This window comes from Cottoperca gobio, chromosome 9, assembly GCF_900634415.1.
Source record: "Cottoperca gobio chromosome 9, fCotGob3.1, whole genome shotgun sequence".
Taxonomy (NCBI): Eukaryota; Metazoa; Chordata; class Actinopteri; order Perciformes; family Bovichtidae; genus Cottoperca; species Cottoperca gobio.
The window spans coordinates 20954236-21209235 of NC_041363.1; the positions used below are offsets into that span (position 1 = coordinate 20954236).

Consider the following 255000-nt stretch of genomic DNA (forward strand, 5'->3'; position numbering starts at 1 on the left):
GCACACATCCATGAAAAGGGAAACACACTGTGTCTCCGATCCAAAAATTGATCACAGGAGAGGAAAAAATTAATTGTGTGCCAGCTGGTTTTGTTTGCCTGGGTAATTGCGTGGAAAGAAATCAATGGATTCCCTTTCATTTTCCAGGGAAGGTTCATACAACTTTAATCCATGAATGCAGACCTTGACCCAAACACGGGTTTATCCTTTTAGTGTTGACTATACAACCAGACAGCATATTTCAAGCTTTTTGTGCGAGTGCATCACTATGAATGCCTTCGAGTGGCGGTTGTTTGAAACTGTGCTGTTGTCTTCATGATTATTGTGTACCGCTCGCCACTTCACTCCACCTTATAATGTGGCCGTGCAGAACAGCTATTAACACTTGTCGGTACAAACTAGTTTGTTTCAAGCATACACTGACCTTTAATAATTAAACAAAACCCCAATTCAGTCTGATTATCGAACCAGGAACACCAAAACATCTTTCAAAAGATGATCCCGTTTTCATGATGAGGAGGTCCAATATTTTGGACCATTTTGAAACCGACTCAAACTTGATACATAAGTATATATTTTTAAAGAGACCTGAGATCTAAAAGGGAGCTGACGTCGTCAGAACTGATCTGAAATAGATCCGAAACGCAAGTGATGGGTGTGAACAGAATATGTTTGCAATGTGAAGGAGAACATTAACATCACCCTGAATATGCTGTCAATACTACGATGAACAGGCAGCTGATGTATGTTGGTGCTGCGTTGTGCAAATAAGTAATTTGCCCATTAAAACATTTAAGCTCTACGGTCCTGCTCCTCCTCAGCATATATGAAAAACCTCATTTATGTCTTTAGAGTCCGATAAGCATAAACAAGTGTATTTGCAAAATGTTGGTCCTTATTTATCTAACGAAGAAAACAAATTCAGCTGTCCTCATACAAATGTAAAATCGTGTTTTAGAGATTTGCTACTTAGTGTGTAGAAAAGCTTAGAGAGGCCAGATGCGTTAAATCCCTTGTTGTGTTGGAAGATTTAAATAACTAATGAAGGTATCCACGTTGGGCATAAAGTATGCTTTGGGTTTGTGTGTGCGTCTCTGCCAACAAGTTGGTTCTTAGCAGCATGAAACACGAGTGGACATGATCCACTGAAAAAAACGACGGGGGTGTTTCTGCCTCCGCAATCTGCACTACAGTTCATTTATATTTATTTCAAATTTCTTGTCATTGTGCGCACAGACAGTATCCTGCACCCTGAGCTTTTGTTGAGCCTGTTTAATCATGTTTCAGGTCAGGTCTGGTAATGGATCGAGTCTGGAATCGATTTAGAGATAATTGCATGTTTGGTTCATGTTGAGCTTTGCTTTGCTCGATGATTATGGTGCACAGCATGATCAAGCTCAGGTCTGCGGTTTGATCTCGGTAACTTGTGATCGTAATGAGATCTGGTGACTGTGAAGGCCATTTCATAATTGTCACACTCATCAAACTAGTCATGCCTCAGGCCTTGTATGGAAGTGTCTGCATTTGTTATAGTTCTCCTCTTCATATTTATTCAAGCTTTTCTTTAATTCCTCAGTTGTTTGTTTTCTACTTACTTAATGCTGCATTAAGCACGTAGAAAAGCATTGCGTAGGATCAATGCAAAAAGCAGGAATACACCTCTAAGCCTCTTCTGTGAGGCTAAGCGACGGTTTCACTTCTAGTTAACATCATCTGTGTGCTCATCGTGATTCCCTACATCGTTTTGACTTTAGTTTACAATTTCTGATTCTGAGACAGTTTCTGAGCCTTGGTTTGTCGGAGGAGATAATCCCATTACTTAATCAAACATACTCAACATGTCTACCGTAAAAAAACTAAAACCTTTATGCATTTTGAATTCTTGCTCAGCAATAGGAAGGTTTCCTCTGCCAAAGCATGTTTTACACGTCAGTGTCTTATATCTTCATATAAAGAGCTTAAGAAAGGCTCCAACACTAAATCAGGAGTAAGGACACACATCTGTGGAGAACACAGTAACCTGATCAAGCGTAAATGTGTCATTGCAAAGCCCCTCTCAGAACGGAGCTGTCCCCTCGGCCTCAGTTTGCGACTGACAGTGCACATCCTCTAAATGCTGTGAGCAGAGATTTGAGGGCACAAACTGGATAAATCCTGTCCCTGTACTCGCTGTCGCTCCGGGCCAGTGGAGGGATTTTCTTCGGGGAGTGTTCGGGGCTCGGCCACAATGCATTGTGGGGGTGCTGGTGAGTCACAGCTGTGTGGAAGCGGTGATACAGACGGTGAACAGCTTTCTTAATGTCAGCCGTAATACCCGGGCAGACATGTATGGCCTAATCGAGTATGGCACTTCCAAAAGCACCAAAAGGAACAAGGACTACCAGCTCATCTTTTCATCAATATACAGTACATTTGTTTGGCGCCGCTGTTGTGGACACAACGTGGATTACCCGCCTTACCTCTCTTCCTTTTGTTATCTATTTTAATTTGAGTGTGACATATCGTTTAATATTTAATATTTATTTAAGGATAAAAGGAACTTTGCTAGCCAGACCAGAGACCATACTTTGTTGAGGAAGAATGACCCTTTCAATGTGATTTAAAGCCTCTGGGCATAACCTTCTGCCCTACTGAGTATGAGAGTGAAAAGCTAACCAAGCATGAACAGGCTGTCTTGTCCACTCACATTCTGAGACATTGCTGATTCATAAACAGCCGTCTTTTTTCCTTTTAATCTTCAGGTTTGAATGCTTGACACATCAACGAGCAGTGTAAAGACAGAGAAGGCTTTTTAACATTTCATGACAAGGAGTAGAAGAAAGAAGAGAGATAAAACAAAGTGTGAAAGTAGAATTATTATTATTTTAGGTGCTGGTCGGGTTCATATCTACCTCCTGGAGTGACCCAAAGACCGAAATTCTCTTTTATGGCTTTTTGTCGATTTGAGAGGAAAACATATTTGTACAAGAGGCATTCCCATCAGCCTCCGTTGTACTTGGTGTTGAGTGCTAATTAGCGAATGTTTGCATGCTAACATGCTAAACTAAGATGGTGAACATGGTTAAAGTTCTACCTGCTAAACATCAGCATGTTAACATGTTGACGTTAGCTTAAATCCCCATTGTGCCGAAGTACAGCCTCACAGAGGTACTAGACTGTAAACTCGTTCTGTCCTTTCATGACAATCGATTTAAGCGTGCGTTCGTAATCGTCCATGAGTTTTTCAGAGGTCGAAACCTTCTTATATACATTTTACACTTTTAAAGGATCCGACGTCACATTCAAGGACTACTGATAAAACCGCATTGACTGTTGACTTCCAACCGAAGATTAAACTGAATGACATGTTATGACCGTGTGAACACAAGTCTGTCTCAACTGGTGTCAACATCGGAAATCAGTTTTAGCTCTCTGTGAAGAAACAAAAAAATGAACAGAAGAGATTTCCTATTAAATTCTATGATTTGACCGCTGTCACCACGGCCTGGACTTTAAAGTCGACAACTATTGACGTGAGAAAATGGATCCAGATGATGAACTCTGTCAGTAATCTCCTCTAAATGTTTTTCCTAATCCTCTCCAGCCTTAAAACATGATTGAAGTGGCCGCTCACAAAAGTCTCATTCATTGGCTGGACCACTTTGTGTTTGAGCTTTAAGAAAGGGAAAGAACTGAAGCAGTTCAGAGCATTAAGATTTCTAATTAGGAGTTTCCATGTTGGTTTCCATATCACTTCTGGAGCATCTGTAGCCTTTTTCCAACAATCATATAAATACAATCACCCTAAAGTCATGTGTAGTTGTGTATGAAATCTCATCATTACATCTTATTTCATCGGTGCACATATTTTATTAAAGGTATAATATGTTTTTCTGCATCAAACTGTCTTAATACAACTAGACCTATGTTATATATGTTGTTAAGTTGTGTACCTACATTATCCCAAATGTTTCCAACTATTTTCTAACATAGTCTCCTGTAATTGTCTTCCAGAACAACATTTTTACAACTTACTTTTTAGATTTTTAACTACATATTTTATTCAATGGACACGTGGATCATAACAGTCATTTAGTCATTTAGCAGACGCTCTTATCCAGAGCGACTTACAGTGAACTAACTACAGGGACAGTCTCCCTGGAGCAACTCAGGGTTAAGTACCTTGCTCAGGGGCACAATGGTGGCAACCTGGTATTTAACTCACAACCATCTGGTGTTGTATTTGGAAGCAGTACCACTAGACCACGAGACCATCACCTCCCCCTCATAAGTTATCAGAGAAACAAGCTGAGCAAACGTTCACGGCAGTTGAAAAGCATTGGAGATTTTTATCCTTATACTGTATTCAGTATTCAGTGTTTTTACAGTTGTAGCGAGTCTGTTTGTTTTTGGAGAGGAGGAGATCTCTGTGGATAATTGGTCTCCTGGTAAAAACCTCCTGAACGATGAACAATGTAGGAATCCTAACTGGGAGAAGCTTCCTGCAATCACAAACTCCCTTGATCCCACCTTACTTCACAAAGCCACCAAACTATGTCTTTTGTTATTGTTTTGATTGAAAGATCCCCAGTGGCAGAAAATGACATATTGTGCATTTAATATAAACATTTCTCTACCAGCAGAGCTCGCTCTGCGCTTCTTGTGTTTGTCTCTTCAACACATCACATCCTCTTATGTTGAGCATGAAAGTTACACTTTATTTGCATTTGAATGTCGAGCTACAGAAACAGATGCCAGACAGTCTGGGGGGAATTTATAAATTGACACAAGTGGCTACGTGATAACACATAACAAAGTGATGTGTCATGTCTGATTCAGTGTTGGCTGATTATTCTGGGTGTGCACAGGATGTAAAGTGTCTATGAGGGGGGTACAAACCCTAAAGCGCAATGGGAAGCAGATTCCACACAAAGATAAGAAGAAACGGTATTACACATGCAACAGTTACGTTCCAAGTTGTAAATGAGTAGAAAAGCTATTCATGACTTCAGGGGCTTTTTACCCTCTGCTTTAAAAGATATCGGTGAATAAAAGTTTTTGGGTAATGTCTCCCCTCTGGCATGATGGGTGTGGCAGTCAATGTGTGTGTGTGTGTGTGTGTGTGTGTGTGTGTGTGTGTGTGTGTGTGTGTGTGTGTGTGTGTGTGTGTGTGTGTATGTGTGTGTGTGTGTGGGCGTGTGTGTGTGTGTGTGTGTGTCTGTGGGCGTGTATTTAATTGCCTCCAGCTTATCACACATCCCTAACTGTTGAATGCAGTGGATCATCCTAATCAGATTCTCTCGCCACTGCAGTTTTTTGCACAATAATTAAATTCTCTCTTAATTCAAAAGATGACCCATCAGCCGGCTTCTCTACTGTCAATCATCCAAACTGTTTCCCCCTGGGGGCTTCCAGTCCAATGGGAAAGTATGTCGGTAAGTACATATCAATGAGCGAAGCTTCTCTGGTAAATGAAGCTGGATGAGGCATTGAACATGAACATGAACATAAACATCAGGCAGAAGGGGAATGTTTTCATTCCAGCTGTTTACATGTTTAAACTGAAAAATGCAGTTATATTATGTGAGCTTTGGAAATTTCATGAAAAACATTTTTAATATTCTACAGAAATAATGATGGACAAGCATGTATGTGGTTTGTCTTTAAAACAAAATTTCACACAATAATAGGGATGTCACTATAACTGATGTTATCGTGACATCTTTAGAAAATTCAGAAAGAAACACTATCAGTCAGTAAGTATCATCTTTTACTTTATTTATTGTGCGTTATTTTCGCAAATTAATTACAATAATTTGTGTGCTGCGAGCAGGTGCAATATGAGTTTTATCAATATCAATGAAATAAAACGATTGAAAAGTGATTACAGACTTAGTGTATATGAGTTGTGGTCTTTACCCAGTAAAACCAGGATTTCTAACAATGATTTTGAACTAAATTAATTTTCTGATGTTATTTTTTCATATAGAATTACTGTATGTCAAATTATATTTAATATGCAATGTAATATTATTTAGTAGAACACCAATACTTCTTGAAAGCACATTTTGAGGTGAAAAAAAACAAAAGCAGATCATTTCAGAATCATTTGCTTTGATTTTATTGTATCCTGTTTTAATATGGGAGCGTATAACCTGAGGTTTAACTTCAGGTTATATGTACAGTATGTTACAACCTGCTTATCTGAACAGCTTTGTTTCATTTTCACTGTTTGTTAAAATAGATTTTTGGTTTCAAAACATTTCTCTCTTAATTGTGCATTGTCCTTCTATATAAATAAATGAGATGAAGAAGAAAAGTGTCCGGCATCTGTTGTTTTTTGTCTCAAAGCCCTGTCTGTTGCTATGGAATTATGTATTTCACAACAAACAGAGATCACACCACATTGCCCACATTGTCTCTAACAACAAGTTTGCATCTCCTCCCCGTGGCTCAAAGGAAAGACAATCCCACCTGTTGTGCATCTCCCACAGCTTTGCTCCCATCCTCATCTCCCACACACACAACAATCGCCTCCTCCGCTCACAATCTTCCAATCGTCCGCCTGCGCTGATGTGACACCCAGGTTGCACATTTAGCTCTCACACCACAGAGTCCGCTTTGAGTTTTCACTGGGCATCAGCTTTGAAAGTAAGAGTTTAAGAACCAGTGATTGAAATCAAAAACCTCCACTCAGCTGGAGCGCATATTACACCTACAGAAGCAAACTTTTGAAATAAACTGTTTGCATCAACTGTTTGGAGCGAAGAAACTTGGCTACAGCGTAGTTTTGTGAAGGTAGAGATTGCAAACCAGAAACAAAACAAGTCACCTCACAATATCTAACAATATAGGAGAGGAAACTGGAGAGAGGTCTTCAGGAATGTATTTCAAGATCTTTCGTGTCAGCTAACACTGGTTGAGTTTCATGCTGTCGAGACACAAAGACAAGCATTATGGGAAAATCCAGGAACTCCCGACAGCTGATCAGTTAAATGTTCGCTACGTCTGAATTAATTTAGCAAAAGCGTTTCCATAATCCAATTCCAATCAACTTTTTTGACAAAGGTAAAAACCACCTCAAGCGAACATAAAAAACTATTTTTGCACAATTGATGAAGTTTTATCGAACTAACATAAACATAGTGGTGGTAAACTTAGAAAAGATCACAACGTTTTTTTGGATTGCCAACCTTTTTTGACATTTAAATATGAGGATTTGCTGTCTTGAACCTGATGACCTAACCAAACTGTGAATGTTGTTGCCATGAATGAATGACAATAAGTAAATGAGGTCAGTTACTTAATTATTCCCAGAGCAGAACAGCCTCTGAGAAACATTTGTGTGCCTAAAACTCTATTTGCACACATTATTGGCATCTGATGCTTGATCTCATCTCACAAAATGATGCTGCTGGGATACCCTGACCAGTCAGACAAATGTGCGAGCAACACGCCATCTCCCAACATATTATTCTGGCAACCATGAAATGTTTGGTGAGACATCAATCTTTATTTTTCCTTAATGCAGAAAAATAGAGGTCGTGGCTTGTGACGTAATATGCAGCCTGTCTGCGCTTCTAAGATGGAAGTCTAGCCCGATTTCAAGGTAGACTGCCTGGCTAAATTTAGAAACTGTAATTCATTCATCACCCAGTTAGTGAATGCACCAGAGATGCCCATTCTTCTTCCTAGGTGTTAAATCTGTCCTTCAGGGTTTCTGCTCATGACTTTGAAACAGTCTGCTGAACAAGGTTTCCTCAACAAATCTACCCGCCACTGTGTGCCTTTATTGTATTCCACACAGTGCTGTCATCACATTTGATCTCTCCTGATGAAAAGCTTTCAATAAGCAGGAAAAATAGACTGTTCATTTTTATTACTCAGTATTAAAGATGTTTTCCCTTATAGTTTGCCAGATTTGCAACCAGCCATTACTTTCCGCAGCATGCGCATGATGCCAATTTGTAAAGACCAAACACTGTATTCAGGGTCAATGCTGGGTATCGATCTGAGACGTGGTGGGGGAGAGTTTATTGCTGTCGTAAATCAACAATGAGATTGAGGGGGGGGGGGGAACAAGGCTAATGCTTCTTACATTGACCCTTCACTTAGTTAATCTCAGTCTTTCAGGAAACGTATGAGAGCTGCATTAAATTACAAACAAAAGTATGTCATCCGAAGAAGCAACCATCAGATCGCGGTGAGGAAAGTGTGCCCTCAGTGAAGGCAGGTGCAGAAGCATCCAAGCAGGAATCATTACAGGTCGACTCTCCGTCATGAATTCTATTTCTCCATCCGTCACCCTTTGGACAACAAAGAAATTATATTGTTCAATTTTTCACTCTCTGCTTGGGGAATATTTAGCAGAAAATGTTACCTTTTAGCAAATTGAGAAAAAAATAAACAGAGACATTCGATGATGGATGTAACTATCATTTCGCCCACATGTTCAATTCAACGCAATGCTTTTAGTGCTATTTAAGCTCAATACAAGCGCGCATTCATTCAGCAATATGTGCAAGACATTTGGTCTTAATTTTAACCGATTCAGTTCCGCCGCAGACTTTATGAAGTACATGTTCTGTACAGTTTCACATTCAAGGAAAATTCACTTCACAAACAACAATGAAAAAGGACCTCTTTCATGTACGCTGTTGCAGTTTTATTGGGATGGCAAATGACTGCAGTGAATAATACAACATAGTTGTTTCTTCAGGGAGATGGGTCTCTCGACATTCCCACATTGGAACTGTGAATAGTTTGAGTGAATGAGGTGAAAGAAATCCGTTCACTGCAGCATACACTGCTTTATTGTCTATTTTACTGCAAATGAGACCATAATTTACACAATGAACATCATGCTGTATTGAAGAATACTTGAAACTAGTGATTGAGACCATAAACTCATCAGGAAAATGTTTACGGAGAAGTAAGGTCATTTTCTCATAGACTTCTATACAATCTGCCTTCTTTTTGCAATAAGTGGAGTCATAAGTTTAGGGAAGAGAGTAATTACCATATGAGAGACTGATGGAGCAGCAGCTATCTGCAGTGGATGCTTCAGATGAAAAAGAAATTCTGCATTCAGAGGAATGGTTAAAGTAAAGAACATTCACACAGGAAGTCTTGAAGAGAAAGGGGGACATGCGGCAAACTCACCTGCAGGTATACATGTGCCAGCGAGGGAAAGTTGCCACAGACTCCGGACACTACAACTCAAAATACAGAGTTTCCCTGGAGGTGTTAGGCTTAATCAGCATTGTGAGAAGTAAAAGTTCTAATTATGTAGAATTGCCCTTTTATAATTATTGATGCAGTCATGTGTACATCACTTTCATGTTCCAGCTAGTAAAGGTGGGGCTAGTTTTAATTACTTTATGTACTGCTGGGAAGTTTTCAGATTCCTCCCCAGAGCTCCATAAAGTCTTATGTTAACCTATAATGATACATCATAATGTGTTTGTTCTAACTATCTACTACAAATTGCAATCTCCTGGAAAAAGGTTATTTGAAAATTGGATCAATGGCTTGAATAATCTTTACCAGCTCTCCCCAACTTTGTCTCCTGGGAGATGATCAGAGTTCCCACCAGGGATCTCTAAATCACTGCAGCGTGAATTATTCTTCTCCACTGTACGAGTCAGACTTGAACAGAATTTACTGACTGGGTTAAGCTGATGATCGATAATGCTTCTTTTGAATTGATGAGAGCTAAGTTAAATTATAACAAAGAACATTTTACCATCATCATTTGTTTTAAATAATTAAAAAAATGTAAATAGTTGCCATTATCATGTAAAAGGAAGAGTATTTAATTTTAATTTGAATTACCATCCTTCATAGGATATGTGGGTGCTTTGTTATCATGTTATGTTTTCTCTTTTATGTATATCTTTATTTAACATGATTGTAATATTTATATTGCTGTTTTTTTTTATCTTCACATGAAGTTTGACTAATTCTAAATTTAAATACAAATTTAAAAGACAATTTCTTTTTTTTAATTAAATTGAATTAAATTGAATTAAACTCCTAGATTGGAAAGCTTGACAGTCCAAAAGTCATTAAAGGTCGCGCTGCTCATTTTTGAAGTAAATAAAATCTAGCGAGAAAGTCGCTGTTGGCAACACTGGGTCAGTTGTGACACATTCAACGTTCCCGTGCTTGTCCATTCTCCAAGGCATTAAAAATTCAATAACATCATGGCAGCAACAATGTTCATGAAGGTCTGCCGAGTAGTATTGTTCAAAATGTATTTGAAACAGTATAATTATATGGGTGTTGGATATTTTTTCCTCATCTCAAGTTCACTTCCGTCCATTCTCCCTGTTGAACTCGACTCTTTTGTCATTCCCTATTTCCAAGAAGCAGAATTAAAGCAGGTGTATAAATATATACAGGAGTTCATTTTCCATTTCAAAATACAATGATTCCTGATTAAGATTTATGATGAGATCTACAACCACAAGCCCTTAATTACACTGAAAATGAAAGCTATAGGGTTGAGTTGTGTTAGTGTAGCAGCAATCAATTATTGGGTTCTCCCTAAATAGCATTAATTGATGTGAAATTAGCATCCACGCCTTCAGCTCTGAGCCCATTATCCGGCGATTACGTTGCAGAAATAAAAAACGAGAGTCAATTCATTTGAGCGATTTCACACTCCAAAAAACACACTCACAGATTTGGATGAGAAATGATTAAGCGTGCTGCTGAGTAATGATAAACTTCTCAAGTATCCTGTTAATTAGACGGTTTGGGAAGTTAGTCAGTGGATGACGCTCTTGAAAACATTGTGCGAGAGGTTTTGAGAAAGCGAGAAATGGGATACTGAGGCTTAAGCTGTAGAAATAAAATTGCACATCTAGGAGCAGCCTCAGCATTACACCATTTTGAATGAATTGAATCAAATCAAAACAAAACAAAGCAAGATAAAGAAAAAAACAAACAGTTGTGATTTTTGGAGCCAAATCAAAACAGTCAACCACCCCTTGGCAAAGAGAGCACCGGCGGCACTTTTTTTTCTTTTCGCTCTGTCCACTAGGCAGGATTGGGCTAACAAGAGGGTCAGTGGCAGTGATGGAGGAGACATGCAGCAGCGGCCCCTGAGGGACGCATTACTCAATGCTTTAATCGTCGCAATGATAATCATCTGTGGCAGGAACTGCAGGGAGGCAGTTAGGGCCTATTTGTAGCTCAGTCAAAAGTGCACACGCTCAAATGAATGATCTTATGCATTGTCTGAAAGAGATGAGGTGGTGGTGGAGTAGAAGGAGGTGAAGGGGCAGGGAGATCATAACCACCCTCTGTCCTTGATGGTGGCCCCGTTGACGAGTTTGATGGCTTTGATGGAGTCATTTGACTTCATTTCAATTATAAATCAATTTGTGACGGACGAGTCTGACCTTCAGTTTAAATGGAGAGTTTTACTCACATTCTTCATTAGCATTTGTCTCACTTTAAACCAATAATTGATATATTTGTGTAGCATTTCTTAGCAAAACCAGTCAAGAGACTAAAACAAAAACCCAACAAAATGTACAAATCAGTAAATCCTTTCAAATCCTTTACTCACAAATACAATTAAAACAATTGTAGAATTAAGATTATTCAAACATTGCAGCTCTTAGTCTTTCATTCAGTTTAACTCCTTACCAACACGGCACTTAAAGACTTTTCTTGTCTGTATGAAGCCATAATTCATATCAATAAGAAACTACAGGTGTCCACTTCTGGAAAATAGTCTCCTTGTTCTTTCCAAGCAATTACTCTAATGGAGCCGTCCATGAAACTTACTGCTGTTACTAATCACTACAATGCTGCTTATCAAAGCTAGACGAGGCAACCTTGCACTCCTAAATGTCAGCAGGATTTAAAAATTCAAGCTGCATTACTAGAGGTGAAAAGTACAATTATTTAAATACTGTACTTGTAGTTTTGAATTGTGTGAGTAACATTTGAGACGGAAATATTGTACTTTTTACTTTATACAGTGGTTCTTAACCCAAGGGGTCCAGAGATAACTCCAAGTAAACTCTAAATAATTAAAGGGATAACCAGTAGGCATTCATTGAACATTATATAAACTCATCAAATATTTCAGTTGTTGGCTAACAGGGCTGTGAGTCTACAGCCGTGCTGGCGGCGTCAGCATGCTAAAATGCTCTCAATGACAATGCTGATGTGCAGATGTTTGGGTGTTTACAATTTCTGCCTTCTTAGTTTGGCGTGTTAGCATGCTAACATTTGCAAACTAGCACTTAGTCCAAGTGCAGCTGAGGCTGATGGGAATGTCATTAATTATGCAGGTATTTGATCATAAACCATCTTATCGGGGCAAATTGAAATTTTAACTTGACGATTAGATTAGTGGATGAAAAGTCACGGGGTCATCAAAGCTATACAAAAATTATCCAAAATGGGACACAAATGTGTATACCAAATTGTATTGCAATCCATCAAATAGTTGTTGAGCTTTTTCACTCAAATCCGAATGCCAACCTCATGATGGTGTTAGTGGTAAAGTCAAGGGAACCCCAAAGTCATTAAGGTTCATCCTCTGGGTACCATGAATGTCTGTACGACATTTCATGGAAATCCGTTGAATAGTTGTTGAGATTATTACACACATCTGCTTGTACTAGTCAAACAGGGAAGTATATGAGCTTTTACAATGATGAGATGTCTGAAAGCACTGTTTAAGCAACTGATGGTTTCTAAATTAAAGTTTAGTAGCCATCAGCCATTCTGGACTGCTGGTTAAGACGAAGCACTCTGCTTTAGTTCCTGTCCAGCATTGTTATTATGAGGTTTATTAAGGTCTCTTATTAAGGCTCAACAGTGAAGTCTGTACAGCTGCCGATTGCATTGGCTCCTCCCACCAGGATTTGAAATGAAATATTAACTGCGGGTTAACGTGGTGACTTTACAGCTTTATAGTGTAGTAGTAGTTAAGTGTGTTTGAAAGGTGCTCACATCTATATTGGGTGAAAAGTGAGTAGGACCCTTCGCCCTTTTAATACAAAGATCAATCAAGAAGCTTTTAAGGGCCACATAGCTTTATACGTGTGGCTGTTATAGGGAAGCAGCCCATTTCTGCTGATTTGATTACGCTGATGATTGCTTCAAGCTGAAAACGCCTCCGTTTTGTGTGAATGGGCCTCGATTACCAACCTCATCGCCAGACGAGAATACAGATTCTGGACAATTCTTCAAAAAATATCCAATGCCAACATTTATAAAATTCTCACTTTCTCTGTGCATCTGTGTATATGTTTAAGGTTAGGAAAGAGTGCAGTTATTGTAAATACACTAAGTTAAGGTGTGGATATGAAAAGGCAACCTAAACACTTGAGTAAAATTAGGGACAGATCATGGTTAAGGTTGATAAAGAAAAGTCAATGCAGGTCTGTGTCTCCTCATCATCCACCTTTACATTCTGCTTTGCTACACGTTGGATGTTTCACAAAGTCAAGGAAGGATCATTAAACGGCTAAATTCCAAGGATGCTCAAATCCCGCTAGAGGACTGTATTTGATCCTTCAAATTCTACCTGTCTCCTCTGCACTTCTAAACCCTCCAAAATCCTATGCCCACGATGTATTTCCTGTCCCTTGATTTGGAAACAAGGCAAATATGCTTTTAAACTTTCAGTTATTTCACCTCAACAGCAAAATCTGTGTCCGAACAAACTTGAGGTGAGAAATTGACAATTCAGTTGAATGGGTCTTGCCAAGCTTCTGTAGGACCCCACCTTGGAGGACCCGTCCTATCAAGGAAGCATCCTTTACTTTGAGAATCCCCCCATGTATAGGACAGACTACTTAGTGCATTGGCACTGAACCTAAATCATGAGGTGCAGAATTGACAGAATTTAGTCTAATTCAACATGTGGGGAAAAGATAACGGTTAAAGATTCACCTTTTAACTTGCAGTGGCACATTCGCAGTGATGTTGATCAAAGTGCATTGTCCCTGTAAATAAATAAGTAAATAAATAATATATTTTGATCTCAGGTTGCAATCGAAAAATGGGATTTTGATCTCAAAGAAACTTCCTGATTAAATAAAGTTACTATGTGCAACATTTACTGAAGTTTAGTGATGTGTAATTATTATTGGTTTGCTAAAATTGGCTGACCACCATGTATAAGAAGTTCCTATATTGTTTCCCCAACAAGAACATTAACACCATCTTTAATGTATTGGTATTATGGCCTATATACAAATAAATATAAATCAAAACCCAGAAGTAAAAGGGATTTTCTTATTACTTATTATATATACTGTGCTGGAGTACATTAAACATATCACTGTACAGCACTGTATAAACTTTTATTAAACTGAATTGAATACATACAGCAGATACATAGCAATTCTTCCCTGGGTAAATATAGAAATCCAACCTTTCACTTTAATAACCACCAATACATCATAAACGGGAGATATAACTCACTTCTTTATTGCATTTCTCAGCAGAAAGATAATTCTAACAAACGTGTTCCATCCAATATCCTGAACTCGGAAAATGTTGACTGTTGTGCAGGGAACAGTTTGGATGCAATGACAAATATTGTGTGTCAAAATGCACAGGGAGCAGCTGTATTGTGCGTCACCCTGGCTCAAACTCGTAATATTAAATCTGTCAGGCATAATTGGTTTCCTACCAGATAAAAAACATAAAACTGCAGGGAAGACAGTGTTCCCAGCTCATTACCATCTGCGCTGTGCGATTTTGACACTGCAGCCAGACTTTATGAATTATTAGGTCATTAAATTGAATGTGTTTACAGTCCAAGATCTACCACCTTTAACTCGTGGTGTCTTCGGTGTCCACTCTCATTCGGCTCCTATTGTGCACCCTAATTCACCTGTGACTCCTGTTGGCACGCCGCCTGCACCTTCCACCGACAGATTATAAAAAACAAACAGCCATCCAGTTACTGCTGAGTGTTCCTCAGGTGCTATCAGCCACAGGACAGCTGTGTTTCTTAGTTACAACCAAGGCCTGGCAAAAGCCCCGCAGCACACGTCAAACACTGTTTGGGTTGTAGAGACACGGCTCCCCTGCAACCTGCATATGTACTAAAGATCCAAGCTTGAAGACATGTTTTGCCTCTGCCAGAAGGGAGGTATTGTTTTCAGTTTTATTTGGCTGATTGTAGCAACACAATCATTTTCAAAAAGTTTGGTAGTGATCTAAGTAGGGGAGGGCAGCCATGAGGCGATCATTATGACACACACACACACACACACACACACACACACACACACACACACACACACACACACACACACAAACACAAACACACATCATTAGCCAAGTTTGGAATTCCAACCCTGTCAATTACAAAATGTTTTTAATGTATACTGAAAAGTTGCTCGGCCAAATACAAGCTGGAAGAAAAATAATTGCCACCTGGGTTATGCTCACTAGCAACGTTTCTTTCAATCCAGCAAGTGCAACATTATTAGACTACACAGACGTCGTGGGAGGAGTTCAGGGTAGACGGCTGGGTGTGCAAAATGCAGGACTTTAGACACAAAAACTGTGGTTTGCATCCTGGTTGTTAGTTTTTTCTGGAACACTTGGTTAAGGCTAGAGAAAGACTGTGGTTTGCTTACACATTTAAAAAGTCACATAGCTCGTCTTGTGCTTAAATCTAGCGTTGACTTTTTCAATAATAAAGCAACAGCATGATCTTTCCCTAACCTGTATCACCTAAACATAACCATACAACACCTAATCCTGCTCTAGATGAGAGAAGTGGATATTGTAGAAAATGCTTATTGTTTAAAATACTTTTAAACTGGATGTTCGATGAATCGTTCAGCATTCAACATTTTCCTAAATGTTAAATAAAAACAGGATTCTATAGGAAAATCAAACCAAACCAAATCAAACCGGTTTGTAACAGTTGTATTCTGTTTATAAGGCTGCAAACTAACCGTTTCAATGTGTATATGAATAAAATGGATTGTTCTTGTTCTTGTTTTCTTCTGATCAAACATTAATTTACAATGATTTAAAAGCATAAATCCTCACATTGGAGAAACTTGAACCAGCATTTCTGCTTGAAAAAGGACTTAAATGATAGAAAATAGTTCTCAATGAACTTTCTTTCTGTTGATTCACTAATTGATAATTTGACTAATAGTATAGTTCAGTTTGGAGTTTGAAGAAACAATTTTGCTATTTTACTGAGAAACTTTTACTTTTAACAAATCAGATCAAACAGAAACCAAGAGGATTATGTTTTGGCATCTAAAAAAGATTTTGATTAAAAATTCCATTGTGTATCACATTCATATATTCACATTCAAGTGTACTACATGGTCACACCAAACTTTTCCTTATGTGATGTATGCTTAGGTTTTGTGCAGAAGAGTCCTTGTAACTGCATAACCTTTACTAAACTAACTATAACAATAAATGCTCAACTCCTTGACTGAGTGTCTCAGAGAGTTTTCTTTTTACCCCCCATGCCCTTTTCCTTCATCCCACATTTCCACTTCTCAACGTTGATCGCAGACAACATACTTTTCTTCACTTGGATAGTACTGAGGGGGAGGATTTTACCTTTCACAAACGGTACACAACACCACAGTATCAACAGCATTCACAACACATACGTTGTTAGTAGATGAACATGTGTTTTCAGTGTCAAGGAGGGAAATAACATCCTGCCTGAGGCTTGTCGGTTTGTTTTAAGGGTTTGATGGCTGGCAGCGGGGATGCAAACCCTACTTGATAAAAAAAACGAGACAGAAAATATGGCAATGGAAAAGCCAAAAATGACCATGTGCCGGTTCTATTTTCTGAAGATGTTTTTTTACTCTTTCTTCAGTTTGGCTTGTGTTGTGTTGAGATGATGCTGGCTCCATGAAGGAGCAGATGCCTCTGATAAGCTGCCATCACTCCTCTGTGGCGTCACATGAGCATATTCCTGCTTCCTCCCATGGGTGATCAGACGTCCAACATTATCTTCTGCCAGTTATGTGCATGAGTGTGTGTGTCTGTGCGTAGCAGAGAGTGATAAACAGGGAGATTAAAGACAAAATGTGACAATAGGATTGAGTATGCATGACAGAGACAGAGAGAAAGAAGTTTGTGTGAGGAAAGAGTGGAGAGAGCTCTCACACTTCCTCTCTGTTCGCCGGGACACAAATTCAGTTACGATGACACCGTCAGGCCGGTCGAGCAGACAGGATCCTCGCAAGACCGGTCCAGAAGATTAAAGCAGGACAGTTGGCTTTGATGCTGGCTCTGCTCTGTGGTGAGTGGAGTGGAGGGGGATGGAGAGCTGAATTATTGTTCTGCCCGGTGCTCCAGCTCCTCTTTCCCTGGCTGCAGAAACAGCAGCTCTTCCATGGGTTGGACACAGAACCAGCACTCGTGTTCCTAATAAGAGTCTGGTACCACAGACAGCCCAAACCAAACTAAGGCAAGGAAAGGCAATTTTGTTTGTAAAACGCAGAGGCAATTAAAAATTATTAACAACAGTTAAATTCACAATGATGAGAGGTAAAAAATAAAATAAAGTACAATGAAAGTGCCTGTAGTCCAGATCGAAGATTATACATTACATTATTTGTAGGGTTGGTGGTTGGATCACGTGTTAAAGTGTCCTTGGGCAAGACCATGAAGCCTGAAATTGCTTCGAATATGTCTGAATGTCAGGAAAAATATAAGTAACTCTCGACAAAAATGTATGTCGAATTGACAAGTAATACAAATCATACAGGTTTCAGTGCAGACCTGTGCAAAGATACAGTAAGACACTTCCCATACTTATAGTATAGCATAGCTATTACATGGATTGCTTTGTGAGAGAAGAGCGTCGGGCCTTTCTGGTGTCAGCCTTTAGATTAGTATTATTAAGATCTCTAATATCACATTGTAAATTGATCTGAAAATTAAATGTAGCTCTTGTCTGGAGGTTTTACTTTACCGTTCGCTTGAAACAGACGTTTGTTATCGTGTTCAACCAAGTCTCGCTCAAGGAGAAGTCTCGTTCTGAAATCCCGCAAGAGGTGTTGTGAAAACGTGAGTGAGAGTTAGAGAGACGAGTGCCGGTAAGAGTTTGTTGTGTGGGAGTACAGAAAGTGTTTTCTAAAACATTTTAAATGGCTGAATATTTAGCTGATTTGGACAATGTGCATGAGGCCTAACCTTCTTGTTGCAAAACGAATGTCGCTTGGTGAGATCAAGCGACAGGTGAAGAGAAACACTTTATTTCTCTGTAGGGTCCTTTCCATAATGTTGTCCGACACTTCTAATAACAATCTAAGCATGTCAGTGGCCAAAACAAGCACTTTTAGAAGATGTACATTGACGGAATTATTTGTTTTAACTGGCCCATAAGAGAACATATTATGTACATCTGTATTGACTAAGAAGTGCTTGAGAAAAATATCTTACATGAGACAGGAGAGAGAAATCAAGACAGGAGGACATACTGTGATGTCCATTGAGCTGGATTTCTTGGCTGTTTTTGTTTTGCCGTAGCTGACTGGATCACCATCATCGTAGCGCACTCTTGCAGTCAGAATGAATCACTCTGTCTTTGTTGTGTTTATTTGTGTGCTCTGTCTCCTCACTGTTGATGATCTTTAGGGGCATTCAAGTCTGAGAAAATTAAGGCCATCAACGCATATGTCATGCAGAGTGGCTGATTGCAGAATTCCCACATCAGGGTACAAAGTCCATTATCATTAGTTATACACAGATATGTGCCGCTGAGAGTCAAGGATGACAGAGCCAGGGGATGCAAGAAGGAAGGAGACGGAGAGAGAACAGGAGATGAGCTAGGTAAAACACAAAATAATGAGAATAGAAGGAGAAAAGAGAGCTCAATAGAGTCGGAGAGATTGAAAAGAAAATGCACAGACACGGGGAGGGAGAGAAGAAGAGGCGAAGGGGCGATGAGGGGGGAAAGTGAGAACAAGAGAGAGCTATTGATTGTCGCCTCTGCACCTACCATACTGAAGGAAAAATGCACCAGAGAAAATCAAATGTCATCATTTGGGAAGAGACTGCCGGGTTCCTTGACTCATCTTGCGCGGGGGCCACTCCGGCTGTCATCCGCCATTACCTCCACCATTCATCAAAATTCACCACTGCCCAGAGTGAGATTCATCTGAAGCCAACACATGCAGAAGAAATGATAGTGGACTGGATGGGCAAGCATCAATCACTTGTACACAGAGAAGAAGAAACTTGAATGCCTTCTCAGTTATTTAAGTGATAAACAAAGAGGCTTTCTGAGTGAGTTGGATCACATTGAAAGGGATAATACAGTATTAATATATAAGCTGTCATTGATGACGGGCCTTTTTATGTTTTATTAAGGTCAATAGGTACTATTTAGACCTGGATATAATTTGATGCTCATTTATTCAAATCAGAGCAACCTTTACACCAGTGCCAAGGTGACACAGTCTGTTTATTTCTAACCTGATGGGCTAGATGGTTTGTTACAAAGAATCATCTGAGAAACCTCAGTGGAAACTGGCGATCTTCCACATCCATGGGGCCCATAGAGCATGCGCTCTTGCACTTTCCTTAAAACCCAAAAAGCAGCTCCGTCTCGGCCGGTCTCGGCTCAGTCACATTAATGGGGGAAGGCAAATAACTCTAGATTTGGCTATTAGTGAAGTTTACAACTTTTAAGACCTAAAGATTTAAATGAAACTAGTCAAGTGTTTGTACTGGAAAGTTAATTTAACAAAAAGAAATGATATGCTGATTTACAGACGTCTCTTTCCCAATGGGAATATGTCTTTTTGGGCCCCATGACATCACGTGACTTACACGGTAGTTGTAATTCTGTTCAACTTGTTCTCTTTACATCAGGAATCTCCCACTTTAACTTTGATGCATATCATATAAATACATGTTGCCATAGCAGCTTAATAGTTCTGTCATGATGACATATACTAATCCTTTAAAATCTGTGAACTTAAATTAGACTCATCAGTTCTGCCCTGTCAGTCGAAAATTACAATAAAAGATCTATTTTACTGTTTGAGCTTTACTTACAAAAGTGAACAATTTAACTAAATTTAAGGATTTTTAAGGGATTTGGATATGTTAAGTAAAATTCAATACTAGATTGAAATGTGATAAAATGCCATGATATAAATATATGTAGTGTTACCTCTTTGCAGTTTCTAAATATTTGTCTATTCTTCATACCTATAGTCCTCCAGTTCTACTTTTCTCCACCTAAAAAGCTCTTTGGTTGGATGGCAAACTCTTCCACCATCACTTTCAAGGACCTCTACACAAGGATAAGACAAAGGCGTTTCTTCATTGTCAGAACAAATACAAATGTCTCCGTCTAATCTCTGCAGGAAGGAAATTGTTTTCATAGAAATTATTGACCCCTTTGGGCCGCCACATGTTTAAGAGAGCAAGTTTTTGTTTCCACCTGCAAGGCTTTTCTCTGACAATGTAACGCCAGGATAGAGAGATAAGGTGTGTGAAGGTTGAGGGTATAAGACAAATCAAACATACCCCCCTATCTGCTTCACTTGATTTCAATTTGGTCTCCATTGGAAATAGGCACGAGGGTTGTGATAATGGTATTTTACTCATATCTCTTAGTGGCAGAGCATATCATTTTATTAAAGAGAGAAAGGAAGAAAGTTTTTTTTGACACACTTGCAAAAGATATGACTAAAAATACATGTCTCTACTGAATCTGCACTGTTTTTAAAGTGTAGACAAACCCACCCCCTCAGTGGCCTTCACAGCCTTCTGTTCACAGCATTGAAGTTAGACGTTAACTTTTCTTCCAGAGCAGTTTTCCGTTGTTGTAGCTGTTTGAATGTCTGATTGTTTAGGCCATTCTGGTCATTTTGTTGACCAGTTGCACATTTGCACAAGCCCCACTCCCCTTATGGCAACTACACACTTTCTGACAGATTCAGATTGCTGTACTGATCACATTACACAACATATAATGGGATATCATGAACTTGTTGTGTTCTGCCCATGACAGGGGTCACACATTACAATACATTTCACTAGAAGGGTATATTGGTATATATATATTTCCCTCACCCTGTATCTTGAGCTCTCATTGGCTTTAGGTCGCCAATGCTATCATTGCCTGTCAAAACAATTATCACACTACAGATTTGGACTCGCAGACATGTCCAGATATTAACAAGCTACATATCTCTCAAACACATGTCCATAGGCAACCTGCATCCTCACCATTTGAGGATCTATGGGTGCTGTAACTCCACAAACTAATGTAAAACTTAATGATTGGCTGCTTTGCCATAGAAGTGTGCTATTTAGCCGGGCATGCTAATGATTGTAGCTTACATTAGAATAGATAAACCGTGACCCCACCCCAACTCTTTAAATACTCTGTATCGATGCGTTCGGGATGGCCTGGATGTTTAAGTTATAACAGCTTGCATATGCAAAGCTACTCTGCTGGAAATCCACAGCTAAGGATGCTAACAATGCTACACCTGTGTGGGTTTGACATTTCCTTTAATTGCTTGTTGTGTGGTACCAATATTTTCTACAGATTATGGCTGCAGTATGTTGTCTTCTGTAATAATTTTTCCAGTCACGTATGCTCTCGCAAATGTCTTATACATCACATTCTGGACAATTACATTTCATTTGATTCATTTGCAACTTTAAACCCATTATTGTCTAATCCTTCGTGTTGAGGATCAACTATCTCTTAACCTTCCTTTTGAGAGATCCATAGTACAGCTGGAAGTGAAGGCTGCTGGCAGGTACAAGGAGTTATACTCTCATTAAAGCCTCCTTGACATCAAGGTGACAGGGTGCAGAAAATACTGCTGGTCAACTTCCAGTTGATCTTTCAGTTACCCGTGTTTCCTACAAGGGTGTCACATAAAGGTCATTTCATGCAGCCAGAGGACAAGCAGCAGCAGCAGCAGCAGCAGCAGCAGCAGCAGCAGCAGCAGCAGCAGGCTGACTTCCTGTTATGTAACATCCATCAAGGATGTGCAGCACAAACTCTGCATAGATCAGCCTTGGTTGCCATTATGCAGATGTTAAACAATGTTTCAAAACTCTTTTTCAATCAATCGTCGCAGTAAATATGCTTTGAAGGTTATAATAAACTGTTATATTTGCGAATTTCTATATTTTAGCACGATCTAAGATTAAATGTATTTAATGAAAGGTTTCTCACAGAACAAAGTAATTGCTCATTATTCATGCAACTGCCAAATCTGATTTTAAATCAAACAGTAAATAAAATAAATCCTATTTTTATTCAGTTTTATATATAATGGGGATGAAAGAAGTTCTCAAACTTTATCAACCAGTCTGATTGAACAAGTCTCATCTCTTATCCATTCAAAACTACTATAATATTTATTGGATTTTACGACGGATTTCTTTTCTGATTGATTTGGTTGCTTTAGATTGAGTTAACAGCCTTAATAAAGGGAAGCTGTATGAACACATAACGACGCAAGCTCTCGATAAATACCTACATGTTACTGTACTTGAAAAAGAGGATTATTTTTAACTGTTTTCATGGATATTATATATATCAGGATATTTTAACTCTGGATGTTTATTTGATGGTTTGTACTATCAGTCATTCACATACTGCTTCAAAATTGAATTATGTTTGTGAAATTAGGACCTAAATACCTCTTTTCCTTTGCATTTTTAAAAACAACATATTGAATGCCTATGAGATGGATAATCGGAGAGGAGAACTGGCGTAGTAAGACAGGGATATGCAGCTGGTTTTGTATTTGTGTTCTTTTGTTTGTTTTATTCTGATTTGAATTGCTCTTGTTTGGTTTTGAGTGCTTCATTTTCATTTGATTTGATTGAGGTGTGTTCGGTGCACACTGAAGCGGAAAGCTAGAATATTTATGTTTAAATAAAAATACATCCAATTAAAGTTCTAAATCTAAAATGACCATAACACACTATCTGTATACTGCACTGCAGTTGTACTCTGCACCTCTCTCTCTCTCGCAGCACAGATGGGGGCTGTCAGTCAGAGGACTGGAGGGTGAACGGGATCAAGAGGTCTGAGCCAGAGGTGACAGAGCTGACTGTCACATGTCGAGTTTTTCCATGCTGAACTATTAATAGACATGCCGACATTGCTGTACGCGCTTTGACTGTACATGTAATACATTTATACACCAACAGGATACACAAAAATAGAAGCAAATTATGCGGCGTGTGAGTGGTTTTCCCAACTCCTTTTATCCCCTTCTTCCAAATGGAGATTTTCATCACCAGACCTATAGCAGTAACAGCTATTCATAATATCTTATGAGCCGCTCGAGGAAAAGGATGGTAATGTAATATTAAATTGTGTCAATAACACCTAAAGCCTGATCTATGCACTTTGCACTCCTTTTTTCCGAGTGCCACAAATCAGTAAATGCACATCATAGACATACTGCAGAAAGCTGCTCTGTCGGGCGACAGCCATCGCTCAGATAAAAAATCCATAAATGTATTTATTTTTAAATAAAATATAGAAACACACGCTTGCTTAACTGCCTTTAAATGTAGGCTTTTTCTTCAGCATTAAAAAGAATCCTGTTGATTGTTGTCAATGTCTGAGATTTGCCAAAATGTTTCCATACAAACAAACAGAGCTCAGGTGTTAGGGGTAGAGCATCATCCAAGCCACGGTGCGAGCTGTAGAGCAAACTACAGAGCAACTTATGAAGTGACATTAAGCCTAATGCTCTAAAGCCTATCACAAGGAACAATGAAACTCTTATAGATGTCTGTAGATGAATGGCCTTGTATTGGCTATACACCTTCTGGTGTAACAAATACTCTGTTTTTACTGCCTCCAGAAAGTTTGATTGTGTTGTTCACTCAGCTCCATTGTTCTGCCTGACTTGCAGCAACATTAGGTTGTGATTTCTTTGCGTATATGTTGTCAAAGTGGTAAAGAAATGTTTATGATTTACTAGTGATTTGTCTTTTGCACATGTTTTTATTAGCTGCAGTGTGTTTAGCTCTCTCAGCCACCACACGGTTTTGCTTCCAGAGGCTGAGGACGTGCAGAGGTTGTGAGTGCTCCTGGGCGGAGACATTTCATCATGACCTTTTGTGGCTCTGTTTTTGTTGAAACTTTTGTGTTTTGTGTGGGTGATAATTAAATAAGGGGAAGGATTGAGGTGAGAATTGGGACAAAGCCTTAAGCCACAAAATCTTCCCAGCACCTTATTTTAACTCTCAGCCTCTTACACGCATACAACCATGTTAGCAGAGTTTGTGTTTATGCTGTGTGTGTGTGTGTGTGTGTGTGTGTGTGTGTGTGTGTGTGCGTGCGTGCGTGCGTGCGTGCGTGTGTGTGCGTGCGTGTGTGCGTGCGTGCGTGTGTGTGTGTGTGTGCAGTCATCCAGTGCACCCACTCCAGGGGCCATGGAGGGGTGGGGCTCTGGACAGCCACTGATAAGGATGCCCAGTGACGAGAACATGCATGCCCCTTGTAGATAAAATAAAAGGACAAAGAAAGAGAGAAAAAAGGCTAAAAAACACTGATTTTGTAACCAGGGCGACTCTGTCCCAGCAAATCAAGGTTACAGTGCGCGAGAGCATACAAATATCCAGACACTGTAACAGGATTAGTTTCACCACAGAGTCTAATGCAGCTCTATGTGTTTGTGTGTTTGTGTGTGTGTTTGTGTGTGTGTTTGTGTGTGTGTTGTGTGTGTGTGTGTGTGTGTGTGTGTGTGTGTGTGTGTGTGTGTGTGTGTGTGTGTGTGTGTGTGTAATGCAACCACCCCCAAACATACACAAACAAACTCACTTGATGCAATGGCAGGCAGCTACACAAAAGACTTTATTCGGATATTTAGGGATTTACTTTGAGTATTAGAGTATTTATTTGACTTTAAAGTGTGCTTTTACAAGTCATTTTCATAAAGAGTAGTGGTGGATTTTAAAAGAGGGGTGGGGGGGGGGGTATTTGAGTAAATGCCACATTACCATTCCCTGCAACACGTGGATTTGACTGTTACCCCCTCTGGCTCTGCTGGGAACGATCCTGAGCTTAATACATCTACAGCGTCGGAGCAGATTAGAACATTCTGAGAATTAATCATAACATACCTGGAAGAAAAAGTCACCAATTTCACACTGGAATTTTAGGTTATGTGAATGTGTGTGTGGTTGCTCATACGCAGTGATAGACTTGTTAAGGCACATTTTCACTTTAGAAAAAAACAAGTGTCTTAGGGTTAGGTTTAGAGTCAAAGTAAAACTTATTTAACCAAAACTGCACCATCCAATTACATATCCCTCCATAATAAAAGCTGAGATGTTATGATATTAGGACATAAATATCAGTATATATCCAGTATCAGCTCTCCATAGATATTTTGGAAGAATAGTTTAACATTTTTGGAAATACTTTTATTTTCTTTCTTACTAAGATACATGAGGAAATGGAAATGACTCCATCTGTCTTTTAAGTTTGAAGAAAGTGGAAGCAGTGGGAAACAGCTAGCCTGTCACCTGTTGTCACTGCTTTTGGCTGCTGTTTTACAAGAAATAGTAACCCTACTAGTAACCATGTATCCCTCTAAAGCCACAATTTGTCATTTTTATATTTTCGTTTGTGTGTGGATTAAACAAACTAGATACAGCATGTTAATAAGTATGTTTTAGGTGTTAGTAGGTGTGTTTTTAAACTTTGGACAGAGCCAGGCTAGCTGTTTCCCTTCTTCCAGTCTTTATGCTAAGCTAGGCTAATTATCTCCCAAACTCGACGCGAGAGGGTCCTCTAATCTAAATGTCTTTCAAGTAAAAATAAAGCATTTCCAAAAATGTTGAATCTTCATAAGCTTTAGGATTATCTGAAGAGTTACTCCTTTAGATTTAGGTTCACCTCCAGCACAACAAAGATCAAATATTAAGTTGGTAGGGGTTGGATTCAGGCAATGAATGCTTTCAAAAGATGTTAAAAACAAAGCACTTGAGCCCTAATGTTGTATATTATCATGGTAGTATGGTGTGTTTGAACATCCATTTGTAAAGATAGACCGCACAATGCTTTGTTGTGCCAGTTATATGGTGTCATTTTTTTTGTTTTAATAAATGTGTCTAGTTTGTGTTCCTGACATGTTCACACACAACCCATTCTCACTGAAATTCCTGTGACTAAAAATATCTCCATTCTAATAAAAGTCGTAAATCCCATACACAAACTCTGTTTCACAGCTGTTTATCTTCTTGTCACAGCTGGATTGCACTTTTTGAGCATCTGTGTTCTTGTTCAGCAGTATCACTTCCTTTTCTCAGCAGGATTCATCTCACAGTTCTGTACCTCTGTAATGTGGGTGGTATGCTTGTGCAGTAAAACTGACAGATGGCGGTGTCACGGCCAACTTTTGACAATAGCATTTTAGATCGTGGAAGAACAATGTAATATGTGACATCTTAAAGACCATGATGAAGCAAAGAGGGAAACGAATCAAAGATGTTGATGCTGCACAACTGAGGACATTTTCAACCTATTTTGAAGTCAGCAGACAACTCCTTGAGACAACAGGGGATGGTGCCTCTGTGACATTTAGTCTCTGAAACATATTTTGAAGTTAATAAGAAGTGATAGAGATCAAATGAAAAACCACCAAGGTGTTAGGGAAACGGCGCCAGTTATTGATTTTCTTTCTCTCCTCAGGTATTTCCTGGCAGACAGAAGGGCTGATTGAGATTTGACTCCTGTTATACGGAGGTCCTGTCGGAGACGAGGCGGTAGGAAGCGCAGGACTCCTTATCTCCTTCTGAAGAACTCCCCGTGAAGATACGACTAACTCGCTCCCACACAAGGGCATTGAGTCACTTTAAGAGTAATGTTTGGATTTTTCACTCCTGGAGTGCTTCTTCTTCTTCTTTAAAAAAAAAGAGAATCTTTTCCCCCCACTATTTGCAATATCTTCTTAAGCTCGGCAGACATGGCAAAGCCCCATTGAGCTCACAGTGGTTGGTAGAAGATCACGGAGAAACTAATCTGTATTTGAGGGTGGAACATGGAGTAAATGTTTTGAAGCAGCATAGAGCTTGTGAACAATTCCTAAAATGTGTTGACAATGTCTCTGAATCAAAGCTTGAGCTTTGTTACAGTCTCTGGCATCTGTTGCATATTAAGTTAATTATATGAGTTATTTCTGAGGGAAACTGCCTTTGTAAACAGGAAATGATGATTGTTACAACTCTGGAATTGAAGTCAAACATTTTTTGTGGAATAAATCAGAAGACACAGGAGATATCGTCAACTGCTTTTGGGGTTTCAGCAGCGTTCCTTTGCTGCATTCACATGTGCTTGATGTGTAATTAGGTAATCATCATATTATTTATTATTTATTCACTCGATATTTATTTTTAGAGGTGAACCAAGTGCTTATGTCTTATACAACTATTTGTAACAAATAATATGTTTTTATTTCGGATATAAGTACTGGAAAACAGATGCTATCGTACTAAAATATACAATATAATATATTACAAGATCTTATTAATGAGAAATAAAATACTCAATGTGTTTTTACTAGTCTAAAAAGGCCTGGTCTGTCTTAAACCTTAACCCAATTTTTAATGATAAAATTATGCAAATGAATAATTCTATTAAAAAGGGTAAATTTGTATTCATAATTCATATTTACATTTAAGATTTTACAGATGACAGGCAGCCTCTCGTCAGAGCAGTGATTACAACTTTGGTTAGCGCCATGTCGACTAATCCCTCAAATGCCCGTGGCCGAACAGACGTGAACAATTTCGTTAACTGAAAAAAAAAGATGACATCCACTGTACCACTCAGTGATTGACAGTCACTTCAAAGAGAAGTAGCCTCACAAGAAAAAAAGACAAATTAGTCATTTGTTGAAATGCCAAAATGACCTACGTTTTCTTGACAAGGGCCTCTCGTGTCTGAAGGGTAAAGGAAGATATACTGCATAACGGGACTGCAAAAGGTCTTATGAAGGACGTTGGGATGGATAGCTGTGTCAACAAAGCATGAACCTAAGACACCTTAGTCTCCTACTGGTAGACCACCACACCAAGAACAAACTTTTCCACCACTGTTGTGCAATTGTCCCTGCCATGTGCAATATTCATCTTTATAGACTACTCAACCGCTTTGTACTTATATTAGTAATTTATTTTATTTAATTATCATGTGTTCAGCACTTTAATTCATATGTTCTTTTACTCATATGTTCTTTTGCTGTAACAATGTAAATTTCCCTGTTGTGGCACTAATAAAGGATTTCTGATTCTGATTCTGATACTAACCATCAACCCTCATTCCCTAATATTAACTAGCATGTTTCTGTGCTTAACCAAACCATAACCACAGTGGTTGAAGATCAGAAAACGGTTACATCATTTTTTGTAAGATAAATCTGTTAGAGCTGGAAGGCGCTGACAAACAATAGCCCTGTTTCCATTCAATTGTAAGGCAAAGTTTAAGCTTTTGAGATGTCAAAATGAAAAAAAAGCAAGTTTCCATGGCCGAGAGAAAAATGGAAGAAGTTCTTCTGGAATTGTTTCAATTGGGCAAGTTTTAATTGTTCTTTCTTGTCAGCTAGTATTGGCCATGTTTCATGCTGCCCGGAGACGAAGCAATCTCACATTCTGCGAATATCCAAGAAGACGCTGACGGCAGAAAAAGCTGATCAGTCATGTGAGTTAAATGTCCGCTATGTCTGAATTTATTCTGCAAAAGCTCATGCATAATCCATTATCATTGGGAGACTTCAAAATGTTTATAAACATATGTGAATGGAAGCTATTGTCAGTCTGCCGGTATGTGTCCTTCAAGTTAAATGACTAAATATGTTGCCCTCTAGAATGACACATACAGTTTCTGATCAGATGCCACTCTCTGCGGGACGGCATCGTTTGTTTGTGCTCTCCAGAACAATTACATATTATTGTTGAAAAATATTAGTTATATCCCTGTCACACTATGGTTAAGGTTTGGTTAGGTTTATGCACAACAACGACATGGGTAGGAAATGGCGAGTTTAAACAAGTTCTTAGTAATGGTTAAGGAAACTTAAAAGAGTTTGGTCCAAATCACCACTTGACACAGTGCTACAGGAAAACTGGATATCTAATGCAGATGCACTTATGAATGAATGTTAATGCAATATATTCTTATAGGAGTTTACAGGTTTTTATCTCTTCATATTCATGAGCTTTATTGGTCAAATCGCAAAACAAAAATAATAATCTGAGACGCAAAACAAAGTCAATAGGACGGATATGGATGAGCGCTGGTCGCCATCTGGCTGTTTTTATGAAAAATATACTGCCTTCACGCTTTCACTGATTATGGTTGCAAAAAAGACGGAGAGAGAAGGCCACAAATTCCATGGATGACAGCTGATCCATACTCCTTATGAGTTACTGTGTCTCTGGAGGTGGGTGGCGGCTGGATCGATCGGTTTCTGCCCTGTGATTGATTTTAATGTTGACCCCCCCCCGCCATCCCCTGTCAACTTTGACCTTCATTAGAACAAACTGAGTGTGAAGGGAGCCAGCTCTTGTTAACGCCTCAAGATTAGTTATTAGAGTAAGTGTCACGTGTGTTGTAAACGCAGAGTGTAATACTGACCAACACCCTGGGAACCATTTAGAAAGGACGATGTTAAGATATAATTCCAGTTGTACTAAAGCTCAACGCAAGAGGAAACTGCTGCTGCAGCCTTCATTACCATAAAGTTATTTTACGTGACACCAGTGAACTATACAAAATACATTTCAGTTGATTATTTTATACCAGTGGACTCGAAAACATTTTTTAATAGATTTTTAAAGCAGATTGTTATTGATTGGCCTTTCAGTAATTTTATGTCTTATACTTGATATTGTGTTTTACAATATTGTTTTGTTTTTTTATTGTTTGTTTATTGTAAAGCTTTTTGTAACACTGAGTGAAATGTCTCAACAGTTAGAGGATGGATTGTCATAAAATTTGATACAGACATTCATGTCCCCGACAGGATGAACTCTAATAACTTTAGATCAATACTTTGTTTCAAGACTAAATACCTGCACAACTAATGCCTTTTCATAGGCCTTAGCTGTACTTTGCTTTGATAATTATCAAGTGTAAGCATGCTATCAAGTTAAACTAAGATAGTGAACATGGTAAACATAATATATGCAAAACCATCAGCATGTTTGCATTCATAAAATCCACACCCTGCATCATTAATCTGTGCCAATTCAGTGCATTCAGTGAACACCTTTTGTTATTTGATGATGATGAAGCTTTCTTCCTTCTGCCTACCCCATTTAGTGATTTCCTACACCTCCTAATATGTCATTCAACAAGCATAATGTGACATAATTTAGTCACCTGTGAATTTTATTTTAAGTGAATATGAAAATAATAATAATATCAATATCAAAAGAGACGACACAGCAAGAGCAAAGAAGACAACCTTGAGGGAAAAAAGGGATATGAGCTTGAAGCTGTGCAGGCCAAAGCTTTCATGTTCCCTTCTCCAGAGCATATTGATATACGTTTCACCTGCCATTACTAAAGAATACACAAAAAAAACACGAGAGAAGAGAAATTAAAGAGACATTATTGAGCTGTTTCCATCACTGTAGATGAGCAAGTGACAACCTCCAGGTCTAAAAAGTGCTTGGACTTGCATTCCCTCTTAGAGCCAGCGACTGGTTGCAAAAACAAGTTGTATTGTATAGAAGTCTATAAGAAAACAAGTTTTCTTCACACTTGATTTATTGGCTCAGTAAACATTTTCCTGACAAGTTTATGGACTCAATCGATATTTTCAAGTCTTCTTCAACACAGCATGATGTTCATTTTATAAATGATGGTCCCATTTAGACTAAAGAAGATGATTAAGCAGCGTATGCTTGCTGGGGCTACCTTGTGATTGACAGGTAGCTACCACGGCGCTGTATGAGTGGGTGTTTGTGTTTGTTCTGTGTTTTCGTCTTAATTTTAACCCTTTCACAGTGTGTTTTCAGTTTATGAAAAAATACATTTTGATTGTCTCAAAATGTCTTTGCTCCACTCTCTCATGTCACTTTTGGATCCAAAAAAACGACACAGAAACAACTTTCACCGCTGTTTTATAAAAAGATGTTTCCCAACCGGAGGTTTGTAACATCTGCACCAAACACAACATAATACTAGTATAAAAAAGTACTAATGGGACCTGTCACTGTTGAGCCAAACTTTGCACTTTCCACAATTTCAAACATTTCTTCTCTGTAATTGAACCTGTTTATCTACAAGGAAGCTGAAATGTGAACAGCCATAAAAGAGTCCATCAAACAGATTCATACCCTTAAGAAATAGGATGGTTACTTACTGCCCCAGTACCACTGAACAAAGCATGAAAACTGATGAATGCTTTCTGTTGTGAGCATATCCACTCATATTCTGCATAGCCAGAGGGAAAACACAGACATGTACTTACACGTTTGGTTTCTCTTCAAAAAGGACTTGAGTATTGTTGAATTGTTTTTCAATTCTGTTGGCGTAGATATCTGCAGTGTAATGAGATTTATTTTTTACTTTGACATTCCTAGTTTAAAGCTTAAAGTAAGGTACGTTTTAAAATATTTTCAAGCTTGAATTATATGTTAATTTTATGCAGCAGCTCTATATTAAAGTGTCATAACCTCATTTACAACTTTTCATTTGATTTCAGTCTCTTCAACAGCTTTGTGAGATTGAATTCATAACTAATTGACCAGTTATTTCCTTTGTCAGGTTAAAGTTATTAAATGTAAGAGTTAGCAGAGAGTTGAGCGTGTTCATGAGGGTTAAAACTCACTCAAGTATTTGAAATTCACCATCCTGTCTTTTTAATTAAGGGCAGAGAAACATCATATCTCTGCTGTAATTATTAAGAACACAGTTTCTGCACTGCTGAATGAAAATGATGTGTGTGTGTGTGTGTGTGTGTGTGTGTGTGGTGTGCGTGTGTGTGTGTGTGTGTGTGTGTGTGTGTGTGTGTGTGTGTGTGTGTGTGTGTGTGTATTCATGTGTGATGAAATAAGAAAATGGACGACTCATCCCTTCAGTCCACATATCTTCTACTTTCCCCTCGGACCCTGTGGCTGTTTGTCGTTTCCCTACTATCATACTGACGGGTAATACAATAGTTTCTTTTCCAAAATATTACTCATCCACTTTGAGAAATTGTGTATTTATATAATTTCCACATAAATGTATTAGCATGTTAGTTATTTTTATCCTGTAATCTCAGAATGAAATGATCTTGATAAATTTGATTATGATAAAAGGATAATTATCTTAGTTGTGATGATCATGATAATTATTTTGTTATCTTGAGTTAATGAAATATAATATTATCCTGTTATTTCAATAAATGTAATGTTTTTATCTGCAAATTAAATGAAAATTAACCTGTTTTCAAATTTATTCAAATATGTAGTCCAAATTATATTCTAAACAATAGCATATTCATGGAATCTGCACGGAGTACTGTGCCTTTAGTTTGGCTTGTCTTAAATGAGGAAGGCCAATTTCAATGTTCAATGAGACGAGAAAGAAAGACGACCTCTGCCTGTGTTAGACCTTGATTGACAGACACTCAAATGCTCTGAACAATCGAGGGTAAATAATGGATTTGATATTTTCAGCTGAAATCAGGTGCTGCACTTGCCAGGAGTGCATGCTGTTATGGTAATGTTATGTTTCCATAAAATGATTCCACTTCAGATATCATAATACCTATTCTTGTGGGAATGAGATAATCATTCTGTTAATTTTTTATCTTGACAGGAACTATATTGTGTTTACAAGATAATTAAATCGTTATCATGTGAAAATGATTGTGTTGTTGTGATAAGATAATTATCTCTGTGAGGGACCAAGCTGGCATGCATGAGTAGTCACAGGTGGGTTTTCAAAAAGATGATTTTATTCACCCAAAAAGGAAGCAAATAATTTATTAAATATGTCCGACCTATACGGACCCAGACCTATGATCAATAAAGTATTAAGGGAGAGGAACACAGACGGAGAGACGAGTGAGCGGCAGACAAGGAGAGGAACACAGACGGAGAGACGAGTGAGCGGCCGACAGGGAGAGGAACACAGACAGAGAGACGAGTGAGCGGCAGACAGTGAGAGGAACACGGACGGAGAGACGAGTGAGCGGCAGACAGGGAGAGGAACACAGACGGAGAGACGAGTGAGCGGCAGACAGTGAGAGGAACACGGACAGAGAGACGAGTGAGCGGCAGACAGGGAGAGGAACACAGACGGAGAGACGAGTGAGCGGCAGACAGGGAGAGGAACACAGACGGAGAGACGAGTGAGCGGCAGACAGGGAGAGGAACACAGACAGAGAGACGAGTGAGCGGCAGACAGTGAGAGGAACACAGACGGAGAGATGAGTGAGCGGCAGACACGGAGAAGAACACAGACGGAGAGACGAGTGAGCGGCAGATAGGGAGAGGAACACAGACGGAGAGACGAGTGAGCGGCAGATAGGGAGAGGAACACAGACGGAGAGACGAGTGAGCGGCAGACAGGGAGAGGAACACAGACGGAGAGACGAGTGAGCGGCAGACAGTGAGAGGAACACAGACGGAGAGACGAGTGAGCGGCAGACAGTGAGAGGATCACGGACAGAGAGACGAGTGAGCGGCAGACAGGGAGAGGAACACAGACGGAGAGACGAGTGAGCGGCAGACAGTGAGAGGAACACGGACGGAGAGACGAGTGAGCGGTAGACAGGGAGAGGAACACAGACGGAGAGACGAGTGAGCGGCAGACAGTGAGAGGAACACAGACGGAGAGACGAGTGAGCGGCAGACAGTGAGAGGAACACGGACAGAGAGACGAGTGAGCGGCAGACAGGGAGAGGAACACAGACAGAGAGACGAGTGAGCGGCAGACAGTGAGAGGAACACGGACGGAGAGACGAGTGAGCGGCAGACAGGGAGAGGAACACAGACGGAGAGACGAGTGAGCGGCAGACAGTGAGAGGAACACAGGACGGAGAGACGAGTGAGCGGTAGACAGGGAGAGGAACACAGACGGAGAGACGAGTGAGCGGCAGACAGTGAGAGGAACACGGACGGAGAGACGAGTGAGCGGCAGACAGTGAGAGGAACACGGACAGAGAGACGAGTGAGCGGCAGACAGGGAGAGGAACACAGACGGAGAGACGAGTGAGCGGCAGACAGGGAGAGGAACACAGACGGAGAGACGAGTGAGCGCCAGACAGGGAGAGGAACACAGACAGAGAGACGAGTGAGCGGCAGACAGTGAGAGGAACACAGACGGAGAGACGAGTGAGCGGCAGACACGGAGAAGAACACAGACGGAGAGACGAGTGAGCGGCAGATAGGGAGAGGAACACAGACGGAGAGACGAGTGAGCGGAAGATAGGGAGAGGAACACAGACGGAGAGACGAGTGAGCGGCAGACAGGGAGAGGAACACAGACGGAGAGACGAGTGAGCGGCAGACAGTGAGAGGAACACAGACGGAGAGACGAGTGAGCGGCAGACAGTGAGAGGAACACGGACAGAGAGACGAGTGAGCGGCAGACAGGGAGAGGAACACAGACAGAGAGACGAGTGAGCGGCAGACAGTGAGAGGAACACAGACGGAGAGACGAGTGAGCGGCAGACAGTGAGAGGATCACGGACAGAGAGACGAGTGAGCGGCAGACAGGGAGAGGAACACAGACGGAGAGACGAGTGAGCGGCAGACAGGGAGAGGAACACAGACGGAGAGACGAGTGAGCGGCAGACAGGGAGAGGAACACAGACAGAGAGACGAGTGAGCGGCAGACAGTGAGAGGAACACAGACGGAGAGACGAGTGAGCGGCAGACAGGGAGAGGAACACAGACAGAGAGACGAGTGAGCGGCAGACAGTGAGAGGAACACGGACGGAGAGGCGAGTGAGCGGCAGAAAGGGAAAGGAAAAAAGACGGAGAGATGAGTGAGTGGCAGATAGGGAAAAGAAAAAAGACGGAGAGACGAGTGAACGGCAGACAGGGAGAAGAACACAGACGGAGAGACGAGTGAGCGGCAGATAGGGAGAGGAACACAGACGGAGAGACGAGTGAGCGGTAGACAGGGAAAGGAACACAGACGAAGAGACGAGGGAGTGGCAGACAGGGAGAGAAAAATAACTACACAAGGTGCTCTCTAAGAAGAGAAAAGTGGACAGTGAAAACATTGAAAACAGTGAAAACAGTGGCAATGTGAAACGCCACTATGAGACAAAGCACAAAGTTTTTGAACAAACATACCCACTCAAGTCTGAACTGACTTTGTTTGGGTTCAAAACGTTATGTTTCATGGAAAATGTTTCATTTTGGAATCATTATTTGGAAGCATGCCCTGTCTTAAGAGCAGCTTCATAGCACATCTTGATGAATACATTAACCCAGCATCAGAGAGCATGGAGGATGCTGAGAGGCTGCGACAAGAGTGCATTCTAGCCGTTCTCCAGCATCAGCATGACGTGAACCAAATGGCACTTTTCCAGCTCCATTGGCCAGACGCTCTGATACGTTTTGTATAAGTAAGTGATACGCTATTAATAGATTTGACATACGTATAATAATTTGTTGTGTATACGTCAGCTACAACACCGCTGTGGAAAAGTTGGACATATTTGGACTCTGACAAATATTGAGCTACTTTTCATATACGCCGGCATACGATTCTGCCATACAGAACTGTGTGACAGGGCCGTATGTCTGCCGTGTTCGGCGTATCGTCTGCATCCTTCAAACGATCACAACTTACTCTTAATTTATATCAACGTATTGCCGATATTTCGTATACACCAGCATATGTTTCTGCCATACGGATATGTGTGACAGGGCCTTAACAAGGGTGAGTCCCACTTTCTCTGAGAGGAGCATCCCCTGCTCTGTTGTTTAGAAGACAGTATTTCTCTTTTAAGTGTCTCTCTGGAGAGCTTTAAACACACAACCATTTACTGTATATAAGAAGTGGAAGTTGTCATCGTGATGTCACCCATGGTATTTGGACTATAATTTTGAAGCCTTGAGTTTGGCATTTTTGCTGTCCGCCATCTTGTTTTTGGAATCAGAAGTGACATGAAAGAGTGCAGCTAAGTACAACCAAACACTGAACAAGACATTTATAGATGACCAAATGTTAGATTTAACTTTCATGAACTGAAAACACACTGTGAAAGGGTTAAAAAATTAAGACGAAAACACGGACCCTAACTGGTCAAATTCATGTGGTAGCGACCTGTCAATCGCAAGGTAACCCCGCCCTAAAGCATACCCTGCTTTATTGTCTATTTTACTCTAAATGGGAACATAATTTACAAAATGAACATCATGCTGAATTATTGTGATGTTAAAATGTTTACTGAGGTAATAAATTCAGTGAGAAGTAGGGTCATTTTCTCATAGACTTCTATACAATCTGACTTCGTTTTGCAACCATTGGAGTCGCCCCCAAACAAAGGCGAAAGATGAAAGAAGAAAAAAAGCTTTAGTAAAATAAAATAAAATTGCATGTACCATTGCTATAAAAGAGAAATGCACAGTTTACATACTTTTTTAACCAACATACTGTATGCTTTGTTGCTTCTCATCAGAATAATGCATATCTGCATATGCAGAGTGGGGGCGCAAAAAACGGTCCATGAGCCGCTGGAAGGTGGCCAGTGCTACAAACAACCCGAAAGGAAGCGTCACAAATTGATACAACCCTAAAGGCCCTGTCACACATATCCGTAATACAGAAACGTATGCCGGCGCATAAAAAATATCGGCAATAGGTTGATATAAATTAAGGGTAAGTTATGATCGTTTGAAGGACGCAGACGATACGCCGAACACGCCAGACATACACAGTTCTGTATGGCAGAAACATGCCGGCGTATATGAAAATTTGCTCAAAATGTGTCAGAGTCCAAATACGTCCAACTTTTCCACAGCGCTGTTGTAGCTGACGTATACATAACAAATTATTATACGTATGTCAAACATTGATAGCTTATCACTTACCTATTTAAAACGTATCAGAGCCTCTGGCCAACAGAGCTGGAAAAGTGCCATTTGGTTCACGTCATGCTGATGCTGGAGAACGGCTAAAATGCTGAACGCTAGCTGTACTGTAGAAACACGTTCAATAAGTTACTCCGTCGTAAGGCATAATCTTAACATAGGGTAGCAATAGGGTATCCACTCGTTATCAATAAATTGGCTGTAGGATTCACCGTCAGCCGATGTAGCCTATATCTAACGTACTTCTAACGTAGTCACGTAGGTATTCACGTAGGTATTTACTTACTATATTTACATAGGTAAGTATTCACGTACTGTATTTACGTAGGTAAATATTCTCCTACGTATTCCGTATTCACGTATGTCTAACGTCACGTAACGTCTGCATATCTTATGAAGCACACGTCGGGTATGTCCGGTAATTTTGAACATGCTCAAAACATCAGCGTTCAATAACTGTGGGGTTTTGGAGTTCTGAGGACGCTATGACTGCCTTTCAAATCAATCCAGCAAACTTGAATGTTCAAGATAGTATTTATTTAAAGTGATGATAACAGCATTTCGATAATACTCTCAGCCGAGGACACTTTCAGCACACCAAGTCCACAGTCCGAATCAATAAAGATACAGTTAGCTGTCTGTTGGTAAAGCAGAAAGTGTGCAGAATACACATCAACAGTTTGACATAGTTCTATTCATCTGGGCGTTGCCTCTCCTCATTGGTCCACGTTGGCACGGTCACGCCCCTTTGAGAGCAGCGTTGTGACGAGATGATTTGTAGACCTGAAACTTATCATGTAGAGAAAAACACCCGACGTGTTTTACATTCATAACTAATATAGTGCTCATTATACATTTTGTGCAGAAATACATGTTGTGCAGAAATAAATGTTGTGCAAAAATACATGTTGATTGAGGTCGACAAATACATGTGATAATCATCAAGTGTGAATTAATACAATCAGGAGTTATTTACTTCACAAATTCCCTCCGTACACACCATTTATGGTATGTATATTATCTAGTAAATATAAGGCACCAATTGGTGTACAAATACAGCTTATGGTATAAAAGAATACATTCTTAGTTGTTTGGTTTTTATTTCAATCATAAAACGTACCTGAAGTAGAAAACAATAACTGTAAAAATAAAATATAAAATACCTTCGGTAGTAGCATTATCTTTAATAAGAAATACCTTTGGTAGTAGCATTATCTACCTTTGGTTCCAGTAAAAATCCCTTTTAGCATCACTTTTTTATTCCAGCATAAAACATTTAACTTCAGTTATATAAAAAATACTTTCAGTATAAGACTGTAAATCTCAGTAAACTTGTAACATCAGTAAAATACTGTAAATTTCAGTATACCTGTAACATCAGTAAAAGACTGTAAATATCAGTAACTTGCAATGTCTATATAAGACTGAGGTATCTGTATTAGACAGTACCTACAGTGTGAGACTAACTATAGTAAAATCAGTGGCTGAGGTATGGCAGGAGTGAACATTTTGTAAAGTTATTCACACGAAAACATCTCCCTTCAGACTTTCTAGTTCCTCCTCTATGTCATATGCTAAAAGAAGCTTGTATTCCCCTTGCATCAAAAATTGACCTGTCTCATTGGCTCTCTCTTTGGTCAGGGCAGTGGTGATCAGTTTAGTGCTCAGGGTGCGGATGCATGGGATGCAGCAGCCTCCACACAGTATTAATATACCTATTATTATTGGTATGATCAACAGAATGCTCAACATCATCATCTTGTACTGGCCAAACCAACGCTCCATGGAGCTTGTGAAGTAATTCTCTACTCCACTGTTTGTTGCTAGCTCCTAAATAGTACAGGCCAGAATCAAAGATGTCAGGGTTGAAAATCGTGATGACCACAGGGTTACAATTTGTCGGATGACCATTACTAGGCAGAGTTCTTGGATCAGGATTAGGATTAGGTCGTTCACTTTCACCTCACTAACATGGGCTTCGTCTAATGATTCTCCATTTTTCAACCAAAGGGTGCTTTAGATTAATCCATCCCCCGTTCGAGTGTGCAAACACATTTGCAAAATTACAGGGAGGTGTACATAGATACTTGGCTTTGTTGGAATGTGTGCTCCATTTGAAGCCATTAGCAGACATCATGGTGTTTACATCAAATTCAAACGAGGTGATCTTGTCTTTCTCTACTGTAACGGTAATTCCGCCTTCCTTAATATCTACGGCTTCATCGCGTTTCATGGGTCTCATGCGTTTTATTCGTTTCATTAGTAGGGTGTTAGAGGGTGCAGTCTCATTTTGGATTTGTTTAGTTGTTAGATTGTCTGGTTCTTTGTTTGCTTCATTCAGGCAAAACTCCCACCACATCAAGGGGAGTACTACAAGAATTGCAAGCAGTGCTAACCCAGTTAACACCTGAGAGTTTCCCCACAGAGAAATATTCTGGTTCATTTTCTTGTCTATTTTTGGCAACATTTAACTGGTTTTATCTACTCACTGAGACGGACATGCAAATAATTGTGACAGGGGTAAAATGAATATAATCTAAGGACAATTTATCCTCTGATGCTGATTCTAAATTCACAAATCAATTAGTCATTACTGTTTTGTTCCAGCAGGTTCAAATCTTGTCTAACTTCTGCTAATGAGCGAGAAGGCGCCAGTGCAGGTACACAATTTGTGAGGTGGTGCCAATTAGCTCCTGTTTTACCTTTTAGCGCGTGTGAAGTGCGTTCTGTCACCTCCCACGGTCCAGTCCACCTAGGTTCAGACCACTTTCTTTTGTGGACCTTGACCCTTACTCAATCACCTGGTCCAACAGGAGTCTCTGGTGGTTTGTCAGGTATCTCTGCTGCTGCTTCCACCTGTGTAAACAAAACTCGATTGATTTTAGCCAAAGCCTTGACATATTCATCTGCCTCAATCTGTCATAGATCTAATACAGGACCATGCCCTCCTTCTCTTGGAGGGCCAAGCATTGGTCTACCGGTTAACAATTCATGTGGAGACAAATGTGTTTGACGGCTTTGTGAGGATCTCATTGACATGAGTGCCAAATGTAGGGTATTTACCCACTTTAACTTGTTACCATAACATGCTCTAGCAATTTTTCTTTTGAGTGTTTGATTTGCACGTTCTACCAAACCCTGTGATGCCGGAGGATATACTGACCCAAATTTGTGTGTTATGCCAAAGTATGGTCAGGGAGGTCAGGGAAGCCGTCCGACTGAAAAAGGAGTCCTTCCGGGTTATGTTATCCGGGAGGACTCCGGAAACAGTTGCAGGGTATCGAAGGACTAGAATGGCGGCAGCTTCTGCCGTGTCAGAGGCAAAGCAGCGGGTGTGGGAGAAGTTCGGAGAAGCTATGGAGAAGGACTTTCGGTCGGCACCAAGGTGCTTCTGGAAAACCATCCGGCACCTCAGGAGGGGGAAGCGAGGAACCATCCAAGCTGTGTACAGCAAGGGTGGGACCCTGCTGACTTCAACTGAGAAGGTTATCGGCCGGTGGAAGGAGCACTTTGAGGAACTCCTGAATCCGACTAACACGCCCTCTATGGTTGAGGCAGAGCTGGAAGCTGATGGGGGATCATCATCAATTTCCCTGATGGAAGTCACTGAGGTAGTCAAACAACTCCACAGTGGCAAAGCCGCAGGGGTTGATGAGATCCGTCCAGAAATGCTGAAGGCTTTGGGTGTTGAGGGGCTGTCTTGGTTGACACGCCTCGTCAACATTGCGTGGAAGTCTGGGACAGTGCCTAGGGGTTGGCAGACCGGGGTGGTGGTTCCCCTATTTAAAAAGGGGGACCAGAGAGTGTGTGCCAACTACAGGGGTATCACACTTCTCAGCCTCCCTGGTAAAGTCTACTCCAAGGTACTGGAAAGGAGGGTTCGGCCGGTAGTCGAACCTCTGATTGAAGAGGAACAATGCGGATTCCGTCCTGGTCGTGGAACAACGGACCAACTCTTCACTCTCACAAGGATCCTGGAGGGGGCCTGGGAGTACGCCCATCCGGTCTACATGTGTTTTGTGGATTTGGAGAAGGCGTATGACCGGGTCCCCCGGGTGATACTGTGGGAGGTGCTGCGGGAGTATGGGGTGAGGGGGTCACTTTTGAGGGCCATCCAATCCCTGTACGCCCAAAGCGAGAGTTCTGTCCGGATACTCGGCAGTAAGTCGGACTCGTTTCCCGTGAATGTTGGCCTCCGCCAGGGCTGCGCTTTATCACCAATCCTGTTCGTGATTTTCATGGATAGGATATCGAGGCGTAGTCGTGGAGGAGAGGGGTTGCAGTTCGGTGACCTGAGGATCTCATCGCTTCTCTTTGCAGATGATGTGGTCCTTATGGCATCATCGGTCTGTGACCTTCAACAGTCACTGGATCGGTTCGCAGCCGAGTGTGAAGCGGTTGGGATGAGGATCAGCACCTCCAAATCTGAGGCCATGGCTCTCAGCAGGAAACCGGTGGATTGCCTACTCCGGGTAGGGAATGAGCCATTACCCCAAGTGAAGGAGTTCAAGTACCTCGGGGTCTTGTTCGCGAGTGAGGGGACAATGGAGCGAGAGATTGGCCGGAGAATCGGAGCAGCGGGGGCGGTATTACAGTCACTTTACCGCACCGTTGTGACGAAAAGAGAGCTGAGCCAGAAGGCAAAGCTCTCAATCTACCGGTCGATCTTCGTTCCTACCCTCACCTATGGTCATGAAGGCTGGGTCATGACCGAAAGAACGAGATCACGGGTACAAGCGGCCGAAATGGGTTTTCTCAGACGGGTGGCTGGCGTCTCCCTTAGAGATAGGGTGAGAAGCTCAGCCATCCGTGAGAGACTCGGTGTAGAGCCGCTGCTCCTTTACGTTGAAAGGAGCCAGTTGAGGTGGTTCGGGCATCTAGTAAGGATGCCACCTGGGCGCCTCCCTAGGGAGGTGTTCCAGGCACGTCCAGCTGGGAGGAGACCCCTGGGAAGACCCAGGACTCGGTGGAGAGATTATATCTCCTCACTGGCCTGGGAACGCCTCAGGATCCCCCAGTCGGAGCTGGAGGATGTGGCCCGGAGAAGGGAAGATTGGGGTTCCTTACTGGAGCTGCTGCCCCCGCGACCCGATCCCGGATAAGCGGTAGACGATGGATGGATGGATGGATGGATGCCAAAGTACTTTTCTACTTCAATCTTATGGCTAGTGAAGTGTGTCCCATTATCTGATCGTATGCAACGTGGAACTCTATACCTTGGTATGAGTTCATTTTTTAACCATTTGATTACAGAATTGGCATCTTCTTTTTTGCAGGGAATGGCTTCAATCCACTTAATGAAACGATCGACCATTACCAAGACATATCTGTACCCTCTTACAACATTCTCTGCTCCCATGTCTGTATAGTCAATACATATCTCTTTGAATGGTACGTTTGGCACTGGAAATGACCCATTGGACACTTTTATGTTCTTTTATTGTTAAATTTACAACAAGTATCACATTCTGTTACAAAGTTTTCAACCATCTCCTTCATAAATGGGTGCCACAATTCTAACTCTATGTCTCTTGTTGTTCTTAGTTTTCCAACATGCGTGGGGCCATTGGCTTGTTTTATCAAAATGTGGCATAGTTTAGCTGGTACCACAAGTCTGCCATCATGAGCTCTCCAGATTCCTTCAGTCTTGGTGGCTCCCTTATGAGCCCATTGATTATGCTCATAGGACTCCTGCTTGTGCTTGCATTTCTTTGATGCTCTCCAATGTGAGTTGCTCTTGATTTTCACTGTTCAAACAAATCATTTGCTGTGTGTAGCCACCTGCTACCTTAGCTGCCTTGTCTGCTGCATCATTTCCTTTTGCCACTGCTGTATCAGTTTTTTGATGGCCTTTGCATTTCATTACAGCAATATGTGATAGCAGCAGTGCCGCTTTCAGTAGGGCTTTTAATGCTTCAGCATGTTTGACAGGAATTTTGGATGAAGTCAGGAAACCTCTTCTCATCCACTGGGGACCGTCAATGTGGACAGCGCCAAATGCATAAGCAGAGTCTGTGTATACATTTACTCTCTGGCCTTCTTCATGTTTCAATGCTTGTGTTAACGCAACTATTTCTGCAATCTGTGCAGAGGCTGGCTGTGGAATGATATGTGCTTCCAAAGTTAGTGTGTTTTTTCCACTTTGTTGCACCACAGCATAGGAAGCTACATTTCCTTCATCTCCTTAGTAGCAGCAGCCATCACTGTATATAATTTTATCTGGATTATTCAATGGTTCGGTTTCCAAATCTGATCTCATTTTAAGATCTTGTTGTGAGACAAATGCTTAGTCATGTGGGTCATGGCTTTCTGAATTCAGTCCTGTTGCCATGTTGATTGTCCCTGCCACATGTGATGTGGGGCTTAGTTAGTGTTTCTTCTATCTTTACTTTTCTAACTGGTGAAAAAGTGAAAGCTTGTGAGTTTAGAAAAGCCACTACACCATGTGTAGTGTTTACTTCGAGAGGGTGGCACATCACCACGTGTGCAGTCTTTTGAATTGTCTTTGCTAGAGCAGCTAGATGTCTTGCACAACCTGTTTGTCCTTGTTCAACATTGTCCAATTTTGAGCTGTGGTACATCAGTACATGTCTTTCTCCGTATTTTTTCTGAAACAGGACTCCATTCACCATCCCTCCTGTTTCAGAAACATCCAAATGAAAATCAGCATTATAGTCTGGGGAGCATAGATGTGCAGCTTGTCCCAAGGCTTGTTTAGTCTTGGTGAAAGCTTCCTCGCCTTCTCTAGTCTAGATGAGTTCAGCAGTGAGGTTTCCGTTTCCTGCTTCTGAAAGCATGTCTCTGAGTGGTTGAGTCAGATTTCCATAATCTGGTACATGAGTCCTACTGTAAACCGTCAATCCAAGAAATGCCAACATGTGTTGTATTGTCTTAGGCTTTCCATGTGATAGGATTGAGGTCCTTTGTGCATTTGTTAAAGTCAGGCTGTTTGCAGAAATGAGTCTTCCAAGAAAGAGACTGATCTTCTTGCCACTTGAGTTTTTTTCTTTCTTGACTTTGTATCCTGCTTCTACAAGTAGTGTGAGGAGATTTGCTGTGGCTACCAGGCATGATTCAGCAGGAGTGCCTGCGAGCAGCAAATCGTCAACGTACTGGATCAGAGTTACTCCTGGTGGTAGTCGTAAACTGCTTAAGTCTTTTTTCAGAGCTTGATTGAACAGTCCTGGGTTTTCTTTGTATCCTTGTGGCATTCTGTTGTAGGTGTATTTCTGTCCTTTATATATGAATGAGAATATGTCTTGTACTTCAGGATCCAATGGTAGACAAAAGAACGCATTAGCCAAATCTATGACTGTGAAGTATTTGTGTTCAGGATTCAAGTTTGAAGCGCCACATAGGGTCTGGAACAGGTATGTTTTGTGACACCATAGCAGAGTTGATTTTTCTTAGATCATGAACCATTCTCTAGCCTTTGTTGCCAGCTTTTGGGACTGGCAAAATGGGTGTGTTCCAGGCGGAGTCTGAGTGTCTGATTAGGCCAGCTTCAAGGAGTCCAGTGATTGTTGCTCCTATTCCTTCAACCTGCTCTCTCTTGAGGTTATATTGTGGTAACCAACGTGATGATTGTTCTGTTTTCAGGGTGACTGAGACCTCATGATGAGGCACAAACCCTACATCATAGTCTCCAGCTGTCCACAAATATGATGGGATTTCTTTGAGTGTTTCTTCTGTGTAAGGATGGTGTGTTCTCTTCCATGGTCTCTTTCCAGTTCTTGTTCTTCCAAGATGCCAATATCCATACTGTGGTGAGTGATTTTCCACATTGTCTCATCTTCTGCTCTCCATACGCAGGCAATATTGGTTGGGAGCCAGTTGATTGACAGAGCTCTCTTGATCATGGGACCTAGGGATCTTGCTTCAGATCCTACTGCCAATGCCAGTGTGACATGTGGCACTGCTTCAGCTGATAATGCATACCATTTCTGTTGTTTTTTGTGAGAGCACAGAATGCAGCCACAACTTGAGGTCCGACGTAGATGTCTTTGACTTCTATTTGCTCCTTTTTCATGTTCTTTTCTTCCTCCCAGGCTTGTTGGTACTCTTCGTCAGGTTGACGTAAGTAGTTATAGGTGCAGTGAAGTGGGTCAAGTGGAGGTCCATATGGAGCTAATGTGTTGATCCAAGGTTTCTATTCCATGTAGGTTTTCTAAACTCCTGGAGTGTCTTGATCTTCAGTCAACAGGCGGCTCTTGGGTAGGGCTTGATGTCATTACCAAGATCCTTTGATCTGTTTGATACTGTCCATGCAGAGGTATTTGTCCTGGAAACTGTATAATCAGTCCATCACTGGAACATAGAATTTGTGCTCCAGTTTTAACCAGCAAGTCTCTACCCATCAGGTTTACAGGACATTTTGGGGAGAAGAGGAAAGGGTGTAGCAGGAATTGTTTACCAACTTCAGTGACCAATGGCATGGTATACTTTTGTTCTTCTGTTCTTCCCGAGTATCCAACTGTCCGAAGGGTCTTTGTGGACAGAGGTGGTGTTTTTCCTTTCAAGGAAGTTATACAGGACAGCTGTTGCTCCTGTATCCACCATCAATTCCATTTTTTCTCCTTCTATCGTACAGGTGACCATTGGTTCATTCTGAGCTGGAATAGCTTCACCTGCAGTTGGATCCTTTGGGCATCCTCATTGGGAGGAGCCATCCCAGCGCTGGGAATGTTCCCATGCAGAGAGAGGCATTTGGTGAGTGTTGGGAGGATTTCTTCCTCTTCCTCTTCCAAAACCTTGCTGTCCTCTCCCTTCTGCAGAACCTTGCTGTCCTCTTCCTCCTCTTCCATAGTTGGAATATCCTCCTCTTCCTTGGTTGGAGTTTTCTCCTCCTTGTTGCCCGTACTGGTAGCAATCTTTGACCCAGTGAGATGTACTTACACAATTAAAGCATCCCTGTGGTGGAGCTCTTTCACCATCTCTGTAGCAGTTGTTTCCCCATCTCCATGCTCCTCTGTTTGATACTTGCCATGGAGGTCCATTCTGAGGAATTTGTTGCTGTCTTTGTGTCTGTCTTGTTGCTTCTGGGGATTCTTCATCATCGTACTGTCCCATTGACATCTGTTTCTTTTCTCTCTTATTTCTTGAAGCCTCTGTGTCTTTCTCAGCCATTTGTGCCTTTGCCAATCTTCTGGTGATTGTCAAGTGTTCTTCTTCCTTCTGCACTTCTGTTTGCTTGTGATGCTCTTCATGATGCACAAGGTGCTCTCTCCAAAGTGCATCAGGCATTGTGTCACCACACTACTCAGACAGTTTTGGACATGAGCAGATAGGGCCTTTATCACTGCATTTCTCCACAACATGGTAGCTGATGCAGAGGAGTCATGTCTTTCTCCAGTGCTGTCTATCCAGACACCTTCGCTTCTCTTCATGAAAGCACGCATTTCTTCACTTTTCAACTTCTAAATTACACCAAAACCTCCCTGTGATTCCCCTTTATCTAACGATAATCATACAGTCAGTTTGTACAGTTAATTCTTCTGCTACAAATGTAAATGTATCCACCAACGAGCGCTAGCTCCTCTTTAGCTTCAGTCAGGCTCCCTGGGCTATATAGCAGTTAGCTCTAAATTTGCTTGACTTAAACGCCTCAATTCATTCACTTATAGACAATATTGCTTTTCAACAACACACACACACGTCCTTCAATAAATAGTTTCCAACCCACACTGCATTGATACTCATTTTATACAGTCTAGGTTGGATTAAATAGGTTTTATAGCCCCCGCTAAGAGAAGCTCACCCTTCTCTCACACAGCCGAAATTCGCGATCTTTTTAATTTGAATTAAAAAAAATTATTACAATGAGGAATTCGTCAACCTCCACCACATAATTACATCCAGATATTCACTGTTAAAGCTATCTCTATTTAGCCAGAACAGGCCGCTTTGGCCTTTTCCTCCGTAGACTCCCACCAGTTGATTAGACTGCGCTTTCTCACAAAGCCTTGATATTTTGATATACTTACACTATTCAATCGAGCACTACTCGAAAACCTAATTTCTTACACCGGATTCACTTTTAATACCTTCTGTGCACAGTTTCGTTTCATTCAGTATTTACAAAACTCAGCCATCATCACATCAATTTCAGCATATGCAAACTTAGCATTGATTTTTTACGACACAGTCGTCGGGGTGTGTCCTTTGATACTTACAAGTACTATTATTCTATTATAAACTAATGAAATTTAAACGGGTTTGCTTACCTTTAGTCAGGCCTGATTGTAAGTATCAAAAGAAACACTCTCATCTGGCTTCTCTTTGCAGTCGTCCTTTTGTTCAGAAATCACGTCGTCGATCACCAGGTTTTGGAGTTCTGAGGATGCTATGACTGCCTTTCAAATCAATCCAGCAAACTTCTGAATGTTCAAGATAGTATTTATTTAAAGTGATGATAACAGCATTTCGATAATACTCTCAGCCGAGGACACTTTCAGCACACCAAGTCCACAGTCCGAATCAATAAAGATACAGTTAGCTGTCTGTTGGTAAAGCAGAAAGTGTGCAGAATACACATCAACAGTTTGACATAGTTCTATTCATCTGGGCGTTGCCTCTCCTCATTGGTCCACGTTGGCGCGGTCATGCCCCTTGGAGAGCAGCGTTGTGACGAGATGATTTGTAGACCTGAAACTTATCATGTAGAGAAATGTACCCGACGTGTTTTACATTCATGACTAATATAGTGCTCATTATACATTTTGTGCAGAAATACATGTTGTGCAGAAATACATGTTGTGTACATTTACATACATTTTGTATTAGTAAGTGATGCGATATCAATAGTTTAGACATGCGTATCTGTATATGTTCACTTTTCCGATCCGATCTCTGACAAATTTTCGTATCCGCCAGCATACGTTTCTTTCATACGGATATGTGTGACAGGGCCTTTAAGGAGTGGACTATGGCGATTTCGCGGAAATGCGTACCAGCAAGACGGGGCAGCACCAGTCACTGTTGGACTCCTCTATTACTCCCATCTCTAACATGGCTTGAAGCCTCGCCTGAACATTTTTTTCTTTTTGTGCTCAGGTAGTCGATAGGGCCATGACCACACCGTCACGCCCAGGAGTATCTCTTTGTGCTGGTGTATGAGAGTCCTGCTCCTTGGTAGGGGGGACAACCCAATGGCAAATCGCCTTTGCAACGATGCAAGTCTGCTCTCTGACCTGGTGAAAGACGGCTGTCACAACAGACCACGGCTGGTTTCTCCATTTTTATTACTCCCCCCCCCGTCCAACCGCACAACCTCATAATAAACGTCCCCCTTCTGCCGTGTGACCGGAAAGAGCCCTTGCCACTTGGTGTGTAACTAGAAACTAGAGGATGGGAGCAATACAAGTACTTTATCTCCCGGTGCAAATTGTTTCAGTCGCAACCCTCTTTTGTAGAGGCGCTGCTGACCTTCCTGGGCATAGAGCAAATTCTCAAGTGATAACTGCCCAAGTGAATGGAGTTTTTCTCTCAGGTCCCGGACATATTGAATTTTGTTTTAGCTTGTGCTCGGACCCTCCTCCCAGTTTTCCTTAACCAGCTTCAAAACCCCCGGTAGCTTCCTGCAAACAACAGAGGGTCTGACCATTTATCCCAGTTACGGCTATCTTCGTGAACAAACTTATGAACCATGTTCTTTAGCGTTTTGTTAAACTGCTCCACCAGCCGGTCTGTCGATGGTAGAAACTAGTCCGAAAAGAGCGGACACCCAGTAGCTCGTATAGCTCGCGTAACATGCATGACATAAAAGAGGTGCCTTGGTCAGTCAAGATCTCTTTCGAGATCCCGACTTGGGAGATAATATGGAACAGTGCTTGCGCCACGCTTTTTGCCGAGATATTACGCAGTGGCACTGCCTCGGGATATCATGTTGCATAATCCACGAGGACCAATACAAAGCAATATCCCTGTGCACTCCGGTCTAATGGCCCAATGAGGTCCATGCCAATTCTTTCAAACGGCACCTCAATTAATGGGAGGGGGCGCAAAGGCGCTTTTGGGGTGGCCGGCGGGTTAGCCCGTCGACATTCAGGACAGGATGCGCACCACCGCTTCACATCCATGCGAGTGCCTGGACAATAAAATCAGGCAATGATCCAGTGTAGTGTTTTGTCTCACCCTAGATCAGGGGTCACTAACTGGCGGACTGCGGTCCGAGTCCGGACCCAGACGCCGACCTATCCGGACCCGGACCTATGATCAATAAATTATTGAGGGATTTTCAATTTTGACGGGGCGCTTCTATTTTAACCGGCGTAGCTTTTCTCGTATTTGCGGCACTGGTTTAGCGGTTCAGGAAACGCACAGACCAATGACATTTGAGTTAAGCCATCCCACATGATGCTACGCATCCAATCAAATCTGTGCATTCCAGGCGGCAAACATTGCGACTCTGAATACAAACAGATGAGAGGCGAGTGACAGACAGAAAGACGAGTTAGCGACACAGAGAGAGAAGACGGAGAAAGGGAGATCAACACTGACGAAGAGACGAGTGAGCGGCAGACAGGGAGAGAACAATAACTACTCATGGCGCTCTCCAAGAAGAGAAAAGTCAACCGAGCTTTCAACCCAGAATGGACTCATTCATGTTCATCCTTGCCACTGGGAGCACAACACCAGCGTCTCATATGCTCAGAGACCGTGGTGCTCATTACAAGTGGTGATGTGAAACGCCACTATGAGACAAAGCACAACATTTTTGACCCTCTCAAGTCTGAACTGAGGGCACAGAAAATAAGCACTAAGAGCCCAATATGATTTTGATTTGTGACAAAATAAAGCAAATAGGCCACCTGTCAGCATCATCAGCCACAGAGGACAAGTTTAACCCAGGATGTGCTAGCCTGCGTTAAACTGTTCAACTGTTAAGATGTGTTGAGACTGATTTATTCTAACATTGGTTGAGACTTAAATCAAGATGTGAAACAATTAAAGAAAAAGGGAAACTCAAGCTGCTGCTACACTATTTTTCTAAGATTAAGCACTTTATTTTAAGATGCACAATCTTTCAAAAGCTATTTTATTTATTTTCTAAATTTTATTTTTAAATGAAGCTTGAGAAAAACACTATACATATCTACAGTAATATATATATCTGTATAGTTCAATGTTAAGTGGGAATAAATATTCTCTAAAAGTTTTTAAATTGTACTTTCTTTATTAGATTTGACATTGATACAGCTACTAGGCTACTTCAATATATATCACACTAATTCATAACGTAAGTTAGACATTATGATGCTCCGGACCTTTGCTCGCAGAAATTTTCACAGATTTTAATGTTCTGGCTAACACAGGTGACATACAGCTCACAATGAAAAAGTCCTTGGCTTGGCACCGCTTGGCGACATCTGCATCTCTTGAACCCAGCCTAATGCAAGAGACCAGAACCAGGTTACCACCACGCTTATGTTATGTGACTGATTATCTGATTCTGTACAGCTGCCTGATCTCGGGCTGAGTCACTCCCTCCTCTCCACCAGCAGCCGGTGCCATTACCAAACACTGCCACATATACCATTAATTTATGGCTCAATAATGCTTCCTGGTATAACCCAATAATAATTTCCTCTTCAGTGACAACCACATGACCCTTCTGTGAGGAAGATGAATCATCCACTACAGATTGCAAAAGTAATATAGCCCCCACAGTCACAATTACAGGTGCATGCAGTAAATACTGCACCTAATATACACAGGATATCTTACAGCTCCTCATATCAGCCAATCTTCTCATTTTAGAGACATACTCTATGACTGCCAAGAAATAATAGGGCTGGCCCCTGTGTTAATTGCATTTTGAGATTCAGATATATACAGCAGTTGGAATCTGAATAAAGTCATTTCTAAGCATATAGTGTGAGGATTCCTTGTGAATATTAAAAGATGGGTTTGTATAATGTGGGACACAAATGTGATGCACACTGCTGGCAAAGGTAGCAGTGGAGGAGGTGGGCTGTAGATATTGTGGATGCAAACATTTGCCTAATCGCTGTCTGATTTTTAAAAAAAAGGGTGATGTTTGTGTTCTAATTTCACTGGATAGAGATTGTATAATGGATGCTCTTTCCTGCCATGGCTATTACTAGCCATGCTTACGTCATGTGTTTATTTAAGAAAGACACCAGAGGATTATTTGCAAACACTGTATGTATGGAAGAAAAAAAGTAGAACCTTTCACAAACCATTTTAGGACTGATCCATTACTGGGTTTGTCAGTCAGTAACAGCTACAAAACAGATATTTGTTTTTATGAAAATGTAAGAAAAGCCATGAAATGCAAATATGAAAACAACTGTGGAGTGGTGTTGAATTTAAATTAGTCAGTAATGGCAGGTCACCAAGAGGGTATTATGAATTACAAAGGCTGTGCTGCTGATGGGATGTTAAAATGAAAGAGAAGTCGGACCAGAAAGTGTGTAGTTCATAAAATGTTAAATTATCAAGCTTCAGAGTCACTTGCCACCTGCAGTCCCTGCTTCCTCAAACACTTTACCAAGAGGAGCATTGCTAAGCAAACTGGGAAATACTCATTTTCCATTATCTGGGATTTACACTGGAATAACAATGAACTGCCTCTGCCAATTCAACAAGCGTCAAGCCAAGGAAATGTCACAGTGACGGTTCAAAGTACGACTAAGCGACAGGATTTCCAAACACCGCAAAACCTTGTGTCTGAGAAGCTATGAGGAACGAGAGAAGCTTAGCAGAATGTAATACATTAAACGCTGATATACAGTACATTAATGTGATGCTCAGTGCATCATCAGTTTAAAAGTTTGTTGTGAGTTTGGTTCCAAAACTTCATAGAGCCAATATTACTGGAAGTTCAATATTCTCCAAAAATAGACCATGCATCTGTTATTCGCCATGCTTTTTTAGTTACAGTATATTTTCATTTTTAAAGGCTCCCGCACAGTTACTCAGGCTCCGATTAGAACTTTGCTCCGGTTGAAGTTGGGCAGGGAATTTAGCCAAATTCATGTCACATCAGCTGTTGTAATTACTTGTTTCCGGCTTGTTAATACTGTTCACATCAACATCCAAGTTGAAATTACAACTGGGAATGATTTTTCTGAAAGCTGTGATATATCTGCCTGAAAACCTAACAAACACGGATGCCTCACACCACACACAGTCAATCATTTAATGTATTTATAACCCACATTCAATGGATAATGAACTACTCTCCCTTTGCACAGTATGTTTAACATTGGCAAGACCAACTCTGTAGCCAGCGGTATGATGACGTGAACTTCCCAAGTTGTAAACATGAGCAAACTTGCCTTTCTCTGCCATCCATGTGAACACAGCATAATGATGCATTCATATCATGAGGGATTACATATTTAATGCCAATGTGGATTTCAGCTTCAAAATTATAATATGAGTATATAATATAAGAGTGTTAAGAGAATGTGAAAGTCTTACTTACTTTGTTCTATCTACAAGTCAAACACTGGACAATGACAAAGTACTTTGATACTCTAAATATAAAACTAAACTCTGCTCAGGATTCACTCTTTATTGCAATGGCCTGTTTTTTCATAATACACAGAGACCTGTGTCTAATTATCTCCAGTTTGACATTCAGACTGTGTTCATTAGTGGACTGTTATTTTGATCCTTGTGACTCCATGGATATATTTTTGTAAACCCTCAAAATGAACAAGATACAGTTTTAAAGAGTAAAGACTTTAAATCAAATCCAATATATTCAGATTGTTATATTCAGGATATGAGCTTAATAACAACCACAATTACAACTCATTAATGAAAAACATTTAAACAAAATCAAATATCTATGCACTTGTGAAAGCACTCTGTGTCAGTAAACTTCCTATTTATAAATGTCAGATTGAGGCACTGGCGGACTTGTGTTTGCTCTAAATGACCTCTTTAAAGATCAGATCCCTTGTTAGTGTCGTCTTGTGTTTTTGGAATAGATAGAAGCTTGAATCATGTTGGGTAGTATAGCTGTTTAATTAAAGAAAAGCTGAAGCCACATGTCAGAACTTCGTCGTTTCGTCTGTGATGTAATTGATATAGATATTAGGCCTAAACGTTTGAATCTGACAATTAAATCTGGTTTGATTTGTGTGCACCCATTTGTTTGTATGCTAGAAAGATATCTCAAAAACACATTGAACAATTTCAGAAAGTGTTGGTGAAAAATGAAGCCATGGACTAATGAAGTGATAGATTTCCAGTATTTTGTATTTTGCTTATTTTTGCAATAACTAAAGTATAGGTAATATTGTGAGCACCTGGAAAAGATGTCTGTGACAACAAGCCTGGACCAATTGTGGTCCTGCAAAGATGCAGAAGTGTTTTCTCTGAGGAACCAAAGTACTATTTAAAATCAGAATCAGCTTTATTTGGCAAGAATGTGTAACAATACAAGGGATTTGACTCCCATGCTCTCAATGTTCACACAGTTCCAATAACAATTTACAGAAAGATAGATATAGCCTGCAGCTAAAAATAAGGAAACATTATTAAACAAAGATTGGTAAAACAAACAAAAAACTAAGATGTACATACAAGTAAGAGTAAAAGTAGATGCGTGTAGCCTATAAATATATGAACAAGAATGAACAACAACACAGGGTGTCTATATACAAATCAAACTGTTTCTGTAAATTGTAAAGGTGATGAGTTCTACAATAAATATTGAGTGATTCTAGATTATTTCATATGCATGAAAAAGGTGTTGTTGTTTTTTTCAATTAAACCTAGCTATCATTGTTGTTTTATCAAAATGAAATTATTTTCTTTTTCATTGAACATTCACCGTATAGGTAGAGGCAGCTATTTCCTCATAGAACAGCGCCCCCCTTGACTCCAACGGTTAATAGATGTCAATTTGAGTGGTCAAAGATAGTATTGCAATGCGCTCCCACAGGAGCGTCACGTCAACCGAGCGTACGCCAGGTGAAGCTAACGTCTTCCTTAAAGATAATAAGTATTGAGACAAGTGGTGGTCACCTACTGTCAAGCTATCGTGAAAGTGTTGAAGTTAAGCTATAATGGCCTCAAAGCTAACACAAGTGACACAACTGTGAGAGTTAGCTAACGTTAGCTAGTTTTGACAATTTAACTAGCTTAGCAGCGTGAGAGAGTGGAAACAACAACAACGTGCAGAAAAGTGCAGTGAAATGATGTGACATGAATATCGACTACTTCACCTCTTCAAAGGAAATATTGAATTGCGTGAGTAAATTACACATCTGTCTGTCTATATATCCGTCTTTGCTGGAAGTGGCTGTATGCAATATAACGGTTAACTTGATGTGTAGTTGTTGATATTTTTGGTTAAATGTGCCTTGTTTGCTTGGACACAGACATTTGTGTGTTGAATTTGAATTTACTGCGTTTGTTAGTAGTCAAGTCATGTATTCACTGTGTGTCGTTTGTCAATATTGTGCAGTAGCAGCTTGTCAATATTTGCAGAAATGCACTTAAAAACAGGCTGTGTATGACAAGTAGAGAGGTGGTAAGTGATGTATTTGATACATAGATTAATAATATTTACCTTGTACAAAAAGGTTAATATAATCTTTAAAATGTATTTAAATATATATGGGTGTGTGTAAATCATGTATCTATGATATGTGCATTGTTTTTTTTATTTTATCAATCTGTTATCTCAATGTAGTCGTGTGGTTTATTACATTTTCCCACCACCATGCAAATGTACAAATCTAAATATGTTTTGATCGGTTGATGATGTGGTTGCAACCTCATTTGATGGGAATATCCGGTTTGACATTAGACACCTTTTACTCCTGAAGGCATAGTTTGATGTACAGCAGCAATTGAATTGTATTGTTTTTTTGTTCTTGTTCTGTATGTGTGTGTTTGAAAATTAAATTGCAGCCGTTTTCATTGCCTGTAGATGGCACACACTGGCATGATCTACATCTGCAGGACTTATTTAGTGTCACTTTTACTTGTCTTGCCTGTTGCTAGTGCTGGTTGGACTAGAACTGCAGGTTTGAATCTACTGGAGCTGGTTCATTATTTTTCATTTCTTGCCTGCTCACTTTGCAGTCTTTTTTATACAAATAAAGTTTCAGTTGATTTGAAAGTTTAGGTCCAAAGAGATCAAATAAAAACAGTGACTGAATTAACTGATAAAAAGGGAAATCAAGATGGAAAAACATACCATAGAGAAAATCAAAGGGGCAACACATAAATCACGGTGACTGGGTTTGTGGACACTTGTAGATGTATCCAATTTGACCAAGATGAATTATGGTACTAGTGTTGGTTAGTCAAAAATCGAAACTTTTCAAATTAAATTTAAATGTTTATACAGAAGGAGATGTACAGAGTACACAACCCAGTTGGTACAACATGCAACAGTTGAAAAAAAAAAGAATTAGCAGTTATTACGTATTAACAGAAGTTAGCTAATTGAAAAGGTTTCGACAAAGAAGTGCACATGGAAATTAAATTGCTGAATTTCCTTTATGATAATTATTAGAATGCGATGACGTGCATTTCTCACTTGTTTTGCAGGACCTACTCATTGTGTACAAACTGCTTTGGAATCATTTCTTATGCCGTACTATTTGTTGTTATAAATAGTAAATGTTGCAGTGTTCACTTAAAGCGGAGGTGTGTTTAGTTAGTTTGTTCTCCATTCTTCTCTCATTTCATGTGAGCTCAGTGGTATTCTTGCAGAGTTGTCTTTTATGGCAGAACGCTCCGGGATGATAAGTGTCAGAAAGTAAAAGGACTGACTCATTAATTTCTGCCTTGCTGTGTGAGAACAAAAAGGGCCAGAAAACTGTATCGTAAACAAGGTATTTGATGATCTATCTAGCACGAATTCCCCGTAAGACTAAACTCCTCTCAGGGTTGAATTGTGTACTGTTGACCTCAAAGACGACCGTAGAAACTCAGGATGTGAAAAGAAGACAGCATAGAGATGCCTTTCAAGAAACAAATCTTTTTCTTACAAATGTTTGCCTTTCTTCTCTGTGTGCACAATTACTGGAAACACTTCAAAGCAATTATGTGCACCACAGTTGGGGGCTTGCATCGGGGAGGCACTATATACCTCTACCTGTACTACATGAAACACAGACACCAGTAAGGTTTCCAATAAAGAAGCTATACATTATTTCACATCATTGGTTCAGGTCTGTGGCCAAATGGGAACAAAGAAAACACAAGCAGCACACCGACAGCCAGCTGCTTGCACAGGTGCAGTCAGTGTTTCTGCTTTTGTTGGAGATCTGCAATGTTTCCAAACAGAAGCCCTGTTCTGCTCTCACTCCAACATGAAATAATTGTCTGGTTTTTTTGGGTTGTAAAAATTCTCCATATCTACAGTACGTTTCGGTTCAGACCTTGATTTTTGAGCCACAGTTTGGTTCATACGCCGGTATTTCTTCTCTATTTTATCGACTACAAGAAGTGGAAAAAGCAGAGGAGAAATGGCAGGGACGTACAAAATAATAATACATAAATATTATGTATATATAAATACAATTTAAGGGTAATCTTTCCGTTTTTAGCAACTGTTTAGACTTTAGATTTCAGGTTGATTTTATTTAGTTGTACTATTTATACTTTATAGAGATTTATTACTTTTATTTTTTAATTAATTATTTTTTATTATTTATTAAACTGTTAAGTATATGCTGACATACAAACACTTATTTTGTTCTTGTAAATTCTTGAAATTAATAATTAAATATTTTTCAGTTTTTTGTCATCTGGTCAAGAACATCGTCATCTCAGAAATACCCTGATGTATTGTGATATTATTATCCCCCACCCCTGCTGACCAGTTGTATTTTAGACAAAAGTTGGAGGACCGTTAAAGAGGATAACCAGGTTCAGTAGTTACATACAACTGACTGAGTTACTTAAACTGGATTCAGGTTGTCTAATCTGTCTGAGGATGTAAATACATACAACCTGCATTAAATGATCATTTGCTCCTTTATATGGCAGTAATAGTCAAAGTAAAAACAAAGCAGCATATTTTCCACCCAGGAGGTGAGCAAGGCACTATGGTGTAGCGGCTGATGTGATCCCATCACAAGATGATCTCTAGTTGTCACAGTGTTTGTATTACCAGAGCTTTCTGATGAATATTTGTTGCGATAAACCATTTTAAGTGCGTCTCATGAAAATGTCATTTAATTGCTTTCAATTATAACCCATTGTAAATCGAGGAGGGCAGAAGAGGCAGAGAAGATGGTGGAGACGTTTCACTATTGTTGTAGTTTCTACAAATCACAGATAAATGGGACAGAAGATATAGATCACTCCATGCCCCTTTAATCCCACAACAAATGACACAATAGATTTTCTCCTTAGTTCTGCAGAATAGTAACAACAATTTACAACAACAAACATCATAGCTTTTGTTGTATGTTTTGCTTCCCCCTCAGCGCATTCTCTGTGTAACATGCGCCTGGGCAAGAGTTAATATTTATTTATATGCACACTGGTATTTTCTATGAAAAGAATAGGCACCCTGCGAGCTCTGTATAGGCACCCTGCGAGCTCTGTATCTGTATTTATACCTCAAATCGTGCAATTATCCATAAAGATTGGAATAAGCCGAGCACGCAGGAGATCTGTCTTTATTTTTATTTTTTATTAAAGCTTCTAACACTGACGGAGGTGGAAAATAAATAAAATGAAAATGGATCCCATTCACTTAATTTATCTTGTTTTGAGACAAATGCAATTTCAAGTTTATTATTGAATCTAATGATGAGTATATTTACATGGTACTTCACACAGTGTAGCTATTTTAGTTTTTTCTCACTGCCTTACCGCATCTTTAAAACCTAATCAAGCTTCTTTAAATGAACCTAATGACTGTTACATGTGACACTGGTTACAGATAACAAGTGTGAGGGTTGTGTAGAGAGAAGAGTATTTCATGGATATAGTGCTTTGACAAGCAATAGCCTGTACATTCTTGACTGTATATGTTTAGACTGCAAGCTCAGCTACTCCGGACAGTCTAACATATCATGTACCATAGTCTAACGTCTGTAAAGGAACAGGCCGTGCTTATTAATAATAATGGGTGTTATTACTTTGCTTGAAAGAAAGTGGCTTTTGTGTTTCTGCCGTGATTTATTTGTGACACTAATCGTACCCCTTATTGTGCATTTGTTGGAACACCTTAGTGTACAATATATTTATATTGTTTCTTTGAATTTAACACCAATGGAAAAACTCAAAAAAACTCCATTCCTTCATGCCCTCAGAGAACACTGAGGCAATCTAAAGCTAATTATAATGAACAGCGTGCAACAATGACAGTGTTTCCCTTTTTGGGGGGGAGCTACAGCGTATCATTAATCCCATGGCAACCGATGCAGCTTCAATGTGAGGCGCAGCAGGCCTTCACTTACGTCTCTGAACCAATCACCACAACAGTTGAACTCAAGTGAACCCCTTCATGGAACAACAAGCAAGTAAAGTTCAGTTTCTCGTTTTCACACATTGTTGTATCTCTTTGGAAATATAAAAAAAATCTGGCCTCATGTTTCAGTTTATTTGTCATCTGGACAGCAATTACAGTACAGCAGTCATTGGTTGGTGTGAGCGACTTTAACATTTGAAGTAACTGACCGCGTTTACCAAATTTGTTTTGTACGAATTAGAGTTTGACCGAGAACGATGCCCATTGTCAGTTACGACAACTGACAGTCATCGACCACTGAGCCCAACATCGTGATTTAAAAGCGCCATATGCCAATTTCTTAGCCGCCGCCCAACACAAGTACAAATTAAATTCATGAGTGCATTGTACAATTAATCTTCCTTTCTACACATTGGGAAACATTTGACGTGAGAAAAATCGGAATACATTAGGAGTTTAAAGATGTTACAGAAGAACGTAAAAATTTATATTTTTTGTAAGTACAAACCTCATGGAAAAAAGTAAGAGAGCTTTAGAATAAAAAAAAGCTCTTTATGAAGCCTCAAGTTTTTAGGACATTGTTCAGTAAGATATAATAGAGGGAGAGAGAGAGAGACTTTTTGAAAAGCAAATAACCTTGTTTATAATTATGCCTTTGTACTTCTTATAAACTCATTCAAATAAACCAGTCACATTGTGTGCACTAGAACTGTCTATTCACACTATTACTGGATTTGTAACTGAACACAAAGTGAACAAATTTGAAATCGCTGAAAAATAAATTGGGAATTTTGCTTTGCCTTTGCCTATTGTTTTTAGTAAAGAAAGACTAGTCTGAAGAAAGAAAGAACATTGCTACATACTCCTTGTCTTATTATTGCTTTCATTTATCATAGTGCTGAAAAGAGCGACTCAGGATTATGAGGGATTCATGTGGTACATAATGCTCTAAAAGAGCAGCCTGCACTCCTTCTTCAGCTTCATGCATTGCTTCTACTTTCCAGCCTTCAAACTCACTTATACAACCTCAGAACAGCTTTGTCGAGTACTTTTGAGGAGGAAAAGACTCTTTAACATCATTGTATTTGTTTGTTTGTCTCCCCCAGCTGGCAAATGCCAGTGTGAGAGTGAATGATTCCACTTTAAGCTGTAGTTTGTGTTGCCGTTGTACTGAATTGCATTATATCATGAGGTGTTTATTTTATTTTGTCCAGTTTCTTGTTTTCCGTGCTGAATCTATTTTTTTTTTTTCAACTGTAAAAACCTAATTAGTTGCGTCAGCGTAACATTAACCAGAAAACACTTGTATACCTTTTTAATAACAGAACGTATCAAGAGGATTTAATCTGCTTCTGGATCTTATTACCACCTTGGAAGAGGTAATAACCTAAAAGTAAAATTATACTGTGTGAGTATGTGGGTGGATATTAACCTAATGTGTTGGAACTGATACAAGTACATATCCTTCATTCCAAAATGTCCCACTGTGCACAAAATGATGCATCATTTTGCATTTTGTTATTGTGTGATTTTCATGTGGGAAGTGATAAAAAAACCTTTCCAAGAAAATGAGCACTTTTGCTGCTCCCAGAATTGAAATGTTTTGTTGGATAAGCATACCAGGAAAAAGTAGTCTTTCATTAATCATTTGCTGTATAATCACATTCCAAACAATCGAAGTTTATGGCTCAACATTTTTAAAAACAGGATTGACAGATCGATCAAAACAGACTTCAGATTTTAGGTGGATGCTTTGTTTTTTATGGTGTTTTTCTGTTGTTGTATCAATTACACTGGAAGTAATGTGCATGACAAATAGATACGGATGCATACTGTAGCTAATGTGACGTGTAAGTGCACAACAAAGCTGCACAAAGTTGAGTTAAAGCTCATCTTTACAATTCACCTCAAGTGATGCTTTCACCGTGAACAAACCATCATAAACATTAAATTGACTGAACTCTTTTTTTTTTTAATGAATGACCACAAACGTAATCATCAGAAAATACGATGTGCAGAAGAAAAGCAGATTCCCTACTTGGCCATTTGATCAATGGAGAATTTCTGGTAGCATAACGTTTAACTTCTCATCTCACGATGTCATAAATCCCAACTTTGTTTGTATTGACTTTTCTAACCCCTAAATTAAATAGAGCAAAAATATAGCTTCAGGATCTTAGTTTACGTTTGGGTCACACTCCTTTTTTTTGTGTCATTAACCTCAATCATTATGGATCTGGGTGTACAAGCACAGCCTTCATTTCCTCTCCTCACAGTTAGCATAAATGGACATAGGTACGCCCTGAATAACCTGTTTACATATTGATACGTGTGCCTGCTCCACCACTCTTTACACCTGTCAATGTAAATAACTGCGAAGAAGAAATGCAATTTAACAGACTGTCTGTCTGCAAGGTTCTCCAACGGCACCAGAGCAGCCGTCATTACACATGACTAATACGCACAGCCCGTTTATTTACCACTGATTCTTTACATGTCTCGGTCATGTTGAAACAGACTTTCTGCAAGACTACAAGGTGCTTACAATTCCGATTAACAGATCATTAACAGGGAAATGTTGGCTTGAATGTAAATAAAAAGTAATACAATTCATCATTCATGAATGCTTTAAAATTAAGTTCATAAATGCAAACCTTTATTCATCAAGTTTATTGTTTTCACCTCGTAAGTCATGTCCACCTTATTGTATCACCTGCAGCAATGTAAACTGTGTGCGCCTGGTCTGAAGTATGCATATCACATGCATTCTTCTGCTATAAAGACCAGTTTATGTGTGTATCTCTGGTGTGTGCATGTAGTTTGTGCGTCTATACATCCGGCCCCAGGTTTCAGTTTTAGTTTGTATCTTTAGGAAAAATGCATGAGATGCTCTAAGAATGTTTCTGTCAGTATTAATATTTTCCTCATAGACCTTAACATATTTTTTGTTTGTTTTGAATGTACTGCCCAAGCTGGTGGAGACCTTGCCAAACCATAGTATTTAATGGTCGCATCCCTCTGTGTTGCATGTCTGAAGTGAAATGCACAATAGTACACAAAGTAATGCATCTTGCCTTGGTGCTTGAAGCAAAATAAAAGACATTTTCCATCATCATCATTTCTAAAAAACAAATATTATTTAGCAGAAAACCAACTTAACTCTGCTGAAGAACACCAGTGGGCTCCCAAATCACATGATGATGATGGTGATGAACAATGGGGAAGAACAGACACATCGTACTTTTTGTCAAACAGTTCAGCGATTAGTGGTGTCAGGGTCATTTGAGCAAAGCTGAACAAAAACACCTCATTGCCCAGTCATTTCAACAAGAAACCACACAAAAGCTATTTGCCTTCAAATGAGTTTTCTTCCGGGGCCATCGTCTGTGAGTGTCCTCTCCCATTGAGTTCTTCTGGCATAAGAGCTCCATTACAATGATTTAGTCTGTACAGAAAGTGCGTGCACTTGAATGAGAGTGCGCGCACACACATTAAAGTACAAGCACATACGCAGTCACGCCTCAGGCTTCAAGGGACCCATCAATTAGAGTGGGTTCAGTCAAGTCATCATCATCATCATCATCATCTTCCTCTTTTCTTTTCTTTTTGTCTCCCTTAGTGCACAGAAGTGGCACAATATAGACCCTCAGCCCCTCTGAGCGCTTTAAATCTGGAGCACTTGCATAAGACAAGAGTCTATTTTATAGGCACGTAAGCGAAAATAAATCCAAGAGTCCGTCGGGGTATTGGGAGTGGATCTTGTTTTATGTCAAAAGGAGGGAAGGTGTGAAAGTCACAAGGGTATTTTGGGGAGCAGAGATTGGCAGAATTAAACTGAGGCGATCAAATCGTGTTTGTCCGCTGATTTCCGTTTTGCATTGTGCCTCTGCTTTTCGCCGTCCTGGAGACGGAGGCTGTCGTGCTCGTCAGCGTGCTACATTCACCTTGTGCTGTCAGATGTCATCTCAGGAAGATGTTGAGCTCACACTCCACCGTCCCACAGCTGTCTTTGATTTCAAGTCCTCACTGTTTACAAGCTTATGTACCACTGTGAAGTTCTACCGGGTGATATTTTATTTATTGTGTAGCCTGATGTTGCAGTAGAATGACTTTTAAATACGAAACATAAAGCTGCACTAGGCTAGCGGTCGGGCTCTATGGCGATGTCAGTCAGTCCACCACTTTAAAAATGTAGATGTTTAAACAGATCTACAAATGCTTTTTGAGAAAGGAAATGCAACACGTGTTGATGTAAACGATGCACACAATTAGATCTGTTTGTTTACAGGAAGACTCAACAGGGCACCTTTTAAGATGGTCAGTAAGTGCTGATGTTAGCAATTAGCTCAAAGCACAGCCTCACAGATGTGTTTGTTATGTTTGAGGCTGCAGTTCATTGCAGAATTGGACTGTGTCATATTAACAGGTGTTTGAAATGCTTTGTCCTCTAGGACACAATATGGACAGTTGTGTGAGTCCATATTCAATCATCAGGTTTTTCTCAATGCAATACCACTCGCTGACATTTACAGCCATTAAAGGAATAGTTCAGCAGTTTCAGCAGAGAAATAATGCTTATTTGCTTTCTGAGATTGAGACTAGATCAATACCACTTTCTTGTGTGTGTGTTGAGCTTGAGCTGGACATGGTTAGAATCAAAAAAGAGAATAAGAATAAAGACTGGAAGCAGGGGAAACAGCTAGCCCTCTGTCCAAAGTCGTGCCTCCAGTGGTCACTTATTTACACGACCTTGTATCGCGCCTGTTTTAATCTGTAACATTTGTGGTTTTAGATGGAGGATTTACTTCAACAATTAGATTGATATATTCTCATCTCACTCAAGCTAATAAGTGTGTTTTCCAGAATTTTACACTAAACTAATTACATCTTTTACTGAAACTATGAAAACCACTTGTTTTCAGCTGCTTGACTTCAGTGGCTGCAACTGTATGCACATAGTAAGGATTGACAAAAAGACTGCTTCATCAGGTTAGAACATACCGTAAATCACTTTTCTTTTTCTTTCGAGCTCCGAACCAAAATGTATCCACTACGAACACTTTGTTTGTCCTGCACCAAGCTATGCCCTCCCTGAACAACCTGTTTTGTAAGTGAATACACTGTTGGAGCCCTCCAGCCCCGGGGTCAGAGCAGCGGCCATATTGATTTAACTGTTTAGAAAGACAGTAGCAAACAGGCTAGACTTTGAATGCCAACAGGAGTGACTTGAAAATGGCAGAGCCTGGAGGCATTACTGTGTGTCCCTGTCTCTGCCTCCCTCTCTGTTTACCTTCTTCTTACTCTGTGTGTTCTCACCATCATTGCTGCTCTTTTTTTCCCCCCGTCTGTCTGTGTCTCTCTCTTTATATCCCATCCACATTGTCTATTCTACATGGATGAGGTCATTTGGAATAAGACAAACTGGAATCGTAAAAATTTGCCAAACGCTGTTATGAAACTGAGGTCCATGAGAGACCGTGTTTGTTGAGGGGAAATTCTCTGCCGACCAGCTATGGATTTCTCTGACAAGTTGATAAGTAATGCAATTAAATGGACTGCATGCTGCAGGACGGGGATTATTTATTCACGGCTAAAGCTCATTACATTTTTGTTACAAAAGCTTCCTCTGAGTCTTTGTATGGCATGTGTGTTTCGTTTTATCTCATTGTGAATTCCTGAGTATTATAGGCAGTGTAGGAATTATTGCATGTTTCCCATTGTGTATGTTTCAGACAACAGACACTTGCACTTACAGGTTGTGTTTCTCTCCCTGTCAGACTATTTGATACCTATTTAGATACCCAGTCCACAGTCTGATACAAAGACAATATAGATATATTTGTGAAGATACAAGGGATCACCCGAATGCACCTCCCAACTTATTTTTCAATGAAAAAGCTATAAAAAACCCACTGTACACTACCTGCTCAGCAGCAAACAGCAGACAGACACAGTTAGCGACTGGCTGGTGAACATAATTGAGCATTTAACTTCTTAAAGAGCCAGATATTTCCTTAAGGAGTTGGTAGAGACTAAAAACGGAGCTAAAAAGAGTAAATATTGGACTTGCATTCACCAGGTTTGTTTTTCAACTTGTGTAATCCAAACGTTTCCAAACACTCCAGAGCGTTGTTAAGTCCAACACACACACACACACACACACACACACACACACACACACACACACACACACACACACACACACACACACACACACACACACACACACACACATTTATATAGCCACAATAACAAAACTAACTAACTAACTTAAGTCATTACAAATAAAAGGATCACAGTATGTCTCTGCATTCGCTTGGCACTCTGCACTCCTTCAAGCCAAAACAATTGCAGGTTTAAAAAGAAATGATTTCCTAAAACTTTATTTGAAATACTGAATCAGAAATGTCCGGTGCAAGTGAGCGCTCCTCCGTTAAACTGTACTGTCAGTGCACATGTCGCCTTCTTATAGGAGTATTTTAGGGTTTGCAGTGCCACCAGCAGAAAGTTACTCAGAAATATTATTTTTTGACAGCTGTATAGATTTTTCCCTCCAGAATTTCATGCCTGATTTGGGTTGGATCTGAGCTTTGTTTGTAGCCGAATCGCCGTCTCTTTTATCGTTTTCCCCCCGATATGTAGTGGTTAATCTTTAGACCTCTACTATCTTTACATTTGAATCAAAGACCCAGAGGTAATAATTACTTGAGCTGTAATTGGTCGACTGACTCATTCATTTAAGCTGCAAGAAAGTAGTATTTAAGTGTTTCTATTACCATTTTAAAGCTCTAGAAAATTGAATAGAATATTAAATAATAATAAGTTATTCCTCCAGTGTCTAATTAATTTTTTGTATGTAAAAAAAAAAACTTTTATATTCAAAGCCTTCCACTTTCCTCTAACACACAATGGAACAACTGACACTGAGTGACAGAGCCTCGGCCAGTGTTGCCGCGGGTTCATCCCGGGGCAGCACAAAGTCTCGCTCTGCAAATGAACGTCAGACATGTGGCATCACCTTCCACCTTTTCTTAATTGCCAACTGTATTTATAGTTAAAGGATTCAGACATGATGCGCTGCAGGACAGAGCTGCACATCCCTGCCATCTGTCAAGGGGGTTATTGTTCCCAGCACATTTTTGAAGCTTGTCTATATAAAAGTAAAGAAACCGGCAAAATATTATCCAATCATACCTTCTTAATATGTCTGTTATAGATACTCTTTCATAACCCCTAGTGTCCTGTGATATTTGAGTATTTACTAATTAGAAAAGCATCAACAGGAACAATAATACAAGACATGCAGCAGTTTTAGATTAGTCAGCAAAGTTGATCAATTTGGGATTTACCTACTGAAAATGATTACAGGCCTATTAAAAAGCAGCTGTTGAAACTTCTGAAATTATTATTGTTACCATACAGACAAATACTTTCCCCCTCTGTGCCAGAGGTCTGTAAATCCTGGGTGAGCCTCACAACATGACCAGCTGTCCTCTCAGATGACAACTCAGAAGGTGACCCACAGCTTATCTTTAGGGGCTCTCCGCAACGTTCCGCGGCCCGGCACGCAATCACCACGGATGAGCGTTATTCTGTGTCCTCGAAGCCCTGGGAAAAGCAGATCTGCTACACAGAGTCGTCCCCCTAATCCTACGGTTTATTTGCCCTGATGGAGCCTCGTGATTTAATTTGGCAAGATGGTAGTGTCTTCTTACCCTTGTCCCATGCAGCTGGCTCTCTCCTTTACACGGCACTGCCTGACCGCCTGTTCACCTGCCTGGCTTGCTTACACTGTGCTGAGTCACAACATATATACTGTATGTTTTAGAGTCTGCATCTCTGTTATGTAATGGCAGGAGTTGCAGATTTTGTTCTCTGTTCTGTCACTGTGACTTAAATCTGACTGATATTGAATGTTTTGCTTATGGATGTATTTCTTATTGCAAGCAATGTTGAAATAGGCATTTTCCTAACAACACTATCACCTCTTAAAAGCTTAATGCAAAAGGAAATATGTGACTACGGTACCTAATAATTCTGTAATTGTTTAATTGAAGATAACTACGAATGACAGGGAGAAGAGAAACTGGTTAAAACGTTTGAATTTCAGCCCAGAAGATCTTGTGATGCGTCAAGTGAAAAACGCACACTCATGTTTTTAATTTTGGCAGGCAGCACAATTGTATCAGCACTAACTAGTGCCAATGTGTTTATCTAAGGAACAAGAGCAAACTCTTTAATTTGGCAAGCACAGGACAAAATGAAAAATCTGGATAGTTTTATAAAAAACAAGTATGTATGTATGTATGTATGTATGTATGTATTTAGTTTTTTGTCGGTGACTTCTAGACATACACATATTAGCTGATCTTTGATCTTGATTAAGGTTAGAAAGGACTGTGGTCATGGTAAAAAGAAACTGTTGCTAACTGTGCACAGCCATCCATCCGCTGTGTCCTCCTCCCGAAGGGGTTTTGTGAACTATAAAACGTCGCACTACCTTTTGCTTCTGAGAAAGATCAGTCATCGTACCTGTATGCAGGACCAGAAGGGGTCGAGTGTTAGGAAAACATTTCTCTTTGTTTGAATGACTGGTGCTCTCATTTCTACACCTGATGTATCACATGCATGTCAAAACAGTTCAAATTTCATACACTTAGAGTGAGATGAAATTAAATTTCAACTCTGAGGTTCATATTTTCTTTCTTTTTATTTGCTCTCATAAAAGTCAAAATGCCAGCTTCAACAAAAAGGAACTAAATTATTTAAAACGACTTTCTAAATTATTACTGCTGCAAATATGCTGGGTCAGGACAAAAAGACGTCTAGCAGCCGATGATTAATAGACACCCGGTTTGTGAAGGTCATCACAAAGTCGTGCGCTTGCTGCCGTTAGCGCTGAGGAAATTCTTTTTTAAAAGATCACCTGACGGTCATGTACTTTTAATGACTGCAGCGAGTTTTTCAGTTTGTTTACCTGGACAGCAGTCTTTGCTTATCGGGGCAATAAGATGTATTGATTACTGATAGTGTGTGCAAATGTCAGTCATAGGGCGAGGATGTAGAATACTAAATGTGAAAACAGGAGTCTTCCTGAGGTGTTTTGTTGAACTTTTATTTTGCAAAACGCTGCTCCGGTGTACATGTTGTAAATAGTGCAAGTTCATAATGCTTGTGGTACCTCTGTGCACAATGCTTTCATAGAAAGTAGTTTTTCCCTCAACAAATCTAATTATTTTCTCACTCTGTTTTATTGCCCTTTGGTAAAAGAACAGATTAATTGTGATCATTTTCACATTCTTATTAACCTTAACATGTATTAAGCTCCAGGTTTCTATGGTCACAACCATTACGGCGATGTAGAGTTAGGCTGGGTGTGAAGGATTAGCTTTAATTTATCTTGTCATGTACATAGAGGGAAGAAGAGGACCTATGAGCTACGGCATGATGGGTAATTACACTGCCAGATTGACTACTTTGCTGGTTTTATCCAATGTAACTTTTCAACATGTATCCACCCCTCTGTCTGTGACGGCGCTGATGGGGAGATGGAACCAGGGTGGGAATCTATTTATATTCAAAATGATATGCTAATAGAAAGATTCAGTATACTATTTCCAGTCAGTCTGCACTATTGTAAAGCTAAATGAGTCATTGTGATTGTGTCTGCGTGTGGATGCTGCAGTACACTGTTGAGGTAAACAAACATACCAACAGTGTTGCTGCGTTCATTGTGCGGCAGTGTGAGCGTTTGTAACTCCCCTCCTTTTGTTAATTCTTCTTTTATCGGACATCCTCCTCACACCTTGGCCCCCCAGTGTCATGTCACACAATGGAGTCAGGCCAGGCCTATTTACTTTCCAAAATTGCAGTGGTGTGAAAATGTAATATCTTATCAGGTTTAAGCAGCCCCGAGCGAAAGCACCTAGTATTTGGGGTTTACATGTTAATGAGGGGATTCTGAGTAAACGGTTAAACCCATCGAAGAGCCTGTGTCTTTGTTGACAGCCGCCCTACAATACAGTAACAGTGCATGCCTGGATTTATTCTGTTATGTGTTTGTCCTACTTTAGAAAGTGTTTTTGTAGTTTATGATTGAAAGAGGAGACGCAAAGGTTTACTAGAAAGAGATTTATTTTATCCCCGTCAAATATTTCTGAAATCTGCCGGTGTCAGCTGGAGGTGAGGGACCACCTTTATGATTGTGCATGCATTCATTACCGGTGTGCATAGTTACTATAGTAATGGTGATATTTCCAGGTGGGATTTGAATACTAGTTAATAATGCTGTTAACAAAAAAGCACAAGCAGTGGTGGGAATAGCGTTCAGCATTCTAGCCGTTCTCCAGCATCAGCATGACGTGAACCAAATGGCACTTTTCCAGCTCCGTTGTCCAGACACTCTGATACGTTTTAAAGAAGTAAGTGATACGCTATCAATGTTTGACATACGTATAATCATTTGTTATGTATTCGTTATGTATACTGTCAGCTACAACACCGCTGTGGAAAAGTTGGACGTATTTGGACTCTGACACATGTTGAGCTACTTTTCATATACGGCGGCATGTTTCTGTCATACGGAACTGTGTGACAGGGCCGTATGTCTGGCGTGTTCGGCGTGTCGTCTGCGTCCTTCAAACGATCACATCTTACCCTTAATTTATATCAACCTATTGCCGATATTTCATATATTTCATATACGCCAGCATACATTTCTGCCATATGGATATGTGTGACAGGGCCTTAAGTAAAGTAAAACATTAGCCCCACTATACCAGCTATACATTTAATTGATCATTTAAATCAATAATTATAATCAGATAATATAATATATATTATTCTGCAATGAGACTTTCTGCTTTGTGATTACTTTAATTTTTGGTATTTTTAGTATATTTCTTATACTTTTTGTGCTTTTACTATTGCACTATTTCATATACATGACTTTGACTTTACACTATGGCACTGCTTTGTTTACGTCAGTAAAATATCTGAAATCTTCCAACACTGAGCTCAAGCTTTCTTATTTGTATAAGCAGAGCAACTGCAGGAAGGCTGAGAAATTGATTTAAACCGTTTATGAACATCAATTCTGTGTGGCACATAAACAGTGGACAAGTAATTGATTAAAGCTGTTCAAAGCTGTTCAGCTGTCTTTTTTTAAAAAGACTACAGGAATAAAAAATGTTTTTCCATTGTTGATCAGTTGTGGGCTGTGGAGTATGTTTTTTTTTTTTTAAATCATTCTTACCGTTTAACAGTTGCAACATTATTTTTAAATGTGCACACTTATACTTACACTTGTATATAAGCTGTTCAATATTGACCATCACAAAAAATAATACTGTTCAAAACTCTGAACACACTGAATGTACCATTTCTACTTTTCTCTTTCTAGTCTCTAGAGATCCTTTATCTATGTTGTGCCAGGAAGGACCTTTTTTACATTTCATACATTACTTCATCTAATATTCCCCATTTTGACATCTGTCATATCTTCAGCCCTCAGAGAATGATGAGACAAGCAGTAATGCAAAGTACAGCTTAAGTTGAGATGTGTTTGTATTGGACTTCCTAAGGAAGCACTTCAACTCGCAGATGTTCAGCTGCTGCGATCAAACCAGTGAAAATAAGTTTTAAAAAAAGCCAGGAATTTGACAACATGAATCACATGTTCAGAAACTACAAATTGACAGAAAGTTTCACACAAATGTCTTTGGTTTTCAGGGCTCATTAGACTTAAACTATAAAGTTTACACCTACACACTTAACATACACAAACTCTACAGCAAAAAAAGTAGAGCTATAAAAAGTTATTACCATCATATCTCTTCAAAACTTCTTTATTTTTATTTTTTTTAAGTAAGCCTGGCTGTCCTGAACGCCATGGTGACAGCTTATCCCCAGATAATACCAGCGGTTGATTTCTCTTGAAGTTATGTGGAGGTGTGCATGCTGAAAGTGGAAATGAACAATGCTATGAAAAGAAAAATAGTGCTGAGGGTTTTGAAGGTATGGTGAGGCTTAGCTTAACTTTATTTTTTATTTTATTTTTCACAAGTTTCACCAATTATGTATCAGTGGCAGATGTTGCACTAAAAGTAACGTTTATAGACTTGAACTGTAATGAGGAATGAATTATTTCCCTCTTCCCTTTCTTGTGCAATATATTTCTGAAAAGAAAGTGTTACGAACCACGGAACAAAAAAACACAGGATCCAAAATACGCGACTCAAACAGCGATGTTCAAACAAAAAGATATTTTAATTCAAAATCCCATTAACAAGAAACATACACTTGATTAAGTTACAAGACGAACTGGCACAAGACAAGGCGAGACAGGACTATTTATACAGGAGGTAAGGGGACGGTTTCCATTTAGTTATCCCCTCTCCTTTCTTCCGCTCTGTAGGTGTGTGCGCACGTGTAGGTGTGTGCGCACGCGCACGTGTAGGTGTGTGCGCACGTGTAGGTGTGTGCGCACGTGTAGGTGTGTGCGCCAGCTGCGATCCCCGCCCTTCGCAAAACCGAAGCCGAAGGAGAGAATGCGAAAGCGCAAAGTAGACAGTACAAACTGAAACGTGCACATACATCAGATCAATAGCATAAGCGTTTAGTTTATTTAATAAAAGAGCACCTGTGAATGTGAAAAGTGAGTTGTGAATAAAAAAAATATTATTTCTTTTGAAATGCGAGGAAAAAATTATAAAAACACCTTGAATTTCAGGCACCATGCTGCACCCTGCCAAGACAATGGTAGGGGAAACACTGCAGGTGACAACAATCAGGGGCGAGGCAGACGATCACAGAAGCCGGAAAACACTCAGGCAGGAAGTTAAGTGACCAGCAACGAGAGGGAAAGGTGAGTTTCAAAACAGGAAGTGCAAGACGACACTAGACAAGCGTGACTGTAACTTAACATAACCTGACCTGAGAGGTATTACACACAGAACATGAACTAAACTATAACATAAATACATGACATTAAATAATCTGACGGGACATGACAGAAAGTCCAGATAGATGGATCCATCTGTGCTAACAACTGCAATTAATGTCAGCATGAGATCAGACAGCGCAAAACCATTGAGCCCCACCAATAACATGTTATACATTCCCTCTGCTTCTTATAAAATAAATCAACTAATCGGTGATTTGAATGGATGCCCTTCATGCTTAGCTGTTGCTGTGTATCAGCTGCCTTGGTAATAGGCTTTAATTTGTGAGCTAGATTGCTCACTTAGAAATTATTTCAGCTTTTGGTGTTATATTGATGTGACGTCTTTACCATACAAACATGTACAGTGCCAAATATGTATCTCCTAGTGTTTGTAGATAATTCCATGTAAAGACTTCACAAGGTACAATTCTCTCCATTTAAACACCAAGGCTAAAACATGACATGATTGTCCCTCCACAGTTTCTAACGATTTTTTCCACAACAGTATTTGTGTCCTTCAGCGCAACTTTCCATATAAAACCACTGCTGGCAAAAGCACTTCATAAAAACGCTCAGCAGGAGGAAATCCACCCCATTGCCCTCGGCACAGCCCTCCAATATATCCTAGTCTTCATCTCATGGCAGAAACGGCTGTTTGATATTCCCCACCATAAATGAAACATACTCTGTGTTTGCAGGGCCTGCTCGTCTCTGCCCTGGTTTGATGCGAGAGTGCCTCAGCTCCATCTTTATGCAAAGTACACTGATGAAGCAGCCACTTATCATTAAGTGGCTGCCGTAGTTATACATCAAGGTTCCATGTTATCAGCTAATATATGCATTATTAATCCAGACGAGGTGCGGCACTATGTCTTTATGCATACCTATTAGCGGGGAGGGATATTAATTCCTACATTGTAAAGTTATTTAAAAAAAATAAAAAATAAAAAAATAAAATATATATATATATATATATATATATATATATATATATATATATATAATAACACATACATCTATTTGTGCAAAATTACAGCAATTATTTCTAATTTAATAAATGTTCTGTAATCTAATGGTTTATTTCTTAAATGGAAAGTGTCATTTTAAGGTAAATCACATTAATTCTATGCATGTGTACCTTTGCATTCAAATCCTGTAAGAAAACCGGTTTAGCACAGCGGCTTGCACACAGTCTAAGCTACACTACAAATATCTCTGCTTTGCTCTTTGTCTCTAATCCAGAGTGACTTTTAAAAGGAAGTTTAGAAGTTGCAGAGGATCCTGGAGAACAATAAGGAGAGCAGGTGTAAGAGGTTAAGTGTACAATCTTTGGAATGTATTATTACTTTAAACCACAGTTCATTGAAGGTATTTTAGGTTAATACATTTAGATTATACAGACAAATAAAATGTGTTTGTCTGTATATCTTTTGGTGTAAATATGTGTAATTTTATCTGAAATACAATATTTTACTTTACTTTTACAGTCATTAATTTCTAATTATTTTAAGCTACCAACGCCTGATCGCGATTATATATTTTATTATTATATTAATCTCTTGCGTGTAAACAATCCAAAAAAGTCTATAAATAGTATTTATCCTTTTAAAGTATTACACTGGCTGTTTGTTGTAACCTAAACAGGGTGGCATCCCTGTAGCCGTCAATAATCCCTCCCAAAATGTTACAGCAATGGCAAACAGCAGATGATCTTCAGCATTAGAGACAAAGTGAAGCGGAGGAGAGGGAGGGAGGGAGGGAGGGAGGAGCTTGTTGAGCTGTTGCTCCGTGTCATGTGTCATGTAGAAGCAGACTGGAGAGGAGAGGAGGAGGTATCCGACGGCAGGGAAAAGATGAAACCCCCTGGGGGAGGTTTGAGTCCGCCACATGCTCCGGCTGGTCCTCACTGAGCCAGGCCTTTTGTTATGCTGATTTACTCAGCCTTTTGTGCAAGACACTGAGAGAGTGTGTGAGGGAAGGGGACAAGAAAGAGAGAAAGACTGACATAGTTTACAACATATTGTAGACTATATGTGGAGTAGACATATCAATAAAATATACACTGTTCAGGGGATAGCAGCACCTTAAAATATAATACCATCCTATTCAATACTGACTCAATAAATACAACTTATTCATGAAACTGAAGATGTTAAATTACTGATGAGACTGGGTGAGAAGGTTGTTCAACTTTTGGACATTTTTCAAGAAGATCATTTGTAGATTTGAAGAAGTTTCTATTATTTCTACAGTTGTCCTTCAGTATTTGATAACTTTACGGCTGGGTGTAAAAAGATGTGTTGTCATCACATACATGTCTTTGACAATGGTGTTTATTAAAACAAGGCAATACATGGCAAAGCAGGAATGAACAGCACTATTAAACATTACAGAAAGGTTCACTGGAAGACATAATGTTTAGAATAACTGGAGGTAGCTGAAATTAGGAAGTGATGACTTAAAACACGAAGTTCTATTGTCTACATGAGTTTGTCTGCTCTCTGTATACTCATTGTGCACCAACCAACATTAAACCAACAGCTTCCAATTTTGACAAAGGACAAAAACACCTTTAAAAAAAACCTTGAAACTTCTGTCGTCTTTATTTGTTTTTAAAAGTGAATTTACAGGGCTGAGAGAAGGAGGAAACAAAGAGTGAAAGAAAGTGAGAAACTGATGCAGGCACACATCAGGATGAAATGTGAACCTAATCAAGGGTATAGTAGAGTGAAACAAATGTAACACAAAGAGCGAGGGAGAGAGAAAGAGAGAGAGAGGATGACAAAAGGTGTCCCTCCCCGGCGTCCAGCCCCCGACTTTGACGTCACAGGCTGAGACACAAAACAAGCCGCTCTCAGCTGAGCTCCTCACTTGATTTCCACTCGCACACTCTCCAACGCACATTCTCGTCTGCCCTCAGACACGCCGCGACACTTGCCTTGACACCCGCTCAGCGCTGAGCTGGTGTGCGTGGGCGTGCAATCATCTCTACACCAAAACATTGCACTCCAGCAACGAGAAAAAAACATTTGGTCTCTCCCTCCGCGGGACTGAAACATCCTCCGTGTCTTTTGAGTGATGTCTCATTCTGTGTGAGGCTGCCGACGGGAGCACACGGGAGAAAAAGGAGCGCTCCGACTCCCAGCCCAGACCCCGACCCCGTCCCTAAAAAAGCAGCAGATGTGACAGAAAAGGAGAGGCGGAGAGAAAGAAACACAATCTTCCCCCACCCCTCCTTCCCTCATCTGGGAGAACAATACCCAGCCTCGAGTTGGAGAGGGTCAGCTTTTGTCCCTCTCCCCACGCTCCCGCTGAAGAGCTGAGAGCAGACAGACGCGCTGACACATTGACCTGCTGCTGTGAGAGGAGAGGACGGTGCAAAACAGTCGCTGCACTTTGCACAGTTTGATTCAGTACTTGGACAGCTCCTGAGCGACAACCAGCGCGGGTGTGTGTTTCCATGAGTGTGTAGATTCTATTTTTTTGGTTTGGAGAACCAAGAAAGCACCAATGCAGCCCCCGTGTTCGCTCCAGCTCGGCCTCAGTGGCCCCTCTCCATCCCTGGGATTGCAGAGCAGCACTGCCGGCTTCTATCAGCTGGAAGAGAAGCAGCTCTTTGAGAAGTTTTGGAGGGGGACTTTCAAGGCTGTGGCCACCCCGAGACCGGAGAGCGTCATCGTGGCCAGCATCACCGCCCACAGGAGGGTGACCAAGTGAGTTCTCTGCTTTCTAATCGCAGTCAAAGAACAAACACATCTTGTGTTTTCCCCCTGGTTGAAATGTGTTTCAGTGAGGGTTGTCAACGATTGTCAAGCTTTTGTTTTTTGAGGAAGTAGCTCCATTGCAACACATGCTTGTGGTTGTGGAGTTATTGCAACGAAGGACACTGATGCTTATTTGACAGCATTTTTTCAAAATGTACTGATGTCGGAACCACTTCACTCTTTATGTCAATTATCCTTGTTGCGGGGACATGCCAAGACGTTCCCTAGCATCGATCATTACTCGTCAAATCAGTCTAGCCCCAAAAACCGTGCGTTTGGTCATTTACAGGTCAAAAGACATCTAGTTGTCCAGTGGAAAAGTAAATATTTATATGTATAGATGGCATATTACTATAGACATGTTAGCTTTGAAATGGACACCGTGACAAATTTTGACGAGCAAATCAGTGCTTTTGGTCTCTATAAACTCAAAATATGTCTTTGGTGTTGATTTATCACCACTTTGTATGATCTCTCTTCGCTTCTGTATGCAGTGGGACGCACCAAACACAGCTGGCATGGAGAGTGTGACGTATAGTTAATTGTCCCCTTTAAAGGTCACATGGCAGCATCTTCCTGCCTCCTAATGTCACACTTGTCCCATCTTTCCGCTTGTGACATTGCTTTGTGCCAGTGTCTGTTGCAGGAGCAACATGTCATGTGTTGTTCCCCCACTTTCATCCCTCCGACTAAAGGTTAGCTGTAGCACAGCCGGAGAGGGGAGGATGATTGTCCGTTGCCCTTTCTCTTCTTCATCCCTTCTTTTTATGCCATCTTTGCTCCAGTGTGCGTGATCAACAATCAACTGCTGGCTTTAACAACTTTATCCATTGTATCATGCACTGCTCTGCCTGCTGTGCCTACTTGTGAAACACCACGCAACAGTGACAATGACACAGAACACGTAATGAGTGTTCAAACAGGTAGAGCATATTCACTACCACAATTGCAGACGTACACATTTGCGCATGCGTACTTGCATATCCAATGATGTAGCTTGCTTGGGTGACCTTTGAATGGTTTTGACACCCACTATCAACTTTCTCTCATGTGAAATTAGCTATGTTAATGAGGATTAGAATGGCCCATTTCATCCAACATCGGCACAGGCGGCGCAACACACTGAACCAGATAATGTGTCTTTAATGGGTTCTATTACAGCAGGACCGTAATGCCGCTGCACATGGCCTGGTTTTAAAAGATTTTATTAGCTTGTAGGATATGACACTATCATATAACACTTTATTTGCAAGAATTTGACAATTTAACAAAATAACTGCAGCCCTAATTTTTCTGTCAATCAACCATAATCTGGTACATATGATAGAATCCAATCTATATGGGGGGGAAAAATTGAAACGGAGCAAATTAACCCATTTAAAGAATTAGCTTTAAGGTGGCAGGCTGCCATGAACTGAGCAGCCTTCTTTTGAAATAACCGGAGACTCTGGATCGGGGCCCAGCTGTCTCTTCAGCTTTAGCTTCTCTAGGAAGGAAGCTCTCCTCAAGTGGCTTTGCCCCTCCACGGGCTCCGTCCGGGTGACAGTGACGATGATGGCAGCATGGCAGGGGCAGTCGAGACCGAACTTCCCCAGAGAGCAGACATAATGTTGCTAATTCGCCCGGGTCTGTTAGTCAAAGACGACAGCGGCGTCTCCTTTCGTCCACTGTTCCTCTCTGGTCCTACCTCTATATACTCTGTATATTTGCAGGACGGGGAAATGCAGACTGACTTTTGGGTGATACAGATTGTAAATAATGAGTAAAACACGACAAACAAACACCCGGAGAATATGAATACAGGAGGAGGCTCAGGCTGTTGATTTTGCCCCGAGCAGAGTGTGGCTGGGGAATACTTAGACCATCAGAATGCATGGCTTTAGGCTCGCTCCTCTGCCTCTTTCTCTCCAACAGGAAACATCATTATTCACTGTGGATAACTGAGGGGTGATGAACAACTGCAGTGAAAGTGAGGGGGCATTATGTACAACAAGCAGAAGGAGAGAGGAGAGGAGGAAGAGTGAGAGCCACAGGGAGACGTTTCATGTTCAATCAGCACGGGTCTTTTTTCTCTTTGCACCGTCCTCGCCCTTGCTTTCTGTTCTCCTTCTCTCTATCTGTGCTCCTGAAATAAAAATGCTGAAGGGGCCCGTGAGCCACAGAGGAGTAATTAGAGTTTGTTGTTCTCCCTCTGTCCTCCCTGTCTCCTCCCCTTCAGGCCAGTCACTCAGTGCAGGGGAGGAGTTCACTGGCTCTGTGCTGCGGGCTGGGGCTTTGCTCAAAACCATTATGACCCTGCAAGCTGTTTTGTTCATGGGGGGCTCCTCATTAAATATGCAGCCTGGCTAACTTTGGTGTGTGTTGTGTGTTTTGTGTGTGTGTGTGTGTGTGTGTGTGTGTGTGTGTGTGTGTGTGTGTGTGTGTGTGTGTGTGTGTGTGTGTGTGTGTGTGTGTGTGTGTGTGTGTGTGTGTGTGTGTGTGTGTGTGTGTGTGTGTGCATGCACGTGCATCTGTACTAGAGATGTTTCCCAGCAATTGCAAGGGTTTGAAATGAGGGTGTAAGCTGTGTGTGTGTGTGCGTGTGTGTCGTGTTAGTGGGGCCTTGTCCAACTCTGGCAGATGGCAGGCTTGAGAGAATGCAATGCAAGGGAGGAGGGCAAGTGTGTGTGTGTGTGTGTTTGGGGTTCAGGCCTCTTACCTCAGCAGATGCTGGTTTAACGAGGAGGAAGAAAAGGGTTTTGGAGGGGCTTGTACACTGACAGCACCAGTGGGAATATACAGTGGGGTGGACATAATAACCAGAACATTTTAGATCAGAATGCAGTGCAAAACAACTACAGACTGAAAAATGGCCATAAAGTCAAATGGTCTCTTCAAAAATGTAGGAATAGTTTTAAACACAGTTACAAAGCCAACATAGTAAACAATTAAAACAGTAAAACCAAAAGGACCATCGAAAAATAAGATCCAAAGAGGATCCAGACATAGCTAAAATGTCTATCTGAGTTTTAAGAAGTGATGTAAAAGACGCTACAGAGTGGGTCAGCCTGAGATACTCGGACAGGAAGTTCTAAAGCTGAGGGGACTGCAGGCTGGTCACCTCGGGTAACAAAGCAAGTGGGTGGAACCACTCGGAGACCCCTGCCTGAGGATCTCAGTGGCTCATAAAGAATTCACATATCAACTATAACGGGGCCTGACCTTGCAACACCTTAAAATGTACAAGCAAAATCCATTCTAAAGAACCCACAGGGAGACGATGCAAGAATGGTTATGATGGGATTTGATTTTTTCTATTTAAAGATTATTATTACAGTATTCCAAGTGAGAGGAAGTAAAGGCATGGGTTACTTTCTCAAGATCTGCAGCAGTTAGAAATGATTGGATTTTAGATATTGTCCTTAGCTGAAGGAAGCATGATTGTAGCACCTTGGTATGTAAAATGATAGGTTTGAGTCAAACACAACCGCTAGATTGCAAGAGGACTCCTTCTAGATAAGATGATAAACAAGCCAGTTTGGATTGCAGAGGAGTTCTCAGACAAGGTGGGACGATTAAAAGAACTTCTGATTTTGATTCATGCATTTGCAGAAAGCTCTTCCAGCTCTTGCGGTCAGAAAGACAGCTGAGGATTCGGGCTGTATCTACAGTCTCCCCAGGTATGAGGGCATACGGCTGTATGTTATCAGCATACACTTAAGAATATGTGGCCAAAGGCAGCATGTAAATAGAAAACTAAAGAGAGCCTAGAATTGATGGGTCCATATTTGATGAATTTGGCAACTCTGGTACAACAAAGGCCACTGAGGCTCATGGGTATTGTAGTATTTGTCACTTTGCAAATGTATTGTCCCCCATTGACCAGGAATGCTGTGAGTACCCAACGTTAGCATGTATGGCAGGTTTCATAGTTGAACTTGTAAAACTTGTTTAGCTGATCATGTTACTGTTCACTATCTCTCTGGCCAACATGGAGGTTTGTTTACAACCTGTTCTGATTGTCTGACCGTTAGTGTTCCTTATCACATCAGAATAACTTTTTTCCCAAGATGTAAAAAAAAAAGTTTTGTCTTTGGTTTGAATTTCTAAGGTGACCTCCTCTTGCTGGAAATTGTCCCCACTTACACAGAAATACAGACATAAAATGTTCTGAGAGTGGGAATAAATGAATAGAGGATATAGAGTCTCAAAAACTTCAAGGAGTAGCAGTCCGAGCTCCCTCTGGGACGAAGCAACTCTCTTTTGTTGTTTCTGCTTGAATGACACGCATGATTTAGTGACGGACAAGGAGTTTGTCTGCCGTTATATATCTCCCTGTCTGCACTTCTGCTCTCTTCATCGCTGAGTATCTTTACGCGACTTCTCTCCCTCTCCTCACATTAGTATCTCTCTCCTTCCTTCTCTCAGTATCTTCTCAGTGTGCGTAAACTCTCCCTCACTGTGTCTGTGTCATATTACTCAGAACACACTGGATGCAGCTGCTGAGGCATGGTGACAAAAGAGTCGGAAATAATACCTCCTCCCCAGGCAGGAATCGGACTCATCACCACAATGGATTCACATTTAATATTGATTCCCACGTAGCTAATCCATTTCCATCAAACCAGTGTCTGTGTCTTAACACTTTCTACACCGTTAGTGTGCTTTCCAGCAGGATGCCTTTTTGTATGTCACCGGAATAGGAGCTATAACAGAGATGCTAATTTGGTGGAGTTGGTTTATATTTAGCATTCATTTCTGCATGGCTAAACCATTTAAATCAAATCAGTGTCTCATGATTAACACTTGAGACGCAGTCATAGCATGTTGTGCATTCGGAGGCATTGAAGACAACCGAGATGATAATAATATTAATATCCTAATATTGAAGTTTATTAATGAAGAGCTTATCAAAACCAGTGTTTTACAAAGAAATAAGTAAAAATACGCATACAAAATCCATATATGAATAAGTAAACCATAAACATTTTTAATCAATTCATACATACAAACATACGCGGTGCAAACTAGTCGCCTATGTGGAGACTTTAAAAGAGGAGTAATATGTTCTCTTTTCTTGGTTCTTGTTTGTAGTTTATCTGCTGCAATTGATTTATTCCTTTTAATATAAGATGAGAACATTACAATAATTTAACCATTAGATACTAAAATAAAAGTATGCATGATGGATTTAGTGTCTCTGAAGTTGTGAAATGAAATGATTTTGGCAATGTTTTTTAAATGCCAAAACACGATTGGATGACATTACTAATATGCAATTCAACATTAAGTTAACAACAGAAGGATGGTGCTGTTGGACAGTGTGATGCTAATTTGTTGTTTGGGTGAAGACCTCGTCTGAAAACATCAGCTTTTAAGTAACAAAGAGAGAAAGAGTTGTTTATAGCTTAAAGATCAAGCATGTTTGAGTTTGTCCAACGGGGTTTGAAAGTACTAAGATGTGTACATAGAACATCCCACATTTCCCAGAAAACACTGAATTGCTCAGCTAAAATAACAACTATTTCAAAGATTTCAAAACTTTTAATAACAGACCGGGATGCACTATTTAGGGGAGGTTACCAACTTTTAAAAACCCAAACTTTTCTTTCTGCACATAGAGAAGAGTCGTAAAGTGAACTGATTCAGTAATGTCCATCATACACCAACATTTACGTAACATTTTTTATCGTCAAATAACAAAAGCCGCCTTAAGCTACTGGTCATGCAAGACCAAGTAAAGCAGTAGATGCAGAACCACTGAGTGTATTGTATTGAAAGAGTTTTATTGCGTAGTAATTGAACTTTTCATTTGTAAGAAGAAGAATGTGTTATTTCTTCTTTAATGGAGCAGTATGTGTTTTATTACGTAGTCTTGATGAGTAAAAGAAGAACATCATTTTCTCTACATCACTTAAACTCACCAGACAGGCTATCATAAATACTTTAAGCTGTTTTTTAGTGGAAATCAAGGGATGCTGTTATGTAGTTTACTACAAAGTCGACCTGCAGAGGCCAGCCAGTCGGATTGCTTCTTCCTTTCTAATTAGAAACACTGCGGCCATCCTTATTCCTGTAGGGTACTATTGCACCAAATCTAATCTCTTCCAAGTACTGCTGCAAAAAAAGAATAAAAAGCTAAAAATGTAAAGTTCTCTTTGCCGTGATCTTATTTTTGTCTTAATGTAAGAGGTGATATTTCTGTCTTTTAAAGCTCATTTCCAAATGTCAATCACCTGCTACTCTGAGAAATAATTTGAGCTTTAATGAGACCATTGATTCTGGGAGACGACATGTTGCTCTTCACTGCTAGCTTGTGATAGATGCTCGATATAGCCTCAGCATGATGGGTTACAAAATGCTGCAAGTCTGTGAATAAGAGAGCTAAAAAAACTCTTTGATATTTTAATAACTCCAATCTTTTTCCTTTTTGTTGTCATACACACACTTCATGAAAATATGTAATATTGTGTGCTTGCTTGGGGTTATGCATCAAAGGATGGAGCTGCTCTGAATCCTTCTGTGCATACACATGATATACTGACTATGTATATAAGATGTGTGTATATATTTATAAATATGCATTATTATTATTATTACTGTATTCAACGGTTGAGTGCATCAAAACCCCTAAAGGCATCAACATGCTAGCAGTGAAGGGGAACATGCCTTAATAGAAGCAACACATGAATTCATACAAATCTGTGTGCAGTTCTTCATGATGTTTATTGTTTTACGCACCATGCAGCATAAAAACTATATCAAAAGGTGGCTGTAATCTCGAAGGAACATGAATAGAAATGACATAAACTCAGAATAACAACAGCAGCAGCAAAGGTGCAAGAGTGACAGAGTGCAAAGACAGCTTAGGAAAATGTGAGACTTTGGGAACAGTTTGAATCCATCATAAAGACGCACACAACCTTTCATTTGTTCAGCAAGACATTTTGATTATTAAATTTAAGAGCTGAATCAAAAACAATTGACTAAAACATCTATTCAAAGACACTTTGTTACAAGAAAGGACATCTGATATTGATTCTGCAAAGACTGTGGCACATTTATATTCTTCAAACCTACAAGTTGGCCTTGATAAGCCTTCTAGTATTTATTTGTCTTTATTTTTGCACCAAGTATACTGGCACCTTAACCTGGACGTTAAACCTCATCACAGTACAGGAAGTGAGGAACTCGTCTTGTGATATTTGGTCCTCATAGGAACAATTGCAACCGGATGTGCACAAACTGCTTGCATATACAGGTACCTACCTATACCAACATATATGGGCATGCACATATGGAGCCTGACACATATGGAGCCATAGGAGGGTTCAACCTGATAATTCCTCCAGAGCTGAACAGCAGCAGCAGCAGCATTTTCGAGGATGAAAGCAAAGCGCTGAGAGTTAACCCTTTCCTTCAAACATCAGCTCAAAGCTGCTGTGAAATTTCCCCTCAGGGATCACAGCTCCAAGCCTGTGGTCCACCTCAGTGTGGAAAATGCCACACACTGCCTCCCTCCTGCCGCTGCTGGCTGCTGTGAAGTCTCATATCCTGAGTAGCACATTTTCATGTGCAACAGTGTGGTGTGAGACTTTCCCTTGGGGATGTTCTCATATGAGTAAGTAACCTCTACTGTCCTAATGGTCATTAGAGTGCTCACTTATTTGGTTCACATATGTACAACTTTGATTAGCTGCCATTTCCTGAGGCATACACTATCGTTTGTACACAGTCAAATTGTTTTCTGAAGAACTTTTGATTCAAAACTCCTCCGTTAAGAGTCGTCCATTATATTGTACTAGTTACAATACTAATACTCAATATTAAGTAAAAATATTGTGTGAAGAACAGTTCCTTACAGTGTGATAGTATGTAATACTTACGTAAGTATTAAAACAAGCACAGCAATACACTTTTATTTTAAATACTGTGTAAAGGATGTATGACTTATTATTATTATATTATATTATTCTAATTTGTACTAATGAGAGAGAGAAAAAATTGAAATGCCATCACATTACTGTCTATCACCTATTTCCACATTTAGCTATGCGTTATATTTTATAAGCTAATCGTGCGTTTTGCATGTAACACTTTGACACCAAATGTGAAGTGTACATGTAGAATAATTCCCTTTGAGATGCTTCTAAATTGTACTGAAGTAGTTGAGTAAGTCTACTTTCCAACTTTCAGTATTGACACCAACACTAAGACAACAGAATATATTTTAATAATGTATGCTATGATGTAGATGTTGAATCGGCATCAGTAAAACATAAGGCAATAATGTAATCTGTCGTGCTGTAAAGAGACATTTTCTGCTCCAATGGTAGAGAGGGGTGAAACCATTTAGTCTGAACTTGCGTTTTTACGTTTGAATTAGTTTAATTCCATAATCATAACGGGGAGAAAAACAACATAAGCCCTGTTTAAAAGTTTTGGTCTTTTTCTATGACTGAACAGCGGTATGGATCTGTTCTGCACCTGCTTGCACTTACACTACTTTATGTTAAAATCCAGTGCACTGACATTTAAAAAGACTCATGACATTTAGGTCCATTATCATAGTAAATTGTGTTTGCCTGTTCACAAGATGTGATGGTGTGTGCTTGTCATTTAGTCAGTTTGCCAAGTGTACACTTTGCCATAATAAATACAACAGATGGGCAGGGAATTGTAATCAATGCGTGAAACATCTCAGACACTGAATTGTCCTGTAAAAAGTCAAATATTATCTAGTCGTTTGGTTGACACAGACTCTGAGGGTCTGTGTTTTTCTTGCAGAAACTGTGAAGGATAACTAGCTTTTCTAGCTTTAGTCTTTCAAACCTTATTAGTGGTTTCTTATCTCTATGAGCTTTGGCTGTGTAATGTTCTGGATATTCGTCTTTATTTGGGGATGTGCGTAACACATAAGGACAGATGTTGCCTCTGATACTTCACTAGACTTTCAGCTGTGTTTCCTGTGGCTGCTGCTCAGCCATGTTAAAAATGCTTCAAAAGAACAGTGTGTGGACTTTTTTGACATTGAAGATCAAGTATACAACAAGGTTAAAGCTGACTCAACTGGATAGGCAAAAAAAAAAAAAAAAAAGACAGAAGAACACAAACTTTCCTTTAGTTTCTTACGGAAATGCGTACAAAGTTGTGTGGATTGGTAGGAGTGCTATTGGCCTCTGTATTTTGTGAAAGAAACAGGGTGAAGGAGGAAAATAGGAAAGGAAAAGGAGAAATTGTTCTATGGAAATCAAAATAACAGCAGTGACTGTAATAACTGTCTGAAAGGGAAAAAAAGTTGAAAGGAAATAAAGAAATGAGAGGGCAGACTGTGAGTGACATTTAGAGATTGTCCATTAGAGGACACAGGAGCAGCCAAGGTTATTACATTTTACTGAATATCATATTCCAGCCCATGAATAGAAATCCTTTCTTGAGTCTTGGCTAAAGGGAATTGAATTATATATCGGCGCATAATGTGCAGCATTGAATAAACTCATAAAAGACGATGAGAGAGAAGTTGAACACTCCTTTGTGCTCTACATGAAATGGACAGAAGTAAATCTTACAGACAGTAAGAGATGACCTATTCCTTTGAGCGATTCATTGTTTGTGAGTGTCGTGGCTGAGAGAGGGACGGATCGCTCATTAAGACCTATTAGATCTTCACAAACCAGGGCTTGTCCCTGGACATGAAAAAGATATGAACCAACTTTCAACTTTAACTGCTAGTCATCTGGCCTGCAGCAAAAAGGCCCCACACTGAAGGAGAAACAAAGTCATGTGTATTGTAAGCATGCCAAGGAAGATAGACTTTTGCATCTTAAAGTAAAATGGGCTGATGTTGCTTGTCTTTAAAGCCCCAGTATGTCATTTAAAAAGTGTATTCTTATACACATAGACTGTATATAAGAAGTAGACGTAGTCACTGTGACGTAACCCATTGGTTTGTGGATTACCGTTTTGAAGCCTCACATTTGGCATCTTGGTTGACACCATTTTGTTTTGTGACACGAGAGGATAGGACATTTTTAACCAAACCAAATCAACCAAAATGTTACAATTAACTTTTAGGAACTAAATAGACGCTGTGAAATGGTTAAAGTTCTAAGACAAAAACCCAGAGAGCACCCAAACCAGACAACGCCATGATAGCGACCTGTCAATCACAAGGTAGCCCCGCCCTAAAGCATACACAGCTTTATCGTCTATTTTACTCTGAATGGGATCATAATTTACATAATTTACATAATGAACATCACACTGTGTTGAAGAAGTAGTGAGAAGTAAGGTAATGTTTTCATAGACTTCTATGAAATCCTACTTATTTTTGCCACCAGTGAAGTCGCCCCCTGCTGGCTATTAGAGAAATGCCAGTGTAAGGCACTTCCACATTGGCTTCACTTTTTAGACCCACAGGTTGCCACTTGGTCTTTTCACCTAAATAATATCGCTGAAGAGAACTTAACAGATAAAAAATCTGCATGTCAAAGTTCACCAGAGTGGAACTTGACGCAACATATTACCACATGTTACTTCGCTCCAGCAAGCGAATTCACTCAACGCAGCATTTCCATTAAATAAAATGGACTTGCTGCAAATGTACAAGTTGTTATCAGAGCTGTTTGTAAGGCGCTGAGAAACCTGTCATGTCATTTTCATTTTGTTTGTGCCTTTTAAAATACAACACGTGCTGTAACTGTTAAGTTATTTATACCTTCTTACATAAAGAAATACAATAAACCTGCACTCCTGTGTGATGAACTCCCAAGTTTGTAAGAGCTAAGGCATAAATTATATAATGTGACAGAATTTGAATATACAGCAGCTGAAAAAAATCATAATCAGTAATAAGATCAGTGGTGCTTTGGGGGTAGACGGATAGTTATTGCCACATCCTAACTGGAATATGCCACGAGAAAGCACAATCACTCATAATGACAGGAGGCTGAAATCCCTTTCAGTCTAAAGTCTGCAAAGCCCTCATTAAATATGCATACACACCCCAGAGTTTGGTATTTTGGAAAATCTGAAAAATCCTACATAATAGGCTTAAACCATTTTCCCCTGGCAGCCAATTTAACTCCAGAGTCAAAAAAAACTCCCAGGAGCATCTTATTTACGATAGATCAACATGCGCACACACACACACACACACACACACACACACACACACACACACACACACACACACACACACACACACAGAGAGAGAGAGGACATTCAGACAACAGATTTTTGTCCTACAGTGACTGACTGTCAGTCTTGCTGGTCTTAATTTATTTTCCTTTTTTGCCAAGCGTGCTCCTTCTTTGTAACTGGACCCCTAAAGCGGTCATAGTATTCATTATTAAAATGCAAACTTATCAAAGTCAACTCCTCATCGCTTAAATTAAATCATTTCAAGGCTGACTGGCTCCCACGTCTCAGCTTTCTCCTCCATTTTTCATTTTCGCTTCTTGCCCATTCTCATTTTAGGAAGACGATCTGCCATTCATGTGAAATTGCCACCATTTGCATAACTGATGCCGGGGTAAGGGTGCAAACTGTGGTTGTGTTGATGTCACAAATGCAATCAGAGATGGGAGCGGAGGAATTAATTGGCCTGCAGCATTACTCCCTTCCCTCCGCACTCGCTTTCCCCCTCTGCCGTCGCTCCTTGACACGGAATGTCACGCAATGACAAGCGAAAACTGCAACACCTTTAAGGTTTATGCCAGGTTGCTTTGTATTTGGTGCTCTGGAGAAACTTTGTGGTGAAGTTGCATCAGAGACAGCTGCTTATTTGAGAGTCAGAAATGTTTGTTGTTATCTGCTTTGGCCAAAAATCAATGAAAAGGAACATTTCTAACAGCCACAAAATGTCTACATTATAAATGTATGCCGCTAAACCTCTTATGATTCCAGTTAAGTAGATCTAACACTTTAGGCTCATTATGTTATTATTCCTGTTTTCAATATTCAGTCATAAATAATTAATCCATTTTGCCTAGTGCTTTACCGTTCTTATACGGGCATTAAAATGCTACCCACCGGCCAGGATTCATGCTTTTTTTTTTTTTAAAGTGATAAAATACATTTTACAGCCTTTTAACAGTAAAATGACTAGATTATATCTGAGGGGTTGACTGGGTTGTTGATCAATACCAGTGCCTCCCGATTATTAAGACACTCTCAGCATGTAACAACTAGTCATTTGTGCAGTTATAGCCGCTCCAGGGAATATTTTAATGAAACAACGATACACAGACAGACTGTGAAGCACCCTTTACAGTTTACTATCACAGAGACGTGTTCTGTGAATGATCCAGTCTGTTTAGTTATATATTGGCTTGTTTTAACAAAGTCGAGCTGGATTAGTTTAGCAATGTAAGAGCCTTGAATTTAAACATTTACAATGTTGGCTATTATTCTTTAGATAGAAGCTCTGTTACACTCTGCAGGAAGAATAATGGCATGGTATTGAAATGGAATGCTGTGGATCTAAAGACTTGGTCACACATTTAAAAATGGCAACATTTTGTGGCAAAATTAATTAATTTCTATGTAATCGCCATGATCAATGGATTGGCACAGTTAAACATTAGCAAGTCGTCTTGACAGGGCGGACTTAGAGAGTCCAAATATCTCAATATCACATATGGAAACAAGACTTCTCTTGTCAGCAGTAAGTAAAAAAAAAAAAAAAAAAAAAACCTGGACTCACTGAACCCATCGTTTGGTGTAAACAATCTAATAAAAGTCTGTTTAAGAAACGTGACACAATCTCATGATATTTAGATTAAGATTTTCAGCTTTTAGCTCTTGCTGCCATTTCTTCTCCTCTGTGCACAGCTGTCTTTATAGAGCTTCCTGTCCCATGGTATCCCAAGCAACAAGCGCCTTGTGAGCAGTGGAAGACGCCGCCATGTGAAGGTCAACATCAAGGTCAAAGAGAGATAGTGTAGCAGGTCGAGAGCTGAGCACAAAGGGCACAGAAGGCTGTACAAAGGCTCATCTTCCTAGTGTGCTACTTCCATGTGTGAGTGTTATTCCAAATGACATTCCAGTAGCCGGCACATCCTACTGAGAACTGATTAGGACAAATGGAGCTGACAGGTTTGTGGCTGTTCCCGGAGTGAGAGGGACATGCTAGGAAGTCGAGTAGAAATCTCCTGTTCTGTCAGGACAAATCGCACTGAGGCGAGATGGGAGATATGATCCTTTTAGTGAACTTGGAATCACCTCTTTTAGACGATTTGAAAGCACAGTGGTTGTTTTTTTGTCATAAAAACAGAGAATATCTTAACCATCACAACCTTGTACCAACCCAGAATGACTCGCAACAAAACATGAATTCAATTATACTTAAATTATAAAGACTTCAGCAAAGTATAGGTCTACCATGAAATCGAATAATATTTGAAGACGACAGGAAATCATTGCAGAAAATTATCATTTTTACATGACATTAGCACACTGCACAAACACCACAAGATTGGTGTTTCTGTTGCGTTGGTTTCTGGATGCGGCTCATTTCTTTCCTTGATTAAGGGAAGCAACAGCCTTGTGAGCTGCTCAGTCGTTACACAAACTGTATGTTAGATGTGGTCGGTGGAAGTGGATGCAGAAATAAGTGAATGATTCCCTCGGTGGCTGTTTTGTTTTGTCAGTTTGTTGGAGTAGTTTGAGGGTTTGATGATGATGAGAGGTTATGTGAATTATTTATACAATGTATATTGTTGTCGTATTTAATGTTGATATGAGTACTTATTTTTAGTTATTAAAAGTTAGTGGTTAGGTAAATTGGGCATATATTGATTATTATCAGTCAGTCAGTCAACTATTGAATGAGTTGTTTTGAACATTTTATACAGACTGTAGCGGTTCCCAGACGACCAACCTTCGTGACTTTGGTGATCGTCTGACATTTCTTCTAGCCAGGGTCTGAAATTACGTTTTTTCCTCACCTGCCACTTTAACAGGTCACTGAACATTTCTAACGGCCACATTATCTTTTTGTCTGCCACTTTTAAAACCTACGTAGAAAGCTTTATAATTGTAAACACTTGAGTCCGTTGTACCACACAATAGAAATATGGAAAATATCATTTAACTTTATCCTTTACTATTTTGACAGTTAGGAATTGCTTATGTTAATTGTTTTAGAAAATATACTTCTTAATATAAGGAAAACCTATCTGGTTGCAGGTGACCAGAAATGTTCACCCACCACACACAGCATTTACCCTGTATTTGGTATTTGGCAGGTGAGAGGTGATCATTTAATTCCATGCCTCTAGCGCCACCATGAGGTTGTCTTAACAATTATTTAAAGTCAATTTGGTATTGACCTTCATGTCGCCCTCATAATTATTATTTTTTATAACTTTGGACATCCCTTATAATTCTTCTTGCTCATCATCAGGTCAACATTTGAATTTGTCCAACACTGACATGTATGACCTAAATATCTGCAAAACTAATGAATAATTCCCTTCAGCCTCAGCTACACTTTGTGTTTCGTGCTAATTATTAAATGTTAGCATTTATTATGGTGAACATTCTCCCTGCTATACATCGGTTTGTTAGCATTGCCATTGTGAGCATGTTGCCATGCTTCTGTTAGCGTAAAGCTCAACAGCCTCAGCGAGGCTAGTCCTCCTGCAATCAAAGTTTAATAAACCTTTCAGACTTTAAAGTCAGTTTTAGTCTTCATCATGGAGAGTTGATCTATTATATATTCAGTGCCAGTAATCCATCAGCTCAATGCAGCTTTCATAATCATATAGTCATATACATATCTGAGAAATGCTGCTATTGCTTCATGCTTTGATACTGAAATCCTGCAGGAAAAAAAAAGTAATCACAACATTGAGATGAAATCTCTTATACGATACAACTTTATCGCCTGCTGTGGTGGGAACTGGTCTTTGACTATACCTTGACAGTAAAAAAGGAGAAACTGAGACATCCAGCAGCCTCAGAAGGACTGCTTTATAAAGATATGGACACAGCATGTTCCGTTTAATTTGTCCACTAATTAAATTTATCTGGCAGGGATCAGGGTGATCTGGGGATATTGTACCTAATTATAAGAAACATAATTAATGTCTCTGGCATATGAGCTCATTTCAGTGGCTTCCTATCACTTTTGAGAGAAGCGACGAAGGCTTTTCCCCCTTTTTTCTTCCAGTTTTGCATCGATGAAAGAATTGGTTATCATGCTCGTCCCGATTCATTTGGAAAACATGAAAGGCTCTCCGATAGCCACATAATTAAACGGTTATTTTGGGGCATTCAATTTAAACTTGGGCTCAGCAGTGCCCTTGCTGGAGAAACAGAATTGCTTTGTCTCAGCACTCTCTTTGACTCCGAAGACAGTTTAAGGAAATCTAGTCTCAATAAAACACCAGATCTGACTACAGCAGGAGGCTCAGAATAATGATTTTGCCTTTGATCCGACCAGGGCGATGCACGAGTGCCTTTTGTCCTCATCTAAATGAGTTCTGAGGAAGACTGCTAAATTAATAAGGCTGTGCTAGAAGTTTGACTTTTTGATTTTTCTTGCATTGCACCAAGGGAACCTTTGGCAAAGACTCCAAAGATAAAAAATAGAAATAATCTGAACCAGGTTTGTAATAATCACAATGCCTCATACACTGAGGTTGCAGAACATCTGCCTAATCTAATCAACTTCCACATTAACCTACATCGTCTATACTTGGATACTGTTTCAGAACTAACTGCAGCAGAATACAGCGCACTACATGATATCATGGGGTGGACATCCAGCTGCCGGCTACAATTTGACTACAGGACGCCCTCATCTTGTTTGATATATTCAGCAGAGGGGGGGGTTTGGCCTAGGCCTATCAAGTGATGATATGCGTAAACAAATAGCGTGCGTGCGTGCGTGGATAAAGAAACCTTTTATTTAAACTCGCTCTGCATACTAAGAATCCAGCAGCAGGCGTCTGGTGTAGAAACACGTCTGAATGCTTTGGATGTAGAGACGTTAGAGAGGAAGAGAGTCGGCTTGTTGACTCTCCTCTTCAAGAAAACCTCTTAGCGCGTCGAGTGATTGACATATTTACTCCTAAAAGTCCTCCACCATGCCTCTCCATCTGCCGCTGCCCTTAACGACGCTTCATCCTGTTGAGAATGGGCCGAGAGAGGCATGAGATTAGGGGCTAATATGGTATTGGAAAGGAGGAATAATCGCACAGACACCCTATCTTTTCTCATAAACTCTGAGGTGAGCGGACAGTCTTACAGCCTGACTGACAGCCACCAAGGTTAGGGTACGTCAGATTGGAGGAGTCAAGTTTAAAAGCCGGTTAGTAACGTACCGTCTTAGCCCTCAGGTCATCATTGTGGATGACCGCCTGTGCTATCAGCTCTAATCCTGGCCTGAAGCCCCGTTCCCTATTCCCACAGGACCAATATTGCTCTGGGATGTGAGATGGCTTTGCAATAATTTCAAAGATTTATAGTGATTTGGTTTATAATTTGTAAAGTTAAAGTTTGAGGGCATATTCCTGACTGTATTTCAAAGAAAAACAGCAGTCCCTTGATAATACCAATCCACTGTAAATCAAATTCTGCAGTATTTTTCTCCTTTTAATCTCTTCCATCTCTATCTCCTTGACATTACATTTATAGGCTTCTAATTTGCAACAACAAATAAGTGTTGGGAGATCAAATAATGTTCTTTTTTTAGCAACATAACGAAGGCAATGCTTTAAAGGGCCTACAAAATGATATTTCGTCAGTGTTATTGGGCTTGGTATATGATATAGGTTGCATATCTATTGTAAAATGTGCCATATATATATTTTTAATATTGATGTATTCGTAATAAATCACGATCATAACAGCATAAAAATGACTTCCGCTAACAACAATCGATCGCTGCGCCGAGAGCATCCACTTCGGCAATGTTCGGGCGATGACGTCACAAGTAGAATACAGCCGCCGCCACTGTTCGTCTGCGTTACAGCCGCCGCCAGTGTTCGTCTGCGTTGAAGCGTCCAGCAAAGACTGCTGTCAATTATTACGGGAAAGAACGGACAACAATCGATCGTCAAGGATAATTGTGAAGTTATGTGTTGTATGGGGATGTGGGGTCGTCTCCAAATCTAGCTTTGTGTGGCCAAAAGATGATAAAATGTTGCGTGTTTTGTTACTGACTCTAATAAAGTGCTGATACTTGAACGACGTGTAGTTGTCAGATGGAAACGTAGCACAGATCTTTTGAATGGCACATGATGGCATTCTGTGGTTCTTACCAAGTATTCCCAGCAGAATCTCACTAGCTGGCGGTATGCCATATAGAGATACATTCTGTAACATACAAGATAATACATGTCAATGGTAATCACTTCAACCATATTTGCTTATTTATCTATGTATTCTGTAACTTTGCCAGAGTGACCATTCGACTCCCCAAAAATACATCAAAGTTTCTGAGCTCTACACATTTGTGAACACAAGTAACTTACTCATTACGTAGCTGATCACCTGCTTGTTGTCTGTCTCTCTTCGAATACCTTTGGTAGGCTGTCTGCAACACCCAAACATCCAGACACTTTGATTTGAATCCTGGGTGATCTGTTATGCAGGTTATGTTTGCACCATGTGCAAACATAACCTGCATAACAGATGAGTTCCTCCATGACATCCTTTTCTTGGCAGCAGCTCTTCAATTGCTTCCATAATACAGTTTTCACATGTACACCTAAATGTACAAAAGAAGAGTGGTAAGGACATGTACACAATATGCAATATCCATAAAAAAAGCCCCATATTAACGTCTTCTTAATTTCATACTATTTATATGCCTTTGTTTGACGACAGGCTCGTAAGCACTATAAGTGAGATGGTCAGTATACAGACTATACTTTATAAACCAGCACTGTCCTCTGGTCTGTTTGTTAGCTAATAGCTAATGCTTTATATACAGCTCGTAATATATGACGTTTGACATCAGACACAACGATAGAACCTCAACCGTAGAAACTTCGAGAAAGAATCAAGTTATCAAGCTTTACAGACGTCGATGTGTCCAAGTAGAGAAATAATTGAATATTTAGCGATCGAGCAATTTGCGGACAACTAGTCGGGTTCATAACAATTCAAGGAAACCAAGCTCGCTAGCAAGCTATCGATATCTTGCGATCTATTTAAGATCGAGGATAATGTTACGTTTTATTATGATGTATTCACTATTTATTGGGAAGTTCTATGAACTATAGTCAAATGTATATACCTGTCTGTGTTCTGTTGTCGCACAGGATCTCCGCCAAATCCAGGATCACCGTGAAGGTGACGCATGACGCATGTAGAGAAGCCTTGTTAACATTGCAAGATGTCTGCTGGATACATCTGATTTCTTAACAATGTATACATGCAACTGGGTTTGAAACTGGGTTTTTACAAGAGCGCATGACAGGGAGAAGATGTGGCAGCAGTACGGTGGCGTGATGGGGAACCTCATTAGAGCAGCACATCCCTCCATTCAAAATGGTTAAATGCAAAGTCTCACTAGGTTTGAAACTGGCACTTACATAAAAATGGTCTTATAGAAGTCTAAATAAGTCAATATTTGTAAAATGTACACATTCAAGGAGAAAAAACAAATCTAAAAAACTTATTCTAGCACTTTTTACTACAGTAGTTTTTCTACCCTAAATCACTACTTACATATTTAGATGTGTGTAGTAAAGGACACAGAGGTTGACAAGGTTGTTTATTAATTGCATATAGTTCTCACTATACTGAACACTAGTCGCCCCATGTGAATAAGGCTTAGGCCAAGTCACTTTTCATTAGGCCTCTTCTCTTTTTGATAATCTGCTTCCGCTCAAAACACTGCAGGATCCGCCTCACCTTCTCTGTCTCCTCCAGTTCCCCTGAGAACAGAGAGTGGACTTCTTACTCCTGAGTCCCTTTAACTTCGCCCCTTCCCTCGCTATTAGTTCCTGCTTGTAGGGGTTCTGTGGAGATTCAAGGTTTACATATATCTACACACTTCTCAGTCGCCGCTGCTCTTCATGTTCACTCAGAGAAGGGCTGCGTTTGCCAGCAAAATGACAAAAACATGCTGTCAAGATGCTGACGACATTCAAAGCAGCTGACAGGCTCTGCACCAAATGCCTCATACATGCCTTAAGGGTTTTATTCTTGAACATATCTTATTTCCCAATGTGTCCCTCACAGTGGAAAACTATATGAAATATGCAATTTATAATATTACGCCTGTTTACCTATGTTATGAAGCAGTGATGCTTTTCAGAGAGCTCTCAAAAATAGACCAGGATTCAATATGCTCAGTGTGTCTACACACTGCATACTCTGATGCATTGATGAAATCTGTCTTCACCTTGACAATTACTGCATTGACCATTTGGTCATGAACTTAATGCCAGAGCTAACAAGTTTGTGAATGTTACCTGATCGTGACTAGTCTTCACACAACAACGATACAACATGTTATTTAATACACTTTAGAGTTGCTGGATTTTGTTGCCCTTGAACCCAGTTATACTAGCGGTTTCCCTCCATCTCCAGTTTTTAAGCTAAGCTAATGTAACCGGCTGCTGTCTGCAGTTTCATATGTACCGGACAGATATGAGAGTGGCAGTGGCGGTTCTAGACCAATATCACTAGGGGGGCCTGGCTGAGGCCAAGTGTTTTGTCAGAGGGGCACTTTCAACCCAGGACAAAAGAGAAGAAGCATGTTTTCATAAAAGCCTTATTTTTATGCATTATTTTTGTTAAAAAAAAAATACACAGTTACTATTGTTTAGCATTTTAATCAAACCTTTAAACGAACAACTTAACACAAAACCACAGCAAACAAATCAAATAAATAAAGGCCAAAATCTTAACATTATGACACTTTAGATAAAAGTGTCTTTAGTGCAGAGCTTCTTTTTCCTTTATTCGCTCATTTCTTCACTTTCTCCCTACAAATCTTATCTCCCGATAAATCCAGCTCTGTGCGCACGTGTAGGTGTGTGCGCACGTGTGTGTGTGTGTCAGCTGCGAAGCCCCGCCCTTTGCAAAACGGAGCGAAGGAGAGAATGTGAACACGCAAAGTAGTCAGTACAAACTGAAACGTGCTCATAAATTAGATCAATAGCATAGGCGTTTAGTTTATTTAATAAAAGAGACCTGTGAATGTGAAAAGTGAGTTGTGAATAAATAAATACATTTTTTAATTCGAGAAAGAAAGAAAAAAAACACCTTGAATTTCAGGGCGCAGCCCCCTGCCAAGACAATGATAGGGGAAACACTGCGTGTCATCACGTGGTCATGTCATGTCAAAAACTTCAATATTAAACAAGATGATCATTGACATCAGCGAACGCAGCATGCCGAGTGTAAAACAGAGAAAGGTGGATGCGGAATGTTCCAGGAGAAATGGACGAACGATTATTTCTTTGTGGAAGTAAAAGGCCAGTGTTTGTGTGGACACGCTTGCGGTCATGAAAAAGGCTCTCGAGCTGCATTACAGCACGAAACATGCCAAACTGCACAAGCTCAAAGGACGAGTCGAGTGCGTTTGAATAAAGTTAACATTGTGTGTTTTTAGACTTTTATTTGTATTTTGCTGAGCGATAAAGTTATAGCAGAGCTAACACCAGCAGAGCTAACACCAGCAGAGCTAACACCAGTAGAGCTAACACCAGCAGAGCTAACACCAGCAGAGCTAACACCAGCAGAGCTAACACCAGCAGAGCTAACGTTATAGCAGAACTAACACCAGCAGAGCTAACATCAGCAGAGCTAACACCAGCAGAGCTAACACCAGCAGATCTAACACCAGCAGAGCTAACACCAGCAGAGCTAACGTTATAGCAGAACTAACACCAGCAGAGCTAACACCAGCAGAGCTAACACCAGCAGAGCTAACACCAGCAGAGCTAACGTTATAGCAGAGCTAACACCAGCAGAGCTAACACCAGCAGAGCTAACACCAGCAGAGCTAACACCATCAGAGCTAACACCTGCAGAGCTAACACCTGCAGAGCTAACACCAGCAGAGCTAACACCAGCAGAGCTAACACCAGCAGAGCTAACACCAGCAGAGCTAACGTTATAGCAGAGCTAACACCAGCAGAGCTAACACCAGCAGAGCTAACACCAGCAGAGCTAACACCAGCAGAGCTAACATCAGCAGAGCTAACACCAGCAGAGCTAACACCAGCAGAGCTAACACCAGCAGAGCTAACGTTATAGCAGAGCTAACACCAGCAGAGCTAACACCATCAGAGCTAACACCTGCAGAGCTAACACCTGCAGAGCTAACACCAGCGCCTCAGACTTGTTTCTTTGTGCTTGTTTATTGTTGGATCACTTAAGAGTGCAAATTGTTTCACATTTCTGAGGCTCCTGTGTTTAACACCAGTTAAAGTTTGAATGTCCCTGATTGGCTGCAGTCTATGACACAGATTAAAGTTTGAATCTCAAACTTCTTACCGTTGCATTTGTTTAACACTCCTGAATATAATGGCTTTGTTTGCTCCATGGGTACATGGTGTATCAGGGCAAGGGTATTATTGTGTTCAAGGATAGATGTGTAATTTGTGAAAACACTGAGTAATTCTTGCATAAAACCTTAGTTCCATGAGTTGAAATGGCGAGACAGCTGTGAACCCTACAATCTACATTTATTTAGGTTCTATACAAAATACACCAAAACTACACAGCAACACAAGTCCATAATGTGCATTTGACTTTACAGTTCACACCACTCATTATGTCCACATTACTACAGTACGTGCCGCCTGACTTCACTACATATTAAATCCTTTAAATACCACCTTTGACTTTAAAGGGGGATTATCCTTTAATAAGGTTTAAGCCAAATATAAAAAGACTCTTTAATTAAGCAACTCATTTCAAGCCATGTGGCTGTGATGCTTTTCAATCAAATGCCATTAGAGTTTTATGTTTGTCACATCGGCCTCCGACCTGAAATAAAGAGAAAATAAAGAAGGTTTTCTGGTGCAGGTTACTGTACATTGACATGACTGCACAAACATGTCATTAGACAAAATGTTAGCTTTTTATTTTCAGCACAATAAACAGGCGGTAAGACAACACATATGTGTACCAATGTTTTAAAAAGTCAACACAAAAGTAAATTATAAAACCAAATTTGTACAACAGCTATAAAATAAGATGCAATAAGCATGTCAAATAAAAATTTTTGATAATAATAGTAATGTAAAAATCTAATCTGAAGCTCACCCACGGAAATTGCATTGAAAGAAATACAATTACACTTTTTTTTAAAGGTAAATGCATTCTTAAAATAATATCCATGAATAAGCATGCAGGAGCCTATTTGTGACTTTTTATTTACTCTCATTGTTTCCTCTTGAGGAACAGAGGTTACATAGCTAAATAAATCCCCGCAGGACCTTCACGGCGTTGGCCTTCCCACACGTTAAAGATAATGGAATAATTCACTTGCCCTTGAGCCCCTCTCCGTGCATCCATACATAACTTCTTATTGGGTCGCCAGCAAATTGAATGAACCTCCTTTCCATAAAAAGGTAATGGACTCCCTCGGATAGCCCTCTAAATAACATGGACGGTAGGGGAGGTGAGATGAACCAATTTATTATCCGACTTTGAAGGAGGTGCGTACGGAGGGGAAGGTCACTCTCTCATTGATCACCTGTTCCCCCGTAGGGAAATGATAATTATGTGTACCAACATGGAGCGAAGTGACCTCCAGCCAACACCAGGAAGGGTTAGAAATCCTCCAGGGAGGAAGTAGGGCTGTGTTGTGGAACATTATTGTTTTAGCATAGATTAAAACTACTGTGTGTCCTTGTTTGCTTTCATGATGATGTGAAAGTCTTGTTTTGTTATTGTTAACAGTGAGGCGTACAGGATTTACTGCACTGGCATGTTTTCCAAAGACTGGAATTGAATTTAAAATGATGAGATAGCATAATTGGAGTATTTGCCTAAATATTCTGCTGAAAGAGATACATTGTTAAACACTGACAGAACATTTTAGGCGTGAAAAGGTATTTACAAAAAAAGAAAATATGCCATGTTTAAAATGTTAATTAAGCTCTTTTACACAGAGACTTGTTCCTTTTCATCCATATATTACATGTTCTGGAAGAAAGATAAGACATTAGAGAGTTTTAACTCCAAAGCGTAATTTTAATTTAAAAAATCTTAATTTATTTTAATCAATTTTAATTAAAATGGCTACACATTTGGCTAGTTTTCTCTAAAATAAGCAAGTTTCTGTTCGTGGTCCGTGGAGTACAGTTCTTCTAGCCAACACAATGCATATTGTGTAGAAGAGGTGTATCAAATGTCATGGTAGACCTGCATAAACATGCTTGTTATGCAAACCCAGTCTCACCAACCTTAATCATGATGTCAGGCTGCGGCACAAATCCCAATTAATTGAGAGGCCAGATAGGTAGTAAAAAAATCCATCTGGTACATCTGCTAGTGCGGCTTTAAAGAGGAAAATCAAACCGAAACTTGTGATTGAAAATGTGGGATACTGTTGAATGAGCCCACAGAGCTGCAAATAACGATTATTTATCAATTAATAGTTTGGTCTATAAACTGTCATATATATATATATATATATATATATATATATATATATATATATATATATATATATATATATATATATATATATATATATATATATATAAAATCTTAACAATTAAGAAGCTAAATATCTCCATTTATTTCCATAACACACAACATTATAACTTGCTTGCCTGATCCACGGCCAAGGTTCAGGTGAACTTTATCATAGCCAATAGTCTTGTTCTGTTGCAGCTGTCAAAGATGGGCCGATTTTTTGCAACAAAGGGTCTATGTTGCATATAAAGATCACCATGCCACCTCTGATTAAAGAATATTGTGGAGACTGCTCTGTTTATCTTTCAAAGGCTTACAGCGTTAGTGTTAGCGTTTCTGTCTCAAAATCAGATCAGGTCTAGCTAACAGCCAGCAGCACCCACGCTGATTAGCTTCGAGGGGGAAGAGGTGGGTGGAGGAAGGGGAAGTCAGCGGGGGTCTTGATTGCTCTCTGTAGTCGTCACATTCTGCATGCCCTGCTCTATTAAGATGATTATTTTAGATATGAATACCAGCTTGCATAGCTAATGTAATGTCTCCTCAAGAGCCAACAGTGATATGTCATTCTTGTGTACGGCGCCTGCACACATTCCTACACACATATAATGTACATATACATACATTCATGAAGAGTGGGCAGCGTGGTAATACTTATTGTCTAAAAGTCTGTCAGCAGTGGATCATTGCCTTCAAATGGTGTTGTGAACATAGACTGTATATAGGAAGTGGACGTAGTCACTGTGACGTCACCTATTGGTTTGTGGACTCAGTTTTGAAGCCTGGAGTTTGGTATTTTGAGAATACCCTGCTTTATTGTCTTTAAGCCTGCTGGCTATTTGAAATAATGCACATTTAAGGCACTTCTGCATTGGCTTCACTTTTCAGCCCTGGAGGTTGTCGCTTGGTTGTGTATGATAAATAGGACATGGTGGTGGTGTTTGGAAGTAATACAGATGATGCAAAGAGTAGTGTGAGTTTACTGCAACAGACAACATTTAAAATGGTTTCTGGAAGGAAACTGGAATGAGGTGAGGTATGAGTGAAGATATACGACAGAGATAGAGACAATGTGAGGGACAAAGAATGCAGTCAAGTGAACAGAAAGGAATGATGGAGAAATAGAGATTACGCTGAGGATATGGCACCCGTGGCCCGTAACAGCCCACAGGGTGTAGCAGCAGACGTGGGAGGAGGTCCTGGCTGTGATACACTACAGACAGCGGGTATCACGGGACTGTGGAGCTCTACTCGCAAAACCAAGACTCAGCTTCTTGGATGAGACTCAAATAGACAGAGACAGAAGGTTAAAGCAACACAGAAACAAAGACGAACAAGCCTTGAGGTCTGATACAAACATATGAAGACAGTGGGGAGTTAGTTGGCTGGAGATTGCATATGATGCCATCCATCAAGGTACATTTATAGCATCAAAATAGTGGTAGATCTGCTGGCTCAGTCGGACGCTGCGCCTCCATCTGCCCGTGCGGCACACCTGGTAGGTGGCAGGGATGAGAGCATGAAGGATCATGGGGATAGTTTACCTGTTCACGTCTCCACGCCAAAAGCAGCATGATAAGACCAAGTGCATAGTGTAAAACCAGTAATGAGCTCAGGCGAGGGGGAAAAGGACAGGTTTGTGATGCTATTCATGTGTTACGTTGTGCAGATTCAGTGTTAATCTCAGTGATGTTTAAATTTAGTTTTTTAGTGCTTTTCTACACTAAAAAATAGTGTCCTGAGCAATTTTCTTGGTTTAAAAAAAGTTAACTTATATTTCTCTACTGAAGGCAGCCAACTCAATTTCAGGTATAATTTAGAATAAATTGAATTCCTTGAATCCAATCATCAACCTCACTGTTAGCCATTTTCCGGCCGAGACGTAATTTATTATAAACATGCCTATTTGTAATTCATATGGGATAGCGTGGACATGACATGAAAGAGAAATGTGAAAACACAGTGTTATCCAGGAATCCAGATGTTTCTTGTGACATCATTTCAAGCCTCACCCCCTCCTTGACAGATTGCACACTGCTCTCATAAGGGCACACTAATCAACAGGAAGGGGGGGAAATCATCTTTATTCTGAATTCTGAATTCTGGGCCACTTTCTCATCTACTGACATTGATTATTTAATGAGGAAATATAAACTGTGGAACATGCTCATAGGCGGGCCTTTGTGAATAATTCACATAGCTATTTTGCATAGGAGAGGGCGTCACAGCCGAGGATGAGGTTGAAGAAAAATAAAGAGAGATGGAAAGTCGAAAGTAAGGGAACATATTGGTCCATCCTGAGCCCGTTCTCTAATTACCAGCGTATATCTAGCTCTTGTCAGGAGTTCCCTCACTCTCTCACCTCCACCGACGTTTCGATTGGCCCATTGAGTTTCATTCCGCCTGTCATGGCCGGCTGCAAACCTGATATGTTTACTGACACAAATTAGTGTTGAACTCCAGCTGCTCATTAAGGCAGGGTGGAAGATTGAAACAGCAAAGTATAGAGTCCTAATGTGTTCCCCCATCGGGGTCATGTGTGGACAGGTGTGTGGACAAACCCTTAAGTTATTGCTATGAATTGTTCCCAGGCATAGAGCAACAACAAGGAAGCGTGATGGTGGGTAATTAGAGGCAGAAGTGGGAAAAGGCGGTTGAGATGGTCCTTAATGCACAGAGCAATGGCTGCTTGTCTGTCAAAGCAGATTCTAAATTAGCTTCAGTGTCATGGGGAAAAGTTATATACAGCTTTATTTGCAGTTGCTGGTAAATATCACTTGTTTAATTGGCTGATTTAGTTCAGCCAGATGGCAGTTTCATTTTCTGTCTGTGATCTCTATTAATTGGGAGAGGTGTGCTGCAAAAGTTTATAATGTTTGTTTCGTCTCTCGAAAAAAAGAAAAAGAATCTTCACACAAGCCCAAAGCTCTCATCCAAAATGGAGCAACTGAAATGTCCAATCCCAAACCCATCTGTCAGCTGCTGTTTGAGTGAGCAAATTAGAATTCATTGGGAAAAATAACCCTTTCACAGCATAGACTTTCGGGCCCATTTCACTGGTCCAACTTTGCTTTTGAAAGGATCGACTCTTTCTTGTCTTCTTCTTTGGTTAAACTCTGCAGGAAAACCTTCTGCCAATCATCCACACGTTTTTTCCTCATCAGCTTCCTCCTGGCGAGTTGTTCATCTCTGGTGTCATAGTCGTGCTAATTAAACACGGGGTGTGATGATTATTGCTCGCTGCACTCCACATACATTAGCTACATTAGCATCTGCAGAAGGCTCTTCAGTAATCTCCTTCATACAGGAAGAAGTGCAATGAGGAAGTGCGCCCCACAAGCTGCTAATTAAACCCAACTATGCCCGCTTCCCTCCCTCCGCCTCCACACAAAGAACCCTCTAATCACTTCTAACTCGATTTGGATGGAAGTAATTGATGCACACGTAAGGTTTATGATGCGTGAAAGAGGAAAAACACTACCAGTTTAGATGTTAACAATCTGGACTAAGAGGACCATGTGACGCCAGAGTTATTCCTCTTCTAAATGCTTCTGAAATAGCGTCGTTGATTTTGACCACAAAGGGCATAACGGTGATGATGATGATGACAGCGTGATGATGATGGCAGCAGCACAGTGTTGGCATTCACATTTTACGGTCTAATCAAGAGTCAGCCGAGCTTTGTTGTGCGTGTTGCTGTTTGCTGAGGGTGCAGTCTTTATGCTCATGTGAAAATCCCTTTATTTGCTACTATTGGAACTGAAATGCTGCTTATTGCTCCGTTGGCCTTGGCTCCGTGCTCCACGCTGGAATAAACTTCGCCTAACATTTTGCTTCTCAAGCCAAAGCCGCTTGTAGCAGAAATGAAATGTAAAGCAGCAGCTACAGGGAACGGTGCCATCTTTGTCAGAGCCCCGGGCTCCAGCCTCTAATTCACAGGAAAGTGCTGCTGCTTTACTCTGACATGAGCTCACTCTGGAAAAAAGAAATGACCATGAGGACACCACTGACACATACATGTGACCATATTCTGACATGTCACCATCCAATAAGACAGTTTCTACTCGAATCAGACACTGGGTGCAGAAGTAGCATGTCGTATGAAGACGTTATTCAAATGTTGACATTCCTCAACATCCTGATATCCCTCCTACACGGTCTCCCCTCCTCTCAGCCTGTAGCGGCTTCTATAATGAACCACAGCGCTAACAGCTCCTTTTGAATCTGAGCACCAGCGCTATGATTTGATTTTAGCTCGACAGAGAGAAGGCAAATAGAAAGAGCTGCCAATGGAATCCGGCAGGTTTGCTCAAGTCAAATGAAGCCTTTAGGCTATGATTCACTGGCTAAAGAAATGAATTTATTTTCCAAAAGGGTTCATCCTCCTGTCGATGTTACACTTGTCATTTACATAACTCTGGAGAGGAACATCGATTTCCTCTATTTTAATTTTAATTAAATGTTCTGACTTTAGCTCTAGAGCTTGGGGTAAAGATGGAGGTCTGATTTTACTTATTTTTGTGTTAACATTTGCCTTTTCCAGCGTATGTAAGTTATTACTTTATCAAATCTGCTTTTTTTCCTCAAATGATGGACTCATTCTTTTATGTGCAGTATTTAAAGACATGGGAAAGAGACCTCCAGGCTATCTATTTAAAGTAGCAAAAACTACATTCTAAGAAGTTTCTATTTTTTTTGTCTCAAAAATAAATTGTATGCCTTATTCAAAAGCTTGCTACCAAACAACTTGATGAAACCTTTAGCAAAACCTTTATGTTTACTGTTTTTAATACTGTTTTTTTAATGTATTCATTTTTTTGTCTAGTGGGACTGTCGGGAGTTACGTTTAATAAAGAGTAACGGTCTGACTTTTGTGAGTCTGTTTTGAAGTATGTATTTATGTCATATCTGGCTTCAACATCCAGTTTGTGCCTCTCATGTCATGTTATATTACATTCAAATTGCAGAGCTAAGTATCCAATTTGGCAAAAAATGAATAACTGGTGATTTATTTAAAAGCCAGAAGGTCGTTAGACAACACATACCGCTTTTATCCAGGTAGCCGTAAATGACGTGTCCATGCTCTTTTTGTAAAACAAGTAGTCACATTTAAAATAAAAACATTAATGTATCAATACAACTAATACAAGTTGTTATTTCTTGTTTCGTGGTTTACACATTGAGCAAGGAAATGTGTTTTTTCCTTTGTTATTTTTCACACGTCAAATATTTCAAAAAAGCATCATCTTGGTTTCAGTAGTTACGCAGATGATTCTCTGATCTACTTCTCCTTTGATTTAAAAAACATCATTCAAGTGAGCAGACTACAGGTCTGTCTCTCTTAAGTTAAAAACTGGTGGTGTCAACTTTATTCAGTTACAGTAAATTTAAAATAAATAAGAAGATATTATCAAATATCAAATGTCTTGTCTTCAAACATGAAAGCTTCATTGCAGAAATCTCTGAATTGTGATTATGGAGTGAGCTCGGTTGTGCAAACCTGCTTCCTACATATTTGGAACATTGCCAAAATGCAATGTTTTTCATCTGAAAGGCACGTAGTCTGTACCCCATGCACATATCACATCCTGATTAGATTACTGCTACGCTAGGATCTGAGAGAAGATTGCATATATCCAGAAATATAGCATCTTTACATTAGTTGCCTGTAGAAATAGATTTTTCAGATTTGAATGATCAGGTTATGCATGGGATTGGCTCCTGATTTACTAACTCCAGCCTGAGATCATCTGAGGCCGGGACTTTGCACCAGAGGCTGTTATCTGAGAATTTCATTTTCTTCAAATGTTTGATTCAGTGCTTTTATTGCCTTTGATCTTTTTAACTTCATCTGTTAATTTGTCCCTTGATTGCACCTTTATTTGCAAATGTTGGTTTTATCTCATTTGTGAAGCATTTGCTTTAATTGTGCTATAATAAATGAAGTTATTATTATTATTATTATTATTATTATTATATATATATTTTTTTTTATCATGCAACAGTGGTAAATGTTGTTAAATAACCTACCGGCTGTTTATTTTTCACTCTGGCTTTCAAATGTACACCTGAGATTTGTGAACATACTGCAGCTTCGTAGCATCTGTTAAATAATCAAGCAGGGATTTCTTATCTTTCTCTCACACAGAACGTTTATTTCAAATCTTGAAACTTCTTCAAAAGTCTTGCCAGTGTCCGAATGCACACTCATGTTATGTTATGCCATGTTAGAGGTCACAGTTTTCTTCCTATATCGATCCCAATCACACTCGGTGACTGACAATAACGGTGACGAGAACAGAGGCAGTAAGCCCCTGTGCACATTATTAAAGCAAACTCAACTGGACACAATCAATGCAGTCATGTAATAGTTAGGAAATTAGCATGGTGAATACGTGTGTGTGGGAAGTGGCCGTGAATGTGTGAGGAGGTCATGGAGTTGCTCATGCAATATTATGCGTTGACATTTGATCATATTTACACAGTTTTCCTGCTGGTGAGAAGCGGCCTGTCGTCAAGAGTGTCGCGAGCTTTAAATGATTGCTTCAGGCAAATAAATTCACTGAGGTCCTGCACAGCCTCCCTCACACTGGCATTATAATTTTGCGTGTGCAATTTCTATTAAGATATCCGACATGTTCGGAGCTTTCTAATCACCCTGAGTGACCTTTGAATGGAGTTACAGTTCTTAGGTAAACACTTCCCTGGCTGGAGGCGGAGGTCTGATCCAATCGACTCGTGTGTTCTGTGTGGAAGTGATTGCTGCTGAGTGGAGACTGCTTTAATTTGATTGATGTGTGGTTCACCAAGCGGTGGATTTGGTTGTAATTACTCTTTGTGCTCACCGTGATAAGGAAATTAATCAAGCCATTATGTTGCTCCCATTTTATCATCGGGACACAATAATTGAATGAACCAACCTCGCTTGTCGTCAAAGTCACTCTCGTACTCGCCCGCTAGAAGGGTAAAGGGCCCGCTATTGCTGATTGGCTGATAGTGAGGCGATGTTCGGCTTATTTCATATTCAAAGACTATGTAGTCATTCTGATTGAAATAATCAGTGCCAGTTGTTCTCCAAATGTAATCACAAAGCCACATTATCATCCATACGTAGGATGTACGATCAGGTAATCCACTTTGTTCTCAACAAATAGCATTTAGTTCATTGTCTGAGGTGTAAGAACAATTCAAATCCTTTATTGAAAGTCCCTGTACCACCGTGTGAAAATACTACAAGAAAAAGTCCGGCATTTTAAGAAAACAAGATGTACTTAAAGTATCAAAAGCAAAAGTACTCATGACAGACATATTTGTCTGACATTAATAGATTATTGTTAATACTGATGCATCAATGTGTAAGCAGCATTTCACCGTCGTAGTTGGTCGCGGCCGAGCTAGTTTTTACTACTTTATATACAGGCAGGTCAGGTGGTTCCCAACCTAAGGGTCAGGTCCCTTCCAGAGGGTCACAAGGTTAATCTGAGGGGTCATGAGGTGCGTTCCAAATCTTTTTTCTTTTTACTATTAGTACGTACTGCAGCTGCCCTTACATGTCCTAACATGGCGCCTTAAACTTTGATCCTCTTGCTCATATATCTGCTGCGCAAAGGATTGTAGGTCAGAATAGCCATAAAAGCATGCTGCATTTGACATGCGTACATACAGTATATTAGGTATTGGGACCTACTAAATCTTTTTCTAGTATACTACGTAGTATGGTCTGTTTGGGTATTGCAACGCAGCGTTGAACTTTTCTCTAACCTTTGCTTTGAAGTGAAATAATGGATAATCTTAATGTCGTAAAAGGAGACCATCTGAGAAGTTTAGAGGGGGAAATCTGTCTTTGGTGAAACTACTAACAATTTATAGGGAATTCATTTACAGAAAATTAATTTGTAGATAAATCATGAACCTTGAAATTAAAATAGAGAACAGAAAAGTCACTCCCGTCGTTACATAATTACAGCCTAATGTACTGTCAAGGCATAATGCTGGTTGGATGTTACATTTGGAGCAAACTAGCAAAGATGAAAAATTGCCTGGAGCCACTGATACTTCCTAACGGGGGCTGAACAGCCATTAAATCTTTGATCTTCACTTCTATCATTCTGCTTTCCCATCATGCATCGTAAGGAAGAAGAGGCAGCCAATTTGAGGTTGATCTCAGGCGCCCAAAAGGATTTGCATCCGTCCTTGCAATTTATTCTAGCAGGAGGAATTTCACATAAAAAAATCTATTACCTATCTACGTACGTTTGGGAGAAAAATCACCTCCGCTGGGGAGGGAATTCATGAGGTGATTTTCTTACACGTGAGGAAAGGAACAACACTTGTACGTGAACAGACTTGTTCTAGGGTGCATGACAACCCCCAGAACGTTTTTCACAAGAGCAGCTATGCAAACAGCATTAATTTCATAGCAAAATAAGTGTTCAGCAGTCAGATATCTTAAATTATACTTTCCTAAACATACCAGCTCATGGAGAAGCTCATTTAAAATAGATAACGTTTTGATGACAGCTTCAGTGATCAAGTGGTTGGATGTTTTGCTTGTGTTCTTAATTGATTGGGACTTCTTGATTGCATGTTTGTGAGCCTCATAAGGCTGAATGATTGCCTCAAAATATCTTAACTTTTAATCAATACCATTTCCTCAAAAGTATCCACTTTGCATTGAAACGTTTGAACAGGTTTTGAGTGCCTTAAGAGTTGGCCTTGTGAGGGATGTGTTTGATCCACTTTATGCAGGTTTAATTGCTCGCTTGTGTCCTTTGGGTGGTGATAAAGTTGTTCTCGACTTGAGTCTGAAACTTGGATAAACACTCTGTGTAAATTAAATAAAAACGCCTTGGGACCACCCGGTTGGGGTTTTAATTGTGGTAGTAGATCATCGCTTTCCCTTGTAATTATCTCAACTATCATCACTCCTATAATAACAATAATCAATTGTTCCTGGTGCCTCTGACAGGGATAATGAAAAGTTCATTAGCCTCCCTGAACCTCACGAGTGGCGGGGAACTCATTCTCTCATCTGTAAAAATGGAGAGAAAGAAATATCCCAGTTCCGCACACTTTACTGTCACTTACACAAATTCTCCTGAGAGGACGAAGGTCATGCAAGTCCTTCCTCGGACTCCATTATCAGCTCTGCTAGCCTTGACTTGTTTACAAGATTGTAACTTAGAACAAAGCTCCTTTAGTGCTAATTTGCACAATTTGGCAGCCCTCCACTTTGAATAATCAGGATGTTTGGGTTGTTACACTGAGGGCCACTCCACTGTAAAGAGGAATGACATTGAGGAAATCTTCTTTCCACTATACTTAATGTAGAAGTACATTTTCTTTCAAGAGTCCTGCAGTTAATGTCAGCCATTTTTAAACAAGCCAACATTTGAGTTGTATTTTCTTCTTCTTTGTGTGAGCTTTACAAATCTCTTAATTTTTGGCTTGACATTCTCCATTTCTCTTGTTACCTCTCAAAGTGGGATGTGTCACCATCGATCGCCTGATGTTGTTTTCCTGTTGTTGCTTTAGAGTTCGCTGTATCGATCCTTCCATGTATGTCCCCTAACTTGTTTGCCACAGTTTGTTATTCACTTTCTCTATTAGGCGTGAATCTTCCCAGCAATCAGCAGGACAGAGCACCTGTGGGGATGGCATGGCAACCAAAATGATGCAAATCGGACCAATATGGATTTTTGTTTGCTGGAACCTATGTCTGTATTTTTTAAATGAAGTCACTGAAAATAAGCAGCAATTAGCAGAGTGGAAAAATTAATAAAAACACCGTAAATCTGACGATTAGACACGTAATCTATCCGCTGAAATCAGCACCAATGAAAAGTCTTAGAATTATCAGATCGCCTATTCCAATGGTTTCCTATCTGGGGATAACAAGAAACAAATACTTGTTACAACCGCCAAGGAAGTTGTGTTCACTGTTTGTCAGCAGGATTTTGAAGCAACTACTGACCTGATTTTCATGAAACTTGTTGGAATGGTGCAGCATGGGCTAAGGAAGAACCCATTAAATGTTGGAGCGGATCCAAATCACAAGGCATATACAGGCATTATTCTTCACTTATGGAAATCTCTTTTTCCTCTTATGAAACACTGAATACTTTTATCTCTCTGACTCTGAAAATATCCCTCAGAAGAAAAAAATCAATTTGTGGTTGAACTGTTAATAATTTATGTCCACACAAGCACATACTGTATTGCTTCATGTTAAAGAAATAGTTCTGGATGAAGGGATCGATACCACGCTCATGTCTGTTCGGTAAATATGAGGCTACTGCCAGCAGCAGGTTAGCTTACTGGGGAGAAACAGCTAGCCTGGCTCTGCCCAAAGGTATCAAGATCTGAACCAGCATTTCTCAAGCTTTACACATTATATATCATTTGTTTAATTTGTGCAAAAATATTTAGTAAAAAGGTTGTGAGGGTACACTCATTTACGCTGAGACAGCGGAACACAACAAAGTGCATTTGTCTGTTTGTGCTTTCGGGGACAGATGGAATCACAGAAAATGTACAAATGCCCCTCGAGTGTCTCTTTAATCTATCTTTTAAGATCTCGTTCTGTCACGGTGGGGTGTCTATAGACATAAGGGTTAGAAGGAAAAGGTTGCGTTGCTGTGTGTTTTGTTGTGTAGATAGCTCCTCTCGACTCCTCCAGCTCTGCACACACTCAAACGTCCCCAGAAGGTCTCCTGAAGCAAACTGTCAGCTATTTCTTCTTCACACACTTGGAGTAAACACTTGATTTGAAAAAGCAGAGTGCAGATGAAAACATGTTTTGCAGAATGTAATTGAAGCAGCTGAGAATGCAATCTGTGTTTAATTGCTGGTGTGATTTTGACATGTTTTGTAATGCAAACACCGGAGCTGTGTAGCACTGTGTTTTGCTGGTTAGTTTAACGGCTGCCCGCACGCTTCTTGCACACCTGTACCATGTCAGCTGATGTTGTGAGTTTGAGCCCTCCAACTGCGAGCCAGGCAGTGTTGTGTAAAGCAGCTGGCAGATTACAGATCCGCTCCTGGCAGATATTGTAGCAGTTTATCTCAATTTAACATCGTAAATGGGGCGTGAACAATGAGACTGTACACAAACTACGATGATCCTCCTGTGGCTCCGGCCATCAATGATGAATATATCAGCAAAGAGCGAGAAGTTCAATCAGATGGTTGGATAGAGAAAAAACGGTTACACGTGTTTTTGACCCTTTGATAATGACACACATTTGAAAACCTGAACACAAATACTCTTAATCTGAAACTCTTAATCTGAAAATTATTATTTTTATTTATTAATTGTTTCACGTCATAATAATAGTGAAAACGGACCTTCAGCATTTCATAAATGCCCAAGGTGATGTCTTCAAATTAGAGCTGCAAAGATAAGTAGACTAAACGATTGGTCGATGGACCGTAAAAATAAATCTGCAACTATTTTGATAATCTATTTATCGCAAAACTGGCAGAAAATGCTTTTTTCAGCCTCTCAGATATGAAGATCTCCAAATTGACCAAAATCCAAAGATATTTAGTTTACTTCAAATACTTATTATTATTCGATTAAACTCATTTGCAATAAAACATGTGGCACTAAGAAATATTTTTCCATAATATTCCCTTGTGCAATTGAAAGCATTAATCCCATTTTTATGGGTTATGTTTAGACAACTAACACACTTGGTTAAGGTTAGGCAAAGATGTGTCTTGGTTAAATAGTGAACAAGTCAACGGTGATGACTCATCTATTTGAATATTTAACCTAAACCATCATCTTTTCTTAAAGGATACGTCTTGTGTTAAAAACAGCTGAGGGATATATACTTTTATTAATTTAAAAGGCTAAATCATTTCATAAATCAGCTTTCATGGTAAAATGTTGCAAATGAGTAGTAGCCCATATAAACATATTTTGTAGGAGGCAGCATTGGCACACACACACACACACACACACACACACACACACACACACACACACACCACACACACACCCCTGCACCCCCCATTTATCCAAATTTAGAAACAAAGCTCAAAATCACATCCTTACTCTCTTTAACAATGCGTTGTCTTCCTGTTTGCACTGTGTTTTTGTGCACCATCTGTCAGTATTTGTTACCCATCCACGTGCCAGCGAACAGCAGCCGTGTATGACGGAGCTGAGGAGCCCCACGTTGAGAGGAGCGAGACGCTCCTTCTGTGACAAAGACCGAAACGAGAGCTAGTCATCGCATGGTCACTCTTCTCAGCCTCCGGTGACAGAATTACTCTTCGCCAAGGGAGCTGAAGTGTACACGTACAGTATGACACATATGATGAGAGGAAGAGGTCACAAATTCAAGAAGTGGGATGCTTCCAGTATCTGCAGCGTCGCTATACACAGACAATGATTTCAATGAGCGGCATTCCCATCATGTCATATGTCAACAAGGAGTGTAATGGAGCTGATCCCAGCATATCACTCCATTTTACCTGTTTTGTGGTAAACAAATCGAGTCAGGATTTTGGAAGATTAGTGTCCACTTAATTCTTCATCATCAAGTATTCTCACTTAATCGGCTCAGAATTTGCATTCATTTAAAGCTTGTTACCAGTTTGGTGCTTTGAATTGGCCCTTTAAATACCTTCAACTGCTGCCTGGTTATGAAGTAGGACTACAAAGAGGATTGTGTGTGTGGAAGAAGGAGTGAGGGGTATTGTTTGACAGATACAAACAGCCCGCGATAAATCCAGGTGCTTATGGCTTGGAATGTTTCGAACATAAATTGCAGGACCGGATCGGGAATGTGCATCCGTGATGAAATCGATTTAATTTGGAACTCATCAAACGCAGCTCTTAGAGTGACGGCAAATAACAAAGAAGCAGGGGGGGAGTTAAAGGAGCTTTAGGCCACTTTCCACTCTTTATTCAGGACACAGCAGCAAATGTTTCATCCCTTCTTGTTCTTCTTTGTCAAGTATAATTGTTCATATTGTTCAAAACCTCGCAGGAAGTATTACCGCTGGCTTCGATATCGATATCTTTGTCAGAATGAAAGTGTTCGGCCAAAGACCTTGCTTGTGTTATTTGCGATTTTTTTACGATATATTGTATCTTTATCTTTATTGGCCTGACTGGCCTGGCCACTTATGACATTGAATCTTATCAAATCCAGTCTTCCAGGATTTAAATTGAAGGAATGACCGGAAGGAATTTGCATGGTTTCTATCTATCTTTCTGCTTTGCTCGATCATCTGGCCAGATTGCACTGAAGTCACGATCAAATTACCTGGTGGTTTTTCTTAGATATACTGTACATTACATGGACACCACCACATATGTAAATAAATAGTGGAATTAACATCTATCTAAATACAAATACAAGAGCAGGAGGGGAGGTGGAGGACATTAAATAGTTGAAAGCAGCGGTTGCGGCTTGGGGTATGCAGATATGCAGAGAGTGTGACAAAATCACTATATTGACCTCTTGTTGTTTGTGTCACGGTGGGGAAAAGGTGAGTACTCAAATGCAAGACGGAAGACGAGGAAGTTAACAAAAAGAGGGCTTTATTCAAAAAAGCTTACAAAATACAAAAGGTAAAAAGTAAACTGAAAAGACAAACCAGGATGACACGAGGAGCACGAGGAGGCACGAGGAACCATCAACAAACAAGGGTGACACATGGATGACGATCTGACAAGGAACACTGGGAAAGACAGGGATATATACACACAGACACACACAGCTGGGGAGAGAAGCTAAAACACAAGGGCAAGGTGAACGGAACAAATCAACAATCACAGAGGGAAAACACACAGACAGGAAGTACAACTAGACATGACATAAGGGGGAGTAAACACTTCAAAATAAGACAGAATATACAAAAATCACGATCATGACAGTTTGCTGGGATTAGTCTACAAAATTATTTTCGTTTTGAGATGGTCACTGTTTCAAATGAGGTACTCATAGACCCATCATTTCTTGCCGAGAGACACGGCAGACACGTCGGAATGCCGACCGATCAACCACGACTTTCGTGATGTACACAGGTGATCAGAAAAGAGGCACCACAAACTGTCTTCGCCGTTCCACCTGACGGCACCAACAACACCGTTCCCTTTTCACTCCACCGTGTTTACATTTGTGAGGGGGGACAAGTGCTCCGTGCTTCTAGAATTCAGCCTCACAGAGCATGCGGTACAGGTTCAAGCAGGCGGGAGATTTCTATCCTTATCTTCCATTCCTACAGGCTGTCCACTGACATATCACTCTGCAACATAAATGACAAACCAGCAATGACGAAGCAAGATTCATGATCTTCAACATGGTTTTTCAGACTTCTTAAATGATCAACCGCTTTAAAAATGTATTCATTTCCCAATGTGTCACCTCATACAGTATAACTTACATGCAACTATACAGAAAATAATATAAGCAAACGTTTATGTGCGTCTCCCACAACAGTCGGAGAACATGAGCAAATTAATCACCAGGATATTTGAAGGTTCCCTTCCCATCAGCCTCCTTGATCAGACTAATTATCCTTCCGGTCTTCGTCTCCCCTATCACCTTTCCAACGCTCGGCCATGTTAGAGCACCCAGTTTGCTGTTTTACATTATTAGTTCCCTGCCCACGGCAGGGAACTAATAATGTGCAGAGAAGGAAAGTGAAGGTGAGGAAGATAGAAAGCGACGGCTCCTGCCTGCTCGTCTCTGGGGGAAGAGGCGGCACCGTTGAAGACCTAATCTCTGGCTCTGATTATCTTCTCATTACAATCAGACGGGAGCCACTCGAAGAAGAGGAGAATGTGTAATTACTCTCAAATCTCCCATGACTAAAACAGAGGATAATAAGCAGGGCTAGAACTGTGTGCTCACATCTAATCATTCAGTTTATTTAGTCATTCGTTCTGCAGCCACATTTGACTACGCTTGGAGATTTCTGCGAGGTTCAGGTGGAAGCCGTTGAATTAGTAAACTCTTAACTTATAGCAGCATTGTTTGGAAGCCAGAACATAATTTGCCTCAATTTTGAAACTGCAGAAAATGGGTTTAAACCTGACCTGTTAGTTCTTCTTGATGTCCCTGTCATGTCTGTGTTAATATATGTTGTTTATAAGCTCTGGGTAATTGGAAACATTTCAAGGAGAACTTCAACTGTTCTAATGGCCACGCATCTCCCGTGGCGACTGAAGCATGTAAATAACTACATTTCAATTGACACCTCGATTTGAATGGTAAATGGCTGACCTCCAATTTTCCCAGAGAAATGCTGGCAGGGAGAAATGGAGGGGAATAAAACGCATATCCAGTAGACCAGAGAGAATAAGGCTAACCAAGCGTGCTAAAATCCTGATTGTATGATGAAAGCGTTAACTGTGTGGACAACTAGAAAAATCACTTTAAAATCATGAGAAGGCAAAAGAGTAAAAACTGAATTCTTCTTCTTCCTTTTTTTGTTTCTTTCCTCGCAGCTTCGAAGCAGCAGCCTGCCAGCCGCTCAAGACTGATGAGGGGAAAGCGACGGACAGCAGGGTGGACACCGCGGACAGGAATGGCTGCATCAAAGGAAAAGGACGCAAACACCACATTCATCGCAGGGCCAGGAGGTGAGTCAGTCAAATGCACAAATGCTGAGAAGGAGCACTTGAAAACCATCGAGGATCTCAAAGAGCGAGTGCTTGTAAGAGAAAGTCGACCAACGTCCCTTAAAGTTGTAGCATTATTGATCATAGTGAAACATTTCAGATTATGAATGGTTTGCATCGTCGTTTGTTTTTGGCGGCGTGCTTTTAGTAGATTTCAGTGCTGATGATAAAGCATTTGAACAGTACACCAAAAACTCCTTCAGGGCTTGACTCGGTGAGAAAAACAGAGCTAATCTCTATATTCTGGTGCGGGAAAAGTAAACAGTGTTATCAGGTCAGGCCCAGTGGAGAAATACAAACATGTTGTGAGGAATTCCACACTGTGTCATTCAGATCCTCTCTTTTCACCAGCACCTTGAACCAAAAGTCTCCCTCACACTGAGAACAGTATTCAGGCTTCTCTTTCAGAGGTGGGAAAAATCGATTCAGGCAGATTTCTTTTTCTTTTTTTTTTAAAGAAACCTCTCAATTAATCTGACATCTTCAAAGCCTTTGCGGTTACACAGCGGGGATGCAGCGAGCGATATGTAAAACACAACTGAAGCCGCATCGAGGTGTTAGACAGGATCATAAACATGAATCGCTTCTCTTTGGATGAACTTTACCCGGCGGCTGCTTTCTCTTTGTTTTTGAGTTTAACAGCGAGTGCAGAGAACACGCAGGCACACATGCTTGTGATAATCATTTTTCTGGTTTGTGCGTGCAAGAAGAGACATTTGATAGAAAGAGCGCAGTGAAAAAGATGTATGGCATTTGTTATCCTTGAGAGCATTTTTCTGAGAGTTGAAGTTACACTAGAGGACTTCAGTAGCTCTAAGTAGCAGCGGGATATACAAAGTTGTTTGAAAGTTACTGAGGAATCACAAGAGATGTCTTCAGTAAAGTGGAAACAGCACACTCATGTTTACCAGCTCGGCCAGTTTTATTCCTGAGGAAGGATATCAAGAGCATACCATAATCATATCTCGCCTCATTATCAATTCAGTTGCAAGACGTCGGTGAAACATACGTTGTTACACAGATTAAATACGCTGCTTTTCATTGCTCATTTCCCCCTAAGATTTATATAATGTTTCATAAAAGGGTATTAATTTCTTCTGCCTAGGAGCTGTGTCCCGCTGTAGTACACTGTGGTAAACCCTGCTTTTGCTTTTTGTAAGGTTGACACTGAAGTGTATCTTCTTGTACTGATCTTGCACAGTACACCTTCAACACTGAGGCCGCATTGAGACCAAACACACAAATGACAAGGAGCTGCATTGATGTGGCTGCAGTTACTAGTGAGAAGATGAAATACAAGTCAGGAAGTCCAGTTTGAGGAACACGTTCTTTTGGCATTTGTTTGGGTTTTAAGGCTAATCAGATGCCTGCACTGCACAGAGGTTTATACTTTACTCCTATGAAGCACCAAGCTTTGTTTCACATCAACATGACGAATGTTCAGTAACAAATGAATTACTTACAAAAATGAGAGGAAGATTGTTTTTTATTGTTTTTCATTTTATTTTAAAGAAACTTCCAGTTTTAGTGGCAGGCGTACAAAGAAATTAATCAGAGGAGGACTTTTTTAAGAATAAAGTCAAAAGCTCTGGAATAAACTTAACATTTTAAGATTAAAGTTGAATTTTGGAGAATAGATAAAATTATAGGATTAGTCCATATATTGAAAGTTTGACTTTATTCTCGACATTTCGACTTGAATGCAAAATAAAATTATATTTTCCTCCTCTCATTTTTTTCTGCCTGACCCTAATACTTAGCAAGCACAGTTATAGTATAGTATAGTATAGTATAGTAGAATATAGTAGAATATAGTATAATATAGTATAGTATAGTAGAATATAGTATAATATAGTATAGTAGAATATAGTATAATATAGTATAGTATAGTATAATATAGTATAGTAGAATATAGTATAGTATAGTAGAATATAGTATAGTAGAATATAGTATAGTATAGTAGAATATAGTATAGTATAGTAGAATATAGTATAGTATAGTAGAATATAGTATAGTATAGTATAATGTAGTAAAATATAATATTGTATAGTATAATATAATATAGTATAGTATAGTAGAATATAGTATAGTATAGTATAATGTAGTAAAATATAATATTGTATAGTATAGTATAATATAATGTAGTATAATATAATATAGTATAGTATAATATAATGTAGTATAATATAATATAGTATAGTATAATATAGTATAGTAAAATATAATATTGTATAGTATAATATAGTATAGTATAGTAGAATATAGTATAGTATAATGTAGTAAAATATAATATTGTATAGTATAGTATAATATAATATAGTATAGTATAATATAATATAGTATAGTATAATATAATATAGTATAGTATAATATAATATAGTATAAGTAAAAGGTTTTTAAGATGAGATTTAAAAGCAAAGTGAGAGCACAGCGAAAGCTTCGGTCACGGCTGGACTCTGGAATAAATTAAATATCCAAGGTGGGGGACCTCAGGGGACAATAAGGGGTTTGAAGTCCGGGTATATAATGTACTCCGGCGCAAGACCATGCAAAACCTTGTTTGTGACTTCAAAATGAATTCTAACAGAGATTGACTTACTAATATTTTCTGATGATCACTAATCACAAAGATAATATCTCTAAAATATTAATCTATGAGATTGTAATCCTGTATCAGTGGACTCGATAGTCTAAAGCAAAAGACGGAACAGCAGCTTCTTACCGTCGTGATGGAGCTTCTGCAGCTACACAGATGCATCACTCATAACTAATGGATCAAAAGTGACCAAGAAGAGAAGAAATGCATGAAAACATATTGTATTTTTGTTTATTCATCTCCTTTTAGTAAAAGGTAGCTAATGAGGTGGATTCACTTCCAACGTCTTTGTCTCACTTACAAAGCACAGCGAGTTGCTGCCTGAGAAAACTCTCCTCTGTTGAGAAAGACATTTGTTCTTTGGATTGTTATCTTGCTAATTGGCTGGCGGCAGCCCAATTTAGCCGAGCAACCAATGTTAATTATAACATGAAACCACAAGCCACTGACACCAGCTCCTTTCCAGACACCGTATGTTAGCTTCGGTGTTTTAGAAAGCACTTGTTTCCAAACATGGTTCACTTGAAATTAACCATTTCCATCCGATTCCGTTGACTCGGTGAACACATTAAATTACCTGAAAACCCCAATAGAAACATAAGAAATCCAAAACTCAATTCAGTGCTCGAGTCCAAACGAGTGATGTATTTTTTACATAACGACATATCTAGGATGCAGTTGCATTTATGGTACTCGTGTCTGATTGCGGCCTGGGGGAAAAAAAGTTACATGCTCTTCAGGAAAAATGCTGCTTTGAGCTTATTCTCATCAGATGTCCCCAAATCCCCTTTTCATACACCATTGTTTCGCACAATCACCATTCCCAGTGTAGCTGGCAATTGACTGCTCTCTCATTCTCCCTTTCATTCTCTCCACCTCATCAAAAGAAACTGTTTCTGCTGGCAAGAAAAAATGCAAATGCTTGCCTTGTGCTCTCTTTCTACAAGGCCAGAATGGTAGAGGTGTTAATGAGTGACAAAGCGTTCTCATTACCAGGAGAGGGTACTTGGGCTTGGTCGGTGTAATCAGCCCTAATGCATTTCAGTTCCTAACTCTCCCAAACTGCCGACTACACCAAGCAGGGCCATTTATTACAGGGAGAGAGTCTCCTACATGCAATGAAACGGGCACGTAGTCTGCAGAGCTCTGCGTTCGCATACATCAAGCAGGAGTGCAGTTTGTCACTGTCTGCATCGGTTCTGATCACACTCACCTGAAAGTGTGATCAGCTGTTTGTGCAACGCAAATGTTCTTGAATTTTCTTTACGTAAATGGAAAACGATTGCCCTCCAGTAAGCATGTGCTGATACAGCTACTATTTGTAGACTTTTGAATGTATTCTACCTCATTCTCTGCTATGGAAATATAATTTTAATATTGATAATATTCAGTAAAACCACTTAAAGTACAAAACTGTTTAATATATCGCAGTTTTAGTTTTTTTGTGTGTTGTTCCAAATTTCCAAACTTTTTTGCAGCCTTAAGGCCCTGTCACACATATCCGTATGACAGAAACGTATGCCGGCGCATACGAATATTTGTCAGAGTTCAAATACCTCCAACTTTTCATCGGAACGGAAAAGTGAACATATACAGATAGGCATGTCTAACCTATTGATAGAGCATCACTTACTTATACAAAATGTATCAGACGAATACCCAACAAATGCATAACGTATACACAAATATGGCGTATACAAAATATCGGCAACACGCTGGTGTACGTTGATATAAGGTAAGGTATAAGTAGTATTCGTTAAGAGCTCACTGTGTTACGCTGGGGTGCGTTGTTGAACGCTGATGTTTTGAGCATGTTCAAAATTACCAGACGTACCCGACGTGTGCTTCATAAGTTATGCAGACGTTATGTGACGTTAGACATACGTGAATACGGAATACATAGTTGAATATTTACCTACGTAAATATAGTACGTGAATACCTACGTAAATACCTACGTGACTACGTTAGCGGTACATTAGATATAGGCTACGTCGGCTGACGGTGAATCCTACAGCCAATGTATTGATAAAGAGTGGATACCCTATTCCTACCCTATGTTAAGATTTTGCCTGACGACGGAGTAACTTATTAAACGTGTTTCTACAGTACAGCTAGCGTTCAGCATTTTAGCCGTTCTCCAGCATCAGCATGACGTGAACTAGATGGCACTTTTCCAGCTCCGTTGTCCAGACACTCTGATACGTTTTAAATAAGTAAATGATACGCTATCAATGTTTGACATACGTATAATCATTTGTTATGTATTCGTTATGTATACGTCAGCTACAACACCGCTGTGGAAAAGTTGGACGTATTTGGACTCTGACACATTTTGAGCCAATTTACATATACGTCGGCATATGTTTCTGCCATACGGAACTGTGTATGTCTGGCGTGTTCAGCGTAACGCCTTCAAACGAACACAATTTACCCTTAATTTATATCAACCTATTGCCGATATTTCGTATGCGGCGGCATACGTTTCTGTCATACGGATATGTGTGACAGGGCCTTTACTCTTCATTCTCCAAATTCACAGTAGCAGTAGTTATTTAGTTTCCTCGCATCGTTTCTCTTAGTCAAGTCCGGGTAGCTGGTTAAAGTTATTCGGAAGCCTCTGATCTCGACAATCAGTTTGTTTTTTTTGTTCATTGAAGAAAACAACTACCGTAATTTTCGGACTATAAGACGCACCTGAATATAAGCCGCAGAAGCTAAATTGACTGATTTGTACATGTATAAGCCGCACTGGACTATAAGCTGCAGGTTTTTTAATATTTAATTACCATATGTAGGGTTCGTGCACAGAGGGGATTCATTAATCTTCGTCTTCTTCCTGCGTACTAAAACCACCAAAGTCCTCATCTTCAGTGTCGGAAACGAACAGGCTCAGGGTGGCTTCGTCAGCCACTCTCCTCTCTCTTTCGATGTCGCTCTCAAAACCAACAAACTCCTCTTCGTCACTGTCGGAATCGAACAGCCTCTGAAAGGCCTCAGCTGTGGCGGCGTCCTCCTCTTCATCACGCAGCATTCCAGCCTTTCGGAACCCGTTGGTGATCGTGGATGTTTTAACACTCCTCCACACTGTCAGGATCCACTCGCAAACTTGAGCGAAAGTTGCTTTTCGCATGCGACCAGTTTTGGTGAATGATTTATCGCCACTAGTCATCCACGCCTCCCACTGAACAAACTGTCTCGCTCTCGTAATGTCCGTCTGTCTCTCGTACCACTCGCGGTTCCACTTTTACTTTTGCGCGCTCTTTCCCGGCATCCGGTGGACTGTAACCTGTCAAATCCATAGATTTAGGAATTCCCCTAGTGGCCGTTAGCTGTAAAAATCCATAGATTAGCCGCACCGTTATATAAAGCCGCAGGGTCGAAAAATGGGGGAAAAGTCGCGGTTTATAGTCCGGAAATTACGGTATGTGCTTGTGTGTCACGAGGGAAACCTACCGAACATGATTGATTGTCACTCCTTCCTAACCTTCAGCACTTCTTTGAGTGATGGTGGATGGCAGCAGACGTTTTTTCGTGGAGAAGTTCATAAGTGTGAACGAGGCGTTAGAACTCTATCTCTAATTTTGTCTAGCGGTTCACTCTTTGTAAAACACCCTTTGTAAATTCCTATTTCCCCAGAAACAACTGAGACAATGAGAGCCAAGCTACACTGCATATAAAAATTATATTCATTATTGGTAAATCTGTGGATCAATGTTACAATGAATCTTTACATAATCGACTACCTCTACGCATTGAAGTTACTTCCTCAAAAGAAAGCATATTTTTGCTGATCTTCCCAATGGATGTTTTGGAAAGATTTGATATGTCTGCTACTTGAATGGGTTGAGAAGATTCAAAGCTTGTTTTTCACTTATTTGCCTTGATATAATATTTTATTTGATCTTCTGAGAGACTTGGCTCGACAGCAGGTTGGAGTGCACAATAACAATGAAATAGTTAAAGGAACTTGATGTTTGTTGTGATGAAACCTAAGATTCGTTATTTCAAGTCACCATCATTCACGGCATCAGCTTCGATTGTCATTCATAAAACAGTGTGCATGTAGCCATATATTTCTCTGTCTGTATTTGAGTAAATGGGCATGTCTGTACAATAACTGTCGTGCCTCATATCTCCATGCCAACTCCCTCCTCTGCCGTATTCACTACCCTACTACTATTGATCTAAACACTCCATCACTCCTACATGAAATTCACATCAACTTGGGTTTAACCTACACACGACTCCCTTTCAAGTTTTTCCAATAATGCTAATTTTCAACCTCAATATCAAAGTCAAGGTGAGGCTGCCAGAGTGAGTTGCAGTTGAAAGCATCTTATTGCACATCTCTCCTTTTCTCTGTATCAACCTACGTGCTCGCTCACTCCCACCTGTCTTTGCTTCTTATGAAATTCCGTCGGTCTGTTCTCATTCTGTGAGCCTGTGGTGCTTCAAAGGCCCTCATCTCTCTTTGCACATCAGTCATTTTCAGAGTGAAAATGACAGTGATCAAGCTGTTCAACAGATGGAATTAGACAAGTTTCTTTTCTTGGTAATGACCAATACAGTGCCCGTGCAAAACGTGCCTTTTCGAAAGCAGGCCGATTGTCCAGAGAACCGCTCATACAAACAACTTCATACTCAAAGCTGAGCAATACACCTGCCATGACTTAGTTACACACCCAAGTCGCAGCTACTCACATCCAGCATGCTCAGTGATCATTAATCGACTTTATTAACTTAATACAGTGCAAGGGTTTTTGTTTTTTGTAATTCCATGCACATTCAAAAACAAATTTGTTTTCTTGCAACAACCCAAACTGAAGATTAAAACTCTTGTCTCCACCACTTTCCTTAACATACTTAGTTAGTCAAGATTCATAAGACGTTTCAGTATCAAAATAACAAATTGCATTTTAAATGTTTATTCATTTTTGTGCAGACAATCCAATCACACATTTACGAAGGCAATAAGCTGTTCACAGGCATTGCTGCTGAAGTCAGGTTCTAACATTCATTGTATTAAGTGAAAGACTACAGTATATGTGTTGTACTGGGAAGTGTGTGTGTTCGAAAAACAGAAAGAAAGGAGCAAAGGATAAGAGACAATCCATCATGCATCAGAGTTAACAGCCAATAGGAATGCAGAACACAGACTCCAAGGCTAAATAAGAAGAATTCCCTGACGCTACTGAAGTTAGCTATGGGCGCTGGCAGTGGATGGGATGTGTCCCAGATCTATCTCCTCCTCTGAGTGAGGCCATGTTGTCGTCAGCCTCGACTTCAGTGAAGCTCACTGGCATGCGATCTGTTTTGTACTCTATAGCAGTCTCGATAGGATTTCATCATCCTGTTGTGATGGGATCATCTCGTACGGGACGTTTGGTTCACAGATAATCTTGCTTGTGTGTGTTGTGAAAGGGAATCAGGATATATTTCCGTGCAGTGATGTGATGCCAGCGATGAGTCATATGGATTATTTTACCCCACCAATTCTGATAGGGTTATTTGTCTGCAAAGAATTTAGGGAAAAAAATACTTTTATATTGAGAGTTTTTAACTTGGCATGAAACATACCGAGAACACTGTAAGCAACACTGTGAAACCACATAATAAAAGTGGGTGAAGAACTTCTCACACAGTAGAATCATGTATTCATGTTGTCGCTGCTTTAGGTGCTCACTCAGCACTTAGTCATTTGAAACTGAGCATGATTTACATGAAGTCAGGATGTCCGAGCGGCCCACAGGTCTGGTCCCAGTATCTCCTGGAGGCGTGGGAACGAATCCTTCTTCTGACAGATTAATTTTCTTATACTGTTCATACTGTATGTATCGCAGAATATTTATATCTAACCCTGATTGTATATTTTATATTACGTATTTATTCTATACATTACTGTTTATTCTGTATATTACTCTGTTCATGTGCAATGATGATTAAGTTGAAACTAATCCATTCATATCTCATGTTAAAGGGGCCGTTCACCCAAATGGTAAAAAGAAAACCGCCTTTTTATGCTATTAGTTATTTGTGTGACATTTTAATAATTAACATATGAATTCTTGAGTTATGTTAAAAAACTTGTCTTGGTCCCTGTTACATTGACCTTTGACCACCAAATTCTAATCAGTTCATTCTTGAGTGAAAGTGGACATTAGTGCCAAATTGAAGAAATTCCCTCCCGGCATAAATCATAAGCGTATGGTATCCATATCCAAGATGTCTTCCTCCACTACATTAGTTGATGTGGATGAGCACTACCAGGAAAAGTCAACCCTGTTATCAAAATTGGATGTTTTTCGAGAACCGAAGATTACGTTTGAGCTCAGGGAAAGGTAGTTTAAAAAAAAGACAAACCCTTAGCTGCCACACCCTTACTCGGCGTGTCACTATGAAAAGGGCACGCAACTAACTAAATTGGTACTTATCGTTGGCATTGGACGACAATTGTGAGCTGCAGAATTGTCCAATATGGACGTAAATCGTAGGGGTACTGGGCTGTTGAGATTCCATTTACCTCCATTGTATTTGGTGGAGTACGCAATCTCAGAGACGGATAAGCAAGGACTGGGCAAATGAAACTAAAACTAACTGCTTTGGTAGATAATACTAGAGTGAAGTGAGAAAATTGCTTTTTTTTTGGAATTGAGTGAACTAACCTTTTAACACTCAGCAGATTCAATATATTCTGTAAATTAAATTCCTAAATTCCAGATATTGGTATTCAGAAGCTGTAACTCTTGCTGCTGATATTTCACATTGCATAAATCACCACTGAAGTGTCCCCTCTGCTCTGTCTCTGCTTGCAGCCCCTCCTTTGATGAGGAACTCTCCCCTCGACCCAAGGGGAAGAAGAAGAAGAGAAAGTCCGAGCGGAAGAGAAAAAGGAAAAGGTCAGTTCCCAAAATGAGATGACGCTTTTGTCCTGCTTCCAGAATAAAATGAACCGAGAGGTGGACAGGGGGCTGCTTGGTACTCTCTAGAATTCATGTTTATTTATCCTCCGGGTTTAGGTCTCCTTCCTACAGCCTGTCGCCGCTGAGGAAGAAGAAAAAGAAGAAGAAGAAGAGCTCCAAGAGAAGCAAGCGGCATAGGTACTTCTTGCTTTCTAAGAAAATTTGGGAAAATGGCATTACAATTATTTTTGGGTGACTGAAATCATCTTTTTTTCGCTGCTCTAGGTATACCTCCAAAAAGTCAAAACACAGGTAAGTGTATGATTAAGATTTTGTCATTTTGTGTAATTTCTAAAGTTTGAAATATTTATTAAAAGAGTAAACTTTAAAGGCAAACTGTTTTCACCAGATTTCCAATTTAAAAGCCAATTCCTTTTGTTTATGAGTAAGAAAGCAGCCGTTTCAAAATTCTATTCTTTTTCATCCCACCAGCTCTTCAAGTTTAAAACACAAGAGGAAGAATGAGCGCAAGCACAAGAAAAGGTCAGTCTGTGATAGTTGCATTACAGTCATGTACTCTCCAACTCTTTTGACCCCCTCTTCCTCCTTCATGGTAAGCCCATGCACCCTTTTCAGAACACCCGTAGCTGAGGACGAAACAGAGAGCATCCTCTCATGTAGAGACACGAAGGGTGAATACAGAAACGTGCAGGCTTTTATTTTTCTGAGCAAAGCATGAAAAAACCCTTGTAAAAAACGATTGAAAGCTTGAGCCACACAGAAAGGGGGGAAAAGGGGGTGAAAGTGGGTAAGAGAAACCAATTTCATGCTGCGATCTTGCAACATTTTTATAATTTGACTTTGGATGAGCGGGCCGTTGTTTGTAAGCACAGAGCCAAGTTCAGTGGCGGCTTACTTCAACAGAAACCAATGCTTTCCAGCTCACTTCAACTCTCTGCTCTCTCCTCTGTTATGCTCTTCATGCCTTCGCCGTTTCTTTATACTCTCGCCTTCTCTGATGTGCTTTGCTATTTTTGCAACACGGTTCATATGCATCAGAGAGAACCAAGATCCAAACATTTGGCAATGCCAACAAATTTACATGTGTGCTCTACATCTAAGGCTGCAACCAAGGATCATTTGAATTTCTGATGAATCTAACCATAGTAGCAATAGATCCACTCTCTGGGGTCATGGATTGAGTAGTTGAAAGATGATTGTAGTTTATTACATCTTATGTCCATGTTGTTTTCCTATTTGTCGACTGACCAACCAATGATATCATTCACACTTGTTGACAGTTTTTCTCTAGCAATATTTTTAAGGTAGCTACATAGCTAGCGAGGTATATAGGAAGATGACACCCACATTCTTAAACCCTCTTGCTAAACTGTAATTTGTCTATTTTTCTCCAAACAGGGAGAAACATCAATGAGCACAAGCCCAGACCTATTTGAATTGATTTGAAAGTAAATTGCTGACGTCTGGGAAACGAGCACCATTGCAAAAAAAATAAAAAGGCAAAGAAACCCAAGTGGTCAGACAGGTTTTAAACTTTTATTCGATAGCTTGCAGGAAATGCAGCAAGACAAAGGTGGAGAATGACGCACAGCAAAGGACTTAAAGCTGCGACACAGCAGTCGGTGCCTTAAACCCTAGACCACCAGGGCCTTATTTGTCAAATTGTCAGTTCACAGACAATTCCCAGGTTCCACTTTGACCTGCTGAACTTTGTTCAGTTGTATACAAACACAGTTTTCATGTGCCGTCAGTGACGCACTCTTACAGAGCTTTTGGGTTTACTGCCTTTCAGTTTTACCTCCAAATCAAGTGGTTAAGGTCGTCTGACTGCTCGTGTTTCGCTATGTTCACTGATCTCAGCAATTACTTTAGTGAATTAAGTTGTTAAATGGTGGAGGCTCAACACGTCTACCTTTACCACACAACAAAAAGGATATGTGCAATATGTGTATATTATGGATTATAAGGCGCACTGTCAATGAATGGTCTATTTTCGATATTTTTTCATATATAAAGCGCACCGGACTATAAGGCGCATTAAGCGAAACAAAACAGTCAGATAAGTCAGTCAGTCAAACTTTATTAAACGTGTTCACAATAACTCTCAACATTGTTCAGTTATAACACGTAAAATACAACACAATACACTCTTATTCTTATACTATAAGAATAACTATAACTATAATAACTATACTTATTTCAGTTCATTCCTCGTCCACAAATCCCTCAAATTCTTCATCTTCAGTGTCCGAGTTTAACAGTTCGGCGATTACGGCATCCAGCATGCCCGGATCCCTCTCGTCATTATCCGAGTCAGTGTCGTTGCTGTTACCTGGTAGTTCAGTGATGATTCCGGCCTTCGTGAAAGCTCGGACCACAGTTGAGACTGATACCTTAGCCCAGGCATCCACGATCCATTGGCAGATAGTAGCGTAAGTCGCCCGGCGCTGTCTCCCTGTCTTGGTGAATGTGTGTTCGCCTTCTGTCATCCACTGCTCCCACGTAGCTCGCAGTTTAACTTTGAACGCCCTGTTGACACCAATATCTAGCGGCTGGAGTACTTTAGTTAATCCACCCGGAATGATGGCAAGCTCCGAATTAGTTTGCTTCACTTTGTTTTTGACAACATCGGTGAGATGGGTGCGCATGGAGTCGCAGATCAATAGGGACGGAGATTTGTGGAAAAAGCCATCCGGTCTCTTGACGTAAATTTCTTTCAGCCACTCACTCATCTTTTCCTCGTCCATCCAGCCCTTCGGGTTAGCGTTGATGATGACGCCGGCTGGAAACTTTTCTTTTGGCAAAGTCTTCCTCTTAAAAATGACCATGGGTGGAAGTTTCTGGCCATTAGCCTGGCAACCGAGAACTATAGTGAAGGATGACTTCTCGTTCCCTGTGGTGCGTATAGACACCGTTCTGGTCCCTGTTTTCTCCACGGTGCGGTTCACGGGGATATCAAAGGTCAGGGGAACCTCGTCCATGTTGGTGATGTGCTCTGGCCGGATCTTCTTTTCAGTGATCTTGTTTTTGCAGTATGCGCGGAAAGTGGCCATCTTTTCTTCGTAATCTTTTGGCAGTTGCTGCGAGACGGTAGTTCGTGTGCGGATGGAGAGATTACGTCTTTTCATAAAACGAAAGCACCAAGAAGGAACGCCTCGAAAGTCATTGATATTCATGTCCCGTGCTAACGCTGTTGCCTTCAGTCGAATAGAGACGGTAGAGACGCTTCTACCCGCTGCTCTCTGTTCAATAACCCACTGTTCAATTTTGTCCTCTAACTGTGGCCATCTCGCTTGGTTCCCTCGGAAACTCTGTGTGGTCTTCTTTACTTGGCGCAGGTCATCTTCTTGCTTCCTCCACTTCCGTACCATTGATTCATTAATGTTGAATTCTCTCGCAGCTGCTCTATTCCCATGTTCTACTGCGTGACTGATAGCCTTGAGCTTGAAGTCCGCGTCGTAAGCGTGTCTCTTGACAGGTGCCATTTTGGGGTCCTTATACACACACACTATATATATTATGGTGAAGCACAGTATGTATTACTCCGCGACGCGGACTACGGTAGCCGTAATGCTGCAAGCGGTGCGGCTTTGTAGTTTACCAAAGTCGTACTAAAGCATTTTGACAGAGCGCCGTGTACCACACAAAATCGCTTCGAGATCAGTAACCACAACCAGAATTAATCCATATATAAAGCGCTCCGGATTATAAGGCGCACTGTCGCTTTTTGAGAAAATTAAAGGCTTTTAAGTGCGCCTTATAGTGCGGAAAATACGGTATATATATGTTGCAATTCTAATCTATTTACAACGAAACAGAACAGATAGAAGCAGCAAATACTCACATTTGAGAAGCTGGAACTTGTACTTTGTAAATGACATAAACAGCTCATTATAAAAATGTTCAAGTGCTTCCTGTCAAGTGATTAATCGTAGCACTCTTAGCTCCTTATCCACTCCAGTCTTCTCTCCTCATCACCTCCCCCAGTTCACGGACTCACTCGCGGCGGAGGCGACGCTATCGGAGGTCAGAGTCGGACAGTCCTTCTTACCAATCTTCCACAGAGAACAGGTAAGAAGCTGTCCCTCCCCCCCTCTCCCCTTTACTCCCTCAGTTTATCTTATCAGCTCCAGGTGTCTGCCGAGTTCCTGGTCACACCACAGTGATGACTGATAAGGCAGAGGTGACTTCCTGATCTGAGGCATGACCGGCCCTTATCACAGCTTCACAGGAAGTGGCCCCATATTCACTTCACAGATCGATGCACTCAATTATAATGACATATTGCAAAAATCTTGAAAGATGAAGGATGTTGTTTTTCACGTTTTTTTTGGATTATACCGAACAGGGTTGACAGCATGACGATCTCTAGTAACTAGTGGAATAACTGGACACTACCACTGGTGATAATTAATCCTTAAATAATCATTGAAAGCCACTGAATGCAGAATGTTTTATTTAACAGGAACAGTTCAATTTGTGAACTTTGACAAATGTGAATCTGGAAGATTCACTTCAGTTTGGACGGAAAATGAAGTCAAATCTTCAAAAAAGAAATTCTGTTTTCAAATCGGTCTGGAACTCTATTACTGTGAGTTTCCTATGGGGATTTTAAGCAGATGAAATCACAAATAAAATCAAGATATATTGAGCTATAAACTACATGTTATACTCTCTCAAACCATTTCTTTATAGTGTTTCTATTATTACACAACAGGTTACAATTAATCCAGATATTTTCCTGACATCAAAGTGCTGCTTTTTCTATCCATTATCTGAAGTGCAGATTGGCTTTAAGTGAAAAAGAAGAATTTATGTTACAATGTCATGAAAACTAAATCCAGCATTTTCCCACAGACACCATCTGCAGAAGTCTGTGGTGCATCAGGCATTAGGAGACCTGGCAGCTGTAGTAGAGGAAACCAATGGAGTGCTTGACCGCACGGACATGAAGTGGAGACCTGCAACCAAATCAGTGTGTAAAACGGCTCCAAAATATCGCTCCATCCTCTCAACCGCCACCGTAAGTACACTTCAGGACTCTGACGCTGCTGTGGTTTAGTTTGATGTCTCAGTTATGGCCATGTAAAGCAGCTTATCGTCAGTCCAAATGAAATGCCTACAGTGAGGCAGTTGGGTTTGGAAAAATCTCCTTTTCTTCTTTTTCAAACAAAATACAATATCTTTCAGAAAATGATATGTCTAAACCCATTTATCTTATCCCATTAAAATCCAAAACTATACATGGCCTGACTGAGCTCTAATGAAATCTTTATTTTTGCATTAATGTTGTTGTTGCTGCTTTTTAAACGAACGCCATCAAGTAACTAGTATAGAAGCCTCCCAATAAATATAATCACACTGCTCGACAGATAACACGTTCTCTATATTATAGCAATGTGAATGTTTTGAATGCTTCTTTTTTCCTCGTGTTGAGAAATAGTGTCAAATTCAAATCAAAATGAATACCAACAACAAATATTTAATTTTCAAGAGCTACTTCTCACTACACATTTGTATTTCTTTATCAAAGGTATTATTATTGAAAGGTTTGTTCAGCGGTGATGTTAACAAATATTCAGTGCCTAATTATTTCAACAAACTCTGTGCGTCGCTTTCATGATCAAGTTTAGTTAAAGACCGGTCTGTGGTTAGATCTGCGGCGTGCTGCATTATAACAATTTAGCTGCAAGCAGCAGGAAAGGAGCGCTTGTTTATTGTCTCAGGTCATCCAGAGTACAACATAATTAGTCAGTACGTAGAGCTTTAAGGTGAGGGACGTGTCGCACTGCTTCCTCTACTGGCTCACAGCGCTGGCATTGGATGCAAGTCACGTGCTCATTTAATGTCAGAATCATCGTTAGGTAGCCTGGGCTGAAGCAGGAAATAAAGTTAAAGAATGATCACCTGATTTTTGGAATTATAAGGGTTTTATTGCCATTTTTTAAAGTTGATCTGATCTAATGAAACCCTTTGTGGTGACAACAGTCAAAAGGACACTCTTGTCCTGATGTATAGATTGTATTCTGTGTGTGACGTCTAAATACCTGCACACTAGTTTTCTTTCAGGAGCTAGGATTTACATGATTCAGAATAATTATATTGTCTTTTCACTTCAGCCCTTCTCAGTCCCCTCTGGTCATTGCATCTGCATTACGTTATACTTTCAGCACACAGTTCAGATTGCAGATCTGACCTGCAGCTGAATGAAAGCAAGAGAAAACAAACATCTTTGACTGAACTGTGATTGGCAATTTCTAGAGGTGATGTTCTCCCAAAGAGCCTCATAAATACCGTACAGCAATGTCCCTAAACTCATTGTCCCATGCTTATTGGAGCATGAAATATATTTAATTTCTCTCCAGCAATCATTAAATTATGCTAATTGCACAGACGAATGTTTTTAATTACACACCACAGGGTTTTAATTGAAATTCAATAAAGTAATCCATATATTGAATCCTGCCTGGAATTCAATATCCCAGGCTTTCAGGAGGACTTCACAGTTGGTTGCTGAGGGCTAGCCTTACTGTATTTACTGTATCACAGTTATTCAGTGGCATTTGCATTTATTTATTGGTTTTAGTTTGGTGAATAAAAGCACATCATTTCAAAAGTAATGCAGAATGATCTTTGTTTAATATTTTTTTCCCCCCCAAAAAAAGCAATCCGTAAAGGGAAAGGTAGGTATGACCGGACAGAAAAACCCTCAAAAAATATGAGTTGTCGACATGAATGTGGTTGATTATAAAGTATGTCAACCTTTCCTGTAAATATAAATGATGAATTGGTGAATTTTCTTTTTGTGGTGGAATCATGAGAAACGTTGTGGCAACGAAAGGAAAAGAAAGCTCACAAGAACCATTTGAAATGTTTATTTGAAGGCAGCCTTGTCAAAATATCTCCAGATGACAGTGAAGAATGTCTCTGATTAGAAATTGTTTTTGTGTACGATGCCAGTGGTATAGAGGATGGTAGAAGAAAAAAAATGTGTTTAAATTTCCCTCAGGGTTGGTCTGTTGTGTCGACTTTAGACCAGATAATGGGAAACCTTCGGGAGGACAGACTGGATAAACCTCTGAGTATCTCCCTATCAATAAATAAAGAGAGATCAACTATGGTCCTCGGAGAGTCAGTATCTTTTTCCGTCTGTGGACGTCTGCAGTAAAAAAAAACTTTCTAGATTCAGTGTGCAGTTGTAATTTTAAAGTACGCTGCCGAAAAACTCCAAAACAATGCTCCATTAAGGAAAGAAAAAGGAACATGCCAATACAAGTCTGACTGGCTCTGGGTTTGAAGAGAGGGTTATTGTCTTTTTCTTGCAATTTACAACTAATGATGCACTTATGTTGCCCGCTCTTCCCTTTTTCTTACACCTTACCTACTTAAGGAGGAAATCTTGATTGGTAAGTCGATGCTATCCGCAGATTTAGGGATTTACTTGTAGGTCGGTGCAGGCAAATGATTTACTTCTTACAGGAGAAAGAGCACAGTCATCTGTCCCATTCTGAGGGCTTTCTTAGTTAGACTGATGGGATCTCTCTTTGTCTGCAATCCTTTTTCATTTCTACATAATACCCATTTTGTGATGTTTGTTCAATGTTCTTTAAATGAGGCTTTTCAACGGGGCTATTGTTTACTCTTTTTCTCTTCACTCGAGTTAGAGCCGGTAGATCTTTCCACGCATAGCTTTTCTTTCTTCTCTGCTCTTTAGTTGTTCCTTTCATATAATTGTTTTAGTTTAGACTTACTTTATCTCAATTTGTTTCCCGTTGATTTCTTTGATTTTTAGTTGAGTTCAGACTTTCTTTTGGGGTTAATCGCATGCTTCAAATTTGCATGATGTCTTTATCTTTCAAAGTTTTCTGTCCCGAGAAAAGAAAAGAAATCCTTCTCTGTGTTTTCAAGGGAATATGTGCCTTTGTACTAGAGTATTCACAGTGCATCAAAGCAGATAGCAGGTTCCATTTATCAACACACGTTTGGTTTTAAGCTGCAGCCTATTTGTCTGTTTGCAGATTTTGACATCAAAACCCGGAAGCGAGCTTTTGCACGGAAAAGGGTCTCAGCATTTATCGAGCCAGACGGAAGGTCCGCACGATTACGATTCTGGGAATGACACTTCTTCGCCGCCGTCAAGCAAAACTGGCGTTTTTCAGGCGAGTGTCACTGACAACAAGAGGAACCACATGTAAACGTCTGGCCTCGCCAGAGAAGCTGAAGTTCACTGACAGAGACAATGCCTCTGATTCAGGAAACTCTGTTACCAGCTACGCTTCCCTGTGCAAACCTTACGGGGAGGACGGCTTGTCTGCAACCCTTTTCAGTGGAAACGGCAAGAGGTAATGTTGTGTTCATAACGAATAATCCATGTGAATGAATGATTCCCAGGAAAATTGCAAGCTGTTTATCTTCTGTCTCCACGCTCTGTTGAAAAATGCATCTTTTGAGTGAGAATAAGGCAGAGCTTTTCTTAAAAACAACCCAGGATACAGTTTGGGCTTTATCACTCAAAGCAGTGAAACGTGTTTTCTTTGCAGAGAGCAGATAACCTTGGGGTGTCGGGTAGAGGTTGTGAAATCTCCAAAGACGTCCAGCTGTTCACGGAGGATGAGAAAGTCGTCTCGAAGGCGACGGAAAACCCGGTCATCAAGCAGCAGAAGCAGATCCTCGGGGAGTTCCCGATACTCCGGGCGCTATTCTCGAAGCCTGTCGCTGTCATCTTGCAGGTGGGTTAACTGCTGTCATCCACTAATAACCAAGTCATACTAAGTACATTTCCACTCGTGTATTTCAAATTGCACATAAAAAAAAAGTGGAAATGTGGCGCAAATGCCCTGAGCAGCGAGTCCCCGGTTTGATTTATGACAATAACATTTTGCTGCATGTTATTCCGCTACTCTCTATGCCCACATGTCCTGTCTCTATCCACGATCACTATCCCAAAAACTAAATCTAAAAGAAAGATTAGTTTAGTGCTAATTAGCGAATGTTAGCATGCAAACACGGTAAACTAAGATGGTGAACATTAGCTTGTTAGCATTGTCACTGTGAGTGTGTTTCCATCAAACCCTCGGGAACAGTGCCGGGATTTGAAGACGATTTGACATAGTGGTCAAACCGTGTAATTACACTGTCCGGGTATGTGATGCCATTGAAACCAAAAATACATTTTCCCATACACTTACATTGGGAAAGAGACTTTGTAAATCAGCTGAATTTTTTTGTATTTTGCAGAAGTTTCGGTAAAAAAGGAAATGTTATGGAATCGTAACTGCTGCTGCTTTGCTCGATTCCAGGAGATAATTGTCATTTGTTTTCTCGTTGCTAGCTCATACTCGCGCTCACCAAGTTATTCAGCTAATTTGAGGCGACGAGGCAGCGTGGCCAGCCTGAGCTCCAGAGGAAGCTACTCCAGATACAGTGCTGACAGGTGAACTTTGTGAAATGTTTTGGCTGCTCATGACTCCTCATTAGTGATGTACAGGAACAAACATACATCGTTGGTGATCCAAATTTCACATTGTAATGTCTGCTTCCCAGATTACGAGACAGAAAGAGAACACATAGCTCCAGAGAGGCAGATGTGAAGCATGCACAAAAGGTTAGTGGGAAGAGACAAAGACGCAAATCCTACTCTCCTATGAAGAAAAGGAGGAGAGACTCACCAAGCCATCTGGAAGCACGCAGAATCACAAGGTACGACTTTCCCAGCCGGGTTATTTACAGCTACAATATATATAAATTGTTATGCCTAAAGGTAGAAACTATGTACTGCTGGTCCCACCCTCCTCCCCCTCATGTCCCCAACCTGAAATCTTTCTCATCGTGATGATGAGCTGTGTACCTTGAAATGGCATTTAGCCAGAGGATGAGATAACTGTCAGAGGTGCTAAAGAAGCAGATGGTGGAACACAGGCAATCTAAAAAAAAAAGTAAAAACAGTACAAGCAAAGTGTGATAGTCACTTCCTTATTTTTAGTAGATCTTGTCTGCAACACAGTTTTATTTTTCCTAAATTTCATACTGCTCTTTGACAGCAGCACATGATTTAAACACAGAAATATGCAGAAGACAGCAGTAGAGAGATTACAAATAACAGTTATTGCTCCACCATCTATAGTTTTAAAGCTGCACTTTTCAATAGTTATATTCATTTTGGGCCAAATTGCTATGTAAAAGGGGTCGCTCATAGTGATAAACCCACGAAGAATTGTCACATGACTCTGCAGTTCAGCTCTACAGAGCCTCTTGGCGTCTGTCAGCTCACTGTTTCGTTTACAGGACATGCCTGTAAAAGAGATTTTTTATTTCAGTGAAGCTTAAATAAATAAAGTTGGATATATACAGGAACTAGCTGGTGAACATAGAACCTGTTGGGCAATTTAACATGGGGGTCTATGTGGATTGACTCACTTTTGGAGCCAGCCTCAAGTGGCCATTTAAAGAACTGCTGTTGGCTTCATTTTTCAAACCCTGTGAAAATGTTAAACTGCCACGTAAAGCTGAGGGAAAGAGTCATTTGACACATTGCTTTCATGATAAGTGTAGCTATAAGGTTTAGTAAAATGTACACATTGCAGCTTTAATTCTGTTTGACATCACTTTACATGTTGGCTCTCCACAGTGCCAGGAAGCGGCCGATCCCTTACTTCCGACCCAGTCCTTCTTCCAGCAGTCGGTCCACCAGCGTGTCGTCCTGGAGCAGCATCTTCACGCGCAGTCGCAGTCGCAGCCCAATCCACAGCATCAGGCGGAGCAGGAGCCGAAGCCATAGCCACAGTTACTCCTCCTACAGGAGCTACAGCCGCAGTTCATCCTGGAACTCAATCTTTGGGAGCCGCAGTCGCAGCCGCAGTCGCTGTTCGTTGAATAAACGCAACAAAACCAGGCATTAAGTTTCTAAGAGCAAGTTAAGGGACTGAAGCTCCCGTCGTGTTTCCATTTCAGAGCGGGGACAGTGTCTCCGTGCTCCGCTTTGACGCTTCTGTTGAAATACCCCAGCAGGGGTCCGACCACGTCTTTCACTGACAGTCTCGCTCACTCGGAGACCACTGGAGACTGAATGTCTTTTTGTCTCTTTGTTTTGTTCTTGTACTGCATCCTCTTGCATCAGCACTCACAATGGCCTGAGACTGTTCAGATATTTACAAAAGACATACAAAAGGCAACAGCGTTCCTGTATTTGGTCGACACACGTCGTTCTTGTTTTTCTGTCCATGCACTGAATTATTCTTTATAATGAATGCTTTAAAAATTATTTATCTATCTAAATAATGCATAATAAGGTCTAAAGGTACCATGAAGGGTTGAAATTACGTATATATGTATGTGTGTGTATATATATATATATATATATATATATATATATACATATACATTTATAATATACAGTATGTGTTGGCTAATGCAAGAGCAGATGCACCAGGTCAATGTGTTATAGTTTATAGTTTCATAAGACATTGAGCATTGACTGTCCCATGTCAGGCCTGTATGTTGTGGATTTTAGTATTGAGTAACTTTTGAGCCGTTTGATCCGAGTGTTTACAAGCGGCTTCAGAGGGATCGTTGTCGGGAATAAGGAAAAGGTTTATTGCCCTGATCTCTGCACTTCTCGAGGTGGAGAACAAACGCGTTTCCTCTGAAAAATGAAACGGCGAGGGTGGCCTGACGGCGAGCAAACTGCCTGTCAGCTCAAATATCAAATTAATTTATCTTCTGATCAAGTGGAAAACAATTGAAATGTCAGTCCATATAATACAACAGAGAGCGATTGAAACATTGAGCTGGGGGGGGGGGGGGTTTCTTTTGACCGATTCTTCACGGTGTCAAAGAGGTGTCTTCCTTTACAACTCATGGAGAATACAACATAGTTCATTTGTTTTGGGGGGGAAACTATAAAGGTAAATATATTGGACTTTTTTGGGAAGTTGTGCCACATTTGGTTGCAGCATGTCGTCAATAAGCCTGAATTTATGAATAGAATTGATTCTCAATTTACTTGAATAATGTTTTCTTGCTACAACACTGGAGCCAAACATATAAGTCAACGGTGTTTTTGTTCTTGAGTTATAGGACAACGTAGACAAGTTTTTTAACTGTGCAGCACCACCCATATTTATTACTTATTTAATATTTATTGGTTTGTTGTCCCTCTCAGTAGTGGTCAATCTTTCTATGCAACACTGTCAATTTATAGTAATTATGACACTGCTGTAATTTATTTTTGGTTTGTTGTACATTATTCTTGGATTTTGCCACCTTGCTCACACATAAACCTCAAAGTAGAAGCAAATGTTCTAAAGACGGACAAGCAGAAACTGGAATGACCTTTAGTTTTGGGTGGGTTTTTTTAAGCGAAAGTTTGACATTTTGGGAAATATGCTCATCAGCTTTCTTACCCAGAGTTAAATGAGAAGATTGACACCACTCTCGTGTTTGTCTGTTGAATATGAAGCTACAGCCTGCTGCTGGATAACTTAGCTGCATAAAGACTTGAAATGGGGAATCAGCCAAAAGATTAATAAGATCTGCCTCTGAAGCTCACTAACTAAAATATATCTCATGTGTTTAATCCGTGTGAAAATAACAAGTTGTGTTTATGTTTAAATGTTGTAACAAAATCCTGAAATCTCCACTGTTGGTCTGGAAACCTCACAGTCACTGCGCCCGCCCAAGAAATAGTCCCTTGAATAACCCCGCATAACACCACGCCATATGAATTTACACTTTAGTTTTTGTATTGGTTAAACTCAGGAGATATAACTTGGTATATAGTGATCTTTAGAAGGGCTGGTAGCAGGGTCGTCACGAGAACCAGCAAACTCATTTCTACAGTGCTGCAGGTTCCGGTCAGGGCTCGAGTCTAAAGGCTTCCCGTTTTGAATGCATGTATGTAAAGCTATCGCTTAGCAAGTGAAAGACTGAACTGAGCACGGACGTGTTAAATAAAAGAAAAAGAACATTTAAGAATTAGTTAACGTGAGCTGTTAGCAGCCGGTCGGCAGCACAGTCCTGTTTGGCTAAACAACAGAGCTAACAGCTCCATCTAATCAGTGAAAATTAGTATTGGGCAGAGGTCAATTTTAATGTTGTTATGATGCATTCAAATGTAATCTTGTAAAATGTAGTTTTTGACTTGAAACTTGAATAAATATAGTTGTTTGAAGATGTTTTCAAATCAATATAAAATAGATGTTTCAAATGGAATTCTAATCTGTTTAATTTACTAACACTGGCTCTAAACAGCTAATAATACATCATTAAAACTACTAATGTAAAGAACGTTTTTGAATATTTAAATACAAATACTACTAAATTGCTGGTATTGTGACATCCCTAGCTGTTAGGTGGAGTTTTTACTTTCAGACAGAATCAGACGAGCTGTTTAGCCTTGTTTCCTGTCTTTATGCTAAGCTATGCTAACTGGCTGCAGATCATATCTTCATATTTACCGTGCAGACATGAGAGTGGACTCAATCTTCTCGTATAACTGTCAGCAGGAAAGCCAAAAAGCATATTTTCCAAAATGTCAAAATATTTCTTTAAAGTTCATTTTGAGGCTGCTTTCACTCCAGAGTTTGAATCCGCAAAGGACGTTTGAAACTGCCTTTCCATATAATTAAAAAGAAATCATAATTCTCAGTCATTTCAAATCCATCATCCTGTCTGTGCGACTGCTCGAGGCCTGACAGACTGCTCTCTATGCACATACTTCCAGCTTATTTCCCTGAATGTCAACTAAATTGGATGAATGAGGGAAATATGACGCTGGAAGAGGAAGGTACTCTGCACAAAAGTCATCCATTGATGATGACGACTCGTGTCAACCGGCGTTGACGAAGTGCCGTTGGAAGATTTGTGCAGTCAAGTTGATAAACTTTCTCGATGGGCACCCAGGCCACAACGGCCCTCTCCCCATCTCACAATGTAAAGTTCAGTTCTTGTGCAAGAACATTTTGTATATGTGATTACTGTGGTGTAAATATGTATCTGCGTTGTATAGATTTATTATTTGATTAACAGAATGTGATTTGGGCTTTGTTTGATGTTAAAATGTTGGTATGGATATGATGCATTGACCAGTGGAAGAGGAAAATAAGACAAAATGCCCGTCAGGCATCAATCAATGGACTCTAGATGTCTTTGTGCTAAAGATCCCTCTGATCATGTCTTTTTGTTATTTTAAAACCCCAATAACAAAGTCATATAGCAATAGTGATCCAGTGTTTCAGTGTTGAATTATGCATACTCTCCCTGTTTTCCATATGAAAGAGCATATTGCAAAAAGATGTTTTTCATACTGTCACGTTTTATCTTGTGTCATTGGGAACTCCACATTGTAATAACGTGTCACCTGGAAATTGAATTGTCCCCATGAAATCAACTTTCCCTTTCACTGCGTGTTTAGAATAAGCTCTATAAAATCATGTTCTGAATAAAAACGTCTTGTTTTATGCTCTCAAAAAACACACTTATTTACCCAAGTAAACACAAGCCACCTTCACAAAGTTGATTTAGCTGTTTTGTTTTATCCGTACTGTGACATCAGTGTGTTGACCTGAAGCTCTGCGTTATTTTCTATTAAAAAGCCAGTGAGTCACCAAGAGGAGGGAGCTCCAAGTCGGTATGAGTGACATGTGGACAGCAACTTAATTTGGTGAAGGGGAGGCTGCTCTTTGGTCAGCTGTTGCGCCTGCACTGCAAAAGATATCCACATCAGATAATAATTTAATCCTAATTGAAGTCTAAACCACTTTTTTTTTACCCCAACGAACAGCTGAAGCATGTGATTTGGAGTACATTAAGCCATTATTCAAACCAGTTCCATTTAATTTAAAGATTTAAAGACTCTGTTTGACTTCCCTGGTGGATATTTTTTGCAGTGTGGCTGCTCTCCAGATCCTCCCAGCACTTTCTCGACACTTGCCTTGTGCCGACTCATGGTCTGGGAAATCACCGTCCAGTATAAAACCCACAGCCAGGAGGGTTTAAAGAAAAACAGCGTACACTTTGTTGGATCAACTGGTGACTGTTTGCGTAACGGTGATGCGCAAAACCCAAAAAGAGATAAAGTTTTACCACACATAGATAAAGGTAGTTGTTTTTATATTTTTGTTTTTTTCAAAAAGTTTTGGTTCGGGGTTGTTCGGTACAAACAGCAGACCTTTAACTGGTTTTAACTCGGCTGGACTAACATGGCAGAGGGAGACTTCTACACGATGGGAAGCCGGCAGAGGTTTCCCAGGGATCCGTTTGGAGAGTCTCCGTTCAGGGATCAGCTCGCGTCTCGGTTTATGGAGGATGACTTTGGGATGCCCCCTTTCCCCGATGATTTGTCAATGGACTGGCCGGGCTGGGCTCGGCCGGGCCGGCTCAGCACGCGCCTCAGTACCTCGCCCTTCAGCAGTACTTTACGCACAGGTTTCCCCCCGCGTCAGTCCACGGGAGGCCCCACGCTGTACACCAGTAGGTACGGCGAGCCTTCCTCCCGGAGCTCACCCACCACCACCGGGGGGGAACCCTGGAAAGTTTGCGTGAACGTCCACAGCTTCAAACCAGAGGAATTAAGCGTCAAAACGAGAGACGGATTTGTAGAAGTGTCAGGTGAGTTGGGATGATGTTGCAGAGGCCTGGAATAAATGTCGACACTTTTTCAGCAGGATACATAACTTTGAAATGAAGTTCATTGGGGATGAGTGCCTATGAGGGAAGGAAAATGTCTTGCCCTCCTTGTAATTCCCCTGTTACAGGAACCAGGGTTATTTATAGAGGACATTTTAACACAACAAATGCTGTGCAAAGTGCCTTATAATGAGGATTTAATCGGGCAAATACATAATCAGAATGAAGATAATGGGTTTAATGTAAGGCACATTGCACCGAAAACACATTAAATAAAAATAAAAATTAATTGGGCAAATAGTATCATCTGCTTGTGAAAAACATTTTAAAAATACAGTGCTGTATCTGCCATTAAGGACATTGAGGTCATGCCCTCAGTATTGCTAATGGGAAATGTTACATGATGTTTTTTTAAAGGTGTATTGTGTAAAAGACTCATTATCTATTCATATGACGTACAATCCTAAAATTAAATGTAGTTATGTTATTTTTCTTGTGAAGTAATGTATCTCCGGCTGTGTGAAAGTAGCATTTAAACAGCATTTACAGCTAAATGTAGGGAGATAACAAATCAAAGAAAATATAATTGAACAGTTGCAGTATATTTTAACAAATGGGACATTTTATAAGCTTTTTCTTAGCGGACAGAGATTTCATTAAGGGAATTTGGACTCCTGACATCAATATTTCTAAAACTTACACTACAACATTGCTTATCCCTTCAATATATATTTGTATTTGTATTGAACCTTTCACCAGGTAGTCCCTTAGATAAGACAACCATCATGTGAGACAAAACAACATCCATACAAACGCACACGTAAAATACAATCAAAACGCTTATTACAATGTAGTTCAATTATCAAAAAGCAGCAGTCCAGCCAAATCAAAAGCTGAATCTTATCTCTCAGGATCCTCACTCTAACCTGGCAAGAGAAATATCCGCTCTTTTACTTTGGCAGCAGATTTGAAGCAGCACAATGAAAGCCTTGGTGGTCTCAGCTTTAATGAGTCTTGATGTGGGAGAGCTAAACAGATTTTGGGTACTGGGACTTGCACGTTGGCAGGCAGATTCTCAAGCTTGGACACCTGTTTCAGATTCCTGGAGAATCACTCCCTCAGTCACCCATGAGCTCGATTTAGATTTAAGGCAAGGCCCGTGACAACAGTCTCTGTTTACAATAAGACGAGCCAATGGAGAGAGAATGTTCTGGAAATAGGATTTTACCCTTGTCTTCTGATCAAGCTGTGTCACTGATAAAGGAAGGAAGTTGTAGAAATTGCTTCCTCATATCAGTGCTTTATAGGGATACCCGGGGCCTCGGGGGGCACAGAGGACAGCAGGCCCACCAACTCTTGAGTTTTTTTATAAACACATTGTTGGTATGCCAGTTGGGTTATTCAATCAGCAGCGTGTCAGGCCGCCGCAGTGACTCGACCCCCATTCTAAAAGTGTGACAGGGAGTGTGATAAAAGCATGTTGGAGGTGTTCAGTACATGAACGAACAAATGTTCAAACACAGACTCCCAGATGAACAGAGTGTACTCATCAGTCGCTTTGAGTTCACCTCAGTGGTGCCCTGAGCGTGCTTCTGCCTGGTAACTGAAAGTGCGAGTCAACTCTTACTGAAGGTTGCTCAATTTATTATTATTTTTACAGTTGAATCAAATCTAACTGAAAGGATTTTGACAAATTCTTAATCTTACTGAAAGTAAGATTTTAAGACCCAAGCAAAATTATAATAAAACAATCAAAATGCTTCATTGCTGTACCTTTTTTTGTTATAAATTGTACTTTTATTGGCCTAGTTCTGTACCGGACTGAGCTAATCGAACCAACAACCTTAACTCGCATAGGATCCAAGATCCAATCCATCCAATCCCTGTATTATCAGAGCACTTGATTTAGTGTGTAAGATTTAGGGGGATGTATTGCCAGCAATGGAATATAATATTCAGAACTATGTTTTCATTAGTGTGTAATCACCTGAAACGAAGAATCATTGTGTTTTTGTTAGATTAGAATGACATCATGTCTACATATATACACAGCTGGTTCTCTTCACAGAGTCGGGTACGGTAGCTCAGAACGGACAAACCAAACTCTGGCTCGAGGGCCTTTTTGCGTCTTTACATTACCTGAAGGCCACCGTAGATTCTTCGACACGCTCGGAAAGTGAGAGGTGAGCGGAGCGGCATTCAGTTGGTTGCAATCTGCATTCTCACAGCGAGGTGTGTGTGTGTGTGTGTGTGTGTGTGTGTGTGTGTGTGTGTGTGTGTGTGTGTGTGTGTGTGTGTGTGATCATGGCAAAATGTGACCCTGGCGCTACCTAATGTAGCAGGAACTATCACAGAGGAAGTTTTGAGTAATTTGGCAGGTGTATATATTTCTCTCGCTCTGCAGACTGAATTTGTGACTGCTGTAGCGTTGCAACAGTGCAAGGTGTCACAGAACTTTACATGTGTGTAGTTGAGACCAAAGTGACGGATGAAGGAAAGATGGGTGTAGTTCCAGCAAGGGTGCCGGAAGTAGGGGGCCGGCTTCCTGGGGCCAAAGAAAAAGAGGTATATGAGAGGGAATCAGAACAGTAAAACCAAAACATTGATCTGAAAGACACTACAATGCTCTGTAGAAGTTAGTGATTATTCTCTTTGGGTTCATTACTATGAGCAATAATACTTTATCCATTATTTATGTAAAAAAAAACAACTATCAAAGTACAGTTAGTGATTCTTTGAACTGAAGTGATCATGGCTGGCTGCATAGACAGAAGGAAACGCAGCATATACCTTCCCCCATTACACAAAGTAACACAATTACAAAAGACTTCATCTGCAAATGTGAAAACTACAGACACTTGTACAGACAGAAAAACCCTTTTAGTACGTTGTGCATGACGATAAGATCTCCTCCCTGAACATTCAGTATTAGGAGCATTACATAGAGCATCTGGAATTTGGCATCTCTGTCGTAAGAGACTTAGGAACAAGGAGAGGCAGCGCCTTGTTGGATTACTCTCTGACCAAACCTCAATTATTCATGAAATGGGACCAGTTTGAAGTATTAGCGAGGTTTAAATAATCATGCTATGACTTCACCGATGATCTTAGCTCAGTTCTCTCTGGAGTTTTATTCCACCCTCGATCTCTCCAGCACTTTAAGCAGGCAGAGACGTCACTGTGGGGGTATAAGGTAGCGCATAGTCGAGCTGCAGACTGGGGCTGAGGGGTGGTACAGGCCACACTGCTGGCGGCAGCAGTGATATTTAGCAGCCTCAGAGCAGCTGCTAGCAAGCCCAAGAGATAGAGCAACCATAAACAGAGCCGGGGGAGGGGGGGGCTTAGCTGTTCTCCCCAACTCCAACATGCCCTCAGTGTCTTTCTGCAGGTGAATCATTCTTGGAAGAGACTGAAAAGTTTGTTTCACCATCTCAACATTTTGACATTGCAACCCACCCAGAGGCCCCAAAGTGAAAACACTGCTGGGGTTGAGCAACGGAAAACTGTGTGTGCCAAAGGAAATGATCTCAGTGTCATCACCACCTTTTAAATGACCATCCATACTGAAGCTCATTGATACATGTAAAGGTTTGAAGAGTCTTTAAATGTGCTGTGTGTGTGTATATATATATATATATATATATATATATATATATATATATATATATATATATATGTATATATATATATATATATGTATATATATATATATATATATACACATGACCTATTGAACTGGTGATTAGGACACTTGTTTAGGAACCATGACGTTGCCAAACTATTGCACAGTGTTGAACTTAATCATATCTGAGTTCACTTATTTGCTGATGTTTTTTTTCAAACAGGAAAACATGAAGAGAAGCAGGAAGAAGGAGGCATAGTGACAAAGAATTTCACAAAGAAGATACAGTGAGTATATCTCAATGAACGCTACAGCTGCTCTTTTTGTTTTCAACACTCTTTCTGTACGTTATGGACTCACAAGGCTTTGATTTTCACCCTATTTATGACCAAATATTCATATATCAAATGTATAATATATGTTGAATGTTGAAGTGTTGCTACCTTTAAGCCAAATAATATATATGAATGCTACACAGTGGTGGTTTCCAACCTCTGGGTGGGGACCCTCGAAAGTGGTCATGAGATGGATCTAGGGGGACGTTACATGAATACTGGAGTAGGAAATTATTTTTCACAAAACTTTGTTTACTAACTCCTAAATGTATGTTTTTTAAGCGGATCCTAATCAAGGGGCGCTCACATGCTCGGGCTGCCCCACGACTAATCGGTCGTTGTGATGTTAGTCGATTTAAGATTCCTTGAGTTGGCCTTAGCAGCGGTGCCATTATATATTAAAACATTTTATGTCACAAAGTTATAGTACAACAGTTATTAAGGGACAGGTATTTAACATATTTTCACAACATTTCAAGAGCCCTTCTAGTTTGTTTGTGTGCATATATATATATATATATATATATATACCTGGAAGAAGGGCAGGACTCTTAAATAGAAGAGTAAATACATATATACAGACAAACAGAGAAGCATTCCTTTTTCAACAGCATGACAACATCCTGCATGTATCATTGCTGTTTATGCATCTCCTAACAAAGTAAAAGTCATTACTAAGTCAGTCCACAGCTCTCACTTTAATAAAGTTATGAACAGCTGCTCCAAACTCGTACCAGCTATGAGTAGACAAACAAACTCTCTAAACAGCAGCCACTGACAAACAACACGCACACTAGAATACCCAAGCAGGCACTAACTGGAGAAGTATTGTTGCGTCGAGCACGAACGTCTCACGCATTGTCGACTTTTCATATCATAACTCATCCAAGCCAAACAGGCCACAGAAGTTTCCACAACCTGCCCGGCTCTCCGCCCTTTTAATTAGAAGCCAGAAGACTTCAAACAGCAGTACTAATCGCTGGTGTGAATCGCCGTCTCGTTGGCGCGTCACTCCAGTTCTGCTAATTTCCTTTTAGCTAATTAGTGCGCAGTTGTGCTAGCCCCGCACGGTTCATATCACAATGCTTTTAATTGGAAAGCCCTCAGATCAGGCCTGTGCTCCCTCAGCTAAGTAAAACCTAAAACCAATGACTGCTGGTGGAGGGAGAAGGGAGGGGGGGTCATATATAAATAACTGACCTCGATACCCAAATCCTCTGCGTATATGAAAGAGAGCGATAGTGCAGAGAAGTCACAGCACTAGTTTGTATGGCTGAGAATGTTCTTTTGATTGAAGCACTTCTTCATTCTGTTTCTTTTGGTAGTATTAATAATAGCAGACTTTACTTGTATTCAGTGGAGTACAAATGTAATATGTCCTAGTCTAGAGTGCAAGTACAAAGAAGCATGGAAAAGTTTTATGTACCTCGCAGTTATACTTACTCTAAGTTAGGCTAAAACTATGAATTATTTTCATTGTGGATTAATCGATTAGATGTTTGGGCTGTAAAGTGGGGAAAAGAAACCAGGAAGTATTTACATTTAAGAAGCTGGGATCAGAGAATTTTGAAGTACAGTTCTACAGTAAATGTACCTAAATGTTACTTCCCACCACTGCATGTATGACCTACAAATAAATGCAACAAGTTCATGCACTGAGCAGATTAAAGGGAAAGTAGACGCTCCGGGAAAGTAAAATACCAACAGTTCCATTACAGAAATTATTGATAGACTGAAATGAATAGTTACAACAGAGTCCAAGGATGTTTCTTTTTTCTTCTTCTGTTAAACTGAAAATATGTCAATTATTAACAAATGTTGTTGTTGAATCAGTTCTGAGGCAAAGGTAGAAAACCCCATGTCAGGAACATGTGTTTCACACAGTCCCTGGACACACCCTCCCCCTGTCCACTCTCTCTGTCTGCCTCAGCATCTCTGCAGGGGGAAAGCATATTAGACAGTGTTTTGGCAGCTGTACAAAATCAATGTGAGATCAAATGTGCGCTTGCCAGAGGTAAATAAATTCCCGGAGCTGGCAGATAAGGTTTCTGCTGGAGTGCCACGTAATGGGCCGGCTGAGTGATTTGACTTTGTCAGAAGGACCAACTGATTTGCAGCAATTGGCTCCTTGAGGAGTTATTTTCCTCAATTTATTAACCAAGTGTATATATTACACTGAACAGTAAATATTAGTGTCATGGCTCTAATGGATGGTAATATTTGTTGGTTTGTCCTGATGGAAATATGTAAACAACTAATGGATGGGTTGCCATGACATTGATGTGCAGACATTCAGTGTTACTTCTAGCGCCACCCTGAGGTTGACTTGGTGATTTTGAGTGAAATGTATCAACAACTATTGGATCATTTGGCGTTTAATGTAGGGTTTTTCTCCACAGGATGAATTGTTATGGCTCTTATGATCCTTTAACTGTTCCTCCTATAGTGCCAATAGTTTCCAAACGTTCAACAACCAAAATACCTTTTAAAATGAACGATATTCCCGTCAGCCTCACTTTGTGTTTTAGTAATTATTAGCAAATGTTAGCATACTAACACCCTAAATGATGGTGAATATGGTAAACATTATACCTGCAATGGGATGAAACAGGAGCTGTAGTTGGGGAAAAGGGCAATTAAAATAAAGAGAATATTGCATGTGCAGTACATGAGATCTACTGTATTTGATTGTTTGTCTTCAAACCTCTGAGCAACCTTCATCGTCTCCCCACACATCCTCCAAGCTGCCCCGTCCAGTAACTCTCCACCCAACCCCACAATTCCCTGACCTCCCTGCAAATGATCTCTTTTGGACGTGCATTGTATTGATTTTGATCTAAATTAGATTTACTATATCCCTACGTTATTATTTTTATTATTGCCTTTTTTTTTGCCTCCTATTGCATCCCTAGGGGGGTCTCTTTGTTTTTCCTGTCCCTTTTTTTCATTATGCTCATATATATTTTGGTGGTGGTTTTTCTGTAAAGAGGTTGTTGTTGCAGTGGATATTTACTTTATTGTTGCAAATTTTAAAACCCTGGCTTAAAAACAACAAATCCAAATGAACTAAAATATAAATAAAGAGGCACATGTGCTCATATGATAACTTACGAAAAGTTATTCCTCATTTGTCGTGTGTTCTCCTTAAAGTGTTCAGCAACACGCTTCAATTTCAGTTTGTTACATTCAAACGGTCTTTTCAAAATAAAACAACAAGTTACAAAGTTAAATGGCAAAAAAGTCAATTCTGGTTTTTAAACGGGACACCAACAGTTTCCTGGATGAAAGTCTCATGTTTTTGGACCCACCCATCCGTCCACCCCAACCGCCTCGCCATGCGGACTTCCTTCGCTCTTTACTTCCTGGTTCAGAACCACGTGGAATACATTTACATGGAGTAGATTTTGTGGGATATACACAAATTACACTTCATTGCTTTTCGCAGGTATAGTTACAAACAGTGTATGGGAACAGCCTGAGCACAATGAGACGCTGTGTGTGCGTGTGTGTGCGTGCGTATGCGTGTGATATTTGGCTACACGAATAGACCTGACTTGATCTCTCCATATGTCTGCTTCTGTGTTGTGACATTTTCCTCCTGACTTGTATTTCTCAGTAGAGTGGGAAGCCAGTGGAGGGTCCTCTCTAATTAAACCCACAGTCTCATGTCTGAACAGCCTGATGTTTATATTAACTGCCAGAGACACTTGGCTGCTCACACAGAAAACCTACAATACCCATATTTGGCCACACTGTCTGGAGAAAGAACAGAGTTTGGATCGGGGCGGTACTACAGTCACTTTACGGCACCGTTGTGACGAAAAGAGAGCTGAGCCAGAAGGCAAAGCTCTCAATATACCGGTCGATCTTCGTTCCTACCCTCACCTATGGTCATGAAGGCTGGGTCATGACCAAAAGAACGAGATCACGGGTACAAGCGGCCGAAATGGGTTTTCTCAGACGGGTGGCTGGCGTCTCCCTTAGAGATAGGGTGAGAAGCTCAGCCATCCGTGAGAGACTCGGAGTAGAGCCGCTGCTCCTTTACGTTGAAAGGAGCCAGTTGAGGTGGTTCGGGCATCTAGTAAGGATGCCACCTGGGCGCCTCCCTAGGGAGGTGTTCCAGGCATGTCCAGCTGGGAGGAGACCCCGCGGAAGACCCAGGACTCGGTGGAGAGATTATATCTCCTCACTGGCCTGGGAACGCCTCAGGGTCCCCCAGTCGGAGCTGGAGGATGTGGCCTGGAGAAGGGAAGATTGGGGTTCTTTACTGGATTCCCTCCCCCTGTGACCCGATCCCGGATAAGCGGTGGACGATGGATGGATGGATGGATGGATGGATGGATGGATGGATGGATGTATGTTTCTAAAGCGGAGAGACGGTTTTATATCTGCTTTATGTATGAAGTAGGCCCTTACTTATTGAGCTTCCATCACGTTGTATCTTCCTGCAAGTTTTGGAAGCCAATTATCCCGCTCTTCTCTGGCATATATAACATTTTCCGCATGAGAAGTGTCAAAAAGTGAAGCGAGGAGGCAAAAGAAATGGCAGTCACAAAATTAGCTGTTGCCTATATGACAGATGAGAGCTGCCGATTAGAAGAGAATACACAGATGGAAATGTACAAGTGTTAAACTAATGCAGACAGACCCCCACATTAATTGGAATCGAGTTTAATTCTTTACCTCACACCTGGATCCACTTTGTGTTGTATTTCTCTCTTCTTTGTCGCAGAGCTGGAGGATTTTTTAATGAAAACTCCTGATGGCTCTCAGTTCATCTCCTGGGTGTGAGATAGTTTACAATGAGTGCTAGCCAAGGAGGCCAAGGTGAACGTTTTTAATAACAGTCAAAATCCCGAGCCTTTCTTTTTTCTCCTTTCTCCAAGGCATACGGTGTAAAGACTGCAGGCTTTTTATTGGTATTGAGAAAGTGTCAATAAAAAATCCTAGCATTTAACAATGTTTGCACAGCAGCACTTATCTTACTAGCATGGAAGGAGTCTGTGTCTGTCCGTCGAAAAAGCTGCGAGCAGCAGTACCGGAGGCCAAGCAATCAGCCGAACACTCGGCCCCGCCCGAGTGGAGGAAAGAGTCGCAGTTTTGCATGACCTCCAAGCAGGAAGTGAACCGTTCCTCTAGGCTATTTCTCCTAATTGCTCTCCTTTTTATTTTGTATCTCTCATTCATGCTTTTAAACATGCTGAACACACACAGCAGATTACAGTATACACTTTCTCACCTCTCTTCTCCTCTGTTTCATCAGGATCCCGATAGATGTGGACCCACTGACCGTTTTCGCCTCCTTGTCCCCCGAGGGCGTCCTCATCATCGAAGCTCGGCAGACACCTCCATATTGCCTCTTCAGCAACGAGGGCTCCCAGGGTGGAGACGCACAGGAGGAGGAGGCAATCAAGCCCCAAGAAACCCCTATGGTCTAACCACCCCCCCCCCCCCCCCCCCTCCTCACTAACATAACAATTGTCAACATCCTGCACAATTGATTACAAGTTTGATATGAAATATGTGGCCTTCAGGTTCATGTTGTTAGACACCTGGAATTAAAATGTGTAAGGTATGCTCGGGAAAGTCCTGTTTGATGTCCTTATTAAAGCTGCACAAGACAACACCTTCACACATACATGGTATAGATCTGCCACGGTGCATCCATTTTGAATGTTGTCAGTCGATATAAATAGGCTTTATCAGTGGTTGTTGTCACAATTATGATGCGTCAGACGGGCCAAACTGCACCTACTACGTTATAAAAGTGAATGAAACGCAACATTTTGAAAACAAAAATGCAGGCAACAAAACCTCTTGTTTAGGAAAAGATTGTGGTTTGGCTGAAAATGACTAGGTTTGTGACGTGAAAGTGAAACTCGAGAGAGCTACAATGAAACGCCCATTTAATCGGCTGATAACGTTCACACCAGGTGAATGAAAATTGATGTTTATTTGTATTCTTGTCCCCATGGTATCTTTTATTATTAAATTATTACTGACCAGCTGGTTTGCTAAACATTAGGTTCAATTTCTTCTTTTCTTGTAGCCCCAGTGTGTGCCTCATGTACCATCGCGTGTATATCTAGAGAACTGCATTTAGTGTTTTCCAAAGACCAATTTCAAAGATGTTCAAACAGGCAATCAGTGTTAACTTGTCTTGTGCAGCTTTATTATTATATATGGCTATATCCTGAGGTTATGCAATAGCTGTTGGGCCACTGATACATTATAAGTCAATAACCAGTAAATTGACACGGTATGCGAGTCAAATTTATATTTGTATTTATAATAACATGCAATTAATTTAGTGGGACAGTCTTTGCATTGAACGTATTATATGTGATATCTTTGGTTAAAAAAAGAAAAAAAAAAGACAAATGTGCCTTTATTTACTTGAGTGCCTTGACTTCCTTCAGTTCTACAGTTGTTTATCTTTTGAGTTAATGAATGTCACTTAAACTGACAAGAAACGAAAGTAAGTCACCTTTTGTGGCTTCATTAGAGGGTGAATTGTGTGCATTAATACTGTATTCTACCAAAGTGTATTGTAAATATACTTCAATATGTGCCAATTTATTATACATATTAATCTGAAGTGTTCCAGGTTTTGCAATATGGTTTGCATTTTTTTTTCTTTTTCTATTTGAGCATTCAGGACGATGGCTGCATGATTGTTTGAGCGGACAGACTCACTTGTTTGCCAAAGACGTTTGTTTCCTGCCTTCTTTTCTGTCCATGTCTTTGTATTGGCTGACGCAATAAAAATGTCCAGCCAATCTCCCAGCCTGTTATAACATCTGTGTCTTTTATTGAGAAGCATGCCACTCACTGGCCTGGTACCAGGGATCCAGGGAGCCTGTGGTGTTATTGTTGGATAACAGAAGGAATTGGGCAGCAGATTAGCGGAGGGTTTAGTGCTGGGTGAGATTGGCACGGCCGAACGCACGGAGGCAGCGCGGCCAGAGCTTTTGTTTGCAAGTGCAAAAAAATTGGGGCCGTTCCTTTGCATGTTGTGTGATGCAAAATAATGTAATCTTCCCTGTGTGTTGGAATCAAGAGGGATGATCAGTTTGAAAAAGTTTCCGAACTGGAGTCACGCTGTGGAAGGAACAAAAGGCCTCCACAGTTTTGGCTGTGCAACGACGTCGCTTTGTGTGACGTGCCAGCTCACATAAACTGCTGTATTTTATGGTATTAGATGATGTGAGGACTTGTGCTGCCATGGCAACAGCATAATAGGGCAAGTTACTCGCATAAAAGTGACTAATGCACAGCTGTGCAAACGTATAGTATCGGATTAATGTCAAAACCTCTTAGCTGAAACGGCATGATAATTAATCACTTTGCACTCACGTATTTTCAGAGGTAGCTATGAATAGGATCACTTATTCATGAACTGTTGCAAATGCACACATTAATTTTAAGATTCAGGGGAAGTAATCATGTATAAATAATGAGTGACACCAACACAGTATTTAACCTTCTCACGTGTTATTGCTTTATTGGAGCTCTAAAGACAGCATGGTTATATATAGCTATTATATCTATCCACTAAAATGCATCGGTAGAACTGTTGCGAGGCGAGCTGTGCAGGCTGTTTCAGTATTTTGTCAAAATGTGGTGTGTGCAACAATTTGGCAATTCTTGTGTTTCTACTCAGTGTGTTGTTGTTTATTGTCGGGGGCCTCCAGCTCCTGGCTCGGGGCTTCGCTTGGTGGACTCTTGCCCACCTCGGGCTCCTCAGGGTGGGTGATCTCTTCAGCAGCCTCCCCCCCTGAGTCTGCCATTATCTGGAACTCTCCATCCACGGCTGGTTCTTTGTGTTCTGGCTGTTTGGATGTGTCTGGGCTTTCTTGGATATCCTGGGCTTCATGGTGCTTAGAATAATCTTGAAGACTCTCTGTGCCTTCACCATCTACAGGCGCTGATGGGCGGGACTCTCCAGCAGGATTTTCAAGGGTCTCCTCCTCCTGTTCCCTCCTCTCTTCATGCTGCTGAAGCCCAGCTGTGGCACTGCCAGGGTGGGCCTGATCATCATGGACCTCTAGTGGAGACTCTTCCCCATCATCCTCTGCAGATGGAAAACATGGGGCATCTGGTGCTCTGCAGCTATCTGGGTCTGAATCAAGGGTGTTTTCTTTTTCCTGTTTTTCACCAGTTGCCTCCAGCTCCACCTGCATTTGTGCATAAATATGTAGAGACTGTCAGCTGCAAAACAACATGATTAAAGGTTGGATAGCTGAACTTTCACGTCCCACCTCATACTGCCAGTCCTTTCATGGGTGGAAACTCATAAGTGGATCTTGAAATGGATGAAATGATAAATACAATCTCCAGTTTAAAGGGGACATAGCCTATGATGCTTAATTTCAGGTTCATACTTGTATGTTGGGTTTCTACTAGAACACGTTGACATGTTAACAAAAAGACTACAGCCAACAGCAGATTAGTTTAGTTTAGCATAAAGACTTAAAACGGGGCTAGCCTGGCAATATCAAAAGATAACAAAACTCCCCCACCAGCACCTTTAATGCTCACTTATAAACTGTTGACTTATATTTATCAGAATAACTCTCATCCAACGCTCGTCTAGAGGGTGAAAAAGCATTTCTATCAAAATGTTAAACTGTTCCTTTAAATGTAAATAAACTTCCCAGTTGTGATCACCTTTATGATGATGGCAGCAGGAACAGAGTTTTCAGAAACTGGAGCTTCCACAGTCAGGATACCATCAGCAGAAAGTGTGGATACTATTTTGGTAACATCAATCTCAGCTGGGAGCCTGAAAAAAATACAGGATCCTGTTTACAATGTCTCTACATACAAATTGCCGAGTTTTCAAATACTCAAACTGATGTACATAATTAGATTGTTCAGATCAGTGAGCATTGTAGAGATTGGATACTGTCAAAAAAAACACTCAACTCTGAATTGGTGGCTGCTGATGTGATCATCTGCAGGTTAATATCTGTGTTTACTTTGCGTACCTGTATTTTCTTGTAAAACATCTGGCAATAAATCCATGCTCGTCTGGCCTCTCCTCGTGCTTCCCTGGGGATGGATTACCGTTTATGGAGAAGAATGTGAGGACACACAGAGGAATTAAGCCACACAGAGAAACCACTCAACACAGAAATTAATTTCTGCCACAGCTGTAATTTCCCCGAGCACATTATTTAAGCAGCTTTCTAATTTTGTTACATTCAGCTTCCTTTCCATTTGTGTTTAGTTGAAAGGTGTTTATTCTGTGAACTGTGAGAGAAGTCTATTTAGATAACAGTTAGTCTTTGAGATAATATTAGATACGATTATTAATTCTTTATTAAGAGTCGAAACGATCCTGCGTGTAAAAGTAATTAGCAATGATAATACATTTGAACTTTTAGAGCTGTTTAATTAACCGAAGTGTACGCCAACGTACCTCCGACATCCAGGAATCCGTCTCTGACGCTGACAGAAATCTCTGAGGGAAAGAAGTGAGCCACTTCCAGGCTCACCCTCCACTTGTACTGCTCCTTACTAATCTTCTGGCTGGGATGATGAATGGACCCGGAGATGTAGGGCACAAACAGTGGAGCGGGTACGTACCCTGGCCAGGAGCAGACTGCCAGACTCCTCTGGAGTCGGTCCACATCCATCCGCCGAGGGTCCCCCGGCTCCAGGAACGGCGGCAGGCCAACATCCTGATTGCTGGACTGCCACCATTTTCTCAGGGGGTACCAACGATCTCCTCCACTGTGCTCCTCGCATGATGGCTCTGTTGTGGCTTGTTCGCTCATTTTCAGGAGATAAAATGACACAAAACCCTTTTTGATAACACTCAGCAAGTAACTGTTTGAGTCTTCGTGTTGACTCTCTTAAATTTCAGCAATGAAATCTTCTTAATGAGTAAAGGAACGTTTAAAGAAAGCTAAGGGTGGTGAGATGGAGAAATCTCTGAGGGGCTTTATATACTGCTCCTGTCTGTTTTAGCACTTATTAAGCACTCATGCCAATCCCATGAGAAGGGTGTGTGGGCATGGGGTGATGGGTGTGGAGGGGAGGTCATTACCTCTCGCTGGCCTCTAGAAGGCAGCAGACTAATTACTTATAAGTTATTTATAACTTTTAAGGGCGCAATGGCAAATAGCGAGCAGTCGGCTGGAGGCTATAGTGTTTGAACTGTTGCATCTGTTGCCTGAAGACCGTTCTTCTCACATCCCAGTGAACTCCTCAGTGTTGTCATGAGCCAGTGAGAGTGTATCTTCCCCCTGATTCACCCCTCTGAGGACTCACACTGGCAGTGGTTTGTCTGGAGCATGAAATACCTCTGCTAGAGGCTGAGGAGGACACCAAATTATCTGTTTTGTGTTATCTGAAACGTTTTGGCGGCCTGCGTGTGTATTAAGTGTACAAAGCTCCCTTTCAGTCTATTTTTCTTTCACTCAACAGTTTCAACAGGATTATCATTGTTCCTTCTTTTATCAAGTGTGACAGACTTGTCAGTGTTTCATTTTTAGAGCAGTGTGCCCTGAGATCTTGGCATATTGTCCACTGGAGCACAAAACAGATTGAACAGATGTTTCTGACACTTTGTGTGATGCCTCACCCACGATTCTGTCTGTAGGATATGCTGTGAGAGGTTAAATTGGGTTTTGCTGCTGCTGCTTCTGCTGCTGCTGGAGTAGCCTGAAAAATTGGTCCCTCTGTTTCAACGATCAATGGAGACTTCCATCCTGTTCACATTAAAGGCACATATGCCCACGGTGCACCAAGATGTTCATGCTACTCTTCAAAACCAGTTTGAAAAGCTTAGGTGGAAATACAATTTGGAAAAACTGAGTATAAAACTTGAAACCTTTTTGGTGAGATTATAGTACAACATTGACAAATCATTCTCAAATTTGTCAGTTTTTAATCAAATATATTAGTTTCACCCATTTACACACTTAAATAGCTATTGTTTTACAGTGCCACTTTTCACTCAAGAATGCCCAGATAAAAAAAGGATCACTCATTTGAACTTCACCCTAAACGTCATCATATCAAAATGTTGTCGGTTTCCTGATGCAAAAAGGGGCAACTATTTTTATTTTATTTAAAAAGGGACCATGCACAGTTTAAAAACATAATTGTCACTATTTGATGCACTGTACCAGATTATAGCTTTAAGATAATAACAGTAAACTCTTGATACAAGGAAAGCTCACTTTCACACAACCATGTCTCAAAACTACGTTCATACAACGAAACTGCGTCCTAAATTACGTTTTGATGGAAGCGCATTTTCTCAGGCAGATGTGGTTAACATTGTGATTTCAAACAATTATTATATTTTAGTTAGGTTAACTTAAATTACGTATGTAAATTGAGTATGTGACATAAGTTAAGTATGTTACGTAACGGGTTAAAGTTAAAATAAGTCAACATTATTTTTTATTTCCCACGGGACACGAACAGCAGTCTCCAGGGTGACAGTCCTGTGTTTGTATGTTCTGTATACATCCACGCCATCCTCATCCCTACGCAGACTTCGAGTTGTATCACAAACATATTCGTGAGACGTCAAAATCAAACGTAATTTGGGAGAAAATATGTTTCCCTCGAAACGTAATTGACAATGCAGTTTTGTTGTATGGGAATGTCACTTTTAGGAGACCATACTGTTTCATAGAATGGGAAATGAAATAAACTAACTCCGATTTTCACCTTCTTATTTTCTTTAATCTGAGTTTTTCTTTGTGCTTAATGAGGTAATTTCTTTCTGGAGAAATGTATGTGTGGGCTTATTGTTGTAAGTAACAATATAGCTCAACAGAGTAAACCCATTGTGTCTGTCTATCTTATTTTCCAACACTTTTTTTCTTTGTCTGTGTAGTAAAATAAATAAAATAGAACACAAGGTGATCAGAGTGTAATTGTTTACAATTAGCAGGTTGAGAGTTTTCAAGGTTGATATCAGTGCTTCATGGACCGAAATGGTACTGAACAGATGGAGCATGAAAAGTTAGATTAATGGACTGTAGGGAAATTATTATTGATTCTGCAACATTATCTTGATTTATTCATTTGGATTGATTGCATGCAGTCTCACACAGAGATGTGATTTTGACAAAGCCAACTATCACAAAAGCTTTGGCTCACTTCAGCCAATGTCAATAAAGTCACAATGTTTTCAGTGTGATTGGTGGTTTAATAACATCTATAATCTCACCGATGGCTGATATAAATTGAAAAGTAGGTCTGTATTGTGCGTTCTGGTTCACTGTCACATTGGCTTACTCGGAAACTTGAGTAGAACCATCGTTAATGTCATTAGTAACACCTGTGCATTTCCACTATGGCCTTAATTTGACTTGTGATTGTAGGAAATTACACAGGTGCAATTAATAACATTATTAGCAATCCATTTAGGTGTGTCAAATTCAGGGTCTTGCCTGCTTGCCACATTGGCAAGGCTGACTTGGATTCTTATTGGAACGGAGACATCATTAATTTTATTTATTTATTTTCCTGCAGTGACATGTCAAACTATCTGCTGTGTAAAAAGGCCTATCTTAAAAAACAACATCTATTCTCATTGGAATCACCTCAATCTTCATCTGACACAGAAGTTATGTGCCATGATTTAGCGTGATGTCATCAGTTTTTTTTGTATTGATAATTACAAATGATCAATACAAAAGCCTCAAACATAATAACATGCTTGGCCATACAAAGGCAAAATGCATATTATACTTGGTATTAATAATACTACATATTTGGTCAAAATGTAGTTAAAGCTTGATTCTGACATTTTGACTTCTGTGTTTATTATTTATTCAGAATTATGCCATAGAAATTGTTAGTTGACCAACTAGCCTCTAGCAAGAGGATGGGGCTAACACTAGCCTATCAAGCACAAGCTAACAGGAATGTAGCCTACAGCTAGCCTTTTAAAGCTCAATCTAATTTCACTTATTCATGTTTCACTAGTTGTCATCTGTAGTTGAAAACGCTTGGTTGTTCACTTACTTATTCCACATAACTAAATGAAGCAGCTGCTAAATTCAATGATGTAAAATAAAAATCTAGCTAAACTCCAGCTAAAGTGAGCTATCTTAGGATATCTCTATAGCCATTAGCTTAACATTACGCTTTTGACTCTAGTGGAATGAATATGATTTGGTGTGGCTAAGATTTCTTAAAATCTTACAACGTAGTTAATTAATTAAATTGTAAAATAATGTAAAGCACAAACAACACATTTTACTGCTAGGTGTGTTTTCTCACAGTCTGTTTTATATACACAATTATTTTAAAATAGCCATTGTGAAATCAACAGCCAAAAATACAGCATTATAGACTTGTACAGTAGGCTATAGCCTATGTGGAATATATACATAGGCTATATATATTATATATATATATATAGTTGTATATTAGTTTGTGATAGGATATGAATAGGCATTGGTCTGTAGCCTATCACACTAACTAGTCAAACTTTCATCCACCTGTTAGAATCCTTCATAATATAATTGTCAAGTGGCAACCACGAAGTTTAATTTATTACCAACTAACCAAACAAGGGCCTCAACTATTAGCTTCAGCCGCAATATGTCGGCTGATTCAGTGCTTTAAATCATAAAGAAAGGTGATATGAGTGTCCACATACTTTTGGCCATATTGTTACTTTTACTTCCTTGTGGGCTGAGCTTCACTTGCCGTTACTATGGGAAACTGAGGTTGCAGGGCAAAACGCATGGAGCCGACATTTGTAGAATTGTTGGTACACTTTAACTCCGTTTAATCACTCCAAAGATATGTTACTGTTTCAGTACAACCTTAGTTCACTTCATAAATTATACACATACCATGATTAATCGAAATTCTACGCTGGATCTGCGTCGTTTTGGTTCAGTAAAGCCTGGCCTGGGGTGTGACCGTCGTGCGCGGAGCAGTTCTGGGCGTCAGGGTCTGAGGGAGCCGGACTCCCGGGAGACTCATGACCGCCGACAGCTGCAGCTGAGCCGGCAGGGCTGCCCGGAAGAGCCCTGGAGACCAATTGGGGCACCCAGACGTCCCTCACATCTGGAGACCAAACCAGTGATTCTGGACAATATGGGACAACAACACGAGGTGACATTAGGCCTATTTCAGTTATTATCCTAAAGAAAATGCACGATTTCAGTCAAATTTAATACAGTTTGTTTTGTTTTTCATTGTTTGTATAAATATCTTCTCTCAGATGAATTCTCCCACACCCAGTGAAAACATCATCAGAAAATCATTTTGATGATTTGAATCAGGATTAACTTCAAAGATGGCTGACAGTTTATTCATCTCACCCCAAATTAAAAACGGTTTATTTGAAGGAAGCCACATTCTCTCGCTCTTTGCTTTTCTTTTTTGTTTACGATTTCTGATTCATAACATCCCATCTGGCAACTGCTAAAGATCAGAAAGTCTTCACAGTCCCTCCTGCTTTCCCTCCTTTGAACTCCTAATGCCCCTCTCAAGTGATATTTTAATATCTTTCTGTGTATATATGTATGATCCCTTTCATTTCACAGCAGCGCTTCTATTTCTCATCATCAGTAATCCCAGCCACAGCGTCCCACCCCACCCTTACCCACAGAGTAATACACGAGACCAGTCTCTTTTTAATGGACATCAAGTGTGTCGTAAATCTAAATGTTCTGGCCCAGATGAAAACACATTTTGGACTTGCAGTCAAAGGATGGGAAACACACCCATGCTCGGACCAAGTCTCCTTTAACCGTCCTCAGTGCGATTTGAGTTGGAGAGGATCTCAGAGATGGTTTTGAAGCGCCGATGGGCTCTGCAGAATCAGTTTTCATAATCAGCAACACAGATGTGTCTGATCCCTCAAAGCTAGTTCCCACGAACAAATGCATTTGAAGTAAGACATCTTCAATTCTACGATGATTGCAGTCCCCTATGCTCAGCGCAGGGCTCAGCAGAAGACAATCACAGCGACTCATGAGGCTTCAAACAGCCCGCCACAGATCCACGGAATATTAGCAGCTAATGCATCAAGGGGGATGAAATGTCAAATGGCTGGTTTGTTCCTGTGGACACTGCATTCATCATAGTTATTGTGAGGCTGGCTCAGTCACTGAGGCTGGCCGGCAAATAGAGAGACGTGGTCCATATCAAAAGTGATGGAGTGGCTTATATATGGAAATATATTTTTTGAAAGCCGTTTTATAAGTTATCGCAGCCGGCAATGAGTCAGAAATAATACAGAGTGATGCCTGAACCTCGATCTAACATAAAACCATTCTATTGAAAGAAAGAAATTCATTCGTTGAATTGGTTTAGCCATGCCTGTTGCCAATCCATTGTCTCTATGACTGTAGTGAACAAGAATAACTCCGTATACACTGTAAATCACCACGCAGGGAAAACAAGGCAATCTCATCCCCTACAGTTTCCTGCTCTGTGTTATTGCATTTACAATGCTTTTGATTCAGCTCTCTGTGGCGCAGTTAAGACAAATGCAATACTATCAGCATTGTTTGGTGTATATGTGTTACCCCTGGGTGTTGATGGAAAACGACTGGCTATCCCCTTAAAGAATGAGTTTTTCACATATGCATTGGAACATGCATTTTCTCATGTGTTCATGTGCGCACCTACAGTATTCATCTGCTGAGGTCTCCATTCTCTGTGTCCACTGAAGTAGCAGAGAGGCAACAACAGTGTCCCGGTTTGACTCGAAAGAGATTTGCAGCGAATGAGCTCATCCATCAGCAGAAGTGTGTGGGGACAAGGGGATGATGAGGAGAAGGAGGGTGAGGAGGAAGATGAAGAGAGACGGTGGGGCGGAGCAGGGGCCGAGCAGAGGCAGGACTGCTCAGAGAGAAGCCTCACAGTGAAATATGACGGCCGTGGCATTTCCGTGCTCTCTGGCCCCTTCTTTTGTCTTTAGCTTGAAGACCTGAGCTCAGTTTGGTCCTTGTCCAGTTCATCTGTAGCTTTGCCATTACTCTTAAAAAAAAGTCATGACATTTAGAGGAGTCACATTTTTAACTACCAACAATTCAGCATTTACTCCCTGGAACTGAATTTCTTTAACCCATGCAGTTGCAGTTTCCCCCTATTCCCCCAGCTTTAAGGTCGGAAATCATCTGTAAATATCATATATATCCTGTTCCAACTCTGCATTGAAGATATGTCCTATTTACAGTGAGTGAATATTTGGAAAGTTTGGGATTTTCCTGTGGTTTTAATAAAGCTCTGTGAGTTTTAACAAGAGTGTGACTGCACAGTGTGACTTTGTACCAACTATCGGAGGGTCGGAGCAGTTTATCGGGTTCATTTTGCTTGGCTACAAAGGCATTTGAATCAGTAAGTGAAAAGTGATTCTGTAGAGGCCTGAACAAGATGGAGAATACACAACATTGATCGGGAAGAATAGATGATCTTTGGCTTGCTTTTTAGTCATTGATCTGTGGTCAGAGTTTGAGCAGTGGTTTGATTAATAGTTGCATCAGCTGTCATCCATAAGGTAGACTCTTGGGTAGACATGACAGTTTTAAAGTCAAAATGGCATTCTTGTTGCAGAAGCTAAATGCTGCAAAGTTAGAAGCATATCATTTAACTTGTCAGTATTTTAGATATATATTGTTGTATGTATTGCAGTGTAGAGTGTGTCCTAGTAATACAAGTATGATAAGGAATAATGTAAAACGAGACTAACATAACCTTGTTTGGCTGCCTAGCATAAGCTACTCGTATTTTCAAATCGTGTGTTTTCCTTTTTAGTTTCGAGAGAAAAAATAAAAGGCTTATAGGATGAGGATTAACCAATGTGTTTCAGCAAACATAATGCTATCTCAGGTAACATTGGATTGGGTTGCTGGAGTGGAAACTTTCCCAAATTCAAGATCGAGAAAGAGCTGCTAACTGTAGCCTTAGCTCTGGGAGCATCGAGGACTAGCTCCTTCACAGTGAGGAAATAACACACGAACGGGGCTTTGCTTTAACGTAAAGCTTTAACGCTTTAATGTAACCCCACAAACTAACTTAACATAGTTTTCTAATAATGTGTTCCTTTACCTTTTTTAGAAGTAATACTCATTTACTACTTAAGGGAGTAAGCTAGTTAGCAGCACATGTTAACACAATTGCAGATAGAGCACCAGTTAAGACCTAGTTAAGGTTGCTAAGCTGGATAGTGAAAGGTCAGTAGTTATATTTTATCATTTTGATATGGATATTTATTTTTAGCTGAGTACATGAGTACTGATGTAATATAGGTTTTTTAGGATTTTTATCATTTAATTTAATGTATATATGTCTAATGTCAGCTTGAGACCATGTTGGAAATAAGTGTTCACATGCTTGGATTTAATGTGTTTTGTAGATACTTAAATAAGTCAAATGAAAAATCTGAAGATAGAAATTCCTCATGAATATCCAGTCCGAGCTTTGCCTCCTCTCTGATCTATTCATAGGCGACTACGGATGACCCATCAAAGAGAGTCGACCAATCCATTAACAGCAACCCTCCAGATTCCACAGGAGGAAGTAAGGTGACTGTTAATCATTGGGCACACATTTATACTCCTCACACACCCTTATCCAATTTATGTTGAAGAAAACATCAGTTTATCTTGCGTAAGGAGGTATTTTTACCCATTGCAGTTAATTATGTAGAGATTAATTGCCTGATTATCTGTAATTTCCATAAGCGATGTCATATTAGAGACACAATCTTGGCCTATTGCCCAATTTGCCTCTGCAGAGGTGACATGGGGATGCGGCAGAGTCTGGTGAAAAAGTGCTCTGAGCTCCAGAGACAAAAAGATAATAGCTGCTTGTTCTTTTGTTTTTATGTCTTTGTTTTTGTGTACTTTCTTTCCAGAGTTTGACGGTTTGTCGTACGCAGGCTGGAAAAAGAGCTGATATCGTTTCCCTGAGGAAACATCTGGGCCACACCAGGTGAGAGTTACATCCGTGGGTGTTTAGCAAATATGGAACATACGAGTACCTTCTGTGGATATACATATGTGGTGTCTAGCTGCGTTTCCTGCTGAAATCCTGAAGGACTGCAAAAACAGCAGCTACTCATGGAAAAAGTCACATTTAACAATAACAAAGCTCATGAAAAAAGGGAAATCTGCAACAGTTTGCTCACTGCAGGTATGCTCAGCTTTCAGTTATTCTGTGTCCTGCAGGCGGTGGAGTCCTGGCACTGAAAAAGCTCTGGCATTTGGTCAAGTGTGTGTATATGTGTGTACAACCTCCTAACCCCACCACAGGGTGTGGAGACAACATCCTCTGGGGGAAGCCAAGGGTACTTCCAACCAGCTGACATTTCTGACGGCCTGTGATAGAGCCCAGAGTGTTGAATTATTCATACAGGTGTTATGGGGAAAGGTTGCTATTTTTACAGGAGATACTAACCCCCAGATGAATTGTGGCTGTTTGTCCCTGCAAGTGAATACAGTAGTAATGATTTGGGGCTGTGATGCCTTTTAGGCCAAATGGCAGCCCGTTCTCTGTCAGCTCTCATGTTGAAAGCTCAAACATTTCACTGCTTTTCTGGCAGAGAAAACCTCTTAAACTTAATCAACCTGCTTTTGTTTTTCAGCTCGGCAGGTGGAAACACGTATTATCACCTTTTCTCCTCTCACCACACACTAAAGGGTCAGTTCACCCAAATCTCAAAATAACATATTGTATCACTTACCTTAAGTGGTATCTAGCACTAGGAGATGCAACATGTTAATTATTGAGCTTTGAAGGTGCTGGTAGGTGATTATTTAACTTTATAAAAAATGTCATCATGGGAAAACACGCCAAATAGAGCAATAGACGAGTATGCCTTTCTGTTTTATTTTTATAGTGTGTCACGTTGACATCATGAATGCGCCGGCTGGGCACCGGAGACAGGGTTGGTAAACAGTGAAAATGTAACAGGGGTTACTTCTACTGTTTCTTCTTCAGTCTCTTTCTCCAACTTTTAAACCAGAGTTGGTGATTTTTGGAAGAGTGTAAACACTAACAAAGACGGTTTTGATGAGTTTTACTTTGTTTCTGTCAAATTCTGTCTGAATGGAGTCTGGTGGCTTTGAGAAGTGTCAAAATATGTGAAAATGTTTGAGAGGGGGGAGGTCTGTGTATTATACAGAGTAACCGGGTCGTTGTATTATTTTCCTCGATTTAAACGGCACAGTCACTACTTAATTATTGATCAAATTCCATTCACTTCCATTTGGATAAACTGGCTCTTACTGCTATACAGTTTGCACAAACTACATTCTAGATGATTCTCTGAAATGCTCTATTAAAATCTAGTCGAGTCAGTTTTGTTTGAATTTTTTCAATGTTTGACAAAAAATATTTCTTGTTTATTGGCTGGCAGGTGTTAGAGTTACAAATCAGAACCACTCAAATATATTAAAGGAGACATATTATGCTAACTTCCAGGTTCATACTTGTATTTTGGGTTTTCTACTGGAACATGCTTTAATGTTCAAAAAACACAGTTAAAAAAAAAAAAGTTTCTGAATACGGGCTTTGAGCATTTCTCCATGGATAGAACCTTTTGATACTTTCCTAGTATTTATATAGCACGGAGACCTGACAGAAAATCAAAAAGACATGAAAATCTCACTTTTTACAATATGGGGCCTAATATAGGTTGACAGTTAATACATCTGTTTATTGGGGTGTTGAACTCTCTCTTATACAACTATAATGTTAAACTGACTACAAACTAAGTTTTAAAAACTACATGACTTGATCACAACTTTTCTGAGAGGTGGTATGCATAAGTGCAATAAAACGCATAATAAAATAAATTCACTCGTCAGGATCTTCATTAAATCGATTCATGTCAAGAGAAGTAGTATGAAAAAATAAATATGGGAGCTCTTTGATTAAAGGGGCGGCTGTAGTTAAGGAGGTAGAATAGGTTGTCGATACTAATGCAAGTGTATTACCATTTAAAGTCATAAAAATAATACAAATTTGAAAGTATTTCAAATGGCCCTAATGCTCCTCTGTAGGATGGGGATTTTCCACATAATGTAGGTAATCCCCAAAACAGACGCAGCTTAAATAATTGTCTCCATTTAAAGATGAGGTGAGAATGAGGACACACATTTAAGTTCCTGCACCACAACTGTCATGTTATTTACATCATGTCTATATAAGATTTTTTTGCACTGCTTTCATTAGTGCTTTCCTTATGCATGTAGTCCATTATCACAATATGGAGGTACACTGAAATGATCTGATGTGCAGATACCGTGAGGCTCCCGTTTGGTTTCTTATTTCTTGATGTTTCTTTCCTGTTTTGTCTCAGAAGACACTACAAAGCCTAATCAGCGTTTTGGCTCTTACCCTTGCCTATGACACTCAGTCACTTATGCCTGCGCCAGCTTGCGTTGTCGTGGCCTGCCATTTGTCTCTGCTGATGTTGACACCAAACATCCCACGCTGTCTTGTCAACGCCACTGCGAGTCCCGTTTCTCATCACGTTGCAGCTGACAGATAACACTTTCCAAGAAGTAGCATTCTTCTGTGAGATTTATAATTAGGATTTATTATGAAATGCGTTTGAACTTGTTTATGTCATGCTGCAGTCGCTTGTGTATCATACCCTACAAAATCCACCGCGCTAAAGGCTTTAATCATAACTAGAAAAATTCACGTATGGGAATTCATGATTATGTAAAAGATGTAGAGCCGATGAGTAGATTCCGAGCGGAGCCACAACATCGTAGCTGGTCTGATCACTGTAAAGATTCTTCACCCACCACAAACTCTATCTCTTTTTGTTGCCTGGCAACAAGCTGCCACCCCAAAAAGAACTGACCCCCCCCCCCCCCCCCACTCCCAATTCACAAATGTCAACATCAATTTCTAACCACCGATCAAGCCTCCCTTCCAAGCATCGTCATCTTTAATGAGCTTTTCAAGCCAGGCTCTGATTTGTGGTCATGATTCACCCTCACAAAGAAGAATAACTTGTTATTGACTGGGAGGACAGACTGTGGTGATGAGAAAAGGCATAATGGGGATTCACTTCAGAGCTTCTTAGCTTTCAAACACAAAAGTTTCATTGTGTGTTTACATGTTGATGATACATTGCTTCTTCTCAATGCCTTTTATATTCTTGTCACAGCAAATACTGCAGCCTGCCATTGCCTCGGCAGCTTTATTCTTTCTGCTTCTTTCTCTCTCTTCCCCTCCTTTCCCTTCAGCATGTTACATTCAGACACAACCGGTGTTGTTGTCACAAACATTTGTCCATGTGTGGTACATCAAACACAAGCTGAATGACACCCACTTTCCTGCCAGTTAGAAGATATTAATTAATAAAAAAACATTAGCTGAACTAAAGTGAAAGAGTCACTTTAGCACAAAGAGCTAACAAAATGAGTCACGTCTGAGGCAAGGTCACTGAGCCACCTCCCACACTCTTGGCAGCCGGCAGCTACTCCAGGGAAAAACCTTTTTTTGCACATTTCAAGCTTCGAGTCATCAGCGATGCTCATAGAAACACACTTTAATTAAGACTGCTGCATTTTGGACTTAGATGTCACATCTGAAGATTAATAAGTAATATCAGGGGTGTGGTGGTATGCAAATAGAACAGACATGCCTCCAAGCTAAACTGGTGCACTCTGTGTATCACCGAACTGAGCCAAATTAGCATGCTGGAACACAAGTGCTCTGTGCCCCCCTCCTAGGCTGAAGTGCTTGGCTCTACTTGTGGGCGAAATATTACCAGCCAGCTGCTCGCTAGATAACAAATGAGAAGCGGAGCAGCAGAGGGTTGGAACATATGCAGGCGTTTGTGCCTCTGCAAAACATCTAGTTAGCCTGTAAAGGAAAGGTCACAGGAGTATTGTAAGGTCACTGTGGCTCTGACCCTCACTCTACTTCTTGTTGGTTTCTTGTCATGTTTATATTCAGGAAATTGAAGCTTTCTGCTGGTTTGGCTAAATGATGTCCAACAAACCTAATGAATGCATTTCCCTCCTCCTCCATTAAACATTTGCAAAATGTTGAGTATCTTGGAACCTGCATCATTGACATCATGGTTTTATTAGGAGAAGTGGATACTGAGTTCCAAGAGGTTGCTCACTGGGCACATGCATAAAAAAAAAAATGCTTCTGCATTTTTGAACATAGAGCGCTAGAGTCTTTAGCTAGTTGAAGGCTCACTGCACATGCACACCACTGTTTCTCCTGCTGGCCTCATCCTGATATTCCTGCTCCACCCGTAGACATTGCATTGAGTTGACATCACGCACGTACACACTTTTTAAGGTTCTAGGAAAGATTTACACATTTAATGTGAATGTGCAAAAAAACATATTTGCTTTATCTACAAACAATTTCGCGACCCCCCCTGTAGTACCTCCGCGGACCCCCCTGTTGAAGACCTATGCTTTAAACCATATACATTATTCTATAGATATTGCCTTTGATATTTGACGTAACTGCCTGTCTCAGAGTCGCAGTCATATTGCTATTCCTGAGGACTGCTGAGCTTCTTCCAACATCAGCAACATCCATATAAACTGAACCAGAGCCTTTCTTTAATTTGAGGCACATACAGCCCTGTGATATTCCTTTTGAATCTCATTTGATTCCAACAACAAAGGATCATACCACCTTGACTCTCTATGCCAGCTCACCACAGAGAGCTTCATCGCAGCATGCACCTTGACCTGCTTTTCTCTGCCTCCTTCACTAACAGGAAGGCAATATAAATGATTAAGAAACACTGAGGTGCATTTCCTTGGCCGCTCTACTGGCAAAGGCACCTCGACACTTGTTTCTATGCGACGTCTTTTAATTTTCTACTGCAGCATTAATGCAAAGGTAATTACGCGTGCGGTATGAGAAAAACAAGCAAACAGTATTTGAGGAAAGGTTATGGTTGGAAGCTAAACCGCCATAATTAAGTCATTAATCTGGCCAGACGTAACACGTTTCTCCCATAATGCTCTAGTTAGGTGTCATTTGTGCCTGCCTGCTGTTTTGGTGTGCTCTGATTTGGATGATTTACAGCGCACTTGTGTGTGTGCATATGTGTGTGCGCAGGCATGCGTGCGAGAGATTATTGTGAAGTCACGCGAGCACTTCTGACCATAACTCATCGGCTCTGATGGTTTTTGTATCTCTGACAAAGACGGGAGATTAATGTGTAGGCTTGGCATTTGTGGTTTATGTGCGTTTTTGCTTTCTTTTCTGTCATTTTGGTTGTGAACATTTATCATCATTAAAGCATGCTGGTGATGCCCTGTGTTTATGTCTCCCTGCTTTGCAGGCGTTTGACATCAGCAATTAAGAGAGGCCAGAGCTACTTCCACCTCCTGCAGAAAGAGGAGCAGAGGAGCAGGAGGAGGAGAAGCAGCGGATGAGAAGGGAGGAGCAGCTGAGAACAGAGCCGCGACCTCCCACCTTCTCCTCTGACTCCGACAGCGATTCAGAAGGGTGAGGCGACAACTCACATCAGCTCAGTTTCATTTCTTCTGTTCTCCCAGTGTCTCTCTGTGACGTAGTTTATCAGTTTCAGTTTATCACTGCACTAATAAATATTTTTATATTAACAATGTATCAAATGACTAAAAAAGAGTTGCTCCTAATGACAAACACAGAAATGTATTACTCTACTCTGCTGTTCCCCTCAGCTCTACAGTGTTTTGGTTTTACAGCACAACATTTTACTGTCATGGTTCACCCTACACAGCTCCCATAAAATCCATTTCCAGCTGCAGCAAGCTGCTGTTTCTTTTATTAAAAAGGGGACCAATAAGCCCACTGTACGCTTCCTGCCCAGCTCAAAATGGCCGACAGACACAGTTGGCTACTAGCCGGTAAACATAGGGGAGCATTTAGCAGCTACAGAGCCAGATATTTGCCTCAGGAATTGGTGGAGACCATAACAAGGCTAAAAGGAGAGTCATTCACACAGGCGGCTGGACACACAACTCTAAATGAATGCTAATGTTGTTCTGTATCTGCCGGTTGTGTAAATAGGCATTTTGCCAATACCTTTTAACATATCAACGTAATATAGTGGTGTCAGTTCAATAATAATGTTTTTGTTTATTTTTTATTTAAATATATCCCTATGTATGAACTATTGTAATATCTCGTACTCCATATGCTAAGGTTGACTCCTTAAATCAAATCAAATTGATTTATATAGCCCAATATCACAAATTGTACATTTTTCTCAGTGTGCTTTACAGACTGTACAGGATACAACATCCTCTGTCCTTAGACCCTCGCATCGCACAAGGAAAAACTTCCTAAAAGAAACCCCATAATTAAAGGGGGAACATGGAAGAAACCTCAGGGAGAGCAACTGAAGGAACAAATGTGTGATCAACAGCAATGAAAAACAGAATGTAAACAGTAATGTAGTAAATGTATATGCATAATCAGAAGTAATATATATATATATATATATATACACACACATACAGATATGTAGACAGGAATGACAAGCTAATATAGCTAATATATACAGCAGATCAGCAAAAGCAAATTGAGGTCATTCTTAGTTAATGCAACCGCCTAAAAATAACTGCTAATCACATCTATCGCATCTTCCATATGCTCATATGGTATTAAAAGCTAACAGCTCTGCATGTCTGCTGCGTTCAGGTGGCCTTTGCCTTCAGGAACCAGCTGGTCAGGTGCGAATGAAGCAGGGCCGTGCAGGAAGAAGAGCCAGTCAGCGCGACCTTTCACCCCTGTCCATCACTCTCTCACCTCTCCTCTGCTGAGTGAAGCACCGAGGTAAGGTTTACCACACACTGGTACAGCCTGTCTCCTCAACGATATTCAAGATGGTTGCCTTTAAACGAGCCCTATATATGCGTTTTATTGGTGCTCAAGGTTAGAAGCTGTCTCAGCTGTGTTTCGCAAAACCCACTCCCCACCCTCTACAGCTAGTCAGCAGAAGCACGATCTTTACTTGCAGTGAAAGAGACGTGAGAAGCGCAGCTGTTCCGCTTTGCCACTTTCAGTAAATAACCTTCAGATATACAGTGCTCACACACAGTTGTGCTATACCTCACCACACGCAGTTTGTAGGTGGAGATGCTGTAGTATCTGGAAATTGGAGCTACTGTATATGCTGTATTTCCTTTGCAAACAACCTCATGCAGAAAGGATCTTGAAGTAGCCAGATAAGAAATGTCAAGGCTTTGACCTTCAAAATGATTGTTTTGTGTCATCAGAACATACAATAAAGACCTCTTTAGTACCTCTTATTATCATTTAGCGTAGCTATGTTTACATCTGAATATAAGCTCCGATCATTATGATCAAATGAGGGCAAAGGTTTTGATGCATCTCAGAATTCCACCACCTTGTACAGCAGTGAAGAAAAAGGGTGAGATGTTTGAACATAATTAGATTTTCAGGAATCACTGCACTTATTCCGGCCTCTCCCGTCTGCCAGTGTTCATTCGTTTGATTCATGTCAAACAGATGTGTTACTACACCTCAGCAAACATCAAACACAGAAAAACAAACAGGCGGATTGCTGAATATTTAATGCAAAACATCTGACATTGATAGATATTCGAGATGCTTTCATTTTGTATTTCTTTCATACGTCAGGCTCCTTTGATGCTGCGTGAACCGGAGCTAACCTTTGTGAGAAACGCGTCAGAAAAAGTTTTCTCTGACAGATCTGCCTTGTTAGAAACTCAGCTGTTGACTGACAATAAACACACAGAACTCTGGTTCACAAAGGCAACATTTTGCGGTTTCTGCTCTGCGAGTGTTGTGCTCTGCTTTGATCTTGTGTGGAGGATTTGATGGCAATGCTGCCTACAATCCACAAATACTGGCTTTTGAACAAAAGTTAAATGCAGTGTGTGTCACACATTATGTTGTGACAAGGGTAATGTGGTGGAAAATTATTAAATGACAAAGCAGGAACATTTTATTCTTCAATAGGAGACACCTTTTAACTTAAGTTAATAGTTATTTTCTGCTAACAAACAATGAAATTATGAATAATTATGTTTACTAATTCTAAATAATGCTTTCATTTATGTTGTTTAATCATTAGTTTGTGTAATATGAGTGAATTAATTTATAAATGATATGCTGTATCATAGCTGATAGAGACGACAACAATATAATTATATTATTAAGTGATCTATTAACAGTTTATTGTTGCACGCAATATAACATTGTATATACAAGGTTCCCTAAAAAGTCTTAAAAGTCATTGAATTCATTAATCTGAAAAGGCCTTAATTAGTATTAAAGGTCTTAAATCTAACTTGTATTAAGCTGTCTGAACCCTGTATATTCTATATTTACAGTAAAACTCATTTATAATGCCTCTTTAAACATTACATAGATAGATGGACCGGAAACCAATTATTAACCATTGGCAAAGTATTAACTATCTATCTAAATATTGTTTATAGATGCTATAAAAAGTAAATGTATTAACTATTTACCAAGGTATTATAATCATCTTTATAATAGCCATCCACATAAAGTATATATATGGTTTTCAAACCAATTATTATCACAGTGATGCAAACATCTGGTCCATCTATCCAGGTATTATTTTTATAAGTTTTACAAATCATTTGGTAATAATGAACAAATGCTTAATATTGTTTAGAAAATGTTATAATGTGTGGAACAATAAACTGTTAAAATAACTATAATTTAAGCATTACTAACAAAGTAAGTAAAATGACTTAACTAAAGTCACCATATGGTATAACTTCACCATTTATTAATGATGGTTATTGTACCACGAGGGGTTTGCACTTCTGTCACCAAACACTTATTTTACCCGTCTCCAGGGGCGCAGGAATCCTCTGTGTTTAACATCTGTCTGCTCCACAGGCACACATCTACAGCCTGTGCTTATGATGCATCGCCTCCAACTCATCATGCATTTCCTCTGACACTGCATTATTGCCACTGCCAGAATAAAGCCTTGTTTTCTGGCGAGACCTCTGGAAAAATAACAACCCTGTTGGAAGGCTGTTACCTGACATTCGACAGATCCTAATCTAGCACACTATCTGCCTGGCAGACAAATGGCCTGGTCGATAATGAAAAGAGCTCGGAGCAACCCGGGACTGCAGCATTTGTGCGCAGGCAGAAAAAAGAGGCAGAATTCATATTGTGTTTGATGTGTTTGGAGAGATCATGGGAAATGGATGTGGTCATAAAACCTCAAAGTGTGAATGTGTCAGGCTGACGGACTGCACCGCTTGACTGCAGGTGACACGCTTTTAGAGGGATGGTATGTTTTGCATTTGTTGCCACTACAGCAGCTCTTGTTTTGAAGAGTTGGGTCTCTTGTGTCAATGTTTCTATCCACTTACACTACCTACATTATAAGAATTGACTGGAAATGAAGGATGTTCAGTACGATTGGTTTTGTAGTGGCTATTTTAGGCCATTGCAGAGGACACTAGACGACTGCTTAATGTAGTGATATTTACCTTTTCATGTGGCAAACTTGGGAAATCAAAATCGGGTCGTTTTATTCAAGATCGAAGATGTATTTTCAGTCAGACACTACCAGCATATAAAAAACTGAAACGGCTAACCAACAATTAAGTTACAAAAATGTAATAAAGATAAAATATAAAATAAAGATCATATGTCTATATGTTGATTAATAAATAGTGAATCGGAGTTCTTGGAAAAAAATAAAGATTTGTTTTTATTGTACAGAATACTGCTATTGAACTCAAAATCCAATAAAATCATATGTATCCTTTAGTCCTTGTTGAAAAAATGCTATGAATCATGAAGCCCTAATATGAATTCTTGATGCACTTGAACCTAAATGAGCTGCACAGTGCAGCATTCAAATCTAGGACATTGAACCCATTGGTACAAAAGTTTCAAAGTTATCAGAAAGAAAGAATTTTCTAAAATGTTGTATGAGATGGTAATCTCAAATGCTCTTCCCTTAAAACAAGAATTTCTACTAAGGTGCTCTTGAGCAAAGCTCTAAGCCCAGGAGTGAATTTGCTATGCTGTTAGTGTGGAGCATTGCCTGTGAGTCAGAAAATAACATATTATATGTGAAGCCGTAGACAAAAGCAATCAGCTAGGCTCTTTTCAGTTTCTATAAAACAAATCAGAAAAGTGTCACAGTTTTTAAACCATTTGCATAGTTTTGCCTGCGAGTTGCTCTGACCACAAAAAAGATAAGAAACTCATCTGCTGCTTCAACTGCAACAACACAAAGCTCTGTTCCTCACCAGCAAACGTGGCTGTCACGTGTCCTTGTGCTTGTGTGTTGTAATTGTGATCTAAACCACATGCGTGCATCATGTGTCCCACTGGGGAATATGTAGTAATACATTCACTAAAAACTTGCATATAAAAAAAACTTATATATTGGCTATGGGGCTTAATAATTCACATTCTACACGTTGAACTTTGACCCCTTAAAGTCAGTTTATTGAGTGGAGTTAAAGTGTAGTCAAAGTTACTCAGAGTGCGCCCTGGTGGCTGACCTTTGTTGCATATCACCTCTCTCTCTCTCTCTCTGTCTCTCTCTGTCTCTCTCTTTCTCACACACTTTCTGTGTCTCTCTCTCTCTCTCTCTCTCTCTCTCTCTCTCTCTCTCTCTCTCTCTCACACACACTTTCTGTCTCTGTGTGTCTGTCTTTCACACACTTTCTTTGTCTATCTCTCTCATACACACTTTCTCTCTCTCTGTCTCTGTCTCTCTCTCTCTGTCTCTCTGTTTAGGATACATGTATGTTTTTTTGTTTTCTCCCCAGCTGAACCTAAGTTCTATATGTCATAAAGAACGTGTTTTTTGCTTTCTGTATCTTCTGGAATGATCCTGATAAATAAAACATATTGATTGCCTCTTTTGGACAAACAAACCTCCGACAGATGTTGACGTTCGTGTCTTTGTGTGCTGTTGCAGGAAGGTCATCTACCGCCAGCTCTGCTGTCTGAATTGGCTGCTGGAGGCCTTGACTCTGGATCACTCCGGCAGAGTCGGCCCGCTCACTGCCTGCTGGGACCCAAAGTAAGTTATTCTGGGGTTGAATGTTCTCACCACCCACACACAACTTACCAGTGGTCAGTTAAAGCAAATGTATGATCAAGAAGTTTATTTTTAATGCTGCCGAAGGCAAGATCCTATCCTGAAATCCACCTTATCAACTCACGCTCCTGTCCTCTCATAAACTCCAATAAAATGTAACTTTCTTTGCATCAACTCTGGTGGAGAATGCTCTCACCTGCTGTGAAACTGTTTATAAATCATGATTTTGTGGTACTGAAGGCCACAACGGTACATCTGAATAGTTTTTTATAATCATTTTTTTTTTTATATGTAGTGGGTATTTGTATTACCTGTGTAATTTATATGCTTATGAATTAATGGATTAATAATCCTTCAAGTAATTCAGAATGTGTTCATTTTTGACAGGATAACAGTACATTCACTGTGAGCAAGGAGACATAAAAGTGAGTTATGTCAGGGCTGTCTTCAATACTATGAGCAGGCTCCATACATAATACATTAAGTGTCATTTACTATTAAAGAGTGGTTCCACTGCCTGACGCCCGTGTGCAGAGGCTAAAACACAGCAGCATGAGTGACACATCCATCAGCGATCGGCTCATTACGGCGCTGACCTCTGCACGCTGACCGATGAGTAACTTCTGTCAAATCTGTGCCGTTTTTAAGTGAGCCACCTGAAGAGATGTTGCGTCTGTACTGTAGAGAGCCAGTGATGAAGGGCGGTGGTGATCAGGAGCTGCAGGCCAGGCGCGAGCTGACAGTGCTGGATGAAATATAAAGTCCAAATCTCCGTAGGGGGTCCAGGCTTAGCGAAGAGATTGCATTCTTCCATCTTTGTACCCACCCTCCAGGTTTCAGCTCCCGAGATATTGACCTGCCACAGGGTGTCGAGAGTAAGGCAATGAAGAAAACAGTGCAGAAGCAGCAGCCGTGTGGTGTTTAAACTCGTATGTTTAACCCTCACCATTGCTGTTACATTGCATATGAGGCAATTCCTCTTTACATTTAATTTATATTTTTATCTATTATGAACTTTATGGTCTCCTTCAAAGTGTCAGAGGAGGCCCGGACTGGGAGAATAGATTAATTCATAAAGTTTAAGGGCGACTGCTCAGTCACAATGGCTCCTTGTAGAATGTAGTACAGGAATATTATTGCACACCACTATAAGCTTTGAATAATTGATAGAAAAATGAGAAAGAAAAGGAAAAACGGAAGGAAAGGGAGGAAAGAGCTACAAAGATCATTTTTTGTACCCAAACGTCATCATGTTACAGCCTCCAGGGCCTTCACTCAGCTTCAAATCCAATTTCCCAGAAAGTCTTAAGCTTTATGGGCCAAATGATACAGCTGAGGTATTACTGTACAGGAAGACAAGAGAGGATGAAATGAAACATTATCACAAGGTTAGGACACTGCTGGGCTTTCCACCAGGCGGGCAGCTCTGATGTTGGGCATCAATCTAAAACACTACCGTTTTTAGGATAAGATGAATTATGATTTTGATAATGGCCCAAGCGACTCTCGAGCTGTCTCTGCCTCGAAGGCTGGTTTCAACTAGTGGTGAGTCGCAGAAGGTCAGCGGAGTGATGAATGTATCACAACAGCGGCAATTATTTTCCATTCGCAGAGACCCTGGTCGAGGCAGGACCACGATTAAGACACTGAAAAAAGAAAGAGCCGTTGAGAACAAATGGGAGCAGTTTGTTTCAGCCAAGGTATCCCCCACTCTTATTTACTCTTTTTTTTTTATTATTTATTTTTAATGTCTCATTCTTTTTACATTTTAATTGTTTAAGCCAATATGGGAAGGGACAAAACTAAAAAATATGAATACATAACTAATTAATTATTAAGTGCTTAAATAAATAAATGATTATGTAATTTAATGCTTAATTTTTTTATTCGTTATATGTTTTTACATTTTTTGAGCATTTGTATGTTATTTAATCATTGATTCCTATATTCATTTATAAGATACTGTATATTCACTAATCCGAGGCTTTAGCCCGACCCCTGACTTTTGATGGATGAAGTTGAGACTTTTTTATTTTGGTGCAGCAAGTTACATTCTATAAATGAAAGTATATATAAATAAAGATAATTAGAAATATATGAATAAATGTGTGAATTAATTAATGTGTATACCAATGAATAAATAAATATACAAATGTGTACATTTATATATATAAATGAATAAGAAAATACACAAATAAACATTTAATATTTAATGTCTCATTTAATTTGTGATTTATTTATGGCGACAATTAAGCATTAAATCTCATTTATTTAAGCATTTCATTATATAATTGGTTTATATATTTAGTTTCTGCCCTTAAAACCTTCCCCAGTGTGGACACCCCTGTCAGAATACTTCTGTGCACTTACTAACACACACACTGTCCTGCTGCTGGAAATACTCACTAGACCACCAAATCTGCGGCTAAAAATAGTTCCCAACAAATACACTATTTACTCCTGATAGATAAATGTTAATCCTTTTTGTAAAAAGAGAAGTTTATATTTGTGACCCATTAGGTTTTGAGTGCCACAGACGGGGAAGGGAATTTAGAGAGTATTGAAAGAGGGAGTAACGCACTTTTCCTTACAGTCTTTTCATGGGATTTATAAGCGTGCCAGAATTATCCTTAAAGAAAAATCATCATGCTCCAGCATATATATATTAAACAATAGTGTGTCTCCCACTTTGTGGCAACAGTTTGGGGAAGGCCCTTTTGTCTCAACATGACAAATTGAGGGCCATAAAGAAATGTTTCCCATTGGGAAGAGCTTCACTGGCCTGCTCACAGCCATGAGCTAGCAGCAAATTAATACCAATAGTTATAGAAAACATACTTTTGACGATTGAGGATGGTCAAAAGTATTTATTTTCCTCGTCGTTCCGGACAAACTCTGAACTCAGCAGAAGGTTGGAGTTTGTCAAGAACTTATCTTTCAAAGTCCTCTACCTGCCACGCTCAGCAGATAGAGAGAAATCCTGCACTGTGACACACACACACACACACACACACACACACACACACACACACAGGAAAAGGGTCAGGTGTACTCACTAATACTCGAGCACTACATGTAATAGACTAAACTTTAAATCATGATGCACAGGCACACTTAATTAAACAGTCCAACATGCATGCTTACGCTCACTGATTTACTCAATAAGCAAAAAGCATCTTCATACACACACACACACACACACACACACAGTTCTTAAGGGATGGCAGTGTGTGGCAGTAGAGGACATTTGGAGAGCTGTTGCTGAAGTGTTGTGCTTCCTTCCACCCTGATAATTAGGCTGATGGAAGCGTCACACACACTTACGGCCCGGGTCTTCTCTGACAGACAGGCGGGAGAGAGGGAAGGGCATAAGGGAGAGGGGGGGAGGGGGAGAGAGACATGTCTGGCTTCTTTCTGTTTCTCAAATGTCATCCTCAGTCAAGAGATGGGTCTACCTATGGGTGTGTGCCAAGAAACCGCCTTTCAGCTTGTCTGTGTGTGCATGTCTGTGTTTGCATATTTCTGCACATATGAGGATCAGATGTCTCCACAAGGAGCTGATATAAATGGAAGATATAGCTTCAGGATTTAAGGAAAACGGATTCTCACTTAAAAGAAATTCTGCTATCATAGGAACGTTGTCGGTCGGCTTTATTCTTTCTCATGAAGAACCAACCAAACACAGATGGCCAGACATTACACAAAATAGAGATTGGTGCGAAAACAAAACATTCAAAGATCTAACCCATCATTAGTTACCGTCAGGTTGTCGGTCAGCCCCTCAGAACGGATACCAAGAGCCTCCATTATGTGCTGACATTCAACAGTTCCACACGGAGAAAAGAGGCAATTATAGACTCTGTTGACAGATGCATCAATAGGTGACAATGAGAAAAACTCCTGCTCACTCTACGCTTTCTGCTGGATTATCTACTAACACAACGTTTGGGTCTGTGCGACCTTCATCGGGTATATGGGAAGCAGCATGACTCTTCCATATGTAAATATACACACATAGGAGCTACCTCAATCAACAATGATCAGCTTGAATTTATTCAAATGATGTACGTCAGCAGTCAAAATAACATCAAAATGTTCTCATCTCATTGTTTTTGCTGTTTTTATCTCCTGTATTTGTAAGGTGTCCTTGGGTGACTTGAAAGGCGCCTCCAAATTAAATGTATTATTATTATTATAAAATACAATATAAGGATGCGAATAAATATTAAATAACCTTCATGTAACCTGAGAACTCTCCAAAGGTAAAGAAAGAATCATCCAAAAATAGAGAAGATCAAGTGAAAAATTAATCTTACAATATTGTCAAACATATCTGCAAAGAAAGGAAGAAACAAAACAAAAGAAATTCAAAGAACATTTTCAATGTCATCATGCATTTAATATTTTCTACTGCCATACGCATTAAGTAGTCTCAGGTCAGATGTACAGTTGCATAAATGAATAGCATACCTGCCCAGCCATCAGTGAGTTTATACAGAGACATCCATATCATGTATAATATAAGAAGATTGCACTTCCCCTTCGACGCACCTGTCACACCTTCAGGTAAAGAAAAAACTTAAGGCAAAAAAACACAGCACATATTAATTCAATCTAACATAACATAAAATTCTCTATCATAATATTCAACGGTACAGTTCTCTTTTAAATTACGATCAGGACAAAGCTGAAGATTAGCTGTTAAGCTTGAAGGGAAACTCTACAAGAGCTACTCCACTGTTGTATGGCAGAAAGGTTTTGTTGTACTGACCTCTATGGGTTGAAAGTCTGTTGTGAGCACAACAAACAATGGTTGGTCGTCCCTGCGTTGTTAGGTTATAACAAACCTTTATCTCCTTTTCCCCTTTTTAAAGCCTCAGAGATCTCATTCCAGGCGCCCTCGCAGCTCCTCTGCTCGCCTCCACACCCACAGGAAGTCTTCCTTCATGAGTGTGTCTTCCCTCTCGGCCCTCACCTCCACCACTGTGGGCAGCAGTAGTGTGTCCTCTCTGGTGCCGGGTGCTGAGGAGGACACGGAGTCTCCAGGAGCAGCACAGGAGACACACCGGCCTCCCTCAGAGTGTAAGTTGCCTAAATTGGAAGTTTAAGCTTTACAAAAGTAATATCAGCAAAAAAGTCAAATCAAATCTCAGCTGCTTCAGACTCATCAGAAAGTATCTGCCATTCAGCACAACCCAGCTTTACTTGCATTCATACTTATAATACTATAAAACCTGTCATATCAGTGTATAAACTACGGAAGCCCTGAAAGGAAAATGAGAATTCTTTTTGTGGTAATCGATTTTCTGTGTCTGATCTAAATAGTTTTTCTTTTGTCTGTGACTTAAGAACAAGTGAAAGAAAAATATTTTCCAGAATAATCATTTCTTCATCTGTGAAAGAGGTAGAAAAAAGCGTTTTGGCAGGTGATTTTTTTATTTGAGTTGTAATACTCACCACTAGTACATGTTCTAAATAGAAGATATATTAGTTTTACAGAAACAAACACTTTGAAAAATGTTTCACATGCCAAAACTTCTTTTATGAAAAACTTAGAAAAATGATCCTGGCAAAACTGAAGATGAAAAAAAAGAAATTATGTAACATAGAAAGATAATCTTGGCAAAAAACGAAGTCATAAACACATGAAAACAAAGCAGTTTACACCGTTACACAGTTTAGAAAAAGGATCACCGGAAGAAAAACCTTCTGGCTCACCTTTCAGGGCTTCCGTAACAACCAGACGATAAAACATTTAAAAGCAGGTAAAACATCTTGGAAAAACACAATATGTTCAGCTTTGAAAGCTTCATAACCCATTCCAACTTCAAGCTTATTCCTAAGTGCCTTCATGGTCCCGCTCCCTCCCTGCTTGATGCACAGCAGCAGAGTCAACACACGGCCTCAATAAACAGTAACTGTCACATTGGTGCCACTACACTTTCTTTAGTAGATCTTTAAAAAGCGACATTTTCCTAAATAAGCGTTGTAGTATAACAAACAGGTGACCAGTGCACCTGCATAAATGTATGTTACAATTCTAATACTACTGTGATGTCCAATGAACAGCACAGGCAAGTTCGATAAAGCAAACGACTCTCTTAGCACATGTTGGGATTGAGGACACTTCAGACAAGAGCAACAGAAATACAATGTTAGTTTCCAGTTCTGCTGTCGCATTCACTCGTCTCCCTCACGTTGACGGAATAGATCCTGTCCATTTCCCACCAGCGCTGTCACTCTGCTGAGACATGTGCGAAAGACACACACATGCACAATCATACCAATGTTTGTCTTTATGTGCTAATAAGAACTATATTCATTCCCAGAATCCTAAGAGTAACCGACTCCCTCGCCTCTAAAAACCTAAATCCTCCTTCGAGCATCCCTGATTCTTATTCTGATCTTGACTTGTATTTATATATCTTATAACTTATTTATATCCTGAACTACTTCTTGATTTCTCTATTTCTCAAAAATACAACACAACTTCTTTTTGAAGGCAAAATGAACCTGAAGTCAACCGACTGCAGCCAGTCGATCTAAACTGGACCTAGAAAAACAAAACAATCTCTCTTCACGAAAACACTCTTAACTGTGAAGATGGGAACATTTGTTCACAGAACGAAGTGTCATGAACACGCACGCTGACAGGAAACTAAGCTCCGTTGTCATAGAAACAGCGTTTTGATAAAAAAAAACTATCATGATCACAAAACCTTAAAAAGATAGAGATAGAGACGGCTCTACAGAAAAGAAAAGAAACATGATGGCACTTGAATTCCCTGTCCAACCTCAGGAACACACACACACACACACACACACACACACACACACACACACACACACACACACACACACGCATGCAATCACCACCTGCTGAGTCTGAAATGGAAACCAAAATAAGAGCTGGGTCCGTTCAGAACACTTCTCACTGGGTGATCAGAGCCTTTCTGCCCGGGCTCAGCCCTCCTATGCCCTGCGCTGGTTCCCAGAGTGCACTGCTCCAGACTTCAGAGCAGAGAATAATTAGTCATCTGATCTCCCCCACCGCCCCCGCCTCCTGTAGATTACGGGTTTCACCTCCCGATGTCAGCTAGCCTGAGCCATTGTCAGGTTGTTGTTTCTTCTTTTTCGTCTACATTACTCTCTCTTTCTCACATTATTCTCTCCCCCCCCTCCCTCCTGCGCTCTTGCTCTAATCATAAAAGGAGTCCAAAAATCAAAGGATTAATTCAGCGCCATTGGTTTAAAGCAATTAACTGCTGTTCAGGCTTATCCCCAGAGTTATGTCTCAAATCCAGAAATTGGCCACTGGAGATGTGCAGCTCTGCCCACACTACATTGTTTTGCCTGGTAAATGAATTTGAAAGAGGAGTTTTATACTTGGAGGGGGGGGAATAAGCAGTTTTTCAAACTCTTTGAAGAAAAAGAGGAATTGTAAAACTTTGAATAATTAGGATGTCTATCTTTGCATTGCAATGCTTCTCCCCCAGTAGTTTTTTTTACCAGTACAGATAGTTAATCCGCCGCATTCATTTGGGATAATTAAAATAAGAACTCTATTTATTCAATCTAAAACCCAGCCAATTTGCAAAAAGTTATGAGCTATTACAGTTTGGGCTTCAGGTTTTTATAGCTATTTCTCGTGAGAAATCACGCTTTACATTTTTTTTTATAAGCGCCTCATCTCCTCGATTTGCCACACTGTGATTAATTTTGTCACAGCTCATAGAGAAGTTGAATCATTTAGGCCGGTATTTAACATTTTAATGAATGCTTTATACTCTCGGGAAGCTTCACAAAGTGTCATCACCGTGTGTGACTTCTATGTATAAACTACGAGCTGCTGCTTCAGAGGGGATTACATACACGATCAATTCTTCTCAATTGCAAGGTGTAGTAACAGTGTGTGAACACCAGGGGGGGCTATGAGATCATATATGAAAACACAGCATGGACAATGACACATTTCGTCTTCATATTGTAACTTAGTGGAAAAACATGCATCACAGTTATACTTGCACAAGATATGATCTGTTCTTTTGCACAAGTAGACCTACTTTTATTTCTACAACCTCTTACATATATTCTACTCGTATGATTGGACCCTTATCAGACTCGTAAAACATTAAACACCGGCTGGTGAAGGTGCAGGAAAACGTATAATGGACAGTTGTTATCCTGACCTGTTAACACTGTAACAATTGTAGCTTTAACACTTTTAGTCCTATTTTACGTATGTGTGTGCTTTTAAATGTGTTTTAAATGTTCATTGTTTGATTGCTGTTGAGCTCTATCAAAGCAGAATTTATGTTGCTTTGTGTTAGACAATAAAGTTTATCTTTTCTTAACTTATCCTACATGGCACATACTGTATGTAGCCAGGAGCTTGTGTTCCCTTAAAACAAAGCATGTCGACTTCACCTTGTCACAGTTGTTGTTCAACATGAATTGTGAGAAGTACTTAATATTTAAGTAAGTAGTAAGCTTCTTTTTTTAAATGTTATTCTCATTCTCATCGTGTTACCCCTTATATTTGTCTTTAGTCTTCACAAAATGTTATTCTCAGGGAGAATACTCGATTCGCTTTAGATGAAATATAATGTTAAGTATTAGCCATTAATAACAAGCACACAGGAAGTTGCATAAATGATTCGCTTACAAAGGATAAAATACTATAAATAAATAAAACTATAAATACTATAAAAACAGAGAAAAAAAGTTTTACGGCTGTTTTAAAAAAAAGTTAGAATCCGGGCAGGAACAACTAAAAACTGCTTTACCCATTTATGAATTGATCCTTGGGTAATGGGTACAGCAGCCGGTCCACCAGGGGACCTGAGAGCTCATCAGTTGCTGTTCCACATTGACAACTACATTATTGGCTTGCATTTTGTGGCAGGGCGGCACGCTGTAGTATTCCTGAATCATAGTGTATAAACCTGACTTGACGTCACTTCTGTCTCAGAAACATTACTTTCCTTCAACTCCAAGACATAAAAAAATATTTGTTGTTTTAAATCAGCCTTTAAATCAGAGGTCCTCAACCGGGCAGACATAACAAAACACACAATAAAGTGCAAAACATATCATTTGATCATTACATATATAATGTAAATGTAGTTATTCTATTTTATATTATGCACTTTTTAAAACATTTTTTTAAATAAAATACCCTTCAGACTAATATAAATAAAATGTTTACAATAAATATTACCAACACAAAATTATTTTCTTATTCTTTCTGTGCAGCCAGCACCAAATGATCCACGGCCCGGTACTGGTCCGCGGCCCGGTGGTTGAGGACCCCTGCTTCAAATGACAAACGAGCTGAGAGAGTTACAGATTGGGAGCAGAAAAAAAGTAACGAAAGTAAATTTTATTTTATTTTTATATATCGCTAGGCTTTCGCACACTGTCAGATGTCCACTGGAAAGTCAAGAAAGGAAGCCAAAGCTCAACCAGCAGGTAAATATCAACTTGGTGTTCATTAAGTTAACAAAAACTATGACGAAGCCCTTTTATTCTATGACTAAGACGAGACAACGAAGAGAATGAAGTGTTGCTATATCCTTGACGGAAAAGACTAAAATGTAGTTTAGAAAATAAAAAGCTTTACCAAAATGTCTCTTTATTTGTGTCACCTCTTTACCTCTCACTGCTCTCATACGGGCCCGGGGGGGGACTGACCCTGATGAGCACAGTCAGGAGGACTCTTAATCATTCAACCTGTGTTTTTCATCAGCTAATGAGAAGATAAAATGTTATATGATATAAATTTGACTAAAATGACCAAATGATTGGTTTTGGCTGGACTAGATTAACTGAAATGTTCAATTTCGTCTCAAGACTAAAGAGAAGACTAGTTAGGGTTTTCTTTCACTAAGATGAAACTAAAATCCCCAGACTTTTATTCAACTAAAGCTTGAATGCATAAAAACAGGATAAAAAATGAACAAGAACATTTGACAAAAATCGCTGACAGAATTAACGCTTGTTAAACCGGCATGGATCTACATTTATAGCAGAACCTCCATCTCATGACTTGTATTTCAGCAGGTGGAAAGTAAACATGGTTATAAAAGATTACAACCAGGTATCATTTCCAGCCTGCTGCCATAAATGCTTAAATTCAACCCCTGACAGCTGTTGTTCCTTATGATTTAGGCCCTCGCCGTGATTTCAACAGTAGCTGAAAGCTTTATTTCCTTGATCAACGGCAGCTAATCATAAAGAGGACAAAAGTCCAAGCCATCATGACCAGCACCAATATCCCTTTGACCTTGGTATGATTGTGTAAAGAGCAGGGAAAAGAAAAGCTACAGAGGCAGCTCAACTTGTTCTCCTCTCACTCGCTCTGTGGTGACAGCCCTTTAATTGGTGTTCCTATTTTTAAATCCCCTTCTTCATTCCTCATCTGGCCGGTTCAGAGTTTTAAAAGCAGCGATCTGAAAGGCTATGTCAGGAATCTGTTGTAAAGTGTCAGAGGAAGGAACAAAAGGTTGTAAAATGTTATCAGGTACATTTCTTTGGAGCCTTCTACCCTGGCTGTTAAAGGTAATCACATGATTACCTTTAATCAATGACTGATTACATGCTCCAGATGACTATTTTCTCTTTCAGTACTTATGAGTTTGTGCCAACAAGTTCTGCAACAACACTTGTACTTTGAATGGTTGATGTGCAGAATGTAACAATGTTTGTACTAGATGTTCTGTATATTTGCATTTCAGTTGTGTTCCATTTTTCTTAGTGCAGCCAAAGGCTTACAAACAAATATAAACGCAGACAAATGAACGTACCAATGTACATAAAATATAACGCCACGTAACAGTCATAACAAACACCACAACAAATCCAACAATAAGCCTCCACAAATGTATCCACCGACAAATATTTTGGGGCACAAATTCACATAAAAGCCAACGACAAATTGCCCCATTAACAAGTCTTATTTAATACAATGGGACTAAGATTGTCTTTTAAGGTGTTTTGGGGAAGTGGGGCACCAGAGGTTATTGTGTGCCTGAGAGAAATATCTCAGGCCTGAGGCTACTGTAGCATCCAATCTCTGTTTCAATAGGAAGGACACTTTAACCATTTGTGACCTATCCCTATTTTAACAGTCTTTTCACTAAACAAGTCCTACTTGTGAAATTATCCTCTTTTACAGTTTGACATCGCCCGAGTCCATCACACAACCGACCAAACCGGCTCCCGGATCACAAAGAGTTTGTGGCCCAAAAGGTGCAACTGCAACCGCTCCCATGAGTCAGCGAAGGACAAAAATAATAACCTTAATTACTTAACTAACCTACAGCGTGTGACCTAGTTTATGGTTTGGCAAGATATTCATCAATCGCATTCTGTTTTTATCAAAGTTTGAATGTTCTGTTCAATATATAAAGATCAAAAAATGAGGACAGGACGTCCAATTCTTTCTACATACATACAGATGGGGGGTTGCGTTAGACACTGTGATTCACTGCAGTCCACTTCAGCAAAAGGTTTTTTAAAGTCAGGGGAACATTTCTCCCGGGGAAGGGATCAGAAGTCAGCCAGCGCGGCATGCACTTCTTCTGCACCAGCGGCGCAGCTGCACCCCTCTGTGACCCTTTTTACACCTTGGGGGCTGTGTGTGCATGTGAACGTGTGTCAAAAGCTGGCACAAAGACACTATAAAACTTAATCACTGTTATAAATCAATGAACACAACACTAATTATTATCTGTCTCCGTGTTTCCAGCTGTCCCGCCATCAGCCATCTCATCAACGACAAAGCCACCAAGCTACAGCAGCTAAAAACTGCCTTTGAGGAAAGGGTGGAGGAGATATCTCAGAGCTACGCCGACGTCCTGGAGCTCAAAGCCAGGTCCGGCAAACATCCAACCCCAACAAACTTAATAATACTTATTGTTTTTTTCAGCGTGATGATGACGTGAATGGGGCATGTTTCAGATGCAGCTGCTTTACTAAATCATTCAATTCACCAAAAATGTAAACTTCACTGGATGAATAGTGATCTTAACGTGTTTTATAATGCTCAGACTTTAACTCGCTTACTCCCTGAGCCTCTGCTTTGCATCCCTCAGACTGGTACTGCTCAAGTAACAATTGTTCTATGATATCAGTCCATGTGCTTAATACATATTTAAATCTAGGTCAAATACAGGCAGGGTGCCCGTGCAGCATAAAGCTGAGTGGAAGATAATGTGAGCTTTTGCAGGTTCCTTTTTCCTTTCTTGGAATTCGGTTTTCTTCTCCCATCCAGGGAGAGGTTAAACAGCGGCCTCCGGAGGTATCGAGCCCTGTGTCACGTGACCGAATCCCATGGCCTTCCTCATCATGTGACCGCCGTGTCCCAAGACACAGAGGCTCCAAATGGCAACAATATAAACAAGCACAGCAACAACATGTGGTATGCAGTCTGCTGAAGACATTATCTAGAGTGGAATGTGGAGTCGGGGGTGATGAGAGGTTCACTGGGGCTGGGGTCACATTTGTATCTGTGTAACTGCATGCACATGCTGTGTACTTAAGTGTTAATAATGTGCCAAATAGATCTAATAAACACTATATTTGTATGTGTTATAGCATGATGTTATCAGATCTCTGGTTTATTCTGTCATTTTCTGCCAGGCTGTCCTCTCTGCTGAGCAGCCTGCCTAAGGAGGTGTGCAGGGAGCAAGCGGTGAGCCGGGTGCTGGAGAAGCTGAGTTGTTTCGCAGAGCAGCAGAGCCTCAGGGTTCGACCTCAGGTCTTCCTGAGGGTGCTGGGGGGTCTGGAGCCATGGGAGCTCTGTCTGCCTGAGCTGTGTGTGGCCATCCAGGTACACGCAACATCTCCTCACACCATGTTTCGCAAAGAGCACAGGAAACAGGCACGCTTTTTAACAGTCATCACGAAATTGCTGTGACCAATGATGATTTCTCTCCCACAGCTTACACTGAGAAATTAAATAATAAGCGAACAGAAGGGTTTTAGTATAAAAATAATGAAGTCAAAGCTTGAGCAAAGATCTCATAGAAACGTATACAGAAGACGTAATGTATGACGATAAAGAATTGTAAAATAAATAAATATATTAGGTATGAAATCACAAAATCATCAAACAGTTTGACCATCATCATGCTGCGCCGTGTCATTTAGTAAAAATGAGTTGGCCAATAAATGCTCGGAACAGGCAACACAACACTGCCTGAACTAAATGCAAATATTGTGTTGAGTTTGGGAAAAGTAGGGTTTTGTAGTTGGCAGTACAAGATTCAAATTCTCAGAGCAGCTGAAATAGTCAACAACTGCAATCTGGGCAAATCTGAATGGAGGCAATTGTACAAAAAGTTTGATGCCATATTCTTATTGCAATTGAGTAGCAGATTAAAAATGATCTTGTTTGTCCCAGAATAAATATTTTCTAATGATGTCAAATTACAGAGTTCTGATTTTATGAAACGTCCCCCAAACTTCAACTTCCACCAAACCATGGATTTGGGACGAACCCCACTCCCAAAAACGAACAGACTCCAAACCCTCTGAACACGCCCCTACAAAATAAAGGGGCAATTAGATCCTTCCCAGATTCCGGAGCACATAGCTGAAGGTGTAATGACAGGAAGCCGCCCGATAAATCCGACAGTAAAGGTGGTGAGGGTCAGTGGGGAGGGTTTGGCACTGGACACTTTCCCACTGTGTTCCTTTTCAGGACAGTATGTGGCAGTGTCCCTCTCTGAAGCTCAGAACTGAATCCAACAGACCACAGAGGACTTGTTAGGTTTCCATTTCTGGCTCAGCAGGAGAACACAAGGGGGGGGGGCTGGAAAGTTGTGTGAAGGGGCACCAAAGTTTCGTTTAGTTTGGTTGTAAGTGTTTTTTTTACAAAGCCAACACACAGTTTTCTTTATTTTTAGCTAGTTTTTGTCCAGCATCTCTTACGCCAATGGCTCTGTGATCATCCGTTGTCACATTTCAGATGTGTTTTATTTCTTACTCTTGACTGTATGAGGTTTAGAAATACATGTACAATCCATCTCTTTCTGTCTGTCTCTATTTAAACTATCCCTGTGTCAGATTGCCACAGAGCATGTGGTCCAGATGCCCAGGGAGGAGTACGACGCCTGGCTGTGTTCAAGGGTCGCTCTGCCCCCACAGAACCACAGTGCCCCTCAAACACCAGATGACTCACACTCATAAAGACCCGGAGCAAGGCTACAGGCATGGACAAAACATAGATAACAGGCACACCTGGGTTGTAAATTCAACGTCAGCTCAAGGCTGAAAGAGCCAAAATTAGCTTTACAAGTAAACATTGATAAGTAAAGGTGATAAGTAAGAGCAGTTATTTTGCATTTCAGCCTGTTCACTTGGTAACTTGGTTCACTTGGTAATTAAGCACATGGTCACACATGCATACAGGTAGTGATAAACACAGAGATACAATCACACACATGAAGAGGGAAAGCAGGAAGTAGGACTGGTGCATACCTTTCTACAGTCAGGGGTTACAAAGAGAAGCCAAATGTCTTCTTGGATGTCTCCAGTGATAACTCACAAGATGTCATCATTTGATAGAATCTTTAGCGATTTTGCAAATATTTGTGTGTATGTTTGTACTATATGTCCCAGTGCATCTCTTTACTTGCTTTTTGGGGTGATGAAGTTTACGTTTCTGTATGTATTTCTGACACTTTTCATTGTTACTCATGCTAACTACAAACTTCTTCTTTTATTCATTCTAGACAAACCACTGTAGATGTTGCCAAATGTGAAATTCATTGTAAAAACCCCACCCCTTCCTTTACGCAAGAACATTTTTCATGGAAAAACTTACTTGACTTAGTGTTTAGACCAGCAAGTGTGCTGCAAGAGGCTCTGTTGAATCACAATCACAAACCGTATTAGCTGTCCGTAGAGAGCCGTAAAACAGACATTTACATGAAAGTATAACAGGCCGCAATTTAAAATACATTTTCTGCTGAAGTGCAAGCCACAGATAACGTGAACAATCCAACTGAATAGTGGATGAACAAGTGTTGGTATATGAGCATGTATCAACTCAGCCTGCTAGATATGAATAATGAGCTCTCTTTTCATTGCCTCAATCAGCATTTTTGGTGAAATGTGTGACTGAAATCATGTCTTGTGACTGTGTGTTTGAAACTAAAGTGGATGAGATGCCTTTTTAGACTAGAAAATAAATAATGTTGAAATGTGATGCATATCATGCAGGATTAAAAGACACTGGCCTTTTGGCAATACGCGTTATTTTAACTACTGGTTTAGAAAAAGACTTCTAGTAACTCCTAGTCCTCCTTATCCATTTATGATTGTGTGTGTGTGTGTGTGTGTGTGTGTGTGTGTGTGTGTGTGTGTGTGTGTGTGTGTGTGTGTGTGTGTGTGTGTGTGTGTGTGTGTGTGTGTGTGTGTGTGTGCGCGCGCGCAATGGCAGCGGCCCAGCATAGAGTGAAAGGGGAAAGTGTCTTGCCTGGAAGAGGAGGGGTGGGATCGGGAATAGAAGCAGCAGCCAGCTAGCACTCATTTCAGGAATGCCACACAGTCTGGGAGCTGAACTCAACTCACGCCCCTCGCTTAGCCCTGGGCAGGGGGATAGTGGGGTGCGGGGCGGCAGAAGAAAAACATAGGTGGGAACAAGCATTCTTTCATTTGAACTTCTCACTCAGGTTTTAGAGCTCAGGCCACAAAGTCTAGACCAAACAATGTGGGAGATGGCAAGTAAAAGTGCCAATAATAGTAAATATAACTTCAATTCTGTGGATTTAAACTGATAGAATTATGCACAGAAGTAAAATATGTAATTCTAATAAAATAGGGTTTGAAGCTGAACTGAAGCCCTGTCACATATCCGGATGGCGGAAACGAATGCCGGCGTATACAAAATATACGGCAATACGCTCGTGTACGTTGATATAAGTTTAGGGTAAGTTGTGATCGTTCGAAGGACGCAGACGATACGCCGAACACGCCAGACACACGGAACTGTGTGACAGGGCCAGAAACATGCCGCCGTATATGAAAAGTAGCTCAAAATGTGTCAGAGTCCAAATACGTCCAACTTTTCCACAGCGGTGTTGTGTATAACATAATTATTATACGCATGTCAAACATTGATAGAGTATCACTTACTTATTTAAAACGTATCAGAGCGTCTGGACAACGGAGCTGGAAAAGTGCCATTTGGTTCACGTCATGCTGATGCTGGAGAACGGCTAGAATGTACTCTTGTCGCAGCTTCTCAGCATCCTCCATGCTCTCTGATGATGGGCTGATGTATTCATCAAGACGTGCTGTGAAGAAGTGAGGATGAGCTACTCACAGGGACCCTATATACTATATTCAAACCCCAATAAGCTCCCAAAACTGTACTGTAGAAACACATAAGTTACTCCTCCGTCAGGCATAAGTTTAACATAGGGTAGGAATAGGGTATCCACTCGTTATCAATAAGTTGGCTGTAGGATTCACAGTCAGTCGACGTAGCCTATATCTAACGTTCCTCTAACGTAGTCACGTACTGTATTCAGTATTCACGTATGTCTAACGTACCTGAACTTATGTGTAATGTCTGCATAACTTATGAAGCACACGTTGGGTACATCCGAAAAGTTTGAACACGCTCAAAACATTTTCACGGCCTCAGCGTTCAACAACGCACCCCAGCGTAACACAGTAAGCTCTTAACGAATACTACTTATACCTTACCTTATATCAACCTACACCAGCGTATTGCCGATATTTTGTATATGCCATATTTTTGTATACGTTATGCATTTGTTGGGTATTCGTCTGATACATTTTGTATAAGTAAGTGATACGCTATCAATAGGTTAGACATGCGTATTTCTATATGTTCACTTTTCAGATCCGATGACAAGTTGGACGTATTTGGACTCTGACAGATTATGAGCTATTTTTCGTATATGTTCCCACCATACGGATATGTGTGACAGGGCCTTTGAGTACGAACGGGTTATTATTACAAGTTATTAGTTAAAAGGTAGTTAAAAATTAGTTTTAAGGTCACATATTAAAGTCTCACCGTTTGGTCATCTGTGATGATGTTGTGATGTGTTCGCCTCGAAATGGATACAAATACAGCTGATTGCTCCGACATTAAAAAGTGAATTCCACCATTTCATTAGCAACCCCAGCCAGAAAAATTCTACTTTTCTATTTATTTTTATTTTTATTTCTCTTTTTTCTTATATTAATTTTTTTCTTCTTCTTACTCTTAATAAAAAACACTTCCTCCTTTGGCTCCTCTACACTCACACACACTCACAAAAACCCTACACAATACACTCTTGTTAATTTATCAGTCACCGAGGGTGTAATGAAAGATGCTATCAAGTTGCATTATGGTAAATGTAGGATCCAGTGCTTTTTGTGTGGGATTAGGGCAGGGGTCGGGAACCTTTTTGGCTGGGAGAGCCATAAAAGCCAAATATTTGTTTATGTATTTCCTTGAGAGCCATATATTTAATCAATTTGAACGCAACTTTATGCGTGCATTTTTTTAAGAATAACACGTCTCCGAGTACTAATAGCGGTATCAGTGTTGCAATGAACACGTGCTCTTTTATTAAATAAACTAAACGCTTACGTTATTTATCTCATATTTCAGTGTTTACTGCACAGGTGTCAAACTCAAGGCAATTATGACCTATTTAACCTCTTATGTCTGTTGTTGTTGGTGTTGTTTTTGTTGTTGTTGCTGCATTTTAGCGCCTTGAGATTGCTTTTAGCTTTGAAAGGCGCTTTACAAATACAATGTATTATTATTATTATTATTATTAATATTATTATATCCGGCCCGCGAGAAAATATCATATGTCTGTCATAACTGGCCCGCCGGTTTTGGTAATTAAATCAATGCATGGCACAACCGCGGGGAAATACAATTGAGGAAGAATCTAAATGTGTGAATGAAATGAAAGTTTTTGGAAAGCAAAGGGAAAGACACCACAGATCTCTGGGACGATGTGAGCTGGACTGTTTGTGCGACATAACGAAGCTGTTAAACCTGCAGCTTCAGGGCCGTGTGATCACAGACATGTGTGATGCAGTGAGAGCTTTCTAAGCCAAGCTGCCTGTGGGAGACTCTGATGCAGCAGGAAACTTTGGTCACTGCGTGTTTCCAAACACTGACAAACATCTCCACCGCTGTGTTCCCGACAGCATTCTGCTGATGCACTGAGAGCATTTGCCGACTTTGCTGCTCAGATATTTTAATTGAACTGCTCAGCAACCCGTCTGCAGTTGACTTAAATATGTTCCATATCTTTTTGCACTTTATGTGTATCCTGTTCAATACATGTGGACCGTGTTTGGCCCTCGACGTAGTCCCAGTTTTTAATGTTGGCCCTCTCTGTGAATGAGTTTGACCCCCCCGGTCTACTGCTTGCTTTGCGCAGTTTCTCCTCAGCTGTTTCGCGAAGGGCAGGGCTACACACACACACACAGGGGGGAACTAAAAACAAATCCGCTGCTAAATGTTTTACTTTAAAATGACACCGTATAATTGTTTATTACTTGTTAATCATGTTAAAAAATGTCAGCTCAAAATTGTCTGCGAGCCATATATAGGTTCCATAGAGTCTGGATATCTCGGACTCTGCTACTTTGATTTTTAAAACCCATCTTTCCTTTAATCAGTCTCTGAAACCTAATCATTCGATTGTATTTGTGGATTAAGTGTTTCTTAAAAATGCACATGATTTTAATGTAGAAAGACAAGAGGCCAGGAGAAAAACAGCCAAACTGCAATACTCTACATTAAAGAGGAACTAAACTTACATTTGTCAAAAGAAGAAATAAAAAGAACAACATGAGATAAAAAAAAATTAACAATTGCGTTTTAAAAGGATGTTAGGCATCTATGTATCATTTAGGTAAAAGGCTTTCGTTATGATGACAATAGTAGAACAAGTTTAAAATCCACCAGCATCACAAGCAGCCACGAGTAAGAACAGGAATTAACAATGACAGGATACACTGTTTTCGGCTTTATGATTCAGACGAGGATGAAGTATTGTAGGCGTCCTGATCTTAAGGCCTTGTGTCCTTTCCGCCACATCATATCAGAAGCACAACGACCGAGCCGCCTACAGGAAAGTTCAATATTTACTCTCCAGTTCAGCAGCGACAGCCTCTCCAAACTTGTCTAGTTCTGAAAGGGAATTTGGCTGCATGGAAAGAAAAAGCGTTGTGCAACCAAAAGCTGGATCTCAAAATGAGTAGATAGAAAGATTCAGGTGTAGTGAAATCAACTTTAAATTAGGATATTAGGGGTTATGGAATTCTTTAAGTAGTTCTCTTGAAATTTGTAAATGATCATTTTTCATAATCCTTATTTGACATAAATCTATTTTAGTTACACTCATTATGAGGTGATGGTAGACTTCCTGAAATATCAAATGTCAAAGCTGTAATGGCTACATGACATACTTCATCAGTTCCTTTATTATGTCTTTGTGCACGTTACCTCTGTTAGCCCTTTGTCCTACTGATAAATTCCCCACAGCTGGCACTTTGCACATGTATACTCTCTTATCACTGCTCAAACAGTTAGCACTGGTCTCAAAGTCAAGCACACACTCAAATATTGTGATCCAGAGATCTATCAGGGTAAAAACTAGTAATTCATTGAATTTTTATGTCACTGTGACAAATGTCATTTAGCCCAAGTTCAAAGTACCTTGTCACACAAGCTATGCTAAAGGCTGTCTACACCGCTGACTGAAATAGCGGTGTAGCGTTAGCTTAAAGTACACACATGTGACACTTTTACAGCTGAGGCTGCAGAAGGAAACCACCTGTTGTGGGTACAGTGGTGAAAGTCGTCGGCAATGACATCTGACCATGACTGTAAAGCTTTATATTGATCACATTCGCTCATGGAATATTAAGTACATTTAGTAATTTCCTGTATTTTGCATTAGAATTCTTTCAGTGGCAGAAATAAAATTGCCTTCATGACTGTTTGTCAAGGCTAATGTTTTTTTAAAGAAAATACTTTTAGCTGTTGCTGTGTGAAAACCTTGCAACTCCGGTGGTGTGGCTAAATGGATATCTCAACATCTATTGGATAGATTTTGAAAAATTGGACAGACATTTGTGCTTCCCAGACAATGAATCCTAATAACTTTGTTGATCCCCAAACCTTTCGTTTAACAGTAGATCAAATGTTCAATTTGTGAAATACTTCACAACCAAATATCATCAAATGAAGGACATTCTATTCAGCTTCAGCTGTACTTTAATGATAATTAGCAAATGTTAGCATACTAACACGCTATACTAAGATAAACATTAGGGTGACTAGTCCCGAGCTACGAGTAGTTGTCAGGAATCCTGCCTTGTTTGTCCCGAAAATTAGACCTTACCCAAGTTATGATTAGTTAAAGGCACTGTTATGTCCATAGCATACATGAATTATTTATTAAACTAATTATTTACTATTAGTTTTAGTTATTTTCTTGTCGTGTACAATAGTGCCGCATGGATAAACAATTACACAGAGCAGTGAACATCCAGCCAGATAGCCAAACTGTTACTGCAGGTACAGGAAAGAGTGGAGAGTGACATACTTTTGAATCATTGCTGCCTAACGATGTCTAAACAAAGCATGCAAGAAAGAGTACTACTATTTGTACTATTTTTTAACACTGTCAATGACACTGGAGGGTGTGGCCTTGAGTGTCATTGACACTAATGTACTCTGTCCCACATTTCACCCATTCTCATCTGGTCACCCTCATGAACATGCTTAACTTCTGCTTGTTAGCATTGTCATCATGAGCATGTTGGCATGTTAGCATTTAGCTCAAAGCACCACTGTGCCTAAGTACAGCCTCACAGAGCCGCTAGAACGGCTTGTTAAAAAATGTAAGTCATTACGTAATATAAAAGGTTGTTCTCTTTTGAGTTTCCAAAAAGCAGGGAATATAGTACAAAGTTTTCACCTGACAGCAACCCTATTGATCTATGACTCTTACACTTGGTCACTACGGGAGTGTTCAATATTGCAACAGACACAGTACAAGCTGTGACAGCAAGGGGATGTTTGTTGTCTCAGATAGCGTAGGTGGTCCTGATGAAAACAAATGAAAGATAAAGTACCAAACAGGAATTATGGTACTTAGCTTGCGTATGAGTGTGCATGCCTGTCTGTCTGTCTGTGCTTTGTGATCATGTCTAAACATACTCTGTAATTGCTGGCAGACACAGGCTGAGTTACGAGCATTTAACCACAGGGGCCTGCTTTGAGCAAGCAGTGAACGGCCATCCCAAAGCTTTGGTTTCTGCAACTTTACTCTAAAAGTTTAGTAAGAGAAACTATCTTAGAAAGTTAAGACCTCTGAGTTTTAATTAGAATGCAGATCGAGTAAAAATGCAAAGCTGTGTCAAGGTTATGAGAGCTGATGGCATTCAGATAATATCAATAGATATGATGTGCAGTTTAAATCTCCTTGATCCCCTCTAAATCTTTGTTACGTGGGTTCGCTGAATTTGAAAGAGCTTCAAAGGGAGAATCTGCCACGGTGTGTAGGAGGAATCCAAGAGATTAATGTTTTCTTCCAGCAGACAGGCTGCCTCTCGCAGAACTGCCACATGTACAGGAAGTGAAACCATGGCAATGGAGCCTTGTGTAATGTGTGACGCGAGTTCTCCCGCAGCTTGCATTAGCTTGTGCGTATTAAATATCACTCCGAGAAGCCTTGGATAGCCTGCTGTCATACATTGTGTAAAATGTCTCGTTGCTGACCTTGAATTTTGTTTTAGTTTTTTTATTTTCAAAGCAAAAGATGGCGATGTCTCTCTTTAAGATAAAATTAGTTTCTTGACTGATTTGAAAAAGTGTGACACTTACCATGCTTGTTGATTTCTGTGTGATTAACATACAAACAGAAACGTCTTGCCACTTAGAAGTGATAATCAAGACTTTTCCAAATATTTAAAGTCCCCCCCTCCACTCAAAAATGTTGCTTTACTTATTGTTACTTTACCTGCCTGAGCTTCACTGTGCATAGTTTGACAGCCTTAGGCTGTTTTCACATGTATCTGCTGAAGGAGGAAAGTTTCTCTGTGCTCACCCTGAATCTGAGTTTAATACGTGAACGTACGATCAGGTGTGATGTCATGTCACGCTGAGAAAGGACTTTACAGTGATGTAGGAGGCATCTTTTGTCTAGTCGTTAAACTTTGGAAATAGATTCTGGACTATTCAATGAGGGAGAAAAAGTAGATGTAGTTTTAAAAACAAAACCACTAATAATTCTTTGTATTTTTTATGTCTTTAAACATATCTGGAGGGGATCTTTAAATAAAGTTCTACAGCTGTTCAACAACTTGTAGAACTGCATGTTCTTGACTTTCAGGGACCCATCTGACTCCCATAAGTAGCCTCACTGTTCTCTCAGTGAGCTTTGGCTCAGTGCTGTGGATCAGACATGCATTAGCACACACCACTGACCGTCCTTTGTTGCCAGTGGTAACTGAGGATAGAGATCTCTCTCACAGCTCCAGACCAAACCATCCTTGACTGAGCACAAGAGTGAAGTGTGTGTCTGCATGCGAGTGAATGCTGCTATGTGTGCGTCACAGATCGCACACGTCTGCAGGTGCGTCTTGTTTGTACACACATCCAAGTTGTGACGCAACTAAGAAAAGGTTAACTTGACGAGACAGGAGGCGCGGGGTTGTCATGTTAGTATTGTTTTCTCTTTCTCTTGTTTTCTCCTTCTTTCCTGCGATCGGCTGATGCAGATGAAAGACGGATGATTGACGGCTTATTTTGTGTGCAATTATTTACTGTGTGTGAATTGATCATTTGGAATGTTCTAGCTGACTTTAATCCGGAAAATCAAGCTGGATAAGAATAGAAATGCACCTTTTTCGAGGTGGTGAGACAGGATTAACAAGCCTTGGTTCGTAGATTGAGTGCAGCAGTTTGCCATTTAATCATGCTGGTGAATCGTGTTCCTCCATGTCCACAAACAGAGATGACAGATGTTGTTTATTGGCAATGACGCGGTTGATGACTCACTTTTCCCCAACTGAATCATTGATAAAGTGCCCTGCTATGCCAAGGTAATCAGGGCACTTTAATACACCCCCCCACCCCCCTCCCCCTTTCCCAGCTTGTGATCAGCCACTCGTTAGTCTTTTAATAAAGAAGGCCTAAGGGGGTCGTTGATTTACATTCCTCAGTTGGGTCAGGTGACTGAAGTCGCTCAGCCCTCGAGGCAGAGAGTGTGACCCCAACCCCCCCCAAGCTACACCATTGACATGAGAAAATTGTCACATGGTTGCCTTGACCTCTTGCTTGCTTTACACCTGACTCACTTTGTCTTTGAATCCTGTTTGATAAGGTGGTACTTCTTTTTGCTTGTTGCAAAGCTGATTCAACCCCTAACAGGTTTAAATGTACACTTTGAGCACACTGTTTACAGTTTAGACTGAAGAGCTTGAAAGTTCCAACTGTAAAACCCGTATTAACATTGAAGTGGCAGCTGTCCGTGTAGGTTTAGCAATCCTCTTTATAATACTGCTGAGCGTAGTAACTCGAGGCCTGCAGTAAGGTTTATCCAAATCCGTGCATAGGTGACGACAGTGTCATATTAGCGGGACAAATCTGGTTCTAATTTAAGCATGAACTTTGACATCAAGCACAAGGTTGGTTTCATACTGATTTAGAGGGACACTCGTCTGTCTTTATCAAGTCTTAGGCAACAATAATAAAATAATATTTCATATCTTAATTGGGGGCCAAATATTGTACATTTTAAATCCATACTGTGGTCACCAAGAACCAAGTTAGCAACACATATTCCATCACCAAATACCCTTACATACATGGCCTGCAACCCTGAAATGATCTAGATCCATCAAACGGACTTTACCCTGCCAGCTCCCTAGAACAAAGTCTGTGTAATGTCCGATTCAGCCCATGCGTGAATAGAGCTTATTGTCCGGGGGCATTCACGGCGAGCATGTGTGTTTGTTGTTTCGTCGCAAAACTGGAAGAAAACAAACATCCAAGGGGAGGAGAGGAAGGGTTATTGTAAATGTCAAACCGGAGAGCAGACAAGATTCTGTCGGTTAGGGCTGACACCGGAATCGTCGGACAAATTCAAGGAACGACAAGAGAATCGGTTGTTTATGACTAAATTATGCACCGGCTGCGTGACCTCATCATGTCGTGCCTCCTGCACATCTACCCAGGCGCTACCCTTCGCCTAAACCAAACAGAGTATTTCCAGTAAGTGAGAACACTTCGGGCACGGACAATCACCTGTTGTGTGCTACATGTGTGACACGCTCCGGACAATGTGCGGACATGATTCTCCGGTTGTTGTCCGACAAAATTAGCCTCTAATGAGTTTTTGACTACAGGCTGTTATTTATCATGCAAAACACACTATGCATCCCAGCATGTAAGCAAATGGGTAACGGAGAGCTTTATTTTATATCGTACAACATACCAAACGAAACAGTTCGACACTTGACACAGTTTTGAAAATATAAAAAGCAGAAGTTGTGAAATACAGTCACAAAGAGTTCCTGTGAGGTTGTAAGTTGCGGCAGTTGCTCTTTCTCAAGATGTCAGTTGATATGTGATTAGATCATTTATGGGAGATCACCCCTGCTGTGAGAGCGTAAGCTCCAGTTTAATTGCGCTCCTGACCTCACCTAGGACGTCCTGAATCACATGCTTGACATTCGTGTCAGTCAAACAAGCCACATTTGGCCAATAGCAAGATCCAAATGACACTATTTGATGTCCACAGATGAGTTGAGTGTTACGGACGCCATGTCACTTTTCTGCTTAAATAAGTCCTTTGGCAATATGAATATTAAAGTTCACATCTTGATTTTGTTACAGTACCTAGCAGCGCCTTCAAATCCCAAAGTGTTCTTCAGTTTCCTGTCAATAATTTGAATAGAAGTTCTGTGCTGAGTTTCAAAGCAGCTGCAAGCAAATCTTTTGGGTGCTTTCAATTCATCTTCAAAATCTCCAGTGAGAATAAAAATGTGCTTTATCTCAGCAATGGACCAGTATTGTGGCAGGAATAGCAGGAATCACTGAGTGGAATTTACTGGAAGGGGTGGCTCAGTGATAGGCGGTGTTTTAATATCTAATGTAGGAAACCCTTTCACCCAACAGCTGAAACAAAACTGTAACTAGCTCACATACAACAGAAATGAATTTATTGCCCCGAAATAAACCAGAATCTACAGCCTGAAATTGAAAGTGCTGCTTCAGCAGATATATTTCAGTTTCAGCTCCGCAGCTGTAAGGCTGGTTTAGTCTTTGCTGTGGTCGTCACCTACGAGACAGAAAAAGGTACATTTCTCACCACCCTGTTTCGGTGAGGCTGAGCCGTATCTACGTCAAAGGCTGTTGCGGTTTCTGTCAACCTACCACAAAAACAAAATGGAAGTCAAATTACAATGAAATAGCTGAGTTGCCAATTGTTTTTTCCTTTTAACCTCTTCCAGGTAGTTTGCAGACGAGTACGAGGATAGCTGCTGTGAAACTCAACGGATTAAATCACTGAAAGCTTTGTGATCAGTAAACAGAAGCTGAAGCTAAGACAGGCAGCCAGGACCTGCAGCGTTCAGATCAATTACATCCGTGTTGCATCTGAAAAGCTGATCTAATCAGCTCATACAACAACAGCAACTCTGGATTGGGGAGGGGGGCGCGTGGTACAGAATGAAACCTCATTGTGATTACAATAACAGCATGAGGGGAAAGGTGTGTTCCCCCCACTCAGCCTATTCTCTTCACAACAGGCCAAAACTCCCAATATTTACACTGACCTATTTATGACGGGAAGTAAAGACTAAAACGTCCTCAGGTTGGACCAGGAAACTCCCAGTTACATTAGAAGTGTTATGTAACACAAGTAGGCCTGCTTCTCAGAAAAGCAAGGTTATGCTGGCACAAGAGATAGGGAATATAAACACTGTCTGCACACGTGTAAGATTATTTCACAGATCATGATTGGACGCAGTCTGTTTGATAAACCACCCTAAACTTTGACCCTTCATAGTGAACTACTTCAACTTTCTGATTAACCGTCATATGCGTAATTAAAACTCCTGATATCTACCCCGTCTGGGGTTCAAACTGATGTGATTTACATTGTAAAGACAATACAAGATGATTTTCAGAGGTCAGAGTGACATCTTCAAATGACTAGTTCTATGCAGCCATCAGTTCAGATATTTGGTTTACAATATAGAGCGGTTAAAAGCCATGTTTGAGAAGCTGGAACCAGAAAGTGTTAAATGACCTTAATTGCCAATGATTTGTCAACCAATTGATCAATCCACTACTTTTACTATTGCACCTGATGGAGCAGGCTTCCCATGTACTCAGGCTAAACCCTTTGCTGCATGTCATCCCCTTTCCAGTCTATCTTCTGTACTTTCAATAAAGGCAAAACAATCTTAAATAGAAAGTTTTATTGTTGAACATTAGCTGTATTATCTACTCCTAATTAATTTGTTTAAACATCCTGCTTTCATGTGCATGTTTATGGAAGATCGGTATTTTACAGTAGAGACCAGTTTCCTGAAATATGATTATTGCAATGACTGAAACGAAGACAGAATGCAATGCAAAAAGTTTTTTAATGCAGTAGACTACATAGAGAGCGTCAACAAATTAGAAGAAAGCGTTTTTACATACGACTCCGAAGCAGAATACACAAATAAATAAAAAGGTTATATTTAAATGATCGGCCCCCATCCCCCTATTAATTTACAGAAATACTGAAGTCCATCCACGTGTCATCTTGAACCGTGAGTGAAAGATTTGAAATCAATCTTAAATCCTTTGCAGTAATTAAATGATGCCAAAATAAGCTGTCATGAACTTCATCTCCCACAAGTCAATGCAGCATCACCACTGGTACAGACCCGCTGTAATATAAAAGGAGATTATGTGCTTATCCGTCGTTATTTAACACTACACATTAGCTCTTATATATATATATATATATATATATATATATATATATATATATATATATATATATATATATATATATATATATATATATATATATATATATATATATATATATATATATATATATATATATATATATATATATATATATATATATATATATATATATATATATCTATCTGTGTGTGTGTGTGTGTGTGTGTGTGTGTGTGTGTGTGTGTGTGTGTGTGTGTGTGTGTGTGTGTATATATATATATAATATAACTTATTGGGCTAGATGGTTGATTCAGACACTGATAAGCTGGGGGAAGAGTTCATTAGCGAACATGTCGTCCCAGGTGCTCTCGGAGCACAGGGAAGGGGACATGTCGCTGAAAGGGGAAGGGGACCCTTCGTATCCGGAGTCGCTGTAGGTATCCGCAAGGCAGGCTTCCTTATCCAGGCCGCTGAGGGCAGGTGAGGTGGTTTCAGAGAAAAAGTCATCCACCTGACTGTGACTGTCACAGCTGGGGATGACCACTTCCTCCGGCTCGTCTTTGACGCAGACTATCTCCTCCTCGACCACTACCACGTCGGTAACGGAGAAGGCCGCCTCGTCGATTTTCTCTTCTGTGACGCTCTCCGGGTCGTTGCACTGCCCGCTACTCACCTCCTCCACGGGCTTCGTGTAGATGTGGTCAAAGTGGATCAGTTCATTAAGGGCCTCCAGCTTAACTGATGGGGCCCCCAGAGTCGCAGGTGTGGCGGAAGGTACTGGGTTCCCCCCTCCGACCAGCAGCACCTGCGGCTCCTGGCACTCCTGTTCACAAGATTTGAGGAACAGCTCTGGGTCAAGGATGTCCAGAATGCCCAGGAGCAAATCAGACTAGTGAGGGGAGAGAATGGCAAAAACAGGAGATTAGCCTAGTAACCCATGACCTGACTCTTATTGGTTATTACAGAGCTTTCTTAGAGACGGGATTTAAATACGTGTCTTTTCATATAAATAACCATCTTTATGAAAGACTTACCTCATTGTCTGAAGAGTCAGAACCATCTGTATCCATTGAGAAGTCTTCAGATTTAGGGACTGCTGGGCCTGCACCTGCTGCGGAGGCACACGTAGCCTGAGTGCTGCGGACTCAGAAGACCCGATCCCCAAACCTGCGTCGTTCCCGGTGGACAACAAAACCTGAACCTGTGACAAAAAAGCAGCAAGAGGGTGAATTAAGTTTACTCCACTAAAAAGATTGACGATCACTACAAACCAACCCATTTCCCCTAAACAACTCGCATTAAAAATTACCTTCTCTTTTGAGTCGAGGGTGTCCAACCCAAGTCTCTGTCTCAGTTCCTCATTTTCTGTCAGCAGGCCGTTCGATTTTTCCCGAAGTAGCCTGTTCTCGATGTGAAGTTTCTGATTCTGCGGGACAAAAACAAACAAATGTTTGTACCTGCAACCGCTTATGGAGACGTGATGCATGAAGTGCACAAACCAAAACTAGAAAAAAAATTGGCTTCACCAGATTTATTTTTTTTGGTGGGGGGGTACTAAAAACCTTAATTGTAGTGTATTCAGTATAATTATAGTTGATAAACGCCATTGTGTTGCGAAATGGCTAAATTACAGATGGAATACATCTCAAGAATTTCACTACATCAAAAGATATATTGGTGACATGAAGTGGGTGAGGGTGGGATAGCCGTTAAACTGGGCCCTGCATTCCCAGCTACACCCCTGTATAAAAAAAAATGTTGTTTGTTTTACCTCCAGCTCCATCTCTAGGACTTGCTGTTCCAACTCCCCCATTTTGGCCTTTTTTCTGTCTCTGGCTGTCTGAGCTGCGACTCTGTTCTTGAGTTTCCTGGGGAAAAAAAATTGGCGAAGAGGGGGAAAAACAGGAATTTAAAACACACATTTTTTCCATGATGCTGACTAAGCCCTCTGACACGACTTGAGTTCACAGTGCTGCGCAATCACCGGCCATGTTCCTGCCACGCAGGCATACCAGGATATCAGTATCCTGCTCTGTAGCAGCGGAGCGGGCGGGTCCACGGGCAGTCAAATCCCTCAGATAGCGGTTTGACAAGCTAGCAAAAGTCCAAAGGTTCCCCAATAACGATGTTTAAGTAATTTAACCGAGTTATGGTGCCATTTTAAAACGGCTTATCTGACCTACTTATAAATTAGGAGCTGCAGCATTGACCTAATTTCTTTGTGCTGCGGTTTAAACGTCAAGTCAAAAGGGATCAATATCTTTGGGCGTGTCCTTGTGGTAATTCCTTTAACAATGGCCGAGTTTACGCTTTGAACAATAAAGGTTTTATCCACATAAATAAAGTTAAATTATGGATTTATTTTGAGGGACTAACCTGCGAAGTGCTTTCTCCTCCGGACTCAAGTGTGTGAGCCTCTGTCTTTTTCGTATGGGCGGCCCCGCAGAGGAGTTGGACTCTGAATCCGAAGACGCCGGGCTAGGAGATGACGGTAAAACGACAGAGATGGGCCGGTTGAAGCCTGCCTGTGAGCCGGTCTGTTTTCCCGAGATCAGGAGCACTTTGTGGGACACTCCAGTCCCTGCTGTTACCACCACCATTTTTGATATATCCTACTGGCGGTGTCTGAAATCAGAAATAATCGGGTATCCTTATTGAATTCAGTTGAAACCTTAAGGTTTCACTGGTTACCCGGTCGCCGGCAATTCTCAACTGCTGAGCAAGATGGTCTGCCCCTGTGATCATTTCTACCGTCGTGGTGACAGCTGATAGGCTCCCAGCGGCTCTGATGCATTTTGTTTACGGCCTGTGATTGGTCACCGTGCTGATGAAATTTGCATTTGAAGTTTCACTCTGCTTGCAAAGAAAAATGACCCCAAAGTGTAATTTCCCATAAATACTAGCTGTCAATTTGTTTTGTTTCCAAGTAAAAAATATGTCATTTTTAGCCATTTTTGTATTCTGTCAGCATGGGCCCTGTGAGCCATACTTGACAGTTTGATAGAGTAAATTGGGATTTCATTGTATACTCCAGGAGTTGCATCATATTTTACCCACATACTTGCTCAGTCCACAGTTCACATCAATACACTATAAGCCTATTTATGGTATATCCAACTTCTCTGTCCAGTTAGGACAGACAGCACAGAGTATTTTATGTAGTTTTTATTTTATTTTAAAGCTCTCGTTAAAGATTTTTTATAAACTGAAGTTAAGAACATAAATGCCACTAGAATACCAAGGCACACTTTGTTTTGTTTTTCAGAACAGGAATATTTTTTAATTTTTTGTTTAGTTAGGTTTAAACCTGATAGTTGGCCTCTTTGAGACCTATGTGCTTCCTGCTCTTTGTCTTGTACATCTAGTTTCCTCATTATTTCCCTTGAAGGAGTCTCATCAAACATTTAAAACAAGTTTTACCACTCTGGGGGCTTTCCCTAAAGTGCTCATTTTATATTTCCTGGACTATAGTTTGTAATTTTTTTGTCTGTCAAATTATTTTATTATTTATTTTTCTCCTCTACTGAAGGACGTTTTTTACACCTTTTTAAAAAATAATTTCAAAAGCAATATTAGCATTGGAATTATGTTGCAATGATTTACATAATTTAGAGATTAATGAAAGTTTTAATTAAAGCAACAGGAATGATGTTACAGCGTAATAAAATGTCAACTGTTTTATGATTTATTTATGCACATGTGAGGAGAAACCTCATGTTTTGATTTGTGATTGTGATTAAATGACAAATTATGATCTCTAAAAATAGTAAAGTTACAATTTGCTACAATAAAGATTGCCTGAATATTTCTGTTACATTTCAGTTCACGCTTCATGTAAAGTAGGCCGATAAAGGTTTGCTATGAAACTGGTTTGTTCACCCATAAAGAGTAGTACATACCTCAAAACAAGTTTGATTTGTAGTTCTTTACTACACAACAAAATCAAACGGATGTGGTGACAGCGATAACAGATCGCTCAGTGACTCAACTTTGGACGCAAGAGGTGAATTGTTCAGATCAATACATGTGTTAAATGGAGAGCCTTGTGGTGAAAGATATCAATCAATACGATAGAGCATACCTTATAGTACGGAAAAACTGTGTGTAGCAATTCTTGCCATCACAGTAAAACTCCATCGTTTCAGACAAAGGTGTCCCCCCCAAAGTAAACAGGCCCCGGTCAGAAACTGTTAAAAATAACACATCAAGCAAATTCACAAGTACTCTCTCTTCCTGAAACTCAAACGGGAATTCACATTTTTGCTATCCGGCTTCCAATATTGTTTACAGCTTTTAGCCCTTTGCCTCTGTCGTCTCTCACCTCCGCAGGAGTGACTGCAGGACGTTGAGCAAACACTGTTCTGTTTGCTGAGCTTAATTGTCACTACAGAATCAACATCTGAGAAAGAGAGAGCAGCCGTTTATGATGGTGTGTGTGTGTGTGTGTGTGTGTCATAGCGTAGAGAGTATTAAAGAAAGAAATGTGGGATGTCCTTAATTTACAACAATATACCAAATAGGATGAACTCCTATGGCCACATGAATGAAAGTTTACACGAAGTTGCCACAAGCAAAGAATTAGGTGTCCCTTTAAACTCCCTAGTTATCATTTCCTATTTTTAAGTTTCTTTATGTCACTCAAGAGAAGATAGTTAATGTTAGGCTACATACTTCCCTCTTGCATCAAACGCAGTTAGTTATTTTTGACTTGGAAAGTCGGCTGGGGATCCCCCATCATGCATTAGATAAGTGTCACATTTGCCATCAGCGAGGTGACCTCTCAAACCCGGAGTGGTATAGAGGTGTAACAACTAAAAATAATTCATATCTTTCTGCAAAATAGCAAGAGGGATCTTCCTTTTTGTGTGTGTTATACTTTAGTTTTGCTACATTCTGTACATATCCCCGTGGCATCTGTCATTGATCAAACCGATAATGTTCTTTTGTAGCTTTTGTTCTACAAATGCTGAACATTTAAAATGTAAATCATGCGTTCAGTCCACAGTGTTTTCCGACACTTCATAGTAAAATTTCTCAATGGACAGTGTTACACGAAGTATTGAAATCATTCAATAGTATAATAAAATATACTCATATCAATATTAAAAGTATCTGTTTGTCAGAATTAGCCCTGTGAGTGTTATTTCATTATATTACTGCACCATTATTATTGATGCATTAACATGTAAACAGTGCTTTTTAAGCGCTTTAGTTAAATCTATAACATGACATAGTTTATACGTATACTAATTAGTAACTAAAGCTGTCAAATAAATGTAGTGGGAAAAGGAAGTATATGCTGGCATCTGAAGTGCAGTGGAGTAGAAGTATAAAGTAGCATAAAATGAAAATACTGAGTAAAGAACAAATATGTTAAAGTTGTTCTGAAGCACAGTATTTAATTTACTTAGTTACATTCCACCACTAGAAATGGGCTCAGCATTGTGCCTACAAACTAATACTTTGTAAGCACTTAATGAAAATACTCTTAAGGTGATGGGCTTACATGGGTGTAACAACACAACGTAAGCACAAACAATTACCACTCATTGAATACAATGTGAGGCAAGGAGATTCAAGACGTGCTTCAACTCTAAAAGTCTTTGCTGCCTGGATGGTTCAAGAGAATATGGAGTGCAGTTGGAGAATACTTGATCTAGACCGTGAACTACCCATGCGGTGAAAATATTTTGCCTTGAGGAGAGACCTGGAGCTTCTAGAAAGTTCTCATTACGGTTCCAAATCAGAAACACCTTTACCAAATACCTACACACACAGAAACCCAGTAGAATCTTTAACCCTTTCTCTTTGAAGAAGCTACAACCAGCTGACGGTTAGCGTAGCTTAGCACAAAAACTGAAAACAGAGAAAACAGCTAGCTGGGTTCTGTCCATCAGTAAAAAAAAAAGATTTGCTTATCAGAACCGCCAAGGATCATTGTATATTATATTTTTGATGTAATTATATCGTGTTTGTTTAATCCTGTTCAGAGCCAAGAAATAGTCGTAAAGAAACAAATTGTTGTTTTTATATTTGGTCATTTCATTTCATTTAGGCCACAGAGTGCCATCCAGTGGGCCGCGGAGGAAACTAAGCTAACTGGCTGTAGCTTCATATTTAACGAACAGATGTGAAAGTGGTTGATCTTCTCACCCGACTCTCTGCCAGAAAGCAAATAATCCCAATTCCCAAAATGTCAAGCTATTACTTTGAGTATCTGCTAGAGCTTTCATCTTTAATTGAACATATTGACACATTTCTCTGAGTGTTTTCTCTATCATTTGATCTGTAGGCCTATTGGAAAGAAGTAGAAATAGTTGAGTTGAGTTTGCAGGAGTCTTTATTTACTGTAAGTAATGATATTTTATATTTTGAAAACTGACTAACATTATTTGCAGTGTCGGTATTAAATCATTGGTTACACATCCTGGATTCAGATACACTCCCTCGGAGGCTCTGAGAGGGACTGTGTGCACAGCTAAACCGTAGTATAGTATAAGTATAGTCCACCCTGGCTGCTAGACTCAACCAGTACTTAGACACACGCACACGCACACACACACACACGCACACACACGCACACACACGCACACGCACACGCACACAAACACACACACACAGTGTGGATCCTCCCTTGAGCTCAAAGTCGAAGCCTGTAATTAAGGTGGGTGGATCCTCGACACCACAATTCAACATGGACCAATCCCAAAAGCATAAAAAAAGCCCATCTCAGGCGTATAAATCGTACTTATTTCTTCCAGATGGTGACATAGCTGTGACGTAAGATATAACCAGGCCTTCCAGATTAAAACTACTGTGCCGACTGAGGGCATGCTCACTATTCTGTCTCAGTACATTGTGTAATGTCATCTGGGACAAGCCTGTTTTGATTTAATGTTATTGAATACGTTTGGGTTCTAAACTGTGCCCGTTCATGTTTTGGGGAAGGTATACAACTTGACAAAAGCTTAATGAACAGTGGACTGTGACTATGATGTTGTCCAAACAACCTTCTAATAATGACACTTGATGTGGTTTAATGAATAACATCACCCGTGAACAGCTGATATTCAACAGTTACATAAAGCAGCTTAATAAACCTACAATTAAATGTTATTTTATTTGCATGTTTTATGTGACAGTTTAGGTTTTTCTGTAGATTAATTAGTCATAGAAAGAAACTTGGTGACCAATAAGAAACCCTAAAATAATTGTACTCAAGCATGTTTTATTGTAGGCTGCTAGCATGCCTTGTTATTGTATTTTTTTACAGTTGGTTTTAAGGTTTTGACAGCAAAGGCATGGCATGCAGGGTAAACAGTAACGCCTGTGTGTGCTCACTGGGGCGGGTACCGGTGTTAATGGTGGTGTTATATGGCAAAGCCGGGCTGGACAATAGAGGTGAGTGGGGTCACACCCTGGGACAGCGTCCAGCTGCAGGGTCGCTGTGTTTGCCTATACCTCCTCCCCGTCGCACATCTCGTTCCCTACCCATGATCCACTGGGGTATTTGTTTGGCCTTAAGCCTTCCCACACCTTCCACCTCTACAGTATCTCTTGCTGTGTCACTTTCTTCTCTCAGGGTTCTTTGTTATTTCTCTATTGTCCATTTCTGCACATCGTGATCTCTCGTTTTCTCTACCTGCTTTTAATTCTAGTTGAAATATGCATTTTTTTTCCTCCGCTAGTTCACAAGTCTTTGTTTAAACTGTAACAGTTCCACTTTATTGCTTCCTCTTTGCATCTCAGTGCTGTGAAGGTGCAAAAGCCTGTTGCAGCTCTGCAAAAGCTGCACTGTTGACCTGCTGCAGCTGAACACTGAAGCATGATGCTGCAGTTACTCATTCAGCTCTTTGATATCTCCTCACCAGTTATATTATTATTATCGGAGTGTGTGTGAGTGCAACCAGCCAAATCTACAGATAAGGTATCCACCACTTTGCATATATATATTTTTGTTTAAACGGGCAGTAAAACAGAAGACACCAATGCTTCTACACCAAATGACATTTCTGGCAAATAAAACAATCAAGCCAAAAATATTTTTCAGTATAGATTGACCTAAATGCAACCAGTGGAACAGTGCTCATTGTCCGTCCTCTCTGTAATTGTCTTAGGGTCTCTGCAAGCACTTTGTTCACCCAGATAAGCCATGCTTTGTTAGTACAGAGAGCTGATATAGCACTCTTGTTGTCCGATGGGCCACAGTTACTCTGCTCTCCCTGTACTGGCAGACTAACAACAACAACAACAACACTGTTTGTCAGCGACAACACTGTAATGTTCAGATGAGGAAGGCGAGATTGTGCAGGAGCCTCGTAATGACCCGTTGATGCTCACTTTTGACTGTGCGGCCTTAATATGTGTAGTGCAAGTGTGTTGATGGAAATTGCCTAAATAATGCGAGTCTATTAAACATGCACATAAACATAAAGGAATTTGTCTCAGTGGCACTGAAGAGGCATAATGAAGTGACATTGAAATATATGCTGTGACAGTGGAAATAGATTACAAATCTGCAACAGAAACAACAACAGTAACAGCAACATGCATGTTTTTTGTCTCGGCTCAGAGCTGATCGTCTCCACTGTGATGCAACGTTGATCTGATGCAACACAGAGGCAACAGGAAAGACGTCTGGCCCCTAAAAATGATGAAACCCACATTAATCCTCCATTCATCATAACCTACATTGTTCTTCCTGACATGTCACTTCCTCTTTCTGTCGTGAGAGTGTCCTACAACACGAGTGTTGATAACTCTTGATATTACCTGCCTTCTCCCACTCAGGCTGTTGACTGTGTTGAAGTCTGGTATGTGTTGCCCACGCAGGAGTCGTGTGTCCTGCTGCCCTCTGGTGTTTGAAACAGCAAATTACACACAGAAAAATGTAAAACCCCCCCCCCCTTTTTTTAAATTAAGCTGTTTATATGTTTTTTTTAATGTATAGATAAAAGGTTTTCTGTACATTCAAAAAGGCATTATAATCTTTTCAATCTGTTTTAATTCACAAATAAACTCATCCTCCTTAAAAAGTGGACAATGGGATTTTTTATTTTATAAGACAAAACATTGACATAAGATACCATCTCAAGCTACATGTACAGAAAGATAAGAGATACTGTAAGGACAACTCAATACAACAACCTCCAGACAGATCTCAGACGACAACAAAAAAGTGCCTCATTGTGTGAGACAGAGGTATGAGATCAAAGACTTCTTGTGGTGAGCTGAAGAATACCGTATCCACATGCAACACGGTAATCTAATGTATTATTACAGTTGGACAGAGAAAGATAATGTTTATTTACTTTTAATACACTCATGTTTCTTCATGCTGTTATGCTTAAGTGAGGCGCTTCCGATATTTCACTGAACTGTCTATAATGTTCTTCATCCTCCATTTATATTTGTTCTCAGGACTAAAATAGTCAAAGCTACATGTACCTCACACGCACAACACTGACACAACAGCTTCACTCAACCAACACATCTCACACAGTCATTTCATAGCTGACCAGGTTGCTTTAAAACACACACTCAGTAGCTAAGACAATTCACAAGTCAATCAAGTCTTGCAGTGCTTCAAAGTTTTGGCCCACATCTAGTTGAAAATCTAGTGAACTAATTATTTGAACAGAGTGACACAGTAATTCAATGAGCTGGTGCTTCATACAAAGATCTGATTCTCAAGGGAAATTGAATTTTTTTGTCTACTGGCTAAGTTTGAACTGAAGTTCCTTTGATGTCTTCTTCAACTGGATCCTACGCTGGTGTGTGTGTGTGTGTGTGTGTGTGTGTGTGTGTGTGTGTGTGTGTGCGTGTGCCACCCATTACTACAAAATCAGCAGAAAACTAAATAAGTCTCCCAGACATCAAAGAGACCCAGGAGGGAAGACGATCTGTTTCCAGTCATGGTGAACCACGTTTCTCTCCCCGACCAGTTCTCCAGTCATCCTTGACTCCAACCTCCATCCTTGCATCTCTATTGCCACCCAACCACTGGGTGGCACATGTGGCAAAGTGTTGCACTATGTCAGCATGTCCTCTCACGCACACCAAAGATCCCTTCTTTGAGAACCAGCATGAGTGATGTGCAGACCAGCTTTTCATTTGGGGATTTGGTGCTCTGACACATTGTTTTCCTCCTCAGGGTGACGATCTGAGCCTGCAGTCAGAAGCAAGTCAGGGAGCGATCCAATGCGACTCTAGGGAATATTTTGAACCCTCAGAGAGAGGGATGGGCTTTTTGGGGAGGAGAGATGGAGACGAAGCCGTAGAGGAGATAAATGAAGATGAGGGAGTAAGTAAAAGTGTTAGAAAGACTGAAAACATAGAAGAATTAGTGAGTAGGATGTACAGTAGGGACAGAAAATGACGTAACTGCATGTTTGGCCTCAAGTTCCAACAACTGAGATAACACCTAATGGCCTTAATGCCTATAAATCATAAAAGATTTCTTACAGATATTTATGCGAGAAACCATTTTCTGTTTGGCGGTCTCTGCAGTTGTTGGTCAGTTCTGCTCACTTGCTGTTAAGGGGATTTAGGAATGTATTTATTTCCAAAAGGGCGACACAGAAGCTGAGATGAAAATCAGCATTATACATTTTAAATTGTCAAAGCACATTTTCTATACACAAGAATACATTTTTTTATAAGATTAATTAATTAATAAATGAAGTAATACTGCAATATGTTACTTCAATTAACCAAATAAAACTTTAAATTATATATGAGAGGTGCACAAAAAGACAGTTATACGAGTCCAACAGCTTTATACAGTTCTTGTTTTTTGAAGTAAATTAATAGAATATTAAAAAATATATTTTTGTTATGAAATGACGAATATATGGCATACATTCTCCTTCTGTACAAAAAAGAATAAGTTAACTAGTTAAAACTGCATTCATTAATTGTTGACCACTTGGCGGCAGCACAACAAGCTGAAAACACAACACTGACATATTGTCACCGTAAAAGGTTTTATGCGATGTTAGCAAACAATTGCGAACAGTTAGTTTAACAACGCTAACCCTAACCCTAACCCTGGCCCTTTAACCCACAGATACTCTCGGCAAGAAAGCGTATTTCCCAAAATGTAAAATATTCCTTCATGCATCGCTGCATCGATATTTCCTGCCTGTGACCACAGAAACAATCATTTCTTTTCATGACAAATGGATGTTCAGATAAAAATCTAAAATTGTAAAGTGAAAAAGTTACCAAACAGGAAAACAGTCTCGCTGTTGTCTCTGTACTCACTCACTCACACACACACACACACACACACACACACACACACACACACACACACACACACACACACACACACACACACACACACACACACACACACACACACACACACACACTGTCCTGAGGGGTCGTCATCTATCTCCTGTTTCCAGTCTTGTTTCCTCATCCACTTTCCCGCCATGTCGCCACAAGGACATGTCATTCTTTTACTCTTTGATAATTGATGAGCCACTAACTTTTTTCTCCTTTTCCTTCTGATATATTGTGTTTGCAGTTTCGTTTCAGAATAAAGAGCTAAATATTGTCTCTGCATTGCTTTATCCTGTTAGGTGTAAGAGATGTCTTGTTTTGGAAGCAAAGTGAGTCACCGCGTTTGTCTAAATCACTCTCTGTCTTGTTGCTGTGTGTGTGCATGTGAGTGTGAGCACAGATTCCATCCATCCATCCATCCAGTCCTTTGAGAACATGTTCACGCCTGTGTGAGTGTATCAACATCATATCCCCCCATCCTCCTCACTTCTCAGAACAGATTATGAGCATTGGAGCTGACTGAAATGACTTTGAATTCTCCAAAGCCCCTAACCCCTGGGAACATACCTGTTCTTGCAAGCCTCAAACGTACAGGTGCCTCATTTCAAAAGACTCCTCTCTTTCTCTCCCTCGCTCCTTTCCCTCTCTCATTTTCTCCCTCCCCCCTTATGACTGCAACTTTAGCCCTCGACTGAACTAGAGGCCCATTGAAATACCTCCCCCTGGTCTAGTCTGCACTTCAAAGTCGACTTTCACCCTCAAGCCAGATCCGAGGGGGCGGTCCGATCAGGAAAGGACCCAGTCCCTGAATAGTTAGGACTTCAAAGCCTGTAACGTTTATTAGCTGTTTGAAAATTGGAAAAAAGCACATTGATGCTGTCGTCTGTCCACTTTAAAGTTGATACTGTTATTATATTTATCTGACCAAAACTTTGGTCAAATAAAATGACTCGTAAAATACTGCTTAAGTAGCTTTAAAGATGCAGACAGACAAGAGAAACACAGATTTGTGTTATGTTCAGATTGTTTAAATCTACATGAAGTGAAATGTATGGAGTATGTTTTGATATACATAATAGCGATGCAAAATTTCCAGATCTTTCAATGGCATCTTATGGATGTCATCAGCATAGAACAGTTATTACATGTATTTCACCCTGTCAATTGATACCTTGTTATAATAAAAATATAAATTACTGCCGCTTATAAAGTTTTTATTATTATTATTATTATTATTATTATTATTATTATTATTATTATTATTATTATCATCAAAGTACCATCAAGCATCCCTCCCTCAGTGCTGGTATTTCCCCCCCTCTGTCCAATTCATTTCATGAGAGCTTCCCACTGGGATCTGTGCAGTGACATCATTGCAAACATGCAGCATATCTGAGCCGGCTGGAGTCAATAGTCATCACCGTCCTGTGTCATCAGGGGGAAAGCATCTCCCATAATCTGGGGGCTGTGGGGCCCCCTAATTGCTTTATGTAATAATATGCTGCAGTGATGCGCTCTGCCATGAATGTAAATGTTCCCCCTCCTCATCATCTCCTTTCTTCATTAAAACATAACGTCAGCACCATGCCAACAAAGGGACAATTCACAGAAGCTGGGAGCCCGCTTGGTACGCATAGTTCTTCACTGATGGACTGATCAAACACATTCAAATGTTCCCTTTGGGTATTATTAGTAACCAGTGGTCTTGTGTTTATTTAATATTTATTCATTTATCCAGGCGAGTCAATTAAGGACAGATTCTTATTCACAATGACAGGTTGTAAGGGGGGTTTGCACAAGCAATAAGTATCATCACAGTTATATGATAATGATGTATAGAAATCTGTAAAAGAGTGAAGTAGCTTGGGTGTAAACGGGACTTACACGTGAGGGCATGGACGCAGTAAACAGCACGAAAGGTTTGCAGAACAAGTGTACAATGAAAGCACATATTGCATTTTGATCTGCAGCTGAACATTTAAGCAAACATCCACCAACATAAATAACACTTTTTAACTATTTTTAAGCAAGTATTGATATGCTTTTTCCCTCCTTGAAAAAAAAACATTACTCATAAATTAGATGCCACATAAAGGGATCCATTCATCTTCTAAAAATAACTCTTCATGTTGGATAAAATTATAAAGTTATCTCGATTCAGGGCTGTACGGAGCCCTGGAGAGGCCATAGAGAAGAAAATAAATAAATTGAGGTCACGATTTATTAATTTGTGCGCACAATATGTAATTTGTGGCTTTAATTCAATTAAGTCGTTCCCACGTTTCGGGTTATTTGGGCTCACGAGATAAGTGTACAGAGAGAGAGAGCCAGCAAAACAGACCAGCCTCTTTCCCCAAAACATGAAGTGCATCTGCTTTAAGTACAAACATCCACCGGTAACCCTCAAGTTTTCCAGGGTCTTTGACCAGCTATAAAGTTGATAGCATACTCGAAATCTACATATTGCAGATGATATAATCAACGAGATCTCAATATCCTTGTTAGTAGCCTTTAACCATAATCCCTTAAAAAGCAAGTGTTGTCAACAAGTCTTGATAACTCATCTCCAAGCTAGAGAAACCTTCAATAAAGAGTCTCTATACAGAGATATCTACAACCAAGGAGCAAGTGCTATAAGCAGGTGGCGGCTGGATTAAATTACTTGGCCTTGGCAATGGCAAAATTATTTAGTTATTAAATGTGTGCCCCTGCATTAATCAAAATGTGGTAACGATTTAATTAAATTATGTTAACAAATGATATCCTGTGCGCACAAATTAGTAAATTGTGGCCTTGATATATATTTTGTTTTCTCTCAATGGCCACTGTAAGGCTGCCACAAACTTAAAAAAAAAAAATGTCATTCATTCATTGATTGTTTGGAGCATTTTTCTGATGATTAACGTAATCCTTTTGGTCCAACTCACAGTGCAAAGCAAAAACAAAACTTAGTTTACTCTCACACAAGACCTTTTCACATTTCAGGAACTGGATTTAACTAATAGATTATTTAACCATTTGTTGTCAGAGGAGAAGAAGAAAGTGTTTAACTGAACGAGAAGAGATGAAAAGAGAACGGAGCAGGAAAACGTTTTCATATCAAATGAAACGTTGGAAATTTGCCAATGAATCTTGAAAAATGAAACTAGAAAAAGACAACTCCACAGACACCCAGAGCCAACCATCCTCTGTCACCAAGTCATTCTCATCCGCAGCACTCCCTCAGCCTAAACAAGTGAACAGCTGATTCTTCTCAGGGTGGCCTGAGTTTAGACACTGGTGTAGAGAGAGACTGGAGCGTCAGGAGAGGATCCACAGCTGCTGCCGAATACAAACCACATAAGGAGGGGGGGAACAATTTGGCAAGAAAATAAGGCATATTCTTGAAACCATAATGTCTTCACTACAATGACCAAATGGTCACCATACTCTCTTTAGAAAGCAGACCAGGTGAACACAGGGTTCCGGCGGATCCTTAATTAAAATGTCCTAAAAATAAGGTATTAAATTGGTATAAATATGACTTTAATGAATCATTAAAAAACTTAGTTTTATTAATCGTTTTTTTCTGACATTGCAATTTAGAATGTCTAAATATTTGGTAACATCTAATTGTTAAATAATTCCTCGAATGCCTCTTCAGAATCAGAATAGCGGAATCAACAACACTCACATTGTTTCTGACCGGGGTTTTCCATTTGCTCCACACAACTCGTGTTGTAGATCATGCAACCTTTTCACTGGACAAAAGAAAGTTGTGTTTTATGTTACAATGAATATTTGGGCAACATTGTCCCTTACTCTAAGTAGTTGATGTCAGGTTGTTTTCTTCAATTTGGGTTATTTGTTAATGTGGTGTTAAATTTATTTCCCAGTGGCATTAAACATATCTTGAAAAGTCTTAAATATAACTTGCCCTAAACTGTAGGTACCCTGGAACACTTCATTTAAGTAAATTAAAGGAAACTACAAAAGTGGAATTGCAGCTTTCAAAATCTCTCACGGATTGAAACTTGCTGCAACCAGCAGAGGGCAGACTTGTAATAAAAGAGGAATAAGACCCTCTGTGAGTAATTGGATCCTTATAACGTGTTGCCTTAATGCATTTCGTGCTGATAAAGTAAATCTAATTGAATGTCATCATAAAGCTTGCGGGCATTGTTGTGCCTTTGAAGTTCCACCATTCTTGTATGTATTCATTCAGAGTCATAATGTATCTGTATCTCGTGCGTGTGTGAGAGAAGCTGAAACAGAGTGTTAATTGTCACAAGACAGATATGGGACATGTGGTGTGGATCAGGATTAATGAAACGGAGTGACGTCCAATGTGATCCAAAAATTATTGTCATGCTGGAGGCGCTGAAGAACTTCTTAGGTTTTGGCTTTGAATTGTTTTCTGCCTCGCCTTTTTTTTCTTCTTCTTCTTTCTTTGAGTCCGAACACATGTTGACCATCACGCTTTCTTCCAGAGGCGGCTGCATTCTTGACCTAAAAAGTCCTCACAGTTGGTTTTCATAATCACACTGCCACACAGCTGACAGCAAGATGAGACCTTGTTTTCTTGGCTTTTTTGGACATCTATCAATGTGCAGAGCTCACCCTTCATTTGAATGTTTTCTTAGCAAGAGGCCACATTGGTAGAATTATTGAAAACATGCCTTTCCAAAGTGGTCTTATTCAATTTCATGCCTTATTCTTATGTTTAAAAAAATCCCACTTTCAGATTAAATTGAGAAATTATACTGTCACCTTTAAATCGTGTAACCTCCATTACAGACAGAACAATGTGTGTACAGTATCATCGTCACTTGGATGGTACTGTGAGCTCTTTTCATGAATTGTTCAGTTGCACAAAGATTCAAATCATCTCCTATTGTAGGAATGAAAAGATAGCGTTTGTGTATCTATTCTTTCAGTGTCCTTTCAAGACACAGTGTGCTTATTTGCACATAATGAACAGACATAATGACACATAATGAACAGTCTGACAGACTGAAAGAAAAGGCAGCAGGCAGAAGATCTTCCTCAGGAACTGGTCAGCATGGACGTTTCACAATAGACTCTTTATGCTGAACAGAGACTGATTGAAAAATAATTGTCTTGTGCTGCAGTAAATAACAGCAACAGTTTGTTTGAATGGGAAATGTAGGATGTGCCTGCATATTTTGAAGAGTCGATAATGAATCTGATGTTTATCAATAAATGCCAGATGGATCAAAATGTTGCTCCCTATGATGACTTTTCCATCACGCCACAAATTTGACTTTCTGCAGATTGCGTCAAATTACATTTAAACATTTAGAGGTTTGTGAAATCTCTGAAATGATCTATGATTAGCTTGTCAGGCTGAATCTTGATGACGACAACTACTTTGAAAATCAGAAGAAACAGTTAATTGGAGATCCATAAAGACTGGGGCACAATTATATATGCAAGTGGATTGCCTTTAAATCATGTGCAATACAATAGCTCATGACTAAATGGCATAATTAAAAGAAAAACGATAGATAGATAAATACTATATTGGGAAATTGTACTTACAGCAGTCAAATCCCACATAGGAATAAAAAAAACAAAAATATAAAGACACATCAGAAATAATCAAGACTAAAACTAAATAACTAACTAACTAACTTTATTTATACAATGCTAGTGCCTAGTAATATTCTGTACATGGTTAGTGAAGCCTGGAGTAGGCCTACATGGTCTTGTATTGATGGTAAGGGACTTCATTGCAATTGCATATGCCTTATGTCAGAAATTATATATATATATATATATATATGTGTGTGTGTGTGTGTGTATATCAATGTATTATTGTAAATTGATTTCCCAAATATCAAGCAAACTGTTAACTATAATGTGACCTGTAGGTGAGCAAATCTGAATCAGATTGAAAAATTAGCACGGTTAAATCATGAAACGTCCTGAAGAGGGTAGTGTTTATTTTAAGGTGGAACTGCAGCCTACAATGTGTCAAAATCGTGGGCAAACGCCACTGGTGGCTTTCTATACCCGGGATTGCAACAGCGAGTGCAGATGTGGCCGGTGCTTCATAATCAACCCAATACAACGGAATTCACTCAACCTTAGACGCGTGACTTGAGGATTTTTCAAACAACATGTTCCCCCGTTTGCCGAGCAGTTAAATCCGCGGTGCCTCCTTAACTGAGTGCTGGCACTCCAGAGTGGGGAGTGCAAAGGAGAGGGTCAGGAAGATTGGTGGGTGGGGATATAACCCTTTTGGAAGAGAGAAAAAAAACTTTAAAAAAAATAAATCACGTGTTTGGAGATCAAAGGAGATCCGCTTTGTAGAGGGGGGAGGAGGAGGGGGTGAGAAAGAAAGAGGGAGAGAGAGAGAGAGAGAGAGAGAGAGAGAGAGAGAGAGACAGAGAGACAGAGAGAGAAAAAGAGAGAGCGAGAGAGAGAGAGACAGAGAGAGAGAGAGAGAGAGAGAGAGCGAGCGTTTGCAGGCAATGTAATTGACAAGGCTTGCAGTGGTGAAATAAACACGCTTCAGCCCAGGCTCAGCTTTTATTGCACAATTCTGCCTCTTTTGACGCATCGCCCGTTGCCCGTGTAGACTTGATACCAATTACCTTCACCCGATTAATTAATCCATGTGAAATTATGTCCCGATCGCCGCAGATCCAGCCGGCAAGATGATGATTTTACCACGGAGAGGCTCAGATCGTGTACCCGACTCGGTGGTCCTGGTGATCTTCGTGGTTGCCGCTTCTCTTGGTACGGTTTTCGCCAAGGATACTGCATTTGTGGAAGTGGTTCTGTTCGAGTCCAGTCCCAATGGAGATTATACTACGTACACGACTGGTTTGCAAGGACGGTTCTCCAAAGCAGGAGCCACTATCAGCGCGGAGGGGGAGATCGTTCAAGTACGTGTAAAGTCTGTTTCTTTACGGGGGAATGACTCGCAGCAGTCCCGAGCAACACTACCGGGACGCGGGGTGTAATTTTACCAAATTGCTCTTCTTAAAACTTTTTCCTACAGGGGCTGGTGGGGGTTGACAAGAGTTGTATATATGGTGTGTACGTGTGTGTGTGTGTGTGTGTGTGTGTTTGTGTGTGTGTGTGTGTGCGCGCGTGTGTATGCAGGCGGTGAGAGGATGGTACTAAGCTTGCAAGCATATGCGGTCACAAGATGGCTCCTATCTTGTGGAATTCATTCACAGGGAAAACATGCTCTTGCAGGTTATTTTGTTGATGTCTGGAGCTCACTTGTGCACTCGTTAAGGTTAATTGCCTTCAGCCCGAAACACGCGCGTTTAGGAACTGTTTTCCTCAAAAGGTAACAAATGCCCCACCGCTTGCAAAAAGTTAGCAAACTTTTACTGAGCAGGTTTCACGCGTTTCACAGGAGCAGCAAGGCTACGGGGCTGCTATTTGTGCGTAGTGTTGGCCCTATTATAAGTTTTACGAGTTATTACGAGTTTTGGCCAAATGTGTGCCTTTCAATCCGAAACGTTAGTTGTAATAGTGGAATATGTTTGTTTTTGTTGACCCTACCAACGTGTAAACTAACCCACACGTCCCGCCGCTTGTAGCCTGTTACTATGTAGCCGTCATCAACACTGCCTTTGAAGTAGCATGTTTTTGGTTTAGGCTTAGTTGTAACTATGTTCTAAATCTGTTATAAACACACATAAACAATAGTTACGCAAGTAGTCATCGTGGAAGAAGCCTCCATGTTTCCATCTTTTATTTCTTGCCCCCAAACATGTCAAGTGCGGCTGGAGCTGGTTATGCTTGGATCAACCATCCAACTTTGATCGAGGAGAAGTCACTAAAATATGAAGCTTTTCCCGAGAGCCAAGTGTTTATTTGAAGTTTTATAATTCTTGCCTAATCTACTTGGCCACTGCTTGTAAGGCAGCAACGAGTTTGGGGTCTAGTCATGTGCCAAAGATTAAAAGTTTCATGTTTTATTCCCTGACCTCTAGCATGTCCTGTGTTATTGTTGATGGAGGGATCAGAAGCTCTGTCAGCTCTTTGTGAATGATTGGAAGCCACTTGAAATGTAAAGCAGTATGTGTATGGCCTGTATCTGCCCTTTGAAGTTATATATTTGGAGGTATCTATAACACTGCTTATCATGCACATCAAATTAATCTGGGAGAGAGAGAGAGAGAGAGAGAGAGAGAGAGAGAGAGAGAGAGAGATATGTAAATACACATTTGAGTTTAATTATGTTGACCATGTTGCGTCAAGTGTTTACTGGTGGGCTGCATCACAAGAAACCTCAACTGTGTAGTAGACTATCAGCAGGCCTGCACCACGAGTCAGATCATTTAAGATGGTGATACACATCTAGTAGCCCTTCTCCCCCCCCCCCCTGCAACAATGTCAGTAACAACTACACAGCAGAATCTTTCAGATCACGTATATATTTTTGTTTTCCTCACAATGCAGACTCTTACTTTGAAAGAAAGACGATATGTGGGGACCAAAGGAGGGGATACTCAGCACATAAATGGCCCCTGTTTATACACAGTGATGGCCATTTGGCGCCACTCGGTAACCACACAGAAATGTCGGACCTCAGCTTTACATCAAAAACCACATCTATTTAGGATTGCTTTCTTTGCTAACATAGCTTCTGACCACTTAGACGCAGCTTATATTTTGTCAAGCTATAATGAGGGGCAGTTTGTCCAGCACGGCGCACTGTCTTGACTTTCTTACAACATATATTCTACCAAAGATTTATGGAAGTTGAAACTGACAATGAATGACAACCATACAACCTGAAGAGTATAATTTTAAACTGGTATCAAATTCCCCACTTGCAAATTCTATACTTGTAAAATAACATTGCAAGAACGTGTTGGGAAATTGCTGTGGTGTTGTAACGGATATAGTTTTACACTGGAATTGAGTTGAACACAAATATTCAGTTTCCTGTGCATCCAGTTGTCCACAGTGACCTCTGCAACCATTGCACTTACAAGGTCTGAGCCTTCTTGTGTTCATTGAATAGGGCGCTTGAGGTTTATGGGGCCTTCTAGTCCTCTCTTCTGCTCTTTGAGCAGAGCCCTGAGGGGTTTGCGTTACCTTGTGTGTACAGCAGTGGCCAGACCTCAGCAGGTATGGGTTCAAATACAGGGGAAAGGGGGGGCTTGGCAACTTTCCTGAGCAAAGACCCAACCACAATCACCGTACACCCCCAACTCGCCTTTGCTAATTCCCTAAAGCTAACACTCTTAGCTCTGCCTGAAGACTGCGAAAAGTGTCAAACGCTGCTGGGGGTCAAAAATAATAAATTAAGTTAATTTGTTTCTCTCTATGCTCTAAGGGAGGAAGCATGACAACGCAGAACTCGCCACAGAGCCAAACCCCAGGCTTCCCAAGCCAGCTCCCTGATTTCTCCAGTTCAACTCCGTAATAGCAAAGTAATCAGTCTCACCATAAATCACTCTGTCAAGATGTGAGACCGTGTGTATCAACAGGCATTTTACTAAGACAACCTTAAGAGTGTATTTACATCATCAGCTCTTAACTCTGATTCTTTGCGACTCTAGTACTGCAGGTTGCCCATCCTGCCAGGTAGTTAATTGTCTTCACCTCTTGTCCCAGATTTAAAGACTTCCTGATTAGACTCCTAGAATGAAAATGGCCTGGTAAAAGAACTAATGTGTTTTAGACCCAGATACATTCATTTTAAGTGAAAAACACAGATTTAGAACTTTGACTTAACTTTTACAAATTTTACAAAGCTTAGAAGTAATGGTTGTCTTGCTATACCTTTCCACATAGTAGCAACAGTTTTGATTTAAGTCTATTAAGGGGGGCAAATGATGGCATGACCCACTCGTCTCCTGATACCCAAAATTTGACCGTGTTCGTATTTGACAGGTTATTAAACAAACCCGCTATAAATTATAATAATACTCCAAATCCTTGTTGATGTTGTTTATTATAGGCTTATATTCACTTCAACGTGTGTCACAAAGCATTGTGTAGGAAAAGGTGCGGAAATTAGCGTGTCCACCTGGGTGTCATGTTGGCTCAGGCCAATAAATACCCATTACTACTGCAGAATCATTCGTCTCGAGAATGAGACCTTTTCCATTGAAGACAAAAGTTAGTTGGCGTTGGTGGGTTTTTTGTCAAGTGGGAAGGGAGCTTTGATTAAGTCACCCAGTTGTGAAGATTGGCACCTCGGCTGGCAGATGATACTGAAAGCGCTCTTCTTCTAGATGTAATCACATTTCTGGAATGGCCTTTAATATACAGAACACACTTAATTAGACTGCTGGCCACAATGTTTTTCCACATTCCCATCATTGTTGACAGCGCACACACGCAGCTCTACTGATTTAATACACGTTTGATGCAAAGAGAAACGGCATCTGCTGCTCATCATTCTCTATTGTCTGTCCGACGCCAAAATCGTCCTTCCTGTAGCGAGATGAGCTGCATGAGCGCACATCTGCCTCTCATTTCCAATGGGCCCATGCTGTCAGCATGTGAGTGAGGAGCAGGGACGTGGCAGGGGCACCGAGAGGACCAGATGGAACTCGTAGTGTCATCGGCCAGAACCATAGGGAATAATGTGGCTTTTGCCTACTTCCTCTCAGAAGGGACACAGAGACGGGGACATCCCCTGAATCCAGCGACAGGAAGAAGAGGCTATAGTTTCCCAACACCCATGAGCTGTTTCACCTTTGAACTTCATCTCCATGCACATGAAGTGCCAGTAACTTTAGCTGGGAGACTTCATGATGTGGTTCTTTGAAAGTGGCTGTTTCTTTTCTGACTGGATGTGCGAGGGGGAAAGTGGTGGTTTTGAGCTAAGACAACGATGAGCTTAAATACTGGAGCTCCTACCTTGGAGCTGGCAGGAGTTGTGTCGCGCTGCATTTAGACTATAATGAGAGCTTTAGTGGTTTAAGGCATCCAGCGTGCTTTCTCACCACAGGCTGGAAACCCCAAGAGGCCATAATGGGCCGGGTCCAGACGGGAGGTGCCAGGGACCGGGCCACTCCCAGCGCAAAAGCAACAGTAGCAGTACACAAATGCTGGTTTAAAAGGTTAAAAGTGCTGCTCCCTACTTTTTTCCATTTATTGGCTTGGCGGTCGCAGCTGTATTTTAAGTACTATCGTCTCTTAACCGCCACCCTGTTTCACTTTTATGTCCCAGCCAAAGTAATTTGAGGCTGCGTTTCTCCCCTTTTCGGAATAGAACAGACTAAACTGTTTTTCTTTTTCTCTTTCTCTTGCTTGACACCCCCCTCTCACACACACACTCTCACCCCCCACCACCGGTCTGTTCTTTTTTTGGTGCAGCCAAAATTTGTCATGCATCCTATAATGCAAGTGTATGACTTCAACTGAGGATTACTCCTAGTTCTTCTGAACAAGCGTGCCGTGTACTAATGAATTGTCATAACTTCAATTGTGTTGGGGTGTCCTGGTGGCGTAGGGTTTTAGGTTGCCGACCATGAACCACGATGCCTTTCTTGCATATCGTACCCCACCTCTGTCTCCCCTCATTTCCTGTAATCTAACTGTCGCCTTGCAAATAAAGGCATACATGCCACAACAATTAATTGTATTCAATTATTAAGCCTATAAATAGACAAAAAATAATGACAATTTCCCATTTCATATTACTACATAGACTTGGGTACCAATCTTCCAAATATGTTTTAATATACAGTGATATCAAACAACAAAAAGCTGCAAAATAAGAATCGGCTAATATCTGGCATTATTACTTACTAAATTACTTGAAATGAACACTCGATTTATAAAATTGTCACGTTTCTGTAAATTGACTAATTCCGCAACTAATTCTATCACAATCTCACAGATTTGTAAAATCCTGAAAATGTAAACAAATTCTATTTTTATTATTAAATCGAAGGCACTGATGTCCCGCAATGAACATTCTGGTGCATATCGATCTTTAAAAGCTTAACGTCCTGTTGGATCTCTTAGTACTCGTCCAGACTTCTTTCAAGTGTCCACACCATGTCTCAAACCCTGTTTTCCTTGCCTGCGCCTGGCTCTTTCTACTCTTATCGTCTCCTGTGTCTTTCTTTCTGAGCTTCTCATTCCCACTCACTGCACAGCTCCACCTGGAACAAGTGCATGTTGGTACTGGTGGCCCCAGTAGCTATGTTAGTTTCCACTGGGCTGAGTGGCTGAGCCGATCTTTGATGTTCCACTCAAAGAGTGATTAGCAGTCAGAGCTGGTGCTCGCTGCTGCTTTCTCTCCATTATCCAAGCCTCTCCCAGGGGAATCCTATTCCCCAATGTCGCTCTCCCCCTGATCTGCTATTGATTATGTGTCCGAGCTCATTTGTATGAACGTCATGTGTTTGTCTTCTGCTTTACACTCCAATGATGAGGAAATGTTAATCAGCTTTGCCGGAGGCTGTAATTTTTCTATGATGAGTGCTGGGAAATGCACCATAAGAGACTGTCACGCTTTGACAGGTGAAAAGGTGATTTTTCACTCAGCCTGTCTTCACTCGAGTTATTTTTGAAACACATTTGTAACGAGTCAAAGATGAAGAAGAGCCTGGAGTGTTCTTTTTTTTTTTTGCTTTCTGACTATCCTCTGCGTTTGATGAAACAGAGCTGAAAGGCCCAGTCCATCCCCTCAGCCCATATTTTTATCCACTGACACAGAGGGTCTGCAAACCAAAGGCTAAGGGGTCGAGGGTTATGAAATGACAATGCTCACAGTGGCTCATCCAGGCAGAGGCATGCTTTGTTGTCGGGCAGGAATGTGCTGACTAACCGTGGAAGGCCACAACGCCAGCCTCTCCTTTTGTTGTACTTTTTTTGCCAATAGACTAGGTTGGTAGCTGCACTGGGAGTCCATTTATATCTGAGCACTACACTCCATCTGCCTCCTTCTCCTCCTACCTCTTAATACACTTAGATCCTTGTGCCCTCAGTACTCTTACTACTCACATTTGTTTTCCTGAAAACCGAGGTCTTATCAAAAGATCCGTCCCACTCACTCAAGTTCAAGAAGACAGGGTTCAAAGTTCTTTCTTTTGTGTACATCATTACATAACTATCAGCCTCTTATGCTGACAAAACATAATGTTGCTTTTAATGTAAGAAGATCCTGCTCTCGTCATTTTGATTCATACTAATGTTTTAGCCCTTGTTGCAATTTATATTGTTTAAGGAAGCCATTGCTGGTTTTTGTGCACACGGTCACCCTCGACCTAATGCATCATATTAATGTTGTGAGGCTTCTCCTGACAGGCCCTCTGTCAGAAACCCCTTTTTATTTCCTTTTTAATGGATTCCAACACAAATGTGGTAAAGGTCATTTACCAGGGTGTCAGATGGGGACAAATCAGTTTCAGGTGGAAGCTCTGACCCCATCATGTTCATCTCTGCCATAACCCTCTCATCTTACAATGGTTTCGTGTGTGTGTGGTTCAAGTAATGAGTAAGATCCAGGCTGTGGCACAATGGGACCAGGTATGATGGATTGGGCTTGCTTGGTCAGATGAGAACAAGCTGGGTTATCTCTGCATCGTTTTCTCATAAGAGTGCTGCATGTCTTCTAGTTACGCAGTGAAGATATATCACTACATCTTCCCACCTCCTCCTGTTCCTGTTTCTTAAAGATGTGCCCTAGATTTATAAAAGGAAAAAATTGGCTTTCTTTTTATGTTGTCCCTGTATCATAGGTACACTGAAGATATTTGGGGCACAGGCTTTTTTTCTTTTACCAAAATACTACTCTCTCAAAGTTGAATATTACATTTTTTAAAGGATAGCTAAATAAATTAAGTTGCACCCTAAACTGAGAGAAATCACTGTTTCTTTAAGACTTTCTCCAACACATTCTGATTCAACTCTTCAGAGAACTCAAGAAACCCGTAAAAGTCAGGTGTGACTTTTCCTTTCAACAATCTACAAATATAGTGCCTTTACTAACATACCCTGCCAATAAAAGCTCTGTAGTACAGCCTTGGGCTTTTGATAAAGCCTCCACAATTCCTCCTGTCCTTCCCCTCGACCCCCGTCGGCAGCTCAGGCCATGCTGCGTCCCTCAACAGCTCCTGGACCCTGATCAGGGAGGGGCCTGCAGGGTTGGGTGAATAGCTGCCGGGAGTCGTGCTGCGGGTGTAAACCACATGAATGTGCCGCCTGAGCAGATAGGATCAGGCGAGGCGGGGAGGCCTGGGAGGCCGCGACGCTCGGCGCAGCTCCACGCGCGAACATCAAAGGCAGAGCCGAAGGGAGGGTGGTGGAGGGGAGGAGGGAAGAAGAGAGAGAGAGAGCGAGGGTTGGGCCAAACTCTTCAAAGGCCTCTCTGAGTAATGCCGGCCCTGATATGCAGGGTGCTGCAAAACTGAATGATGATGTAATTGCAGGCCTTCGAGCTAAATCCGCTCCCATACAAATAAAGGTGGAGGTGTTCCCTTGCACAAGCACGGTGAGAAAAATACTTTGAGTGTTATGTTGAAGCCAGAGAGTTTAGAACACCTCACAGGCGAAGGGTCACCTGGCGCTATGCTAATTTAAGGATCCTGCTGAAAAAGATCTTTATTTACGTTTTTGATGGAGGAACGGGAAACATTTTTTATCTGATTTCAGCAGATAGGTTAATCCACTGGGCGTTTCTAAAGTACACAACAGGTGGAACAGAGTTGACGCTGTTCTTTGTAAAGTTTATACAGTGTGTGTGTGTGTGTGTGTGTGTGTGTGTGTGTGTGTGTGTGTGTGTGTGTGTGTTGTGTGTGTGTGTGTGTGTGTGTGAGAGAGAGAGAGAGTGTGGGAGAGGCAAAGGCAAAGAGAGTGTTCATGTACTTCTCTTGTAATGTGTGTTAAACCAAGTATGACCACAGATTCTTTCAAAATGCCCCCATGATCATCAGGCTGATAACTCATTGACAGCTCCCATGACAGTTGAGAGACACACACTGCAGGAAAGTATCTCCTTCGTTTAGAGCGCACGGCAATAATTCACTGTTGTTGATTCGGTTTGCCAAAGGTTATTTACATGCTTCTGATTGAAGTCCTCTTCTCCTCGCCCTTGTTTTGTGATTGTATGTCCCTTTGATGTTAAATTAGCAGTAACAGCTGCACTTTTTATTTATTTGGAGTTCACAAGGAGGTCGGCCTTTTAACTCGTGCATCCTGGGTCGGACTCGGAAGTCAGGGTTGCAGCACAATGCCTTTGTTGCTCGTTGTAAAGAAGAGACCTCCTTGTTTCCAGCATGTGGAGTGTAGCAATTCATGACTATCGCAGGACCATCCAGCTAATCGTTGTACTTGAATAGATGAAGACAAAACACAATTCATACCAGAGCAAATAACAATTCTTCTTTTATCAGTTCATCTTTTGACTTGGGTTTTCTTTAATTAATGGTACATTCTGTAAAATGCAAGGAAATACTGAAAAAAGCCCAACAAAATTCTTCAAATAGCTTTTTCTGTCTGACCAACAGCACCAAACCCAAAGCTATTCGATTTACAGTAATGTACAAATAAGACTTGACCTAATGATTAAGCGAGTATAAGTACTCGTTAATTAACTTGGACGACCAACTAATCGATAAATGGTTTAAGCACCATGTCCATGACTGTACAAGCAACATTCTACATACTGTGCTGTTGGCTGTGCTTTCATTTATAATTATTTTAGATAATTGCTTCGTGAAGCTAGTTTAATTTGCAGTTTAATTTTTATTCCAAGCCATTGTGCTACAACTATGCCAGCTGTGAAAACGCTCAATTAGTCTCTGTTAAAACACTGGAACCTGAACTGCAGAGCATCATGAACAAGATAAACTTTGGCAGGCAGTTTCATATAACTGTATCCACACTGATATTGTGTATCAGGGAAAGAAGCAGGCAGGTCCACTGTGAGTTAGCAATGACATTGCCTGTATTTCAGTGTCAGTTTGCAGGTCTTACCGTGAAAACTGCATTTGAACTTCATGCTGTAGAAAGGCTTTACAAGCCAGAGATAATCTACAAAATGCTAAAGGATACTGAAGAGAACAGAATACAAAAACACTAAGTGTATCTAAACTTCTTTACATCTTTTAATGTAGACCTTCTTTATTCCTCAATTTGTGGCATGTTGTACTATAGAAAAATGTAAACATTGGATTAGATCCATCAACAGATCAGTCAGTTTATAAGCGATTTCATTGAGATTAGAGGTTGAAACATATTTAACGAATATGCCAAATGGTTATAGGGCTGTTGCATAAGAAGATTCCAGTATTTGTTCTTTTTTTGTTTAAAATCGGCGGGTCAGTGTGACGCTCAGTGTGGAAGGTATTTCCTCCGAAGTGGTGGTAGGTCGGCTCGGAAAGGCCCGGGGTGAAGGTGCCTCACAGCTCTGTAGGAAACATTGTTCACAGAATTATTATTTTTATTTAAGCAAGCGCACTTATCCTGCTAGTATATAAAAATACAATGCAACGTGAACTGACTGAAAAAAAACACGACTTGTAGTCGATAGAGGGGTCTCCAACGGACAATTTCACTCAGGGTCCAGCCCTATACAATATAGCATTTACAGTAGATCACTTGAAGATGCAAATGGAGTCTAGATAATCTAGTAAAACACCGCGGTCAGTTCAGTTAATGGATATGACATTTTCCGTCATGGAAATTGTATCCGTACTCCTGTACTCTCAATGTGAACTTAAGTGTATATGAAAAGGTCAGGATAATCACTCCCAGCCAGCTGTGCCCATTTATTCTCCTTTGCAATCCATCTGTTTATCCCTCATTGGCCCTGCATGTCGCTGTCAGGTAAAAATGTTGAGATATTTCTTCTTCTTTTTTTGCAGCATACATTTTTTTTCAAACTCAGATTAAAGTTCACTAATATGAGGGTAAATGAGAAGGAACGATTAAATTGTTTTTCGTGTAGTGAGATGATTAATAATGTCAGTTCACTTTCTCAATGTCACCCCTCATCCTTTAGTTCTTCTCTCATATGTCGCAGTAAAAGCTGCTTTTTTTAAAGGCACCATGGAGATCTCCACTATTCTTTGCTTGGCACTGTATGGGTAGTTTGTACAAACACACTTGGCTCCCTAATGATAACTTATCCTTAGACATATCAAGGAATATAGTTTCTCAGAATGTTGTTTTCAGAGAGATCGAGTGGGAGAAGAAGGGAATGACCAAAAAAGACGGCCAATACATCTTTGCTATTCTGCGTGCATCCCACAGGCATGTGACAAAGTGAAACTGTCACCCCTGGGGTGACATGCATCCCGCAGGCATTTCAAATTAAACATTTCCAAGGGATGTGGCTCTGAGATTTGAATAGTGGCTTCACCAGTCGGTTGGAAGCATCGTTCTCTTTCATATAACGAATGCAGGAGGATCTGAAATGTGTGTATATTATATGTATTTATGCATCAGATACAGTTCAGATAGTTTCAACATTTTGGGAAATATTTACTTAGTTATTCGCTTTCTTGACGGTTATCTTAGCAAGACTGGAACTGGAGGGGGGGGGGGGCAGTTAGTTTGGATCTTGACATATAAAGACTGTCGTAAAGAAACTCAAACTTTATGCACAGACATTGCAGGGAAGGACGTATAAGCTTCAGTAAAATGCTTTTTAGTGAAGTTGCATACTGCAGCTCTGTAGTCACACTACAAAACATGATGATCTTATCAAATCTCAGAGGAGAGGTGTAAAATAAAAATAATAAATCTGAATCCGCTGTTACCAATCAGAACCCATCTGAGGAAACTGAAAATGCTGTACTTCCTAACAGATGAGTCAGTCAATTTGCTCTAATGGCTTCCAGTAAAAATGTGCAATAGATATGCTCAGAAAGGCTTTTATGGGAATTTTACAGTAATGACATCACACTCGGAGGTTTTCTATAGCACCACTAAGAAATGCAAACAAGACGTCAGTGGCAATTTTACAGCAACTAAGACTGTTCAGACCATTTCTATATTTTCCTTATTTGATTTTACACCAGGCCCTCATTGTGCCCAACTTTAAGCCATTTCCTATTGGCAAACCACATGTAGTATATTTGGGTCAGCTTTGCTGCAGCATTGCCTCAAGCTAAGCTCATGGACAGAGGATTTGGTAAGCTACTGATGCATACATTCGTCATAATTATTGTTTTGCAGAAGCCGGAGTTGGAAGCGCCCCGGCAACGGAAAAGCTTCAGAATTCAAATTAGAGTGTGGGATTGAGCTTTAAGGTTGTGGCTGTTTTCTGTTTTGGTTATTGCATCCTAGAAAACTCCACCGTTTTGCATTCTACCCCCTGCTGGTTAGTCTTGGTTGCTCATGCATTAAAAGCTTGAGTTGGCATGGTGCGTTTGTTCTTACGAGTTGATGAGAGGCGGCATGGGAGAAAGGTGAGGAAAACCTTTGAGTATACAATGCTTGAAAGCAAGAAAACAAGCAACAGCTCTCAGTACAGCTTAAAGCAATTTCACTTTTAATTGAATCATAATGAAGCACAAAACAGTGAATGCAAGTACATTGCTTTGTCTCATCGTTCCTTCCCTCCCTTTCATAAGTTCTTTCTATCTTGTTTTCTGCTCTCTCTCTCTCTCTCTCTCTCTCTCTCTCTCTCTCTCTCTCTCTCTCTCTCTCTCTCTCTCTCTCTCTCTCTCTCTCTCTCACTCTGTTAAGCATGGGAGGGGGAGGGGGTATAAATGTGAGACCACACATGCTGTGTCAATGTTTGCTAGAATAATTAGAGACAATGTGGGCCAATAACGGGAGGAGTGCAGTAACCTGAACTCACTTTGTTCTGCCCCGGCAGCAACACAAAAGCCATTCACAGATCCGCGGGCTCGGAGCAGGAGCAACTGCACTTTTAGCCGGCGCAATGCGGCCAAGCATCTGCAAGAAAATAAAATTGGTTTCTATGGAACCTGAACATCCCGCTCTCACTTCACTGGTTTGTGTCAGCTCAAAGTGATGCTGATGTCACTCCAAAGGCCTTTTAAGCACTGCCTGTACATCCCCGCCAGAACCTAAAAAAGAAACACCCCTACCCCTCGTCACCCTCCCCAGTTGACCGACACATGGCCCTGGCTTAGAAGACCCTCTTTAACTAGAGGATATCCGGCCACTCGGTATGCAAAGAGCCTGTGGATTCCTGACGCGAGTGCTAGAGCTGGACTCAGAGGTGACTTTAAGCGTAGCCAGACAACTGTTGGATTAGCAGGACACTTTACGTTGACTCCAAGCCAATAGGAGGGAGCCTGGCCACCAGCAGGTTGTACTTGGTTAAATGCAGGCTAATAGATTCTTTTGAGCTATATATATTAGTTTACATTTTAAGCATGCCACTGCTGTTTGTATCCAGCGTGGCTTACAGTAAACACATCAGAGTTAAAACCCTTTTTTTTAAACATTTTTCTTCAAAAGAGAGCGGTTCTCCCAAAAATTATATGAAAGAAGGAATAAAAATCAGATTATTTGATTATTATGCCTCAAGATACTTAAACGATGCACGCTAAGTGTTGCCAAAGCGGCGGTTGTTTCCCTGGCTGTAGCAGTGTCCCGCTGCTGTGCTCACACCCCTGGGTGTGGACCAACTGGTTTGTCCCCTCCGGTGTCCATCTTGAAAGGGGACACCGCTATGGGATGCATACATCCCCTGGAGGTCGCTGGTGTCATTGTGGCACCTGTCCCCTCTACTCTCCGCTTGTGTCAACAGCTCTGATTTATTTACATTCACTCTTGTTTTCCAGAGAACTGAACTGGAAACAGCAGAGGATTGGTTTGTTTATCAGTTGATGGAGTTGCTGGTAGTCTAGGCTGCAACACTTTTTTTTCCTGATTTCAAGGAACAATATTACTACACTACTTTGTTTTTAAAATATGGATTCTTTCTTTTTTTTCTTTACTTTTATGTACAGCAAATAGCTAGAAATGATTTCAATCTCACTCAAGGTCTTGCTCAGGAAATACTGCACTAGTGCTTGTTCAAGACAACAACAATGTTCTGTACAGTAATATTCTTGTTTGGACACAGTACTATGTATTCATGCTAAGTCTCTTGTCGCATTTTTGGATTCTTGTCTTGATTGCTGTAACTTCTTTTTTAAACCGCATGCATCCCAAATCTCACATAGAGCTGGTTGGGTTCAGAAATATACTGTATTGTACAACCTTTCATACCAATTATATTTATTGTTTTTCGGTTTTGTTAGCCAGAACCTCCCCTTCTCTCTTTTTTTAGCCTGGCGATACTACAACAATAACATTTCTTTTTTTCTATTCTACTCAATTATCTCCTTTTTAATCATTTTCAGATTCTCTCTCTGCCTCCTTCCTCTATCTCTCTCCTTCTCATCCCTTTCCACTGGGCTGATGTTCTGTTCTGTTCTCCTGGCGGCAATGTGTTCCTCATCACAGCTTGTGTTTCCTCTTATCTACAGTTCGTTTTATCAGTGGCCGCCACACATGCCCGAGAGAAGGGGGTGGAGGGGGAGGGGGAGCAGTGGGGCAGCTGATACTATCAGCAGGTGGAGATTTCACCACCGAGTTCAGGGGCCCAGTGTGGCCAAAGGAGGGCCCGACCGGAAGGGTCTGACATGGAAAAGTGCAATGTGAACACTGAACAATGTGAGCACTACTGTCATCTAAACACCTGCCTTTTTCAAGTTACTTGACACGAACGTGACACAAGTGCAGGCATAAATGTTTCCCTTTCTTTGGATTTGATGTTGATGAAGTTCTAACACAGTTGCTCATCTTTTGTACTGATGATTCAATTGGAAGAGTTTACTTCCCATCCCATTGGCAGTGATCAAACTGCAAGTCATCTAACACTTTCTATGCAGACTTTACTTCCAGAATTTGATGCTCGAAATAACTCCTCCCAGATATACAGCTTAGTACTTTTTTTTTGCAATTTAAAGTTACTATAACGATCCAGACACCTTCTTCTGGCTTACTAGTGTACACACACATACACACCCACACTCTTACTCACTGTCCCTCCGTTCAGACACACCAATAAAAGGGGGGTGGGGCTACAGTGGTGATCGGACAAACACGGTTCTTGGAACTCTGCAGAGCAAGGCTATTGTGCAGGCGCGCGGTAAAGAGACAGAGAGAAAGGTTTGGAGGGGTGGGGGCGGCGCTGAGGTTGCTTCAATGGCTGGCTCCATCAGTGGAGATAAAAGGCAGAAAGGTGCTTGGCCAAGTTGAGGCCTAGCCAAGGTGCTGGAAAATGATTTGAAGGAAAGACTTGCAGTGGCAGGTGTTAGCAGGTGAGGCGTGTAAAATTTGGGTTGAGAAAAGACTATTGCTGTGTGGATCCGGGTCAAAGTTGGTAAAATACTCATGACGTCAACCAATCTTTGTCAAATCCTTTAGTATTTGAATGTCAATGTTTGAGTTATAGTCTATAAATATGAATTTATTTTTGAAAGCACATTTGATACTGGATCCAGATTGGATAAAAATGCTATTGAATAACGAAGAAATAGTCCCCTGTAAAAGCAGTCAACAGCTTGATATTTGGATTATCCAGAGAAATAGATTCTGTTTCTTGAAAGACAAATGCATGTGTAGTTTTATAGTTTGGGTGAACAGACCCTTTTAACTGTGAATTCCTCTATATCTGACAAGGACACAAGGAACATAACGCCCAGCAAATATCTTGCATGTGTGTATCCTTTTACTAGTCACCTCAGGGCCACATGGACCGAAGGTCTGGTTGTGGATCCATGTCACCCGGCCATTCAATCCCCCTCATCTCTAACCCCGTCAAGCCACACCACCGCCTGAGGACAGGGTCTGTGGATTTTATACATTCCACTGTGGGAGGGGATATACTTAAGATTCTCCCACTCAAGTGGTTTTGATTTTCAGGATTTCATAAGAAGTCGCCTCTGAGAATTGAATTAAGAAACATGCAAAATAACATACCCCAACCACCATAAAAACAAGTTATTTAGGACAGTGGGCGTCCTTTAGGCGTGTAAATCATCCTACAAATATTACCACAACATTAGTGGCAATTACAGGAAGAGAAAGTGGCATAAACTAAAATTGTCATGCCTTCGTCACTCCACTCCTTGCAAATCCTGCAACTCCCCAAAAATGTATGTTTGTGCTCTGGGCAACAGAACATTTCCCTTTCTGGCGCAGGAACAAATTAAATAGTCTACATGAGGGCAAGGGGAAAGAAAAGTAAACTTTAATTGGTGTGGAAATAATTCCATTATCATATAGCTCCCTATAAATGGGTGATTTGTTCTTTTGATCGCCCCAGAGAGTGTTCATGAAGTCACTGTGGGATCAGCCTGGGCCCAGGGGCAAGGCCAGCCACCAGAATTCCTCAGAACATTTGTTTAGCAGCAGGCCGAGTGCAAAGTGGTGCACAAACACAGTATTGTTCCTCCCGTTCTCGCTGCCAGAGGTAGGAGCTGACAGGGCTGGAGAGAGAAGGAGAAGGAGAGTTGTGGGGTTGAGGGCTGAGGGTTGGGACCCTGGGGATAACAGCCGCTCAAGAGTTAAACATCAAACTTGCTTTACACACAAGCACTTCCTGCCATCAGCATTACTGGGGACACATTGAAAAGGTAATGGCCAACTTCTAAAGATCAGGTCATTTCACAGTCGAGAGGGCTGTTCCATTGCCGACTGGTCAGAGCTCTATCCCCCTCCAATCCTTTCCTATGTTGTGGCTTATAAATTATACAATCAAAGCCAACAAGTCCCTCCCACTTACATGTCTTTGTATGGGGATATTTGGAATAGATTTATCTGCCCAAGAGTTCATGACTCTAGTGTTATAAAACCCTAGGGATCCATGTTATTTGATTTGTTTTTTATTAGAAACAAGGAACCACTTAGCTGGCTGTAACCTCTGGGGCATTTGGCTCCACATCTAAGAGGATTGCAGGTTGCAAGCCCTTTTCTGAAAAGGGACAGCCACTGCAAATACTGCCTCTGGGGACGAAAAACAAGCTGGAAAAACTATGCAAAGTTACTTTAATTCAAAGATGATGTCACAAAAATGCCAGCTTTCTCTAAAGCTAAATATTGGGTGCACGGGAATTTGCAGATTTGGAAAATTGTATAACAATGAATATGAGCTATTTAATGTACCAGATATCAATAACTTCCTGAGAGCCTCATATTAAAAAGAGTGGCTTTGAGCTTATTTATACTGAAGTGTGATTTTGTGATTTATATTTAAAACCCAGTCTGCAGGAGCAGTTACTTTGAGCATCCACCTCCATGGTTGTAATCAACGGCAAGGCATTTGTAAGGCTATACTTTGCCTCTTTGACAGGCAGTACAGACCCTTTTGAAACTCATAATCAGCGTGATGAAAATATTAAAAAGACAGAGGAAGACGAAGGGGTCAGGGAAGGTCTGTCTGTCGCTCCTTGAGCCACAATTAACACACGCCTCACCATGACACCTTGAAGATGAATACCTAATTCTGAGGATCCAAGGATGAAGAAAGCTAAAAGAGGACAAATGCATATTCAAATAGCCCTGCGTCTAGCCTATTTTTGCATATGAAATTCCGTTGCAACTAAGGGTCGGGACCTCTGGGTCCTTAAGGAAAGAATGTGTGACTTGAAATGGGAGACCAAAAGGGCTACTCGCATCCCCTGGCCCCCCAGCTGGGAGGACAGCATACGGATCAAAGAAGCTCTGTGAATCTTCAAGAGGGTCGACTGGGATAAACTTGGAGGGCATGTGAAGGGTCTGGGAGAGCTCCCGTTCTTCATGCATTGCGTGTGGAAGTCCCATCCTCTCCTGGTTTCGTTAATAATTAAAAAAACATGAAAACACCACAGCTAGCCCCAGCCATTAGAGTCCCCAGGGCGTGCTGCTAGCATGTGAGAGGCGGAGTCACACAGTCCAGTGAGCGGTTACCTCACGTTTGTCTGGGCCGGCTGCTGTATTAGAACAGAACGAGGAATGATGAAACTTCTTGCGACAGCCACAGCGGCTCCTTCTCGGTCTCTATAAAAGGCATTGATCACTGAACACTTACCATCTAAAAGTACTGCCCACGAAATGTGACCATTATATATTTTGAAAGCCGATGCCAATATTTCATGGTATGAGAAATATCTACAAAAATAAAAGTTTTTTCTTTAATACGGTGGATATAGCCTTGAAACATTTAGCTCATGTACAACCAACAACCACCATGAAAAATAGCTTAGATAAAGTTGCAAGGTAGAAAAAACAGCATCTGAAAACCATCCAGTTAACCTTATAGGCATGCAAACACAGGTAGGAGATATAGTTGGCGCTGCGGGCCTTTTGCTCCCAGCTAAACCTGTGTGTATAAGTGTACCTGGCATGTCACAATAACAAGGACTGGTCATAGACAGAGAACAGAGTGTCTTTTGTTGGGAGAATCAGGACGACCAGCATCCCCTGTCGGGCTTCTGCCCCTATGAGAGAGCTGAAGTCTCCCGACCTCCAGCACCTAGTCTGCCTGCCAGCCAGCCAGCGCCCAGCCCGGAGAAGTCTGTCATCACTACCACAGAGGCCTCTATTCATCCCCGCAAAGACAAAGCCAAAAGTGTACATCAGCCATCCAAGGCATCCCAAGCATCCAGATATCAACCAGCGATATCATTTTAGGCTTTTGTGAGCCCTTGCTTCGGTTTACCCGCCGTTCTCACCCCACCATCCCTGACCTTCATCCCCTCCTCGTCAAGGATTGGTGCGTTTTGGGGTGCCTCACATGCGCTGCACATCCTCGGTGCTAGGTACCACTCACAGCTGGAATTTTCGTTTGTCTTCACATCTAAAAAAGCTTCTCCGTGCTGTTTGGTGCGTGGGCCTCACAAACATGTTCACCTCTTCCTCATGTTCCTCACATGTGCCTTAGATTAGTCTTACACACGTGCCCGTCATCTCCAAGGAGTGTGCTTTCAGGGTTTTGGGATGCGCGCTTACCCTCGGTGGTCTGTGTTGGATCCGTGCGCGAGCCACTTTCTGCTTGTTGACGATGTTCATCAACTTGACGGCGTCGTTGCCCTTCACGTAAACCACTGGCCGCTTCAGAGGATCCTCTGCAACCTGGTTGAGCTGAGGGAGAGAGAAAAAACTACGGTAAACACAGATGTACTAATACGCAACTAAATCAATACTAGAGATGAAACATTTTGACCATTTTGTTTTAAATATGTCTCTTGTGCGTGCCCTAACTTCATGGACGTGCAACACTAATAAATCAGTGTACCCCTTTAAATTATTATAAAAATAAATGTTTCTAAATTAACTATTGTTTTAATTTGGTGATGAATTGCATTAAAACAAATTATGAATTGTTTTTTAATGTTTTCCAGTCCAATTCTTTTAATCTGGAGAAAATACTGAGTATATATGTTTTTGTGTTTTGGCTTTTGTTGTCATATTTGAATGCCCATACCTTGTGAACCTAAATATCGAACCATCAGTGTCAGGATCAGCTTTCCTAAACTCTCATCTATTGAATCCCACCCTAATGCAGTGGTACCCAACCTCACAAGATAAGCCTGAACTGTTGTGAGATGATTGACAGGATAAGAAACATAATTCTGCTACACAAGAGTAAAAGAGTAAAAACTCTCCTGTAATCCTATTTATTGGATAGTTTTACCTCTTAGGACTCTTAATTTATTCAACTGTAATAGAAAAAGTGACACCAAAACAAACAAAAAAGTTAAAAAAATAATACACTCAATACAAAAAGCCACAACAGATGCAAACAAGAAGAAGCAATCAAGAGTTCTGAGAATAAAAGGTGTCGCGGCTCATCAGGGTCTCAAAAGCTGAACGCTTGATGGTGGCTCACAACTGAACTTGACAAATGCAACGTGCGATGAGGAGTCACATGTAGTTTCCTTTTCTGGGGAAACTCGGCTAAAGGTTTGTGGAAACATTGCCCTAATGCATGTGAACTGTCCGAGTGTAAACGTCACAAACTCCTCTTGTACCAACTAGAGAAAATGACCTCTAGGCTGAAGACATGGAAACTGTGGTTGCAGTTTGCCAGAGGAAGCCGAGGGAAACAGTCAATGAAGAGTATGTTCTGGCTTTGGAGCCGGTTGACATACTCCTCTCCTCTCTCGTCTGCTGGTTGGAATCTGTAATTTGAAAAGCCCAAGGGAAATACCGAGGATATTCGCATTTCTATTTCTTCTGCTGCCGTCATGTTCTCCAGTGAAATTCTGTATGTTCTGGTTTCAAAGTATAGACTCTGAAGCTTTTGATCTCTCGCTTGATACTGGTGCATTGCTCCCGCTTTGAGAAACGACTCCACCGAGACTCTAGCAAACCAGACCTCTGACAAACAATGCACCATTTAAAAGTACACTGTTTTCCCGTTTGAAGTTAAAGTTAATCACAAACTCAACTTTTGTCCAAACAAAAAGTGTTTCAGCCACAATCAGCACATGAAGTATACATTGAGATGAAAAGGAGGTCAAGTACATAACTTCATAAAGCTTCTCTTCTAATTTCGGCCCGGGGACCTTAACCCTCCCTAAGCTCCTCCTCCCTGCCCCTCGGCCTTATGGGTCCTGTCTCTGCTGATCGGGCCGCTCTGACTGGAAAAGCCTCTCGGGGGAATTTAACACAGCCGCCCAGCACTGCCTTTCATGTGGTCTCTGCGCAATCCCTTTTATCTCTCAGCTACGCGCTTTACGACCCAGCGGCAGAGGAGAGGAGAGGAGGAGAGAGAGAGAGAGAGAGAGAGAGAGAGAGAGAGAGAGAGAGAGAGAGAGAGAGAGAGAGAGAGAGAGAGAGAGAGAGAGAGAGAGAAAAAACCCTGCAAGTCCAGACCTGCCTTGGCGAGGATGAATACCACAGGAGAATTCTTGCGACAAAGGCAACTCGTGTATTATACCTCTTCACAGCAAGGACACAGGAGCAAGGAAGAGTGGGAGACGAAGAAGAAGAAATGAGAGTGTCTGGATGCGTGTGACAAGAAACACATTTTGTTTTTACTGCAGCCCATGTGTGCTCTCCCAAAATATGCACTCAAAGACAGATCCGTAGTCTCGGGGGATGAGGTAATGTGTGCTACCTGTGCAATTATGAGCTCAACAGAGTTTGGTCATGGTCTAGTGAAAGCTGAACCTGCACATCCATTCGAGAGCTCAAAAGGCCCAGAATGGTTGAATAAGCGAGGCTGATCCACATGCTTTTAGACAGAACTAAAGATAGAGAGATCATTGTTTGTACAAACAGCACATGCACACATGCACGCTGCCAGCCAGGAGGGCAGGGCAAGTGAGAAGTGGAGCGTCTTTCACAGACAGACCGAAACAGATTAGCCCGTTTCAGTGTTGTTGTTGTTGTTGTTGTAACGCGAATGTGTGAATGCCTGGGTAGTTTTAGGTGTGTACCAACCTGGTCGATGGCATCCGGATTCTCCGACACATCAAAGATGACGGCGGTGGCTCCCCGTTGCACTGCTCTCTTTGCCTGCACACAACAGAACACAAAGTAATCATTAGATGCATTTGACAACAGCGCAAAAGAAAAAAGCCAGGGAAGGTTTGATCACAATGTCGAGAGAAGTTTTCACATTCAAATTCAAGCCACTAGAGGGAGTTGTCTGCCTGAGTGTAACATGCAGATCATGAGAAAAGGAGACAAGACCAACAGGAGTAAACAAGCCATCAACAACATTTGTGAGGAGCACATGTGGTCTTTGTCTCCGTTTCTCTGAAGTCATCATGATGTCAATCGGAGTAAATCTGCATCACATCGAGCGAGTAGCATGACAGAAACTGAAACAGTTACATCCCCGTGTCAAGAACTAATGCATGCACAGCTCCATGTGATTCAACTCTGCGTCACATGAATTGGAATCGAGTTCTGCTGTGCGCGCTATAAAAAAAAGTGAGCTTCTTTTATGTTGGAGCAGGGAGAATCATAGCACAGAGGTCTTTTGAGGACTTTATGCTAAAGGAAAAAGATAAAGGAAATGCTTGGATCTGCAGAACCCCAAGTATCTCCTCGCAGAATCCAAATTGGCTTCCCCTTGCCTGGGAAAAAGAAAGAAAAAGTTCCTTTATCTTAACTTCTGCTTTCCCCTGCAACTCGCTCTCACCCCGCTTGATTCACGGCGCCCTATTTAGACAACGTTTTGATGTCTGCACTACATGATCTAAAATAGAGCGGCTGGGATCATATCCTGGTATTATCAAGTGCCCTTGGGTTCTTGCCAGCACTCTTCATAACTGGAGGGAAGAGAGAGGGGGGGGTGAAGATCAAAGAGACAATGTACAGTGCTGTGACTCTGCTGCCGAGTGGCTGGAGAGTGTCATCGCTGCAGTCAGCAGGCACTTACACAGAGAGAGAGGAGATGGGGTTTAGTGGTATGTGCGGGGGAGGCGCAATTGCTCTTTTCACAACACATTGTGTTGATTTCTGGAGGTAACAACACTCAACAATGGGATGTGGAACAAGTTTCTGCATCTTTTTTCAGCGGACTGAAGCACCACTGCTTCTACTTCATACTTAAAAAGGTGGCGGCACCTTCACTGCTCCTTTGCTGTTTAACATGCAAGTCCAGTATGTGTTATCTCAAATACTTTTTAATGGGGTCTGGAGACCGAGAATTTGAGGATTTGTTTTTGACTGACTAAAAACGTACAAATGGAGTTGTATGATTCACTTGAATCAGTCAAGTTGCTGTTTACATCCATGTATGTCCAAAATGCCATCACTACATTATTTTATCCTATTAGACATTTGTGTGATATTGTCATAATTAGCATATGAATTCTTGCACTATGGCCAAAAAAGGTGTTTCCTGAGGTCACGGTGACCTTGAATCACCAAATCATTTGATCCTTGAGTCCAAGTGGACGTTTGTGCACAATTTGCAGAGAGATATTGCATTTATGAGAATGGTACGGGCTGACAACCCGAAAGCATAATGCCTCCAGCCACGGAGGCACAAAAAAGACTTGAAATCAACTAATCATTTCAGCACAACTTGTAACCAGTTTTCAACTTTGTCAAAGCAGTTTGTATAGCAAGATTTTTAAAGACAGTTTGAAGACCTGAAGTTTTAATTTACAGCCACTTTGCGGCTCATTTAGTTGTTTCCTGCTGCTTTAAACCTCATATCAAAGTGCTTGACTCCTGCTGAAGTAGCATCCAGTGCGATATGATCCACTTTTGTGACTTTAATTGTGAAATGATCTTAGATTTCCTTTTCCACAGGGTTGTTACATTATTTCCCCTACTCCTTGTGTGCACTACGAGTGCTTAGAAAGAGGTTAATGGGTAAATATAGCTTTCCCAGAAGTAGCATGTGTCGCTAAAACAAGTTTGGATTCAACTTCCCCAACGCCTCTATGCATGGAAGCCTTCTATTGTTTCAAGCAGTCGAAACAGCAAGAAATAGAAACACAGGTATCTGCATTATCCAGCACCAATAAGATTTAATATAGAATGTGTTTGATTCTTAGAAGTAGCAAACACACAAGCGCTGGTCTTCATCACGGCAGGTACTTTTGGTGGAACTACTGCGGCATGGACAAGTCACAGCAGGAGGAAATAAAGAAGCAAACTAACAAAAGGCCTTTGATATAAGGGGTGGCATATGTACCACACTCAATGAATTCTACTTTAAAATCAGCTTCAGGGAAACGTAAACACATCATGACTCTGAAGTGCGTGTGCTACGTCTCAATTAGATTTCCCTTTGGTTTAATCCACAGACAAGATGTTTATGAATCTGACTTTCATAGCGCATTAAAGACTAATTAACCCTGCAAACTGATTCAATCTTTCCCAGCAGTCAAAAAGCCTTGTCAAACACCCAAACATTAAAAACAGCGTTGTGCTATAAATACAAGCTCTTCCAACTTTCTCTTTCGTCCTGCCTCCTTTACATAAACTAACATCGCTCTTTTCTTTCTTCTTTCACTTTTTTTTCTTCTGGGAAAGTTCAAAAGCGAGCGGAGCCAAATCTCGCTCGGCTTTTCCCTCTCACCCAGTTTTCTCTCAGCTCCACACTGCCAGGCTCCAGCACCCATTTAATTCAGCACAAGTCTGCTCCTTTGATGTTAGCTCTCCCAGTTAATAATTAATAGCTCTTGGTAAGACGCTTTGAGAAGAAAGAGATCTCCCTCCTAAAGAATCTCCACTCGGGCAGGCCTGCGCTGCAGTGCAGGGACTTGCCTGACGACAACAAAAATGCACCCACAGGCAAACTGGCTGTCTTAAAAAACATGACACATCTCCTTCCCAACTCCATAAAAAACTACAACCTCGGACACCAAAGGCAGGTTCTTGCTTTGTGACTGCTTTTTTTTTTTATGAGACTTAATCATGTTGGTAAAAACTGGACGCTTCAGTGAGGTAATGCTGTTTACTTCACTGACTCCTGTGTAATAAATGTGCAAGCAATTTGAGAAGGCATTCGATTCTCTGCTGCAAACTTAAAACAAGAAAAGAAAAGCCGAATAACACGCTAATGTAAGCTTTCATTCATACCAGCTTCACTGAGACCGGAGAGGAATTTCAAGAGCGTCTGTTCATCAAGCTTATTGGAAGTGAAGTCGATGCGAGATGACATGTTCATCCTCTCCTTCAAGATTAGAGATTGGATCAAGCAAGAAAATCTGACCCTTTCTCTTTCTTCTCCGCTGCCCGCTTTTTGTTCGCAGCGCTGTGAGAGATGATTATCAGCCATTCAAAGAGCTGTTTGTTTGCTCGGAATATTTGATAAGAGGACCGAACAGCACACTTTGAGGTCAAATAACTTTACATAATGAAAGCCCCGAGAGAAAGGTCTATCCGATAAGAGACATTTTTCAGATGAAGAATGAAGCAATCTGGCCATTCTCAGTGAGGTCTGGGCAGTTTAAATGTGTCCTCCCTGAACTCGACTCAAATCTGTCAAATTCGCTCTTTTTCTTGTCTTGAACTCTGCAGCAGGACTGCAAATAACGGGTTTTATTCTCGATTAATTGATTATTTTGTTAAGTGACAAAAAGAACAATTTACAATGATATTAAACAGAGACTAACAGTGAATCCTCCCATTTAAGAAACTGTAACCACATAACGTTTGTTTGAAAAAGTACGAATACTTCCCTTCCGATAAGCTAATCGCTTAATCGACAAATCGTTTCAGCTTCGCTCTGCAGAACGATCTCACTTGTGTAAGAGACGTAGTACTAACCTGAGTCAGTTACTGACAGTCATACATTGACACAATAAGCACAATCAAAGTAAAAATGTTCTCTGTTCTTTTGAGCAACCAACAAAGCTATAATAAAAACATCCTTAATAAAAAATGCACCATTTCTCGGGCAAAATAACCTTTTTTAAAACGGCTGCATGTTAAGATTATTTGACAAATGTGTCTTTCTCTTGCCTTCCTTTTCCACAGCAGCCCACGGAATATTTTGACATGGGCATCTTCCTGGCTTTCTTCGTGGTTGTGTCGCTGGTTTGCCTCATTCTGCTCATCAAGATCAAACTCAAGCAAAGGAGAAGTCAGGTTAGTGTCTAAACACACACTCCTCAGCGCTTTCTTTGTTAACCACAGTTTGAGTCACATGGGAGCAAAAGTGATGCAAACACGCCGCGCCGGGTTTTTCCAGTCGGCACGACCTCGCTTGGAGTTGCAGGCGTTGAGTCAGGCGACGGTAGCACTGCTGTTGATTGATTTCTCTCGGTGTGTTGACAAAAAGCTCTCAGTGGAGGCTTATGTTGGGGCGCATGAATCAGGATTAGCATTTAATTAACGCTTATGAGAGGTTGGCTGCTGGAGCCAAAAACTCAGAGGTGTCATGACGGAGCAGAAAACTTGTAGCGGCATCCGTTAAGGTGTGTGTGTGTGTGTGTGTGTGTGTGTGTGTGTGTGTGTGTGTGTGTGTGTGTGTGTGTGTGTGTGTGTGTGTGTGTGTGTGTGTGTGTGTGTGTGTGTGTGTGTGTGTGTGTGTGTGTGTGTGTGTGTGTGTGTGTGTGTGTGTTGGTGTGTGTGTTGGTGTGTGTGTGCGCGCGCAGCGGGAGACTTCCTTTGGTGGTTAATTAAGAGGACCGCTCACACCAGGGGCCTTTTCTTCCTGAAAATGTAATGAACTTCTTGTGGTGTAAATATTGTTAATACAGTAATAACATTTCCTTTCTAATTCAACTGTAAACATGAGAACACTTTGGGATTTAGTGCAGGATTCCTCAAGGGTTTGTCCTCAGAAGACTGCAGTTAATTACAGATTTTTAAGTCCTCGTGTTTGTCAACCCTGTGATGAGATTTGACTTTCATGCATTGCTCTGACTTACTAAGATACCCGCATGTCCTTAAACAGTCTTCAATGATCTAGTTGGGAGGCAACATAAAATAAAAAGGGTCTCTGGAGAGGGTTTCTTCCTTTAAGTTAAACCTGAGCATAAATAACTCCCCCACTGCTGTAAATCCAAATGTCTGCTACACATGTGAATCATTAAGTTTAATCCTAATAAGTGTTTCTGCATCTGCGTGTGTCAATCACCAAGTAACATTTTTAAGGCAACACGAAACACATAAGAGATAAAAAAGACACCAGAGAGAGTTGATAATGCATGAGTCAAACATTGCACGAACGTCTCAAATCATCAACATCAACCCTCTCTCGTTAACATCAGCAGAGAGGAACACGGTTCAAAAGTTGCCAACACTGACGCATAGACGTTTACAGGAATGTTTACTTGGGAGCATCATCACTAACTTTTCACAGTTAGCTTTGTCATTTTTCTGTCTTATTTTTGGATCTCATTATTCCTGCTTCCTTCCTCCCCACCACAGAGCTCGATGAACAGAATGGCCATCCAAGCCTTGGAAAAGATGGAGACGAGAAAGTTCAAGGCCAAAGGAAAGGGCCAGCGCGAGAGCAGCTGTGGAGCCTCCGATTCACTGAGCAGCAGCTCCACCTCTGACTGCGCCATCTGTCTTGAAAAGTACATTGATGGGGAGGTAAGAAAAGACACTTTGTCCTTTTGATTTTAATTATTTGGGGACTTTTATTAAACGGTACAACGGTTTTACTCGCCGTAAACTCTGCTTTACTATATGTGTGTGTGTGTGTGTGTGTGTGTGTGGTTATGCCAGCTCTTACAGTGAATACAAAGGTTATGTTAAAAAGATCAAGGTTCTTGTTATGTTATATTATATTGGTAGATAATGCATGAAAGTGACAAAACACTCCAACTGCTAATACCTCAACTTTGTGACACACTTGTACTTCCAAAAACTGTCAGGTGTCATTGTTAAACTTATTGGATCAATCGGAAGAAAATTATATTATTTTTATTATTAATTATTGTGACTTTTAAAATCAAGAGAATATGTTCAAAAAAAAAAGTACAACAAATCCAGGTCAAATCATACTATAACTCATTTTTCTAAAGTACTGTTTGCAGCCCAAATACTTTTTAAAATTTGTTTTCAAATTATTATGATGGACATAATCCGCAGTTTGTGTGCATTTTCTTCCTATTTTTTCTCTTCATTTTTAGTTTGCCGACACTGAACGGTGTCTTTTTGCAGTTTTTTGATGTGTGGGGTCCATGACTGGGGAAATCCAATTTTCATGAACAAGAAGAAAAACAAAAAAAAACATTATATCATTATAAAACAAAATAAGACAAAGTTATGATACCAGTGGAGCACTGAGTAACAACATCCCTGACAAACACAGAAATAACATACATCATTAGGTGAATGATTTTTATTCAAACTTTAAAGCATAAGTGAACCATGTGGGAGCCAAACCTCTGAACTGGCAGTGTTAGTGCGGTCGTCTACCCACTGAGCTTGTTTTCTTTTCATTACATACTCTGTAGACATGAAACATAATGCAGTTCTGTGGACAATAGAATGGAAGTCCCCCTGATGTGTTCAGGGACCGCAGTCCCGCGATCCTCAGTGACGTTTTTTCCGGCACCTTTTTTAGATGTTTAGTTCAGTCTTTGAGAGCACCTGGGGAGATAACAGTACCCAGAGTGCATTGGGTTGTGATTATGCTTCCTGTTTTCCCAGTGTGGCCTTCTTCAATCCCTTTTCATTGTCAAACGATGTATCGTAATCTTGGACTTTAAAGGGTTTACTTTAAACGGCATTGCTCATCCTCAACACGGACGCTGCGGGGACAAACCCCAGTGCCCAGGGGGGGACATAGTTTGCTTATGTGTGAGTGTTTTTTTTGTTGTTGTGTGTCTCTCCGGTAAGGAGGAGAAGAAAACACAACAAAGCGTGGCGCCGGGCTTGCACAGAGGAAGTGGCGATATAAAAGGCTGAATGGCATCAAAGCACTTTTTGAGCAGTGAACCAAGCAACAAAAGCCTGGGTGGAAAAGAGCCCGAAGATGAGTCACATTAAGCCATAGAATAAAGTATTTATGGAGGGAAAGCTCTCACTGGAGAGGAATATTATAATTCATATTCATAGTGCTCCTGCTGTCTTCTTGGAATTCCTCCATGCCGATTCTCCATCTGAATACAAAGTGTTGCATTCTTTTCATATCAATCCTCACGCGTAAGCCTCTTGTTTGTTCTGTTCCACAAAGTGTTGACATTGAGCATCAAACTTGTCGTTGTACTGTGGTGCGGCATCTAGTTGAGTTTTGTTTGTGGCATTATGGGACGTTGGCTCCTCAGAGGTAAAAACTGGATTAAGACTCAAAACCTTCATTAAAGTTGACATTTCTGTACAGCTTTGCCGCCACCTTCTGGACATTCAGCCACTTGTTTATTCACCCTCTGAGAATTATTTATGCCGCTACTTTGTAATTTTGGGAATTGTAGGAGTGCAGGAATCTTAATTTAAGACCTTTTCCATACATTTTAAGACCTCATCTCCACTTTGAGTTCAAACCGGTTACATCAGCGACACACTTAACTAACATTTACTATACAATATTGTAAGAAAGCACAATTTACCACTTGGACCACTGTATCAATGCAACATAATTCAGATAGACGAGGTGGGAACAAAGCACAAGAGAATTAATAGTAAGCCATGAAAAAAAGTCATAGTATAGCGTGGTATAAAAGATTCCATAATATAGTATGTGTTGTTCTGCATTGTCCACTCTTGGTCTTCTCCTACACACCTGTCTATCTACAGGTGTGCATAAGTTCTGCTCTTCAATAAAAACAAATGTCACCAAACATTCATAGTATAGTATGCTCTTCACACTGCATTTGGTGTTATTAAATTAACAGGCTCTAGTTCTAACATTATATATATATATATAACATTCAAGGAGCTACAAGGCAGGATCTGGAGCTTAAATTAACAAATAAGTAGCATTTTCCTTGAATTAAATTAAAGGCAACAGTTAATTTGGATATTTCACTCACGTGTGTGTGTGTGTGTGTGTTGGACTGTCACCTTAAATTTAATTAGAGAATGCTAGAAGACCGCACTTGCTCTACTTGTTTGTTGTTTTCTGTCCCCCAGCTGTAAGCAGACGTTGAAGACCTTTTATTTATTTGAGTTAGGAAGTTATTTAGCACACACATTACTAATAATAATTAAAAATACTTAAACATTTGACATTTAAAAGTTCCAATATAATAATCAATGTCACTGAAATACAAGACACAATCATTTGACATGTAGCCGAAACATCGTGTTCTGTCAGTTTCCGTATTTTCAGCTGATTGCACTTTGTAAATGATATTCCAGGTAAAAATCTGACTATTAAATCTTGTTGTATTTGTCCCCTACAGGAGCTGCGAGTTATCCCCTGTGCTCACAGATTTCATAAGAAATGTGTCGACCCCTGGCTGCTCCAGCATCACACATGTCCCCACTGTAGACACAACATCATCGGTGAGAGAATATTTTTGATATTTAGATAAAATACCACAGAAACACATATTTCATTGAAGGAACAACACATGTTCCCTGGTTTATAAAAGAGACATTTACGAGACTACGTTATTTCTCTTCAGAGCAAAAGAAGGGAAATCCAGGACCAGCATGCATAGACCCTGGCAACCCGGTGCACAACCGGCAGCGGGTGGTGCTGCCGGTCCATTATCCCGGCAGGGTGCACCGTGCTGGCCAGGTGACGGCCTACCCAACCAGAACCAGCATGGACCCCCACGGCAACCCCATCACCATGCTCACCGTGGACCAGCACCCGGATCCTCAAGGTCTGTACACACCCCAGTCAACATCCGCCTTTCTCCGGAGCTACCACCCCACCCTCCATCTGGACCACTCGCTCAACCCCCACCACTGCGGATTAGAGCACCGTGGACCCCCCGCCTACCCAGCACAGCCGCATCATGCTGCTTTTAAACGACCCAAGTTCCACGGTCGAAATTTTTCTCGAGCAGCCTGCTTCTCACAGTACGAGACTATGTACCAGCACTACTATTTTCAGGGGTTGACTTTCCCTCAGCAGCCCGAGGGGGGCCAAGGGCCGGCTATGGCAGGGCAGCTTGGTGGAGGGGGAGTGGCCCATAAGGGCCACCACAGCAGGGCCTTTCAGCAGGGGCTGTTATACCCCACAGTGGTACACATGGCACCTGCCTCTTCTTCAAGGATAGGTGATACCGGAAGCACTTCTGGCCTGAGCTGTTACCACGGCCACCGCTCAGTGTGCAGCGGCTACCTTGCCGACTGCCCTGGCAGCGACAGCAGCAGCAGCAGCTCAGGCCAGTGCCACTGTTCCTCCAGCGACTCCATGTTGGACTGTACTGAGGTCAGCAACCAGGGGGTGTACGGTAGCTGCTCTACCTTCCGCAGCTCGCTGAGCAGTGACTACGATCCTTACGTCTACCGGAGTAAGAGTCCGTGTAGGGGCTCCGTGGGGGAAGCAGGGGCTGCGGCGTGCGCCACAGTTCCTGCCGAGGATACATCTTCCCTTGTTCCCTTGGGACACGACTGCCTGCAGCTCCCTCCTGGAGCTGCGGGATATAACTTGGGGGACCACCTCTCCAACTGCAGTTTGGAGCCCAACTACAGCAGTCACTCATCACTGGAACCCAGGGAGAACAGCAACACTAGCACTACCTCAGCCGGGGCTCCAGAGGCTCCCAGAGCAGACAGGGGAAAGGGGGCGCAGGAGGAGTCGGGGGAGCTCGGAGCCGCAGCCTGTAGCTGCTGCTTCGAAGTGCTTCCTTCCAATGTGGAGTCCAAAGGGCAGGACTCGGACCAAGCTGGGCCTCTGGCCACAGGACGCTTTCACAGGGGGGTGGACTTTCATAACTCAACCTCCAAGAACTACTTTGCTCCTGAGCACATGTGCCCTTCCGCGGAGCAGGTGAGCTACGAAGGGCTACCTTGCTGCTTCTACAAAGAGATGAAGGTGCACAGGGCCACAACGGGGCGCTACACCGAGGACTACGCTGTTAATGTGCAGTATGCAGACTCAGAGACCTGCTCTGGACAGGGCTGCTGCGAATTTAACCAGAGAATACCCATAATTCCTGAGGACACAGACTGTGAATTGGGCACTGAGACAGAGACCCAGAGCAGTTTATTGCCCATTAATGTCACAGTGGAGGCTGAGGTGCGGACAGGAGAGCGACATGAGCCCAGGGAGGGGTTCTTCACCTCAGGACAGTTTAGAGGTCAGTCGTACCCTCAAGAGGAGGAGACCAGGGCTTTGTTTCACCCTCAGCTCTCTGCAAGCCCCACTGCATTGGGAAGCAGTACTCCAACAAACGAGGGAGGTCTGGGTATATGAACTCGAGCCCAGAGAGAAAGGACTCAAAAAGTATGTATTTGGTACCGAATCAGTCAATCATTGAAACCCTCAGCTGCCTTGTTTTAACCTTGCTCTCCGAGCGCTGAATGTTATCATCTTCGATTGTGTGGATTTCTACTGAAATGGCCTGTCATTTCTAGACAGTATGTCAAGTTCATTCCTGTGGCCACAAACGTCTCGGCACCAAACTATGTTACCATAGCACTGAGACAAAGTGTAACTACAAATACGGATGGACTGAAACTAGAAGTAGGTTGGTATTGGCTTCTATCTGCAGACTGTCTGCTACCATCGAGGGTTAGGCCCCTTCAGCGTTAAATAATCCGGGCCCATTTCTTGTGAGATTTCTCTCCCGATTTTGTTTTTCCATCTTTAGTGCAAGATCTGGGAATCAGATTTTTTTTTTTTTTTAAAGAAAAAAGTACACTTAATTCACAAACATCTGCATCTACATGTATATGTGCACACATGAACACTGACTGCCTATAAAGCTTCAACCACCAACTTAAATAGGTTGTACGGACATAGCTATACCAAAACAGAAAGACATGATTGTTTTTTTTTTTTTTAAAGCAGGGAAAAGGGTCTTTCTAAGTGTCTGTGACCCACACGTTTCTCTGGGGAGAAGAAGCTATATATTACAGAAAAATGCATAGAAATGTGAATGCAAGGCTAACACTGGTCTCTATTCAATATAATACAGAATTTGTTTTATGCATTGCATTTCTGTCCAGCAGTGGCCTACCTGTATGAGATGTGCCAGAGCAACATGTAAGCCTTACGCTGGTGAGCTATTTGTAGCAAAATCTAAAAGACACTGCACCGCTTTTAGTCCAACTCCAGTCTAAAGTGACAGTAGGTCTCGGGGTCAGTAGATTTCTTCAGAAGTAGAGTGTAGCACTCTACCTTTTGTTTGGAAGCCCTTAAAAAGTATATTTTTGCTGTCACTTACCCAATTTCCTCAATGAGGCATGCTCTAATAAATATCTATTAAAAACAAAAACAAAAGAGTTCTAGCATGTATCAAAAGGCCAAAGGAAAGTAGCTGGAAAAGACTCATATTTCATAAGGGTTCCTTAATGTACTGTGACTTTTAAAAATTTATTTTAAATAATGCAGTTATAAATACCACAGTGTATCCATTTGAAACATATCGTGCCATGCATAATACATACTTGCGATATCAATGCTTGTCATTCATGCCTTTCTGTTTGTCCTGCAGACTGTTTTTATACTGTTTCTATGAAATATACACATTCTCTACACAGAGGAAAACTTTCTGAAATAACCCTATTTATAAGTTAACCCAGTGCTGTAATCAAGTGAGAATCTAATCTTGCCTTTTGCATAGAGATATGTACCTACTGCAAATATAACATTTTGGGGTACTTGAGTCACTATTTAATTTTTTTTGTTATTGTTTCTAGCACTTAAGAAGATTAAAAATGTGTACAAAAATTAATATTTTTTAATTTTTTAAGAATATAATTATTTTCTGTCATTACCATTACAAATGTTTAAAACAAAGGCTAGAAATCAGTCCGTGTATATTTCTGTACCTGTATAGCAAACACATTTCATAAATGGAAATATGTTCTCTGAATATTTATTTACTAATATATTTATCTTTAAGCCATGTCTTATGTTCAGAGTGTATGAACGTTTGAGTTATTTGGTTGCTTTTTATTTTGAGAAAAATCACTAACATGAGACTTTGTATATACATGGTAATTGCACACAAGACGATTAAATCTTCTCTGACCAAAAAACTGATTTTAAAACTTTAGTACCATACAGTTTTGTAATTAAAGTGTACAAAGATCTGTAAAATATACAGTTTTATTCAAGTAACTCATGTTGTGGTGTCCTTCTTTACATTGTCCACATTGAGATTCTTTGTTTTGTTGTTTTATCCTTAGAAGTAGTAATTAGTTTTCCTTCCGTAGCTTTGAGAATAATCCATTCAGATACTGACATTAACTTTTTCAACACGTTTTATTATTTGTAGCCAAAATGTAGATGTTACAAAACCTATTCAAAACCAACTGCACCAGCAGTCTTAACTCTGATACCACAAATACAGTGACATTTTGGTTTTTAATGTGGCATTATTTAACATTGGTATTTTGTACAGTTAAAGTGTCGCTGAACCAAGACCATCAGCAAGAAAATAAATATGTGCACTGGCCCAATTTCCCTGTCATTGTGCAGAGAGGAGCTCTGGGGCTTCGTGCTCTGAAAACTCACGTCAAAGAACTCCGCAGACATAAAAGCCTGAAACACAGATCCAGTGTTTTCGTTCCCCCCCCCCCCCCCCCCCCCCATAGGAGGTGTCAGAGTGCATCTCACAGCTTGAAACCAGAGTGAAGAGCCACGACTCCACCGGTGAGGTTGTAGTACTTCACACAGTAGAAACCTGCTTCCTCAATCATTAGTTTAAACTCCTCCTGCAGAAGAGAGAGAGAGCGAGAGAGAGCGAGAGAGAGCGAGAGAGAGCGAGAGAGAGCGAGAGAGAGAGAGAGAGAGAGAGAGAGCGAGAGAGAGAGAGAGCGAGCGAGCGAGAGAGAGAGAGAGAGAGAGAGCAAAGGAAATGACTCGCTAACATTGAATCCACAAAGTGACATTGCTCAGGTTGGCATCAAATAATTAAATCTGATCGAACAAGCTTGAAGAAATGTAAACTTTGTTTAGGAACAAAGTGAAAATTGTGCTGAAACAATCCGTTAATCACAACAAGAATGATCTTCAAAGATTGTGATGATCAACGAATCATATCACATCCTTAATCACGTCAGAATTAAAAATTATTTTGGTTCCAGTTTAACTTGTATTTTCTAATTAGTATCTTTATTGCATAATATTCTATTTTTTTTACTTTTTAGGAGATACTATGATTTATTTTTACATTTCAATGGCATACTAGACTTATACATACTTATACAAAGTATACATACTATACTTTGTAATGACTGTTTTGTGACATTATGGCAGAAACTACTTATTTTCATTGCATACTATACTATGAATTTATTATTATTTATTTATTTAAGGCTTCCTATACAACTTTTTTGAGACATTTTTCATTGCATAATATACAATGACTTTTAAAAATAGATTTGTGACATACCATCTTCTTTTTTTTATTATCTATTTTAAATGGCATACTATATTATGAAATATTTAATGCATCTCATGTCACATTCAGGATCCGCACAAAATGTTTCCGAGGGTCGCCATCGACGGGCTGCACTTTGAGAAACTGCTATAAACCATCATGGGGTAATGTCTCATTCAGCCTTATGAAGCATCAGACAGAACATTAATAATTCATTTATAGTATATATCGTAAATATATGTATAATATGATATTGAAAGCACTATAAATTAAACAGACTTTACAAATTGCTAAACATTTATTAAACGTGTAAATAATTGCTCAAATATAGATAAAATCTCATTAATTTAAATGTGCCTGCATTCTCGCCACATATTACATGTTATCAAAGTTTATTGACCAAATACTGGTTATACAAGAACATGTAGTAAAATTATTTAAACAGTGGTCCAGGGAGTCATCTCAAGCTGATGTATGGAAAGGGTCTTAAAATAGCTAAAAGGTTTCTTGATAAGATCTGTACAATCAAAAGGGGAATACAAAATCATTTAAAATAGCACCAACTTGAGGTGAATCATATAAGAATGGAGAGTAGCGTACACAGAAATGGGGAGACGGAAATAAAATAGTTTTCTTTCCTCACCTGGTCCGGGAACTTGCGGATGCTTTCTACCAGATACTGGTACGACTTCCAGTCTCCAGCAATCACCTCTCCCAAAACTGGGATCATCTGGAAACTGTATGCGTCATAAAGCCTGAAAACATGGAAGAGGATACAAGTTACCAGAGGAGCCAAAAGGCAGCTTTCTCTGAGCTGTAAAACCCTTACATGTAGCCTCTACAGCGCAGGTAGTGAACCATGAGCCCCGGAGCGACAACAGTCTGCAGGTTTTATTTCAAAAGGATCATCTCAACAGTGAATTCTGAGTTCCCTCCGTGCTCTACAGTCCTGTGCAGCCAGGTCACATTTAACTGCTGAAGTGCTTCGAGGTACAAAACCAGAAGAGGGCGCTGTTCTTCCAAACCACACAAGATTATGGAAGGACACGAAAGCTATTCAGATAACAACAATATATACACACACATCTTTTTTAGTAAAGCCGAGCAGTTTATGGGAAATGTCTCAATTCAGCATGATGCTCGTTACTAAATAAAAATCGCTGCTCCTAGAATGTGGCGAGACTGAAAACCTACCAATGTGTTCTGTCATTTATTCATTCCTACGACAGCTTGGATAAACGCTTTGCACACGAGTGTTTCAAATGTGTTGTTGGATCTGTGATGGCAGTAATGAATCTCCAGAGACCTTCTGAGGTTCACGAGGTTGATTCATGTGAAATCTCCTTCTCACCTTGCCAATACAGGATTTGTCACTTTGCTGAACTCTAAGCACATGAACCTGCCACCAGGCTTCAGCACCCGCAGAGCCTCCTGCAGCGCCTAAAAAAGAAAAGAAAAACATTTGTGCTCAACAACAACTTTAATTATCAATTAATCCTTTTAAGTCATTTATCAAGCCAAATTATTTGGTGGGTTACAGCTTCTCAAATAGGAGGATTTGACACTTTCTTATGTTTCATGTCATTGTAAAGGGAGAATCACTGGATTTTGGACAATTCAAAAGGCATCACCTTGGACTTTAAAAAAGTGTGATGGTATTGTTTTACACATTCCTGACACTTTACTGGAAAATGAATCGGTTGAATAAAAAATGAATGAACAGTTTACTTAAAAGAAAAATAATCATTACTTGCAGCCCTGAATACATTTAGCAATTTGACAAACAAGTTTAACTGTAAATCCTCTTAATGCACGTGTAAGAGACGTAAATGCAACTCTAATAATGACTTTTTATTTATTTAAAACAATAAATACATGGAAACTATGTAGAGAAAGTTATTAGTTTAAGTTTCTACTAATACATATACATGTTATTCTCTAATATATGTCTTATGTTGGTCATTTTTAATGTATGTTTTTCTTGTGTGGACCCCTGCAACATTAGCTCTAATGGGGAACCTTCAATAAACTAAACTTAACTATTGGGGATCTTCTAATGAACGCAAGTATAAAGCAGGTAGCAGCTCAGAGTGCGATGAGCTGACACACTCTCTGTTAACGCTGTTCTACTAACAGGCGGATGTCTCTTAAGTGCGGCGCTGTAGCACCAAAGGTCTTTATGGGATTATCTGTGCATGAGAGAAAAGCTTTGGTACTGGTGGAGTCAGTTACCTGATCTATATGGGTGACGTTCCGAATGCCAAAGGCGATGGTATAAATATCAAACTGGTCGTCATCAAAGGGCAGCTCCTCTGCGTCCCCCACCACCCACGACAGACCTGATGCACACGGGCACACATGGCATCTTCATTTCAACAAGCTCCAGTTTGTAAACCTGGGACAGTTTTATACCAACGGTTCTGTTTGGTAAATACTGCAGCGATCATTATTCGGTCCTCTGTTCTGGTCACGCGTGGCTGCACAGATGTCTCACACACTTCAAATTTAATTGCTCCGTAATCAAGTGTGATTCGACTGTTTGGAAAATGAACACGTTTGATTTTATTTCATGCATAAAACGATCTGAGAATGTTGACATCCAGCCACAGTAACAAGCAGGGCTGCACGAGATGAGGGAAATATGCAAAACCATATTACCTGCGATAAATAAACACATTTTAAAGTGTACTCGATTCTGCTGCTTTCAGTACACTGCTCAAATAAAACTAATGGCTTGTTGAATGAAAAACGTGTGAGAAAAGATCATTTCCAACATTCTCTTATTGAACTGAAAACTAAAAGGCACCGATACAAACGAACGACAGCTACATTTCAAAGTGTTCTACTGATACTCTTTTTCAACTCGCTAAAGAAACCTGCAATAACAAAACGACATACTGTGCTCTTGCCATAGTAACAAGCTCAGTAAACACAACGTACTTCTCTGAACACATTTCCATGCACATATTTTACAGAATCTCATTCTGCCTTGGATCATATTTGATAGAAATGCTTACTTTATATGGAACATACAGCAAAATCATATCTCAGACCGTGAGGGTTTTCAAGCTTCTCCTCCCGGTCCCCTGTACCGACTGCTTTATGTCAACAAGTGAATATGAACCCTCTCTAGTTCAACTAAATAGTATGGGTTTAATATTGCTTACAAAAATATGGTTAATCCAAGCTCCTCTATCAAGAGCTGCAACTATTAAATTAAATAAACTATTTGGGTTATCGATTAATCGTAATGTTCCATGCCTTGTTTCAGCCTCTCAAATATGGAGATTTCCTGCTTTTCTCCATTTTAGATCATATAAAGTGTCAACATGCTCACTAAAACCTCACAGATGAGGGAAAGTGCAGGGATACGATGTCTTGCAGAAGAAAGCTTACCAGCCCTGGTGCCCATGCTGTCGGCTTTCTGCTTGCCCACTCTCAGCATCTCCTTG

At 40.5% G+C, this 255000-nt stretch overlaps 7 protein-coding genes across 8 annotated transcripts in view; 5 read left to right on the forward strand and 2 right to left on the reverse strand.

Annotated features, from left to right (window-relative positions):
• Positions 1–74265: 74265 nt before the first annotated feature.
• srrm4 (serine/arginine repetitive matrix 4) lies at positions 74266–138470 on the forward strand. The gene is given in 14 exon segments (XM_029439660.1): positions 74266–75091; positions 114207–114341; positions 123790–123873; positions 123994–124074; positions 124162–124188; positions 124369–124419; positions 127885–127968; positions 128755–128920; positions 131916–132086; positions 132088–132239; positions 132438–132626; positions 133229–133330; positions 133441–133596; positions 134525–138470. Coding segments are annotated over 14 exon segments (1872 nt in total). The 5' UTR covers positions 74266–74888; the 3' UTR covers positions 134796–138470.
• Positions 138471–138848: 378 nt separating this feature from the next.
• On the forward strand, positions 138849–150272 carry hspb8 (heat shock protein b8). The gene is made up of 3 exons (XM_029439718.1): positions 138849–139503; positions 143367–143430; positions 148742–150272. Exons 1-3 carry the CDS (start codon positions 139095–139097, stop codon positions 148914–148916), a joined length of 648 nt encoding a protein of 215 aa, XP_029295578.1. The 5' UTR covers positions 138849–139094; the 3' UTR covers positions 148917–150272.
• A 6792-nt stretch (positions 150273–157064) lies between these two features.
• On the forward strand, positions 157065–186742 carry LOC115013849 (coiled-coil domain-containing protein 60-like). The gene is given in 14 exon segments (XM_029440386.1): positions 157065–157578; positions 160923–161000; positions 161333–161409; positions 166760–166833; positions 166836–166926; positions 168106–168240; positions 172385–172489; positions 174120–174207; positions 177382–177589; positions 181915–181978; positions 184257–184382; positions 184782–184928; positions 185150–185339; positions 186578–186742. Coding segments are annotated over 14 exon segments (1812 nt in total). The 5' UTR covers positions 157065–157314.
• Positions 186743–199690: 12948 nt separating this feature from the next.
• Positions 199691–202222, reverse strand: xbp1 (X-box binding protein 1). The gene is given in 6 exon segments (XM_029439270.1): positions 199691–200373; positions 200519–200602; positions 200605–200685; positions 200794–200910; positions 201256–201352; positions 201861–202222. Coding segments are annotated over 6 exon segments (1182 nt in total). The 5' UTR covers positions 202085–202222; the 3' UTR covers positions 199691–199794.
• Positions 202223–217170: 14948 nt separating this feature from the next.
• Positions 217171–220173, forward strand: LOC115013850 (E3 ubiquitin-protein ligase znrf3-like). Its single transcript, XM_029440387.1, has 2 exons — positions 217171–217666; positions 220084–220173. The coding sequence occupies exons 1-2, from the start codon at positions 217436–217438 to the stop codon at positions 220171–220173; spliced, it is 321 nt and encodes a 106-aa protein (XP_029296247.1). The 5' UTR covers positions 217171–217435.
• Positions 220174–241052: 20879 nt separating this feature from the next.
• On the forward strand, positions 241053–250326 carry LOC115013851 (E3 ubiquitin-protein ligase znrf3-like). The gene is made up of 5 exons (XM_029440388.1): positions 241053–241082; positions 242118–242228; positions 243516–243683; positions 246443–246545; positions 246668–250326. Exons 1-5 carry the CDS (start codon positions 241053–241055, stop codon positions 248410–248412), a joined length of 2157 nt encoding a protein of 718 aa, XP_029296248.1. The 3' UTR covers positions 248413–250326.
• A 420-nt stretch (positions 250327–250746) lies between these two features.
• coq5 (coenzyme Q5, methyltransferase) overlaps positions 250747–255000 on the reverse strand; it is a 5766-nt gene continuing 1512 nt past the window's right edge. Inside the window, exons 3-7 of one of the 2 annotated variants that reach the window (XM_029439271.1) lie at positions 254945–255000; positions 253781–253887; positions 252900–252988; positions 252192–252303; positions 250747–250880 (exon numbers count right to left, since the gene is read on the reverse strand). The exon at positions 254945–255000 is cut by the window's right edge and continues 169 nt beyond it. In XM_029439271.1, the coding sequence (XP_029295131.1) occupies positions 250779–250880; positions 252192–252303; positions 252900–252988; positions 253781–253887; positions 254945–255000 (466 nt within the window). In that variant the 3' untranslated portion in view covers positions 250747–250778. Of the gene's footprint in view, positions 250881–251556; positions 252066–252191; positions 252304–252899; positions 252989–253780; positions 253888–254944 lie in introns of those variants that run through there. The other variant, XM_029439272.1, reaches the window with a different exon arrangement.

Coding starts and splice junctions, on each gene's coding strand:
- LOC115013851 (XM_029440388.1), top strand. CDS start 241,053: ATGTTGGTAAAAACTGGACGCTTCAGTGAG. Junction 241,083..242,117: donor AAACTGGACGCTTCAGTGAG/GTAATGCTGTTT, acceptor CCTTTTCCACAG/CAGCCCACGGAATATTTTGA. Junction 242,229..243,515: donor TCAAGCAAAGGAGAAGTCAG/GTTAGTGTCTAA, acceptor TCCCCACCACAG/AGCTCGATGAACAGAATGGC.
- hspb8 (XM_029439718.1), top strand. CDS start 139,095: ATGGCAGAGGGAGACTTCTACACGATGGGAAGCCGGCAGAGGTTTCCC. Junction 139,504..143,366: donor CGGATTTGTAGAAGTGTCAG/GTGAGTTGGGAT, acceptor TTTTTCAAACAG/GAAAACATGAAGAGAAGCAG. Junction 143,431..148,741: donor AATTTCACAAAGAAGATACA/GTGAGTATATCT, acceptor CTGTTTCATCAG/GATCCCGATAGATGTGGACC.
- LOC115013850 (XM_029440387.1), top strand. CDS start 217,436: ATGATGATTTTACCACGGAGAGGCTCAGATCGTGTACCCGACTCGGTG. Junction 217,667..220,083: donor CGGAGGGGGAGATCGTTCAA/GTACGTGTAAAG, acceptor CTATGCTCTAAG/GGAGGAAGCATGACAACGCA.